The sequence below is a fragment of the Ailuropoda melanoleuca genome, chromosome 15 (assembly GCF_002007445.2).
Source record: "Ailuropoda melanoleuca isolate Jingjing chromosome 15, ASM200744v2, whole genome shotgun sequence".
Classification (NCBI taxonomy): Eukaryota; Metazoa; Chordata; class Mammalia; order Carnivora; family Ursidae; genus Ailuropoda; species Ailuropoda melanoleuca.
In genome coordinates this window covers 48,718,060-49,006,417 of record NC_048232.1, presented here as the reverse complement: position 1 = coordinate 49,006,417, position 288,358 = coordinate 48,718,060, and the positions used below count along the sequence as shown (strand labels likewise).

The window sequence follows — 288,358 nt, the reverse complement described above, 5'->3', positions numbered from 1 at the left end:
AGGGATACCACCTCTTTTATCACTTGATCGGTGGAAGAAAGTCTAGGCTTCCTACCCTTTTGTATTTGCTGACATCATCATCCCACCAGGAGAGTACGTGTTCACTTTTTATCACCCACTAAGTGGGATGAAAATCTAAGCTCCCTACTTGTCTTCTACCAATACCACAGGAGAGGAAGGGGTACCTCAATATCTTGTGTGACTGGAAGTCCTGACATGGCCTCCACTGATACCATGGGGAGGTTGTTGTGAGGGCCACTTCATTACTGCTGGGTGGTAGTAAAAATCCAGGTTCCATGATTGGCCTCTTCTGATACCACCCTGGCTGGGAAGGGAAAGGGCACCATATTATTGCCTCATGAAGGCTAGAAGCCTCCTCACTTAGCCTTCTCTGGCACAACATTTGTAGAGAGGAGGTGAGAGAGGTGCTTTACTAGCATCACAATGATAGTTTAGGCTCTCCACTTAGCCTTTGCTAAAAAAAGATAGGAGGGTTGTTGCTTCCCTTCCTCACTTCCACTGTTATTTGTCCAGAATAGGATGGTTATTGTTTAAAAAAAAAAAGTTTCGGGGCACCTGGGTGGCTCAGTTGTTAAGCATCTGCCTTTGGCTCAGGGCGTGATCCTGGTGTTCCAGGATCGAGTCCCAGGTCAGGCTCTTCCACTGGGAGCCTGCTTCTTCCTCTCCCACTCCCCCTGCTTATGTTCCGTCTCTCACTGGCTCTCTCTCTCTCTGTCGAATGAATAAATAAAATCTTAAAAAAAAAAAAAAGTTTCTTCCTTACTAGACTGCTCTTTTTCTTTGCTAAGAGAGCAGTCTTTTCTTGAGGTTTATTTTCTGTATCTGTTGGCATTTCTGAGTTTTGGGCTTCTTTCATACCTAGTCTAGGATATACAGGAGTAGAAAAGGAAAGACATGGAACTCACCCTGTGTCATTCCTTGAGTCTTGGAATCTCTAGCTACTTTGCTTTTTTTCTTTCCAACTTTAAGAGTCTTCTAATATTTGTCTTATATATAATATCTGAGGTTTTTAATCTATACTTAATGGGAGGAATGGTACAAATGAATCTACTCATCTTGTCAGGAAGATGATTTCTTAAGTTTTTTGCTCATTATATGTCCCATTTCTATCTCCATAGCTCCAAAAAAGACATTACCAGCAGGTAGTAGATTCTCTGTAATTCCTTGCCTCAAGAATTGTGGGCATGGCAGAAAGCTTAAGTAGCTAAAAATAAAGGCTACTACCAGTATTAGAATCATAGCATTGAACATACAGTAAAATTTCAAAGAGAATGCTAGCCTGGTAGCTTAGGAAGGTAGAGTATCTAACGTCGTTCTCCCAGCCTCCATCAAGATTTCTATGTCATAGAACTATCCTGGAATCATGTCCAAACCTGGAAGGATAGTGATATTGGCATCCCAGTGGTGACTAGTTTGGAAGGATAATAATGATTATTGACTTGACTATTAAGATGATTCCCCTATCTTTTGGAACAAAGACCCAAGGTTTTTTTTGTACAATAATGGGGGGAAAGGAGTCCCTAAAATGTTTAAGATTGCGTTTTTAATACCCTTATCAATGTGAGGACTAAAAATTACAATTAGGGTGATTTAATGGAAAAAAATAAATGACATTTCATTTCCATTTTAAGATTCTAGATTTAAATTCATACTACTAATTTCATTGGTTAACTTCCTATATTTTTTGACACTTTAATCACTCATATTTGTTCAAACTACAAAAAATAGTTACATGAAAAGTTTGTTTACAGTAGCCAAAAGAGACTTCAGCAGGTCCTAGAGGTCCTAGAGGATGATTCATAATTTACCCTTCTGAAAAAATGAATAGACTGAGTGATGAGTTCTCATATACCCCCCTCACCAAAAATTATACATACTTGGAAGAGATAAGATACCACAAATATAGAACCTCCATTTTTTTCACAGTTACTGTAAGACAGATACAATTGCAGAACCAAACAAGAAATCAGCAATAGCAAACAAATATTTTCAAGACAGGCCTTTTCACTTAATAGATATATTCCTAGCTATAGCTTTTATGCAATTCATTCCTTTTCCAAAATATTTCAGTTTAGCTATAGACTCTGGAAAGCTTTACCTCCTCTTAACACCTGTGAGAATCCCAGTCTTTTGTCTGAATCATTGGAAGTTTTCTCCATTTTAAAAGCAACAAAACAAAACAAAACAACAACTAACAAAAAAAACCCAACAAAAACCCCCCAAAAAACCCAGCTTAAATATGCTATATATTTTATTTATTTATTTGTTAAGATTTTATTTATTTGAGAGAGAGAAAGAGAACACTCGAGTGGGGGGGCAGGGGGGAGAGGGAGAGAGTCTCAAGCTGACTCTATGCTCAGGGTGAAGCCCAATGCAGGGCTCCATCACACAACCCTGAGATCATGACCTCAGCTGAAACCCAGAGTCAGTTGCTTAACCAACTGAGTCACCCAGGCGCCCCTAAATCTGGTATATATTTAAAATATATATATTAGTTAAAACATAGTTCTAATGTCGAATAGCTTGTACCAAATCATCTCCTATCCAAAGTATGGTATAAGAGAAAATTATTCTCTCATTCTAATTAAGACCTAGTCTTAATATACAAATGGTGAACACAATGGCTTTGAAAGAGTAGGAATTAATATCTGATGGCTAAGGAATTACATGCATTCAAAACATGTATTTCAAGCCAGTTCAAACACACATAATATATATAAATTATAATGATCTTGGTGTATGTGTAACTAAAAAAATCTATTTGCATTTTAGAATCCCAGGGACTCTGTAATCCCAGGGACTCATTCTTTCCCTTGATTGAATAATGTAATTAAACATCTTTCTAGAAAAAATATTTTAATGTCCCCTTAGATCTGTCAATACTTCCACCTAACTTTAGTTGCTGTTAAGTCTCTAGCTGTTCAGGAAAAATTTTATTGAGTAATATCCTGCCTTAACTTGTAAATAGAAGAATTTGACATGCTTATAGACATAAATTTTAAAAAGCCCAATCGCCTGCCTTCTGTCTAACCTATACTCCAGTACACTCTGCAAGCTCTTCTGATCAGAAGTCCTTGTATTATGAATTACATCCATATCACTGAAGCTCCTCTACATAAGGAGGAATAAGAAAATCTAAGAAAGTCTTCAAAATATAAACTAAAAAAGAGAATTGTAATAGTTTCATGTGATGGAGAGTTTCCACACTACCTTTGAAAAAATATGCTCATATAGTCATAATGCTTCTACTTGTGCTATGGCAAGAAACAGCATATTGTGCATAGGGTTGAGGGCAGGAGGATGCTGGGATATGTCAGTATGCTATTGCAGAATTTTTGCTATATATGGGTAACATAAAAAGAATGATGTTGAGTAATAAAAATAGTATAACAGTCAATGTTCAAAGTTCTTGAAAGTATTATGAAAAATGATGCAAATAACAAAAATAATACTGAAAAAAATCAGATTTATTGAGGTATCATTGATATAGAAATAATTTTACATATTTAATGTGTACAGTTTGATGAGTTTGGACTTATGCAAACACCTATGATGCCATCACTATAATCCAGGTAATAGACATCATGTCTAGAAACCTCCTAGAGTTTCTTATGTCCCTTTGGTGTTGTTTGTTTTTGTGGTAAGAATATTTAACATGGGACCTACCTTCTTCACAAATTTTGGAGTGCCGCATAACATATTGTTAACTATAGGCACTATGCTATATAGCAGATCTCTAGAACTTACTCATGTAACATAACTGAAACTATATACCCTTTGAATAACAATTCCCCAATCCCCCAACCACCTCACCTCCCAGCCCCTGACAACCACTATCGTATTTTCTTCTTCTATGAGTTTGACTATTTTAGATACCTCAAATGTGGAACCATGCAGGAGCATCTGTCCTTCTGTGACAGACTTATCTCACAGATGGCAGGATTTCCTTCTTTTCTTAAGGCTGAATAATATCCCATAGCATGTATATAACACATTTTCCTTTCCCACTCATCTGCTGATGGACCCTTGGATTGCTTCTATATCTTGGCTATTGTGAATAGTGCTGCAGTGAACATGGAAGTGTAGATATCCATGATCCTGATTTCAGTTTTTTTTGGATATATACCCAGAAGTGGGATTTCTGGATCTTATGGTAGTTCTAATGTAATTTTTTGAGTAATCTCCATATTGTTTTCCATAGCTGCAGCACAATTTTACATAACCACCAACAGTGTACAATGGTTCCATGTTCTCTACAACCTCACCAACACTTGCTATATTAAAATTTACTTGTGTTATTATTAATCACTTCTAGCATAACAAACATTTGCAATTGAGAACAGCAATCTGAATATAAAAGTCATATTAATTCAACAAATATATGGGGAAGAAATGAGAAGAAAATAAGATGGTGCTAAACCTCTTACTTTAGAATAGCATCAGTAGATATTTATTCTTTACATTGGTAAAGCAATTATTTAATGAATGACTTTGGGAACTCTTGTCATACTGCCTGTTAATGAGCTAGCTGGGGTAGGGGGCTCGCCCTTCTGCCCCCAAGAGAGGTTGAATCCTAACTCGCCTTCTCTACAACTTGTGCTAGTGAAGAATTAAACTTTGTTAAGCCACTGACACTTCAGGGTTTATTTTATACCATAGCTAGTCTAGCCTCATAAAACTTACTGCTAAAAGTGGAGTGAAGCCACAATAAAAATCTAATCAAACCACCCTGAGACCTAGGTAGGAAGGATCCCAGCTCTGGGCCCAGATTTTATAGGATGTCACATATTACACCCCCCCAGACACAGTGTATTATAAAATGACCACTAGATGGACATGAACACTAGAATGATGAATAATTTTATGTTTATAAAAATATACAAAAAGACTTAAATTTTCAAAAAAGTTTTTTAAATACTTAAAATTGTTATTCATCCATTATAACTTTGCCTTTTAATTTTAATAGCATTTCAATTATTTCAGAAGAAATGCAAATTTAGTTACTGATGACATAAATGAAAATGAACAAAATTATTCTGATCAAATCCAGATCTGAACAAGTTAGGTGAAATCCCTGAAACCACACAATCTTTACTAAATAAAGATTTAATTACTGAGCAAACAATGAGACTGTAGGCTTCCATTTTTATGCTTCCTCTAGCCCAAAAATGATGGTAAGCTTGCCTGAATCATTTGGGGAATTTAATAGTTAGCTGGCAAACAGTGAGGAAACTTACACAAGGGGCAGGAATCCATGTGATTCAGGGCCAAAACATCTGAAAAAATGTGATCTGTAACTCAGAATGGAGACCATGAGTCCATTGAACTTGAAGCTCTAAGCAGAGATGGAAAACAAAGAAATAGTGTTTGTTGGTTGTAGTGTGTGTTCAGCAAGATTATTTTAGGAGTAAAAGAACTGGCCAGCTTGGAAGCAGAAATAAAAGCTAAAATCAAGAAATGTAGGGCTTTTGGGATGCCTGGGTGGCTCAGTCAGTTAAGCGTCTGCTTTTGGCTCAGGCCATGATACCAGGGTCCTGGAATCAAGCCCTACAATGGGCTCCTTGCTCAGTGGGGAGCCTGTTTCTTCCTCTGCCTCTGCTGTTCTCCCTGCTTGTGCTCTCTACCTCCCTCTCCCTCTCTAATAAATAAATAAAATCTTAAAAAAAAAATGTGGGGCTTTTGAGACATGGGAAAGAAAGTGCTTCTATATAGCATATAATAAGATATGAGATGTTAAAAAGTCATTGAGAGACATGTCTTAAGACTTTCATGTGATTAGAAAAGCTCAGGACAAAGAGATGAAGTATGACACCAAGGAAATCCTCTTAATTGATTAAAAAGTCCCTCAGCAAATGAACAGATTAGGGTATATCCATTTCCCCAAAACTCACATTTCAAGAAAACTGGTATTAAGATGAACAGGAAAAGCATCACGGTGAGAAAACAAAGACAAGACTTGAAAATTTCTCTAACTGGTACTTTAAGTGTGGGTATTGGTATTTGGAACTGATTGGAGGCATACAGCTGAAAGACCTTCAGAGTTTTTGAGACAAATGTATTTCCAAAGATATTGGAAACCTGTTATGAAAAAAGCCTGTGAATGTTGGATACTTTAAATGACCATTGACCTTAAACTTCCATGGGCAGAAAGCAGTCTGAGAAGGCTATGGCTCAAAGATGGCATATTTCCCAATGCCCAATTCAAGTTAGCCTAGGGGGATGATGGTTAAGGAAGAACATTTTAGAGGGAGAAGATAGGTACCACAGAAAATAATGGACAAGGGAACTCCTACCTCCTCTAATAAAAAAAAAATTTCTGACCCCCAGTATAGTAGGTCTTCATACTATCTCCTATCTAAATATTGCAGAATCATTCTGAACCAATGATTACTGTGTGGCTCCCATTCTTCCACCTTCTGAACAGAAGTGTTTGTTATGGTTGTCTTGTCTTGTGCTGCCATTGAATATTGTTTGTGTGGAGGACAGACACAGTCCCTAGGCCAAGAGTATCCACAACCAACCTTGTTGGGTTGTTGCATACAACTCAGAGATTGAAGACTGTGTCAATAACTGAATAAGATATTGGGCTTTATCTCTTAGAGGAGGCCTTGAATTGTTCTATTTATGGGAGGGAAGGAATAAAGAATAAATAAATACGTACATACATACATACAAACCTGATGACCATAAAAACAGTCTGGGCTTGAGACATTTAATGCAAGCATGTTAGGATTATCAGACTAATTCTGGCCAAAGGGATATGAGTGGGAGTGACATATGGCACCTTCAGTCTGATTTTACAAATACCTATACAATCTTCTAGCTTTCTCAGTGGTGACTCTGATAAAACATGTATTGGCCTGATGGATCCAAGATATAAGCAGCCTATGGCATTGTACGAAGAAGAGGTGATACAGAGAATGGTCCAACCAGTATTGGACTTTGTGTGAGGGAGATACTAAACCTATATTGTCAAAAGAATTATGCTAAGTGAAATGAGTCAGATAGTGAAAGACAAATACTGTATGATCTCACTTATATTTGGAATCTAAAAAAACAACTCATAGAGAACAGATTGGTGGTTCCTGGAGACGGGGGTGGGTGAAATTGAGAAGAAGGTCAAAAGGTGCAAACTTCCAGGTTTAAGGCAAATAAGTTCTGGGGATGTACAATAAAGCATGATGATGTGATTATACCTAACCATACTGTATTGTATATTTGAAAGTTGCTAAGCAATTAGATCTTAAACATTCTCATCATAAGAAAAAGAAACTGTTAACTATGTGAGGTGATGGACGTTAACTAAACTTGTGGTAATCATTTCACCATACATACATATATCGAATCATGTACATTTTAATACAATAGTATATATCAGTAAAAAAGTGGGAAAAAAAGGCCTTCAAGGTTTCAGGATTTATTTGTTAACATCACAGTCCACCGTTTTTTGATATATATAGAAAAACATTTTTTTTAAGTTTAAGAAATAATCTCTATACCCAGTGTGGGGCTTGAACTCACGACCCCAAGATCAAGAGCCACATGCTCTTGGCCAGCCAGGTGCCCCTGATAAATATAGAAATTGACATGAGAAATGAGGTGCTTAGTTTTCCTGGATGATCAGTAGTGGAAGACAGGAGAATCTCCTTGAAGACTCAGCCAACAGCACTTGCGCTTCCATTAGTTAGCTCTTCTGCTTCTGGCCAAGATGGAGTAGCAGGACCAGGTTTACCTTCCCACTTGAAAAAAAATATGTGGAAAAGCAGGTGTCAGCACACATAACATCAGGCAAAAGAGGCCAGTGCTCCCTGAGAGTAGGGAAACTAATAAGGTAATCCTCAGCTTACTCCCTTGAGAGAATGAGAATTTTCAGGCCGTAAAGAATTACCAGGAAAGAGAGATCGGCATGAAGAGAGAATTCTGAAGATGTTCAGAGGGTCCTGCTTGAGTATTTAGCAAAGTACTGATTAGCACATGTATGTGAGGAACCTACCCAAGCTCAGGGAATGAATCACTCCAAAAGGTAAGAGAAATATTACCTAATGCTCACTCAGTCCTGGGAATAGTGCCTCTTCTCTCTAGCCAGACTGGAAAAACCTCATAATCTTGGGAACTGTGTAGAGTACTCAGAAGAATCTTGGCTTAATTGTGGGAGATATTTATCCCTAGCCTAAACCACTGTTTTTTTCCTGCCCAACAAATCTTAAAAACAAGACTCAAATGGGTCAAAATGCCAGGTAACATGAATTATGACAGGAAAAAAAAGTCCAGAATATTTATAGAAATCCAAAAATAACCGTCACCCAACAAAGTAAAATTAACAGTATCTGGCATCTGATAAGAAATTATCTGCATACAGAGATGCAAGAAAATACAACTTCAAATGAGAAGAAAAATCAATCAATCAAACCAGGACTGACACAGATGTTAAAATTAGTAGACAAAGCAAGACTGAGAAAAAAAATAAAAGAGCATCAGTGAACTGTGGGAAACTTCAAGTGGTATAATGTATATATAATTGAAGTCTCTAATATTTTAGTAGACAATGGCTCAAATTTTTCTCTTTTGATTAAAACTGGCAGATCCAAAAAGTTCAGTGAACTCCAGGAAACATGAACATTTTAATACCAGGGCACATCAGATTACTCAACACCAAGGATAAAGAGAAATTCTTAAAAGCTGCCAAAGGAAAAATGCAAATGATATACATGGAAACCAAGAAAATGATCCAGCCAATTTCTCATCACAAATAATGTATGAGAAGAAAGAAGACAGTGCAGTAACATCTTTAAAGTTCAATTTAGAATTCTACAAACGGTGCTAATATCTAGTAAAAATTAAGGAGATCGAAAGGTGTCCAAAGATACAAATTTCCCATTATAAGATAAATAAGTACTATCCATATAATGTACAACATGATTGATGAGGGGAATGAAAGCAAAAGAAATGTGGATAAAATTAAATTTCCTTACAACCTGCAGCCCATTGACAAATATTTGAGACAGGCAGAGTATGACATTCCTCAAAAAACTCACAATCACACTGTTTTATTTATTTTCATATTTTAAAAAGATTTTGTTTATTTTAGAGAGAGAGAGAGAGCACAAGCTGGGGGAGGAGCAGAGGCAGAGGCAGAAGCAGGATCCCCACCGAGCAGGAAGCCACTACCTGGGGCTCAATCCCAAGACTCTGAGATCATGACTTGAGCAGGAAAGCAGACGCTTAACCCACTGAGCCACTCAGGTGCCCCACTTGCAACTGTTTTAATGTTAATGCTTTGATAGAGGCAAAAAGTAACCTTAGCTTAACAATAGCCAGACCTCCAGGATCCTGTAAGTCCTCTTGGACATATGCAAATCCTTTTGGAAACTTTTTTTTGTCTTTAGCCCCCTCCCCAACTTAAAAGTCTATAATCAGTTGCTCCTAACAATTCCAGTGCAGCTTTTACTGCCCATGGCTCCTGGCCCTGTGCTTTACTAAAAATCCCTTTTTGCGCCGAAAACGTTTCAAGATTTCTTTCTTGATCATTCCCTCCTGGCCCACATCACATCAATGATGATTATGGCTAACACTGCTGTATGATATATAGGAAAAGAGAGTAAATCCTAGGAGTTCTCATTACAAGGAGGAATTTTTATCCTTTTTTCATTCTTTTTTTTGGGTAATTGTATCTGTATGAGAAGATGGACATTACCGAACCTATTGTGGCAATCATTTCACAATATATGTAAAACAAACCCTCATGCTGTATGCCTTAAAATTATACCATGATGTATGTCACTTATTTCTCAGTTCAACTGGGAAAAATATACAGTTAATAAAATTGCATGATAGAAAAAAGATTAAGGAGAAACAAAGACTTTTATAAAGATTGATAGGATTAAAATCAGACTAAAGTATAAGAAATGTTAATGCCATTTAGGCAGAAGGAAAATGATACCAGGTGGAAATATGGATCTGCACAAAGAAATGAAGAGCACCAGAAAATGTAAAGGGCAAAAATAACAAAAGCTTCTACACGTTTACAAATTCAAAACTATAAAACAAGGTAAATGCAAAGAAGGCTTGTTTCCATTCATGTCTTCTCCACCCTAGTCTTTTCTTCACTCTCCTGCAGCTAGCTATTTAAATTTAAATTAATATGTATATCCCTTTATTGCTTCCTTTGGAGAACATTAGCATACACAGGTGCTTATATAAAAAGTGTATGTGCTTACATATATTTGCATATAAATTTACAAATGTATTTACATATATATGTAGGATATATATATTTACATATACACACACAAATATATATGTGTATATATATATTTAAATAGCATTTTAATGACTTAAGATAGTCCTTAAAAAAGATATTCAAATAAGTATGGAGGCAATGATGTATAGCAAATCCATGTCATTGACCATCCTAACTTACTGGAGATTAAAGTATATATTACATATTAAAATATTTTAACAATTCTGCATTAAAGAGATCACTTTATTTTTGTTTAAGCCAGTGTTTCCCAGACATTGTTGAAACCTCTTCCCCCTCAAAAAGAATGCTTTCCCGTGTAGCAGAATAGTGCAGTTTTGAATTTTAGTGCCTGAATAGTGATTTTATAATACTTCCATTTCATTTTCTGTTGGCTAGAAAGGAAGAAAGCTGGAATAGATGTTTTACAATGTAGCTACAACTGCATAAGCAAAACTATGCTGTCAACATTTATGTTCATAATTTCGTAATGATAAATCTACATGCAAGAAAAAATGCAAGGGAAATTTCTAGTGATAAAATTTATAGTCCAGCATTTATTTAAAAATTATAAATTCTATGGTTTGTTTTAATAATCCAATATTTTTTATGCTCATTCTTCAGTAGAGTACTCTTTTTGCCTTAATGTCTATATGATGGAAGTCTGCAAAAGACACCATCAGTTCAATGTTTTTGGAATTAAACTTCACATATTTATTATTTTTCACGGAAATGGCAATCTGATGTTATTCAAGTGTTGATTTCATTATTTACACCCTTGTAGAACACTTCTTAAAAATGAATATTACACATGTAGTACTGTTCCAACCTTGAGTTCATAACATGTAAAAACAGGTGAGAGGACGAAGAGAATCTCCATCCCTGTGCTATTTCTTTTATATGAAATATCTTGGTTGTGCGATTTGGGAAGTGCTAGTGGGAGAGGGGTGGGGAAAGCTGTGAGAAGTTGCGAAGTACATTTATTAAGCCTTAGTGGTGAAGACCAAACAACTCCCAAACACTGCCCTTCTGGCCCGCCACCCTCCACCCCCACCCCCTANAAGTTTTCTTTTTTCGTCCACTCCTGTCATTACCCTGGAAGATAGCCCGGCTAAGGCGTGATTCCTAACTGCATGCTGAAGATCCGGATTGAATTCATACAAATGAGTCCATCAAATTTACCGCCCAGATACTTTAGGGTGAACTAGAGAAATAAGATCCCAGCCCCGTCCTTTCTCACCATGTGTTTCATGTCAGCCGCGGGGGGCCACACTTTGCCACGCATTTCGTTATGAGCCTTGACGCACTGGTCTTTAAAACTCCGGTCTGTGATAGAGGGGACTTTAGCAGGCGATTTACTGGCTACCAAACAGAGACCTAACGTCCATAAGCAACTCAGTTTTTTCCTCAGAACCATGGCGGGATGCAGAGGATGCTCTGACTGCGTGGACCAGTAACGGCTTGGCCAGCCAGTCTTCCTTGGCCCCTGGGGACCACGCTCTCTGCCGGCTCCCTCCTCCTGCACAAGCTCGAGCTCAGCACGGGATGCTCAGCAGGCTGGATGCCAGAGGGCGGGGCCAGAACCTGAGGCAGCACAAACAGCAGGATTAGCCCATCACAAAGCCCTAGGCTACAGGAGAAAAGTTTGAGTCGCCCTCTGGTGCAGAGTTTCAGCCGTCCAGCAGCCTTTCTGGGAATCCAATCCAGAACCACTGCGGAGGGCCCCTGAATTGCAATCCAGATCGCAACATGGAGGCGGCACAGCGTCATGGAAAAAGGCAACATGTATTAGATGCTGAAAATGGACGGGGCCTGTGCGAAACCCTATATATTAGTTACACAGACTCAGCTTTCATATATAGTTTTATTGTTTTAAATAAACTGAAGCATCGTACTGCCCGTATCTCCAGAAACTGGTAATAAAGCAAGAATAGGCATTTTATATACTCCATATAGTGTGATTATTACTTTGCCAAACAAATACTAATTTAATAATTTGCACTTGTTGGGGCGCCTGGGTGGCGCAGTGGTTAAGCATCTGCCTTCAACTCAGGGCGTGATCCGGGCATTCTGGGTTCGAGCCCCACATCAGGTTCCTCCACTGAGAGCCTGCTTCTTCCTCTCCCACTCCCCCTGCTTGTGTTCCTTCTCTCGCTGGCTGTCTCTCTCTGTCAAATAAATAAATAAAATCTTTAAAAAAAAATAATTTGCACTTGTTTTCTCATTTGGAGACAGACTGCCTAGATACATAAAAACAGAGAGGTGTAGGCAAGTAGTTCCTCTGGACGAAATCTCACATGCTTGATACTTGAGTTTGGAACAAACCTATGGTTTGGTTACTAGTAAACTTCTGAGAAAGGATTGCTTTAGTGGGCATTCTAAAGACTAGGGCAGAGTACATTTGATCTTATTTTATCTACATTGCAATATCAACCAACTTCATTTGGCTTAATATTTTAAATCCATTATATCAGTTGTTATTTAATAATAAACCAGCATTTTTTGTGTGACATTAAATGACATTTTCCAGTATTTCTGTGTTTCAAATAAATATCTTTATTTGATGATCTGAGGTTGTTTACAATGCCATTTAGTTCAAGTAAATTTATATTTATAGCTACTGAATATTCTAGTCAATAAATCTTTTCACTAAAAAAGACTTTGATGCAACTAGTTACCATTTTTAAATAGAAAATAGAAAATAGAAAATTAGGGGGTGCCTCGCTGGCTCAGTCGGTGAGATTATTTTAGATCTGCAAATAATCTAGGTTAACACATGGCTAATTTAGTACTGTTTGGTGTATGAAGAAATTAATTGGCTGTAATAACAGAACTTTTGTGATTGTTTTGAAAATTGGCAAAAAAGTACAATTTATATGTACAGGCCAAAGGCAAGCCACCCCAAAATGTGCTGCTTTGTTATATTATTTTAAACAAAAGTTACTTAAGGAACAGCCAATGCAAAAGAACACTCTGACCTGCTCCCTGCTTTGTCTCCAGAAAGCAAGAAATAAATCTTCCATGTGAAAGGTACCCTTCCTATATCAGGAGGTAAGAGACATCCTTATCATCAGGGAGGAAATTTAGAGCCCAGAAGGCTGTATAAACAACCCTTGCTACTTTTTACTAATATACTATCCCAGCCCAAATTCTGTTTAGAATAATTTACTAAAGTCCCAAAGTTAAGGTTTCTTTGTTTCATCAATTCCTCACAGATGTATTGTCTCTTTGTCCAAAAAGTATAAAAAACTGCCTACTTTGGTCATTTCTTTAGGTCTCAATTTCATTATTGGGACTCTGTGTGCACATACCTTGTCTTTTCCCCTTGAGTTTATCTTGTGTCAGTTTAATTCTTAAACCAGCTGGAAGACATCAAAGGGTAGAAGGAAAATGTTTTTCTCCTTTCTCTATATAATCAATAATAATCCAATATTACTGCTTTTGTAATACATGTTTTAACACAATGTCTGGATTGTATACATGTGTTTTTTGGACTATATTCCTAATGGCTTAGAGGACTATATTCAGAAATACTGAAGCAGTTTAGGTGTACTAGGCCTAAGTGCCAGGAACAGACAAGGATATGTCCTCATGTTATTTTCTTGAATATTTATTTATGGAATGGGCAAAGTTAGTTGGGCACTAGAATTATTTAAGTTCTTTAAAAACTTTCTAAAAGTTGAAGTTGAGTCTTTTGTTTCATTTTTACTTTCTTTTTCCAGTTTTGCTTTTCTTTCTGTGTGGGGAGAATGGGTGGATGAATTTTATGTAGGGAAGAAATAGAAGGAGTGATTACTCTATATGCATTGCAAACATATTTGTAGTTTTACTCCAAAACTGACTCCAACCTGCAAATTTAGATATATACATTTTAGGGAAGCTAACTTTGAAAAGACACTCTAGATTAGAAAAAAACCTTGGTCCTTTGGTTGGAGAACTGGATTAGGCTTCAGAGGGTCTTAGTTCTACTTTGAGTGTCTGACGCTTGGCTGTGTAATTCAGGAAAGTTACAGGCATATTACAGTGGAATGGAACCCAAGAAATATCTCACACCAGACCTTTCCTTTTATTGATGAGGAATGGATGACCAAAGAAATTGTATGCAGAGCCAAGAATAAAATGGAAATTTCCAGATTCCTAGGCTTATTCCTTTTCCATTGTATTGGCATTTTCATTTATAAAATCTCTATACATCTATATATCTCTGTATCTATAATTATATATCTCTCTATAATACTATAATGCAGTCTTGTCTTTTTAAATAATTGCAAGTTCCTTGAGAGGGGACATTACAGCGTAATTTTTTCCCCTCAAAATATCTCTCTGGAATCTGAATTCCTGGTAGATGTTCTATAAAATATGTTAACTAGAACTCACTTAAGTGGAGAATTGTACAACAGCTGTCTGGACCCGGGCCAGGCTTTGGCTCTCTCTCTCTGAGCAGAAGAAGCCCAGATGAGTGAGTCCTCTTCCAGATCCCCGCCAGGATTTAGAGGCGCCCCGGAACTAGTCTCCGGATGAGGCTCAGAGGCCTCTGCAAGGATTTCAGCATCGCCCTCGGGTGAGTAGACTTGCGGAGGAGCTCGCGGTGCGTGGTGGTGGTGGTGGTGGGGGAGTTGGCGGAGGTACGACCCTACACAGCGTGGGGCAGGAGGTAGCGTGGAAGGAATGAAAGATTTGGGCCGATGATCATCTCTTCCGTGGAAGTGGGAAAGTGTTTGGAAGCCCAGCGTGGGGACGCCTGTTGCTAGGCAACCTGCAGCCGCGGGCTTGGGCTTGCTGGAGTCTACCAGGAGCCGCCTTTCCAGCTGTCTCGGGAGGTTCTCGGTGGAATTGCCCCAGTTGGTACCTTTTTCATCCTTCCCACTGTAGAGCTGTTCTTTACCCAGCTTATTGGGCCAAGTCAGGTTGGCTGTCCAGTGTGTCCCACCCCATCCCTGAATCTAAGGTAGGAAGAGGGCGGAGCGTTAGTTGTACTTTGCAGGTGTATTGATGCATTATCTTAACTTTGTGGGGAGTGGATGTACAATTACTATGAAATTAAGAATGATGCCAGGTTCATTTAGATACTTGGGTCTGTTATCACCTGGGCCCCAGGATAAACTTGGTCCTCACCTGCGTGGAAGTTAAATACTAAAACTTTTTCCTCTTTCCTTGATTATGGAATGGATGTGATCGATTTAGTCTTCGCTTTCCTTTATGTTCTGATTTGGTGTAAGCAAATAATAGCCATTAATGTCACTAACCAAGAAAGAAGTGGTAATAATTGCAATTGGAAATAATCACCCTTAAAAAATGAGGGGAGTGGGAGTGAGTGCAGTTTTTATGGTAGCAATAAAGATAACGTGGTAAGATTTGAATCTGTTAGTCAACAATATTCATTACATGGTAGCTGTAGTATCTCATGAGTTGGCAGCAGTTTGGATGGAGACAGAGCCATTCAGAAGTGCTTTTCCCTGCTCCTACCACCTCTCTTGTCCCCAGCATAGCCCAACTAGATATTCCGTGCTATAGGACCAGGACGAACTTTGGTATGCATTCCCAAGATCTGCTCACATGCCATTTATTTGAAATTCTGATTCTTTTGCCACCAAGTTTAAGTTTCTGGTGTTCTAGAGTCCCTGCAGCTAACTCTCCTCTTTCTTCTGACCCGTACAAGCAAGGGTGTAGTATTAGAAAGAGGTCTGAAACTGGTGGAAGTTCACACTCAGTAATAACTGGTGAATAATTTGGCAAAATAAATGTCCCTGTTTTGGGTCTCAGATTCCTCAGTTTGAAAATCAGAAGGTTGAGCTGTTTTACATCTGCAGTCCCGTACAAATCTTAAGATTCTTTGATGTAAGGTGTCAGAAGCCTGACGGCTCTAATTCTACAGGTCCTGGAGTGTTCCACATATGGTGGTTGCCCTTTGAATACTCCTTTTATAGCCGAGTGAACCATCTGTGTGCTGATAGTTCTGAAACAACTCATATCTGAGTTGACCGAATTCACTTATTTAGCAAATATTTATTAAGTTTCTACTGTTTTCTAGGCTTTCTGCTAAGTGCTGAGATACAAGGTGAGCAAAACCCAGTCCTTGCCTTTTTAAAGCTTACAGTAGAGTGTGAAGAATAATAGCTACCATTCATGCTTTGGATGCCTTATCTATTGTTTGAAGACAGAATTTATGTGTGACATTGTGATCCTGCCATATTTAGGTTCAGAGAAAGGAAATGAAGGATGTGTTTAAAATGTTTACAGGTATTTGACTATGCATTCATTTCTTTATTGACTAAATATTTATTAAGTATCTGCTATATTAAGGGCATGAGATACCAACATTCATGGACTTGACAGTTTATTAGGAACATGGAAAGAATTCATTACAAGTGAAGAGTAATGACCTTCAAGCTTGGGGAAGTACAGGGACCAGAAGGTCCTGGAAAGAGGATTTAAATTTTGTTGTTTTTGTTGTTTGCAAATGAATGATGGTTATTTAAAGTGACATATAGTGATTTGAAAGAGTTCCTAAGGTATAAATACTTGTGTGTTTGATGTGTGGAGAAGATCACTTAGCTGATTCCTCAGCGTCCCTGTTTCAACTTGGGTTTGTTGGCTGCTAATCATCACGGCAAATACAACAGCTTCTGTGATGTGATTAAGAGCAAACAACAACCTTCTCCCCCACCCCCCAAAGCAATAACAACTTTAAAAACTTGCTTCTTTGTGAAAGATAACTCAGAAAAAAAAGTCGAATTATTTTTAAATCCAATGATTTGTGATGTTTTCAGAATATGTCTACTGTTGGTTGGTAAGTCTTACTGACATTACTCTTAGAGTAGAAATCTAGCCTTGGGGTGTGGGGTTTTAGGGGAGGGGGCTATGGAAATGAGGTAAAGGGAGCCATACAAGTAAATTAGCTAAGAACTGGAATATCTTTCAGGATTTCACTGGGCCTGCAGTAAAACTACATTTTAATAATAACAGTGATGGCTACCATGTGTTGAATGACCATATTCTACCTAATACAGAAAGATGAGAAAGGTGCTAACATTAAACTCATTTTACATATTAGAAATATTGCCTCTGAAAGATTAAGTTCTTATCCAAGCATACATTACAGGGAAGTGTCAAAAATGAGGATTTTAATGTGAGTCTATCTAACTCTATGCTGACACTATCCCATGCTATCTTTCCCTAAAAAATTAAAAAGAAAAAAGTTTACTATTAAATCCAAGTGTAGTAATAGAAAAAGAAAGTATGACTTGTTAAACAACATATCCTCAGTAATATAAGGTTGAAGTGTAAAATAAAATCTTCAAAATTTGCATGACTGAGATATTCATCTGATTTTTGTTTTGTACGTTTTTGTTCAAGTTGATTATTTTCAACATTCTCTTACATGCATTTTTACCAGTTGCCTCATAATTGCTAATTGGACCATCCACTGTATTTTATTCTTTGTATCAGAAAATACTGTTTACGGGGCGCCTGGGTGGCACAGCGGTTAAGCGTCTGCCTTCGGCTCAGGGCGTGATCCCCGCGTTGCGGGATCGAGCCCCACATCAGGCTCCTCCGCTATGAGCCTGCTTCTTCCTCTCCCACTCCCCCTGCTTGTGCTCCCTCTCTCTCTGGCTGTCTCTATCTCTATCGAATAAATAAATAAAATTAAAAAAAAAAAAAAGAAAATACTGTTTACATAACACATTTTTTTATCCACTTACTCCGGCAAAATCAAAACTCATAAAGGTTTAGGAAAAGAGTAAGGAAAATAAATTTACATCACTTTGTGGTAGAGAGTACAGGCATTTGTTTCGTATTACTACTGTAAAAAATTACCACAAATGTAGTGGTCTGAAACAACCTAAACTCATTATTTTACAGTTCTGGAGGTCAGAAGCACAAAATGAGTCCTCTAGGGCTAAAATCAACATGTCAGCAAGGCTGATTCCTTCTGGAGGCTCCAGAGGAAAATTCATTCCTTGCGTCTTCTAACTTGCAGAGACTGCTCATGACCTCTTCCTCCACTTTCAAAGCCAGCTATCTAGTATCTTCACTCCTGTCTGACCTGTGCTTTCCTTCTTACATCTTCTCTTTCTTACTCTGATCATCCTGCCCCCCTTTTATAAGGACCCTGGTGATAACATTGGGCCCTCCAGATAATCCAGGATAATTTCCACACCTCAAAATCCTTTACCTAATCACATTTGAAGTTTTTTTTGTCATGTAAGATAAACATATTCACAGGGTCCAGTGATTAGGACATGGACATCTTCGGAGGAACCCTATTCAGACTAGCATTTGCCCCATAAGTGTTGCCCCACATAATGTAATTGACCCACAGAAAGTCTATTTTGGTAAAGACACAAGAATGATTAACCACACGATTTCTTTCCATGAAGTAGTGTTATGTAGTTTGTATGGCTTGTTTAAAATTAGAGTAAGAGTTATCATTTTGTATGTTTTTTACCCTTTTCAAAGCATTCTGCAGACGTGAACTTGAATGGATTTAGAGGTTAAAGGAATTGCTGCTTCTGCTACGAATCAAACTCAGCCATTCGCTGGAAGAAAGAAGCAGCTGCGAGTATGTGTGCTCTATAATTTTCCTCTTGTAGGATGATTCCGTAAATAATTTTCTGACTCTTTTCTCCATGTTCCTATGACAACTTGTACTCACAAATATTTAGGATCCATATTTCCTAGATTGAAGAATTGAGTGGCCAAAATTAAAGATTTAACAAGGTTATAGCTGCTTTGTCCTTGTTTCCACCACAGAATTGGGTATATATAAATTTTAGTTTAGAAATACCTAAAAGTGATATATATCTACTTACTATTCTTTTTTTAAAAAAAATATTATTTATTTATTTCTTCATTCAAAAGAGAGAGAGGGCGTGAGCAGAGGGGAGGAGCAGAGAGGAGGAGCAGAGGGAGAGGGAGAAGCAGACTCCCCACTAAGCAGGGAGCCTGTCGAATCAATTAAGCCTCTGCCTTCAACTCAGGTCATGATCCCAGGGTCCTGAGATACAGCGGGGGCATAGGGCTGTCTGCTCAGCGGGGAGTCTCAGCTCCCTCGGCCTCCCCCAACTTATGTTCTCCCTATCTCTCTCAAATAATAAATAAAATCTTAAAAAAAAAGAAAATCTTTAATATGTAATAGAAGTGTGCTGCTACTTTAGGCTATGATATGTATGTCATTTATATACAGTTGACCCTTAAACAACTCCAGTTTGAGCTGCACGGGTCCACTTATGTGCAGATATTGCTCAATAAATACAGTAGAGTACTGCAAATGTATTTTCTCTTCCTTACGATTTTCTTAACATTTACTTTCTCTAGCTTACTTTATTGGAAGAATGCAGTATATAGTACATATAACATATAAAATATATGTCAATTGACTGTTTATGTTACCAGTCAACAGTAGGCTAGTAGGAGTTTAAGTTTTTGGGGAGGCAAAAGTTATGTGTGGATTTTTTTTTTTAAAGATTTTATTTTTTTATTTGACAGAGACAGCCAGTGAGAGAGGGAACACAAGCAGGGGGAGTGGGAGAGGAAGAAGCAGGCTCATAGTGCAGGAGCCTGACGTGGGGCTCAATCCCATAACGCCGGGATCACGCCCTGAGCCGAAGGCAGACGCTTAACCGCTGTGCCACCCAGGCGCCCCTATGTGTGGATTTTTGACTGTATGGGGGGAGGTAGCTGGCATCCTTATCCCCAGCATTGCTCAAGGGTCAGCTTAATATATATGTATTCCAATTAACTGATCATTTTGTGATTTTACATTTCTACATTTTTAACTTTTTATTAAGATAGTATTTAAAATAATGCCATATTAAAATTTATACTGAATTGAATTTGTTTTCTCTTTTATGGTCAGTTAGAGTGATAAAGTTCAGTCTCGAATGTAATTTCTGTTCTTGCTGTCAGTACCACAAAAATGTGGTATGACCAGTTAGACAACATTTCAAAAGTAAACCAGAAGTGTTGATGCATGAATTATTTCCTGCCCTTATTAACTTGAATTTTCTCTATGACTCATATATATTCTTATTGTATGGTGTCCAAGCTCACTCTAATTTTTATATCTTTGCACAATTTTTTGGAAGTGAGATTGAACATCTACAAATGTATACATGCATGTATCGGTCACTTCTTTGCTTAAATACTGCAGTTTTCCTATTACCTTTAGGACAAGGCCAGGTTCTTTGACTTGTATGATTATGTAACAGCTCTGGCCACCGCTGCCTCCTCATTCTCTGGATTTCAGCCCTTTCTAACTGCTAACTCTTAACTCTTGCTGGTGGGCTAGTGCAGGATGAGCTGTTCCTCCCGGCTAAAGCAGTTTTCTCCCCTCCGTCTTTACCTGGCTGACTCCTACCCATCCTTCAGAGTTCCGTTTATAAAGGTTCCTTTTTTTTGTTTGTTTTTGAAAATGCTTCCTCAGTTTTCTAGACTTGTGGGGTACAGTGCTCTATGTAGCTACTCTGGCAGAGCATGTGGTTTTTCTCACATTATTGTTTGTTTGAGTGAATGTCTTCCCCAGCGACCGAGCACCACGAGGTTAAGGATTATCTGTATTGCTTATCATACGTTAAGGATTATCTGTATTGCTTATCATACGATCTCTGTTGTCTCCAGTAAGGAGAGGCTTAATAAGTATTTATTATATGGGGTTTACTGAGAAAATTATAATCAGCTTTATTGCATCGACTCATTTCTTATCTTTTAAAGTATAAATAAAGGGTATATACATACTGATTTTTTTCTTTTTTTAATTAAAGCAAGGACAGACTTCCAGATCATGGGCAATCCAGAATCCTAGCCTACCTGTGTAAGTCACATTTCTTCACACTTGAGCTATTTAATGGGCAAATATTTATAATAAGTAAAAAAAAGAAAGCCAAATTTTATATGTGGTTATGCAAAATTAATGTGCTTGGCCTAAAAATTGCTATGCTAAAATTAAAGTAGGATAGTAAGATTGAGGGTAATACTTCCCTTGTTTTTTATTTTCTTTAATATACTTACATTTTCCTGAAAAAGTTTATTGTTTTATTTAGAATACTCTGTTAAATGAATTTATTAAAGAAATACGTGAAATTTTGAATTTTATAACTGGGATATTCAAAATGAATTTAATGGGAAGTATCTGTGGTTTTATCTTGACAAATATGATGATTTTATCAATCTTCTTTAAATGACTTTATTTGTGGACTAGACTACATTAATTTATGTTTTATATTATACATTTTTGCCTTTTAATGTTTGAAAGGATATGACTTTTATATTCTTTCAAGTATTTTAGACTACAGGGCTTATTAGAAAAAAGAAGTTAAAAACCTAGTACTTTATTAGGCTGAACCACAGGAAATTGACATTTTTTATCGATGAAAAATGGGCAAGTATCAGCAATTTCATGTGGTTCTACATAACAGATACCTGTATGCTCATCTAGACAAAGAATCGGGGTACAAAGTATGTGTGAGCACTTGATACAAGATACTCAGTATGCATTGATAGTCATTTGCTGGTAAATGTGTAACAGCTGGTTTCCTGACAGGGTATGATAAGTTTATTTTAAATTTTACTTGTTAATTATAAATAAGTTAAGTATATTTTAAGTTAGTTATAAATTTTACTGGTAAAAAGGATACATAGTAAGCAATTTACAAATACTAATAAAATGTATAAACTCTTTTTTATAAATTCCACGTAGCCAGTTGATTGTCACTGAATGCTTTCTTTGTTTCTTACTGAATTCAGGTATTTGTAGCCAACCTATGGTTGCAGTCCATGAACCAGTGTAGTTCCAATGTGAATGTTGGTTGATATTTTCATTTATTGTAAAGTGATGTGAGTGATCTATTTGTTGACTTATGTAATAGTTTTGGATATGGGACAATATTTTGTCAGTTTTTTGTTATTCACAATGTGACGGTTACAGATATGTACACTTCTAAGTTTAATCTGCACCATTAATGTTTTCTCCATGACTGTTTTAAGTCTCAGAAATTAACAAAATAATAAATCAAGTCCTAATTCATAGCATTTGCCAGTTTTTGTGTAAATGATCCCACTGTGGCTGATTTCAAGCTGTGTATAGTATCACTGAACACAGACTTGGAAAGAGATACACACTACTATATTACCAGACAAATACCATAGGTGTAAATAACTTCTAGAACATAGACAATAGTGAAGTACAGTAAAGTCATTAAGAAGTGATGACTTTGGGTGTTTATTACCTTTGTTTTTAATATAACTTTACTTATTTATAAGTTCAATAATTTTATTTTTGATTGTGCTTTGTTAACAACCAGCTCAAAAACTGCTGGGCATTTAACAAAAGCCTTTCACAGCTGGTTGGTGCAGCACACCTTTGGCTTTAGTGTACCTTTTTATTTATTTTAAGATTTTATTTATTTGTCACAGAGAGAGAGAGAGTGCAAGCAGGGGGAGTGGCAGGCAAAGGGAAAGGGAGAAGCAGGCTTCCTACTGAGCAAGAAGCCCGATGTGGGACTTGATCCCAGGACCCTGGGATCGTGACCTGAGCCAAAGGCAGACATTTAACCTACTGAGCCATCCAGACAACCCTAGTATATCTTTTTATGTAAGATATAGCATATATGATTTGCAACTATTAAAGTCTCATTTTAAAAATTTATGGGATGCATAGATTATTTCTTTCAGGGTTCCACGACTTGATTTGGGAAGCCTCGTTGACTCTGATGAGGAGGTAATTTTTATTTGGTATTTACTATAATAAATATTTGAATACAATATTGCATATAATGTATAACAAGTATTATTTAATTTTATTTTAGGATGATTTTTCATACATCCCACTTAGTACTACGCATATTCATTTTAACCCACCAAATTCATCTTCTGCTCCTAGTTGGGTCACACCATATCAAATATCACATACACAGCATCATCTAAATGAACTGGTTAGTATTTATATCTTATTACCAACTTTCAGAATTATAATGTGCATTTAAGCACAGTATTTAGTCCAGAAATTTCATTATGTTCAGTCTATGTTTTGTCCAGTTTAAGTATTTTATATATTAATATCCCAAACCATCATGTTGGTGAAATAATTCTACTTTGTTTTACATTTTTTTCACATAGGAATAGTATTTTAAAAATGTCTTAATACGATTAGTAAAGTACAGGTTTATCCTAATAGGAAATCCAGGAATTTAAAAAAATGTGGTAGAGTATTAGATCAGATCTTGTTAGTTTAACAATGTGATTTGTCTCTTGGAAATTAACTTATACTTCGGACTATTAGTATGCTATGGAGTAACTGTAAGTAACTGTACTTATTCCAAGCTATCTCCCTGAGACAGTATTTATACTTCAAACAGTATTTAGTGTTTTGTGTTATGAACACAAGTTCTGACCAGTATTCTATGAGGAGGGCTTGCTTTTCTGTCTTTGTTAGTCTTTCTTCTGTAGCTGGTTCTATTTTTTTAAACACACACACACACACACACACACACACACACACATTTTTTTTTTTAGAGAGAGTGTGTACGCAGGAGGCAGGGGTGGGGCAGAGGGAGAGGGACAGAGAGAATCCTAAGCAGGCTTCACGCCCAGCATAGAGCTCGACTCGGGCTTGATCTCAAGACACAGAGATCATGACCTAAGTGGAAATCAAGAGTCAGAGGCTAAACCAACTGAACCACCCACGCGCCCTTAGCTGGTTCTATTCATGTTCTCCTTAGTCTCATTTTGGCTAAATGGCACCAGTAGTACCTTAGTCTGTATCATGCTATAGTTTTCACCCTGAAACTTTGTTTTTTCCTTCTCTAGGTTAGACTTGGGTATTATCAACAATTTTCAAGGGTTGTGCTGGATTTATCCTCCTTTTGGAGTATCTATCCCCCTTTGAGCCAATATATATGCCATCGTGTTTGCTTAGTACTCCTTTTAGATTTCACTTATCCACTGGCTCTGTTATCTCTTACTCCCATGGGAATGTGGTACGGAACCAAGTAATACCAGAGATATATCTGAAATTCTACAAATGATAACCAGCACTTCTTAGTGTTCGTGATCTCTAATTCCTGTAACTGTTCTGCAAAAATGCTTGTCAGTGGAATTTTTCTGGGGCAGGAATACAAGGTCTATCTAAAACTCTTGAAAGAAAAATGAATTTTTGTCTTCTCAAATTATTTTAGAACCAGGACTGATCTTCAGCAGGGAAATCAGGTACAGGCTTCCTGGTATTTAAGGCCAGTGCCCATTCTGAGCAATTCCATCTGCTTTGATTGCTCAGTGATTCTATACCAGCTAAGCATTTTAAATACCACCTCTGGGGGCACCTGGGTGGCTCAGTCGGTTAAGCATCTGCCTTCTGCTCAGGTCATGATCCCAGGGTCCTGGGATTGAGCCTTGCTTAGTGCTTCCGGCTGAGCAGGGAGTCTGCTTCTCTCTCTCCCTCTGCCCCTCCCCCTACTTGTGTGCATATGCTCGCACTCTCAAATAAATAAAATCTTTTTTTTATTTTAAAGCTACATATCTTTGTATCCTGTCTTTTTTTTTAATAGATTATTTTTTAGAACAGTTTTAGGTTCATAGCAAAATTGAGTGGAAGGTACAGATATTTCCCTGCTCAATGAGTAGCCTGCTTCTCCCTCTCACTCTGCTGCTCTCCCGTTTATGCAAATAAATTTAAATTTTAAATTTAAAATTTATCAAATAAATTTTAAAAATAATAATAAATAAATATCACCTCTGTTTAGCACATAGATCATAATGATCTGTTAGGCATAAATGTTAAGGTAAATGATAAACCTGTTAATGTTAATAAGGAAAAGTTATAATTATTTTGTTTTTTCTGACAGATAACATACTTCTTATTTTTATATCTAGGAGCAAGACATAATACCTGAAAACTTGCCAGCACCAACAAGCAAATATAAGCTGAAATATCAGCAGTATAAAACTGAAATGAAAGAGGGATATCGACAGTATAGTCAGAAAAATGCAGAAAAGACAAAATCAAAGATCACACAACAGTCTCCAAGAAACAAGATAGATGACAAGGTAATGAATGAGACTTTATAAAGTTCTGATGAAATTTTTAAAAAAATTACATGCATTATGGTAATCTTTTTGTCTGGTATTTTTGCCGTTAATCATAGTAAGTATAGTAGCTAGCATTTATTTCTGTGTGCTAGGGACTGTTTTAAGTATTCTGCTTCCATTAACTAGTTTATTCTTAACAACAACTCTAAAAGTTTATTATTATCTTTTTCAAATGTGAAAACTCTCGCCATATGACCTAGTCATCTTTTCTGTGTAAGGATTTTTTCCATTTGATTTGGGATTGAAAATAAGGCAGTATTAAAAAGTTGTTTTCGATGTAGCTATCTTGAATTCTGTTTGCCTCACAGTCTAAATTTTAAAGTTGAAAAGTGATTTCAGATGTTGCAGTTATCCTGTTTTATTCCAAAACTGTCATCACTCGATGATTGTCTTCTGGCTCTTGTTGCGAGATATTTTTTTAACATCATGACTTTTTAAAGTTATGCTTTTATTTAATGTTAATTAGGTGTAAATTCATCAATAATGAATATAAGAGCAAACAAACCATATTAAATTTAATGGCTTTTCATAAGCATATAGGAAAGGTCAATCTTGAATTGTGGAAAGAATGGTTTGGAGACATAGTTTATGATACTACTGGCCACGAAGGAGAGAATAGTTGAATATAATTCTTAACTCAGTGAATTTTTTATAAGAATAATGTATTTGCAGGGAAGTTTGCTGGTTGTATTTGCTTAACATTTTTTATAGATAAAAAGAATCGATTAAGTTATAAGTAGGCATGTCATATCAGCTATTTTATCTAATCCATGTAGGAACTATCTTGAACTAACTATATCACATGGTGTTCAGTGGAAAGAGTAATAAAAGTTAAGGGATTATTTGGTCTCTTTTATATTAAGACAGATATCCCAGATCCAAACAGATGGACACAAATATAATAATCTGCTGTCTGTGGTAGTAGATAATTTCATAGCCCTCTAGCATCTGGCCATATAGTTTGTAGGATCTATCATGTGATATTTAGGTCACTGTAATAATGTTGGGAAAACAGAATGAAGATTTCTATAAGCTTATGCTTTATTTGCCGCAGCAAAATGGTTTAAAGTATTTTTTTTTTAAGAGAGTGCATGTGTGTACGCGCACTCACACACATGTGGGGGCATGGGGGGGAGAGAGTGGTGGGGTTGGGAGACTTGATCTCACAACCCCAACATCATGACCTGGCTGGAAATCTAGAGCTGGATGCTTAACTGATTGAGCCACTCAGGTGCTCCTCAATAGTTAATACTTATACAGGATGCATCATTCATTGTCAAATAAGTATTTATTGAGGGCTCACTATGTGTGGTCCTGTTCTGGCATCAGGGATATTGAAATAAAAATGGCAGACAAGGTTCCCGCCCTCATGGAGCTTATAGCAGGAGAGGCAGGCAGCAATTCATAAACAAATGTATAATAAGATTTCATGTAGCAATCAAAGGTCACGAAGACAGAGTAGAGTACGAATATGGAATGTGACCTTTTAAGAAAGGTCTAAAGTAAGAACAAACCCTGGAGGAAAAACTCTTGAAATCTACCAAGTTTTTGGCAGTTGCTATCCTACTGGGACATTTTTGTTGTTGTTGTTAAAAGAATTTAAGTACACCTTATATTCAGAGAAAAATTTAGTGTTTATCTTTAGGATCCCAGAGGGTCCTTTACCTCAAAGGATACAGCCCATCTCTTAGTACTTCTGAATCTCATTTTACAAAGGAGTGAACGTGCCCATTTTTATTAACTTTACAAAGACTCAAGTGGGCAATAATAGTTATAATAGTTGCTACCTTTTATCTGATGCTTACTATATATCAGATACTTTTATAAGTGTGGGACATTTCATCTTTGTGTGTGTGTGAAGTAGTTACTATTATTAATTTCCCTCTTAATTCCCATTACCAGTTCCTGTTACCATGGGTAAACTGAGGCACAGAGAGGTCATCTAGCTAGAAGGTGGAAGAACTGCATTCAAATAGGCAATCTGATTATCAGAGTCTGAGCTGTTATACACAAATAACCATTGTTATGTGTTACGTATTGTTGTGTATACATAGTTGTACACAAATAACTATTGATGTGTTTAGAGGTTATTTAATACACTATTTTGTTAAAAACAAATATGCTAAGTATGTGAACTAAGTATAAACTCTCAAGAATTCATTTATTGCTTTCACGTACAGTGTGTACAAGGTGAAGAAGCCATCGCGGGTGGTCTTACCACTCTGGATAGGAAAGCCCTCTTACAGCAGGGTTATGCAGACATCCCTTACAATGCACAAAGGAGTATGAGAAAATCTGATGCCGTAAGTTATCGGGATCTTTATTTACTTATTAAGCCATTAAGATAATTTGCCCTTCAAGATTTTGCAGAGTTAACATTGAATAAATAATTGCAACAATTGAATCTGGACTGCAGTGCGTGTTCACTAATGTGTAAATTGAGTCCTCATTTTTACAAATGGTTGATGTTTGGTATATTTACTGTGGAGAAATAGTCTTGAATCTTTGAGAGTTTGTAAAAATTTAGTTTATACTATTAAAAATGTTAATTGGGGGGCGCCTGGGTGGCTCAGTTGTTAAGCGCCTGCCTTCGGCTCAGGGCGTGATCCCAGCGTTATGGGATCGAGCCCCACATCAGGCTCTTCTGCTGGGAGCCTGCTTCTTCCTCTCCCACTCCCCCTGCTTGTGTTCCCTCTCTCGCTGGCTGTCTCTATCTCTGTCAAATAAATAAAATAAAAAATCTAAAAAAATGTTAATTGGCTGCTATTTCTGTCAGTGGGTTTATTTAGCATCACCCCTAACCCCAAAGTAGCCTAGTTATTTTTTGAAAATGATAAGCTAATAAGACTAGAGAAATTCCAGCAAGTTAAGGAAAAGGGCAGGAATAAAGTAATTTTTTTCAGAAAAAGGGAAGCACAACTCTAGATTCTCAATATTAACTTTAAATTGTGTCTTTTACGAAATCAGTTAGATTGTTGGATGAGTATCGCTTAGGCCAGATCTGGGACAAACAGATAATTACATTTCTGTAGTGTCTTGGGGTAATCAGACCAAGCTGCTTCAAGTTGGAGTCCACGGGTCACCCCAGACACCCCCAGGTGATTAAGATCTTAGACATATTTGTAGTGGATTGATGACATACCCGTGTGTGGTGGTTCAAGAGTTGGGAAAACTCTGGTTTAGATAGCCTAAATAAGAATAAAGCATTATGGTTTTAGATGGTTATATTATCATTATCACTGAGAGGAAAGTCAATATATATTTTATTTGGTTTACAATCATCCAGATTTAATGTTCTCAGTTGACAGCAATGTGTAATCAGTGTCTGGATCATGGACTGATTTTCTGTTACTCTCAAGTTGCTAATTTGTTGTAGTTCTTGCATTAAAACAACATAAACATTATTTTTTGTGCCTGTTATTATTTAGATATTTATGTTTAATAGAATAAGGAATATTACCAGGATTATCCTACAATTTAAAAAGCTATTTTATAAGGCAAAATAGTCTCCCAAATAAGGCTTATTTTGATATGTTCCTGAAGTTATACTTGAAATGAGTGTTACTGATGCTTAAGGCCCATTGGGTATTGTTCTTGGTGTCATCCAAAGCCATCTGGGTGTTAGTGGATTTCTTTTACTTACCATCACTTTAATTCACTAAATTCGGCATCGAGTATTTTCCTTTATTGTGGTAGCACATATTTATCTGTTTTTTTTCCAAGGACATGTTTGCGTGAGTAAACTTTGAATGCATTTGAAATTAGTACTGATTTATTTTTAAAACCTAGGGGGAAACTTTTTAATTTAATTTTTCACTACTTAATTGAACACCAGAAGCAGTGAACCTGTGGTTTTTATATCCATCTCTTCTAGTTTGCTGGTCATTTTTCAACATTATTAGATCCTTTGCATCGGTGTGACTCCTGCTTCTAATCTGCTTTATGTTTACACAGACCACAAAATCAGTGTGCCTGAGGGTGGTTCTAACCTTTCCTGCAGTAAGCCACCGTAAATGTCAACACTCAAGGTGGGCTTTCTGCATGGGCTCTCTGTTCATTTATCTCCCCTCTTTGCTCGCTTCTGGGTTTTACACCTATTTTCTGGCTGACCTTTTCTGTATATAATTTCATATTTCATCAGTGTTCACCTTCATCACCCTTAGACATAAAACACACTTTTTAATTGCTGTTTTAAATTTGTTACTAAACAAAAATCATTATAAAGTGTCATGGGCTTAGAGAACATCAGATGCAGTTATATGTTAAATGACATGAACTATATTTATATGGGGCATATGTGGATATGTATCTTAATTTCTGCCAAACCAACCCCCCCCCAAAAAAGGCCAAATTCAATTATAGACTAACATTTAAATAATTGTGCCCAAATTTCCAGGTTTCTTAGTAGTTTCTATGATGTGTCTTTAGTCATTCTTATTTGAATTTTGTATCCATTTTGTTTTTTATTTTATTTTATTTTTTTTTTTTTTAAGATTTATTTATTTATTTATTTGACAGAGATAGAGACAGCCAGTGAGGGAGGGAACACAAGCAGGGGGAGTGGGAAGAGGAAAGCAGGCTCATAGCAGAGGAGCCTGATGTGGGGCTCGATCCCATAACGCTGGGATCATGCCCTGAGCGGGAGGCAGACGCTTAACCGCTGTGCCACCCAGGCGCCCTTGTGTCCATTTTGAATAGAGCGCTCTCCTAAGGTTACAAAGCCCTATCATAAGCTACATTATTGTACTTGATTTCATTTACTGGAGTGATGAGTGGAGATGACAGTAATTTACAGTGTAAAAATAGAACAAGCTTTATTTTGTCTCCTTAATTTTTTAACCTTTTTTATTTACTTTTCTAAAGAAACATTTTAGTAAGTATAGTTACATTATAATCTAATTGGAATTGAATGATTACTAATCTTTCAATTTGATATAACCTAAAATGTAGTATGTAGTAAAAATATTTTCAAATGAGTTGGAAAAGCAAAAACCAGTGTGAAGATAATTTAATCAAACCATAATTGAGAAAGGTTGATAAAGTATTAATGGATATTATTATGCATAGAAAATATTATCCTTTTAATGATGGGAGGCTTTTGAAAGATTTTTTTTTTTTAGATTTTTGATAAAGGGTTGAAGGATTCCAATTCAATTTTAGCTTCATGTACTAGGATTAGTTTTAGAAACATTTTGTGTCAATGTTGGTATTTTTCTTGGAGCAGGTTAAAGTGCCTTTTAACAGGGTATGTGTCAAGGAGAGGGACATCATAGTCTCCTCATTTTTTATTCTGCCTCCATGAAATTCAGAGGCTGCACATGGAAATCTCTGATGATTTCTACCGAATGGAAGTGCATTATTTTTTAGGAAATAAATGGTATTTTCATATTAAGTAATTGGAATTTGTTTTTATTACTGATGGATACAGTAATCTATATTTAAGAAGAAAGTTGGAAATTTAACATATATTTTAGGGTTCCTGTGTTAACTATAGTGGTGTTCTGTTTTATGGATAATGAAATTTAAAAAATGTTCTCTTCTCAGGAAATTGTGGCTGCAGAGAGGAAGAAACAGACTGTTGCAGAGCAAATGATGATAGACCACTTATCTAGGTGAGGGTTAGTAGTAATGAGGGATAGCAATCCATTCAGAAAGTTTTCATTGCACATTTTTTATCCTTAGTTCATCAATAAGTGGCTAACTCAGAGGTTCCCGCACACTCTCTGCTCTTTGCACTCATAATGTTGTAGTGTAGTGTTGTAGTTTTTTGCAGCATTCCTGGGCCAGTAGAAATGTCCAGCAGTTCTATCTGTTAAGTATTTTTCTCTAAATAACTTCAGTATTTACTTTATGACAACTTAATGGCCATTCAAAAAATAATACACATAAATTAAAAGAAGAAATATTTTTATTTCATTCTTAAATAGCTGCAATTACTTGTATGCACCTTCTAGTGCACAGCACAATCTCTCAAACCTTACAGTTGGTGAGGATGCCGTCACCTTCACTTTCAGTTCCACATGGCCCTTGCTAGTTGTCACAGCAACTGGAGAAAATCCAGCTTTGCAGAAGATTGACCTCACTGAGAGTGTAGCAGGATATCTTGTTGAAACTGTGAACTACCTTGAGCTAATAGCTCACGTAATCTCCAGCAAATATCAAGTATCACTGCGTTTCCCTCAAAAATTACGAATATCCCAAGTAGTCCCTGTGAGTTCCCTGTGGCACCCTGGAGTGACGTGGTGCACAGTTTGGGAACTGTGGGACTGTTAAAAATTTAAAACTTAATCTTACGTTTCCTAACTCTTAGAAAACTGTGTAAAGCTTAAGTACCTGCTGTGCTAAAAATTGCGTGATAATATGTAAATATTGTAGGATTTCAGAAAGGGCTGGAATAGTCTAGGAAGTCTTCAAGGAAAAAGCAAGACTTATGGTTAGCTTTGAAAAAAATTATTTAGGTGGCAGATAGGTATTCTACATGCATGTTTTTCAGTAACTGTCTTGAAATAATTATACTTACAGTCTTCAATGTTTGTCCTTCCATTATCTCTTGAACTCACTTTGTTGATGTTTTCACCCGCACCCTGCCACCGCACACGTCCTCATAAGATACCTCGTGGCATCCGTGCTGGTCAACTAATGGTGATTTCTCAGTTCTCATTTACTTGACCCATCAACAGCATCTGCTCCATTGAAAAGTTTCTCCTCTTTGAAATACTTTTTCCCATTTGACTTCCTACACACAACACTTAGCTGGTTTTCCTCCTTCCCTCTACTCCTTGTCAGTCTCTTGCCCTGGTTCCTTTTCATCACCATTGTCCTTATACATGGGAGTACACTGGACTCCATTCTTAGATTTTTTTCTACATTGACTTCCTAACTGATCTCATCCAGTATCATGCCTTTAAAATAATTTATACGCTGATGCTTCCCTAATCGAAGATTCCAGTGTAACATTGGCCAGCCTGGGTTCCTGAAAGTTCTTTCCCTCCTTCCCCCATGACCAAATCCTCTTTAATTTTCCTCCAAGACAGCTCCATTCTTTAGGTTATTTAGACCTAAAATCTTGGTGATGCTTTTGATGCCTCTGTTTTTCTCAAATCCTATATTCAGTTTGTCAGCAATCACTCTTAGTTCTACCGTCAAAATAAATTTACTCCTTCTGCTGCTGGCATCCCTGTTCACAATATCATCTTCTTTCTCCTGGATTATTTTGGTCACTTTCTAACTGGACTCATTGTGTTTGCATTTGCCCCTCATTGTTCTATTCTTAACCCAGCAGCCAGAGTACGTCTATTAAAAAGTAAACTACATTAGACCCTCCAGTAATTTCCCATCTCAGTCAGAGTAAAATCTATTTATTGGTTATGTATTACCACAAAACCTAGTAGCTTAAAACTACAGTGATTAATTAGAGCTCACGTATCTTCAGATCAACTGTCCAGGCTAGGCTTGGCCAAGTGGCTCTTGCTTTTTACTTACTTTGGCCAGTTATATATGAAAAAAAGCAATGGTCTCAGTTCTGAGCTTAGGCCTTAAGAAGCCTTATGTATTTCCACTTGCCTTTTTGAGCTCTTGCCATATTTGTGAGAAGAACACAGCTTGGCTAACCCACTGATCTCAAGAAGAATATGACTCTGCAGATGTAGCTGGGCCACTCAGCCGAGATTATGCTAGATGAGCAGATCCCCAGCCAACCCACACTTCCGCGAGTTAGCTTCATTGAGATCAGCGGAGCCATCCAGCTATATATCATTGGCCAAAGCAAGTCACATGGCTAAGTTCAAAGGTAAAGGGTGAGAAATTAGTACAGTACACCTGTAATGAGGCCATGGCAAGGAGTGGATCAGGAGTACTAAAAAATTATGGTCAATAATGTATTTTACCCAAGCCCTACATCATCTGTCCACCATTAGACCTTGGACCACTTTTCCAACTTCTCTCCCTCTTATCTATTCTGCTCCAGCCATTCAGCTTCCTTCTTGTTCTGAAACATACCAGGTTTACTCCTGTGTCAGGTGTTCTGCATTTATTTCCCCCACTTCTTGGAATGTTTTTCCTCCGGAAATCCATATGCTTCCTTAGCTACTTTTCTTCATGTCTTTATTCAGAGATCACCAGCACAGTGTCTATTTGTTCAAAGAATAATAAGAGAGAGAGACATGGGGCTCAGAGTTCTCTCAAAAATTTCTGTTTATATTTAGATAACACGGAAGAAGAGATTGATAGGAATATTCACTTTTTTATGGCCAGAATTTTTTAATTATTAAATTTGTTCATTCAGTATCTGGAACATGTATAATTCTGACAACAGTGTAAATTTGTATTTGTAGATGAGCTTTTCCAGCTGCTTATAAGCGTGTGAATGCTAGAGTAGTGCGTTATCATATTGAGTCAGACTGTGTTTTCCTATATAGGGCTGTGATCAGTGATCCAGAACAAAACCTAACCACGGAGAGACAAGAAAGCGCTTGTATCTTTCCAGGTTCAGAGGTAGCACCTCTTCGATTTAGGAGAAGAACACTACATGAAACTAAGTAAGAAAATTTTACTTATATTAAATGATACAGTATGTTATAAATGAATTTTTAAAAAATATACTTTTGTGTCTAACTGAAAAGGTTTTTTGGCTCTTTTTTTGCTTTTTTCTATATAAAGGGAAGTGGAGTTTTTGGAGTTCGGATCCCAGTTCTGCCACTTTAAGATATAGGGGTAAACTTTGCCCTCCAGGTTTTTTATTAGTAATTCAGGAAAAACAGTTACAACCTAGGAGGTAATATATTTGAAAATACAGAGTATAGTAACTGAGACATTTATATGTGCTGAATCTCATTGGTACAATATATTCAAAATTAGTATTGCTTACAAGTTATTATTATTATTATTATTTTGCCTTTTACTTTGTAGCTTATAAAATCTTTGGACTTTCACAGTTTTCGGGTGCAGTCCACTTAAATTTCTCAACACTTCACTGGAAGTTGACGGCTAGCCTCAGCATTAAGAGACATAGAAAACCCACCAGTTCCCGCAGCAGTTCTTTCATATTTTCAGACTGCTGTCAATGCCGAAAAGTTTTTAGAACTGTTATTTTTTTGTCTCATTCTTGTTTTCTGGAAGACTCTGTTTCCATACCTTTAAATATTCAAAGGTATCATGTATCAATTTCCTATGGTTGCTCTAACAAATCACCACAAACAATACTTTCAAACAACACAAATTTATTCTCTTACAGTTCTGGAGGTCAGAGCCTAAAATCAAGGTGTTGACAGGGCCGCATTCCTTCTGGAGGCTTCAGGGGAGAATCCATTTCCTTGCCTCTTTCAGCTTCTAGAGGCTTCCTTTATTCCTTGGCTCATGACCCCTTCCTCCATGTTCAAAGCCAGCACAGCTGTGTTTTATCACTCTGACACTCTTCTTCTTCTTCTTTTTTTAAAATATTTTATTTATTTGTGAAAGAGAGAGAGAGAGAGAGAGAGAGAGAGCAAGTGCATGAGCAGGGGAGGGGCAAACTCTCTACTGAGCAGGGAGCCCATCACAGGGCTCTATCTTAGGACCCTGGGATCATGACCTGAGCCGAAGGCAGACGCTTAATCGCTGTGCCACCCAGGCGCCCCTTAACTTCTCTTTTTTAAAGTAAGCTTTTATTGAAATAAAATATATGTCCACAAAGTGTACACATTTTAAGTGTACAGCATAGGAATTTCCACAAACTGCACAATACTCATGTGCCAAGTTCCTAGATGAAGAAATAGAGCATTCCTAGTACCTCAGTGCCTCCCCTGTGCTGCGTCCCAGTTACTGTCCCTTCCTCTGCCACAGCAGCTTAACCTCTCTGTCCTGATAGCGTGGAGAGTCACTGCCTTGTCATAAACTTGCTGAAAGCACAAAATTTGGACTCTAGGTATCTGTCTTCTTTTTACTCAACATGTTTGTGAGTTTATCTGTGTTTTTATTTGTTGTTGTCTTTTATTCTCATTGCTGTACAGTATTTCATGGCATAAATATACCACAGTTCATTCACAGATGTTGGTGGACATTTGGCCATTTGAGAATGATGCTTCCATGAATTTCGGTGCACGTTTTTTGGTGAACGTATGTACTCATTTCTGCTCAGTACATACTTAGAAGTGGAGGACCATTTAGTCCACATATGATGAGCTTTAAAAAATACCGCCAAATACTTTTTCAAAGTGGTTGCTGCAATTAGCATTCCCACCAGGAGCAGTAAAATTCGTATTTTGGTCTTTATCTGCCCGACTCTTATTCCTGTATTGGTTAAGAACTTGGGTAGAGAGAAGTGTTTGGTACTACTAACTGGATACCTAAAACGCTAACACAGAACTTCCCATTTATAATATAAATGTCTTATTTACTTCTTTTATCTTTTCAAGGAGACTGTAGATTCCTTGAAGCTATTACTTCACCTATCACTGTTAAATTGAGTTCTGTTCACCTTGGAGAAGCAATATAACATAATGGTTATGAGCAAGGTTGGGCTCTGTCATGCACTAATTATATGACTCCATAAAATTTATTTGTAAGATGGGATAATAGTACTTACTTTATGGAGTTATTGCAAGCGTTGAATGAACCAATGTGCATTTAAGTGATTTTAATAATGACTGGTGTCTAGGGAATTCTCGATAAATAGTTACTGTTATTATTGCTGTTATTTTCTTGGCATTTAGAGTTTTTTCAGGCGTGTAGTGAGCATTCAATAAACACATTAATACTGATGGATTAAACTGAATTGAGAAGACCAGTCTTTCATGGCTCCACTCTGTGTTCACAAACTCCTTTGGTTCACAGGCTCTTGTTGTCTGTATGCTGCTTATTTTTCAGAGACCTTGATTTTAGAGAGGTATTGCTTTTCAGGATCCCAATGACCCATACACTTACTTACTATTTGCAGTATTGCAGTCTCATGACACCTGCAGCTTTATTGGAGTGCCATAAAATTATTTAGGAAGGAGAGTAAAGATACGTCACCAGATCTTCAGATGTTTTATGATAAAGGAGTTTACTAGTATTAGCATGTTAAAGTGCGGACATTTGGGTTTTGCTTCATAGTAGTAAACAGAATTTTCGGACTAGCAATCTATATGAGATCATTCAGTGCCATCTGAAGGCCATAAAGATTACACAGCTGATCTCAGGTCATAGCTACTCCTATTCAAGGCTGGAACCTCATCTAGCACTTTTCCCACCATTCTGTAATTTTGGTAAGGAATGTTTTCAGGTACCCATAACTGAAAACTTAACTGATAGTACTTAAAAAAGTCAGGATTTATTTTCCTGTAAAACCAGCTGCCTGGAGGTAGCGTTGGTTTTAGTTCCGTGGTTCAGCTTCCTCAAGATCTTATTGGCCTTTCTGACATGGTTGCCTGATGGCTCCAGTGGCTCCTAGCATCATATCCCTGCCACATTCACAGGCAGGAACTGTTCCCATGCCACTCTCTTATCAGGAAAAGAAAGTCTTTCCTCAAAGATTATTGGCAGAACTTTGTCTTTTAAGTCAGCTCTAATGGAAAGAGGCTAGAAAAGCAAAGTAGATGGTTGATGGGAGGCAAAGGAGAACAGGCAGGGTTAAAATGGCTGCCAGGGAGCATTGTGACAGGACCGGTTACAAATGTGCTGTTTACTTGGATAGCACTTTGTTACTATACATTCTAACACAGAAGTTATGAGTGTATTATACACGGTATTTCAGGGTTATTTCCTCCGAGTCTGCTTCAGTTAGCTAGTACTCTCAAAAAAAAGAGGTTTATAACATCATCTTCATTCTGTGCGTTTCAAAATAGCAACATAACCTTTTTTGTACTATCATTTGCATCAATATCAAGTATTAGGAAACTTTAAACTGATTTTTGACAAATGTGTTTCTTAACAGGATAAGAACCCATTCTACATTAACTGAAAATATGCTTTCTCATAAAGTACAATTTGATGGAAGGATCATGTCAAGGTAATTGTGATTTTATTAAACTTTTAATCCTATGATCATAAAACAATATTCTCTTCAAATAGAAATAACAATGAGATTAGTTAAGTTTGTCACATTTAAATGCAAAATGTAAAAAAAAAATAAAAATAAAAAAATGCAAAATGAATTTAGAATGAACATTTTTAGGTAATATTAATATGTTACAAAAATTATAGGAGCTATGATCCTAGAAATAAGACATTTTAATTAGAAGCTCTTTAAAAAGTGATTTGAAAATGGCTTTCAAAAAGAAACTTAGAAGTGAATTTTTTAAAGATATAAACTACTACTAGAAGATAGTAAAGCATTTAAATATTAACCTTGTGTAAGCTGCTTTCTTTGATTTTCTTTTAATGGCTTAAATTAATAGTAGATTATTGATAGATGCAGGACAATGAGAAGGAAGATGATTCTCCAATCTGTTATCTCTGTCTTACAAACTTCCAGTCATACATAATACTGATGTTCTTTGTATATATTAAAAGTGAAGTGTGTTTTTAAAAATAATCAAGTTTGTTCAGTGATTTTAAACTTTCTGCGACAAAGATGGTGTCTATTCTTGAGTGGCTTCTTGCAAGGCCAGCATTTTTTAAGGTCTTTCACTTTATCTTAAAAGTGTGTGTCAGAATAGTAGTCCACATTGTAATATATCTGGATCCTATTAGTGTAAGATAAAGCCTTATAAAGCCTTATTCTCCATCCAAATATTACTTAAATTGGCACTTCAGCAAGCCATGCCATGTTTCCCCGTAGCTTCCCATAAGTCTTGCTCATTGCTGCACATTGAAGAGAGTTATGCTATTCTTTGACATACGCAATTCTGGTTTGTCATGTACTTTGAAAATTACCCTGTTTGAAAATCTTTAACATCATTCTATTTTTCTAGAAATGGGCGTGATGCTTGCAGAGAGCTGGTTGGGTTCTTTTTTGCTCAGGACCAGTCCCTAACAATTTATGAATATCGGCAATTTGGGAAAAACAGGTATACCATAAAACATGTTACAACTCTCAAGATGATTACTTCTGACAGAAGCTGAATAACTTCACATTTTTGTCATTTAATTCTAGAACAAATGTGCTTCCTTTTATTAAAAAAAATATTTATAGTCATCAGTGTGGACGAAGAAAAGGAAAACAATACCAGCTTGGCGATTTTTATATTGTAAGTGAAGTGTATGTGTATGTAAATGTTTTAATGCCAGATGCTGAATTTTGTGGGGTCCTGTGGGGGTAGAAGGAACAGGGTTTTAGTTTTCAGTTTATCATCTCTGCTTCCTATAGAGCAGGGGCTAATGGTTGATCTTTCCCAAGAGGTTCTGCCTCACAGGTCCAGATCCCCGTGGTCTGAATGTAAGCATATAGCTTTTATTGCTTGTAACACTCAACCCCTCCCTTACAAATCTGCAATCTAAGTTTGGAAGAGCTTGTCTCTTGGTACTTTTGAAGGCCCTGGGTAGGTGGCTCTTCAGTAGTCCCGGGAGTCATGGTCCACATCATGCAGGCTTATCTCCTGTAGACGCATGTTCTTCTCTATACAGAGGGATGCTTGGCCTCTGGAGCTGTCATATATCTGATAGTTAGCTTCTCTGCCTTGTGATTTCCCCACCTCACACAGCTCCTGACTTACGGTGTATAACAAGGATTCTCTAGAATGGGTCAATGATACGTAATACTACAATTTGTATAGTGCTCTTAAATTTTAAATTATTATGTTCACATTATCTCATGAGTAAAATTTAGCACTATTCACATTGACCACCCATATAACAAATATCTACTGATAGGCTAAGCATTGGAGATAGAACAGTGCATAAGTTAAATCAATTCCCTACTTGCATGGAACTTACAGTGTAACGGGAAATACAGTCAAATAGGAGGGCCAGATCGGAGGGGCATGATTCAGTTTTGTTGGGTCAAAGAAGGCTTCCTGGAGAGAGTGCCATTTGATATTGAACTAGAAAAGAAGTTATCTAGGCTGAGATAGACAGGAGAGGATAGGAAAAGGCTTCCAGGTGAAGGAGACAGCTCGTGCAAAGAACAAAAGCATGAAACAGCATGGCTTATTTGGAGAACTGGAAGTTGTTCACTCTGGCTGAACTCTCATTCCAGGTAAGAGTTGGGAAGAGATGAGTCAGAGCTCATTTACTGTAGCCTTATATTAAAGAGTTATCTAAAGTGTATTGGGCAGTCGTTGAAAGATGAGAGGTGGATGGAATGAGGGAGTTGACATTATCAGATCTACGATTTAGAAAGAAAAATCTCTCTGGTTACAATATAGGGAATGGATCGAAGACTAGTAGAAAGAACCAGATTGGACTGAATTGTATTAATTAGGAAGGCAGCTATAGCAACCTAAAGTAGGCAAGTGGCTGTGGCTATGAAGCTAATTAGAAAAAAATTTTAACGTGTTTAGGAGGCAGAATCAATAGGATGTTGTGACTGGTTACGTGAAGAGTTGGGGGTAAGGAAGAACTTTACATCTTCAACTTGGATTAAATACACTAGACATATGTCACTCTAGCCTGCCTCTCAAGAGCTAGAGAAAATCAGCTCCAAATCCCATTTCACAACCTGGAGACAGAATTTTTAATGTGTATCCCAACATGAAAGTTACTTCTATCTCTGAGCTTCTGCTCCAGAACTTTAGTATAGTTTATGACTTATTCTTACTCTCCTGGTCTGTATTACTTGAACCCGATGTGGAACTCTGCTCCCTTTTATGATTTCCAAGAAAGAATGGGGTGGAGGGAAGACGGGAGAAAGAAAAAGGAAGGGAGGGAGGGAGGGAGAGAGAGTGAAACGGAGGATGAAGGAAGGAAAGTAGGAAAGAAAGAAGGGAGGGAGGGAACCCACACACAAACCATATAGATGATCCTTTGTGTGGCAGACAGTTCGAAGGGAATATAGAGGGAGGCTTATATTGCAGCAGTGTAAGCAACTTATAATTTATTATTAGACAGTCTTCTTAAAAATATGGCCCTTAAACATTTCCCATGGTATAGGTCCTCCTCTCCATTTTCTGATCCTTCCATCTCTTACTCTTCCCAGAATCTTCCATTTCTTTATGCAGAAATATTGGGCTTATTTTTCTTTTTTTGTGGAGGTGGGGGCAGGTCTTGTCTGCCTTCCAGGTGTAACTCTGGAACTTATCTTTTCACTTCTGTATGCCCCACCAAGGTCTTTTCCCAGACACTCCCTAAAAGAAATTTAGTGCCAGGTGTTATTACAATACTCCTATAAACATGCTCTCTTGCTCACAGATGCACATGCATAAAAGTGCACCCACATGTTTACTCACAAGCGTTCCTCTGTTGCTTTGGGTGCACTGCCTCAGAACTCCTAGATGGATCTTATGCACACAGAGCCATACGTACATATGCTCATATGCATTTTCCTGTCACATAGGCTCTTTAATTGCTTAATACAGTCATTTCAAGAGAATTTATATACATTTTAAAGAATAGAGTACTATAGTTACAAGTATTTTAAGTAAATGCTCCAGGAAATAGGAAAGACATCTCTCCCCTTATTTTCAAGAGAAATAATTAAGCCCCTTATTTTAAATTTGTGCTTGTCCATATTTGACCGTACTTATTTGAGCAACGTGGAAATTAAAATAATAATTTTCTAAGTTTGGATTGGGGATTTTTGCTAGGAATGTTTTCACCAAAACCTTGCTGCTCCAATTAGGTTACAGGAGTTTTACATTTATGTGATGGTTGTCGTCTAAAGACCAGATGAAAGAGGGTGATGAATCTCTTAGGCCATCAATTTGCGGTGCATCCTTCTGTGAATCAATAGTTCTATTTCTGAATTTAGGGATGTCGTAATTTCAATTAAAATTACTTGTCCTTTTTTCCTCTGACTCATAAAAAATTGGAGTTCTTATTTTTTCACATCAATTGTTAAATCTAAGATTGTTTTAATTGAGAGATTAATTGGGAAATTATTTCCTTTATTTTCCAATATGATTAACTGAAGCCTGTGTGGTTTCTATATATTCTCTAAGTGTAATTTTTTTTAATCAGTATAAAAGTATGCCATGTCAAATATAATCAGAATTGAATATTTAAAATTAGTGTTAGTTGTATTTTACTTCTTATGTGCTTTCTAGCTTTAAAGAATTCATCTGTTAATTTCTTTAGGGTGCAAACTTGACATTTTTGAGTTCTGATCATCCCAGACTTCCAGAAAGCATAAAAGAAAACACATTACTTATACTTCGGATCACTAATATTGATCAGATAGCTTTGGATTCTCTCAAGTAAGTCAAATATGCATTTGTCATTTTGAAAGTAAGTGAAAACACTTTTTTATTATCATAAAATGATACTCTATTCTAAAGCATTTTGACTTTAGTTAAGTTTTATATTTTTGAAAAACAAAGCATAGCTACATTTGTCTATGTCATGTGCTGTATTGTACTCAGATACACTTTATATGTAGGAATAGTTAAATAAAGATCAAAAGTGTTCCATTCTATGTTAATTATGTTTATTAATTTGCCTGTGCTATAACACCTTTATTTTACCAAATGCCACCAAAACAGTCAATTTTAAAAGGTAGGCTATATAATATTTCCCACATTTTCAGTGTAATGCTTTTTCTTTCTTTAGCAGTAAAAAATGTCTTGGGTCTCACGTGATTATAGTATTCATTGATTGATGATAAGCATAATGAAAAAATAATGCTATGAATCAAAAAAAGCTTTTATTTTTAAATTTTTATTCATTTTTTATTTCTTAGAGAGAGCAAGCAGGGGCTGGGGGAGAGAGGGTCAGAGAAAGAGGAAGTGAGAGAATCTTAAGCGGGCTTTACACCCACCAGCAAGGAGCCCGATGTGGGGCTTGGTCTCAGGACCCGGAGATCATGACCTGCACTGAATTCAAGAATTGGATGCTTAACTGGCTGAGCCATCCAGGTGCCTCTGAAAAAATGCTTTTTAAAATGATTTTGAGTTTTTTAAGTCACAGAATAGATATTATATAAAACATTATTATTTATATATATTTTATTATATATAATATCTATTACATGTATGAGCATGTGAGTTACAATATGTATATTTGTATATATTTTATAATATATGTATTCTGTGATTTAAAAAATTCAAATTCATTTAAAGATGCTTTGATTCATAGCATTCACAGCATTATATATAAATAATATATTTTATAATCCATCTATGTATTTATAGATGAATTATATATTTATATATGAATTATATAAGTAAAATGTAAAAATATGTAATCATATATAATCAATAAAATATATATATATATTTTTAATCACAACATATATGCTGTTCTTGCTGAGTGTTTCTTGGTGCTGTATGCGCTTCAAAATGACAATAATCGGTGTACTGTATGTACATTAGAGGCCATATCCCATAAACTGGCTAAAGGAAGTCTGTTTCTTTGTCATTTACTGTATTGCTCAAATGAATGCAGTTTTATTGGCTTTTTAAAATAATGTTTTTACATTTTGTACTTTCAAAGTTAAAACTGCTTTTAAATTCGATAGTTTTAATTATTCTAAAAGAACATTGAAATAGCTGCAAAATGAATGTAATGTTTAAAGGTAGTTCTTGGAAGGTTTAAGGATTTTAGCTCTTAGCATATTTAATTTTTCTGGGAATTACAGCAGTAAGCGAAGCTGGGACTTGAGGAATCTCTAAGCACTCTTCCAGCTTTGAGAGTTTCTTTGAGTCCAGAACAGGGAAGAACTTAAGAGTTTCTGTACTCAAGATTGGAAAACAATATATTTTTATCACTGTGAACATATCAGTTGCAGAGCTGATTCTGTGGAACATGAGGATGATATAACCAGTCAGGAAGCCAATGATAGGCTTGTCTTAAAGGCCGTTCAAGGTATGTATCATTACTATTGTCTCAAGTAATTTTAACTTTCAACAATTTTTTTGCAAGCAGTAAAGCAGTATTTTCCAGATATTTCTTAGTTTTATAAAAGGCACTTGATTTATATTTCTTATTTGCTTCTTTTTATGAATTTGTATATTTAAAAATACTTTTATAAAACAGGTGGATTTGAAAAAAAAATATTTTTAGGGTTTTTTCCACTTTAGTGATCTTGTTTAACTAGTATTGTAGGAATTATGAATTTAAGAATTTTAGAAAGTATTAGATAGTATGGGTTTTCTCCATGAAATGAATAAAATATAAGTGATTTTTGTAACATAATGCTTGTCTTATGCATGAGATGATATCCCAAAGCGATTTATGGCAGCCTCTTGTAAGAGAAAAAAATGCTAGCCTGGGAGCCAGGTTGATGTTTGGAGTCTGCCATTCAGTAGACATATTACACTGTGTAAATCCCTTGCACCTCTTTCTTCATCTCTAAAATGGGGATAACCTGTTTTATTAACTTTCCAGAGTTATTGTGGTAATAAATGAAATATATGCAGGCTTCGGATACGAAAACATGTTACAGATTTTGTTCCTAGAGTCCAGTCTTATGACCACTGTGGTATACTAGGCTCAAATAGACAGTTCCTTTGATGACTCTCATGGTCAAGAGGGAGGAAGACATTAAACAAGTAATCACAGAAACCAACCTATCATTTATAAAGTTTGATAAATCCTGATTTGTCATTTAAAAATGATATGAGAGTAAGAAGGCTAGGAACAGATTTAAAAGTGGTCTGGGGTTGGGGTTTGAACCCTTCCAGTATTCTTGATGTCATTGTCTCTGTTCTGTCATGGTCAGCCCAGTATTTACAAATCCGGTGACATTTGTTCTTTATTATATTTAATAACTGCTTTAGTAAAGTTAACTATATTTTCTTAAGTAAAGATGTCACAAACTGTGTTAAGTGTAATTACTGACCTGCAAAGAGAATTCTAGAAGCTCGAGAATGTGTAAGTATAAGATAGCACTCCAAAGCCGTGATGCTGTTCAATATGTAAGTTACAATTTGAAGATTTCAACTATTTTAGAAATTTTGAACTTGTTATTTTTGAGTGACTTGCCTGGCATCAATTTTATAATTATAGCAAAGAGGGAAGAGATTAAAGATGTGAGATCATTAGATGAAGAAGAAGCCTGGAAAGTAAAAACTAAGGTTTTATTTATAACATGTAGATTATTTTCATGCTGTTGAAGTGATCCCTTATTTTTCTATGTAACACTTTCACCACACAGTGGTGCTGTAGTTCTAGTATATTTACATGTGATTTTGTATGAATATTCTTTACTAAAAGCATTCTGTTTTTCAAAGTCTTTTGTCAGTCCTACATGCCATCTAGTTGTGTCTTCACATCCCTTATACCACTTACATCAACTTTAATTTTCCTACGAGAGAACTGATGCATTTGTGTATAGGAACAATTGGTTTCCATTTTTCTTCTTCCTAAACAGATGCGCTAAAAGAACAGCTACACAAAAGAGGTGTCCGTATTTTGACTGGACTGGGAAGATATCTTCAACAACTGGACCAAGAAGGAACTGGACTTTTAAATAAGGCAGATTTTAAGCAAACTCTGCAAGTATTTCACTTAGAAGTGTCTGAAAATGTAGGTACTGCGATGAATGACCTAGTATTCTTAAGTGGCACTATTCATTTTTCTACTGAGATTTTAGTAGGTCACATGTCTTTTTTTAAAAAGGTTTTATTTATTTATTTATTTATTTATTTATTTATTTATTTATAGCATGAGTGGGGGAAGGGGCAGAGGGAGAGGGAGAGAGAGAATCTCAAGCAGAGTCTGCGCTGACTGCTGAGCCCCCAAGATCATGACCTGAGCCCATTCAAGAGTTGGATGCTTAACCAAGTGAGCCATCGAGGTGCCCCAACGTGTCTCTTTCTTTATGCTTCATAATCAGAGCCATCAGGTGACGAGTCCTGTCAATTTTTAAAATTTCAATATTCATTCCTCCCTCATGTATTTAATAAGAACCTAATAAGTAGGCAATGTTCTAAGCTTTAAGAATGCATACTCTATACTCTCAAGGTCTTCATAATCGGAGAAAAAGAAAGATGAAGGGTTACAAAAGACTATATGTGTTAAATAGAGAATGCTTTCAGAACACATGTGATCAATTCCAGGCCAGGTTATGGGGAAGAAGAGAAAAGATCATAGATCTCCTGGTGGAGAGTGTAGCTGAGCTGAGTTCTGAAGGATGAGGAGGAGTTAAACGGGCAAGAGGGGAGAAAGAACGTGAGTCAGACAGTGAATACTTCACACAAAGGAGAAGAGCATGTGAAGGCATGAAAGGGCGGGGGGCGTGTATCCTGTTCTAAGAATTGCAAAAGGTCAAAACCGTCTCCTCCCCCAAGAAACAACCAGAGCTTTTACACGTCCTGTTCCCTGTGCTGTGAGCAGTCTTCCACTAGACCTTTGCATGACTGGATTTTCCATCATTTAGCTTTCTCTGTGGGGAGCACTACACTGATGCCTCTGTCTAGAGGAGTGCCCCCATCTGATCCCTGGTCCTCTTTATGCCATTTACCATTTTGTTTTCTTCATACCACTTTGCAAGTATTTTCTGGCTTTTCTGGCAAGTAGAGTATAAGTTCTATCCGGGCAGGGACCAAGATGATTCTGGTTTCCTGCTGTGTCTAACACCTCAAATGGAACCTGGTATACAGCAACTGAAGAAACAGCATTTTCATGGATTTTACATGGATAGATGTATGGAAGGAAGGAAAAGAGAAGAACGGAGAGAGATAAGCCCAGTGGGGTCCATTACCTTAACACCTTGCATGCTATGCTAAGAAGTTTCGGTTTTAGGGGCGCCTGGGTGGCTCAGTCGTTGAGCATCTGCCTTCAGCGCAGGGCGTGATCCTGGTGTTATGGGATCGAGCCCCACATCAGGATTCTCTGCTGGGAGCCTGCTTCTTTCTCTCCCACTCCCCCTGCTTGTGTTCCCTCTCTCTCTGGCTGTCTCTCTCTCTCTCTCTCTCTGTCAAATGAATAAATAAAACCAAAAAAAAAAAAAAGAAGTTTGGGTTTTAGTCTAAAAGTAGATTCGAAACACGTCTACCTCAAGGGTTTCAGAGCAGAGATTCTCTTGCATTGTTCTCTCTTGCTTCAAATGGTCTTGTCACAAGGCAGAGTGTATTTTGTGGGAGGAACACTGAGACTGAACTTACGAGATATAGATTCAAGTTCTAGACTTACTACTTCAACTGTGTGATCTTGCGTAGGGCTTTTAACTTTTCTGATTGACAGGCTCTGCCTAGGTGATCCACAGATAATACCTACAGTCAGAGTTGCTTTGAACCTCAGATGAGAAAATTAGATGGGAGCATAAATTCTGTGCCAGTGTGATGTCGTTTATCATTATTGTGACATACCTGTCCTTTGTGTTTTTTTACCAAGTTTAACCTTGTGGCCACTTAGGGATCCTGTAACTTTATCTCTTTTTCTCAATAATAATAATAATAATAATAATAATGATAGTAAAAATAGTAATAGAAAGTTAGAAAGCCTTGGTGTCTTTATCCACAGTCACACAGGTAATTAATAACTGAGTTAGACCTAGAGGCCAGATAGTCCAGGTCAGTCTAGTATTCTTTTGCATAAAACCGGTTCTTCTCTTCTTGGTTGATTTGCTAAATTTTTGTCACTGGAGTCAGAAATAAAAACTAGAATAATTATATAAGACTTCTAACATAGGGAGAACATATGTTATAAAAATATGAGTAAGCTTCCCTTTTTTCCATTTTAAAATAATATTCCCTCCTTTTGCCCTTGTAGTATTACTAGAGACTGCCCATGCAATAATAAAAATAAGAACTCAAGAATCACCAATCTGGGTCTAGTTGTGAAACTAGTTTGGGGAAGGCATAGTCATTCTCCTTGATTTGAAATTTGAAAAATTGATATGCACCCTCAGTAGCCTAATTTATTAGAGATACTATCAATAAATTTAAGCTCAGTTTTTTTTCAACTGAGTTGTCATTTTCCATTCTGTACCATATCTTAGAAAGACTTACATGAATTTGTTGCCACTTTTGGTTAATTATTCCATTTTTGAAAATTATTTCTTTTAAGCTTCAAGCAATATCTTTTAATTCTAGTATTCCATGAGTTGGGCATTCAAATTCATCTTTTATCTGTATTATGTATGATTTTAAAGGTCAAGCTCATTTTTAAATTTAAGAGCACATTGTACAGACACTTTAAAGTCAGTCATGTACTGGGCATTATGACAGACAAATCAGGGGTTATTGAAAATTGGGGGGAAGCAGGGCATCTTAAGATTGAGTTTTTCTTGTTAGAATTTTAATTGAAGGAAGTAGGAGGAAGTAGAAGAGAACTTTTTCGAGTCCCATTGTTTGTCAGTCACTTGCTAGATACCTTTTTTTTTTTTTAAGATTTTATTTATTTATTCAACAGAGATAGAGACAGCCAGTGAGAGAGGGAACACAAGCAGGGGGAGTGGGAGAGGAAGAAGCAGGCTCATAGTGGAAGAGCCTGATGTGGGGCTCGATCCCATAACGCCAGGATCACGCCCTGAGCCGAAGGCAGACGCTTAACCGCTGTGCCACCCAGGCGCCCCCACTTGCTAGATATCTTATTTACAATCTCATTTAAAGCTAACAACTTGACTGAAACTTTGAAAATATATTTATTTACCTGAGTTTAAGAAAACCTTTTCTGTAATTTTTTCTGTTATTAGGAAGTCTGTAGATAGAACATTCTATTAAATTGCACATTTGCGAAGAACTGAGTAGCAATGGTAAAATGAACAAACTGAAGTAAGGATTTACTCAAAATAACACCTTTCAGTGTGAATTGTGGAATAATAATAATAAGATCTGTACTTTGAAACATGATGACTAGCAGAAATCCTGTTAGTGGCCCTGATGCTATTGGAGGCACTGTAGAACCTGAAGTGAATTTTTAATTTTACGTATATAATACATCAAAAATGATTAAATGTTCAAATTCAAGTAGGTGGTGAGCATTTTTATATAGAAAGGAATCAAACTTAAAATAAGAATTTGTGACACTGGCACTCCTAAACGACCCTGGACTTTACAGAACTGTCCATCACAGAGTTCCTTTAAATAGTTTTCTTAGTGCCTTTGTTTGGGTTTATATGTAACTTTTTGGAATTGTCTTGTTGAGTTTGCTACCTTGTCTGGGACTACAAAAGTAGTAACAAAATACTATTAAGATGAGTTTTGTTGTGGTCATATATAACTTTAAGGTGGAACAGTGGTCTCCGTGAATATTTCTAGGATTTTGAGTCTGCGTGGCAAATTCTGAATGGCAGTGGCAGTGGCAAGGTTGATTATGGAGAATTCAAACGTGCCATTATTGGTGAAATGAATGAATACAGGAAATCATTTGTTCGGAAGGTAACTTTGTTATGTAATTTTTGAAAGAGTTACTTTTTTTAAGATTTAAAAAAAAATTTTGTATTTATTTATTTGAGAGTGAGTGAAAGAGAGCAAGAAAGAGAGAGCACAAGCGGGGGGGAGGGGCGGCAGAGGGAGAAGCATGCTCCCCGCCGAGCAGAGAGCCCGATATGGGACTCAGATATGGGACTCAGGGATCGTGACCCGAGCTGAAGGCAGACACTTAACCAACTGAGGCACCCAGGTGCCCCTGAAATAGTTACTTTTAATAGAGTGTTGGGTTCATTATTTTAAAACTTTATTGAATTACCATTGAACATGTTTTAAATCCCCTTACCTGTAATTTATTTTGTGATTAGTAAAATACAGGCAAACATACATATATATACAAATCTACCAGGATAAAGCAAAATAATTTATGCATATGTTTTAGGAACAGATTTTAAAAGGAAAAAAATCTGAAATCAAATTTTGGGTTCATAAATTACTAGTTCCATAAATTACTGGCTCCATAAATGACTAGTTATATGATTATCTATTATTAAATATCTCTGAGCTTTAGTTTCTTGTCTCATAGAGTTGGTATAAGGATTAAACTTGTAAAATTCTTAGCATTGTGGCTGTTCCAGTGTCAAGGCTCAATTCATGTTATCTTAGGATTATGACTAAGAGATGTTTCTCTGGTTTTTATAATATGCATATTAGCTAGCTGTTCAAATGAAGATTAAAATGACTATTAAATTGGAATTAAACACAGGAGTCCTGATTTTTTAAAAAAGATTTATTTATTTATTTTAGGGAGAGAGAGAAAGAGAAGCATGCTCAGGCATGCGTGAGTGGGGGAAGCGGCAGAGGGAGAAGGAGAGAGAATCTCAAGCAGGCTCCACCCCCAGCTTGGAGCCCAACACAGGCTCGATTTCACAACCCTGAGATCATGACCTGAGCCCAAATCAAGAGTTGGCTTAACCAACTGAGCCACCCAGGCACCTGCAGGGGGCCCTGATTTTTATAGGAAAGTACATATTACTCAGGTTCTGCTGGCCGTTTTTAGACCATACTTTTGAGCAATGTAGTTTCTTTCTCTTTTGTATATGTACCTGATAAAAAAAAATGTATATGCATCTAATATCGAAACAAAGCTTTTGTGTATAGAAAAGTATAAACAATTACATGAGGTATAAATCTCAAATAGAAAATATCAAAATCTTTATCTTTACTGGACAAAAAACACAATAAAAACTGTGTTAAATGAATTCACCACATAATAATTTCTAAATTTGCATTTATTTGTACTTTACATGTCCTGGTGACAGATTTGAATATCAGGAGTAGAAACTGGAGGGTTATCTCTTTCATAAATCTTGATAGTAGGAATAGAGGACAAAAGTATAGTTATAAAGTACTGCATTAGTTCACCAGGGCTGCCATAACAAATACTACAGACTGGGTGGTTTAAGGAACAGAAATTTATTGTCTCACCGTTCTGGAGGCTAGAAGTCCAAGATCAAGATTTTAGCAGGTTTGGTTTCTCCTGAGGTCTTTCTCCTTGGCTTGTGATTGGCTGTCTTTTCCCTCTGTGCTCACATGGTCATCCCTCAGTCTGGTTGTCTGGGTCCTAATCTCCTCTTCTTATAAGGACACTGATCATATTGCATTAGAGTCCACCCTAGCAATTCCATTTTAAATGAATTACCTCCTTAAAGGCCCTATCTCCAAAATAACAGTCACATTCTGAGGTACTGGAATGGGGGAGGGGTTAGGGCTTCAATGTATAATGGGGGGGAGGAGATTCAGCCCATAATAGGTACCATATTTCTGTGAACACATTATTGTGAATAACCAAACTTGATTCTAGTTTTTTTTTTTTTAAAGATTTTTATTTATTTATTTGACAGAGAGATAGCCAGTGAGAGAGGGAACACAGCAGGGGAGTGGGAGAGGAAGAAGCAGGCTCATAGCGGAAGAGCCTGATGTGGGACTCGATCCCGGAACTTCGGGATCACGCCCTGAGCCGAAGGCAGACGCTTAACGACTGCGCTACCCAGGCGCCCCGTGATTCTAGTTTTGACTCTTTTGCAAATGTGGGCTGTTGCTCTGGGTTGGTTGTATGTTTCTATATACCCATTCCTCTTCCCCATAAAATATTTTTTATTTTATGATACTAAAAATTGCATTGAATTAGAGGAGCAATAAGACAACTGGCATATCAAAAGGTGGTGTTAAATTTCAGGAAATAGAGAAACACAAGCCATTTAAAAAATACTACACTTTCTCATTGATTTTGGTGATGAATATTTGCATGTTCACTTTTTGAATCAAAATGGTCCCAGCAATTTGTCTTGGCCATTTATCAGTTTCTTATAAATACTAGAGCCGTAATTTACCAGAAAGGTCTTTTACCCACCTCTTCAGTGTGAGAAGAGGAAAGCCAGGGCAACGGAGGTTAACTTACCGTCTCAAGGTCAGGGTGCCAGAAAGTGTAGGTTACCTAACATCTTGCTCCAGTATCTTCCTGTATTCATGATGCTTGCTTCTTATACCAGTTTAGTACTTTTAAACTGGCTTCTTTAGAGTTCAAGGATAACCTTCTACAGAATAATTAGGTTCTTATGTCTAATGATTCCATAGAAAAAAATAACATTTCTCTCTTTATTTAGGCCTTCATGAAATTGGATTTCAACAAAACTGGCTATGTGCCTATTATAGACATAAGAAAATGTTACTGTGCAAAGAAGCATCCTCAAGTAATTTCAGGTAATTATTATGAGTCAAAATGCATTAGATTTCTAAAATGTTAGTTAATAAAAGTAATATCTTTAAATTATATTAACTTACGGTGTGGACTTGAGGCCATTAAGAGAGAAAATAAACAATTATTTTTTAAACTAGAAACATAAGAGCCATTTGACCTTCTTCATTTAAAAATTGTGAGGTCTGGGGCGCCTGGGTGGCACAGCGGTTAAGCGTCTGCCTTCGGCTCAGGGCGTGATCCCGGCGTTACGGGATCGAGCCCCACATCAGGCTCCTCCGGTATGAGCCTGCTTCTTCCTCTCCCACTCCCCCTGCTTGTGTTCCCTCTCTCGCTGGCTGTCTCTATCTCTGTCCAATAAATAAATAAAATCTTTAAAAAAAAAAAAAAAAAAAAAAAAAAAAATTGTGAGGTCTATTGTCTGTGCTAATTTTTTTTCTTTGATGTTTGTAAACTGAGATCGAACTTTTATTTCTTACTAAGGAGATTGTGAGGAATTTGAGTTAGAACAAAATGGATTTAGAGGACAGATAATTACATGTGCAAGTTCTCTGAGTTAATTTTACGATATCTTCGTATACTTGAAGATTTAAGGCAGAAAGTGAACGTCTTTCTCTGGGAATGGTGGTATACATTTAATAAGCGTACGTATGTCTATCAAAATTTGAGGATCTAGACAATATCTTAAATACATACAGGCAATTTAGGACGGTTTGACTTAACAATTTTCTGACTTTACAGTAGTGCAAAATCAATGTGCATTTAGTAGAAACTCACTTCGAATTTTGAATTTTGATCTTTGCCCTGGCTAATGATGTGCAGTACAACACTCTGCTATCGTGCTGGGCAGCGGTAGCAAGCCGCAACTCCCAGTCAGCCATGCGACCAGGAGGCTCAACAACCCATACGCTTCTATAACCGTTCTATACCCATACAGCTGTTCTGTTTTTCACTTTCAGTACAGTATTCAATAAGTTACGTGAGATATCCAACCCTATAGTATAAAATAGGCTTTGCGTTCGGTGATTTTTGCCCAACTGTAGGCTAATTGTAAGTGTTCTGAGCACAGGTAAGGTAGGCTAGGCGCAGCTATGGTATCTAGTTGATGAAGTGAATTAAATACATTTTCAGCTTAAGATAGTTTCAGTTTACGATGGGTTTATCAGACATGACTGTATCGGAAGTCAGGGAAGATCTGTAATTTTAGAGATTCATTTCCTACTATATTTCTTCTGACTTTAATTTTTACATAATTGATTTATAAATAAATTATTATAAAGAAACTGTTTGGCCACAGTAGCTCTCCTCTTTTCTCACATTTTCCTCTGCAGAGGTAACACTTAATTATCATTTAATGTATATAATTTTCAGTCCTTACTCTATGAATTTTCATAGCTGTATAGGTACTATAAATATCAAATACTTGAAGTTTTTTTTTTTTTAACATGACAAGTACACTAAATACACTGCTATGTAGTTTACTTTTTACACTCAAAAATATGTTTTGGAGCTCTTGCCATATCAATCCATATTGAGCCACATTATTTTTATCTGCTGCATATTATTCTTTTTAAAAATCAATACACTACAATTTACCTAGTTCATTTCCTACTGGCAGACTTTAAATTTCTAAGTAATGAACAATGAATAGGCTTATTTGTGACTCCTTAGGCTCATTTTCTGCTGTTTCCTGTGGGGGGGGGTAATTTCAATACCTAGAATATCTACCTTTCAAATTTTAATTAATACTTACAAATTGCATTGTAAGATGGTTATACCAGATTATACTGCCATTAGTTGGAGAATTCATTTCCCCAACTATCATGCCAACACCATAGAATTTTTCCAATCTGATAGACTAAAATAATTTTTTATTTGCATTTCCTGGGTTATTTAGAAGGTTAAACATATTATTGTATATTTTTTTGACCATTTGTAATTTATATTTTATGAAGTTTCTAATTTATGATTTTGATCGTATACTGTTAAATACTATAGAATACTATTATTCCAGAATTTTCCTTTAATATTTTTATTATTAAAAGAAGATACACTGTAATTACTTTGGTGTATCATCATTAACCCTTGTAAATGGTTTATTTATTACTTTTAATTATGAAGTGAAAAAACCAACAGTTTGTTATAAAGATTTAAGCTAATCATCACTGGCTTCCCAATTTCTAATAATCTATTTTAGTTGAGAATAGTTTAATTTGCTTATCAATGACTTCAAATGAACTGCAGTTGCCATAAGAAAATTTCTAGCATTATTGAATTGGAGTTAGCATATCTTTTCTTTTAAATCCATGTCGTTCTCTGCTTTTCTCCTTTAATTTGTCTTGCTAAATATAAGAACAAGATAGTTTACCTGTTTCAAAAAGGTGATTACAACATCCTATTTGTTTTTCTCTTTAGCTTAATTAAGTTGCTAAAGTAGCTTTGGTTTTGTTAGATGTCACTGAATTGTTGGTGCGAGTTTTGTTCTTATTGTTGGATAAGCCTTCATTAGTTTAAGAAATTCCATACCTCATCTTTGCATTCACATTAAGAAAGATAAGCTGGTAGGTACACACAGTCTTAAAAAGAGGAACACATACTATAGTTTTTTAAAATTTAAAAATTTATTATTATTTATCATTACAAATTATAATCTATTCACATGCCCATCTCTGGATATAAATTATTTACAATTTTAAAAAAAATTTATTTATTTGAGAAAGAGAGAGAGCGAGAGCAGGGGGAGGGGCAGAGAGATAGGGAGAGAAGCAGACTACCCACTGAACCTGGAGCCCAATGCGGGGCTTCATCTCATGACCCCAAGATCATTAACTGAGCCACATCTAGAGTCAGATGCTCAACTGACTAAGCCACCCAGGTGCCCCTAGATTATTTACAATTTATAATTAATTTCAAATTAAGGCTTTTGTAGCACAATTTAACTATAGAAAATACTTTTCTTTTTACTTAAATAATTTATTAGAAAAAAGTGTTTTCAGCTTTACTAGAAATGAGGTGTCCCAAATGTGTTTCCATGTAAAGATAGTAGAAATTTATCATTGTTTATTAAAATACTTCTAGGAGGAGAGAAAGAAAGGTTAGTTACAAATGATAAAAGGTATGTATTTCGGGGCACCTGGGTGGCGCAGTCGTTAAGCGTCTGCCTTCAGCTCAGGGCGTGATCCCAGCGTTATGGGATTGAGCCCCACATCAGGCTCCTCTGCTATGAGCCTGCCTTCTTCCTCTCACTCCCCCTGCTTGTGTTCCCTCTCTCGCTGGCTGTCTCTATCTCTGTCAAATAAATAAATTTAAAAAAAATCTAAATTAAAATGTTTTCATTAAAAATAGTATTAAAACTCATTTGTTCAGAAATGTGGATGGTAAACAGAGGAGGAAATCTCTTTTGCCAACAGGTATATATTTTTATATAGATTAGATCTTGGTTAATTTTAATCCTTGACTAACACTCAGTCACAAATTCACTCTATTGTTTTATATTACTATTTATGCAGAACATAATTATTCAGTCCTTGTTCATTCAGCCTTTTTTTTTATTTTTTATTTTTATTTTTTATTTATTTATTTTTTTTAAAGATTTTATTTATTTATTTGACAGAGACAGAGACAGCCAGTGAGAGAGGGAACACAAGCAGGGGGAGTGGGAGAGGAAGAAGCAGGCTCATAGCAGAGGAGCCTGATGTGGGGCTCGATCCCATAACGCCGGGATCACGCCCTGAGCCGAAGGCAGATGCTTAACCGCTGTGCCACCCAGGCGCCCCCGGCCTTTTTTTTTAAATAAAATAATCACTTGTTCTCTATTTTGCACACATTTTTACAAGACAGCAAACGTCTGAAGCATTTTGTTAGTTTGAAAGGCACTTAACAATGAATTACAAGTCCATTAGAGAACCTCTGGTTTTTGAAAAAGATCCAACTCTTATCCTAATTTTGCCCACCTCATTAGATAATCAAGGTGGTATTCCCCACTTAAGTTTGTTATTTTAAAATGCAACATGACTTCAAAATGATTTAGAGGGTCATTTAGATTTTTCTGACGCTTTTTTGCCTTTATATATGGGTCTCTATTTTCTTTGAGTATCATCTGGCCATATTTTTAGCTTCCTTTCATCTTTTAATTCCTTTTATTAAGAACTTAAGGAACATCTTTTTTCTTGTTCTATGCTGAGATCCTGGTAGTATATCTAGGTCCATGTGAGTTGGGTAGCCCCTGAGATTGCTCCTTCCTTTTAACTGACCACAGTATAACCCAAGCTACTTATTTAAATAGCTTGTTGTTCTCTTTCTGAATCCAAAAAAAAAAAAAACCAAAAAAAACCAAATGAATTAAAAGACTGAACCAGATATTTTATATTCCCTCTTTGTTTTGTTGTTTTTTTAAAGATTTTATTTATTTATCTGTCAGAGACAGAGCCCTTGCGAGTGCACAAGCAGGGGGAGCAGCCAAGGGAGAGGGAGAAGCAGGTTCCCCACTGAGTAAGACGCCCGCTGTGGGCTTGGGGACTCAATCCCAGAACTCCAGGATCATGACCTGAGCTGAAGGCAGATGCTTAACACACAGAGCCACCCAGGTGTCCCTGTTTTTTTGTTTATTTGTTTTATTTTGTTTTGTTTTAGAATTTTTACAGTATTTTAATTGAATGTAAACAGCTGTGAAAGGGGGATTCTAGAGATATAAAATTTCCAGGGTTAATACATTCTTCCTGGTTTGCTAAAATTGACCTTCTTCTCCCCAGTTAAACTCAGCAGATAATTCTTTTTAGAAGTACTTTTCAGTCACAATCCATGGGTGGAGACTACAATGTCTTAGTCATCTCAGTAATACACAGGGTTAGGAATCTTAATGGGTATAGCATGGTCAAATGAATAATTTTCTTTTTCTTTCTTTCGATTTTATTTATTTATTTATTTATTTATTTATTTAAATTCAATTTAGTTAACATACAGTGTATTATTAGCTTCAAGATAGATTTTAGTGATTCATCAGCTGCATACAATACCAAGTGCTCATTACTTCAGGTGGCCTCCTTAATGCCCATCACCCAGTTACCACATCCCCCCACCCACCTCCCCCCCAGCAGCCCTCAGTTTGTTCCCTTAGCTTGAGTCTTTTACGGTTTGGCTCCCTCTCTGTTTTCCTCTTATTTCATTTTTCCTTCCCTTCCCCTATAGTCATCTGTTTTGTTTCTTAAATTCCACATATGAATGAAATCATATGGTATTTGTCTCTGACTGACTTACTTTGCTTAGCAGTTATGTTCTCTCTTTAAGTAACAAACTGAAGAATTATAATTTTTTTACAAATGTGATTCTCAATAGCATCTTCCTATAGAATGAAATTAATCATATTTAGTATGATTTAGTGGAAATAGCCTACTTAATGTCAGAGATTAAAATAGAGTGATTTAATCCAGTGAAAATTCTTACAGCTAAGATTTTCATAGGCCTCTGAATCCTGTTTGTGGTAATATTTTCGAGCTGCAGTTACAAGTAACTGATTCATAAAATAACTAATGCGTGAATCTAGGGATGTTTTTCACACATTGCATTACTGCGTTAACAGCCTATAAATCTTTGAATTTACTTGTTTCCTTTTTTCCTCATTTGTAATGAGAATAAAGCCGAGTCCAAACATTAAGATATATAAGAATATCTACAGTAGTGACTGTTACTTTGTTTATACCTATAGCACACATCTGATCAGAAGCTTAAAAGATCCCTCAAATGTGTATTAAAGTCATCACCATTAAATTCTGATTCACGCAAGAAAATGTTTAAATAAATTAGAGGGTAGTTTGGCGTAAGATTTGAAACGGTCGAAAAGATTTCGTAAGGTGATGAAGTATTTCTTTATCGTCATCAGTCATTTTACTAGTGTTTTAAGGAGATTGTTTCACTGTCGGTACTATCTTACAGGCCATTCCACGGAGGAAGAAATCAAATTATCTTTTCTAGAAACATTAAAAGATGCCTGCAGCAAGTCTGAGGAAGTGTCCTATGGTGAATTTGAAGATTACTATGAAGGTCTAAGTATAGAGATAGTAAATGATGAAGATTTTGTTAATATCGTACGTACTCCATGGGGGATTTAGTTTTTTTAGAACAAGTGTGTCTTCAACACTAAGCATTTTAAAGGAGAGATAAATTGAATGTAAAATATGGTCAAACCCAGGAATATATTTGTGTAGGACTTCTTTTTTTTGTATTGTTTTTTGTTTTTCTCAAACAGGTTGAGTCTAGAAGGAGAAATCAGAAAGAGAGCTGGAGGGGTATGTGTCTGGTCATGGGCTTGTCTGAGTGCTTGCCTGTCTCTAAGGGTGTAAAGCTGTATCTTTTGATTCATTACTTATCTTGAATATATTTAAAAGGTCATTTTTTAAATTAGACTTCATAGGAAAGTTACATCTGTATCAAACTATATGAGGGCTTCTATATAGTAACGAAGTTACTTGTCCATTGTTTTTTGGCTGCCCATTCCCCAAAATATGATTGCCACCATTCTCAATTTGATGGACTGGAATTGGGCCCAAAGCCTGTAAGACTTCTAATAGTTCAGCTTGTTTCAAACATATTAAAATGTTAAAGGAATTAAAGGATATTGAAGAGAAATTTTCCACGTGGTGTAGATGTTTTCTGTAACATAGATATTTAGAATGATGGTGGCTTACCCCTAAAATGCTTATTTAAACACTGATTTGTCTTGTGGATTCTTCTAAATTATGTGCTGCTGTTTGTCCAGTAGAGCACAATGTAATTATTCAAGTGATCACCTCTGTTCGTTCTTTTATTCTATTTTTAACTGCAATCCTTATTACCTACACAGAATTACTGTTTAGCTAGAGACAATACAAAATAGGAGGGAGAATATTTTCTTAGATTTTTAAATAAAGATCTCAAAAAGTGCATTATCCCATGTATGGACTAAGGGATAATTTAGTAATTCTTCACAAAATGTAAAAGGATGTTTGTGTCCTAAAATCAATGTATGTTATTCTAAACATCTCTTTTTGTTATACTAAGCAACTAAAACATTTTCTTCTAAATAGATATTATTTAATGGCTAGATGTATTGTAATTATCTTTTCTAAATTCTTCTTCACTTCTCCTTGGAAATACAGAGAGAAGAGATAACTTCATAGAGTTGTTTACAAGTTTATAATTTTAAATGTTATATGTTAAGATAACAAATTAGAAAAGAATGGTGTTGAGTAAAGTAAGTTGTTAAAAAATGAAAACATATACTTTGTAGAATGTGACTTTTGGCACATAACTTTATTCATCAATACCCTTGGCAACATTATTAGAGATGTAATGTGTGTGAACACAATAACTTCAAAGTAGTACTTTTTCAAGATTTGAGGAGATACTAAAACTCACTACTAAAATACCAGAAGGAACATATGTATGAACATTTTACTGCTGTTTTTGCTAGCTAAATTCTTTATCCCTTGGATTTTTTTTTCCAATTAGGTTATTGTAATTAAAACAATATGCTGGAAGACATTTTGGTAGAAATAAGTCTGTAATACCATTTCTGTATCACATTCTTTTTCTTGGAGAAAATTACCCAATGATGGTCATCTTAAATTGTCCTCATATTGAAATGACTAATTCTGTGGGTGCTCAATATGCATGTACTATTTTTCATTGATAAATTTTTATTTATTCATAACAAGTCTATTCCTTTATTGTTAGGTCATATTTTTTTGTGAATATAATCAGAAAATGTATAGGCTATCATATCGTGAAAAGGGATTCTTCTGGGATTTAACATGTTAAAGTCACATTATACTCTTAAATAAGCCTCCACCCTCTTCATATAAATATACATATGTGTTTGCAAAAAGTTTCTCTATTTTGGAGCTTTTAAGTAGTTAATTTCTTATTATTTTACACTGTTATACTTCAGTGTAGAGTTAGAAAACACATATTCAATATGTTGTTTGTGTATTTTGTTAAATTTTAATTGGTGGCACAATAAATCATTCTGCATTTGCTTTACTGTCTGCATTCTTTGATTTTTGTATAATAAAATCTATTATTTAGTATCTAGTTTAATAGAAGAGCATTTAATTACGTAGTTACATTTTCAAACACCCACAACATAGTAAGTGACATTTGAAATTCTATACTTAACAGTCTTCAAGAGTCTAAAATATCTCTTGATTAACTTTAAAATATTAAATATGGAATTTTGTGTTGTAGTGATGTTACATGAATTTTATAGTTAAGTGTATATTTCATCATTCTCTAGGTCTTTAAAAGGTCTTTATTTGTGGCATAGAGTTGTTTCCCAGTAGCCATACTGTTTATTGAATTCTACATATTAATTTTAGTGTCTCTGTTCTTATAAATAATGTTTTACAGAATTTTTGGGAAAACTCACACTGTATTAGAAAACAAGGGATACTATTTAGGAATTTTGAGCTATATTTTAGTTAGGAAAGAATATACATTTGAATGATGGAGCAACTGGAGCATAATATAGATAAAAGTGTATGTTCCTGTTTTAAATTTTATAGTATATGAACATATGTACTTACAGAACCAGTGACTACCTCTACACAGGTAGAGTCACTTAAAATAGTCCATAATTTTGATGCAGCTATAAAACACATTTTATTAATTACTTTGGATTTCCAGTCAAAACTGTGAGTTACTTCAGGAGAGAATTGTGTTTACTAGGCTGTGCTTACTGCAGATTATTTAACATGCATATATATGTGAGATTATGGATTGTAGTGCTTGAATAAATAAAATATGTACTGTGATAAAATGTAGTCACTACTAGGTTGGCCAGCAAGGACAAATACTTACAGTGAAAGTGCTTAAAGAAGGAGAAGGAATTGAACCTACATAACAAGCTGAGCAAGAGAAGAGCAAAGAGAATTCGGGGCGTTGATAGGGAAATGTTAGAATCTGATGATGAGGAAAACCTCCTGTTACAGCCTTCCACTTTTATTTTATGGTTACGCAAACTTCCAAGGAAAACTTATTTTTTGGATATCTTCCTATATAAGTGCTTCATAGTGGAGCCACTGTTCATTTGATCATGATTTCATTTAGCCAGTCATGTAGGTGGTTGACCCCTAAACAGCATGGAGGGTAGGGATGCCGATCCCCTGTATGGTCAAAAATCCACCTATAACTTTTGACTCCTCTGAAACTTAAGTACTAATAGCCTACTGTTGACCAGAACCCTTAGCAATAACATAAATAGTCCACTAACATATATTTTGTATGTTACATTATATACTGCATTCTTAAAGTAAGCTAGAGAAAAGAAAACTGTATTTATAAAAAAAAAAAAAATCCAAGTGTAGGCGGACCTGCGCAAAGCAAACCCGTATTGTTCAAGGGTCAACTGTATTTACTGTATAGCACTAATCCATGCAATTTCCAAGGCTCTCGGACAGTCTAGATTCTTCTCACATGCTGTATATCCACTTTGTCTCAAGCCCTTTGGTTTCTTACTTTTGAGTCCATCCCTTTCACTGTTCTCAATGCCTATTCCTTTGCTCAAGCTTTTACTGCCTTTCATGTGTATCACCGCCACATCAACTCTGCCTCCTCCCCAATCCTACTTCAACCCATCCTACACATTGCTGTTAGAATGATCTAAGATGTGCTTCCATGATTTAAGTCCTTCCATGGTATCCCATACGTTTAAGAGAAGCTCAAACTCCTCACCTTAACACATAAAACCTAAAGAATCTGGTCTCCCTAAGCTCATCTCCTTCTCCATGGTTCACTCTCTTTGCCCCCCAGCCATTCCGAACTACTTCTAGTTTTTGAACTGGATTGTGAGGTTTCAAACCTCTGTGACTTCAGAACTGCTCTGCTGCTTTTTTCTAAAATGGTTTCCTCTATTAGTGCATCTAAATGAACTCACACTGATTTTCTAATGCTACCTTGAGAACCATCTCTTCTAGAAAGCTAAAGCAGAGACTCTTGAGTCTGATATGGTTGTCCTTTGCATCTCAGAGGCAGCCTGTATGAACCGTTCATCCAGCATTTATCACTTCATACTGTACTTTGCTTACATTTTTCCCACTGATTTGTAAGCTGCTTGAGGGTAAGAATAGTATCTTATTTCACTTTATAAGCCTCGTATCTAATGCAGGATGTCTGACAGGCGTTAGGTGTTAAATCAAAATTTGCTAACTGGATAAATGTGATTTTGAGCAACAGTTGTTATGGTTCTTAGATTTTAACACTGTTGCTTTAAAACACTATAGCAAAGACTACTGAATAGTACGAATGTGCACTTTAGTGCAAGCTTCAATTACAGGAGCAGTAAGTTTCCCTAATAAAGAATGCACGGACTGGAGGTGGTTCAGTTAGCATTGTATCAACAAGACCTCACTACTGCAGGGGTTACCATGTTCGCTTCAACTAGCTGGAATTCGGTCAGTATTTGTTGCCTACAGAACTAGCCTAAGCACAATGGGTTTGATCCATAAAAACAGAGTGTCATTGAATCCCTAAATGGTCTTGTGCCCACTGGTGAATTAGAACTTCTGGTTGCCCAGTTATAACAACACGGTGACCAGATGCCTCCCCTTGCATGTTGCTGCTGCTGCTTCTGGGGAGCTTCTGTGTGCTGTGATGGTTGGCGCTCCCAGTGGGACAAACTGCTGGGACTTCACTGACTTCACAGATTAGGTTGTGTCATCTCCTTATGCCTTCTTGCTAAGAAATGCTTCTTTGGTAAAGATTTTATTTATTTGAAGAGTGAGCGTGCATGCACGGGAATGTGAGTAGGGTAGGGGCAGAGAGAGAGAGAGAATCCTAAGCAGACTCCACGCTGAGCATAGAGCCCAATGCAGGGCTGGATGCCATGACCCTGAGATGGTGACCTGAGCTGAAATCAAGAGTTGGAGCTGAACCGACTGAGCCACCCAGGTGCTTCAGAAAAGCTTGTTTAATAAATGTCTGTATGTGTGGCAAAATTTGGTCTGAAATTTATTTCATTATAATTGGGTAGTATGGTTAAGAGGAGTAGCTAATTCTGACCAACCTCAAAGATTTTTGGCTGGGGGGCTGTGGGGGGAGGTATCACAGTGAACTACCATAGAAAAACCTGTTGTGCACAACTAAATTAGCTATCCCTAATACAGTTGTCAGTTTACAGCTACAATTCTCTATCAGATACCACATCGCAGACCCAAATATGGCATGGCACAGTGCCTGAGGTAATAGACTTAAAAATTTAAACACCCCTAGTTCATGATTATTATAACACAGGTATAGAGTAGGCACAGTGGAGCATGGAAGAACTTTTTGGGTCATCTCAGGGGGTAATAATAATTCCTCCCTCTAAAATCATATGATTTATTAAGATATTATTGAGTTGGCATTTTAACTGCTCTATAAAAAAGCTGAAACAGTAAAAATTTTGGAGATTTGATTGTATAGATTATAAAAATGTATTAGCGGATACACATTTTCAAATTTCTTTCTTAAGTAACCTGTGTGAGCCCATCTGTGTAGTTTTTGGGTATCTAAGCAAGGCAAAGTTATTTGGCAGCATTTCAATAAAAAAAATTACCTATCTGGTGACACATTTGATGCAAGGAGAAAACAGTCAAGGTCTCTTGTATTTAAGTATTCCTTTTATCAAGTTAGGATGGGATTTCTGAGCTATGGCTGAATAAGTTTAGATATAAATGAAAAGATTGTCACCTTTGCAACTGTATGTTGAGTTTCCTGGGATTTTCAGATGATGAGAAAGCCAATATGGAACAGGTGACTGCAATTCAAGGAAATCATTATGTATCACTTATGAAAGCTGCATGCTTTTGAGGAGATTTGTGTAGAAGAACTTAAAAAAATATATGTTGTCAAGGAGAGGTAATTTTGGGAATATATTCAGATGACCATTACATCAAGAAAAAGTGTGTACTTTAATAGTATTTTAACGTAAGTGATGTGGAACAGGCACAAGCTTTGAAGTCACTGAATACTGATTTCAAAAGTTGAACTCTGCTACAAATTAGGTATGACTTTGGGAAGCTACTTAATGTCACTGAGTCTCTACTGAAGGACTGACTGTAGGTCTAAGTATGGAGGTACTTAGAGATGTAGATACATATCTCGGTATAGTGCTTAGCACAATCTAGCAGACAAATGTAACTCCGTATACATGTATTTCCTTTGTGTTTTTTGCATGAAATAAAAAATTAATGAGGAGTTTATTTTTTTCCTGATTAGTCCCAAATGGCCATCATAAGAGCCATTGTTTTAAAGAGAGATCAGTTCTCTTCCTTCATCAGAGCCCATGCAGGAAAATCAAAATCTTACATTAACGTTCTCAGTTCTTTTTTTTTTTTTTTTAAGATTTTATTTATTTATTTGACAGAGAGAGAGACAGCCAGCGAGAGAGGGAACACAAGCAGGGGGAGTGGGAGAGGAAGAAGCAGGCTTCCAGTGGACCAGGGAGCCTGATGTGGAGCTCGATCCCAGGACCCTGGGATCACGTGCTGAACCGAAGGCAGACGCTTAACAACTGAGCCACCCAGGCGCCCCTGTATTTTACCCCTTTAAATGACCATTCTTTTATCTGCTTCTCATTATTTATGTATCACTAAACTGAGTAGTTTATAAGGCATTTGAAGATGTTACTTCGAATTTTCCTGTAATCCTTGAGTTATTGGTGTCCTAAGTACCACACTCTGTTTTTCTCTGCAGAAAGACGTAGGAGTGGAAGGATATTGGAAATTGGCATCTCTTAGAAGCTCCTATAACCACCACCTAATAGGGACAGCTTAAGGGTATAGCTGTCTTGGATCACTTTCTCTTTCGGACTTTCGAAGATGTCACTCCATTGTCTGGTAGTCTGAAGCACTCTTGACTTTGGTTTCCTGATAGTAATCTGTTTACTTTCCTTCTGCTTTTGAAGTTTAGATAATTCTTTATTTTTTCTTGAAAGTTAAGGCTTTTATTAGGACATATCGCAGTATTGACTTCAGCTTGTTCATTTGATACCACTATATTATGTTGATTATCAATTTTGCTCTGTGATTCAGGTGTTTTCTTCATATATTTTAAGGTTTGATTTCAGTGGTGTAATATCCATGTCTATATTCTCTTAAGTTATTGCTGTTCTCCATATTTTTCTTGAGTCTTGATCTTCTGTCTTATAAATGGTATATTTATATGTCATTCTTTCCTTTCCTTGTATTAAAGATCTTTTTTTCCTCAATGGAGCCAGGTTAATGTTTCCCCATTTTCCTCTGTTACCTTGCAAGCTCCCCTCTCCCATCCTCAGGGTAGGACTTATCTACTGCATTTCCTGAGACAGCTTTTCCTCAGAACTCAGTAAGAAGAAGTTATCTTACAGAAAAATGGAAAAAAGAATATGTGATGTGTGTGTGCACACACATGCCCTGGAAACAATTATTTTGTACAGTCCCTGTTTCAGTATTATTTTCCAATTAGATGATTGAATTCTATTTCCTTCATTAAGAGTTTCACTGGTGTTCCTTATGGTTGGCTAATTCTGAAACTAGAGATAAACACTAATCTTAATTGAAAGTATTTAGCCTAATTGCTTTTTACCCTTAAGCAAGCCCATAGTTCTCCTTTGTTCTTTCCTTCAACAACTACATACCGAGTACTTACTATATGTCAGGCCCTGTGCCAGGCACTGAGAGAACGCAAACGTGAATGATAGACGCATTATAATCGCATGATGATTTGTCTAATGTGGAAAACATATTATAAAAATGTAAATCAAATTATAAAATATAAGGAACTATGGAAGTCCCAGCAATTTTTGCTGGCGGCTAATCGAGGGCAAAATGCTTCTCCTAGTTGAAGCCAGAGATGGTCTTAAAGGATGAAGAGGAGGGGTGCCTGGGTGGCACAGTCTGTAAAGCTGCAGACTTTTGGTTTCAGCTTAGGTCATGATCTCAGGGTCCTTGGATCGAGCCCCATGTCGGGCTCCTTCTACAAAAACAGGCATGGAAGGGAGTTAAGAGGCTGGGGATCAGGCTTAACTCCTTTCCATAACTGTCATTAAGGTGACACATGAACGTTAGTCAGCTTTATATCTGGGGAGGAAACTGAAAACCTGTTGTCCAATCTTTTAGAAATATCAACAGTTGACTACTGAGCCCTTCCACTTAGACTTGGCAGGTTAACCATCCTTGTGCATCAGTTCTCCCTCTAAAAATTTCATTAAAATAATCAGTGAAGAATAATGGATGAAAGTTTTTTTTTTAAGTTAGTCAACAAGCTGATGGAGGAGATTTAATGGTCTTAGCAGACTAGAAGAAATAGGATTCCAAATGCCAACAGGAAAAGGAGTACCTATAAGAATTGATCAGATTTGCCTTGCAGAATGCTTAGAACAGGGGGTGAGGTATAATTGGCAACATGATTGGTTGAAATTCTATATACCAATTGATTGAATTTCCCTGGTCCCTTAAACTTTCTGAACAGTCAGGAAACTATCCCACCCACATCTGTCATAGGTAATAGCATGCTTAGTCTGGAGAAACTGAGCCAAGGAGCTTCTGGGTTCAGAGACAACAGGCACAGGATAAGGTGGGGGTATGTGTAGCAGCTGAAAGTAGTAGGATGCAAAAATCTGCATAATGAAATGCAAGAGCAGCAGGCTGCTTCTCCTGCCTGACTCCTAGCATCCTAGACAGCCAGGTTTGTACTCTCCACCCACCAACACACACCAATGCGCTTCTTCCAGTTAGCTTCTCACTTATACAAATGAAAGGACAGCCAACAATCACTAGACATTTAAGAAAAGTCAGTTTAGGAGACACAAAAACAGGAAAAAAAAAAAACTTACAGGAAAACAAAGACCGTCAGTGGAACAGAAGAAATAAAAGTATAGTTAATATAAAGGATATGAGAAAAGATAGTCTGCCTATGAAACAAAAATGGGGTCCTATAAAGAAAATCAGAGAACAATTTTTTAAAAGATTTTATTTATTTATTTTGACAGAGAGAGAGACAGCGAGAGAGGGAACACAAGCAGAGGGAGTGGGAGAGGGAGAAGCAGGCTTCCCACTGAGCAGGGAGCCCAATGCGGGGCTCCATCCCAGGACCCTGGGATCATGATCTGAGCAGAAGGCAGATGCTTAATGACTGAGCCACCCAGGAAGGCACCCCTAGAGAACACTTTTTAACTTCAGATATTAAAAATATGGTGAACAAAAAGAGGTTTGCTGCACCCCTAGAGAACACTTTTTAACTTCAGATATTAAAAATGTGAACAAAAAGAGGTTTGCTTCACCGTCTGCTGGCGGCATGGCATGGCCCGGGAGGGGCTAAGAGACCTGCAGGTCCAGAGTCTGCAGGAGGAGATGCTGCCAGCAGGAAGGTAGGCATGGGCAGAGAGGCATGAAGCTGGGGCTATGAGACTGAGGGGGAAATGTCAGTGTCAGGGGAGAGTTGGATGCCTCCTGGGGGCACTGCTAAACTGGTGGGTACCTGACTCAGGGTGGAGTCCAGCAGGCTCCTCTGTGCTCAGCCATCTTGAGGCCAGACGGTGCATCTCCTACCTAGTGAAGGACCTGGGGGCACAGGTCTTGGCAGTCTGGAATGAGTCCAGCTATCTGAGTCCAGCTATCTGTTGAAAGTCTACCGGGATTAAGAACGGAAATCCCAACCACAAGAAAAAAGGGCCAAGCTTAATGAAGGTTACCCTTGAGAATGAAAACTTTGTGTTGAAGACAGGAAAATGTCAAGATCTATGAGATTTAACCAACATTTTGGGGGATCTTGCCATAAACTTTTATCCTAACTGCCAATGTTTTTGACAGATCCTTGATTTTTATGAAGGTGAAGCCTAACATTTGCCTCACATTGGAGTCTGTTGTTTTTGCTGGCTGCCAGAATAGTTGAAGAAGGATGCATTTCCCACTCATGAAGTAATCCAGATTAGTCGATGTAAATGCACTGCTTCTGACAGAAAATGAAGGGAAAATATACTTTTGGGAAAAAATTCAGAACTATGAAATGGAACATGATGCTGTCTTAAACTTCTTTCTACTTATATAAGGCTGTTGTACTTCATATTCCAGAAAGAAAGAAATATTGAGGCTTAGTAATCTGGTAGCTCAGCTGAAAGCTTGCAGTTTTCAACTAGTCTTTTCAAAAGCAAAGCCCTCTGCATTAGCTTTGTGCCTTCTCAGTCTGGAAGCACAAACATAATTCATTAAATTATCACAAGTTCTCCTGCTTGTGATAAAGCATTTGAAGATTAATGACGCTGAGTTCTTTTGTTGGAGGGAGGTAATTTCTAAATGTCCAGCTGACTAGTTTCTCTCGAACGTTGCAAGAAGTTGGTTTGGATTGTTTCTAGGTGCAGAGCCCAGTCCTCCAAGACAGCAACTGTGGTGTTTCTGAGTTGTAAACAATACCAGCGGATAGAGCCTTGATGAAAGTGAGGACTCTGAAGAGGTGAATTCTAAAGAATGAAGTCTCAGCAGCTTTCTCTCTGTTGCAGTGATCAAAGACGCACTGTCTTCAACTTGAAAGTGGCACAGTCTCTGAGCTTTCCATCTTAGAAGTCTAATTGTACTGTGTCAGAATTTAAAGTATGTATATAGTTTATAAGCAATAAGTGGAGGACCGGGTAGTTTTTCATCTAGCTCCCATTGAGGCAGGAATACAGAGACTAGAGCACCCTTGTCTATAGTTATTCAGACCGGATCTGGTCTCTTTTCATATTTTAAGCTATCAAATGGGTTAAGCCCTCTCAAAGGATTGAGAATAACTTAACTATAGGAACTTTGTTTTTAACTTTAAATAAAAATGATCTTGAGCTATTTGTTAACATGGATAATCAGTTTTATGAGAAAGGATGTAGGAAGTTGAAGGAGAGAACATTTGTTTTCTTGATTGAAGTATGAAGTAGGAGGCTGACATCTGCTGAGAGTGAGTCCAGTCTGAGAGGAGAAGAGCTTTGAGGGGACCAGGTGCTGAATGGGTTTTGAGGGGAAGTTGGAGGGAACTGATCAGGACAAGTAAGAGTACTGACATGAGGCTGAGGTTTTAGCCAAGGTTGGAAACCATGAATTCATAGTCCTGCAAGATCAAAGAACCAAGGGCTTTTTCTCTAGTATTCTCAACTCCCAAAATGCAGAAACAGAAAGGAGTAGCTCTTACTGCTCAAGGATTTGGGTTTAGCAGGTTGCTGGTAATGATGAACTTCAGATGAAAGACCTTGTCAGTGAGAAAGGAAGGTAGACTAGAATGAAACTGATAAATTCAAGAGACAATGGGAGAACAGGGATTGGAGGGTTTGCTGTGATTCTTGTGCATATCTGGTGGGCAGGATAGCATGAGAGGTGAGAAACCAAGAACTTGTTTGCAATGTATGGAATGTAGAGCTTTGAGGTTTCGACTGACCTCTTCAAGGCATGTCACTTGGAAAAGGGCTACAGTGCAGAGGAGGAAAGGGTAAGGTGAAAGAGGTCTGGGGAATTTGAAATTAGAATGGGATTTCTTTGTTTGTTTATGTAAACACTGAAATCTCCTAGAATCCTGGTAGAAGTATGGTAGAAAAAAACTCTGAGCCAGGTCTGAAAGTCTACATTGAATAAAGTGAGCTTAACAAGCGTGATATGAGACAAACAGTCTTAAATGAAGAGCAAATTTTATAGGCAGATGGAAAAATAAAGGTCAGGAAGTAGAATTAGGGGATCAAGGGAATGCCACCTCCACAGTCTCTCAATATATACACGTAGGTTCCCCTGGACAGGAGAAAAAGAAATGGCTTCCAGCAAAGAGGCTTATGGGAATACTGAAAGCCACAATTAATCAAGGCCTATCTTCCAGTAGCATCAATTTTCAATGGTTGGTAAACAATTTCATACATCTCAGATTCATACAAACTCAGAGACAGTTGAAGTAGGATGCAAAATTTATGCACATGTTAATGATAACACAGCAAATGCAAAAGAAAATTTACACTTATGAAGTGCTGCTTTGGGCTAGTCCTCTGGCTCCTTTGGAAGACTGTCTTTCCACTGTCATCTGTGAGGAAAAACCTTGAAGAGGTCCTGAGAGAAAGCTTAGGGACACAGAATAGTTCATTATCCATCGGAAAAAGTCTTGCATGACAATGGATAAGGTGGGGGCGGGGGCTGGTTGGATTGTTCAATGGAGAAAAAGATCAGGAAGAGAATTCTGACAACAGTAATGGTCAGGTGCCCTGGCAAAGAAAAGAGGAGGAAGTGTGGGATGTTGAAGATTTTCAATGATCGAAACAGGAATGAAGATTGTTCATAGGTGATCGCCCTCAGATATTTCCTAGTCTAAATTTCACACACATCATTTTTGTGCAGGAAGTGCTGTACCCTGCCTGTCTCAGGAAGCAGTAAGGATCACGTGTGAGGAGATTTTCAGCAAGAACTCTTCTGATAAATTCAGGGCTTTTCCATGGTGCCGGAAGCAGTGACGAGTTGTTGGTCCTGTAATCGTAACCTTCCAGGTAGCTTATCGGTAATTCAAACAGCAATAAGATGACTTACTTTATAGCACCGTGATTCTTCCAGGTCAGAGACAACCAATGAAGACCCCAAAAGAGGAATTTACTTTTTCTCTGTTTGATTCCATAATGCTTGTCTCTTCGACCTCTTGACAACAGCAAATATGTGTGAACTGCTGAACAGCACTGGGCACCTCAGCCCACTTAAGTCCCCAAACATTTTGGTCTTCCACTCACAGTGTCTTAGATCCTGATTCTTTTCTTAGAACTATTTATTTTTTATCAACAATTATAGCAACACTGGTTTCCCCCCCACTTAGGGCTTTCCTCCCTCAGGGAGATCTCTAAAAATGCATCAGAAGAAAGACATAGCCCAGAATCCTTGAAGCTCGTTTCCTCTGTTGCCAAAATGATTCTGTTATTTTGAAATTATACAGCACTTTTCACCCAGAAAGGTTTGTGAAGAAATACTTCCTTCTTCAAATGTTATTGGATATTGAATTACAGTCCCTGCTTTCCCTGTCAGTGAAAGTGATCACATTATCTTCAGATAAACTAATATCATGATTTATTAATGATCATGTAGCAGTAATTTGGCCTGCTATAGGCATGAATGGTGAAATAATAGAAATTTTTTATGAAAAAATTCTGGAATTGAAAGAATTATATTTTGGACGTAGCCTGGAAAGACCTGTAGTCATTTCCAGAAGAAACTGAATGCAAGCCAGTTAGAAAAGACTGAGTTTGGAGCAATTGAAAAAGGATTTTTTTAAAAAGACAGACAGTGGCCTCAGGAAAGGAGGTTTGCTAAAGGCACTGGGTACAGGCAGATGATAATAGGAATTGCCAAATTGGGTTTTTGAGGATATCAAGATGAGGCTTAACCTGGAATTATTGAGTTTAAATCGAGCAGGAAAGGACAGAGTAACACCTGGGGCTGTTCTCCATGGTTTGCTAGTGTGGGCGGGGACGGGGAGGTGGCGGTAATAAAAAAGTAATACTAGCCCCAGGATGAATAGTTTTATTTTTACTTTTAAGAGATACTGTTCTCTCCTAGGTACAATAAAGCCTCTATATCTACTAAGCAAACTCTGAATTTATTCAACCATTTAAGCATCAAATATTTACTGAAATTTTAAGAAGTTGGATTAAATTGTCTCAGAAAATTTCACAACTATTTTGAGGGGGGATGGGGGTTTGTGGTGGATACTTAATGATGATGTGACTTCGTTTGACAAAGAACATTTGTGACATAAGAACTAGGATAACAGTACAGGTAGATGCTAAAAAACATGACTTGGTCTGAGTACATGCAAGATACCTAGTGGGGATCCATGAAGGGTTTGGAAGGAAAAGGATTTTGCAGGGAATTTGTCCTAAATTATGAAATATGGAGAAAAGCAAAAAAAAAAAAAAAGGGAGTGATATTTGAATTCATATGAATTGAATTTTGTGGTGGGTAGAATAATGGGTCCACAAAGATGTTGAAATCCTAATCCCAGAACCTGTGAATGTTACATGGCAAGGAGAAATTAGGGCTGAGGATGGAATTAAGTCACTAATTGGGTATTCCAGGAAATTATTGTGGATTATCCAGGTGGGTCCAGTATATGCACAAGGCTCATCAAGGAAGAAGGAGACAGAAAAAGAGAACCAGAGAAATGGCACCATAAAAAGACAACCAACCACTGTGGGCTTTGAAGGTGGAAGGGGACCATAAGCCTAGGAATGTGGGCAGCTTCTAGAAGATAGAAAAGGCAGAAAGAAAGAAAGAGAGAAAGAAGGAAAGAAAGAAAGAAAGAAAGAAAGAAAGAAAGAAAGAAAGAAAGAAAAAGAGGGCGGTAGGGAGGGAAGGAGGGAGGAAGGAAGGGAGGAAAGGGGAGAGGGAGGGAGGGAAAGAAAGGAAAGAAAAGAAAAGAAAGAAAGAATTTTTCCCTAGAAGAAGTAAGGAATAAAGCCCCTCTGACACCTTGATTTTAGCCCAGTGAGACCCATTTCAGACTTCTGTCCTCCAGAACTGTAAGATAATAAATTTATGTTGTTTTAAGCCAGTTAGTAATGATCTGTTACAATTGCAATAGGAAACTAATATGGATTTATGGGAATTGATATGATTGGTGAAGGAAAGAGAAGAGCAGAACAAATATATGAATTTTTTTTTTTTTTTTAGCTTAAGTGTTCAGGGAAGACAATAGTAATTGGCAATCAGAGATGATTTTTTGGGGAAGATGATGAAATTCAACTGATTTATATTTGAGTTTGAGGTAGTAGAATGATACGAACGCATCAATGTCCAGATGAAAAAATAGACTTGGATTTGGAAATTGACAATATGAAGAAGCTATGAGAATAGAGGATTGATCTAAAGAGTATTTTAGGCAAAAATAGAATGGTTTAGTTTGGGTGATTTTGAGGTTTAGGGTAGATTAAATTAAAAATAAATAAATAATGGAGCAATCAGAGAAGTGGAAGGGGAATCAATACAGGACAGGGATAAATTCAATGAGTTTGTGGTATATAATTAGAGTTCTGTAAACATCTGCTGAATGAATAAAACAGAAATATCTTAGAAACTAGACAAAAGCTAAGACGGAGGTGGTTAAAGTGGCCTTGCTAGTCAAGAGTGGTAAAACTGCTCCTATCATTATTGTACAGCTTGGGAACTGACTAGGTTATTATATATTCCAAGAACACAGATTGGAGTTTAGGTCCTGAAAAGTATCATCTAACAATCGTATACATGAATGCTTGTTTCACTACGGCCTCGCCCATACTGAATGTTATAATTTGGGGAGGATCTCAAGGGCACTGATTAAACTGAGGTGTTTTTCTTGGTACATTATCAGTCAATGTATGACAAGTATTCATTTTTATAGTTTTATGTCCTTTATCTCCCTATATGGCCCCATTCTCATGTACTTTTTGTCTATTTCATGCTTGCTTTATATCCTTCCAATCCACACCCTCCATAAATTTCTTATGGATGTCAGTGTTAAATATATAGGATTATTTCACATAATGCATACATATTTGTATATATGTATGAATTGCATAACTCTCATATAAATGTCAGATTCACATACAACTGCATGTGTTGTATTGTATTTCTTACGTTTTCCACTCAACCTATATAGAACTGGAAAGTTTATTTTGATAAATATATTGGAATTATGCTTTTCAGTACCCCCCGCTAAGTTATCAAGTCTTCTGTTGACTGGTATCTGGGATGCTTTCAGCCTTTTACTACTATTGTACTTTGGTGAGCGCTTTTATCTATGCCTTTTTGTGTACCTGAGCATGGATTTCCCTAGAATTTTTTTCTGATTATAGGGTATGTGCATACCCTTATTCAACTAACCAATAGATTTTATTTCCCAAATGAATGCCACTGATTCCATCTAACAACAATGCATCGGGGTTTTGTTTCCCTGCATCTGCACCAAAGCTTGACATTATTTGAATTTTTCCCAATATGATGATCACACAGTGTATATCATTATTTTCATTTGCACTTCTGTGATTACTGCTGTTAATGGTTTTCTCTCACTATACATGGTGTTGGCATGTATAAATTGCCTATTCGTATCATTTCCCAATTCTTTCTGGTTTCCCCTGATAACTTATAAGACTTCTTAGTATGTCCCAGATCTTAATCCTTTGTCAGTTTCAGATATTGCAAATACCTTCTTACTGCTAACTTCATCTGAGAGGCCCTTGCTTGAGAAAATCTTTACATTTGATGTAATACTACAGATGATTTTTTTTATATCATTAATGCCTTTTGTTCTTATTAAAAAATTATTCTCCATAGAGAGATAAAAGATATTAGAATACACTTTCTACTAATTCTGTGGTTTTTCTTTTCACAATATCTCTTCATTCCATGGAGCTTATTTCTGTGACATTCAGTCAGAATTTCATTGTGTTTTCCATATTGCAAACCAATTATTTCAACATTATTCACAACAGAGTCTATATTTCATCCACTGTATTCTATGCTAGTCTTTTATCTTTTTACCTCTAATCTGCTGTTTAGAAACCTTAGGTCAGGGATTCAAATTTAAGCTTACTGTTATCACTCAAGAGATGCTGAGAATTTCTCTTGTGTTCAATGATTTAAATATTTATGTATTACATATAAATATGTATTAATTTTCCTGCCCTGCTCTGTACTTTATGAGGCTTCTCAAATGAGGGTATGCATCTTTCTTTATTTACAAAAAATTTATGACAGCTGTATCTTCAGTTCTTCCCTTTCCATGTTCTTATTTATTTTTCTCTTTTTGGGATTTCTACCAGATGGAAATGGATACTTCAACCTTTAGTTTTTGCAACTTGTAACTTCCATTTTTATAGAGTTAGGGTTAGGGTTTGTACAAGTTCATAAAAGTCTATCTCGTTCATCTCAATAGCCACGTAATACACTATAATAATAATAATAATCTTCTTCTTCTTCTTCTTCGAGAAGGAGGGGGTATGGTGGGGAAGGACAGAGGGGGAGGGAGAGAGAATCTTAAGCAGGCTCCATGCCCAGTGTGGAGCCCAATGCGGAGCTTGATCTCACGACCCTGAGATCATGACCTGAGGAGAAATCAAGAGTCAGACACTTAACTGACTGAGCCACTCAGGCACTCCAATATATATAATTTATTGATAGATACTTAGGTTTCCAGTTTTCACTACCACAACAAAGAAATCATTCTACTATGCGTATTTTGCTGCTCACCTGTGAATAGTTCCTTTGAATTGTTTTTTAGAAGTAGAACTGCTGAGTCAATGGAGATGCATGATTTTATTTTGATAGACTGTCAACTTATTCTCCAGAATGGTTTCTACAATTTGTACTCCCACTAAGAGTGTACAAAAGTACTATTCTTCAGCTCTATGACAAGGCTTAATGTTATCACTATAATTCTTGTCAAACTTCTGAAAAATAATTCCTTTTAATTTGCCCTTTTCTTATAAATAGTCAGGTTGAACATCTTTTGTATATATTTATGTAGATATTTGTGATTATCCTTTGAGACTTGTCTACATATATCCTGTCCATTATTTCCATTGTTTTTTTTTTTAATTGACTTTAGGGTCTGTGTGTGTGTGTGTGTGTGTGTGTATTTTGGATATTAGTCTTGACCAGTAATACATGGTGCAAGATTTTTCCCAGAACTTTGCTGAAATTTTAATCATAAATAAAATGATTTATTTTGTTTTAGGGAGTCTTTAGTTTGTAAGAAATAGAATCTATCAATCTTTTTCTTTGGTTTTGTGTTTTACTTAGGAAATATCCCTACCGATATTAATTTACAATTTCTTCTACTACTTTTGTAATATTAATTCACCAGCAATTTTCAATTTAAAGCAACATTCACATCAAATTAGACCCAGAAGCAAAAAAGATCAATGAACTTGAACACAAGCTGTAGAAATTATAAAAAATATGTACAGACACAAAAATGATGGAAAAAATGAATAGAGTGTTAGTGACCTTTTGGATAATATCAGGCAGTGTAACATGCATGCAATTACCATCTCAAAAGGAAAGAAGAGAGAGAAGGGATGAGAGAAAAAAACATTTGAAGAAATAATAGCAAATAATTTTGAACATTTGAAAGGAACTGAAAATCTACAGACCCAAGAATCTCAACAAACTTCAAAAAGAGTAAACTTTCTGAAAACTACACTAAGGTACATTTTAATCAAATTGCTGAAAACCAGGGGTAAAGAGAAAATTTCAAAAGTATCCAGAGATAAAGACAAAGGACTTTACTGTGGTAAAGTTTAGATGAATATAATATTTGTGATCAATAGTATTTAGTTGACTTAACACTTTCAATATAGATTATAATAAAATTATAGAATGTTAATCCTAACTTTTGAAGGGCTTTACCATTACTCTTTCATAAAATCATCATTAAATTACCAAAGCAATATAAAAATAATGAAAAATCTGTATTAACAATGAAAATTAGGAAAGAATATCAATTTTGTTTCAAAGATTTGAGGAGTCTATAGGCTCTAGAAGAGGGGAGATATATTGGGGGAACCATGTTATCCTTTAACTCACTGCATATAAAACTAGCCTAATTCAGAAAGAATGGAAAAAACTATTATTGCCCCTAATTTTGAATGGCAAGAACTGGATAAAAGTGTGGGTTGCATAGCATTTGGTAATTAAGTCTTACCACCAGAAATTTCCTGGATGCCAGGGTTAATGCAGTGGAGGGAGCCCACTGTACAGATTATTCTCATATTATACATTTAGCTAAATCAAGGAGACAGCTGAGGGTAGTTCCTGGTGAAAGCTGTCAAGCCAATGAGAATAATTTTATAGAAAGCATTGGGACTACTCCATAATTACAGACAAGAAAATCTTCAGTAAGGAAGAGAAAACCCATGCCTTGATTTCATTCAAGTGCAGTGTCCTTGACCATTAACTTTCCAGAGTAAAATCATAATTCTCTTCTTGCTTTTGTGTCTTACATAGGCCTCATTCTATTTCTTACAATAAGCCTTAACCCCACTACTGTTCAAATATAAGCTTTCCTCTCTAAGGATAAGTAAACCAAAAAGTTGACCAATGTATTGAAAACGGTATACTTTTAAATGAGACTACTCTGAGGAATTAAAACAAACACCCACCTGTAAAACAGAGTTATTACAAAAAAGTAGAGAAACTTTAAATGTAAATGTGTTCAAGAAAATCAAAATAGAGAGTCATTAAAGATCCATTAAAGATCCAAGAAAGATACTTAGAGATTAAAAATATGACTGCTGGATTTTGAAAATGGAGTTAAGGAAAATTGTACAGAATACTGAATAGTACAGAATACTGATTGCATTGTACAGAATACTGAAAAGTGAGTTAGTACTTTTATCTTCCCAAATTAAACAGAAAAGAATGTAATGATAATTGGGACAATGAAATTACATGAGAACACAGATGACTAAATTTATACTGCCAATTCTTTTCTATGTGTCTGCTGCAGTGTGATGTTTTAAGATAATGTTAGTGATCATAGGTACATTGAAACTTCCCAAATTGAAATTCACAGAAAAAGAAAGACAAAAAGAGACCAGAATATTCAAGACTGTGGGGTCAAGGAAAAGAGCCATCATATACAAGGGAACTGGCAGAAAGCTATCAGTGATTTCTCTGCAGAAACTTTTTAGGCCAAGAGATGGAGGGATCCTAGAACGGAATGCAGAATGTCACAAAAGATCTGTGTATGCTGCCAGTGTATGAAATAATCTCACTGAAGAGGGTGGGGGGAAAACCTGTTGAGCTAAGTAAATGAGTGGAATTTATAGGACTAAAGGCAAAGCAACCTTTAGGTAAGCATTGTGATTTGCTCCAGTGGTAACATTGTTTCCCGCATGTCTGAGTTAACAGTTCTGAAACCACTATAGCTGCATACTGGGTTGAACAATTCAGTAAATAAATGACTGGTAATGGGAGCCAGGTCTCTCACTGATGGTTTGGGAAGTTACAGATAATCAAGGTTAAAATAATTCATATGGTAATGGATTAGACTCGGAGACCTCAGTGTGAACTCATATCTAGCTTAATATAGTACAGATGGTTACATATAGAAATGTTTATAGATATGTGCATATATATGGGTTAATATGCATACATGTATTTCCTTTTCCTGTCAGCTGAGAGAGCTTAAAAGCAGTGACACCCAAGTGGCAATGAACACACCTCGATCTTGGTTTCAATTACCATTCTCCATTAAAAGAAACCAGGCCTTCTTGGAGGAAATGACTGATTCCAGGATTAGGTCAGGGAATATTAAAAATGAGCTTGGAGTATTTTATAGTACCAAAAAGTCCTACAAAGGTAAGAAAGCAAAGTGTTCAAAGGCAAGCAAAACAAAACAAACCTCCAAACCCCAATGATCAATACTGCTTCATTAATTGTGACAAATTTGCCATAATAATGTATGATGTTATTTATAATGGAAGATGGGTATGGGTATATGGAAACTCTCTTTACTCCCTTTCAATTTTTCTATATATCCAAAACTATTCTAAACTAAATGTTTATTTAAAAAATCTGTTTCCAGAGTAATTTTTTTCTTTTCTTCTCCCACAGCAAAATGTTTTCTTTGATTTTTAATTCTATCCTGCATGTCATTTATATAGTAGCCTAAAATAGAAAAAACACCAAGATAGATTCTTACTAATGTAGTTTGTAACTGAATATGCCCAAGAGGGAAAGATCAATGGGAGAAAGAATGTCCTTGTGATATTACAGAGACCCTGCAGAAAATCACAAAATCCTTGGAAAAATTTCCTATAGGGAGAGCATAGAGAACCTTATGAACCCAAAAAGCTGGGAGTGGGGCTCTGAGTTTATCCTTTTTGGCAAGTACAAAGGTAATTCTTATTCACACTAAAGATAATGAATCACTGCTTTATCATGTGATGTGCTACTGGGCACATAATATATACTGTCTCTCTAGACACTTTAATCTCTATGCCTGGGAAATAGTCATTTAATCCAAGGTTGTTGTTCAATCTAAGTGAACCGTGACCAGCTCATGTTTCTCCATCTTTTCTTAGAGGTTTTTATAAAAGACCTTGCCTATACTCACAAACTGTCTTACAAAGAACTTATGACCAGTAAATTTCCCTGACCTGAATGTTTGGAGTAAAGAGATAAACAAAACAGACATGTTCCTCATCCTGATAGAAGTTACAGTCTGGTGAGAAAGAGAAATATTAAATAAATAATTATCCAGACAACTAATCAATTATAAAGGTGGTAAGTGCTGTGAAAGATATAACAGAACAATCTGTCCAATGTTTGTGTTTCTGTGTGGAGGGGTGTCAGGACAGGATTCCATAATGAAATGGTATTGAATCTGAGACATGAAGGATGAATTGAGTTAGCTGGATTTAAGCTGTGGAGTGTGGAGTTTAAGTGTCAGTCAAGAGAAGGAGATGCTTACAGGCAGAAGGAATAGCATGTACAATAGACCTGTGTGGGAAAATCCATTGGATGCTATCATATTAGAGACATCAATAGATGAGAATTGGGTTATTCATTCAACAAAAGTTGGATTTCTATTATGTGCCAGGTTTTTGGATGAAAGGGAGCCTTCTGTGGTTGGAGCACAGACAGCAAGGAGAGAAGGAAAAATATACTAGGATTAAGTCTCTTAAAACTTCATTTCATAAAGTTCAAAAATTATACCATTATAATCTTTTGTAGAAGTGTTCAGATAAGACCGTCTTTAGGATTTTTCACTTTTTTTCTGCCTTTTTGAATATTAGAGATCTTAGATTCTCTACAGGCTTGTAGTAGCTCATGTATTCACTAAAATTTCTCAAAGATTAGCATCCATCATATATCTTCAGCAAACTCATTGACAAGTTATTTTACCTTTCTTGGGATAATTCACCTGGTCTAAGAGAACTGGCCTCATTTTGAGATGTTAACTGTGTCTCTTTAAATACCTTCTGCTCTGGCTTTCCACTCCCTCTTTTCTGTGTGCTTACTCTATATTAATTCACCTTGCAGGAGAATACAAATGCAAAATAGTTAAGTTTCATTTTCTTCTCATAATACATAAGCACGTGGGCAAGCTGCCCCATCATCGGTTGTCTTTTTGCTCCAAAAGTGCACAAAAAGTTTTTAAGTAGTTTTTTCATATTTTTATAACTTTAAATGCATTGTGAACAAGACTTCCTGAAACCATTCTCAAGTACTCCTATTTTGTCATTGTCATGAGTTTGTCTTTTTAAATCAAGTGTATTAGAAACCTTCCTTTGTGGAAATATCAGCTTTATTGTTTCTGCCCCATATTCTTCCTTATCAGAATCTCTTCCATAATGATGTAAGCAGAATTACATTTTTGGGAGCATTTTGAAAACTCTTGAGGTCTTCCCTCTTAGGTTCTGACTGCCTGAATCCGTTTTCACTTTGTTCTTAAAGTAATAAAAAAAATACTTCCTTCTAAGACATAAAGAATGTTGGCTGAATGTGCCCAGAATTTTCTTTTGCTGTTATTTTAAAACTTTAAGGTAACATTGTTTCCTGTCTCCAGGGTTCTTGTCACTTCTACTTTACTAACCAATTTTTCCTTCTTGGTCATCATTAAGTCCAGAGTAACAATTTCCCATGATGCTCCCACAACCCTTTAAGACGTACAATCTAGTCACTAACTGTTTTGATAGTCCAGGCCCTCCTACCAGCTTAATAGCCTGAGAGCATTTTTTAAAGCTTTTATTTATTTATTTGACAGAGAGAGAGAGAGCACCTCTAGGTTAGAATTTGAAAGACTACATCCTAGAATAAGATTGAACCAGAAGTAGAAAAGCCCTTCAAGGAACCTAAGCCCAGTGTCAAGTCATTTTAATTCCTATCAAGGGATCTAAGTGATCTATGGTTATTAGATTTCCTGGCTGCATGGATCTAGCAATAATTTATTTAACAATAAGTAATTATTAAATAGATGAATTAAGAGTCCCCTAAAATATCAGATTTTTTTTTTGCAAAACGAAGCAAATAAGATAGTTGAACACTTCTTTGTAAAAATTTTAAGTTAGAGCAGCCAATCCATATTTTTATGTAAACTTAGTGAAAGATCAGAGAGCAGTAACAGAGAAACTAGCAAAAATAATTCCTCTCTAGGAGAAGTTAATGTCATCATAGGCCTCAGGTTATTTCTATAACATTTCATATATGATGTTTGAATATGATTTCAGTAAAAAATAGAGTAACTCATGGAGGCAATCACCATGACTGAAAACCAAGAGGAACAATAGAATATAGAAGTAAACCAATTAGAAATAAAGATAACGGAGTTAACACAGACTTAAAAATAACTATGCTGTGCCCATTCAAGGAATTAAAAAGAAAAAAATTGAAACTTTGATGGAGGACTTGAAACTGTGAAAGAATAAAATTTAAATTTATTAAAAAATTTTTTTATTAAAGATTTTATTTATTTATTTGAGAGAGGGAGTGAGAGCACACATAGGGGGAGGGGTAGAGGGACAAGCAGACTCCCTGTTGAATGGGAAGCCCAATACAGGGCTCAATCCCAGGACCCTGAGATCATGATCTGAGCTGAAGTCAGGTGCTTAACTGACTGAGACTCTTAAGCTCCCCAACAAAATTCAAATTTAAAGAAAATTTAATAATCAAAATTAAGCACTAAATGTATGGATTTAAACATGCATATGTAAGGAAATTATTGTGATGATAGGTCAAAAGAAACTGTCCAAAACAAAACAACACAGTAAAAAATACAGAAAATAATATAAAAGATATAGGAAGTCCATTGAGAATATCTAGCATAAATGGAATTGTTCTGATAAAAGAAAAGAAATAAGAGAACAGAGCAGAAGCAATATTTCAAGTCCTAATAGCTACCAAGTTCTAAAATTAATGAAAGACATCAACATACAAGTTCAAGAAGCCCTTCCAACAGAAAGGATGATGAATAATAAATTAAAAAAGCTTATCTAGACCCATCAGGGTATAACTGCTAAAATATATAAATACAAAGTTTTCAAAGCAGCAGAAAAATAGAACAAGCATTGTATTTGATTTTTCAAGAGCAATTAGAATTCAAGATATAACAGAATGATATTTTCAAAGTAATGAAATGATTTAAATGCCAAACTAAAATTCAATGTCCCATAAAAAAGAATCCTCCAAAATGAATGATAAAGACATTCACAAACAAATCTAAATGAAGAAAATCTGTCATCAGCCAATGCTCTGTAGGAAGTAGTAAAGATTGTTATTCAAGAAGAAGGTGAAAAATCCTAGGGCAACTTTGAAATAAGGAATGAAGTAAAAGCAATGGACAGAAGTATGTGGGCATATAGAAATATATAAATGAATGGTGACTGTATAGAATAATAATGATATTTTGTAGAGTTTAATATATATCAGGCATAACTGTAGACATTTAATATATAATACATATTTTAAGTGTGTATACATGTCATATATCTCTGTATATGTAATGCATGACAACAATGCTATTTAAATCTAGATAAATAGATTTAAAATTTTCTAAAATCCTTGCATTTTCAAGAAGAGGCTAAACATATTAATTATCTTAGATTTTCATAAGTCAAGACTACCTGTTGTGATTTTCATGGTAATAACCTTCTCAACTGACAGAAGAAAAATATGAAGTATTAAAATATGCTAAATCATAAAAAAGCAATAAAAAGGAGAAAACGAACATAGAACAAGTTTGACCAATAGAAAATAAATAAGTAAAAATATGTAGTAAAGACATTAAAAGTAAAAAGAACAAATGTTACAATCAAAAGATTATTAGAAATTAATGGATGAAAGAATCAAGAGAAACAGGTTATTTACATTGTTTCAAGACAGCTCCCTGCAAGTTGTCTATTCATAACAAAGAAAAAGCTAGAAAATACCCAGTGGCAAACACCACTTAACAAGTGATCACAGTTTGGGGTGCCAGGGTGGCTCAGTTGGTTAAGTGTCTGACTTTGGCTCAGATCATGATCTCAGGGTCCTGAGTTCAAGCCTGGAGTTAGGCTCCCTCCTCAGTGGAGTGTTTACTTGTCCCTCTCCTTCTCCCTCTGCCCCTCCCCCTGCTCATGCTCTTTCTTTCTTTCAAAAAAATAAATAAAATCTTTTAAAAAACCCAAAAAACAAGTGATCAGAGTTCATATCACAAGTAATAAGAAAAATTGACTTCTTGCTCTTTCTACATGGTGCAGTGGGAAAATCACAACACTAATTTATGGGATTACTGTCAAAATCATCCGATCATATCAGTAGATGTAAACAGAAAGCATTTGTAATACTTAGTATCAATTTATTATGTAAAAACCCACTTAGATAACTAGATACAAGGTCTTTTTTAATGTGCTAAATGGTGTTTTTGAGACACCTACAGATAATACCATACTCCTTGGCTAAATGTTGAAACCTTAATCCTGCCGAAGCAGAACAAGATAAGGAGGGCTCCTATCACAGTTTCCTTTGAATATTGTATAGAATATTTGTGAAATTGCAATAAATAAAATGGTAAACAAAATGTGTAAAAATTTGGGAAAAGCAATAAAACTACAGTTATTCACAAATTAATACCTAAATTGTAGTTGTTCCATGTAGTAACTACTAAAAAGCAATGAAAAGACTTCGGGTTTCTAGTTTGGCATGTGAAGAACTTGGAAGTCACCAATCCCATCTTAACAACAAGTTAAAAGCTGAACACAGACTGAAAAGTCAACTCTTCTTGGGTCCATAAAAGAGGGGAGGACACAGGGCAGACTGCTGCCCTCAAGATTGGAGAGACAGACAGGTGAATACAGGAGTAGTGGCTTAGTGGAGCAGAGACTCAAAGTCAGAAACCACCACAGGAACCAGTCTGGGTGTAGGAAAAACTCATTATATTATTTAATATGTAATTTAAATTATACATACATTTATGTATGCTTACATATAAGTGAAATTAACGAATGACAGCCATATACTGTATCATGTTTTGGAAAAGGCAAAACTATGGAGACAATAAAAAAGTCAGTGGTTGTCTTGTGGCATGGAGGGGGAGATGAATAGGCAGAGCACAGAGAATATTTAGGGCAATAAAATACTCTGTATGATATTATAATGGTTGACATATGCCCTTACTCTTTTGTCCAAACCCATAGAATGGACAACACCAAGAGTGAACCCAAAGGTAAAGTATGGACTTTGGGTGTCTAATGATATTCTTTCAAGGCAATGAAATCATTTTTTGGGCAACTATTGTGTACAGCTTGAAGAAGCATGCTTATTTGTTAGGATGTCATATCATCTTGCTGCTCACTAATATCAACGCTTAAACTTATGCATAATTATGTTATCTGGAACGGTACATATTATTATAAATATAAATAAATAAATACCAAACAACCTGATATGTGAATGTTCCACAGACTTTTTGATCTCATAATTTTATAGTTTTCATAATTTCTGGATCATAGGAATTCAAGTGAAAGACAAGCATTAAAAAATATAAGACCTTGGCTTTATTAGACATTAGTAATGAACATTTACTGGTATGTTGTTGGTTTGCAACCTTGTGAATTTCCTAAGTGCAATCTAAACTGGCCCCAGACATGGGGGGCAAGGAGAGATCTTGGTAAGAGGCAGACCACTCCAAACTGGTAGGTGGCAGTATTAACAAGCAAGGGAACTTAGGAGGCTTCTCTTGGGTGGTGCAAGATGAATAGATCTCTGCACCCACCTGCCAGAATCTCAAAAGTTTTTTTTTTTTAAGATTATTTACTTATTTATTTATTTGAGACACAGTATGTATGAACACAAGGTGGGGGGGAGGGTCAGAGGGAAGGGAAAAGCAGACCTGATCTAGAGGCAGATGCTTAACTGACTGAGCCACCCAGACACCTGGAGAATCTTGAAAGTTTATATAAAGGACTTAATTGGGTTCTGTCAGGTATAAGATTAGATGGTCTCAAACACATTGCTTTTTCAAGCCTGTGTCCTTGAAAATGGCTCCCACTGGTAGGCAGAAGCATGTTCCAGAGATGGGAGGGAGGGAGGGGCATCAGATTGCCTGGATCCATTCCATGACCTCCTCTGACATGGTAATAATCTCTATATCCACATTTTATGTCAGTTATTTCCTTTATTGCTCACAAAAACACTACAATCAAGTACTAATATTAATATTTAACTCACTTAACAGATGGAGAGATTAATAGAGCGGTCAATTGACCTTCCCAAGGCTGTACAAATAATGAAAGAGATGAGATTGAAACAAGTATATCTGAATTGAAACATGTTTTAATCACAAGGCTACATTTTCTTTAATACTCTAAAAATTGCTTTTATTTTTCCACCTGTCGTTTGTTTCTTTATTTTTATCCCTGGCTTCATTAATCAAGTATTTAAAATTTTTCCCCCATTTTTCCTTTTATTAATTTTCAGCTAAAAATCACTTTACTGTTAAATGTAGTGGTTACCTAGGAGATTACAATATACATCTCTGATGTATTTTAGTATAAATTAGTAACTTTTTAAAAGATCTTATCTATTTGGGAGAGAGAACACAAGCAGGGTGAGAGGCAGGAGGAGAGCAGGGGCTCGATCCCAGGTCCCTGAGATCATGACCTGAGCCAAAGACAGCCACCTAACCAACTGAGCCACCCAGGTGCCCCATAAATTAGTAACTTTTTAACCATATACCAAACAACCAAAAGACATTAAAACATGTAAATTCTATTTCTATGTTTTATAGTATTTTATTTTGTTTTTAATTTTATATGCATTTTAGACAGCACATGATATTATTATTAGTTTATAAAGTCAACATTCATTTGGATTTAATTACATATTTATCTTTCTCTTTGCTCTATAGTTTCTTCTTTCTTTCCATTTTTCCATCTGGGATCCATTTACTTGTGCCCAAATAACTTCCTTTATTATATCTTTTAGGTGGATCTGCTATTGACAAATTCTCTCAGGTGTGTATGTACCTATGTGTGAAAACATATTTGTTTCATCTTCATTTTTGAAGAATATTTTCGCTGTATATAGAATTCTAGGTTGGCAGTTATTTTCTTTCAGTACTTTGAAGTTGCTGTATTTTATTTTTATAACATTCATTGCTTCTACTTATAACTCAGATTTTGGTCTTATAATGACTCATTCAAAGAGATTTGTGTCTCTTTTTGGCTACATTTAAATATTGTCTTTGTCTCTACTCTAGCAGTTTTACTTTGATGTGCCGAGGTGTGTGTACGTGTGTGTATGGTGAGCATGTAGATAGATGTATAAATGAAATTAAAAATATACATTTAATTAGTGAGTTAAATTCACCAATAATCAAATGAGTATAAAGTAATACAGCAATCATAAAGTATTTTCCTTCTATCTTAACAGAGAGGAGAAATTATGCTTCTTACACACCACTTTCTAAGGCAGAAAATGTGAAATACCTTCTACATAGCTTTTCATAAAATATTGAAAGTAAATATTTGAAATAAAGGAATGACTGGTACATATCTTGAAAATGTGAGCAACCAGAACATAAGCCAGCTAGTCTACGTATTAGAAAAAAATCTTAATGCTTTTATATGCTAAAGAAGAGCTGCTACTTTTTTCTGGAAGTTAAATGTCCAGCCCTGTGGGGTCCTCTTATCTCTTCCAGGGTAGCATGTGTGTAGTGGACATGTGTGGTATCATTCAGCAAATTTTGTTTCCCGCTGTCCTTTATGGCCAGAGTTTGTTCATTCCATTTTCATTGCAAGTATTTTTGCTCCAATATAGTAATTTTATCTTCACAGGAAGAGATTCAAGACTTTTATTTTGTTAGCCTGAGAATGGGGCTTCTGGGTACTCTTCCTTAATGAGTTGTGCAAGTTACCAGCCTTGCCTATGCTTTTTTAGTCCAGCAATGGCACAAAGATATTTCTGTATTGCTTTTTTTCACTGCATAATAGATTCTAGTAAGAGTCCCATGAGTTAGATTCCGTGGAAACATTTTCCTTACTAAGAAAAAATGCATGTGAAATTAACTTGCTTCTAAATCCTACTGGAAGTGATGAAACTTGATGATCCCTTGCGATTTGGACTGCACATTTCTAAGACTGGGACAAGACTACAATTGAATTTCTAGCTTCCCTTATTGCCTAGAGGGAGAGTTCATCCAAGCCAACCCAGGCGTTGCTTTCTAATAATTTCTTTTGCATCTGCTATGAAAACACAACACATTTTGCTGTCTTGCAACCATTGAAGTCAGAACTTTCTCCCTTTGTCTGACAAAAATTCTTAAGCTTACAATTTCATTTGGTATTCTATTGTTCAGATGAGAAAAGAGAGTTTGAGATACATTTTGAATGAATGAAAAATGAAGAAGCATTTGTTTTACACTCGACATTTTCTCTGTCCTCCATTTATTGCTACGGTTACTCGGGGCATAGAAGTAAAACATAATGTGAAGATGGGTTAGGGATGATTGACACAGGTGATGGGAGAAGGGGTGAAGGATTCTAAGGCTGGTGATTCTGCTCTCTGGCCTTAACTTTTTAAAGCCTGGATCCTAACTTATTTCTTCTGTTTAAAATTATACATTCTTCAGACCTATAGGTGAAAAACAAGAAAAAAGATAGAAATGAATTAGACCGTGAATAACTTTGCTTTTCATAAAATCACGAAGATTCAAGAGAGAAAAAAATGTCAGGAAAAAAAAATTAGGCCGTAAGTAGTTGCAAGTTCTCAGCATATGCCAAGGAGGGTTCTCTGTTTCCTTTTGACCTCTCCACTGCACATCCTCCATTTCATTAAGAAAAGTGGCATGCCTCCCTGGATTCTGGGTGACTGATGCAGGAGATAACTATGTCAGGACAGTCATTATGCAATGATGAGTCTGAGCAGAGACTTGAATGACATAAAGAGCGATCCAGGTAAAGATCCAGAAGAATAGAAATTCAGGCAAAGGAAAGAGTAAATGAAATGGTCCCAAAGCAGAAGCTAGTTTAATACATTAGGGACTAGAAATAAAACCACTGGCTGGAGCTTAAGGTTATATTTGCAACATCATAGGAATCCTTGTAATTTCTACCATGATCTATAGGATCTATTGCTTTTGAAGCCCCGAGCTTCAGTAGAAAGTGATTTCCCTGGCCTGCCCTCCTGGGGAAACTATGTGGAAACACCATATGGAAAAATCGTGAAACTATGGAGATGGCAAATTATCAATCAGCCTCAGCGGATCTAGCCTACAGCCATTTCAGTCTTTCCATCTAAGGCCACAGAGTTCATGGAGTTGTGGATGAGCCATCTTTGTCATGTTCTGCCTAAGTACCTGAACAACAGAACCGTTAGAGATAATCATAATATGGTTCTGGTTTTAAGCCATAAAGTTTTGGAGTAGTTTGTGAGACAGCTATACTCAGAGCAGAATGTGGTTCTAGGAGTAGACTGCTGCTATAATGAAAACGCAGGGCATTTGCCATTGGCTTTGGAACCCAGTGCTGAAAGAATCTCAAGTAGACTGTTAGTAAGAAGCTGGAAATACCTTGGGGAAAATGTTTGCAAATGCTTGGAGGAAAGTGAGAAAAATATTACTGGAGGATAAATAGAGAATACTGTTATGTAGTGGCAGAAAGTTTAACAATACTATTGTCTACAGCCGTGTGAAAAATACAAAGGGAACCCAACAAATGTGTGAATCTGGCAGAGGAGCTTTTCAGGCAGAATGTACAAAGAACAACTAGCTTCTTTTTGCTGCCTGTAATAAAATATGAGAAGAGATTCTCCGAAGAAGAAATCTCTTTTAAGTTTTTGAACAGAGTTTAGAGAAATTTTATAAGCCAGAATTTGCTGGATTTGAAAATAAAACTCTCTTTTCTCAATCTCTTCTAGCAGAAGAATATCAAAGTATGAAGAAATCAAATTCAAATGGAGGTATAAAATTCTCTGTTAAAATCCCCAAAAAAGGTGTAGTTGGTGTGTTCCACAGACACTTTCAGTTAGACAAAAGGCATCTAAAAAGTAAAGGCATGCCTCATAGACATTCCCTGTTAAAACAGTGGATCTCCTCAGTCCACTAAGGGTTCAGTATCACAGCAGCCTCACAGAAGACCCAAGGTCTAGATGGACTTTGAGAAAAGATTTGGGAATGTATCTTTTGTTTAATGGAGTATATTATTTGATACACGAAGATATAAAAGGAATTATATTAGCTTGGACTGAAAGGGGCAGAGAAAGTACAAAATGAAGCTTTTGGACTTTGCCTACTTCAGATAAGAAGCAGACCGAGAAGCTTCCTTATATTTAGGAAGACGTTTCTTATTTTTAAAATATAGATGACTAATATTAGAACAGGGTATTAACTGAAAAATAGTGTCACTAAATTAATTTAAAAATTAGGAGGACATTCATCTATAACCCCCGAATACCCCTTAAAAACCTTTTAGCTTTTCAAACTTATTGTATATTATGGGTTTTGTAATTATCCAAGGAAATACCACATTTAGAATTCTTAAGAAAAGGAAGCAGAGATGAAAGCATTAGAATTACACTGTGAATGAATAAGATTGAAACCTCAGAAATCCAATAAAATAAGAATCCAAGAGCTAAAATTCTAGTTATAGGAACTCAGACTCATAAAGAACAATTTCTTCCACCTTGCCTGCAATATTCAGCAAAATTAAGTACAAATATTATTGAAAAAGACAACCTTTGCAAGCAAAACACCTGGATTCAAGTCTTATTTACTCCAATTACTAGGGTCTTGATTTCAGGCAATTTCAGTATCTTCTCTATATGTACATGCCCTTTTCTATAAAATGTGAATGCTCATAGTACATATACTGAAGCATAGTCGTGAGAATGAAATGGAAGAATACATGGAAATCATTTAGCACAGAACCTGGAAGATAGTAGGTACAAATAATGATAGCTAGGATCATCATTTTCAATATAATCACCCCTGCAATTATTTTATCATCGTCATCATCTTCTTTATTATCCTCATCGCTGATCATTGGAAACTAGACATTAAACTGGACATTGAGGGATATACTTGTGGCCAAATAAACTTGATTCTAGTTCTTGCAGTCTAGATGGGAGACAATTAAACAAGTGATTGTGATTCTGGTTTCCCAGTGTCCTGACGGCAGAAATAAAGGACGCTATGTGCATATGCATCATACTGAATGCATGGAGTACAATGTATTTTAGGGCATGAAGGAAGCTTTTGAGGAGGTAATCATGTTTAGATTGAGATTTTTTTAATTTTAATTTATTTTTTTATAATAATTTTTATTTTGTTATATTAGTCACCATACAGATTTGAAGTTGACTAGCAGTTTACATGTGAGGAAGTGTCAGAGGGTTCCAGAAAAGAGAACAGCATGTGGGAATGTCCCCAGGTGGTTTAAGGAAGAAGAAAGCATCAGGAAGAAATGACCCAGGTGAGATGGACAGGGACATTTTAAAGAATTTAGATTTCCTATGAGTGTAAGAGATAGCCACCGATAGGTAATCAATCAAAACAGCAAGGACACCTTAAATATCTTTAATTCTCTGAAAGACCATTTTGACTGTGGCTTGCAGAATAGATTTTGTGGCATCATATTGAAGGCAGAGAGCTCTGTTATGGATCTGTGGATAGATACCTTGCAGGTGAGAGATGTTGACTGCCTGGACAATTAAGAATGGAAAACAAAAGTGGCAAGACTTGAAAGATGCTCAGGAGAATGAACTTTCTGAACTTAGTAACAGAGTTGACTTTGGATAGGAAGTAGAAAAAGGATTGAGTTATAAAAGTTTTCCAAATTTTTAGCTTGAGCCTTTTGTTGCCACTCAATAGATTTCAGGAAGAGTTGGAGAAGGCTGAACTGGAGATTGAAGCGATGGATGATGAGTTTAGTTCTAGGCATTCTGTTTGCTCTGACTTTGAAACAATTTAGTTACAGTGCCCAATTATGCTTTTTAACTTGCCTCTACTACCTAATACATATGTTTGGTCATTGCCTAAAAGGGGACAAAACAATCTATTGAAATGACTACTAGTAAAAGAAGGAAGTATTATGTTTAGGATTAGGGAGGAATGTGCATTGTGAGTATTCTTTTGACTTGTATTTCATTAATAGATTGTATCGCCCATCATGGTAATGAAATGAAATCTACCAATGCTGCTCATAAAGCAATTTAACTAAATGTTCAATTTTAATTATGGCAATAAAAAGATTCAAGACATTCAGAGAATACTGGATTCTTTTTAAGATTATGTATCTAAAGATGGCATTGAAATGGATATTTTTCCCCTAACAGAAATTCAAATAATGTTTTATATCTCTTGAAAACAATGAATTGTGTGTCTTGGTGTGTGGTATAATATTTTCTTTGAGAGGTTGGTTTTGTCATGTTAATCTGTGCTATAGTTTTATGTTGTTTTTCACTTCTGTCCTCCAAATTGCATGATATTCTGTGCTATCTCATAGTTCTAGTTCTTTAAAAAATAAATAAAAATAAAATTGAAAAGTAGGTTTCCATGGTCTGGTTAAAGGAGAAGAAATTCAATGTTTTCCTCTGTCTGTATCCTCTTTAGAACTGCTCCTTTGCCCTGACTGTTATTTTTACTTGCCTCAATTCTGTTTGAAACCTGCATACGGTAGCTTTTCAGAAGCCTGCTTTTCCACCCGTCTAGATGTTTTTCTAATAATGAAGTTAAACTGGTGTGCCTATATCTGCTTTAGTTTTATTGCAAGTCTCTTTCAGCTTCCTTATTCCTTTAGCTCTTGCTTTTATTTCCTGGGGAAACCAACCTGATTATTTACAACCTTTTACAGAAAAATATTTGTGACTCTTGGTTTCCATTCTTCTCCTTTTGTATCAAACAAACATAAACAGAGTCATTTGAAAATATCTGCTTTACTTACCTATTTTGAGTGTACTTTTATCATATGCTGTTTATTTAACAGAAGGAGGAGATATAGCTCTGAGATATTTTGATAATGGGTTTTCAATTAACTAAACAATTGGTATCTTTCAAGTTTGTTTATTTTTTTGTCATGTCTGTAATCTTCTATTTCCTATTCAAATCATGGTTCTACATATATTCAAATCATGGCTCTACCATTTACTCTCTGGGACAGAGGCACTGGAATTAAACACCTGTGGGTTTGAATGTTACCAGCTGTCTCTTATTAGCTGTGTGATATTGGGTGAGTTATTATAACATTTCAGAGTCTCAGTCTCCTCATTAGTATAATGCTGGTAAAATCATAGGCTGAGAATCAATTGAGTTATAGCTAAAGCTCCCGGCATTTTATTTTGTGCCTGAGTACTTAAGAAAATTTTGACTACTGCAATTACTAATAATTCTTTTTCCTTAATCACTCTAACAATGTCTTGCCTAATATGAAGAAAATGAGTATTTCAACAGTTGCTTGTTAGACTTATTGTAATGAATAATGAAATTATATATAAGTATGCTTATCATTTATCTTTAATAAATGTTAATTCTCTTCCTGCCCCATCCCTCCTTGGAATATTCTGCAGATGCAATGTTCAGCTTATTTCTTGTTATATTTTTATAAAAAGTCACTTTAATATAGCTTCCAATGGACGTTTCATAAGGTGTAAGATGTTTCTTAAAAACACTGATTTCCAATTGCAGAAACTGGTGCAGAACAAACCAATTGAATCAGAATCTCAGGGTGGAGACTTTTGCATTTTAACATGCTGCTCAAGGGAGTCTGATGATGCACTTCGAAGCCAGAACTCTCCCAACGCTGGGAAGTTACAAAGAAAATATAAAGAGAGGAAATCTATAAATGTATATAATGTGATAGAGTAAGTCATACAAGTATGAAATAATTAGAAACAGAAGGCAGGAAAGTACTAAAAATACAGATTATGAAATTTTAATGAAATGTCTTATCTAGCACCCATGACCTATTGAGGAACAAGAACATTAGAAAGTAAAGTGCACTTTACTGATATCTGCCAATAATTTAACCCTGAGTGGTAGAGCAGTTATGTAAGTTACAATGTAAGTTACAATGACTTCAAGTAGTATGGTGGATAATGGACTGCTCCATTTATGGAGGTTATCTATCTATCTATCTATCTATCTATCTATCTAGTCTATCATTATCATCCATCTATCATCATCATCTATTGAAATGAATGGCTGGTGCAGAGGACTATGACCCAGAGCTTTTCATAACAAGAAGGCTATTTTCAACTCTTGCTTTTAATGATCATCAGTCAACACCATCCTATATTCTTGGAAAAATTTCCTCTTCCTTCAATCTAAGATGCCTTTTCTCAGCACTCTTGCACATTAATTTTCTAAGTATACAGTAAGCTCAAATTGGCTGTCTATGTTGTTATGCTGGGTATTTATGCAGAGACTCTGGCTCTCGACAAGCAATGCAAGTATATATTTCTGGCAAATCAAATGACCAAGTTGTAAAATTAGAAATCCATGAATTCTTCATGTGTACATCTATCTTATCATAATTGTCATAAGTAACTACACTGGGTAGTGAAAAAAAGTGTATTGACTAAAGTAGGTCATTAAAAGATGGTTAATACATACATTTTCAAGTTAAAATAATTTGAGAAGGATGCAGACTTATTGCAAGGATTCCAGAGTTTTGGCTTCATTACATCTCTATGGAATATCCAGTATTTGACCTAGTTTTGACCTCTGTATGAAGCAGGATGGTACAATAGATAGGACTCAGGATTGCCATCAGAGGATATGGTTATGGCCCCGCTTCTGTCAATTAACTATGTTATTTTGGTGTGAGACTTCTTCATTTGGCAATAAAAGTACCTATTAGTAGATGCCTAAAATGTTCCAGAAATTTTCTTACGTGTTTATTGGCCTTATGTCATTTAATCCTCATATTTAGTGTCTCCTCCCAATTCTAGAGAAGAACAAATTGAGGTTCAAGGAGTTGTGCAGTTTTCTTGAGGTCAGACATCTAGTGGATAACACTCAGAAGATGAACTCCAGTTTACCTGTCTCCATGGCCCGTGGAATTCACCACTGTAAAATACTGCCTCTCAAAAATGTATGGAATGAGGAAAATATGTATCATATATTTTCTTTTAGAATTTGCAGTACCTGATATGTTATTTTAAGAGGGTTGATAAGTAAAATAAATTTTTTTTTAATTTTCAAATGAAGGAAACTTAGAGGATGAATCAGATTGGTAACAAACAACTCCAAAACTTAATAACCTAGATTTAGTCTTTTTTTAGCTCATAACTTTGTGGGTCAGTGCAGTTGGGCTAGGTTCAGCTGGCCAGTTCTTCCAGACACATGTGTAAGAGCAAGACAGTTCTGTTTCTGGGTATCATCTAGGGGCAGAGATAAGAAGTTTTAGCTGTCTGGTGCACTCTGTTTCTTTTAGGTATTTATTTCTTTTAAATCCTTGCTCTATTATATCCTCTGACTTTTTTCCTATTACTGGTTATCTTTGTATCAAAGGTGTGTGTGCACCTGTGTGTGTGTGTGAGAGAGAGAGAGAGAGAGAGGGAGAGAGAGGGAGAGACTGAGAGAGACTGGCTAGCATATACGTCTCTCATCATCAAGCAGACCAGCTAAGGCTTAGTCTCATAGCACCAGGGTGGGTTCCAAAAAAGGGAGAGGGCAGAAGGATGCAAGACCTTTTGAAACCAAGGCTTTAAGCTGGTACATCACTTCCACCTCGTTCTGTTGTCCAAGGCAAGTTGCAATGCCAGTGCAGAGTGAGAAGCTGCAGAAATAGACTTGATGGGAGAAGATGCGAAGTCACATTATAAAGGGGGCATATCTACAGGGTGGGATGGGAAATTGCGGCCATTTTTTAATCTGCAAAGGAATTTTGTCCATGAATATATTGCTCTTTGAAGGTGAATAATATTGAAAAAATCCTTATACTGAACTTTAAAAGAGTTAATTTGTTCAACTGTTAAACTTTCACAAGTATGTCATTCTGACAGTCACAATGGGGCTTAATGAGATCAATGCACATTTCTGGTGGGGTGTAGCACTAGCCCTTCTGTGATGCTGACTGGAAGATATAAAGGAAGCAGCATTTCAGTTGCTTCTCTGCCAGGGGTAATGTCCATATGGTCTTTCAAATCCTTGCTCCACACAGACCAACAAAGGAAACCACAACTGTTTTTTCCACCTCAGTTTTCCATTGCCATCTTTCAAAGATTTGCTTTCTTTTCACTTTTATCTGTCTTTTACAGAAGCATCAGGGAGTTAGTTAGCTGGAGGGGTTTTCTGTTCTCTCTGGTCTTATATAATGAAGCCTGGATATTTGTCTTAGGATCTTCCCCTCTTATATTGACCAGGGGAAAAAAAGAGAGAGAGAGAGAGAGAGAGAGAGAGAGAGAGACTGTATTTCATTCAATGCTTTATCAATTCTCCACTGGTATGCATATCTCTTCCTTTTATCTTTCCATCTTCTTATTTTCAAACTTATCTGAAATATTCTCTAGTTTCACATCTAATCCTTTATGAATCACAAGAAAAGTCTGAATTCTTCTAAAAGATGATCCTCGGGTAGATTTGATTATTTCTAGATAGCTTATATAGCCTTAGACTCAAATTGATTCATTAGGCCTTTGTTTTCTCATTTCCCCTCCATGGGTCCTTTGCAGCATTTCCCCCTCTTCCTTTGGTTTCTCTGTAGATCCCTCATAATACAAATTTAATATTATCAAGCTAAAGGCTTCCATTATTGACTTCTGCCATCTGTATGAGTTATCTTTCTGGAAGTCTTGTAATTTAATGTGAATATTTCCTCCATTTAAATTAAAAAGGGTAATTTATGTAAAACATTTTGCACATAGTAAGATCTCAGTAAATGTTATCTATTATTATAAATGCTTCTGCTACTACACTATTGCTAATTTATTTTAAAACAAACCATATGCCTTTTTCTCCCTATTGAATTTACATTAAGCTATATAAGGAATCATCTAGATAATATGAGAATGCGTGTTATAATTTGAATGTAATTTTTCTTTGGAAATTTTCTGGCAGTTGAAATTTACTATCACTTATTTTAAGAAATGCCTCAGTGATTGATAATAGTGCTACACTAGAATCACTCCCTCAGCAGTTAAGCTTTGCACTTTTGTGTGTGTGTGTGTGTGTGTGTGTGTTAGTAAAAGCAAATTTCTGTTGTCACAGGCTGGGTCCATATAGCAGTTCCTGAAGTTACTACTGCACGTGTACTGACATACTATTAGTAAATTTCTTATGAATGGGTGCATATCATATTTTCTTACATTAGTTTCCTAGATATCAATAACCTTCCAGACATTTTTAGTTCTTTATTTTGTTTCATTATCTAGTGTCATAACAGATAGGTGTTCTCTTAAGGAACTATTTGTATTTAACTGCCCACCCTGCAGTCCTGTATATTTCAAAAACTTTCTTATATAGTAATTCATAACTCTTGTACTTTCTAAATTGCAGTGTCAATATCGGTATCTGTTTTTCAAAGAGTCTTCCTCCCACATTCAACCTGGGGTTTTACTTGCTCCATCGATTTCAATCCTTTCAAGTTATACCTGTGGAATGGAGTCCCTCTCCGTCTGTCTCTCTCTCTCAATATACACACAGACACAGAAACACACACTCTGTTTGGTGGCATGAACTGATATGGGTTGAATTGTGTTCCAACAGCCCTGCCCCTCCCCCCACCAAAAGAGAAAGGTGTTGGAGTCCTAGCCTCCAGTGCCTCAGGAGGTGACCTTATTTTGGAGATAGGGTCTTTACAGAGGTGATCCAGTCAAAATGAAGTCATTAAGGTGGGCCCTAATCTGCTATGACAAGTGTTCTTATATAAAAAAGGATGCTTGTAAAAAGGGATGCTTGGACAGACGCAGACATAAAAGAAAAATGATGTGAAGAGACACAGGGATAAGAGAGCCATCTGCAAGCCAAGGAGAGAGGCCTGGAATAGGTCCAATTCTCACAGCCCTCAGAAGGAACCAACCCAGACTGCACCTTAATTTCTACCTTCTACCTCCAGCACTGTGAGATTATACATTTCTGCTGTTTAAACAGACCAGCATGTGGTACTTTGTTATGACGGCCCTAGCAAACTAATACAAGGCCCAACAAAATTGGAAAGGGAGAGATTGGCTAGTTAGATAATTGCTTTGGTACTTGGATATCTGTAGCTCGCCTCTGTCGCTTCTGATAAAGAAACCTGAATTTTCACTTGCTAGAGCATTATGTTCCTGGAATAAACTTTTTAAACTTGTTTTGTTTTATATAACCATGATGTGGTGACTGGAGACCTACATTTGACTGGAAAGAGCAAGCCAGAGCCATGTGTAAGATGCGAGAAACAAGACTCACTTGTCACCTGTAAGTAGACTTCTCTCTCCCATCCGCTGTCATTAAGAAAGGGAAAAAAAAATGGAATTGGTCTTAGGGATGCTCTCTCACTTGTTGGGAGGGGTGGGGCAGTGGGAAGAGAAAGGGTATGGAGAGTCGGGTGTAAATAAGGCAGGCAGAAGCTCCAGAGAGGGTGGGGATAGAGCTTCACGGAAGAAAAATATATGAACCTGGTTGGTACAAGAGAGCTTCCCCAGACCCACCCACCCAGCCACCCACCCTTTCCTGAGCTCTGTGCTCCGGCGCTGGTGGTTGACGGCGAGTCAGGTGCCGAAGGGACAGCTCTAGCAGCGGCTGCTTTCGGGGGAGAAACAAAACCTGCAGGTCCAGGTCGGAGCCCGGTGACTTCCCCTTCAAGTGCGTGAGCTCTGCTGACCTCGGGTCAGCTCCGCCGTGGTCGCGGCCCGCCGCTGTGCCCGCTCCCGGCGGGGTCGCGGAGCGCCGGCTGGACCCGCCCCGAGCTCCATGGTTTGCCCAGCCCTGCGCGATGGTGACTCTGGGCGCGGAGGTTGGCGCGGGGCGAGCCCGCAGCTCGCAGAATGAAGGCGGGGAGCGCGGCCGGCGGCCAGCGGGGACTGGCTCCGCGACCCCAGCGCCCGGAGAAGCGGCCCAACCACCTGAACCCGGAAAACGCCAACAAGTAGTTTCTCGTTGGAGAAGGGCGGCTCGGCTGGGTGTCAGGACTCAGTCCGGCTGCCCGGAGAACCTCGTCCACTCGGAAACCAAAGCAGAACCACTTTTCTGTCGGTCTCGTTAAGGTATCAGGGGGCAGGAGGGAAAGGGGTGATTTGCCGGGAAGGGCATGCTGACCCTGCAGGCAGGCATCCCCCGCCACCGTTCCGCAATAGCAATGTGGAGGTGAAGCCCTGGAGAAAGGTGGCTGGGAGACTGGAAACGGGGACACTGTCAGCTCAGGGATCCAGGGGGTGTGCCTCCAGCGGCTTTTCCCAGGGCCTCGCCCCTCCTAGAAAGCAACCCCCCCCCCCACTCTCCATCCCCCAGGGGTTTGTTTTTCTTGGAAAGGGGGATGGGGTGGGATGCGTTGATCATTCGTATTCTCAAAAATGGAACCTAGTTAGTGGTTTCCTTTCCCAAGTAGTAATAATATTAACAACAACAACAACAGTAATAATGTGAAAAGGAAATTGGATCAGGAAATTAGTCACAGGTCTCCTTGGTGAAAGGCAACAGCAGGGAGATTTTTTTTGCTTTGACTTCGGCGTTCAGTCTTTTTGCCTGGTCCGTGAGGGAGAGTGGAAGTGAACCGAGAACAGGGCACGCAGAGGGCACTCCCTGAGTGCCAGGGCGCTGCGAGCCGTCCAGAGTACCGAGGGTACGCGTGGAATGGGGTCTCTCCGCCGCGTCTGGGGGCTCTCACCCAACACTGCCAAGTTGCTTTAGTGAAGAAACTCCTTGCCTAAGGGAACTGCCTCCAGGCCAGGGAAGGGGGAGAGATGGTTTAGGGGAGCGGGGAGAGGGGCCAGGGCAGGGGGAGGGTAAGGAACAAGAGAGGTGGAGAGAGGGTTTAGGAGGGAGATAAGGGGTTTGGAGAGAGGAGAGGAGTGGGGGTTCGGGCCTAGAAGCAGGTTTTCTGTGAGAGGGGACAGAGGGGAGGGAGGGTGAAGGGTGAAAAGATGAAGTAGGAGAGACCAGAGCAAGGGGAGAAAGGTGTGAGGCAGGAAAGAAGGTGTCCTGAAAGGTCAGGGAGGCTGAGACCACCTCCTTGGTTTTCTGGAAGCCTGGGGAAGGTGTGCTGTTTGAGGCGGGGACAGGGCTGGCGCGCAAATCCTCCTGGGAGGGTCAGTTGCCCCTCGCCTGTCTCCAACTCTACATCCTGGGACTCGGGCTCGGTGTGGGGGTGGGGGTCATGGTGCGGCTCTGACGGCCGAGATCTTTAACTTGGCGCTGTGTTCGCCTTCCCCCCAGTCATGTCTGAGCCACAGAGATGGGCAAGATCGAGAACAACGAGAGGGTGATCCTCAATGTCGGGGGCACCCGGCACGAAACCTACCGCAGCACCCTCAAGACCCTGCCTGGGACGCGCCTGGCCCTTCTCGCCGCCTCCGAGCCCCCGGGCGACTGCCTGACGGCGGCGGGCGACAAGCTGCAGCCATCGCCCCCTTCGCTCTCGCCGCCGCCACGACCGCCCCCACTGTCCCCCGGGCCGGGCGGCTGCTTTGAGGGCGGCGCGGGCAACTGCAGTCCCCGAGGCGGCGGCGGCGACCACCCCGGGGGCGGCCGCGAGTTCTTCTTCGACCGGCACCCGGGCGTCTTCGCCTATGTGCTCAACTACTACCGCACGGGCAAGCTGCACTGCCCCGCCGACGTGTGCGGGCCGCTCTTCGAGGAGGAGCTGGCCTTCTGGGGCATCGACGAGACGGACGTGGAGCCTTGCTGCTGGATGACCTACCGGCAGCACCGCGACGCCGAGGAGGCGCTCGACATCTTCGAGACCCCCGACCTCATCGGTGGCGACCCTGGCGACGACGAGGACCTGGCGGCCAAGAGGTTGGGCATCGAGGACGCCGCGGGCCTGGGGGGCCCCGACGGCAAGTCTGGCCGCTGGAGGAGGCTGCAGCCCCGCATGTGGGCCCTCTTCGAGGACCCCTACTCGTCCAGAGCCGCCAGGGTAAGGCCAGAACCGCCCCCTTCCCCGCTGCTCCAGTTCCTCCAACTCCTTCCCCAACTTTCTGTTCTTTTCCACCAAGGGCCTCTGGGACGCAGGAGGGGGTGGGAGGGAGAAGAGAACAGGGCCTTAAGGATGAGATTAGAAACCCATCTGGTGTCAGGTTAGCTCAGGGACCCTGGCCGCCCTCCTCCCGGTCCTCCCCTTCATCCTCCACTTCTCCTCCTCAACTCAAACTGAGATTTACTTCAGCAGATGGGAGCTAGAGGGCAAATGTCGACCTCTCTGTGCAAGTCTGTCTGGAACCTTGTCCTGAGACTGGTATCGTGCTTGTCTTGATTCATTTTTCCTGACTCTTTGTTCCAACTTTTCCTTTAGTATGGATGCTTCTTCAGGCCTCTGGTCATCACCATTTGACATTTTCAGTGAGGCCTGACACTCCTTCACATCTGACTCAAAGCAGTGGCTTCAATTAGGGATCTAATCTGAAGAAAGAGATGGGGAAATGGAATCTAGTAGGTGGCTGGCTGGGGACAGGGTGTGGGGGAGTCGGGGGGGGGTTCATTTTGTGAAGAGAATCTCCTGAATGCTGTTTGGGCCTGTCTCCTTCCTAAGGAGGAGAATGCTGAATTGCTTGTCCCAGGGAGTTGACCAGAGAGCCCACCTGCACATTGACTTGTGGAGTCTGGTCCTTTTCCCCTTGGGCTGTATCCATGTTTCTTACAGGTTGAATGTGAATTGGTCACTTTGGTGATGCTAGTTTAGTCTGATTATCTAAATCTGGGTAATTTAGATTGTTGCAAACTTCATTTTACTCTTAGATTGTGACTCCATCCTCAATTTTTCTTTTCAGGTTCTAGCTTGAATGACAGTTTAAATTTAGTCCTTGGCACTCCCAATTAATTCTTTAGGATCCCATGAAGGGACTGTAAAAGTTACCAATAATAGTTTCTCCAGTTTAAAGGAAATAAAAGAAATATAAATAACCAAAAATTATACAGTATGTGAATGGTTTTTAATTATACACGAGTAGTGTATTTAGTTAAATCTTTGCAACTGCATGTGTCTGGTGTGCTTCTGACACCCAGAAAAAATACCCCCTAGGCAGCCTCCCTTTGGCTCCATCCTCATTATTGTCTTCTGTATGTCAGAAGTCTCTGCATCTGAGATACTGTGCAGCTGTCAGTCTAATAGCCTGTCAGAAGATGTGTTTCTGATACCACTTTCAAAGTCTGAGGATATGTTTTGTTTTCAGTTTGAAATAGAATATGAAAGAGACAATTTCAAGCATTTGTCCTCTATTGGATCTGGCCTTTAAATGCATGCGTAAATTTCAGAAGGTCCACATTATCATATTTGAATATAGAATCAATAACTTCAACTCTGGTATCTTCCTTTTAAGACTATTCTATAAATTCAACAGCAGTTGGATTTAAAACAAAAACAAGTGCGTATTTACTTAAGTTAAATCACAGACTCATGACCATTACATCTGTGTTTTTTTCAATTCCAGCTGGGTGCCACAGTGCTCTTTCCACTTGGTGGCTAAAAAAATAATCAGAATTTGTTTTCAGGCTCATCATCTGATTTTTTTTTTTTCCGGATCGCGTGCTATAAAAGAGACAAAATGTTTTATTCTCTTTTCTCATGACAATATAATGTCTTTTATTGTAGGCTAGATTGCATAGCAAAAACTTGAAGATGGTATTCAATTTTTATTATTGCTATGGAAATGGATTTCATTCATTATTGGTCAAAGGGTAGACTATCGACTTGAAAATAGTTTTAAAAAAATCTTACTAAGATTACATTGTGACAATATTAAGGGTTTGATATGCATCCATTTCAGGTGAGGAAAGAGCACAGATGTATTAGAGATTAACACAAGGTCAAAGAGCCATTAGAAGCAGAATCAGCGGAGAATCACAGACCTGGAAAATTTCCTTGAGGTCACTTCATGAAGACCCTTTATTTTATGGATGAGGAAAATGAGGACTGCAAATGCTAAGTGATGGCCAAGGTCATACAGCAAGTTAATAGCAGATCCAAAATTATGCTGGAGGTCTCATGACATCCTCCCCAGGCCCTTTTTACCATAACCACGCATTATAACTGACTGGCTTATGAAATCTCCGCAGATCATGTTGCTCTTGAGATTTAATGCAGCATAAGATGCTTTCTAGAATTCTACCTTCGAAAGGTCATCAATGACTTTTTAAAACATATATGTATTCCAGGACTTTGACTTATAGAATTTTTACCCTGCACCACCCAACATTAGAGTGAAAATATGAAATTCAAATTGACTTCTTGAACCCTGTTTGAACTTTGCATTTTTATTGCCCAGTCTGTATGTAGTGTTTTTCTTTCATTCAGACTGGCCAACATTTGTGGGACTTGTCTTCAGGGAAAACCCTTTTCAAATTAATAGGGGTTGCCTAAAAAAGAGTAATTAGAAGTTGCCATTCTACTTAAATGTGATTTAATATTTTTATATGAACACTTTTAGGTCAGATGATGGCTTGACTTAATGTTATCTGACTAGTTTTGATAAATAGGATTACATTGGGAGGTCACAGGATGAAATTATATTTTGCATAGACATGATTCTAGAAGACGTAAGTCAATTATCAAGTGGTTTGCTTCAGCTGTGGTCTTACTGCCACAAGTCTCATTCTTTTTTTTTTTTTTTTCTTTACAAGTCTCATTCTTAATAGAAGTCAAGTATTTAACTTTTATAAACCCTCTTTACTTCTTTTTTACATTAGTTCATCTTTAATTGATCTACATGAGATGAACATTTTTAACTGTCTGAATTCCTCTTTCAGTTTGTTAAACCTGTCATCATCATCTTTATCTTTTCCCAATATTGAGGAGATTGACTCAATTATACAGTAGAGTGTTGTATTTCTAACTTTTATGATCTTAAGTGCCACACTGAAACAACCGTGATAGGAACTGGATAATTAATTTAATTTTATAACATTGTATTTTTGCTTTCTGTTTTGGTTGGCATATCCCTCTTCTAGTGCTTTAAATTTATGATGTAAATATGTATTTTAAAGGTTAAAATTGTTCAGGTCAACTTGGTAAGTAAGTTTATATTTATATTTAAATGAATTCTTATCCTTAAGAATAGTATTCCAAAATAGAAATTTATAAAAAAATCAAATATAAGTTGTCATGGAAACCTGTTCTGGAGAAAATGAGATCAGGAAAGAAAAGGAGAGATTATACTGTTGATGCCATTGAGTGATATTTACAAATAGCAAAAATCAAGGATGCATAGATGTATTTGTGAAAGTGTTATGCATTGGATCTTAACAATTTAATATCTAAGTTTAAGAGGGAAATGAAGCTTGTGTGTGCTTTCTTCTGAAAACAGTAGATCATAGGTAAGCAGACAGATGCCAGGCAGAAATTCTTTGATAGAACTTCTAGATTATTTAGAAGTTAAAAAACTAGAATAAAAGTAAAATACTAGAACCAAAATATTTTAAATAATCTGTTCCTAGTATTAAAGAGCTGAGAGCTGTCATATGTTTCTCCTTATCTCTGTTCTTTTCACTTATTTTTTGGGGGGAATGAAGGTGATTGAATTAGGCTCCACTTTGCAGGGTGGCTCTTCCTTGGTAACTCGTATATCTTTGGTTAGCTGATAAGACTTTTTTTTTTTAATTTAAAAGAGCATTTTATTTTATTATTTATTTATTTATTACTGATTTTATTTATTTGAGAGAGAGGTAGAGAATGAGTGGGAGGGCGGGAGAGAGAACCTGAGGTAGACTCCCTGCTGAGCACAGAGCCCTGCACTGGGGCTTGATCAGATCATGACCTGAGCTGAAACCAAGAGTCAAATCCTCAACCGACTGAGCCACTCAGGTACACCAAAACAGTAAAAAGAATAACTGCCATGGAACCACATGTAAGATGTTGGCTTTTCGGTCTTTGGGTCTAGATCATTTTATATATGTTCTCTGGATCTTTATCTAATATATCGTTATGTGCAGATCATCCTGAATCATACATGGGTTGTCGTAGTGAATCCCCATCATTTTTTGAATCTTGAAAATATTCACTTTATTAGCATTTTAAATTGGTTTACTTCCACAGTATTATTAAAATATACTCCTCAAAACTATTAAAATTCAAATTTCAACATACAGAATTGGATTCAGAATTGCACATACTTAATTTACTTTTTATGGACCATTTTTTCCTCTTCCTCAAGCCTCAAAACAAAATAGTAAAAAAATGATCTAAATAACTGTTTGCTAGCTTTCAGTGTAACATTTAATCTGAAAAAATTATAATAAAGTAAGGACAATTGAGTCATATTTTAAGATTAAAGAAAAAATTATTAATTTTTCTTTTGTAAGTATTGCTCCAATTCAAAGAATTATTGGCTAAATACAGCTTGCTCATATAATATTACTATCAATTATTAGAATTTTTGGAATATTTACTTAGCTAGGAAATATTGGTTATGCAGTCATTCAACTATGGAAATTACTGGGAATGCATGGAGAAGATACAGTCCTTTGCCCTCAATAAACTCACCATCCTATTTAAAATAAAACATTTCCTAAAAATACTATCTATTAAATTAAGAAATGCAAAAAAATTCCAGAGATTTTAAAGATAAATTTTCCTCAACAAACAAACAAACAAACAAACAAACAAACAAAACAACTCAAATGGAAATATTGCCTGACACATTCAGGAAAACATTCTATTTAGAAATGATGGTGTTAAGATACTGTTAGTCTTTGTTTTATTATGAAAGTGTTAGGCTGTTTTAATCTTTATTTTTCTGTTTTTAAGGTGATTTATAGGCTCTGTCTTTTCAGTATTATTGGAGAATGTGATGAAGGCTGTACTTAGACAAAACAACCAAATTATTTAGGGTGTGGTCAAGTGTCTTAGTATCTTCCATTTTAATTAAAAGTCATGGCCAATTATGTGGCAGTGCACATCCAAACTTTGGACCCCTGAAAAATTTGCTATAGTCTGGTGTTTTTGCATTTGCCCTTATAAACATCTAAGTATTTTTTGACCCTTTCCAGACCCCTAATTGTACAGATCACAGATTAATTTAATTTAATGCTTATATTCTGAGTGTTGGATAGGTTCAGAGAGTACCTAATTCAATATATTATTTAAAGAATCAAGGAAGTTCATTAGAAGATTGTATTTTCAGTTGTGTAATTGAACCCAAAGTAGGTGATTTGATCCATTGCTGGGCATTAGGTATGCCAAAGGTGAATGTAGTTGGACAGATCAGGTATGACTTTTTTCTGTGATATTTTGTTAAGTGCTCATTTGTAGACTTGAGTCGACAAAACTAATGAGAGTCAAGGAAATTCTCTGTCAAGAAGCTTATTTTCAAAGCAACTGAAAACAAGGAACGTGTAGGCTTATATACAAATTCAGGTCAACCCTCCCCATTTGAAAATGTAGATCATTATCATTTATTTTTACTACTACTACTACAAAAAAAAAGTAAATGCAGTTCTCAGGTCTCATATTTTTTGAACTTCTGAGTCATATCCTTTTATTATGGAAACCTTTAAAAATATGTCTAAAGGAAATGATAAGGGCACTAAAGGACTGATAAAAGATAGACACAGATCTCCGGAAGGAAATATATAGTGGCAACATAGTCTAAACAATAACCACCAGTATATTATACAAACTTAATTCAATTCTTTTTGAAATATGAAGGATTTTTTTTAGAAAGAGCTGTCTCTCCTCCAATTTTATATATATATATATATATATATATATATATATATATATGTATAAGCAGTGCTATCTATTCTGTTGCATGTATATAGCACTGCTTTTTATTTTTCTTATAGGTTGAAGGGTGGTGATTAATTTTAATATTATGTAGTCAATAGTTTCACAGAAAGTGACTAAAATATGGGTGTTTGGGAGGAGGAGAGAGCAGGAGTTGAGATTATATGGAAGTAGCATTGGAAAACTGACTGGGATGGGATATATGAGACCTGTGCCCTAACCTAGATTTCACAGCCAGCTGTGTGATCATGGAGAATTTACTTCATTTCCTTGAGTCTTGGTTTCCTTTGAATTTTCTGAAAAAAAGAAAATGAGGATGACACATTGGACTAGCTAGTATCCAAACTTCTTTCCAGCTCTTAGATTTTGAGGTTTGGAGGAAAAATAAGGATACTAACTGCTGAAAACCCCTGGGAGTGGGTTGGGGGTGGAACAAAATGTCTGCCCTCATTGTGATTGTACTCTAAGGACCATTACACTAATGTGGTAAACCAGTATTGATTTTTTTTTTTTTAACATTTATAACTTTCTGCCCTTTTATCCCTACAGCTGTTGGGTAGCTGCTGTTCTGGTTACCATAGAAACAGGTTAGCTCCTAGCTTCCTGTTTCCATTGAAAACAGCTTTCCCTCAACCACATATTGATCTCAGGAAATCATTTTGCTGTGGCTCTGTCATGAAACCCATAAAGATGATTGGCTCTGTCATTTCCTAAATCTAAGTTTCGGTGCAGGTGTATATCCATCCACCACAAAGATAACTGATTAGATAATCTCAGTTTTATTTCCATTTGAAAAGTGCCTTGTCAAAGACACCATCCTTTTCCCTTTCCTGTATCTTATACAGAAGGGAAAGTCTTATTCGCTTGAGGATTTACAGATATGCCTAACACATCTAAATGTTTACAAAATAATGTCAAATTATTTAGTTCTAACCTCTTTCATAACTCATTCTATCAGAATGAACATAGAGAATAGTATGCTGTCTAGCACACTTCTAATAAATTTATATTTTAATGTATTCATTAATGAAGAATATTTCAAGGTAAATGTTTATATATATATTATAGTGTTCCATATTTCTCTTTTGGGAAGATAGTTTGTCTATTTCAAGAAATATATATTTCCATAAAAGAGGATATATCCACTGTCATTAACATAGATACATTCTCAAGGAATATGTTTGTAAAATTTTTATATGATTAAGCAATGGAAGAGATTTGTAGGAATACGGCTTAAAATTTTGATTTGAGAATATTAGTGTGTTTGTGCATGTTTGTGTGTATTAGTCATACCCACCCAAAATATACGCTCTTTGAATGAGGTTGATTACTGGCATATATGACACACTTCCGGTATTCACAAGGCGTAGAATTGGGAAGAAACTGGTGATTACCTGGCACAACTGCATCAATTCACTGATGAGGCAGCTGACTTATTCGTAGCTATGGCTAGATGGTGACGGTAGCAGGGCTAGAATTTAGACCTTCTATTTTTCCATTCAATCTCAGTTGCTTTGTCTGGACTGTGTTTAACGTCAGATGCACGAGTTTTCGGTCTAAGGAAGCAGCAGGCATGTTAGCAATAGTATGGGGTGCTCTACCCTCTTCCCTGTCCTATTGTTCAGTAATAGCAGGGAAATCGTTACTGTTTTATGTGTTCACTTTATTTCCAGATCCCCCGCCAGATGCAGCCTTCTCTACCAGGTCTACATCTCACTGTTCTACTATCTTTAAAGCCTCATAACTAACCTCTTATGCATTTACCTCCTATTATTTCCCTTTATCCCTTTGTGTGTCTGTGTGTGTGTGTGTGTCTTTTATAATACATCTTTTATAATATGTTTCCTACTCTCATTTGATTTATCACCTTTGGAATTTGTCAGTGCAAACCTAGTTCAGTCTATTGGTAGTGGTTAGTGTATTTTATAGAGCATTGTCTTCTCACATGTAATTAACCAGGTTATAATGGTTTCAACGCAGGGTAACTGGTGAATCAGTGGAGTGAAAGGTATTTGGAGCTGTTAAGATCTGCGAATCGAATTGAATGTTGTTATGAGGTCAGTAAATATAGAGCAGAAGAACTTTTCCTGTGGCCTTTCTTCAGTGGATACTTAGTCATTGGTGGTGCTTACTGGACTGTGATGAAATGTAAAGCAACAGTAAAATTTTGGGAGTGTTTGAGGGAATGCATTTTATAGGAATCATAATGAAGGACTTGGGCCAAAATGCCACTGGTAGTATTGGGAAAAAGACACTCTATAATTTCTTAGTCACTTTACTGACCTTTTCTTTTGAAAGTTCATAATGAAAGGACATCTTTGTAATCTGACATTTCTTTTGTATTCCATGTATTAAGAAAATTCTATGCAGACACCTCGTAATGTCTTCTTTGCTGTTTGTTTGAAGACCCTGGTGATTTGCTATCAGATCGTAGAGCTTTGCCATTCATTAGTATCTTACAACATTGCTGTCATCTTTGAAAATTGAAGCAAAGGTCAGTTTAGCCTTTCTTGGCTGGTGTTCTGTGATTTTGTCTGATCAATGGAAGGTGTTCTCTCCTTTTAGGTGTCTCTGTGGGGAGAGTCCCAGAGATGAAAATATGCCACCTTTTGGCCACAGACATTCTTTTACTTTACACCAATACTTTGTCCAGAATTTTTAAGTCGTTCACTAAATGATAAAATACAGGCACATTTTAAAATAAAATAAAGTGAGTCTAAGTAGTTTTGTCAATATAGCCAAATAATATTATTAACTCTAAATTTAAGACAACATGTTTAAACAAAAACTATTTAGACCAATAGAAAAAAATTTTTTTTGAGTAGTTTGTCAGGTTGGGTTCAATGAAAACACAGAAACTGTAAATGGCTTTTATGTAAAAGTTGTGTCTGTGTTTGCAAATTATACAACAGCAAATCAGATATAGGGTTGCTTAATTTGGTACTTGTATGTTTATTGATAAAAAGCTATTTGCTTAAAGTGAATATTGTGTAATAGTTGTATTGGAAACAATAGCAGAGAAATCCTATAGCAAGGATAAACTTCTGTACTATTTTGATGTGTTAATGTGGATAAAATTAATAAAATTTATATTTAGGAAAACAGAACAATACAGTTATTATAGTTTGATTTATCATTTAAATTATCATGCTTCTCTCTTGAGATAAGCATTGAGAGGGCCATTATGAAAGTTATTAAAATATCTTTAATGAGACCTGTGTTTCATATAAATTGAGTAGCAAGTGGACAGAGTAGAACCTTAGCTGGCCCTTTTTTTGTGTGTGTGTGCAAACAGAATGTAAAGTAGTAAGCACCCTTTTTTTTTAAGCTATTGGAACTTTATTATCAGACCCGAGCAAACCTATCACAGTCACATAAAATGATTAGTGGATGCATGAAAGTTGAAAAACTATTATATTTGTATCATGATTGGTAAGCATTTGTGAGCTTATACTTAATTTCCAGGTTGGTAATGGTGTTGATTGTGCTTTGATATTTAGAGTACAATGCTAGAGGTATAAAATTCAAGAAAATTAATGAAATCAAGCATATTTTAATGCACTAGAAGACTTCCATGACTTTCAAAATTGATTGGTCTCAATGCAAAAACAGGGTTCTTTAACTGAGTGCCTCAATTTCTTCTGTGAGTGTGCTGTTAAATTTTTAGTCATAATGTGTCTAGTCTCAGTTCCTTAGTTTTTTTTTTTTTTAACTTAGTGGTTGTTTTCAAAATCTGTTGATTCTTCTATTTATATATCAATCATTGATTTAACTCATCTCTGATATCTCTGTCTTAGGTGGTTTCTTGGTAGCATTAGTTTTGAGTAGTTGACTTCAGGCTTCAGTGCTGGGTTGTTACCTTTTGTGTTTCCTCTACCTTGTTATATTGATTGGTGGATGAAACAGCATGTTGTTACCAGGCGTTATTACATTTCTCTTTTAGCTAAACAAACTGGAAGAGAACCAAGCACCAAAGATGAAAGCTTTAAAATGCTTTTGAATTTCTCAGCTGACAATTATTGAGCTTCAACTGTTGGCCAGGACTAATTGGTACTGAAAAATTTGACAGGTAAAATTTGATTTTACCTTTAAGACGGTTGCATTCTGTTGAAAAAGAAGACCATACATCCATAGTTATAATATATTAAACACTATAACAGAGATACTAGTATATTGTGAACACACAGACTGGGGAGAGATTCGCTTTCTTATACGGAGAGGATGACATTTTAGTTAACTTCCAAAAGATTAGTGTTCTCCAGCGATCAGGGGGAAGGTCAACAGAGTAGTTTGCAAACATGGAAGAATACCATGCCATGTGATATGAGGTAATAGAAAGACCACAGGGTAGGAGGAGAGGCTTGAGAGGTAGGGAAGGCTGAGACTGGGAGTGACAGGACCTCTGGGCTTACAAAGGAGATTTGCTTGATGAGATGTAAGATGCTCAGTACAGGGCAAGACTGAACACTATTATTTCAGCTTATTTCAAAACAGTGGTTCTGAGACTTAGATGTGCCTAGAAATAATATAAGTTGACGATTAAAGTTTTGCTTCTTGGGTCTCACTCTAGAGCTTCGAATTCAGTAGGACTTGGAAAAGATTCGGATCAGGTGAATATCTTCGGGGCTGTAAATGGCTCCTGGCGAACTTTGATGTGACTGCTGCAAAAGCAAATATAATTTAACAGTGAATTAGGAGAATCATCGTGCTTAGACCGGTATTTCCCAAAGTGCATTTTATAAATCTGTAGTTCTTCAGAACGTTAACGGGGGTTGCTCCTCAAAAGAGCTCCATGGACAGATGAATTTGGGAACCCGTTTGTTTGTTGTTTGTCTATTAAAAGATTTTATTTTTAAGTAATCTCTTCACCCAACGTGGGGCTTGAATTTACAACCCTGAGATCGATCAAGAATCTCGTGCTCTACTGACTGAGCCAGGCAGGTGCCCCTGGAAACCAGTTTAAAGCAAAGTTAACCAGACTTTTATTTTTGAATTTAATCTATTACTATATTATTACTTTATTATTATTATTATTATTTTACTACAGATCTTTTTAGGGTCAGAGCGTTGAGAGACTGCCTGAGTGCCTGACATTTGGTTTTGAGGTGGGAATGAATGATAAGGGCTAGACTCAGTTGGCTGAGTTTGAGTCTTGACTCCATCACTTGCCTGCTGTATAACTTTCACCAAGTTTCTTCTCTAAGCCTTCTTCTTTTCATCTGGACTGGGAAGTAATCATAGCATCTGACTCAAAAGATTATTATGAGAGTGAACTGAGTATATTCACGTTAAGAATCCAGCATAGTGCCCGGTTCTATAAATGTCAGTTCTATCATCATCGTCATCATCTATTATCATTCCTTAGGGCAAGCATTAGTTCTTTTTTTGAGGGGGGTATGATGTGGTTGCATAGCACAATTTAAGGAAGCTTTCTGGCATTTAGAAAGTCCATGAAAATATAAGTTATCTGTTCCTGAGATTTTTCTCTTCTTTTTTAAAGATTTTATTTATTTGGGAGAGAGAGTGAACCAGAGAGAGATTGAGAAAGTAGGTGGGGGGATGAGCAGAGGGAGAAGCAGACTCCCTGCTGAGCAGGGAGCCTGACTCGGGACTTGATCCCAGGACCCCAGGATCATGACCTGAGCCAAAGGCAGATGCTTACTCGACTGAGCCACCCAGGTGTCCAGTTCCTGAGATTTTTTCATGTGGATACTGGATAACTATCTGGGAAATTGTACGTACTTAGTTTTATCCCTCCCGAGTAGGTAGTGATTAATTAGAACAATATCTAAAACATATCTATTATATACTAGGCATTTTGCGACTGGTAAGGTGAAGTATATTTCCTGCCTTTAAGAAGTTTATAGTCTCTTGGAAGAGAACAACAAAAGGGAAGGGACAGTGCAAGTCATGAGATCTCTAGGAGAAGCATGCATGGGGTACTTTGGAGATTAACATAGTCTTACTAAGGTTGGAAAAAACTTCCTGGGGGAAATATGTCTCTCTTGGTTCCAGAGCGTGAAGAGGAGATAGCCAGACTTTTCAGATAGAGAGAAAGCCTTCAGGAAGTTCTAAAAGGGAAAGAAGCCATGGTCTGTGCAAGATACTATGACTAACTCCGTACAGCTGCAGCACTGTGTAAGGGATGGGGAGATGTGGCAGGAGAAACTGAGATCGGATGAAAGGTTTGGTAAGCTCTGTGGAGAAGGTCTGGTCTTCCTCAGGTGGTAATGGGGGAGCTCTTGAAGGATTTTTAGCAAAGCAATGGCATGCAGATTTGTAACTGGGAATATCATTCTGATACCTCTTTGCCTAAAAGGGGGATTGGGCTGGCAAAGATGAGTGCAAGTTTGTCAGGAGGGCTATAGGTTAGCATGTTATTGTAATAACCCAGGTAAGAGATAATGGTGACCTGAGTTAAGACAGTGGCCAGGTGGATGAAGGAAAAGCAACATAGTGAAGTGACATTGTTGATTGATTAGGTGCAGTGAATGAGGCAGAGAGAGAAATCAGGAATGTTTTCCTAGTTTCTGTTTGCACAATGAGATAAGAAAACCTTTATGACTTTTGTCTAATTCAAGCTTTTGTGGTTATATGATTTCAGAATTTGGTTTAACAGTAGTTATTCTTTCATGAGATTTAACAGTATAATATTTTGTATCATGTTTTGTGAGTTCCCTTTTATATTTCAGTACCAATTACCCAATTACAGACAGCCATTTCATAGATTTTATGGTTGTGAAAGTAGATGCAAGTATGTCCCTTAAAATTTCTGGTTACAGTAATTCATCATCATAAAAAGGAGGTGAGGAATAAAAAGTCCTCCACAAGAAATGTTAGCTTTGCATTGTTATTATTTTGTTTGAAGCCCAAGAAAATATAAATTTTTGCATAATTTGCATAAGCAAGCTGCTCTTGCTGGCTATATTCTGTGGGCAAATTCCGTAGCCAGTCAACAAAAGGAAGTGGGAGACCTCCAGGTTGCTCCACAGCCAGCTCCTTGTCCTACTGCCTGTTGCCTCTGACTTTGAAGTTCTTCTGGATTCTGGATTTCCTTGTGAAGAATTGGACCAACCCCAAGAAATGCTCTCTCTTGAATTTATATTGGATTCCATTCTCCTCCTCTCCTCAACCTGCATTTCCATTATTCCAACGCTGTTTGCTTTATATTGTAGTATTTCTGGTTCAAGAATAGCAAGGCTTCCTGTTTTCCATTCCTGTGATTTTTTTTCCATCATTTTAAAAAAGACTTGGCTAAGGAGATGAGGTGTACTATCTTCTACTAGAATTTGATTATATGTGTATAGGCTTCTTTTCCATACTAGTAATGAACTTATGCCATTTCTTCTTGTTGTTGTCCAGAGTTACGAACAGTGTCTGGTAGTTTTCTCAGTGAATTTTTATCACCATCTAAATAATTAATAAGTTTCCTTGTCTACAAGGATGACTTTCTGTATGATTCTTCCCTACAAAGTCAATGTTTCTTATCTTCTTTGAGCCCACTTCTTTATCTACTTTTTATCCATTATGGTGTCTGAATATTTAACCTAGTAAAGAAATTCAAAGCCTAAATGCAGTGTATGACTTTTACCATTGCTCTAAGAAGCTTATTACACTAACATTAATACAAAATCCTAGAAAATTATCGCTTGGAGAACAGTGATACTTTAATTTGTCATCTGCCCACTGAGGATACATTTGTAAGAAAGTGAACTTTGATGGTTTAACAGATGTTTGTGGTACGTAAAGTCCCCAAATAAAGTAACAGCATTTAGCTGAAATAATGTTTACATATTAGGGTGCTTTAATTTTTTACACAGAGCCTTTGCCAGTGGGACCAAATGCCTGGCCCCTATTATGTAGAGAAGCATCTGACTGATGATAATAGATGGCACTGATTGTCCCACTAATTACATGGAAATGGGGCCTTCACTGAAGGATGCTGTGTCCTAAGAAAAGATACTGAAGAATGGATGTTGTGGCAGCAAGGAAATTAGCCAAGAAGAGGAGGAAGAAAAAAAAAGATTCCTATTCATCGCAGTATTGTTATCTCATTTCATTTAATAAAATAGAAATGTCCAAAGGTGAAATTTCCCATATTGTATCTAGAATACACTTTATCAAACTAATGCAGTAATGAGGATCATTATATCTAAACCTAATTTTGTCCAGATATTTCCTCTGAGCTGTGGCAAATAGAAGGACTGAGAAAGACATTTAAAGAAACATATATACACTCTAATGATCATGCAAATAGAAGGAACAGAAAAGCCTTCATTTATATAAATATACTCTATATATCATAGAGATCAGGTAAAACTGTATTGTTTTTAGGAAAAGCCACTGTGAGTTAAGAAAGTAAAAATTATAAAATACGTTAATAATATTCAACACACAGCAATATTAGAACAAGTTTATGTGTTTAAGATGAGGGGTCATTGTAGTTTATTTATTATTATTTTTCCCTTTTTTTTCTTTCAAGTTTATTTAAATTCCACTTAGTTAACATACAATGTAGTATTGGTCTCAGGTGTAGCATTTAGTGATTCATCACTTACATACAACACCCAGGGCTCATCCCAACAAGTGCCCTCCTTAATCCCCATCACCTATTTAGCCCATCCCCATACTCACCTCCCCTCTCATAACCATGAGTTTGTTTTCTATAGGTAAGAGTGTGTTTCTTGGTTTGCCTCTCTCTACTTCCCCCATGTTCATTTGTTTTGTTTCTTAAATTTCACGTATTGGTGAAATCATATGGTATTTGTCTTTCTCTGACTGACTTGTTTCACTTAGCGTAATACCCTCTAGTTCCATCCATGTTGTTGCCAATGGCAAGATTTCAATCTTCTTAATGGTTGAGTAATGTTCCTATTCATAAAATGGGTATATGAGGATTAAATGATATGAGAACTAAATACAATAATGCATTTAATCTGTGTAGCCAAATGTGTAACATAAAGTAAGCCTTCTATAAATGGTAGTTACTATTATATGAAGCTTAAAGGACAGGCTGATGTGCAAAATCTTTAGTCTAATGATTGGTGGCATCTATCAAATGCTTATTGTATGTCTAGGTCAGGGGACAGGAGAGCCTCTTTCCATTGGATCATAGGTAGAAAATCCAGGAGGCTGTGATAGAGAACTTTAAAGATTATTTTCATTATTTTCATTTTTGTCAGTAGATTGTGGAAAGACCAGCTGGCAACTTTCTATCATAGCCTTGACCATAATGCACTAGATCTGGACTGAGTTTGAAATGAAATAAGAAAGCTTTCCTCATACCATTGCCTGCTTCTCTGAATGAGGTGAAGGAAGTGAATGATCAAGAGGCACAGAGGAGACTGAGACCACTTTTGTTTAATGAATTACCAATGCTCAGGACAGACTGGCACCTGGTAGGTGCTCAAAAAAGTGTTTCCTGACAGACTGGCTAACTAATGATTTCATAAGTGGAGAGATATACGTCCCAGCATGCAGCACTCCAAAAGCAGCCTACATGCGTCTCTGAGGGAAACAACTGTAAGCCTCTTTCTTCCTTCAGCTTCGTCGCTCCCTGGAATGGTTGTTAGATGATACAGAACAAGGAGCAGGAGTACCCCTGGCTTGCTGGCACGCTGCTGGTACTGGAGAACATGACCACACCGGCAACTCTGTCTGCTTCCTGAGCTACAACTAAGGGCAAATATTGTTGCAGAAGTAGTGTTCTCCCCTCCTATTAAGTAGTTCCCATTCTTTGAAAGATTATTGGTGGGATGATTCCTGTATAATGTGGTTTTCCTAGTCAGAAGTAAGAACTGCACCAACTATAACTTCTAAGCTCAAGAGAGTTTTCAGATTTCCCTAATCCTGGTCAACATTCACCCCCTCTCAACAACCATTTCAAAAGTTTGACCACATGTTGCTCTGAACATCAGTTCTTAACTATTCTCATCAATAGGTATTTTAATCAGTATACACTCTTACTGGCTTCTGGCATGTGGTTCGCTTTTGTTCTCAATTTCCTGGGCTATAGTTTTGTGGTATCAATTTCTATATGTTTTTATGGCTATAGTGTTGCTAGATAAAATACGACACCTAGCTAACTTTGAATTACAGATAAAGAACAAATAGGTGTTTTTAGTGTAAATATTTCTACCAAAACATGGGTCATTCTTGTAATAAGAAATGTGTTTTTTATCTGACATTTATTTTATTTATTTTTTATTTATTTTTTAAGATTTTATTTATTTATTTGACAGAGATAGAGACAGCCAGTGAGAGAGGGAATACAGCAGGGCGAGTGGGAGAGGAAGAAGCAGGCTCATAGCAGAGGAGCCTGATGTGGGGCTCGATCCCATAACGCTGGGATCACGCCCTGAGCCGAAGGCAGATGCTTAACCGCTGTGCCACCCAGGCGCCCCTTATCTGACATTTAAAGCTAGGCAGGTATCCTGTTTTGATTTGCTAAATTTAGCAAACTTACATTGTGTTTTAAAGAGAATGCAGAAAGAAATCTTTGGTTTCCTCATTTTGTAGTCTTTCTCACTGTTTTAGCATAGTCTCTACCCACATTTTCTGACTCAACATATTCATGGTGCCGTACAGTGTCTACTATGGCTCTCATTCTAATTTTTTTTTTAAAGATTTTATTTATTTATTTGACACAGAGAGACAGCCAGTGAGAGAGGGAACACAGGCAGGGGGAGTGGGAGAGGAAGAAGCAGACTCCCAGCAGAGGAGCCTGATGTGGGGCTCGATCCCAGGATGCCGGGATCATGCCCTGAGCTGAAGGCAGACGCTTAACTACTGCACCACCCAGGCGTCCTTCTCGTTCTCATCTTTGAAGCAGTTAGTGCTCAAACGGAGATAAATAACTTCTCAAGGCATCCTGTGACACCACTGCCAGAACAATAGCAAAGATAGTTGAGTCCTCGCTAGAGGCGATTTCTGTGGTCCCCGACCTGGAGGAAGGGTAAAATTTAATATCATTTTCATTCAGATGTTATTGAACCAAAATACTTTAAATGACTCTGTATTTTCTTTTTCTCTTCTTGTTGGCTTTTATATGACTTCTGTTTGACTTCTGTTTGCCTGTTGATGGTCTCTTCCTAATATGTTTTACTCACAAGAGGCATGACTATTGCAAAAAAGAGGGCTTTTCTTATTATTAAATAATTGCACACAAAGGCTATGTTCTTTGAGGAAAATTCAGGAACTGTTAATGTGCTAGATAGAGACCCATTTTGTTATTACAGGTGTGTTTTTAAATATATAGGTATATGAATTCTTAACTTGTGACAATTTTATTTCTCATAATTTTCATTTATATTCCTTTGGCTATTATATGTATGTTATTGCTTGTGGTATTTTCAGACAGACAATAGTCAGTGGGCAATTAAATTAAGCAGTCTGCTCCGTGATATACTCTGAGCAAGACTGCTTCTTGCCTCTGCCTTCAATTTGGTTCCACAGTCATTCCCTTTGGCCTCCACCATGTGTCTTTTCTGCAAATAGCTGTCTTCATAAGCACTGCCAGCGTGCCCCACTGTGAGCTCCCCATGATTCAGTAGCTGAGGAACAAGCAGGTGAAGGAAAGCAGCTGAGAAAATAAGGACAAAGAAGGAGGTTGGAACAAAAGAGTATATCCTATAACTATTATTCTGTAAGACTGATTTTCTAGTGTTTGGTAAATTGTCTCTTGAGTCACTTCCAAAGGAGGACTTCTAAAAATGTTTAAAACAATGTCAATGTCATACTAAGGGCATAATCTTTCCAAACAGAAGTGTATTCTTCAGTACACAAGTCCTTTGAGATGCTGCATCATAAAAAACAAATTCTGTTTGAGATATGAGTCACACTCTACCTTCACTCGTTGATTCAACATGCACATTGTGTATTAAACCTCTGAGAAATCCCATTTAAAATAAAAAGGGAAATGGCCTATTTTTGAATATCTCCCCCCAGAAATATCCAGTCTTATGAAATATGCTTTGTAAAGTACTGTCTGTCCATCAGGCACTTTTTAAAAGGAGGTGATTATATCATTATTTATCTCAGTTTTGATTTGTGTTTTTAAAGCCATTGCTGTAGAGTCAAATATTGGAGTAAAAGTGTTAAAATGGCAAATGAAAGGAAGATGACACCTGTGACTCATGTATTTAAGTAAAACTGCAGGCCTGGGAAAGGAAGACACCAATTTTGTGAAATGAGGATTTAGCTCTAATCTGTGCGCCTTTGAGTTTGGCTGCCATTCAAGACATTTGAAAGTTTGATCACATGATTCCATAATAGAGGAAGGAATCAAGAACTAAAAAAGAAATAGGCAAAATTTGTTTCTCAATCTGATACTCTTACTTTTATGAATTAATTATAAAAAAGTGTATTAGATATGAGGAAACTAATTTTTCCATGAAAGTATTTCATGAATAATATTTTATTGTTATAAAAACTTTAAAATAACTTTAATTCCCAGCAAAAGGAGATAAGAGCTATATGTAAATTAGGATGATACATATGATGGAATATTTTTCTACTGTGAAAAAGAATAATTATAAAAAATCTTAGTGTATTGGAAAATATATATCTTAAAATATTATCATTACAGGTTTAAATTTTACTTATTTGGTATATTATTAATAATTTAAATGAGTATTTAGTAAATAAATATTCTAAGAATTAGTAAAAAGTTATAATTTTTATAACTGAATTATATAGACTTAAAAGCCCTATGTTTTTTCATCCTAAAATATTACATATTTCTAAATATTGTCCAGGGGTCACTTATTAATTTTATAAAAAATATGAATGTAACAGCTTTAAAAAGCATCCTTCTAAGGTGCACCCGGGTGTGCCAAATAAGCTCCTAACACTGAAAACGTATCAGGTTGGTCTTTCTGTTCTAAAGAATCTGTGAAGGGGCGCATGGGTGGCTCAGTCTTAAGTGTCTGCCTTCAGCTCAGGGCGTGATCCCAGCTCCTCCGCTGGGAGCCTGCTTCTTCCTCTCCCACTCCCCCTGCTTGTGTTCCCTCTCTCGCTGGCTGTCTCTCTCTGTCAAATAAATAAAATCTTTAAAAAAAAAATAAAGGATTTGTGAAATTACCAAAAAATATCACCTTTAATATCAGCTCTAATGCACACCACAGAGAGAAATTATCAGTGAGAAAGATTAAGTACCCAAATCAATTTTCATTATTCATTTCTTAGATGTTTATTGAGCTTTGTGCCTACTAAGTGCTATTGATGCTGGGAACTATCTGTAGCCTGAAGAATCATACAGTGTAACTGGGGCCTGGGGGTGCAGCAGAGAGGTAAGCAGACAATTAGATAGTTTGATAAATTCATGAGAGAGATACACAGAATGTCTTAAGAACCCTCGGGATGAGCATCTAACCCAGACCTAGGAAACAGGATAGATTTCCTTGAGGAGGCAACACCCAAACTGAGTCTTAAATGACAGGTTCAATATAGGCAGAAGTGTAAGAAGAAAGATGTTCTAGTAAGGGGAGCAATACTGGGAATGTTTGAAGTTTGAGAGCACCCCGCAAGTTAATCATTTTGGCTTAAGTAGTGTGCAGAGGCACAGAAGGAGTGGTGAGGGAGAGTGCAATGTTTTTTTTCAAAGTGCACTGGATAGTTCTAGAACCCTAAGAAGCCTAAAGAAAATTTCTGAAAATGAAGGATTTGTACTTTTGTACTGAGATTCCATGGAAGGCATACCTCTATTTTCTTTACTGGTGTTACAATGAAATTAGAATCAATAACCAAGGTAATGTTTATAGGACACTATGCATTTAATAGACTGCAGATTTTGCAGTATTCGGTTTTTAGAAATACATAAAATTGAATAAGTGTGAGAACTAATAAATAGCATAAATGTAGTTGCACGTGTTACCATTGTGTCAGTCCAAAGACGTCTTTCATAATTTTATCCCCCAGTATCTGATTAAGTATGATATCTATTACCATTTGTATAAAGAGTTACGTATTAAGTCCTTCTTGTAACTCTCGATTCTGTTTCTTCTATGAGAAAATATAACAGATCTTAAATCATTTCAGACGTAGAATCTGTTCGTACTTTTCTGTATTTGTTCTCTGTATCTTTCCAGCTTTGCACCTCTGCTCCCTTCAGGTAGAGCCTGCGTTCACGTGTCCATTAATGTATACCTACATAGTAAAAATTTCCCATGAGCCATTGCTCATCCTTCATCCTGAATAGGGAGAACTGGGCATATAACCACCATAAGCATTTAAACTCTGTTCTATCTCTGTGGATTCACAGATCATTTCACAAGCAGGCACTTAGGTACACGAATGGCTCTTTAATCAATGGCATCACACCGTACTGGATGAATATTTTGAATAAAATCTTTCCCATGCGCTGTGAGATAATTAAAAGAGATCACTGTGCCTGGTGGCCCTTACCTTTCCTTAATTCAAGAAAGAAATACTGCGTGGCAGCTCATACTATCAGGCAATGAAAGGTAGCAAAAAGAAGTGCCTCATGGAATTTGGGGTTCACATACCAGCTCTGCCAATTAAGTTATTGACTTCCAGGAAATTACTTCCCTTTCTTTGCTGAATATGGAGATGTAGTAAGGGTTAAGTGAGAAAAATATATAAATTGCCTTCACATAGAAGGTACTCATCCAATGGTTGATATTCTTATTAATGATTAAATCCAGTGCTGTTAATCCAGGTCTCTTTAGCTTAGCCAATCAGCACCTATATGGAGACTCTCAGAGAGATGATTTAGTATAATTGGTATCTGTTCTTGAATAATACAAAAAACGTCCAGATCCTACAAGACATATATCATTTTTAGAATTATTCATTCTTTGTGTTTCTACAAAAATGGAATACTCTGTTTTAGTTAATGAGGCTATGCAAGATAATACACGAATCTTTATAAAATTTATGTCTAGAAAACCTGAACCAGTGATAGGATAAATATGGTAAGTGTTTTAATGGGGGATATCCAGGGAACATATAGAAAGTGGATCTAACCAAGACAAGGTGATCAGAGAAAACCTATAGGAATGGACATTTATACAGAATCTTGAAGGAAAGTGTGGGTTAGAAGTGGGTATGAAGAAGGATGTGTCTGAGCTATGACATGAAGGGTATCAGGTGTTCCAGTGATGAGAAAGAGAATGAAGTTGAGTACGGCTGGAACTCTGAGCATCTGAGGGGGAGATGGGCAGAGAGGGTGGTGATTTTGCAAAAGCAGGTGGGGATTTTGGAGAGCCTGGTAAGCCATCTCAATAAATTTGGACTTTATCCTAAGAGTGATGAGAATTTAGTGAAGGATTTGCAGGAAGTTGAATGACAAAATCCATTTTAAATTAAAAAAATATCATTCCTACCACTTGGAGATTGATGGATAGGAGAAGAGCAAGAATGGAACGAGAGCAACCAAAGAGGCATTACACTAACCTAGGCGATTTTTCTATTTGAGTATTTTATTGTCACCTGATTGTTATACAGTTTTTGCCTGTATAGAAGTGTACACAAACTTGAACAATTGCAGGTTCCTTGAAAGCAAAACAACTATTTATAGTTTTACTGGACGATCTAGCTTTTTTTTTTTTAAAAAAACTGGGAAAAATAGTAGCACCTTCACTTTTCTTTGATCAATAAAATATTTTAAGAACAAAATGTTGCTCAATTTACTTTCTAATTCCAGGGTAAAACAGACTTCTGTTATTAAAGTTGTGAGGCCATCCCAAGGGGAGCTGACATTCCATATTTTTACATCCCCATTATGCTGAAAAGACAGAGATATTCAGTTGGACTTGAAAAGTAACATAGTGATTAATGTTAAAATTCCTAACACATGTAGATAATATTTCAAAGACCACATCAAACCCTTACAGAAATTTCAAATGTAGTTTGCTTTTATCTCTGGGGCCTTGTCATTTCCAGGTCTTTCCAGTAACCGATTATTTCCTTCCTGAATATGGCTGATAATTTTGATGCGTTAGGCACAGTGGTTTTTAAATTTTTGGATTGGACCCTAAAAAGAAAGCTTAATATTTTTATTATGGTGAGTATAATAGACTAGAATTTGTTTTAGAAATGATCATAGTTATGGAAGCTCCTACTTGTTTAGCGTAAAGGATTTATCAAATTGAGGTTTGAGGTCCCTGTGTAGATAGTCCATTGTGGAGAATATTTGAGTTGAGGGACACCAAACTCTCCGTACCTTGTTACTTTGCTACAGTGTTTAAAAACTTCCAGTGGTAGGGTCACTTCTTTCAATTAAAGCAGTGTGATTTTTTTCAGTGACTCTGTTAACATGAAGTATGTTTCCTGAGAGGGTAACCCATGGGGCTCTTTTCAGCCACAAACACTACCATGAATTAACAATCTGATTGCTAACTGTGCCATTATTGGTCTGGAAGAAGTAAGGAGCAGAGACAATCTGTTTTGGGATAGAAGGTTGGGATGATAACATTTATTCTTTCTCTCCTGCTCTGCTATTAGATATCTTGAGTCCCTAGCACCCAGGAGAGTGCCTTGCATAAAATAGCTGACAATCTCTGGTCCTCAATTCTCCCCGAATCTCTGGAAACAGAACATTTTTTAGTAACTGATTTGCAGTAAAGCTTGTCCTGAAGTGAGGTGAGGCTATTTATAGTCTTCTTTATTTATTTCACTTAGTGTGAATGTTCTGATTGCTGTAGAAATATTAATGTGCTTGATTATGGGGTGCTGCCCCAGACCCTGCTGGAGGTTTCATATAACATGTGTTCAAGGTACCATATTGCCTTTCTAAAATCTGAAAAATATGAATTCTGAAATACATCTAACCCTCAGGGTTTTGAGTAAGAGACTGAAGATCTTGGAAAATACTACATATTCAGTACTTCCCACGAGTCAGGCAAGCATTGTGAATTTATACACATCACCTTATTAAAGCATGTGTGAGAGGCGCTATTGCACAGTGGAGAGAGCGGGAGTTTGGAAGTCAGACTGCCCTGATTGGAATTCTAACTCTTATCAGTTAACTACCTGTAATGCCTTTGGGTATGGTCCTTTTCCTCCTTTTACCTCTATTTTCTAAAATCGATATAATAACATTTCTTTCATAGACTTGTAATTGGGATTAAATGATGTAAGAGATTTAGAACTACGCTTTCACAGAATTATTATTGTTAATCATTTTTATAAAACTGTGGTATTGGCACAATGATACCCATTTTATAGATGAAGAAATTGAGATCCGATGAGGTTAAATAACTTGTTCATGTTCACGTCATGGGAAAATCACTGAGGAGGGTTTGAATCCATATCTATGAGGTCACCAAATCTGCACTTTTTGCCATTGTACTTCTATTGCTTCTCTGTAAAAGGAGTTTCAGTGAGCGGGTTGGAATGTAAAGGTTGAGAGAATGAGAGGCTGCTTGGGGACGTTCAGGTGGCAGGCATCCTGGTGGGGAGCTCTCAGCAGCTGTGAAAGGGATCATGCATAGACTTGGTGAGAGGAAGGAGAAATCAAAGGCTCAGATGAAAGTATTAAATATAATTTTGCTACTCTACAATGCTGTTTGGGATTGGTCATATCTGCATTGCTATAGATATGCAGATGTGTTCTGTATAGTCAGAAAAGTGACCTAAAAAAGGATAATTTAAATATTGAAAAAAGTGAAAAAATAATTTTGTTAGACGTCAGGAAGCAGTTTACTTTGTGATCAGCATAAAGTATTCTTAAAATAAGAATGAGGAATTATTGGTATTTTCTTCTTCTTATTATTTTTTAAGATTTCAATGAAATTCTGAATTCTTATACCTGGGATCATAACTCAATTGCTTTAACAGAAAATAACTCATTTGTTTTTTAATTGAATTCACCTTTGAGCTTTGCCTTCCGTTTCCATGGGGATCCTAGAAACTAAGTTGTCAAGTTCCTCATTTTACCTGGGCATCATTATCTTTAGTTTGATGGTTGTCCACTAAGGCTGTCTTCTAAATTATATTTTGAAGTATTGTACTCAACATGTTAGAAGAACAAAAGGTATGAGAACAGTTCTATTTACAAGTATGTGTGAGTTAATCAGGAAATTGTGAAGAATTTGATGTTTTTGGAAAGGCATGAGTTATCAAAAACCATTAACTATGGAAGACATTAAAAATTACCAAAGTTATACCAAGAAGACTTTGAACCACTCTAGGCTTGTGGCGAGTAAATTGCACGTACTGAATTCATTAGTTTCCTGTATACCAGGAATAATTTGTGATGAAACAGAACTAGTCTATACAGAGGCCTAATATATAATAAAAGAGGCTTCACATGGTTAGAAATTAATAGCACCCATTCAACAAACATTTTGAGGTCCCAGTATGTGATAAGGATTTTATTTATACAGTAATTAACAAAAGAGATGTGGTCTTCTCATGGAACTTGTAATGTTAGAAGCAGAAAAGGAGTGTAATACTAACTATATCATGTAATTATTGTTAAAAATAGTACAGATATGTGCCAAAAACATTAAGAAAACTTTGAGTATTTAACATTTTATATGTCTATATTTAAACTTACTATATTGAGCATGTATTCCTTTGATAATGAAGAAAAAAGTAAGAAAGAAAAACAGTAAAATTCTGGAGTTTTTAATTTAATGCCTTAATACCATTTTCTATTCTTGGTGGTTAGCACAAAATCTAGAAATAGATAACTTTTTGTTGATGATGATTAAGATACAATGCAACTTAGAGTTTGTATGGAATGCTAAATTATAGAGACTGTATGTTAGTGAAATAGTAGCAGAAATATCCTTTGAAAAATTAAGTTCGCATATTTTTCGATGACAGTAGTAAAAACTATCATTTATAAAATACATATAGACATATTTATTCTATACATTTGTTTTTATTAAAACACGGAGACTTACACATGCTTAAATTAGCAAAAATATATCAGTAAGTCTAGAGGAAAAACATGCTTCCTTTAAAACTTTTTTCTTATATAGTTGGAGTTGATATCCAGTCATGTGGGATTTTTTTTGAGGTTTTGGAAGCTCCTTCTTCTTACTTGATTTAAGCAACATTTTTTTGGTGTCTCTCAGATTCACTCCTTATATATTTTAACCAAAGTGAAAAAAAATTGAAAGAAATAATAAACAGTCTTTTTCAAAGTGTAAGTGATTTGCACTTTTTAAAAGTTATTTGTCCTCTTCATGTTTATAGACAAGTAAAATACTGTATCATTTCCAGCAAAAGCCCTAGGTTTTAACTGTACTCTGATTCAACCTCAGAATCAATCTAATTATGTAGTAGTATGTATGTCAAATATTGTTGGACCATGTGGATGAAATTTTTAGACTGATGAAATTTAATTCGTATTCTTTCATTGCCTTCTTTTCTTTAGTATATTTCTGTTTTTCGTAATTAATCTTTTTTTTTTTTAAGATTTATTTAACCCTTTTTAGAAAGAGAGAGAGAGACTAGTGGGACCGGCGGAGGGAGGAGGAGAGAGAATCCCAAGCAGACTCCACGCTGAGTGTGGAGCCTGACATTGGGCTCAATCCCAAGACCGCGAGGTCATGGCCCTGAGATCACAACTCTGAGATCAGGACCTGAGCCTAAACCAAGAGGTGGCTGCCCAACCGACTGGGCCACCCAGGTGCCCCTCATACTTAATCTTGAAGTGAGAGTTCTATAGGGATGATTTCTATAGGGATGAAGCATTCACGCCCAAAGATAGAATAGCAATGCACTGGGTAGCCATTGCCTGATCTACTAGCTCATTGGTCATAGAGATTTTCTATGCATTATTTGTTTTTTCTCTTATCTGAGGAAGGAGGGCTGAAATGCTTGTACCATTACTAAATGGCAGTCTTAATTTGTGTTACTTGCTTCATGCTGGCAGTTTGGATCCTTCTGTATGAAAGGCAAAAGTGTTTCCTTTGTGCAAAGTTGTATTTTAAATGCTTTCATATATATATTATTTCCTTTCACTACAGTTCTGTGACTGTTTTTGAGGGTGTATTTTTGTTATTGCTATTGTTTTGTTTGATTAAATTCCCATTTGAAGGTTACCAGGGTCTGAAAGTTTCTGTGTTTGCAAAATGGTAAGCTGCAAAGCTAACTTCTGAACTTGGGATTTTTTTTACTCCAAATCTAGAGTACTTTTCACTCTGCAGTAAGGTCTTTGAAAAGATTTTTAGCAGTCAATAAACATGCTTTCAAGAAAGAAACTTTTCACACTGCCTTCACCAAGAGTGACTCTGCCGAAAAACTTGACATGCATTCCATTAAGAGCTTCAAGAATCATTTTGCCATCTCTTTAGATATATTTTCCAGTTTAATTCTTACCTGCCATCTGATTTCTTTTTGAAAAGGCCTGGTTTCTACTGACTATGCATCTATGCTAATCTGTGGGGTTCATAGAACTGCATCATTAAGCAGATATATAGATAGTGATGAAAGTAGAAGAGTCCATTTAATATTTCATGTTTGATCCATGCCTTCAGTGTGTTTTTGCAGTTAAGTTATATCATGAAAGTGAGAGGATTACCAATGTTCTCACTGGTTACTCCACATTCAAAAAGACATAAGCATCAATGGTAGGCCTCATCACTCAATTCTTGGACAAGGTGTTTATTTGTTTGTTTATTTATTTATTTTTATTCTTTAAAAATTTTATTTGTTTATTTTTGAGAGAGAGTGGGGGAGAGAGAAGAGCAATCGCAAGGTGGAGGGGCAGAGGGAGAGAATCTTCAAGCGGACTCCCCACTGAGCATGGAGCCTGACTTGGGGCTCAGTCTCATGACCCATGAGATCATGACTGGAGCCAAAATCAAGAGTTGGACACTTAACTGACTGAGGCACCCAGGTACCCCAATTCTTGGACAAGGTATTTAATCTGTTTGGATTTTACCTTTAGTGTGTTAATATATAAGATAAAGACATTATTGTTTGCCTCTGTTTCCCACTTTCCTTCTTCATAAGAGAATCCCAACTTTGTTGGGCTAGCCACAATTCTCTGTAGATAGCTATACGTCTCAGATGACACTGACCCCAACCCAGATACAGTGGTGGGACTGACTGGTCCAAGGACAATCCTACTCATTTATCGGTAAGTCATTCAATAAAACAATGAAATTTTAGGTCACATTCCCAAGAAAAGTTATGGAGAGAGCATCCTCTTTCCAAACAATATTCAAGATGAGAACTTAGTTTTCCTTTTTTGTATGACATTGTATCTGGATGTGATGACTTAAACTTTTGTTTGATGATGAAATGAACACAAAGGATGTTAGAGCAGACCATTTGAATGAACCTGACCACTTGATGACCTAGCTGAGCTGATGAGACAACCAACCTTGAAGCCTCTCCTTTCTCTAGTTTTCATAAAATTTAAAATCAAAGTTCCCTATATTCTAAGCTAGCTTGATTCCTTGATGATTGCAGCTGAAAGCATCTTAGTTTATATAATTCCCATATTTCCTTTCAACTCAACAATTCTTTAAAAATATGTTACATGTAATAATTATATATAAATATAATAAGTAAATATATAATATATAAACATAGAAAATAATCATTGAGATTCCACAGTAAGTTTATAAGGTTGTAGGCACATTTCCTGAACCCTGTGTCTATTCATGGAATAACATTACCTCTTCCTGATATTTCTTCATTGTTCTTTTTGCCAGGAAGTGGGGGAATAGATCAGATTCTATTCAATTTCCTAGTGTAAGTTTATTAAATCTTCCCTTTAATTTTTACTTCTTTTCATAAAAACTTTTCTTGGGAATTAGCTCTTATTTTTTATGTTTTCATATTAAAACTTGATTATAAGTTTAACAGGATTTGATGATAAAATGATAAAAACATTTCACTTATAATTCTATTACCCTATGTAATAGACTGAATTGTATCATCCCCAAATTAATATATTGAAGCCCTAAGCCCAGTACCTTAGAATATGATTATACTGGAGATAGGACCAGTAAAGAGTTAATTAAGTTAAAATGGGGTCATAAGGGGGAGGTCTTCACCCACCAATATGACTGGTGTCCTTACAAGAAGATTAGGACACAGACAGCATGGAATGAGGGATGACCATGTGAAGACAGGGAGAAGATAGCCATCTATAAACCAAGATGATAGGCTTTAGGAGAAACTAAATCTGCTGACAACTTGACCTTGGGGTTTTATCCTTCAGAACTGTGAGATAATAAATTTCTGTTTAAATCATCCAGTCTTTGGCATTTTGTTATGGCAGCCCTAGCAAACTAATACACTCTAAAACAATTGCTGTCATTTCTTCCTGTTTTCCAAAGTACAAAGCTGAAGCATGGTGCATAATAATTTGGAGCATTGTCGTAACTGTCTCAACACATTCATGCTGGTATAGTCTCCTTCTTCACACTTTTTAATGGGACAAAATATTCAATTAATATATTTCTTTTTTCACTATTATAAATTATTATTGAGGCCTTAGTGGTAAGAACATATTTGAAAATATGCATTTTCTTTTCTTTATATTTTTTTCTTGGACACATTCTTAGGACTTGGATTCCTGTTTCAGAGGTCACAAATGTTATAATGGCCTTTAATAAGAACTGCTAAATTTATCTTCAAAGAAATTATAAAAGTCTACAATATCATTTGAAATGAATCATTCTGTTTCAAAGTCGAGGTGGTAGTATTCATTGTTAACTAAAGCAGGGGAAAGACACAGTTCAGTCGGATCAATAGATCACTCTTAATGTAGTAAGGAAGATGGGTTTATATAAATTAAGGCAAGAATGGTGGTACGGAGTTAGGAAGCTCCATCAGTGATTTACAGAGCTATGATGATTTCAATCAAGGCAATGCTAGTAAATAGGGAAAAGGGATTTGTATTTGAAATGTGTTTAGGATGTAATCTTAACACAATGTTGAAGTGATTATATGTAGAAAATGAGGGAGTCAAATGACTCCTCGCTTTTTGGTCTAAGTGAAGATTGTCCTTAGCTGAGTTTAGGATTATAAGAGAAAGATGATAAATGCAATTTAGGCATGTTGAATTTGAGGTGTTTGTGGGACATGCAGATGCATGCATTTATCAGGCATATAACTATATGCCTGAAGCTCAGATGAGAGAAAGGGCTAGAGTAGATTAGAGGACCTAACACAAACATGTAGAGTAATGAGAATAGTACCCAGGTATAGAAGTCTCTGACATAGCAAAATGTAAAGAGTGGACAGGAGTCCAAAATAGCTTGAGAAATAATGGCTATGGAGGTAAGATATAGTCATACAAGATATGGTCAACCATCAAACTCTGGGTATAAAATATTTATAAAGGATCCAAACAAAGGCCAACATGCCGTGTATAGTCTGGAAGTCCAATAATATAAGGTCTAAAAAGTACCTACCCAATTTATCAATATGGTGATCAATAACTTTTGGGATGAGCAGTTTCTACATGGGAGGATTCCATATTTCAGTAAACTGAAGTGTCAGTGGGATGAGAGAAAAATAGAAAAGTATAGTATAAAATACTCTTTCAAGAAAATTGACTAAGAAGGGAAAGTGAAAGTTAGTGTTTTAGTAAGAAATACTTGCAGATTCAGAGAATTGTGCATTTAGATTCAAGGGAGGCTATTGTTTGAGTTTGGATATGATTTGAATGTACTCAGCCAGCAGAGAGCAAGGCATTGAAAAAAAGGAAAATAAATAGTTTTTGAAATGAGTCATAGAAAAGGCAGAAAATGAAATGATTCATAGTAGACACTCATTTAATATTTCCTAAATGAATGAATAAATGGATATAGACAAAAGGATTAATGAATGGCATAAGAATCACATATCCTCCGAGAATAAAGATAATTAGATGGTATTAAGTTTAAATGTAGATAATATTCTAAATGGGCCAGGAGATGAGCTGGTTCATGTGCGAGGCCTTGATTTTTACAAAGAAATGGGAGGTGAGAAGTTGCACAGGACATTTGAGAGGGATTAAATCTTGTTATATATATACATATATATATGTGTATATATATATATTATAATTACTTAGAAAAAGAGAACTTATCAGAAAGAAAGATTGCTACACAATTATTATAATATTGTCTGGGCTTGGTGAGTTTTCTTGGTGTACAGACGTGTGGACAGGGGTGGGGAGGGAGAGTAGGGCCCATCTCCTTATTCTCATCTTTCTCACCAGGATGGGAACTAATGAGTATTGCCATGGAATATGATATGCTGTGTTCTTTTTCTTCAATGTATAGAGTTGTTACCAATTTTTTTATGAGGGGATTTTAGTTGGAATCTGCAAAGAATGTGAATCAGTTTGTCTTTTTTATTGTGGTAAGATATACATACTGTACAAATTTAACATTTTAATAATTTTTAAATGTACAGTTTATGGCATTAAATACATTCATATTGTTGTGCAACCATCACCACCATTCATCTCCAGAACATTTTCATCTTTCCCAATTGGAAATTTGTTCTCATTAAACATTAACCCCCATTCCCCTCTTCCTCCAGCCCCTGGACACCACCATTCTACTTTCTCTATTTTTGGCTACTCTAAAAATCTCAATATGTGTCCTTTTATGACTGGCTTATTTCATTTAACATAATACTCTGAAATCTCCTTCATGTTATGCATATGTCAAAGTTTTCTTCCCTTTTTAAAAAAGGCAGAATAATATTCCGTTGCTTGTATGCAGCACATTTTGTTTTTCCATTCATCTGTTGTTGGGCACTTGAATTGCCTCTGTATTTGGCTGTTGTGATTAATCCTGCTATGAACATGGCTATACAAATATCTGTTCAAGTCCTTGCTTTCTGTTTTTTTGGATCTGTACCTGGAAGCAGAATTTCTGGATCATATAATAATTCTGTGTTTAATTTTTTGAGGAATCACCTTACCATTTTCTGCAGTGGCTGCATCATTTTACATTCCCACCAGCAATGCACAAGATTTCCAGTTTCTCCACATTCTTGCCAAAATTTGTTAATTTTGGGTTTTTTTTTCATGATAGCCATTTAAAATGGGTGTGAAGTGGTATCTCATTGTGGTTTCAATTTGCATTTTTCTAATGACTAGTGATATTGAACATCTTTTTTATGTGCTTCCTGGCCATTGTATATCTTCTGTGGAGAAATGTCTGTTCAAGTCCTTCGCTAATTTTTTGATCAGGTTATTTGTGTTTTTGTTATTGGCGTGTAGAAGTTGTTTATATAATCTGGATCTCATGTTCATATCAGATATAAGATTTCAAAATATTTTCTTTCATTCTATATTTTGCTTTTTATATTCTGTAGATGATGTACTCTGATGCACAGAAGTTTTCAATTTTGATGAAGTCCAACTTACCTATTTTTTTTCTTTTGTTTCCTGTGCTTTTAGTGTTATATCTAAGAAATGATTACCATATCCAACATCATGAAAGCTTTCTCCTATATTTTCTTCTCAAACTTTTTATAGTATTTTTATCTGTTTTAATGTCAGTGATCACATGGATTACTTTTTAATAGTATGAATAAGAAAATGTAGTGCTTAAAATGAATCCATAATAACTAGTTGGTGAAAAACTAAACTATAAAAATCAAAGTAGCATATTTTATGAATGAACATTTCTAGTTATTAAAAATTAAGATATAATAAAACTGCTCTTATGTTCTTGAGATAATGCAGAGTTTGCTAAACATTGAGACGTGATAGGGATGAGCAAATCTGATGGAAACATGTAACAGATAGTAGATAAAGGAGTTTAAAAGGTGATTAAAATAATGTAGGAACAACCCATAAGGATTAAAAATTCCAACTCCATAAACTGTTTTGTTGATTTTGCATCACAATCATATGCTTCTCAAACCCTAGTTATCTTGAAAAATTTTCTACATTTTTCTCCTTATCCAATTGATTGCTTAATTCTAAAATTTTTGTCTTATTATATTATCTCTCACATACATATTCTCTGTGTGTGAGTGTTTTGTGTTTGTTTTTCTTGAGAGGGAGAGAGAGAGCATGAATGGGGCTCAGCATGGAGCTCAACTCAGGGCTCTCTCACATGACCCAGAAATCATGAGCTGAGCTTAAATCCGCCACTTAACCGACTGAACCACCAGGCCCACCTCTCATATACATTTTCTTCCCATTCTCACAACTGCTACCCTTTTATTGTTATAGAAATAACTTCCACAATGAACTTATCTCCCCACATTATTTACGGGTTTACTCATGGGAAGATTATGGCACTGGGAAAGTAGGAGCACATATTTTTCTTAAAAAGTTTGGTATTAGATGTTTAAAAATACATTGAAAGAGACATTTTAGGAAAAAAAAATCATAACTTTATTGGACTTACCTACACTTGTGTTATGGTTTAGTTTAGTTGTTTTTTTTTTTTAATTAGGGGTATCGCAATTCCTCTTACATTCTTGTTAAAGTAATCTTGCTAAAGCAGAACTCAGATGATATGCTAACTTCAAACCATCAAAGGCTGTTCTTGTCTTCTACAATATTTATGCAGTTATTCATTTAAAAATATTCATTGAGCATCTTCTGTGTGCAGGTTGCTGTTTTAGGCACTAGCGATGCAACAATGAACAAAACAAAAACTCTACAAAAATGTAGAGTTTACATTTTGTTGGAGGAGTAGACAGTAAATATATAATTAAATATATCATATATTATGTGGTGATATAAGAATGGAGAAAATATTTGATTAAAGATGAGGGTTGCAATATCATAGCCTCCAGGAAAGGCTTCATTGGAAAGGTAATATTTGAGCAGAAGCCTGAAAGAAGTACGGCAGCAAGCTATGCAAAGAATAGGGGAAAAGTGTTTTCAGGGAGAGTCAAGAGCAAGTACAAAGGTTCCATGCTGGGAGTGTGCCTGGTGCTTTTGAGGAATATTGAGGAGGCCATTTGGCTGGTGCAGGGTGAGAAGAGAGCTTAGTAATTGAAGTCAGAGAGTTTGCAGAGCGCAAGATCTTGTAGGACCTGTAGGCCAATTGTAAGGACTTCAACTTTTACTCTGAGTCAGATAGAAGCCACTGAAACATTTTGAACAGAAGACTGACATGACCTGGCTTCTGTTTTAAAATGATTACTGTGGTCACTATGTTGAAACACGTCCTGGGGTAGGAGCAAGGGGTGCATCAGGGTTAGGTGGCTATTGTAAGAACATCAACAAGCGATGGTGGCCGTCACTGGGGAGGACATTACAGAAGTGAGTTATCACCCAGTCTACCTTTCTAGTCCCATTCCAGTTCAGATGAGAGGAAGGGCTCGAGTGGATGATAGTGCTTAGGGCAAAAATGGAAAAAATGAGAGTAGGATCACAGATGAAACCCTAGGAAATAAAATGTAAGGGTGCCTGCCATTCCAGGTACATGGTGTTTCAGCTAAGTTAGACTTCCTGATCTTTGAGTATTCTGTATTTTTGGCCTTTGGCCCTTTGCCTTAGCATTTGCTTATCTTTCTTACATGCCAAAAGTCTATTAATTATTTAGAATCCGTCTTGGATACTACTGCCTTCATAAATAGGGTCGTCAGATTGAGCAAGTAAAAATATAGACGGCCCAATTAAATTTGAATTTCAAATAAATGATGAATAATTTTTTAGTATAAGTCTTTCCCAAATACTGCATGGAACATAGTTATACTAATTTTTTTCATTGCTTATTGAAATTCAAATTCAATTGGGCACCCTGAATTTTATATGGCAAACCTACTCATAAACTATTCTTGAACACTGAAATTAGATGCCATTTTGGTCAGGATAGATTATGTTATACCACAGTAAAACAGAACCCCAAAGTCTTAGAGGCTTTAGACAACAAAGTTTTATTTCCTGATCATGCTACATGTACTTAATAATGGGGCAGCAGAGAAGTCCTATTAATTGTAGTTCTTCAGAGACTACCATTTCAAAGTGGTACTATGCCAGAGGGGGAAAAAAGAGTTCTGCAGAGTCTCACATTAGCAATTAAATGCTCTGGGGTGGAAGTCACAAACACCACTGCCACTCACAACTCATTGGCCAGAAATAGTCCCTTGGGCCTATCAACCAAAGAGGAACCAGATGTTCAGTCCTACTGTGTTCTGGGAAAGGACGGGAGGTGGGAATGGAGCTATGCAGAGAATAGCACCCATGATGTAATTCCTAGATATCACCATAGGTGTAATCTCCCTTTTCTTGAACCCGATGGGAATTTATTTATAATTCTCTAATGATATTTATCTTATTTTAACTTAGAGCTTAGCCATCTTTCACTTATTTAATTCTTTTGGGCTAAGAAATTGTTTGAAAGGTAGATCCCAGAATTATATTGACAAAGAGTAGAACTTCAATACATGTATGTTAAGTACTGACATTTTGTGCCGAAGGTCAGTGCCTCACTCGCTTTACTATGGTCCCAACTCTTTATGAAGATATGATTTCATCTTAAGCTGAGATGTCCGTTGTTGTATCTGTCATTGGTCCTTCAGGTACACAGGCTCTTCTCTTCTTCTTTGCCTGACGGTCTCCTCTTGCTGTTTTTTCCTTGAGGTTTTATATGGCAGGCAGAAAGCAGATTCCTTTGCCCCTGAACACTATAACTTCTCTGCTCTTTGCACCTCTTTATTACTGCCGGGTGGGAAGAATTTACATGGTATTACTTTCTTTTTCTTAACCTTTTTGTTCTCTGCTATCCTTTCAACCAGACCAAATAAATAAATGTTCATACAGATAAATGTACAAAACTACAGATAATTAATACATAGGGAAATATATTGACTACTCCAATGAGATACTTCTTTTTGAATCTATTTGGAATAAATAACCAAATTTTGGTGGGTTTCTGCCAGGAATAGACTTCATTTTCCAACAAACAAGAAGACACATTCCAATAACTGCCAAGATACATTCCAATAACTGCCAAGAAGTGGGAAAAGGAAGGAATTTGACGGATTCAAACTCCAAGTGAAGGTTGAATTTAAATGACCACATTTATATCTGAAAAAGGAATGGATTAGAGCCACTGATCTGTACTATGTCAAGAAAAATCTATTTTTCACTTTCAGACTGTACAACAGTGCTGCAAAGTTTCCATCTCTCTTGTGGTGAGGACGAGGCAAGATAAGATAGGCTTTTGCTGCTATTTTATTTTCACTAGGGGGGATCCACGCATCATTGAAAGCAAGAGTGATTAAGATGATCATCCAATTATTATATTCTGTAACATTTGAAAAATTAGTTTTCATATCAGCACCCATTATAGGACACTTTAGCCATGCATTTAATAATATTTAAGAATTCTGATCAAGTTTAATTAATGATCTAGAATATTCAAATTTGCCATTGTTTCAATAACTTGATTAAATTAAAGAACCAGGTTGGAAAAATGTTACAACTATGAGGAAGAAGAGTATTTAATCCAAACTCAATAAAAAAAAATTACCGTCTTTAAAACGACTTTGTTATTGTTGTTGTTGTTGTTGTGAAGGATTAAGTATATACTAAAGATTAAAGAAATGGATTCAGGGGCACCTGGGTGGCTCAGTCGTTAAGCATCTGCCTTTGGCTCAGGGCGTGATCCTGGCGTTCTGGGATTGAGCCCCACATCGATTCCCACATCAGACTCCTCCTCTGGAAGGCTGCTTCTTCCTCTCCTACTCCCCCTGCTTGTGTTCCCTCTCTCACTGGCTGTCTCTCTCTCTCTGTCAAATAAATAAATAAAATCTTAAAAAAAAAAAAGAAATGGATTCAGAAAAGAAATAAAATTACCCTGAAATGCATTATACTTCCAAACTGTTTTTTTTTACCTTGATGTTCAGTGAAGAGAAAGTACAAATGAAGTTTGGTTGATTAAGAAAATTATATATCTATTTCTGTATCTTTTGATTTTATGAACTTCAAGAGTATTTTTATTTTGCATTCTAAATGACATTATCTTTATCACTAGAAATGGAACATCATTGAAGGTCTTTTTATAAATCTTGAATAATTTATACCAGTTCATTGATTATTATTATTATTATTTTTTAAGATTTTATTTATTTATTTGACAGAGAGAGAAACAGCTAGCAAGAGAGGCAACACAAACAGGGGGAGTGGGAGAGGAAGAAGCAGGCTCCCAGCGTAGGAGTCTTATGTGGGGCTCAATCCCAGAACGCTGGGATCATGCCCTGAGCCGAAGGCAGATGCTTAACGACTGAGCCACCCAGGCGCCCCTCATTGATTATTATTAATTCAACTAATTTTTCAGAGTAGTTTAGTTTTATATCTATTTTATGCTAGTCAATGATTCATCTTTTTATTCAAATAATATTTTTGATCAGTGCTCACTACGTGCCAGGCACTGTGCTGGGTGCTGGAATAGAAATTTACCTGGCAAACACTCAGGGCTTCAGACAAATGCAATCCCAACTAGCTTTATGCTTGAAAGAAATTAATTACTATGATTTATTTATGATTGCATTGCATTCTGGGTTTCAGAAAGGGAGGCTACATGTTAAATTAATCGTGGTAGAAAGATGACTTTGACAAAAAATGTTTGCTCTTTTTTTTGGCACCTTTCTCAATGGAATATTGATAATTAAAAACATCAACCTGACTTCTACAAAGGGAAGTCTTTCTGTTAGTCATTATTTATATTATATTTTGAAGCAAATCTTTACAAATAGTTATAGGTATAGCTGTGGCCTAAATCAAGTTAAGAGAACATTTAAATAAAGATTGTATGAACTTTGCTTCCAAAAGTCCTGAAACAGATTTTTAATATTTATTTTGGCTGATTGATTACCTTTGAACAGATTCTAGCCAATCATAGACTGATACATTATTTACAACTCCTACTGATTACAAAATTATTTAGGGATTAGTTGGCTAAGGGAGTGTATATATACACAAATATATATTTGAGCAATTCCCCTTCTTTTTCCAATGTGGTTTTAGTCAGAAACAAAATGCAGTTATCAAAATAAAAGAAAAACAAAAGATTATGTTTTTCATTTGTAAGTCTCAAAACAATTGTGTTTTGTTTTATTTTTAATTAATTATATTTTTCCTGGTAAATTTATATGAAACTTATTGGTGTATGGAAACCATGTAAGTGATAATTATTGTAGCACAGTAATTACACAAACTATCTGGGTCTGCAGCTTGGCACCCACACTTTTCATTTCCTTTATGACAGTGGGCAATCAGCTTTTCTGACTCAGTTCTCTATTTTGCAAAACAGGGCTGACGATACATGTTTGCTCTTATTCTGCTTTTAGTAAAGAACTAAACACAATACCTGCCAATAGATAAGTGCTTAATAAATAATCCATTATTGTTATAATCTATAGTATATATTTGCTCTGTTCACTTACTAGTTGACACATTAAATACTCAGAAAAGAGATTTTAAAGTCATTATAAAATTTCGTTTTCAGTGATTGATTGATTTTCCCAACATAGCCATGGTTTTCATTTTTTCTTAAATCACTCATTAAAAAAAAGCAGCACTCATTTTGGCAGTTATGGGAGGGTGAATGATGAATAGCAAGAAGAGATTAGATTTTTGGAGAGAGGAATTCCAAATTACTTGGCTATGGAGCTCATTTTGGTCTCTGGCAATCTCACATTATACATTTTTAACAAAGAGTTGTCATTCAAATATGGAAGATAAAATGCAGAGATTAAAGCAAAATTGGAAATAATGATTGAGGATTTAAGATAACTTTTTTATGCATTATAGATTTAAGGCCATCAGGGTGTCAGAAAATCTTAAGATACTGTCACATATGCAACTCTGATTAACTTCTATTATAAAATAGGAGTTATATGAAAAGTGAGAGGATTTTAAAAATGAAAATAATAAAACAATTTATCCAATAGAATGTATGATTTAATAACTCAATCTTTCTCAGTGGTATTTTTGAGAAAACAGAAGAGCCGAAAGCATAGAGCTATAAACACAATTCATCATTTACAACTCAAATTGATGAAAGAGCTCTCTGCTAAGACAACTCTAGTTATCAACCTTTATTTATTTATTTTTAATTTCATGCATCTTTACATATGTTAACCCCAAGGTTATTTTCTTTGCGCAGTTTCCTCATTATGTCATTCCACTATTGACCTATGATTCCCCCCCTTTTTTTGACCTTTGATTTTCTTCTCACGAGTCATATTTGTGAATGATTTTTAGCTTATAATTATCACTACTTCTAAAGAGAAAAATGTGACCTATAAAGAGCTTGTACTTTATACTTTTGAGAAAATTCTCAATTTTTTTAAAGGTTTTATTTTTAAGTAATCTCTACACCCAGTGTGGGGGCTTGAATTTATAATCCCGAGATCAAGAGTCACGTGCTTTACCAACTGAGCCAGCCAGGTGCCTCTAGATTATTTTTAATCCTTCAAGTTACTTTTTGCAGGATTTATTAAATGAATTTTATCTTACAAATGAAAAACATTAAATAAGTATTCCATGCTTGTTAAATGGAAACAAAAGGAGAAAATAAAAATACAGATAATAGAATAAAAATTCACTCAGAACCCCTATGCCTGATGATAACCACCATTACTATATGGATGTATATTGTTCTATATTTTTCACATGTTCACACATCTTTACCATATGTGTACAGAAATACCTACATGTTATATTTTACAAAAATTAAATCATAATAAATCTTTTTTCTCTTTTTTACTTAACAATATGCATATGCTGTCATTTCATATGCCTGAATATATGTAGATCTATGTAGTAATTTTAATGGTTACATAATATTCCATAGAAAGCTGCATCAACTGATTCCCATTTTGAACATTCAGAATATCTGTGAAAGGCAGATATGAATGTATAATGGTTTAGAGCATGGTTCCTGGCTCTAGACTTCCTTGGTTCAAATGTCACCTGTGACTAATTAATAAATGACCTTGGGAGAGTTTCTTAATCAGTCTATTGCTCAGTTTCCTCACAGGTAAAACAGAAATTATAATAGTAGTGATCTCAGGGTGGTTGTGAGAATTTAATGAATTAATGATGAAATTGTAACATTTGTGAAGTTAAGATTAATCTTGGGTTGCAAAAGCAGAGTGAAATCTCATATGCTCTCTCATTGCTGATGTAGCAAAATCCAGCTAATGGGAGAAGCCCAAAACAACATTTTGCAGGTCTTACCCTTAGACGCTGAAAACTAGAGATGCACTGAATTGTATAGAAAATGCAGAGTATTCCGGATCTACCTCATGTCCTTATTGGATTAAGTATTTAGCCCCTCAAACTATCTAACTAACAATGGAAAGGATGAATCTGCTCTGGGGAAGATTTTCAACTTCAGCAATTTTGTTGTTGTTGTTGTTGTTTTAAATACACAATGTTTGGGGGCACCTGGGTGGCACAGCGGTTAAGTGTCTGCCTTCAGCTCAGGGCGTTTTCCTGGCGTTATGGGATCGAGCCTCACATCAGGCTCTTCTGCTATGAGCCTGCTTCTTCCTCTCCCACTCCCCCTGCTTGTGTTCCCTCTCTCGCTGGCTGTCTCTATCTCTGTCGAATAAATAAATAAAATCTTTAAAAAAAAATAAATACACAATGTTTGGTATGTAAATGGAAACTTAAAATGCAAGGGAAGAGACAAAAAAATCAAGGGAAAATAGACAATAGGAGCAGGCACTCAGATAATCCAGATGGTAGTGTTGGCAGACAAGAACTTTAACTACAAATGCTGTATTAAAGATAATGAAGAAAAGATGAATTCAATAAATAAAAAACATGGAGAATTTCTTATAGACTTTCAAAGTATAAGAGAGATTTAAATGGATACTCTACTAATACTGAAGTTAAGAACTCGTTAGGTTGGATTGACAATAGACTAGAGGCATCAGAACACAGGTTTAATAAAATCAAATGAGAGATGAATAGAAACCACAAACTAAAACACATGGGGAAAAAAAGAACAGGAAAAAACTTGAGATATTTAGGGCATAATCAAATGGTGTAATCATTGGGAAACTATAGTACTACAAAGAGGACAATAAATGAAAGAAACAGTATAGTGATAGTGATAAATAGTGATATAGTAAAGTGATAGTGTCCTACAAAGAGGACAATAAATGAAAGAAACAGTATAGTGATAGTGATAAATAGTGATTTAGTAAAGTGATAGTGGCTGAGGATTTTCTAAAGCTGATAAAATTCAGGTTCAAAAAGTTTAGAGAACCCTAGATGGGAAAACGAAACACATGTAGGCACATAAATTCAAATTATGGAAAATTACAGATACAGAGAAACTCTTAAAAGCATCCAGAGAAAAGAGATATTGCTTTGAAGGAGTAACAGGAATTGCTCACATTTTAACAGATTACAGAAGATAGAAGACAATAAAATGACATCTTCAGAGAATGATGGAAGACAAAAACCCACTGATTTAGAATTCTATTTTCAGTGAAACTATTCTTCAAAAATTCAAGGAAATAAATACATTTCTAGATAAAAAAAGCTGAACATATTCATTATTAGCATACTAAAGGAAGTTCTTTACGATGAAGGAAAATATTCCAGAAAGTAAGCATTGAACTTCGAGAAGGAATGAAAACTAGAAGTGGGTAAATATAAAAGAATATTGACTGGAGCCGCAATGATAAATATGTATTATAGGGCTCTACTCTATGTAAAAGTAAAATATAGGACAATAATACCACAAAGGGCAGGAGGAGGGAAATGGTACTATTCAGTTTTTGAATTTCTTGAATTATTTGGAAAGAGGTAAAAGTAATACATTTAAGATAACTTTAAGAAGTAAATGAGGCATATTGCAATTTCAAAGGTTACCATTAATACATACAAAAATGCCTAACTAAAACATTAATAACTACATCCAGAACAATTTAAAAAATCTTGATTAATTCAAAAAGTGGGCAGAAAAGAACTAAGGGACAAAGAGGGAATAAGAAAAAGAGAAAGAATGGGGCGCCTGGGTAGCGCAGTCGGTCAGCGTCTGCCTTCAGCTCAGGGCGTGATCCCGGCGTTCCGGGATCGAGTCCCACATCAGGCTCCTCCGCTGGGAGCCTGCTTCTTCCTCTCCCACTCCCCTGCTGTGTTCCCTCTCTCCCTGGCTGTCTCTCTGTCACATAAATAAATAAAATCTTAAAAAAAAAAAAAAAAAGAGAAAGAAAATAGCGAGATGGTAGACCTAAAAGAAATTATATCAATGGACACATTATTCGTATAATATACTGCAATTAACATATTATTCAATTAGATTAAAAAAATAAAGAAACAAGACCTAACTATACGCTAGACACTGTTACTTATATAGCATCTAAGAAGCCATTACTTAACCCAAGATCACAAAGATTTACTCCTGTTTTAAGAATTTTACAGTTTAGCTCTTCCACTTAGGGCTATTTTCCGTTTGGAGTTAATTATGGTATACAGTCCAATTAAAGGACTAACTTCCTTCTTTCAAATGTGGATATCCCAGCACCACACGTTGAAAAGACAATTATTTCCCCCCATTGCATTGTCTTAGCACCCTTGTTAGAATCAATTGACCATAAATTTAAGGGTTTGTTTCTAGAAGTACAGTCCTATTCCATTGATCTGTACAATCTATTCCTATGCTACTACTATACTGTCTTGATTACTGTACTTTTGTCATTGAGAAGTGTGAATCCTCCAACTTTGTTTTTTCTCAGAATTATTTTGGCTATCCTAGGCTCCTTGAATTTCCAAATGAATTTGAGTATCAGCTTGTCAATGTCTGCAAAAAAAGCAGCTGACATTTTGATAGCGATTTTGTTGAGTCTGTAAATCGACTGGGAAGTATTGTCATCTTAACAGTGTTAAGTCTTCTAATTCATGAACATGGATTTATTTATTACATTTAGTTAGAGATCTTTTAGCTTAAAAATATTTGTAATTATTAATGTACAAATCTTGCACTTCTTTTATTAAATTTATCCTTAAATATTTTAGATGCTATTTTAAATGGAATTGTTTCTTTACTTCATTTTCTGAATTGTGCATTGCTAGTGTATAGCAATACAGTCGATTGCTGCATATTTATCTCGCATCCTGCAAACTTGCTAAACTTGTTTATGAGTTATAATTTTTTGAAGTGGATTCCTTACCATCATAATCATATCATCTGCAAATAGATACTTCTTCCTTTCTGATGCTTTTTATTTCTTTTTCTTGCATAATTTTCCTAGTTAGAACTTCCAGTGCAGAGTTGAATGAAAGTGACAAGAGTGAACATCCTTATCTCGCTCTTGGTATTAGATTTTGTTACTGATTTTAGGCTTCTGCCATTAAGTATGATGTTAGCTGTGAGTTTTTTATACATTTCCCTGTAAGAGAAGGAGAAAGTTTCCTTCTATTCTTAGATTATTTCAGTGTTTTTATTATGAAGGAGTGTTCAGTTTTGTCAAACGCATTTTCTGCTTTAGTTAAAATGATAATGTGGTTTTTGTCCTATATTTTATTGATAGAATATACTACAGTGATTAATTTTCAGATTTAATTTAGCCTTCTGTTGCTGAGCTAAATCCAGTTGGTTATGATGTATAATCCTTTTTATATTCTGTTTAACCTAGTTTACTAGTATTTTGTTGATGATTTTTTTTTCTGTATTCATAGGAATATTTTGTAGATTTTTTTAATACTGTCTTTTTCTTGTTTTGTTATCAGTGTAATAATGGTCTCATAGAATAAATTGGAAAGTGTTCCTTCCTCTTCTGTTTTTTGGGAATAGTTTGTGAAGAATTGGTATTCTTTAAATGTTTGGTGGAATTCACTAGTGAAACTGTGTAGATTGTTTTGGGGGGGATAGTTTTAAAAATTACTAGTTCAATCTCTTCACTTATTATAGGTCTATTGAGTTTTTCTATTTAGGCCATTGATAACATACAGGAACAGAATCATTAAAGGGTAGATATTCTAAATACTTCTAGTCAGACTCAGAGATAACAATACAGACCTCCTTCTATCAGTTTTCCTTAGAATTTTTCATGAATGAGTTCCATGGTTTTGTGAAATTGGTCTCAACACGTTGGAATCACTGAGAAATGAAATAGAAATGGAAACATGTAGCAGCCATGACTTGGCCTAAGCACAATGGTTATAACTGCAGTAGGTTGATAGATCCTTTGGTAGTAAATTTTGGGAAGGACAAACTTGAAAAACTGACAGATTTTGTTTAATGAGCTTTTGAGGTATTAATAAATATCCAAAAGATATTCTATTTTGAATAGTTCATGCAAATGGACTTTTATTTCAACCATTTTTGACCTATGAACAATACATAGAAAACTCCTGGCACTGTTCTATTGGCAATTTTCATAGCTCAAGAATAGATTTTGGAGGGGAAATAAAACTGCCATGTTACAGGTTAGTGTTTAAAGGACTGTAATCTGCTTACCCAGAGAACATTCATGTCTTTCTTGCGGATACCTAGTGAGCCTGTTACCAAAATCCTACCTGGCAGCAGTTTAATCCAGAGGAATGTATTCCGGTTAAGGATCGATAGTTTTGCCCAAACACAGTTAGAGAGAGCCTGCAGGGACAGTGGCTACTGGCAAAGGATCAGAAATCTGAATGGTTTCTATGAACTGGTATTTTCTTTTTTTCTTTTTTTTTTTAAAGATTTTATTTATTTATTCGACAGAGATAGAGACAGTCAGCGAGAGAGGGAACACAAGCAGGGGGAGTGGGAGAGGAAGAAGCAGGCTGCTAACGGAGGAGCCTGATGTGGGGCTCGATCCCATAACGCTGGGATCACACCCTGAGCAGAAGGCAGACGCTTAACCACTGTGCCACCCAGGCGCCCCTGAACTGGTATTTTCTAGTTAGTGCACACTATGAAATGTATTCAAATATGTGTGGGGCTAAGGGTAAAATTTGACCTGTGATCCCTCAGGTATTTATATGATAATATAACCTCCAAATATCATCCTCAAAACGGATGCTGATTTATTGTGAACAAAACAAAGTGAGTCAAATTCAGTTTTAGATGGTGTGTTGGACTGGGCTGAATGCACGTAGGCGGGACCAGCACATACATGTGTTGAGAATCACATAAAGTTCAGATCAATTTCCCCACCGAAAATATATAGGAAAAAACAAAAAACAAAAAATATCAGGCTAATAATGTTCTGATGCTGGGCCTGTATTCTCCTCAAATGACCAAAGAGAAGCTGGTCATATAACAGGGAACTTAAGTCATGTATTAAAGGTAACTCTTCAAAGAGATATTTTTGAGAATTCTTGAATCCAGGTATCATTCTGTTGTTCTTGTTTCATACTGTTCTTTAAAATTCTAATGAAGAGTAAATACCTTTTCCCAGGGTAGTTTGGGAATAACACCTGGGGTCTGTCTCACAGTAGCAAAAACAATCTTTGCAGCAGGGGTGCCTGGGTGGCTCAGTTGGTTAAGTGCCTGCCTTCTGCTCAGGTCATGATCTCAGGATCTTGGGATCGGGCCCCAAGTTGGGCTCCCAGCTCAGCGGGAACCTGCTTCTCCCTTTGCCCCTCCACCTGCTTGTGATCTCTCTCTCTCTCTCTCTCAAATAAGAAAAATCTTAAAAAACAAAAAACAAAACCCCCTCAATCTTTGCAGCAAGTCTCATGGCAGTTTTGAAATGGGGTCAATAGGAAAAGCTTACTTAACAGAAGGTCTAGCAAAACTATGAGTGTTTTTAACATAAACACTTAGCATTTCAAATTTTTAGGTTTCAGCAAACGAACTCCTCTTTTGCTTTACATAATTTAATCTATATTTTTTTAAGTAATTGAAGTTATAGTCTCCAAGTATGGTGGTGAGATTTTCTAAATTGCACTCAAGATTGTGTCACCAGCTTCTTTAAAAACAAATGGAACAAAAATGGTTGGAATGAGTAAGTAGCAATAGATATTTTCTACATGGGTTATGTATCTCATATTTTTGAAGTTTAACAATCCATAGAAATTTGTGCGTGCTTGATGCTATATTTACTGCTCATTATTCTCCAACTGTAAGTGGCTGGTATTAAAACAAATTATTAATTTGCAGAAACTTAAATGCATTTGTTCCAAATGAGAAGTGTTCTTTTTCACCATCTGGTTGACTTTAAGCTTAGGAATCCCATTTGAAAAATAGGTTTTTCTCAAGAACTCTTTGTTCATTCCTCATAATAATTTTACAATAATATCTCTCTTACCCGGATGACCTATCAATCCTTTTCCCTTTGGGGGTTTTGGTCAAGGGAGATGGAACAACAGACAATAAGGAAATAAGACATCAGATTTATTAATTAATGGGAAAGCACATGAAAATATCAACACCTACTTTTCTTCTTCCATCTCTTCCCCTCCTTATCATCCCTCTCTCCCCCTGATGGGCTTCTCCAAGAAGCTATAGTACTAGCCTTGGGCTCTGGGGCTAAGGGAGCATACCATCTTCCTCTAGCTGAACGTTAACTACATGCTCAGGCTTGCCTGCATGAAGAAAGAAAGACAAATCTGGATCTGTAGATCCACTTTTACAACTAGTCAAATAAGTCTGCTTTGTGAGGACAAATTAAAGGAGGAAAGATCCTCCCACTCTTCAGCACAGGAAATAAAGAGGAAGTAAGTTGTGCCCTTAGCCTTTTCAATCTCTAGTAAAATACGTCTCCCATGCGAATGTCCCTGAGGGGAACTGCTCAAAGGAGCCGAAAATATTCCCTTCCACTAATCTGCAAATAGGGAGAAGGGGTGAAGTTACCTCTTTGAAAAAATGAAGCCAAAACAAAAGGAGAAAGAGAGGTTTCTGATGATGAGTAGGCAACACAGATGTCATTAAGTCTGTTCTCTCTACTCCAACTCCAACATCTCACAGGCAAGCCTCTTTTTTTTTTATTATAGGGTTTTAGCAGGCTTGATTGTCTGATTTTAAGTCTGCATGCAACCTAAGGTGGGAAATCAGTCAGAACAAAGGGATGTAATGATGTTCAGCATAGCAAGACATAGCCTCTGACAGTGTGAGAGCAAGAGAAGAGAGAACAAAAGTATGTGAGTAATCAAAAATTCCAAAGGCATAGCCATTAGGTGCCATTTTGTGTGCTTAAAGGAGTTCCATAAACCTCAGCAGACCCTTTGCAGATGGTCTCAGTATGTTGTGGAAAAAAGTCATCATTTAGGTTGAAAGCAACAACTTTGATTATTTGGCAAAACTCAGTAAGCAGATCTTGGAGTCCATATAGTCAAATCTTTTATAAATGATGAAACTCAGATCAAGTATTCTGTCAAAGAAGATGAGAAGGGTATTTAATATATTTTAGAATGATGTTTATATGACATGATTTTTTTTTTAACGAAAAGCTTATTTTTGAGACAAGGTAAACTGGCTCAATAGAAAACAGCCATACCAAAAGAAAATGAGAGAGATAGATGGACAGAGAGAGAATGTTTTAGTCTGTTCAGGCTGCTATAACAAAACTATCATATACTTGGTGGCTTACAGATGACAGCAATTTATTTCTCACAGCTCTGGAGGCTGGGAAGTCCAAGATTACTGTGTTGGCAGATAGAGGTGTCTGGTGAGAGCCTGTTTTCCAGCTCGTGGATGGCCATCTTCTCACTGTGTCATCACATGGCAGAAGGAGTGAGAGAGCTCTCTGGGGTTTCTTTTATAAGGGCACTAATCCCAGTCATGAGGGCTCTACCCTCATGACCTAAGCACTTCCCAAGGGCCTTACCTCTAGATACCATCGCGTTGGGGATTAGGTTTCACTGTATGAATTTTGCAGGAACACAGACTTTCAGGTCTGCAGTTGAGAATGAGAACATGACTATAATGTCTTCGTGTGTTTTTTATAATACCAAATAGTACCTTACATAGCATTCTGCCCATGGTGGGTCCAATTACTGTTGCTGATTGAATGAATGGTATACATGGTGGGATATCATAAGCACAGAATTCAAAACTTTGAAGGAATTTACGTTACTGTAAGTTTTCAGTGCTATCGATGGTATTATCTCACTCTTTAGCATGTTTTCATACTTCTATCTCCCTATTGCTTCTTAATTGCCACTGCCTTCCCCGGCCCCATGGAGATACACCATGGAGAGGGGAATAAGGCTGTTTTTTCCTAGTAAGAAAATTTAGGGTAAAAATGTATTCCCTAGTCAGAAACAGTATTGCATGACTCCAGGAGGGTTCAAGTCACATTCAAGTCCATGTGAATGACACTCTAGAATTGGGTAGTGGCCAATCTGTGTGACTGTACGTGGCAGCTCTAAATTGTAAAACTTGCCAGACCCTAAATTTTACCAACGTGATCAGAGTAATTTTTCTTTCTTTATAATGCTGGAGGAGAAGATGGCAATAAAGATCTCTACTAAGCAGAAATGGAGACGCCTCAACTTCATGCTGTGAACTTTGCAGAACTTCATTCTTTAAAAGACCCTGATTCTGGATAAAGTGAATTTTTCATTTAAAAACTGTCAGAGTGCTCCATTTGACAGATTGTTTTCATGTCTTTGAACTCTTCATTTCTGCACTACTATTTGAAAATAGTTTCCCATATGGTTTTGGGTAAAATTAATTTGTACTTGAGTAGGTGTCATTTGTGTTTTGAAAGTGTGTTTGTAGGAATAAAGCCGTAGATGTTTACAAAAATATTTTAGATTTAATACTCTGGTTTAATTCGGAAAATATAAAGTTTTATATAATATTTATTATTGTTGCCATCACGGCTCTTTTTGAAAGCAAAAGCAAACCTGAGTTTAAATGAACACTGTCCAGTGCTGTGGTATAGTGCATAAATCAGTTGATATAATTACATAACCTGCTATACCTGTACTCAAACCCTGGCCTTGGAACTTACTTGGATCCCCAGTCATGTGAACTTAGGCAAGGTAGTAAATTCTTCAGCTTATGCCGAAATGATTAATGTAATTAATAAATGTAAAGTATCCTTTGTCAGTTTATAGCAAATTCGGATGCTGCTTTAATTTTGTTTGTGTGTAATAAATGTATTAGTTTTCTAGGATTCCCATAACAGAATACCACAGACTGGGTGGTTTAAACAACAGAAATTTATTTTTTTACAGTTCTGGAAGCTAGAAATCTAAGATCAAAATACCAGCAGTTCTGGTTTCTTCTGAGGCCTCTCTCTTTGCCTTGCAGAGACCACTTTTGTGATGAGTCCTCACACATCTTTCTTGTGTGCAGGTGCCCTGCCGATATCTCTCTGTGTGTCCAAACTTTCACTTCTTATAAGGACATCAGTTAACATTGAACTAGATCCCACTCTACAATTCCATTTACATTTAAATGATATATTACCTTTTAAAAGGGCTCTATCTGCAAATAGAGTCACTTTCTGAAGTACTGTGGGGTTAGTATGTCAGCATATGAATTTATGTGTATGAGGGGAAACAATTCATCCCATACAGTAACTAAGGATTTTTTTTATCATCTCTTCATTCATTTATATATTTTTCATTAGCTGTCACTTAGAAAGAACTTATTTTGGGTCAGACCCCTGTGGTAGGTGCAGGGGATTAAAGGTCATCAAACACTTTCCCTGCCCTCAGTTAACTCATAGTATAGTTACAGTGAGTTGCAAACTTGACTGTGTAGCAGAATAACCCAAAGGACTTTAAATATGCAGGTTCCTGTGTATGTGGGCATCTCCAGAAGTGGGCTTTGAATATGTAGTTCTAAAAAAACTCTGGGAGATGTAGGGGTTTGGTTACCTTGGATCAAATGGAAAATGGTAAATATATATATATATATATATACACATATATATATTGCTTTATAGTTGATTGAGCCCTTTTATGATCATTATGCCTTCTAGTTCTAATAATAGTCCATGAGCTTAGAAATTGAGCCTAAGAGAGTCTCAAGTGCTTTGCCTAAGATTACACATCTGGTTGGAGTAGGGTATTGGACTGGTCCTTCTCACTGCATTTTCCCCAACACAAATCTTTAATGACTTCAGGAGATAATCTTAAACCTCTTGACTTAAGTCCACTAGGGTTCTGTATACAACTACCAGTCATGCTAGTATTCCCAAAGCCACCAGTGGACTATTTCTTAAGCTTTACTGGAACTTAAGGAATTTTTTATTGGGAGAAAAACAAAAACCAAAGCAACATCCCCACTGTTTTGCAACTTAGAGTTCAGTTATACAAATGACATTTCCAGCCCATACTGCCAGGCCTTTTAAAAGGGAAGTTTTGTCATTCCTCTTGCATCTCTTGGGTCTGATGAGGACAAGACCAGATTAAATTTTGCTCAGTATTGACTCTATACCTTGATTATATTCAAAGTTTCAGGGGACTAAAATTAAACAGGTAGAAGAAGATAACCCTGCTGTTAATAAAAAGCCTCTTAGATGGCCTTTGCCTTTGAAGTGTTACTAGATCCATTTTCAGGTAAAGCTTCTCAGAAGGTTTTTGGGCAAAAAAAAAAAAAAAAAAAAAAAATCAAAGTAACTTTTTTGGCTGACGCCTTGTTATGGTTTCCTTGTTTCACAAGACTCTGTTTCTAGTGCTTGAAAAGCCAGATTGATTTTTTGAGTAAATGCCATGGGAAATGTCATAACCATGAAGAAACCTTGTTTTAGATTTCAAAGCACCAGGCCCTCTTGGCAGGGAAAAACCAAGGTTACCCAATGTAAAGTTAAGGGATATAGGTTGTTACTTTGTTTTTGCTATTAATTAAAACTGTGTGGCCCCTTTATCTTTCCCTTTGAGGCCTATCTAAAAATACCATCTTCAGTGATTTAATGAATGATTTCCAAATATATGTATGGTTTCATTCTTTTTAAAGGTGGTCAGTAAAACTGTGCAGATAACTTCTTCCCACTTTCAGTTAAGATGAAGTTAGATTCCATTAATTAAGAAAATTAGAATGACATTTTTTGGTTTACAAAGCAACGTTACTGATTTTTATTACTGTTTTATTTCACAGCTTGAGTTTTGGTGGGTGACAGCCTTATTCAGAGAACGAATTAATAAACTAAAAGATTGGTAAAGTTTATGAATCCATTACCGAACACTGAGAAATGTAAATAAGTCTACTACTGACTTGTATTGACTTCAAATATAAATAGTGTAAATAAGGTCCATAGGATTCAGTTAATGACAGAGATAGGGCCAAATACACACACAACTTAAATAAGTGACCTGTCTGAGCAAGTTATGACTTAAATGGTCTTGACATTAATAAAGACTCCCTGCCACTTAATCTAATCTTTGTAAGAGAAAAAGTTTCCAGAGGGAGTGGGTAAACCGCAGGTTTATGAAGTTTGAAGTTTCTATTTAATGTCTTTAAGTGATCATGTAATTGCATTGCTGATTTGCAGCACAGAGTTCAAGCTCTGAAATCAGAGATGCTGTCAATTAAGATCACCACTGTCAGTAGTCAACAAGCAGGATGTCTCATTCAAAGTTCAGCAGCTCAAATTCCTTTTCCCCATGGAGTGACACACCTTATTTCTCTTTTTCTATTGTTTTTGGTGATTGGTGCTAGCTGAGTACACAAGTTACTCAGGCACAAATGATAAGCTGAGTAAGATGGGTAAACTGTAGTCTTGATGCATGGGTACCTGAGCCCAAAGAAGTACTCTACATGGATCAAAGGACTCCTCGAGGGTGGATATGTTGGTTAAGATTGGATTTGGCTACAAGAAACAGAAACCAAAAGAGAAATTAAAGACTTAATTTTCAATTTATAAAGAAGTCTTGAAGTAGCAGCTGCCAGTTTAGCTGTTCATGGATGTCAAAATCTAGGTTTCTGCAATTTTTTAAAAAGATTTTATTTATTTATTTGACAGAGAGCACAAGCAGAGGGAGCAGCAGGCAGAGGGAGAGGGAAAAGCAGGCTTCTCGCTGAGCAGGGAGCCCAATGGGGCTCCATCCCAGACCCTGGGATCATGACCTGAGCTGAAGGCAGATGCTTAACTGAGCTACCCAGGCACCCTGGTTTCTGCAATTTTTTGCTTTTCCCTTATAACCAGAGCTCTAGCCATTATGTACATAGTAATGGAATGGCATGGGCTAAGGACAAAAAGTAGAAAGGGCAATCCAGCCAAAATGGAAGACTCTCACCCAGTGACTCCCACTTACTTCTCATTACCGTTATCATCCTTACCTTTAAGGTAAGTAAGAAAATGTAGCGTTTTATTGTAGCTGGGCACATTGCTACTTCTCACAATACGGAACTTCTGTTAGTGAGGAAGAGGGAGGATACAACCATCATATTCTGCCCAGGGAGGAACCAGGGCAGCACTTACCATTGTCCCTAGACCATGGTGGACTCTCAATAAAAATTCCTTGAACTAAATTGATTTCTATGGCATAGTTGATACCTTACAGAGCTTTAGTTTTGGCTAAGCCACTCACTGGTTCATAAACACATTAGCCACTTTACTGGAAAATGAAAATATAAGGGACTTATTTGCGTATGATAATGATATTGAAAAATTCTAAACGGGCCTATGGAGCCCATGATATATAAAATCGTAAGCTGTAAAAGAGTTATCTGGGCAGTGTATCTGTAGCTATAATTTCTTTTGACTTTTTATTATGTTCAAGACACAAGGTTAAATGCTATAGATAGTTTATCATTTTGTTTCACAATAAACTTTCAAGGTAGGTATCATTTAAAGATGAGGACATTGAGGTTTAAAGAAATTAAATGACTTTCTTAACATCACAGCTAGACAAAAAAAATCAGGATTCGAATCAAGACTCACTGACTTTATTTTATTTATTTATTTTTTAAAAATGATTTTATTTATCTATTTGAGAGAGAGAGACAGAGAGAGAGAAGAGAGAGAGAGGAGAGAGCACACCTGAGTGGGGTAGGAGGAGTAGATGGAGAGGGAGAAGTAGACTCCCCGCTAAGCAGGGAGCCCGAGGACGTGGGGCTTGATCTCAGGACCCTGGGATCACGACCTGAGCCTAAAGCAGACTCTTAACCAACTGACCCACCCAGGTGCCCCAAGACCCACTGACTTTAGAGCAGGGTTGGCAAAAATTTTTGCAAAGGGTCAGATAATATTTTAGTTTGTGGCGAACATAATTCAACTCAGTCATTTAGCATGTTAGCAGCCATGGACATTATGTAAAAGAATAAGTGTGGATGTGTTCTAATAAAAATTTATTTATGGGCATTGAAACTTGAACTCCCTATAATTTTTGTGTAGATGAAATATTATCTTTCTTTTTATATTTTTCAACCATTTAAAAATGTATAAATCATTCTTAGCCTGTGGATTGTACAATAAATGGGCATGGAGTCAGATTTGGCCCATAAATCATAGTTTACCAACTACCACTCTAAATCTTGTGCATTTGACTTCAGTGCATTATCTAACTACTATAGATACAGCCAACCGGCATTTCCTACATGTCTGTACTCTCTGTGACTTCTCCCCCCTCACAAACTACAAGGAAGAGATATACAACCATCTCCTTTGGTGACTTGAGATTAGACAATTAGAACATCCTTTCTAAACACTGAAGCTCAACCCCAACTCCTTTAAGGAAATAGTGCTGTGATGTAGGTACTTGTTTATGTTCTCTGCTGACAACATCTTCACCGTTTTTAGATGTAAGTGGTCCTATTTCTTTGGGATTTCCCATAGTCCTCATTGGTAAATGATACCTGCCTCAAAGCTTTATTGTGAGAGAAAATGATAAACTGTATCAAAAGCCCTTGGCCCAGTGACTTGAGCCTCCCTAACCCCATCATTATGGAACCATGCTTGACTTTTCTTCAACTGCTCAGGCAATGTCTAACACCAGTTCTCTTGTCCTCTCCTTGGCCAAGTACCCTCTCAAGTTAGGTCACTGGAAGACTTAACAAGCCTTCTCATTTTCTATCATCCTTGGCTAAATACAGCACATGAACTCATACATCATACTATATAAATTCTTGCCAACATAAAGACAATTTATCATCATTTTTCCCTATCCCAGCCACAAACTCTGACGTTGAAGGAAATCTACAGTAATTGATCGCTACTGCATCTTTGTGCAATCATGATGGTACTACCTTCATTCTCTTGAACGATTGTGAGTCTACTCTTCTTTGTCTTACTTTCCCCTGACATTTGATTAAAGCCTGGATTTGAGTCCAGCTTTTGGGGGGAAAATACTGCTATTCTTAGTTCTCTGTTTCCACTTTGTTCTACTGCCTCCAAATCAGCTGTTAAATAGGAGAGTACATGAGATAACCTGACTTCATTATAGGCACCATAGAACATAATTTCCTCAGTTTATATAATCAGGTTCTAATTCAATTTGTATACTGATAGTTGTTACTGAAGTATTTGAGCCAGAGACTTTTGCAGACATGACAACGAGGGGCAGTTTTCTTGGGACAGAGGGTTAGAAGACAGGATTGAATCTAGCATCTTTCAATTTTCCTGAACTTGTGTGGGCTTCAAACTGTTTAATGGTGGTTATGGAACTCTCTTTATACTTAGCATATACCGCACAGTGTATCAGTAAAGAAGTGTGTTGAAACTTGAAAGGTACTTCTTGATAGAGTCAATAAAGACAGGAAAGCTGACAGAAACAAATTTTAGTTTTCCAAATGCTTAAAATGTGAAAGAAATCTCACAGAACAGTTGCCATGTTGCAACTATTGTAGAAAGCCACAGGCTTTTCTATTATCTATTTATATACTATGTATTTAGTTTTATAGCACCAGTACCATATGATTTATGAAATGACATCAAATGAAAATAGCTCAGAATTATAGAAGCTTTAAGTGATTTTTCCTCTCCTGCTTATTTGGGTGACCAGCTCACACATTTCATGACTCAAGACACACCATTGCCAGTCAGAGTTCTTTTTAAAAACATGATGGCATCCATCTAGGCAGCAGCAGCACCAGATGGGCTTGGGAAATTTAGTCAGTCTGATTTATTGTAGTTTATCTTCCACATGCCATAAATGCCAGAGATGAAGAGTCCTACATACCTCACATTTGCCAGGCGTAAAGGCTGCATAAAATGAGAGCCCCTGACCCTCCATGAGAGCATCAGGCTGGGAGTCTGGAAATAGACAATGACAAGGACAGGTGTGATAATCGCTGGAAGGGAGATCCTGACTAAGGCATCCCAATCTCAGCTGCTCCTGCTGGAACAGCCAGTTTTGTCTAAAGAGTATGGCTTGAGATACCAGTCTTTCAGATGCTCCCATCTAAATCTTCCACAAGTATTTCTCCTGATACAACAAACGTAGTAGTTGTATGTTTGCTAAATAATTAAATATCAGGGACAGGAGGGACCCTGGGACCCATCTGCTTCAATGTGCTCCAGCCAGTTCTATCATGAAAACTACTCAATGGAATTAAAGTAAGTTTCCTTTATAAAGAGTCCTGATAGTAAAATTAAACTTTTCTTGTGAGATATACCACAGCATACACAGTACATATATATATATATATATATATATATATATATATATATGCCGTGTGTGTGTGTGTGTGTATATATATATATATATAATATTGCAAGCATACTTTAAGAAATATGATAAAATAAACATCATTGCTACATCACTGAGACTGAGAAATGAGCATTACTTAACTTTTGGGAACCGTCCATGTCCCCCTCTCTGATCACACATCACCATCTCTCCCTCCCAATAGCTATTATTCCAAATAATTGTTCTTTTATATACATCCCTATGGTTGAGAGTTGACCTTTTGTGGACTTTAAACATATGAAATCATACCATATTTATTTTTTTACTTTACTTCAGTATATTATTTTGAAACTCATTCGTGTTTTTAAAAAAGATTTATTTATTTACTTGAGAGAGATTGAACATGGGGGGAGAAGTGGGGGGGGAGAGAAAATCTCAAGCAGACTCCCTGCTGAGTGTGGAGCCCCAAAGAGCACTCCATCTCACAGCCCTGAGATCATTACTTGAGCCGAAATCAAGAGTTGGATGTTTAACCGACTGAGCTACCCAGGCACCTTTCATTTGTATTTATTGTTGCTATTTTTCCCACTCTCCTCTCTCCCCAGTCTTTTGGGATAAATTGAGTTTTCAAATGTTTCTTTCTTATCATATCTTTCTCCTATAACTTTTGGAAGTTATGTGCCTTATGACAAGTTTCCTAGTGGTTCCCTCAGCACACATAACGTGCATACTTTACTTGAGGCCTCTATTATTAGTCCATGTCTTTACTCTTCTCTGCAACAAATCAGATACCTTAGAATTCCTTAACTTGATCACTTGTACATCAACTTACATATTATGTATTGTGTAATAATACTTACGTATTATTGTATTATTATGCAGTATTTTAACTCTAGCTTATTCACTCCCTCATCTCACACAAATACACAATCAAGGTTTTTGTTGCTAATTTATACAATCAATATTTGCTTAGATTTGCTCACATATTTATCAGTACGTTATCTTGCCATTTTTTTTTACATCTCAAATCTTACGTCTGGAATAATTTTCCTTTGGCCTGAAGGATATAAATGAAAATTTGCTTTAGTGAGATTCTTTTGGCAATAAACTTTCTCAATTATTGCTTGTTTGAAAATAACTTGAAATCTACAATACTGGAAATAGAATTATGTTGACAGCTATTTGCTCTCAGTAACCCAGGGGAACCATTCTTTTCTGGCTTCTATTGTTGTCCAGAAACCAGCAATTATTTTAATAACCATTCTTTTGAAGATTATCTGTATTTTTTCTCCCTGGAGGATATTACGATCTTCCCATTCATTTCGGTAATTTTTATTTTACTGTGATGTGTTCAAGAGTGTATTTGTTTTTGTGCTTAGGATTCATATAGCTCCCTGGATCTGAGGACTGAGTCTTTCAACCGTTGTCTTAAAATTGTCTTCAGCATTATCTCTACAATGAGTACTTGCTCCATTTTCTCTTTATTGGCTGTTGTTTTTTTTTTAAAACCTACAATTGTACATGCATTAGACTTTCTTCCACTACCTCCATGTCTCGTATCCTCTTTTTTCATTTACTTTCTCTTTGACCATTTGCACCATTTTGAGTAACATCTCAGACATTTATTACAGCTCACTAATTTCCTCTTAAACTAATGCTTTTAGTTGGTCTGTCAGATAAGTTTTATTTCATTATTATATTTTGCCTTTCTGTATGTCCTGTTTGCTCTTTTTCCCAAATCTCCAGAATCAGTTGTCTGTTTTAAGTTTTGTTCTGTCTGTCTGTCTATCTATCTAGCATCTACCATCATCATCTATTTATCTATCTCTCTTCATTCTCTTTCCTACTCCCTCTCTCCCTTCCTCCCTCTCCTATTTGCTTACCTATATGTATTACATTCTAATGGTTCTTATTGATTGTGGTTTAGTATCTGTGCAGGTGGTGAATTTTGATTGTGAGCTATTCATTTCTCTTGGAATTTTACCTGTGGGAATTCTTTGAGGTGTGGTTTGAAGTTGAGCTCTTCCAGAGAGGGTTTACATTTGTTTCTGCCAGTTGTCTGGCATTTCACCAACCCAGAACACCTTTAAATTCTCCACCTGAGGACCTTGGGCTGAACAGGTGGTATGAATTCTAACTGCAAACCTGTGTGAAAGCTATTCTGTGGTTATAGATTTTCAAGGGAAATTGTATTTTTCTCCTCACCCACATTCAGGGTCTAGACAGTTATGTTTGTCTGATGTCTTCAAATAGAAGGGTTTATTCCTCCTATATTTAGTTTTCTGTGCAAGGTTTTCCTATTAGTGTCCCTGCATTGTGAGGACCTTGGGCTTTACCAATCTTGTCTTTTTATCCAGTTACCAAAATGGACACTCAAAGTCTTTTGGCTTCAGGGAACACTGAGTAAAATTATCTTTGGTATTTACTCACTTCCCAGAGTTCTTGGTTCCTTTTTCAAATGAGCTCAGTGATGTGTTCAAAATAATATGTATATGTATGTTGTAATTTTAATTCTTCAGCAAAAAGGCACATGCAGGGTATATAATCCACTGTACTGAAGGAAATAGATAGCCTGAGTGTTAATTTAAGAACTGCAAGTGCATAAAAGACTGAATCTACCTCTGCATTTTACTGTAGGGATTTGAAGATTATCCTTTACATAGCTCAGTTTTCATTATAACGTACATTTATTCTTGTAACCATACAAGGACAAATTTAGTGAACGAAGCGTTGTTGATATTCAGGAGGGCATTATTTATTAAAAGTGTATGTGTTAAGTGTTGATGTATTATTTACATTAAACATAACCACAAAATCCTGATTAGAATAATATGCTGATAATAATATTTTCTTCCTGAAAACTGTATTTCATATGTATATGCAAAGATACACGTGGCCAGTAACCCTTTCCAAGATTTAAAATAAATCTTAAAATGCAAAAGTTTTTGACGATTACACAGTTTCTTTTGTTTTCCTTTACGGACATATGTTTGTGGTGCCCATTAAAAGACGTTATTTCTATGGTTACATTCAGTAATAAAAATAGCTAACGTTTTTTAGCACTTTTATGTGCTAGGGTTATTCTAAGTTTTTAAAATGTATTTACTAAGTTAGTTCTCATCATGATCCTTTAAGGAGTTACTTTTTTATACCTGTTTTACAGATAAGAAAACTGAAGTCAGAGTCTAAGTAATTCACCCATGTTTACACAGCTAGTTGTAGCCAAGTCCAAATTAGCACACAGGCAATTTGGTTTCAGAATCCAATTTTCTTAAATGTGTTATTACACTGATTCTCAAAGTGACTTGGAAAATTGATGTTGTTATTTATGCAACAATTTTTTTCCTTTGAAAAATATTTATTGGATACTTACTATGTCTCAAGTATTTCCCAAGGCACTTGGGATATGCTTGCTTTGATGGAGCTCATAGTTTAATAAATGGATGGCCATGCAATCAAATAGCTACAATATAACCACAAAAAGGTATGTGTATATTAATGGTGCTTAGAGGATCAGCTCAGTCTTCCTATGAGTTAAAGCATTCCTAAAATTGGCCTTGACATTTGTGTATTAATAGGCATCTACCAAATGAATAAATTGGAGATGGTGGTGGTGATGGTTCTAGCCTAGAGACTAGACATAAAGGCATGGCATTAAGATATATTTCATGGAACGATAAGCTCACTGTTACTAGAGAGTATAACATGTATCAGTGTGGATGGTGAGGGTGTAGTAAAAAATGAAGTAAACTTTTAAGCAGAGGAAATTGACGTTATTTTATTTTTCTGAATCATCCAAATGAGTGAGGCTGAGGGGTTTTCCGAAATTTTAAAAGTCATATAGTGAATAACGTAAAACCTAAATGTAGCAATATATATTTCGCAGAAGCTATCCCTAGTAGACTCTGGATAGAGGTGCAGAATATTGCTTTAGATTTGAGGTTGTGCAATCAAATGCCTTCAGGGGTTGGGCAGGTAACAGATAGTGGTTTAGAGTAAGATACCAGGAAGTATTGGGCACTGTGGCAAATTCTAATGTTTATGCCCAACCTGAAGATGTCCAAAGTTAGTGTTTTAAGAGCACTGAGACACCCGGTTGAATAAAACAGGGATTCTTACTGAATTTGTTGCTGTAATCCTTGGTAGCAGCTCTCAATTAAGATACCCAAAATTTGAATAAGAAAGTGTTGAGCTTTTTTCTTTCCAAATTTAATAACCATATATATGTATTTTGATGTATTAGTCTCCTTTTAATATTATTAGATAATTATACTAGACTTCTTGTTTCTAGGCAGATAATTAAAATGCCTTACAATGAGCAATTTAAATTCTGGGACACGGGTCAAAACCTAAATGAAAACAAACACTAGCTATTTAATTTATAAATATGAAGCACTAATGAAGATTAAAGGTGCCTAATATGAGATTTGAACTAGAATGTGTGTGGAAATACATGTCACATCTAGTGATTGTTGTTTTTGTTTTGTTTTGTTTTGTTTTTAAAGATTTTATTTATTTATTTGACAGAGAGAGAGCACAAGTAGGGGGAGCAGCAGAGGAAGAGGGAGAAGCAGGATCTCTGCTGAGCAGGGATCCCAATATGGGTTTCTATCCCAGGACCCTGAGATTATCACCTGAGCTGAAGGCAGATGCTTAACCGACTGAGCCACCCAGGTGCCCCTAGTGATTGTTTTTTTTTCATTAGTATAGCTTCTTAGAAGACCTGCAAAGAAAACCATCTTCCACAAATGAAGGTTCCAGCTGAACTGGAAACTTTATTCTCATTTACAATAATATGCATTTTCTTGGCTTTCTCTATGTTACTGAACATGTTTTGAGGGAGAGGCAAATATGTGGTTTTCAGAAGACTAAAAGATAATGAGAAATATATTGTATATAGTCTTGATTTGTGAATGGAAATTTGTGGACCCAGGATTCACTTATTTTTTCACATTAATATTACTAATACAAGGAGTAGAGTAAGTAGAAAATCATAAAATAAAATGCATACTTCACACACACACACACACACATACACAGAGTTCATCTAACTTTTCCCCACCATTTCATTTTTATGACTATAAAGGTTTTTTTAAACTTTGCATCCTTAATTCATTAAGTTACTGGGAATTGGCCATTCATCCCTTGCATCTCACATTCTAATATTTCGGTAGACAGCGATTAATATGATATCTATTTTCAGTTCTCACCAAGTTTTTTTTTTTTTTTTTTTTAGTTCATCAGTCGTCAAAAGATGTATGTAAAGTGAGGAAATAAGCCCAGGGCTCCTATCCCTGCCTTTTCCTTCAAGTCCCAGGTTTGTGATGTTGGCCAAGACAAATTTAATGTCAGTGCTGTGTTCAGGTCACTTCACCTTTCAGGAAGGACCCTTTTCCCTTTTGTCATCCCTCCAAATTTTATCCAAATTCCAGGCCCAAGTTTAATCCATATAAACATCTTTTCTGACCACTTTACATGCAAGTTCTTTCCTAGAATTATTACATTCATTTTTGGTACTATTCTTTTAAAACTGACCACTTCTTTAATTGTATCCTTTTATTTTCATGTGCAAATGACTTTAAATAAATTAGAAACATGTATTGATTTAGTGTAAGGCCTTAATCTTCCATATGAATATGATGATAAGACAGTAAAATTTTATGAATAGCCCATTTAGATAGGCATCTGAGCAGCATTGAAATGATAGATTAATGGATTAATGATAGATTAAGGATTAAATGATAGATTAAGGTTTGTCTTCTTTCCCATGGGAAAAACCATTAAAGGATTCTCTGATTTTACAGTTACAAAAAAAACTTAGAACACATATATTGCACTATTTGCCAAAATATATGGCAAGCAGGACTCTGGAAATTATCTACTATCTTTGACACTGATGAAATCCTTTAAATCTGAATATTCAGTTTTGGTCTCAGATTTCATAAATTAAAAAAATAAGATCATCAAGGAAGTATCAGAACTGTATATTAGTTTAGTCATATGGAGTAAGATTAATGATTTAGGAAAGACTTAGGATGTGATCAATTTCTTATACAACTCTTAAAAGGATCATACTTGTCATTTTGTTTTTCTACAAGAGAAAGGAAAATAGGTTAGGTACTTAGTGAAACTGGCTTAGACCCACTATGTAAATAAGCAGTAGTCAACATAAAACTTAGAGAATCTATGTATACTGTGTTATAAATCATTGTCCAGACCTTTTAACCTGGGACTTTTGCGTATCCTAAGGAGAATATAGGGAAGTGCTAATAAAACATTAAGATGCTAGTAGATACTGTACCAATTCACTGGTTATATCTGCTCTATCACATATGAATACATGATGACCCTACCATGTTGCATTTTAAGGATATTTGGGGATAATACCCATGTGTTTCAGTAACTTGAATTTCAAAATATTTGGTGCCCTGTGGATATTATGACATACTAATTGACAGCACAGATGTTAATTTAAAAAAATAAGTAATGGTTATACTCATCAGGCAATACATTTGATGAATCTTTTTACATTAAATTTAGTATTCTGCTTTTTTCCCCTTCTGGTGACAAGTAAAACTATTATAATTATTAACACAATGTCAGTCATATAAAAATGGGCATACACCATGAATTGCAATGTTTTCTTAGGCAATCTTTACTCCTACACAGTAATTCTTTACCTTCTATGTGTCATTTTTATTATCAGATGAAGAGTATGTCTACGTGTATATTAGAAAAAATACTGCTGACACTTAAATTTGTTTTATATGTCTAATTAACACTCCCATCAAAACATATCATACATAATAGGAGTTTTCAAGTTGAATTACAGAAGATTTTGTAGAAAGGTTTTCTACTATTTTTCAGAAAGAAGAAAAATCAGGGTGAAAAATATAAGAGCTCACTGGGTACTTTTGTGAAAGGCAGTTATAAAAAGAGAAAGGCATGCAGCATAAACATGAGAACCCAGGATCCGATGGCAGTGGGGATTCTAAACCAGAAAACCAGAGATTCTACTAGAACTTCTTTGATCAGGTGAAGGTCAAGGAGAGTGGGGGATCAAGGACAGGGTCTGTTATTCTAGGAAAAAGTACGCAGAGCCTGAGTCTGAAGATAAATCTCTTAACAAGTCAGTCTCCAGGAGAGACAAATAGCTACAACTTCATCTGGATTAGTTACCAAGCACATCTACCTTCCTAGTCAAGTGGGATGGGTGAGTGACAGAGGTACTTGTAACACAAATCCTGGAAGGCAGTTGTCCTCTGAGAAAGTTATAGGAGCAGGTACTAGGAGCTTTGTCACAGAAGTGGATTTTTAAAGACAGAAACATGGTGCATCTGGATGGGTACTAGGGCATGAGTTACAAGATGTAATTGTGGGAGAACAGGTGGATAGAGTGTTACTTTGATCATAAATTTCAGAGACCTTAGAGGTCATCTAGACCAACCCCCTTATTTTACAGGTAAGAGAACAGAGGCCTATTTGGGCTTTAAACATATATCTTGGTAGAACCTCCTGGAATTAGATCTTAGAGCCCCTAACTTCCAGAAGGAGTGTTCTTTGAGCAGCATCATTATTTCTATAGGCCTGCAAGACTGAAGCTGCCGAACTGCTTAAACAGGAACTTGTACATCCTCCCTGTTAGAAACAGAGTTGGTTTCATAACTGGGTGTGGGACTAAGGTTATTAATGAGGGCTAAAGGACTATAGCATTTAAAAGAAGTGCAAGGGTGTAATTACTTCATTGCTTTGCCACTTCTCCCATTAAGAGATAGGTGTCTGTGTTCCCTTCCTTTGAATATGGCAGACTGACCTATGCCTACAGCAAGGGTCACTCTGTGACTTCCCAAGCTAGATCACAAAAGACAATGCAGTTTCTATGTAGTTGTCTCGGGATTCTCACTTTTGGAATCCAGCTAACATGCCAGGAAAAAGCCCAAGCTGACTGCTCAGCTGAACACATCTTCAATATATGACCATCTTGAAAGCGGACCGTGTCCCTCTTTATTCGAACCTCCAACGGGTGATGCACGTGGAGCAGGAGTAGCCTGCAGATCCATGAGCAAAATAAGTGACTTGTTTTAAGACACTAAGTTTTGGGGGTGGTTCGTCATGTAAAGTGAGGTGTGCTTGCATACTTGAGTAGTAGTGATAAGTTGAAATCATATATTGAAAAGAGCTTTAAAAACTATTTATCATACAGATTTCACTATTTCAATTACTTTTCTCTTCAAAAACTTAATTGTAGCTTTGTGAATGACAAGTCCATCTAAATAGCTTAACAAAAAATTCACATTTGCAGATTTGTACTTTCCAGGACCACAATCGTCGTATGATTTTTTTTTTTTTATCCTGAACTCAGACTATCTTGGGTTCAAATCCTAGATATGCCAATTATGGTGGAGTCTTGGACAAGTTATTTAAACTTCCCTACCTCAATTTCTTCACCTTCAAAATACAGCCAATAACTCTCACAGGATTATTTTATGACAGTTGTACAGGACATTTATCTAAGGATTAGGTATTCAGGTTCTAGATTCTGAGCTGGACTTGAATTCAAACATCAACAATTATAAGAGGTGTAGCCTAAAGCAAGTCACTCAATCTCTCTAGGACTGAACTTCCTCATTTGTAAAATGAGAACAGAGTACCTACTATAGCATTACATTTTTGTGAGGATAAAAGAAATAATTCATGTAAATTACATCCCACAGTATGGTACATAGTAAATGCTCGATACACGTTAGTATTATTTATTACTTATTGTTATTATTGGAATTAAATCAGATAATCCTTCAAAGCACAAAGCTATTTCCTACTCTGGTACATAGTAATACTCACTAAGGAGTACTGCCCTTTTCCCAACTCCTTCTTGAATTCATGGCTCACTCAATCCACTGTAATAAATGTATGTTAGCTACAACCTTACCCAAACATGCAAACGTTGCTTTGAAAGTGAGAGAATAGATTCAAATTCTGAATAACTTTGAAAGTTGAATAAATTTTATAAATAAAAAACCTACTTGCTAACCGTATTTTATACTAGTTATTTTAAGCTTATTCCAGGAGAATTTATCAATTTTTTAAATCCTCAAGACAATCTAATGGAGAGGTTAACTGCATTGTAATTGTCTGTAGTTAATCAAAACCTTCTAGGATGAAGGAGCCTTATTCCTTGGAGATAAGTGTTGAAATTTTGGAGAGGATTTACGAGTGTAGTGAAAGTGGTTCAAGTGTTTGAAAACAAAACATTTTGAGAAACAGTTTAGAAAACTGAAATTTAACCCAAAGAAGAGAAACGTAAGAGATGTCATAAGAACAGCCCTCAAGTATAGGGAGGGTTATGTGATTGTGTAAAGGAGGTAACTAGTTTTCATGCAGGTTGCCCAAGGACAGGAAAAAAGACAATAAGCTCAAGTTTTGCAATGAAGAACATAGGTTAGACACAAGAAGGGTCTTTCCCTCAGCGACAGTTACTAACTACTGAGTGCAGCTAATGGAAGAAATGAATGATTTTTTTTTTTCCTCTTCGCTTCTTTTTAAAGCATAGGCATATTTTTTTATTTTTTGGAATGACATTAAGTAGTGTTCTGGAAGAGATAGACAATCTCTCATTTTTTTTCATCTTTCTGAGTCTATGACCCCTCATTCCATTTAAAAAATGATAAATTATATATCTGTACTTCTAACTGTGATTTCACTGAGTCTGGGATTACTCGTTTGCCTAACTTTTTTTTTCTTTTTTTGCCCACTAAGTGTCAGATATTCTTTTCTGTCTTCCTGCCTCTTGGTCCTTCAATTTACTCTTGAGAAGACATGTATCCCAAATGTGTCTCCATTGATATGTACTTGAAAGGACATTTTAAAAAAGTGATGAAATTGAAATCAATCAGATTTTCTACATGGTAGCAAATAAGGTCAATGGTCAAGGGGGGAAGGCATTGACAAGCTTATTTTAAATTTATCACTTTTATTATTTTTATTATTACTTTTACTATTTCACTACTTTTAATATTACAGTTCTTATATTTGTCTGATTCTTTACAGTTTACAAAATAATTATAATACACATTTATTAGATTGTGATAATAATGGTCCCTGATGAATCATATCTCTGGTGTCTACATCTTTGTACAGTCTCCTCCCACAGTGACTTTAGGCTTGACCATGTGACTTGCTCGGGCCAATTGGGTATTCATAAATGTGATGCAAGCAGAGGCTTGATAGGTGCTTGTGTATTGTGACTTAACTCTCTTGGAACATGCTGGAGAAATCATGTGGAGAAGAACAGAAATGCCCAGAACAAAAGTCTTAGCAAAACACCAAACCTGTGCATGTGACCGTTATAAGCCATCCAAGTCCAAAATATCCCTCTCGTGAATGCCTATGGGGGACAGCATTAGTAGGCCCCTCACCTAAAGCCAGTCCAGGAAAATTCCTAAGCTAATATGTGGTTTTTGTTTAGATTCCTAAATTGTAGGGTGACTTGTTATACAACAGTAAGTAGCTGATAGACATTTTCCCATTCAGAACATATGGACACGTCAACCCTGTGAAGCAGTTAGGGAAGATATTGTCTTAGTGTTGCATATAAGGAATCTATGGCTCAAATATGGGTTGCTGTTAGGTTTTCTTCTGATACTTTATGAATTCCTTCAGCAGGTTTAAAAGAAAAATGAAGTCTAATAGCTATGTTGTCATGGGTTCTTTAGAAATTAAAAAAAAAAAAACCTCTAAGACAAAGTAGTCATATTTCCAAAGTCAAAATTATTTCATTTTATACTTTAAGAAATAGCATTACCATATTTCTGCTTAGACATCTCCTCCTTGGTGCTGGAAAGGAGTTATATTAGCCACTACCAGAAAATGCATTTAGAAAAAGATAGAAAGCCTGAATAAGGGTAGTATTTATGGATGTGGAATAGCAGTTAGAGCTGAACTAAATTCACACAAAAATTCTTGTCCACATATGACAATTTCACCCTCAATCGTGATCTCTTTTTAAAGAGAATTTTATGTTCTTCCTCCTGGTTGCCAAATGGTATTTCACTTGCTGCTGTTTTTAAAGCAGAGCGTCGCTTACAGTTTTATCAGCTTATTTCTAACCATAATTCACAGCTTCCTTTGAGAAAGAGGTAAAACTTTGGTTCATGTTTTATTCTTTTTCATTTCCTTTCCAAGACTTGGCCTTATTATTATATCTGGGCCAACTTGGATGCTTGAAGCGACTGCTTTTTGTATGGCAGAATGAAGTGAAATGAATTGGTTATTTTAACTCTAAAGAGAACAAAGTCATTCAAGCTGATCTTAAGGATGTAGACAGTAAATAATGTGATTTATTAGGTCCCTGAGGTCTCTAAAACGTCATGCTAGAATGCCTTCATTGCTTTGGCATTTTCTCAGGTGAGTAGCACTGGCATGCATCTCCTTGAACCTTTTCTAAATAAGATCACATTTTTTTTTGTTTTTTTTTTAAATAAAGTATCTTTGACAACCTCCTCTGCTTTCAATCCCTCTTTCTGACTTCTTGTTCAAAGTTCAAAGTCTTGGTCAACTCAGCAAAAGCAATAAAAATGTGTCTTGTTGTCAAATTAATGTTTATAAGGATCACCTTGAAAGTCTACTAAAACATAGACTTGCTCTACTGAAAATGTTCTGATTCAGTGGGTTTTCTGGGTGGTTCGGGAATCTGGTTTTTGTTTATTTTGTTTTGTTCTGGTTTTAAGCAGGCACCCAGGTAATTCTGAAACAAGTGGCCTAACAACATGGTTTCCCAATTTTGGGCATACTGATATTGTTATTCTCTTCTTCCAGTTGATACTGGTAATTCACACATCTGTATAAAAAGATTTTAAGACCTATGACAATGAGAGTGAGAATAAGGAGTGGTAAACTTTTTTGCAGTGGGCACAAGACAAGTAAATGACTAAACAATGGATTATTTCCCTTGGCAAAACCAAAATGCAACAGCAAAGAATTCAGATGGTTGCTGTGCTCTAATGTCAGGAAATATTCCAGAAATGCAATCCTCCTAAAATAAACATTGCTTTTGAAAATGGAATTAGCAGAATTCTGTTTATGTCCATCACAGAGAGTCTGTCCATGTGAGGTCACCGCATAGGTGATCGTTGATTGATGACAACCCATTTTAAGCAGCCACTGCATTTCCATAGTGAGCTTCCAGTGATGCTCACAGTCTTGAATTAGATTTTTCTCTTCAAGAAATGAACTTAACACTGTATTTTCATTTTGGTGGCTCTTAAAATAAATGTGAACTGCTAATAGGCACACTTTTGTGTATCAAGGTTAAATCAGAGGTATTGGTGCTCTGTTCCTTCCCAAGCTGAAGAGTTGAGAATATTCGATGGTGATGAATATTTGTTAATGGGAATGTGAACTGAGCAAGAGAATTTAAGTTGGCTTTATGTCTTCATTATATCTTTGTTTCCCCCACCAAAGGTCATAAAGACTTTAACGCTTTCTTCATTCAGAAATGGACATGATCTATACAGAAATGTTTTAGAATACTGGGACAAAACATTAATTATAATCCTGCTATTTTTAATGAATGTGATTGTGACATCATTTCTTTTAGCCATCTTATTTTTTTAGAAAACTGATTAGTCCTTTTTTTTTCTGATGAAGAATTTGGTTATGACAAATAAATAAAATATATAGATCATGTGCAGCTGTACATAGGATCCTGGGACTCTGCAAAGAACCCAGGAACACAGATGCAGTTGTAAAAAGTAATTATTATTTAGGTGGTAGATAAAACTAGAAGATTATATGAGACTTTCCAGGAGGTGTGCACAGAATGTAAAAAAAGTCAAGGACAGGATCCTTGAGTAATTAGTATTTATAAGATAAAAAGGAAAGCACCTACTGCTGGAGACTTAAAAGGAATGTTCTGTGGAGTAGAGTGGAACTAAGTGAAGCAGCATCTTGAGGGTCAAAGAAAACAGAAAAGAAATGCCCTAAAAGTATCCGTTAGATTTAGCAATTAGGTGGTCATTGGTGGTCTTGGCAAAGGCATTTTCAGGAGAAACTGATTACGGTGAGTTGAATTAAAAAAAAAAAAAAGGAAGACAGCTAGAGTAGGCTATTACTGTAAATTTGATTGAGAGGGGAAGAGGAGAGAAGATTGAAGTGTATTGGGAAGGTTGTAGTGGGAGCATACCAAGTAAAGCAAAAGTTGTTTTGAAGACTGGGAGGGACTTGGTTCATTGTAGGTATTTCACTGAAGGTGACAATGAAGAGAAAGGTCACATATACAAAAGAGACAAAGGATAATAGATGGAACTGAGACCCAGTTGTAATGGAGAGACCTGAGTGTTTAAATTGACAGATTAGTCTTAACTGGGAGGGCATCTTTCCTCTGAGATTAGAGAAAAGGAGATGAAGGTAAATTTAATATATATAATGGAAAGTTCTTAGTTCTTTCTCAAATGATTATAAATTTGTCAAAGGAAGAAAACAAATTAGTATATCATCATGCTCCACGTGGCTGTAGGGTGCTCTTACCCATAGTATGTAATTAATAATAGAAAATGTGGACTTACAATGAACCTGCATTATTCCAAAGAGCTAAGATAGGTCATTGGCATGAGGAAATGAGTGGGCAGAGGTAGTGTCTACTGTGATAGCCATAATTCTATGAGGTGTGGGGAGGGGAAGTCATTTGTCACAAAACCAACGTTGAGTGCTGCAATTACAAGACTATCCTATAACATCAATATTATATCCTAGCTTGTCAGTTCTCTCTTAGGCTAAAAATATTTATTTCCAAAGCAGAGTCTGAAGCTTGTGCATATGTATGTATTCATTATTATTTTTTTATCTAGCTATTTTAAAATTCTCTCTTGTTTTCTCTAAAGAACTTAAGGACATTAATATTAGGAAAGATAGACATTGAATCTACACACAGTAAATGTTTGAGTGCATGATTGAAATAACACAGATCTGCCCTATAGCAAAGAGGGACACATTAATTTAACCACCATCATTATCACATTCACACAGAGTATGAGTACATAATGGTTAGGAATTCAGTGGCATAATTTTTTTATCTTACGTTTTTGCCAGAAACAAACACTTGGAATGTTGCCTAATGAACCTAGCTATTCTCCATCTGTTTGGTCCTGAATTTATTCCCATTTGCTTTGTAACTGTGGACAGGGAATCTAAGGAGAACAGGTATCTGTAACCTTAGGTCATAAGAATCAGTAAAATCTTGGCTTAGCGACTTGGGCTATATAACATTTGAGATTGCAAATAGGAAAATATTCTGTTTAAGGCAAGAACTGTGTCTGATTGGTTCATTACTCTGGCACTGCTGTCTAGCCCAGTTTCTTGCATAGGGCACATTGTTGGGTGAATGAATTCCCATTTTATCAAAGAATGAATTACAAAAGAAGTTGAAATGTTTGCTTATGTCTGTCTAGAAACATAACCATAATCTATTTCTTTATTTGTGGGTCTCATTTCTCCCCTCCCCCATTGGACCATTTCCATACTGTTTAGCCCTTCTATCAGAGTGCCTAAAATGGTAACCAAATTTACATGCAGCACTTAGTGACTGACACCCAATTGTTGAGGTACTCTCACAGAGAAAATAATCTTATTAGTCATCTCAGCTGAGTGGAAATTAAGGGAAATGTTTCCATTCTAGCATTAGAAATATGAGGGGATACATAAGATTTTCCTGGAAGTGTCTTATCATAAACTTTAGAATTGGTTTAAGTAGCTTCTTGTAAACTTTCATTTTATGAAAATCATTGCAAATGCAGTAGATGTTCATCTGTCCTAAATGATGGGTAAGTAATGCCACTGAGCTTCTGAATTTAGCTACAAATCCTTCTTAACAAACAATGATCAATCAATATCAAATGCTGGTTTACAAATCATTATGTTACACATTTCTTAATTTCTATGATACCTGATAGCCAGATCTTGAAGTTTCGTGGTTTTTTTTTTTTTTAAAGATTTATTTATTTATTTTAGAGAGACAGTACAAGTGGGAGTCGCAGAGGGAGAGGAAGAGAGAATCTCAAGCAGACTTTGCACTGAGCATGGAGCCCAGCACAGGGCTTGATCTCATGACCCTGAGATCATGACCTGGGCTGAAACCAAGAGTAGGATGCTTAGCCAATGTGCCACCCAGGCACCCTTCAAGTAATTTTTATTTTTTTTAACATGAAAGATAATTACTAGACAAAAATCCTTTCCTCCTCTGTAATTTGCATTGGTTACTTGATTTCAAGTTATTGAGTCTTGTACATCTTTTAAAAAGGAAAATATTAATTTAATGATTTTTATCACTGAAGGCAAATCTGAATAGATATTTCTGTGGTAATGGATGAAGTCAGGAAGTCATTTATAACTTTGAACAAATGTTCATATTTCTCCAGCTAGCGGGAGTTCTTGGGAGGATAAAATCCAGTCAAGCAGAAAATTCACTGTTGGAAGTCTGTAATGCAGTGTTGCTGAAATTCTCATCATTTGTTTAAAAGATCATGATGTGTAGATGATGCCTCCATTGGCCTTAGACATATCAAAAATCTCTGAATGAATCTTGCAGCCAGAAATGAGCAGTCGATTAATCAGGAAAAAGTTTTGGCACTCTAGTCTAAATGTAAGTTGAACTCATTTTCCTTTGATAAGGAATAAAAACTTAGATTGGGGCAATTTTGATGAATTACAATCTTCATCTGAAACAGGAACTAACTTACAGTGCTGGTTGCATTTGGAGAAGAAAGTTTGAGGAATTATTCACCCCCTGGCACATACTCTTTCTTTCCTTATTTTGTTTTGTCCAAAATATCTTTGAAAAGTCTTTTCCTTTTATCAGTACAGAAAAGAAGATGTTATTTTAAATTTCTGTCTTAACTTTGCTCGAAATATGTGCTTAAGTGAGAGTCATCTTTTAATTTAGTTTGTTCAAAGATTTCAACTCTCTTTAGGCATTTTGCTCTTCCGTCAAAACCTCACAGATGACCTCAAGGTAGAAGACAATAGATCTGCACTGGTTTCAAAGCAGACATTTGGTGTATCCAAAATTGAATCATGCTACAATTTAAGTAGGATGACCAAAAATTGGGTAATTATTATGACTAAGGAATTACTAATGAATGGGGATTTAGATAAAGTTTTTAAGGGATGAAAAAATCATTGGCTTACCAAATTCCAACTTCTTTCCACTATATTAATATAGGATTACCAAATAAAATATAATGTTTATAAATATCAACAAGGAATATTTTGAGGTCTTAATGAATTTGGCTCTGTATCTTATGGAATGCCTAATAGTGTATATTCTAAATTTTAACTACTTAGCTTCCTCCCCCATTAAAAAACAACAACAACAACAAAAAACAACTCCTCCTCCTTTTGTATTTTTTAATCTTTTCCCTAGAAAAATCACTGACTTTCGTGAGTCATAAAACATAACATCATCATGGACTCTTTTCTTTGTGTCATTCCCTAGATTTAATGGTATACCCATCAGAGCAATTTATGTCTATAGTCATTTTTAAATTCAACCTTTCACCCTGTCAAAAATTTCCACCTGTTTTAGGCCCCCATCATAATTTTTGTCCTGTAATCCTTCTTTCACACTGTTATTTGGTGATTTTTTCTAGTTACCTATACCTTTTTTGTGGGTGGGGGGGAAGCACAAAAACAATTTAAAAATAATAGGGATAAATTTCTTGGAATGGAATTTATGATTTCTGACTTACAAACTCTTGATTTTCTTTTAACTATATCCAGGCCACAGGGTAATGGTCCCTGAGAGAAGGATAACAAGAAAGGTGAATTCTGCCAATGTCCCAGAGGACTCCCTAAAGATAGCTTCCAGGCTACTGGGCAGGGAAAGAGAATCTCAAAGAACTCAATAATGTCTTTCAGCAGAGGAGACAAGAGTCTAGTGTGTGGGGAGGTCAGGGGTGCTGTAATTTGCAGGCTAAAATATGAAAGAGGATGAAACTGTCCATATTGTTATAGATATATGCAAATAAGTTCTTTTCAATTTTTGATTGAGTACTATGTGCCTACGCAGGGAAGGAAATATGGAAAGTGGAATGTGAAACAATCCCAGAGGTCACATAGGACTGGGATAGTTCATGGTCCAACAGGGAACTGTAGAAATGTCTAAGACTTGGGAATTCAGTGAAATCATCAGAAGTCATGGAAAGAAGCAGAAAAATATAGTACAATTATCAGGAGAAAAATCAATGACACAGTAAAATAAATATAGTGAAAACTAAGCTATAATACTAATAAGAAAGATGAAAGGATAACCCATATATTAAATACATATTTGTAAATTGTATATCTGATAATGGACTGGGATCCATGATACATAAGGGAGCTCTTACAACTCAATAATAAAAAAGAGCTCGGGGGCGCCTGGGTGGCACAGCGGTTAAGCGTCTGCCTTCAGCTCAGGGCGTGATCCCGGCGTTCTGGGATCGAGCCCCACATCAGGCTCCTCTNTATTAAATACATATTTGTAAATTGTATATCTGATAATGGACTGGGATCCATGATACATAAGGAGCTCTTACAACTCAATAATAAAAAAGAGCTCAATTTAAAATTGGACAAAGGATCTGAGTAGACGTTTCTCCAAAGAAGATATACAAATAGCCAATAAACATATCAAAAGGTTCTCAATGTTGTTAATCTTAAGGAAATGCAAATTAAAACAACAGTGAGATAACCACTGAATATCTAGGAGGATGACTATAATAAACAAGATGGACAGTAGCATGTATTGATAAGGATGTGGAGAAATCAGAATTCTCATTCACTGTTGGTGAAAATAAAATATGTAGCCACCTTGGAAAAGAGCTTGGTACTTCCTCAACTAGTTAAACACAGAGTTACCAGAGAACCTAGCAATTCCACTCCTAGCTATAGGCCCAAGAAAATTTGAAAACATATGTCCATACAAAAACTTGTACATGAATGTTCATAGTAGCATTATTCATAATAAGCAAAAAATGGAAACAACCCAAATGGCCATCAACTGATGAATGGATAAGTAAAATGTGGTATATCCATATAATAATATATGATTTGTTCACAAAAATGAATGAACTATTGATAGGCACATGCTACAACATGGATGAACCATGAACACATCATGCTAAGTTAAAGAAACCAAACACAAAAGACCATACATTACATGATTTTATTTATAAAAAAGGTCCAGAATATGTAAATACATAGAAACAAAAAGTAGATTAGTAGTTACCACGGACTGAGGGGAGGGAGAAATAGGAAGTGACAGGTAATGGGTATGGAATTTCTTTTTGTGTGCTAAAACATCCTAAAATTAGATGGCATTCTAGAATTTTTGAGCCACTTGACTCAGCCACTGGTAGAAAGCTGTAGGGAGTTCTGCCATGTTTTGATTCCTTCTCAATATTTTTGCTCATCCCTCTCTTTTTTACTGTTTAAAATAATGAATTGCTTTGGGTGGTAGAAAACATATAGGATATTCTTTGCCTCTCCAAATCCTCTCCCCACCTTCTTTGTGCGATAGAGGTGTGTTCAATGGGTTACCTTCATTGCCCTCTGTATTCCTTTAGAGTTCAGTCAATTGGAGGGACTGGCAAGAGACCAGAAGGAGAAGAGCAGAAATCTCTGTATTTATTCCTCCATCTCCCTCCCCTCTGGACCTTAAATTGGCAATAGCTGTGTTCCTTCACCCCTAAAGGGGCAGCTCTTCCTGATACTGTCCCTTCTTTGGTCTCTTTCTGCTATTGCCAAATGTGGTTGATTCACCATCTCTCATGTATTTCCTTAAGTTTCTCCACATTTATAAATAGATACTCATTCCTTCATTATACCATCCTCAATTATCCATTTTGATTGGGCCATCTCACTGATACAGAGAGAAATTAAGATATTGTCTAGTTCAAATGAAGGATTTAATTCAGAAGGATGAATTAAAATTCAAATACATCTGGCTCTGATGTTAATTTTGCTACTGTTCATGTGAAAATGTGATTGAAGAGAACAAGATATCACTAGTATGTTTATTCCATGAGGCTTTCCCTGACTCACTCACTAAGGGTGTTTCTGGGGTCAGTACCCTCTTGGGGCTCTACTTCTCCCCTTGCCCTCCTTACTTATTTCCTACTCACATAATTAGTACTGCTGAGCCAGGGAATACAGCTGATTTGCTTGGCTTATATGCATCATCTTTCTACATACAGAATGTTTACTGACTTGGTCTTAATGATCCCTGTGCAAGTGAAATGTGGTTGATACTGGGAGCAATTTGAAACATTTTAGAGCATCTACATTTAGTTTTAGTAGCTAGGCTATTTCTGCTCATTATGATCAACTTGAACTTTGTAGAATCAGTGGGTTTCCTCAGCACTTCTTTAATTATGATGAAATATATTGTTCTTGGGGTTAAAATTTTTCTTTACATTTTAGCTGATTATGGGAATGCATATTTTAAAGAAAATCTGATGAATAATCAGTCATAATCACTGTAATATAAACACTGGAAATATCATTTTCCCCACTCATATGAGAGAGCAAGTAATTTATTATAAATGAGTTAGAGAAATGTCAATTTAAATTAGTTTTCTCCCCATGTATCTTTAAAAGAGTACACAAATTTTTTTCTTGCTAGGTTACACTAGAACTAGGTCTATTGAGTATCACTCTAAGGGTTATTGATGGGAACCAGGTGCACATCAAATCCAGTGCTTACACGTTTTCCTTTTGACTTGCTTGTGCAGTCTTGGTGTTCTACTCACTTATTTATTAGTTCTTTTAGCATCCAGAACATACATTACAAAGATTGAATTTTATAATTATCATCTGATTATTAAAACCTATAAACATTTTCCTAACTTCCATTTTTAGTATATATTGCACCTGCATATAAGGCCTAGACTCTATATTTTTAGGTACTAAATTTCAAAATTACATCAGATTTAGTAAAGTCTGAAAGTAAAATTTTGACATGTTATGTAAGAATACTCATATCAAATGCAACTGCTAAATCATAGAAATTTTATATATATTCTAGACTTGATAAGACATTTACAATTTCACAATCCTTAACCATCTATAATAAGTGTAAATTAAAATTCTTGGCTATAGGTAATTATTAAAAGAAGGATTACTAAACTTTTTGATATCAGTAATTGTAATTTACATTTGGTAAAGTCTATAGTCAATCTTTGTAGTAACTTTATTAATCTTTCTTTAATAATTTAGCATTTACAGTGTTTCAAAGCCACCTCATATGCTAATTAATCAACTAGAGGATGTGGATGTCAATGTAAGAGGGAGTCAGTGAGGAATTAATGAAAGCAATACTGAACAGCGGTGATAATGCAGTGACAGATAGGGAGCATGGATTAGCAGGGGAGCTGTCATTAAATTTGTTACATTTCTTCAGCAGTGTTGTGGGATCATTTAATTTGATTTAATGAGTCTATTTTAAAACATACCAACGTACCACTTTGTCTTCACAAAATTATTATTAATTGTATAATAAAATATACCATATAACAGTTTCATTTTGCACTGAGATCTTTCATTCCTTATATATTCGATTCCCTTAACACCTCAGCAACAGGGCAGAGAGAAAGAGCAAAGGCTAAAGGCAAGGTTTCTTTTCAAATTTATAATTTTGCTAATGATAACTATCTGTTTCATCCTAACATAAGGTGTTTTCTTACTGAAAAGCTGCTGGCATGAATTTTGCTTTGTTCCAATATTTTTATAATAAAAATTATCAAGCAGACAAAAAGTTGAAGGGATTTCACTGTAAGCATCCATATATCCACCACTTCCATTCTACCATTAACATTATAGTATACGTGCTCTATCATATATCCATCAATCCACTTATTTTTGATACATTTCAAGGTGAACTGCAGACAAACACACATCTAGCTAAATATGTCAACAAATGTATTTGATTTTAAATAGCAATAGCTAATATTTGTTGAACCCATACTATATACCAAGCACTAAGCTAAATATAATACTTTCAGTAAACAAGCTATGAGGATGGTATTGTTTTTATTAAATCTACTTTCCAAGTGAAAATACAGAGCCTTGGAATGGAGACATAACTTTCCCAAGGTTATGCTTAGCTGTAGTGGTTGATCACTTGCAAAATTGATTGGAAAACTTGTACAGGTCAATTAGTAAACTTCCTGAAATTATGTCTTTGTGGTAGGGCTGGGATTTGAACCTAGAAAGTCTGATTCCCAAGCCAGGGCTTCTGTATTAGTTTTCTATTGTTATTGTAATAAATAACCACAATTTTGGTAGCTTGACACGACATCCACTTATTATCTCACAACTTCATGAGTCAGAAGTCCATACAAAGCATGGCTCAGCTGGGTCCTTTGTTCAAGGTCTCACAAGACTGAAATCGAAGTGTCATCTGGACTGGACATTTATCTAGAGGCTCTGTGGAAGAATCTGCTTCTTTCAGGCATTGGCTAAATTCTTCTCTGTGGTTGTAGAACGATCTCCTTGGCTTTACTGGCTGTCAGTCAGGGAACCATCTTTGCTTCGAGAGGCTGCGTGGTTTCCTTCTCTGCTTGCCATGCACCCCCACTCCAGCAATGGTGAAGTGAGTTTCTCTCACATTTTTTTTTAAAGATTTTATTTATTTATTTGACAGAGAGAGAGGCAGCCAGCGAGAGAAGGAACACAAGCAGGGGGAATGGGAGAGGAAGAAGCAGGCTCCCAGCTGAAGAGCCTGACGTGGGGCTCGATCCCAGAATGCCGGGATCACGCCCTGAGCCGAAGGCAGACGCTCAACGACTGAGCCACCCAGGCACCCCTCTCTCACATTTTGAATCTAACTTTTCCTTCTGCTTCATCTCTCTACTTTGCTTTTAAGGGCTCATGTGATTAGATTAGACCCACTAAGATAATCCGGGATATGCTCCCTATTTTAAGGTCCCTAACCTTAATTACATTTGCAGAGTCCCTGTTGCCATGTAATATAACCTATACACAGGAGTCAGAAGACATTGCAGGGGAGGGGAGTTGTCATTCTGCCTACTACAACCACAATTATATGCCACTGCTTTCAGCAGTCCTCTGTTTTAAAAAAGGGCTCCTGATCATCCAACAATTTTTAAAAAACATAATTTACTAAGAGTAAAGCATAAAGAATATAATTAATACTTGAAGATAAGATCTGTAAGAAATTATTATAATGTTTATATTTACCTTTTGATTTCTGGGTAGATTTTGAAAGCCAGATGTATTAAGATATCTATAAAAATTGTGGTCATCTAAATATTCCCTTCATTCTATGAGTCATTTTGTATTTATTTGAGGCATTCAAGCTGGCTTTGTTCCCTCACATGTCTGAAAATTTATAATTATCTAGTCTTGTTTATTTTGGTGGAGAATATACAAAGTACCACAACTACTCTCAAGCCTTAGGCCTTTTCTCAACATATGTATTCCAGTTATATCCTGAAGAGGACTCTACACATCGTTGCACTGATACATCCAAACAGTGATCATTCAGAAGGCACAACAGATGGGATTGATTTTATCCGTGAATGGGAAATGTTGGTCATTCGTTCAGAATTGCGAGTGAGCCGATAATGGATTTCAGAGTGGACTAAATCTGAACTTCCCTAACTGACTTTCCTGCCTCACTTTACCATCCCCAGCATAGGCACCGTTTTTTAATGACTATGAGACCTTTCACAAGATATGAAAATCCCTATATGATTTTAACAGAAGTACCAAAGTCAAATAAAAGGTTCTTGCCCTCACGAACGTGGAAAGCATATACTTTTAACACCCACACAGATGCGGATGAATTAGTTCTCAACCACACAGCCCAATAATTTCTTGTTGGTGGTTTTATCACTTTCTATGCTGTAATATTTTCTGTAACCTCATTCAGGTCATGACATACATGTGATTCATCTTTATAGCCCCAACATTTCATAATAGTGATTCTAGCACAAAACAAACGCTCATGTTTTTGGCTACTTAATTAGTCCCATCATTTATTCATTCATTTGTTTTGAACTGGGCTATTAAGAGCTACATTATATTAGTTATGGTTAAGTCCTGGGATGAGAGAGAAATAGGAAACAGATTCTCAACAAAGCGTATGGAATATTGAAAAAGAACAACATGTAAAGAAGTTATTATCATATAATCATGACTGCTATGATCAAGTGTATTAAGAGAACGTAGAGGAGATGGACCTAATTGAGGCGAAAACTTGAAAGATATAAATATTTGTTCATACAATTAAATTAAGATGAAAATATTTTATAAGGAATTAGATTTCTACGTGCCTTGGGAAATGTATTATAGCATATTTTAGAGTGGTGTGTACCTCCTATACCTCAGAACTGATTAAGAGACTTTCCACTTTTAAAAATTAAGGCTATCGACATATCATGGATATGACACAGAATTTAAATAGTTTTATATAGACTTAATGATTTTAGGACACTATGTATAAGATTTATTTCAGTGTATGTCTTTATTTACCCTGTCAGCAAATACATAGCTAAATTACCATTCTGTCAAAAATTTTTCAACTTTCTAGAATGTCTTAAAGTACAGTAAGTTCTTAGGCACCTTACCATTCTACAAACATTTTGTTAGTATACTGATTATTGTGACCGTTGGGATTATTCTGTCTCTAGTGAATATTTCCCATCTTCTCCATTTTTCTGCATGATTTCCGTGTTATGGTACAGATTCAAGAAAACCACTTTATTTCTTCTCCTGGCCCATTTTCTGCTTTCTTTTCTGACTTCCCTCTATTTCAAGGCATATATGTGGAAGCTTCTTATGCATCAAGCACTGTGGTATCCACTGGAAAGGGAACCAAAAGGGTAAGGACACACAATCTTGCCCTGAAGGAAATTGGAATGTAAGTAAAAGAACAATTATAAATTCCAATGAAAGCAAAATGATCTCTGCTATTTAATACCTAACACTTGCTAACCTGAGCTGTAAGTGAGCTCAATACAAGCCACTTTATCCATGAAAAATATCACTGACTTATTATCAGGCTAACTGGCAATCAATGCAGTGCTCTAGGGGGTGCATTTCCTAGAATGTTGGTGTCCTGACCGCCTGGCGGGGACTGTTCTTGAGGAGTTGTTCATCTAGCGGTGGCGATGTGCTGGTTTGTGCTGCTCTGCCACTGTGTCCATTCCCCCTTGAGCCCCGTGGCCTGCCTTTATAAGACAGGAGTTTGGGGTAAAGCATACAACCATGGGAGAGAGCAAGCATAAACGGCTTATGAAGATTTCAATTTGGCACTTTGGCAGCCTTAGTATGATCCACGCTTTAAGGTTATTCTGCTTGCTTTTCTTACCTGAAAATAACTTGGCTTGTAAAAGTCAGCGAAGATTTTCGTATTGGGTGACAATTTGACCTGAGTTTCATAAATCAATATGAATTGAAATGCTAAGAGGCATGAAGGCATGCATCTGATTAACAGATGAGAGGCTAATTGCAACTTCTCTGGAGAAAACATGGGAATAAATAAAGCATGAATCAATAGTTACTGGGATCACCACTGGTGACCATCTGATTGTATGCATTCCTTATACCTCCTATATGAAATTAATGATTTTAAAGCTTAATCTTCTTTTTGAATAACATAACCAGGCACTGAAAACCCTCTTGAGGCTTGAGTATCTTTTTTTTTTCTTCTCGTAGGACTTGAAAGACAAAATGCTAGATATGATTTTCTCTTCCTCTTATGAACAAAGGAGATTGGTGTTGGGTATGATAAATGTAAAAGTCTAAAATCCTGACATGCAGATATGAACTTCTCTTTTTGGTAACGAAGAATGTGTTCTGCGAGTCTCTAAATGGGTAAAGTAGGTTCCTACACTTAAAATTACAAGGGACTTTCATTCTTTAAGTATTCAGTTGTTTTAAACAAAACCTATTTAATAGTGGAGTTTGTTGATTTGCTATTTTAACTCAGTTTGTAAGTTAGGTGTTGAATTCATGGATTTATGAAGAACTTTAAGAGATCCCCCCATATACCAATCTAATTTTCTTTACCCTGATATGTTTTAAAACACACTGGGTATGAAGCTGGCGTGTTAGAATTTCTTTACACCTTTCAATCCTCACTTTGCTTTAGTCATTGGCAGTGTTCTGCAGAAATAAAGCTATTAGATATTTATATGCATATCTTTTATGTTAAGTATATTTCTACTTTGAAATGAGTATAATAAAGATAAAAGATTTCCAATGTTCGCCTCAGAGAATGAAACATAATTTGAGATATTTTCTTCATTGGCCAATTTTTTGATGATTGTACCAAAGATTTTCTTTTAGCATTCCAATGCTCATTAAAAAAGTCTATGTTGTACATATTTTCAGGTTAAAGATATCATAATAAGAAAAGTAGGTTAATCAGGAGAAAAAGTAATAGAAAATAGATTGCAGAAGGTAGTCGGTAATAAGGATTTTCTACGATGTGTTTGAAGCCTGCAGACCCTATTAACATTACTAGTTATTTTCCTTGCTAAACCACTTTAACATTAAAAGGATATTCATCACCATGACCTTTGTTAATGGTTTTGGCTTGATATGTTTCTTTCTTAGTTTGGAGAAAAGTCATATGATTACAGTGTGCTTCTCTATAGGTAAAGACCATGAAAAATCTTTAATATTTTACTTAAAGTTGAGAGGGGAATTCCATTAGCAATTCTGTAATTGATAACTTATTTGAAAAGCTACATTCTGAATTGTGAGACAGAAATATTTCCTTGTGGTTTTTTAATGGGTTCAACCATCTTCTCATTACATGTGTCTTTCAAACATGCTCACATATACATCTTTATTTTGAATGCTAAATTCTATCTTTTTTACTTACCTCCTCTTTTTAGATAAATACTGTTTGCCACCTTTTTTTCTTTTTTCTTTTTTTAACTTTTTCATCATTTTTAGTTTTTATTATTTTCATTTTTAAGGGCAATGTGTTACTTGCCTCATTATCCTCTTTGATGCTTTCCAGTTTGGGGATGAGAATTTAGTGTTTTGATTACCTTGTAAAAGATTAGTTTCTTTCCCATCCTTTTTCTTTATGTTTTCCATTGACATGTCTAATTATTACTTCCAAACCATCACTAGAATTAAATAAAACAGACCACTGAGACTGCCAGTTTTCTCCATAGTTCCATAAAACCGTAGGCAATTTTCCTTAAATATCAAGCTCCTTTTTCTCTTCTTGTCAACAGTTGGAGAACTGACCTTTTTCTCTGAAAGCAAGTGAGGGATCCTATAATTTTCAATATTGCTTGAATTTAATTTGAGCTGCATTTTCAGCTAGTGCTGTCATGTAGCTACTAATTCTCCTTTGTTAAAATGTGGCTTTCACCAGAGCACAGATCCTTACTACCTGTCTTCTGTAATTTCCACAGTGAGTTCTCATTCATAAAATCTTTGAGGCAAGTGCCAAACCCAAAACATTAACTGAGACAAACTAGAAAGCAGAATTCTTTAGCAGTATTATTTTATGGTAGTGCATTAACTAGAGTAGGAAATGTTTAACACAGCACTGTTTAAGTAGGCATGATGGAAAACATTTTGAAAAGGTCAGTTATTATACATGAGTTTTTCTTTTAATGTGTCAGGCTCATGTAGAAGAGTTGGCTCTCTACCATGTGATTTAAGAACATTGGGAAGTCCTTCCTGCCCCAAATGCTTCTCCAAAGCCATGCTTCTAGTTCTCCTTACTGCTAGAGGAACCTTTTGGTAACAAAAATCTTATTCTGAACATCTTTGCTTATAATCCTTTGATAGCTCCCCTTAGGATTCAAGATAAAGTTCAGAATTTGAAGCTCAGGCTATGACTGTTCATTCTCAGCCTCCTCTCTGTGCCTTGCACATTGTCCAGAGCCATTCTGAATGACTTGGGGTTCTTGCCTATCTCATGCTTTTTCACACTTCTTCATGCATTTAGGCTTTCTTCATGTAGTCCTGAATGTCAGCAACATCCTCCCTTTTTTTTTTTTAAAGATTTTATTTATTTATTCGACAGAGATAGAGACAGCCAGCGAGAGAGGGAACACAAGCAGGGGGAGTGGGAGAGGAAGAAGCAGGCTCATAGCAGAGGAGGCTGATGTGGGGCTCGATCCCGCAATGCCGGGATCACGCCCTGAGCCGAAGGCAGACGCTCAACCGCTGTGCCACCCTGGCGCCCCATCCTCCCTTTCTTATCACCAACTTCTTCATTATACAAAACTCAGCTCACTTGTCACATTACACATGAAGCCTTCACAGAATGCTTTTTTCAAACTCCTTTTGTGTCCCTGGCCTCCTGTGTAAACCTCTCTTTTATTATTTATCACTTCACTGTAATCAATGGTGTTTAATTGCCTACCTCTCCTGACCAAAATTCTTAGAGGCATAAAATTGCCTTATACAAGCTGCAGTTTTAGCACCTTAGACAGTGCCTGGCACATTATAGGTGTTCAGTAAGGGTTTGTTGAGTGAATGTGTGAATGCATACATTAGTGCTTGATATTTCAAAACTGGAAATTCTTCTTTTTTATTATTGTTTTAAAGACCTAACTTACCAAGCTATTCTCCTTTAAAATGCACATATTATAAGTGAGATAGCACATTAATTCACTGGTAATTTTATCCCCTTCAGTGCAGCAAATTTCCACTTAAAACTAGTTCATGTAGCACTGGGCTAGTCTGTAAAGATGCATTTCTTTGCTATGTTGTGAAGTAGAAGGCCATGAGATTGAGACAAGAGGGAATTGGCTTTTATTCTTAGCTCCACAACCCACTAGATAACCATCTTGGGCTTAGTTCCCTTATCTCTTAGAAAATAATATCCATGAGGTTATTATAAAGAGCAAATTAAGATCTATCTAGGTATCTATCTATGCATGTATCTATCTATCTGCTTTACCTGACTAAATAATCATATTCAAGAGGAATTTATATTTGAAAACTTGGTTTTCCAATGGATGAGTCTAGGAAAGGGAGAGCCCAGAATTCTGATAAGGAATGAGAAAAAGAAATGAATTTAGTTTAAATGTCCAGGCCAGTAACACGAATATATGTGAGTTTGATAGCAGTGCATTTTGTAAAAGGGTAAAAGGAGTACAAAAAGAGTGTGTAACACATACATGGCAATGACATAAACCTACTTCACAGTTCTTCCCATGACTGACCCTAAACATTCTAAGAGTCTTGGCTAAATGCCTTACAAAAAGTGATATTAAAATAGAAGTCATAAAGCCATGACTCCTGTTCAGAATGATTACTTTCTGAAGTAGAAAGAACCAAACATGAAAGATTCTGCCATTCCATAAAGATATGCAAATAGCGCAGTTAAGAAACCCATCTGCTCCTTTGTTTCTTTACTTGGTTTGGCTTTTGTGTTGAGAAACACAGTTGTTCACATTTTATTGTAAGTGTATGGAAAAGTTTCTATTAAGATGAATAACAGTATAATCATGTGGCCCTAATTCTTGGTCCATTGGCTAAGATAGGTTTTTTCTGATTTTGGCTCAAGTCAAACATATAGAGGTTATTTTCTAAATACTCAATTTAGATGTGTACTTTTGTATGCTTTGTTAACCCATTTATTCCATTTATTACCCACACTATGTACAAATTGCTGCAGGAGAATGTAGCCTCATGAGTCTGCCAATTGACGTAATTATTCCCCACCATGGGGGAATATGCACCAATCACATGAACCCATTTGATGTTCTTTGCCACCTTGGTCATCATTTTTGGCCACATCCATTCATGCACTTTGATTAAGGTCTAATAGGAATAGTAATAAAGATATCAAGGATGGTAAATTTCAGTGAGAGGATTATAAACATTTTTGCAGAAGATTATAATCACTAATGAGAAAGCAAAATACTTTATATTTTCAAGTTTTATGAGCCTGCTAGGAGGTAGAGATTTAATCACAATAAATGCAAATTCAACATTTTTAATCCTCCTTCAATACATAGAAAACATCTTTATCTTCAAAGACACCTGTGTCATGGCCTATTTCTACAGAATCATAGGTCTGCAAGTGATCCCCAAAGCTCATTTTTTGTCTCTGTGGTTAAATATTTAAACCATCTCCGATAGTTAATCCTTAATAACCTGTTAAAACATCTTAAAAGCCCCCTAGTAATTTATATTTACATCTCATAAAATTCCTCTCATTGCAACCTAAATTCTTGGTCAGGCCTCAGAGAAGGTATACGATAGCTGGTTTTGTTCTGTATAATAAATCTTCATAAAGCTGAAGATTATGATCAAGTAAACCCATAGCCTTTTAACTTGAAAAAAATATAGTGTGAAAGGATTTCGGGGTGTATAAAACCCCTTGATAAGTTTTGTGAAATGAGAATAATCATATCTGTGGGGCTTTTTATTTTTTTATTTTATTTTATTTTTATTTATTTATTTTTTTAAGCATAAAAATTGATCAGTAGAGGAGAGATTGTGTTTTTCCTCTGGCCTTCTATACGATGTGAAAATTGATTTGGGATTGGCTTGATTTAAGTTCATATGGAACTAAACCTGGTAGACAGAAAACAAATTTCATGTATCAAGATTAGAAAGGTTTGGGCTCTTACAGAATTTTGTATTATCTTCCTTTAGCAATCTTAGGTGAAATTTTTTTCTAGACTAGGTGAAGGGGGAATGTGTATAAGGCTTTAGAAAAGGTAGTGTTTAGTAAAGAATGGCTCCACTGTGTTGCAAAAGTGGTATTCGATTTTGGTTTTTGACAAATAACCTTTGGACCTTCTCAAGTTGGCTTCCTTTGTTTTTTAACCAATGTAGTAGGGCTGGCTAATTTGGAACTTTCTCTTCATTTCTGTGTGATTCTGAGAGACGTTCACTGATGCAATGGGGTCCCTAAGAGAATCAAGCCCCTAAGTGTTCCACCATGGTAGGAAAGAGCCGAAGGGAGAAAGGAGTTGGAACGGCGCACACCTGGAGGTACAGCTATATTCAGACTGTGTTGGGCTGACATGCAGGTTAGGGAGCCTGGTGCCTTTCATCCATGGACTCTATCTGTCTAGACTCAAGACCGTAAAGCTTGTCCTCAGATATAATTGGGATCTTCCCAAATGAAAGGAAAGATGGATGCTGCCATATCCTGCTACGCCGGACAAAGAATTTGGGGAGAGAACCTCAGGCAGAACTAAGGATTACAAATTCACTGCCTCTTCAGTCCTAAAGGAGGCATGGTAGTTACTTAAGATGGTGGGTAGACACTAAGCAGTTCGTTTTGTTCTTCTCCTTAAGTGTATTTTTAAAACATTTAATTAGAAGTATTTTATTGTATCTATTTTTGTACTATTGAGAGTAGAATTGGTTTTCAGCAATAACCTACTAAGATTTACATATCATTGATTCTAAATTAATTAAAATAATCTTAGTGTTTAGCCTTAATCTGTGCAGTAAAAATAACCTTGAAAAACTGAATGTTTTGTCATGCATGTCTCTTCTGTACCCAAATTTGAAGCTGAAATCTTATGAAACTGCTTTTACCTTTGTCCTTTTTGCACCTGAAATTCATATAATGATGTTAGAGAAGCATCTATTCTTTAAAAATGAGCAAGGTCTCTCTGCCAATCTTCAGTTAATTCTCTACAAAATTTGTATTTACTCTTTGAAGGAGTATTTAATTCAATTGTAAGCATTTGATTTTCTTAGATTGGGATTTTGTTTCCTCTAAAATTTGCTAAACACTCAATTTTTAAAAATATAACACTTGATTAAATATCCTTATAAATTATCAAGGCAGATTGGCCTAAGATCTGAATTAAAATATCCTCTGATTAAAATAAATCCGAGTTCCAAAAAATAAATTTCTTTTAGTAGAACCAGGACCTCCAACACTACCTGATATTTTCCCAGCTTTCTGGTTTTAACTAGTATCTGATGTTTCATTATATAATCTAAGCGAATGTGAGATGATAATGAATAGTCTACAGATGAACACAAAAATGTTGTGCTTGCTGCTTTGCTTTGATGTCTTTTAATTGTATTAACCCTATTTGCCCTGACAGATCAAGTAAGACAATTCTTAAATTTTTTTTTTTTACTAAGAAAACATACTTATTAGATTTTTATATGCTTTGACATGATCAACTTTGATACTGAAGCCACATATTTTCTTTATGTTAAATGGAGGATTACTCATCAGTTCATTAGAATTCAGTGGATGTCTAACCATGGATGGAAGTTAAGACTTGAACCTTGCTCTTTGGATCCTGAATTCTGTGGTCTTTTTATTACATGGTCATTCTTATGGTTTGCTTCAAGGACGTGTGAGCTAGGTTTTCTAGAAAGTTGATATTTAAGCAATGGAATAAAGTTTAAAGACCCTTAGGATCTGTGCTATGGATCTGAGCTTTGATTAAAAATATGTCATCATGTGTACTCATTCAGCTTAGCTTTTTCAGTCACCTAACACAGCTTCAACAAACAATTCCTTCCATGTGAATGTAGACTATAAAAAGATAGCTACCATTTACTGAATATGTGTCAGACATTGAGTTAAGCAATAAGCCTGAATTATCCAGTACAATACTGGAAAAATTCCTAATGGGGGTATATTGTTATTAACCAGACTTTTCAGGTGAGAAAAGGAAGATAGTAAAGGCAGTCAACAGCAGCAACAGAATGAAAACCCAAGGGGTGCCTGGGTGGATGTCTGTTAAGCATCTGACTCTTCATTTAGACTCGGGTCATGACCTCATGATTGTGAGATTAAGCCCTGTGTGTCTCGCGCTGGGCATGGAACCTGCTTTAGATTCCCTCTTCTGCACACGCTCTCTCTCTAAGAAAAAGGAATTTATGAAAACCCAAGGATGTTGGACTTCAGAGCCCTCAACTTTGAACTATTTTTCTCTGCTTTTCAGATTTTTTAAAAATAAAATTTCTGTTGATAAATCATTATTCAAAAAAGGACATTCCTCAAGGAAATTTAAGGGAAAACAAACTTAACTCTTACTTCATGTTCTAAAATGGGCTCTGTCTCCTTTCACCATATAAATGGCTCTGGGACTGAGTTTCTGCGTCTATAGGGCAAGATCCTGTGCCCATCCTAAGGGCTGTTGTAAGATTTGGATGGCAGATTTTGTAGGGTGCCCCTGTTCCATGATTGTATAAAACAACTCTTGTTTCTCTTCTCCTTCACACTAACAAATGAACTTTATTGAAGTCTATCCCTGAATCTGGGAGGGCAGAAATGGCCCCGTTCTTCTAATGTTCTTGCCTTGGTGGTGGTGGAATGTGGCTTTTGATTTCCCCCAGTGGTCTTTCTGTTTCATGCATCATCTTCCTAAGTACTTTGGATGGGTCATTCAGGGTATCAGCTTGAGCAGTGTCCGCAGCAGCCTGCCTGTGAGAATGCAGGTCACTCACTGGAGACGCTGATTCAGTGTTTTAGAACTAATAACGTGGAGCTCTGTGTTCTGACCTTTTCTCTATCATGAACCTGTAGAGGCCTTGGGTGAGATCAGTTAAACACAAAGGACTTCACCTCTCTCTGCTATAAAGCGGATGTAGCCAAGGATCACAGGGAATACCAGAAGCGGAATGGAAAGTTTTGCTCTCACATTACAACTGAGCCGACAAATGAGTAGCACTTATTTTAATCTATCAGATATGGCCATGGGAAATGAATGCTTCTTCTCCATAGGAAATTCCAAAAGAAACAGGACCAAGCTCTCTAGCCACAGCTGCAGAGAGTAACTGAATCACGTTCTGAATATTAACCAAACTAATACGATGTTCTGCTTTAAATAACTAATCAAAAAGCACAATTAAACAAAGAGTGATTATAGTCCTGTGACAAAGGCAATCACTTCCTCAGGGGCCCTCCTTGACACCCTCCTGCCCCCGTATTTTTTCCTAGCACATATCACAGCTTTCATTTTCTAGTTATATGTGTGATTACTAGTTTAGCATCTGCTCCTTCCCGAGGGTATGGATCATGTCTATTTTTTCACTGCCATGTCCTTAGTAACTCTCCCTACGCCTGGCCCGGTGCTCAGGAACTAATTGCGGAGTGAAAAAGGAGACTTGTTAGCAAATTGTCCTAATGAAGCTGACTTGGTAGAGACAATTCTTGGCTTCTCTAAGACTCCCAAAAGGGAAAATTTTGGAAACAAAGCAAGTGCGATGAATAGGAAATCCATCGAAATCAGATATATATTTAAGAGCCAAATGGGGAAGTCAATAGTACTGGTCATAGAGGTCTGTAGTGTTGGGAACTAGGGGTAGATGTAATAAGAACTGGAACCATTATCAGGGCTAGGAATGGAAAAACAGAAGGTATCAAGGCCAATCTTGGCATGGTGGATCATGTGGACAGAGAGAAGTGTACACAGAGGTCTAGAGCAGATAGAAGAGAGACTCTGTCCAGAGGCTGGTGTTGGCGAATTGCTCATATTAGCTGCAGAGATGAGTAGAAGGGGATTAAAATCCAGCATCACCTACTGTTAAAAAATTAACAACTTTTTTGGATTCATACCTAGCACTAGTATTTAGAAAATGTTGCAATGATTAAAAGGAAATGAAAAGATGTATGCTGCTAAGAAATGGGAGTGTAATCTCAAAGCCTCTGAAAAACATGTAGTGGAGCTCCTCTCAAGTCATTCCCACATCTCCCCTCAACGACATGCTTTCTGAGGACCAGCGACTGTCTATCCTGCAGGATAAGTAATAGCCATGTGCTGAGCAGTGTTTTGTAAGAGACTCTCCTTGTTGCCAGAAACTTTCAACAAATTTAGCACTTCTGTGTTGGGGTAAGAACAATCCCCTTTGGTGGCTTTGGCCTCATTTGTGGCCTCAGTCCAAGCAGCTTTAGAATCTCAAAAGGGTGCCATTCCCTCGGATTTAGGAGATAGCATACAGATTTGTTCCAGCTGTGAAAAGAACTGGCTGGGCTGAAGGAATGGCATCATAAGGAAGTGCTGCCACATGCAATCCCAGCTGTACATCCTGCTCGATTTAGAATATGGGGTTGAAGGAGGCTAGCAGGGGGAGGCCACAGCTCATCGTGGAAGGCCAGGGCAGGCACTGAGTATGACAGACCTCTTTGCCAGGATGCCCAGGAATCTGTGGTCTGTGCTCGAACATAAACCAATCCTCAATATCGATGAGACACCAGGGCCGTATTGTGGAACCTCTGAAACTATTGAAATGATAACGTATTTGGGGTTAACGGGAAGTGAGTTGTTTTGAACACCTATCAAATGCAGACAACTAGACATATTAAACTGAAGCTCATAAAAGACCTAACTTTCTGTTTTATTTGTTCTGTATTTACTACATTTAAATCCCCGGCCTTCTGTTAATTACAAGTGAGATAGAGAGGATGGGCTGGGAATCCTCCTTGAAGGCTTTATGCAGAGTGTAACTGTCTGAGTCACTTTATCCCTGATTTGGTTTTACAGTGGTATCTTAAAGACTATTAGAGTATATTCTTCATTTAGTTGTGACAGTCATTCATTTCTCAAACTGTCATTTATAGAGCTAGTCTTGTTGCTTAAGACATCGTGATCAACTCTTTCCATACATTGTGTTAATCCTCAGAAAAATCTTTGAGGTAAAATTCATTATCCCCATTTTACATATAAGGAAACTGAAAATGTTCAGATACAGAGAGATGCCAATGAAGAGGGAGCGTTGGTGCACGGATCAGCTGATAGAGCTACATCCCACCCCAAAGTCTGTGCTCTTAACCCTAGCATGACACGGCTTTCCTGGGCCAGACAGCCTTCATTCAGTGCAAGCAGCGTAGAGTGATGGAACCAGCATATCCTTGAATGTCAGAAGAACTGGTTTCAAGTTCTGGCCCAGTTGGCCAGTTACTTGGCTGGGTTTTCTTGGTTAATTTGCTATCTTGCTGGAACTTGTTTATTCACCTCTATGTTGGAGATTATTATTATTATCCTACATCATAGGGTTAGTTTGAGGATCATAAGAGGCATTGTATGTGAAAGTACTTTGCAAATAATAAGGTAGTATGTAATCTTAGTTATTTTTAACCAAAGCCTTGTCATTATCTCCGCTAGAGATAGAAAATATACACCTTCTTGCTGCGGTTAGGTTTGGTAAAAGCTATTTTTTAAAGAAAGCTTAAATTTTGAAGTTTCAGGTGAAATGGCTGTTTGGCATTCTGTCCATGGGGTTTTTGTTGTATTCCTGGAAACAACAGTGAGCAACCTCAGATCCCAGAATTACAGTTATCAAGTTGTGCATTGAATCTTAATCTGTTCAACAGGGCCATTGGGTGAGAAGGAAATGCCCAAAAGGATGCGGTGGGAGGAGCAGCCAAGCAGACATAGTCTGTGTAACATTTCAATATTGTTTTATTCTTTGTCATTTCAGTGTCTCGCTGTGATTTAGGTGGACTCTCACCAGGCCTGATAACTTACAGTAAAGTGAATCCAAAGTAAGGTGCAGGTACAACATTTGGCCTACAAGCAAATTCCCTTTTCCTGAGCTCTTTCCTGTGCTTGGAAATCAGGATAGCATAAAATTCAGGGAGATCATATTCGCTTCTTCCTTAGATGTTCTTTCTCTGACAGGGGTTGAAAGGGATGTAATGCATCATACAGTCTCTTTCCTGGGTTATTGCACTGGGCCCTGAATATAACTTCTGCCCCTTTCTTACCTTATTTTCTACATATTGGCTGGAGTAAGTTTTTCTAAAGTTTAAACCAAATCCCACTGCTTTACAGCTTCAAGCCAGTTTCCAGTGTAGCGAAAATAAAATCTATCCTCGTCACTTGTAATGCCCAGCCTTTCCTTCTCACTTAAAATCCCCTGCTTACTTACAGCATTTTAGCCACTCTGGGCTTCCTTCTGCTCTTCACCAGCTTGTTTGGAGACTTGATCTTTGATTTTCTTCTGCTTGGGCTGCTCTTTCTCCCGATTCTTACAGGGCAGCTTTCTCAGCATTGAGGTTGAAATTCAAAGGTCACCTCTTCAGAGAGGACTTCCCGAAGTATGTTGCCTAAGCCTGCCACCCAAGCCACTCTAGACCCTGCCACCCCACCTTGTTGCCTTCATTTTGCTCATCAGTAGTATCTGAAGTTATTTTATTTATTTGCTTACGTGCTCATTATCTATTTCTCTTCACTGGTTTGTTAGACACTCCACAATAGTGATTATGCGTCGTCCTCAGCTGTACCCTCCGGCCCGGTACATCGATGGTAGTTATTCAGTAATGGTTCTCAGTAAATGACCCGTGATCACTTAACTGAGAGTTCTTGGTTTAGTCATTTACACACTCTGAGATTTGTCTTGTTTTGTTTTATGTGTCTAAAAGGGATAATAACATCCGTTGCGTGTAATTCCTAGGATTTTGTGTAGCTCTCTACAAATATTCACATTGACCTTTTAAGGCCTTGTGTTATGCCTGAGGTACAAAGATGAACAAGAGGTCCTGTGTTGAGGAGAATACAGTGTAGTGAGATGGGCAAGAACGTTGAGAAATAATTTCAGTCCCTGTTGATTACGATGCAGGATCACCGTGGTGCTCCGCTCCAGGGGTGCCGTTCGATTTGTAGTATACAGTGCTTAGACTTCATGGCCCTAAAGTTCATTCAGATTACCTTCATTAAAAAAATGATAAAGGTACTATAATTTCCATATATTTAGTTCATTATAATGTGGAATATATTATATCTATTTTACTATGTATGCTATTATTTTTGTATTTTATGAATTTAAACTTGAATCATTGTCCTCTCTATCCCATCCTTCCAAACCTAGGAGTTCTCATTTTTAGTTTATTCTCATATATTGCTGATTTCTTCCTTTCCTTTTTTATATTCTCTGAACATTCTTCAGCATTAGCATTGTTAAGGAGCAATGTTGAAAATTGTAGTGAAGCGGTGGGAGATGTAGAAAAATAACATTTTACTGGAAAAGTCATTTGGACTTTCCAAGACTACTCATGGTCCTAACAGTTCCCATAAAAGGAAGTCAGCATTACAGTCTTTTTTGGGACAGTTGTTGTAAGTAATTTATGTAAATTGTCTGCTGTCTTATTGGTGGCTATAGTCAAGATAATAAAAGCAATGCAGGGCCAGCCTGTTGACAGTGCAGCTTGTATCTTCCCCATTTTTCCTCCTTTGTATATTTTGAAAGGAACAGGCAAAATGAATTCAAAACAAAACCTTCTCAGTGCATCAGAAAGAACAAAAAACATTAAGCCTTTAAACCCAGAAAGTTCTTAAAGTATGATGACAAATGTGTAATTAAACCTGGAAGTTATTTTTTTCTTTTTGTCTTCTCTTTCTTTCTTTTTTTCTTTTCCTTCTTTTCTTTTAAACTGCAATGGAAAAAAAAAAAAAAAAGCCCAATTACCAGTGATAATGAGAGTCATGGAGTAACTGTGTCCAAAACAGAAGAAAAAATGTGTTGCCATGTGAATGGAATCTTAGGGAGACAATTGTAGAGGAAAGCTTTTTTATGCTGGGCTGGAAATGATAGCTGGAACAAGTGAGATGCCATCCTTTAAAGTTAGAAAGTTCAGACAAGGCTGTTTCTTTGGAGGTGGGTGGGCTGCAGGGAACAAGTTGTATCGACCATGAGTTGCAGGTGTGTGCATGGGGACTCAGCATGTGGGCTCCACTGAGAGTGGGTCTGGGTATGGGCTGAAGTTGCCAGAAAAGACAGTGTTAGGAATAGGGCATCTTGCAGGCCAGCTTTTCCTCCATTACTGTTTTGTTCCATTCATAGGTATCTGTTTGTTACCTACGGATCTAAATTCCAGGATATAATATGGAGTTTTGTCTTCATTCCCAGTGTTTCTATTTGGTTATTTTAAAATGCTGGTTTGCTTTTACAGGATTTTCCTCTATTGGAATGTGTATTTTCAGCCAGTTCCTTTAGAATATTCATTTTATTTGAATCTGAATAAAAAAAATGATGTTATATGAATTAGAAGAATTCATAGCAGTGATTTTTAGTAGCTGCTTTTATAGTCTTCTTTTTAAAATCTAGTAATATTTACTTTTACTTTATGATTATGATGATTATTATTATTTTATAATGAGCAATTCCAAAAATATCTCCAGGGGAAAATATTCTCTTGATATTCTCTTTGAGGCAGGGAGCATGAAGTCCTCCTTGAGCCCAGCTGTCCCTCCACTTCCCTTTGGATACTCCTCTTAAACATGTAAATCCAGCTTCAGAATTCACAGCTCAATAACCCCAAAACAGTGGGATTGAGCCACATTATGCTCCCTTTCTAAAGTTATAATCCCTGACCTTTGGGTTCTGCAAAATGCATCCATTTTTGTACTCTGCAAAATGAAATTAGATGGGTTTATGCTAAAAACCTATCACTTTGTGTAATCTAAAGCATAGGTTCTTTGACAGGCTAGTCACTTAATATTTGTTCAGCACTGTGCTAGGCACTGCAGGGAGTTCAAGAGAAAATAAATTATAGTGGCTGTTCTCAAGGAGCATGTAGTTTTCTTGGGGAGTTTAAATAAATGTATTCAAAGAATCGAGTCCAGGGAAGAGTTTCCAGTATGCAACATTCATTATTTTTCTGGGGAGGGCATCTAGAGCTCTCATTAGATCCATAAATAATTATGCTTAGAAAAAATTTAGAATCACAGAAATAGAGAAATCAGTAGGTGCCAATCTTTGTAATTCTGATTCCAAATGTACCAGGAGTTCGGAAAAGACACATTAGTGTGGCTTTCACTAATTTAGAAAAGCATTACAGCATGCTGGGCCCTGGAGAATCTTATATGCAGAGGAGAAGGTGAACAGAATTCCAGGCAAAAGCATTGAAAAACATCTATCTGCTAAACTCGGAAACAAGACATGAGACACATTGTATTTTTTATATAGAAACATGAATAAATAAATAAATAAATCAGTTAAAAAATGAAATGAAATATATGAAGTTATATGAAACTGGGTATGAATTTTGGATTTGCCATTTACTAGCTGTGTGGTCAGAATCTCTCAGAAGCTCAATTCTCTCACCTGTGAAATCGAATAGCAATACCTAACCTCATAGAACTCTCATAAATATTAAATGAGATAATATATAAAAGGCCACTGGCAGAGATCCCGGTTCATATTAGTAATTCTATAGGTATCAGTCCTCTTCTCTTTTAGATTGTAAGTGTGATGATATTTGGCATAAATCACAATAAGTGGTCATGAAAGGCAGCAGTGAAGTGTTGACAGGTTTTTAGAGAAGGGGTCATGGAAACGTGCAAAGAATTGATTGGATTCCAAACGGCAGAATAAAATTGGAGGGCATTTTAGGGAGAGAATGATACAAGTAAAAGTATAGATAAAGGAAATAGTATGATGTGAGTAACTCTTGGAATAGGGAAGACTCCAGGTCCTTTGCACAAGACTGGAAGAATGCTCAGTTCCTCGCATCACTTAGGTTTTGATCAAACGTTGACTCTTTGGGATGTAATCCCCTGCCTGAAATATTATCTTCTAACATTTTCCTTGTCATGATTTATTTTGCTTGTAAGCATTTGTAGCAGCAGTACATTCTAGAAAACCGGCTCAAGAGGGAAGTTTTCGTCTATTTTGCTCAATACTATGTTCCTGCTGCTAGAGCAGTGCCTGGCATTTATTAAATATTCCCTATTCATTCGTTGAATAAATGAAGGATCCCTGTAAGATACAGTATTTAGGAATAAGAATCTATGATATATGCTGACAAAAAAAGGGAAGGGGACAATTTGGCAACCATCCACAATTTTATTTTTTGATTTTGAGTTTTTTTTGTTTAGTGCTATCTTTTATTAAAATACATCTATCCATAATTGGTTTTGAGTCTCTAAGCCAAAATGTCAGAAGAACTCTCATTTTGGTTGAGTATTTTATATATTATTCCATTAGATTTTGAGTCTTTCATTCCGCTTCAAATTAAATACTTAACTGAGTGAGTTCAAATATAAATTAGATTAACTAAACTTTCTGATTTCTCTTTTGTTTTAAGCATAAGCCATGGCCTATGGAATTAAACTTTCATAAACCATGTGTGTGGGGAGGTTACTTTGAGTAAGGAAAAAATAGATTTACAAATAGATAAGCCATAATTAAGTTGGATTCTGTTGATTAATAAAAGAAAAGCTCTCTTTCCTAGAGGAGATGTTGAATGGCTGGATGCCCCATGTCTTATGATTCAAGGTAGAGGAAAGACTACATGCTATGTACCATGTGCTGGACATGTACAAGACTAATTTCAGGATCAAAACACAAATGTATTGTGAATTTACAAAAATGGGTTTCTGAGATTTAGGTGACAGTTTCTTATAAATAGTGAAGCAGCCCATGTATTCTTAGTTACTCTAAACTCCATTGGAAGAGAAGGTTGGTATGACCTTTTACAGAGTTTGGGGTCAGTGTGGGAACGTTAACAGGCCAGGATTTCTGGCATAGGATGGTGTTATTCCTTTATAAATACAAACCCTAAATTTGAGAGTATTTTGGGAGATTATGCTGAGCTAAATTCTCCATCTTTTTTTTTTTTTCTTTGGAAAATTAGAGGGGAAATAGTGGTTTCAAAGTTTGGGTGGTCAGAGGCTGCATATTCAGAGACAAATACATTTGGGTCAAAGTTGGGAATTCGACATTCAAGAAATAATGCTCTTTTATTATGAAGACATAGTACATTCACCTTACTGGTCCAAACTCTTGATACGAAAATTGTGATTAATGTCAGTACATTAATTTTAAAGCATTTAAATTTGTCAAATGGTTTACCATCATGCGTATATATATTCACCTTGAACACCCCAGATGTTCAAATGTTGGGAGATCTATGTAAGTGTAATTTTCTATCATATAAAGTGCTTCTGACTTTTGGTGACTTCTGAACTACATTTGGTTGCTTATGCTTATCCTTTAAAGTAAATTGTAAATTGAATTCACGTTTCCTAGTTAAGCTACATTGATTCTGCTTTGTTTAGATTTGGGAATTTTTTAATGGAATTTCAGTTTCAATTAGGATATCAAGGCAATGCTGATTGTCAAGGAAAGACTTGATATTTGTGTACCCTAAGCCACATTTGCTAGCAGTATCTCCCACATTTTCAAGTTGGTGGGTTTTTTTAATCAATATTTGTCCTTCGCATGGTTACAATTTATCAAAAGCAATGTACTCACGATTTCTATTAGGCTGTTGGTCACTTTATGCTCAAAACTGGATCAGTGATAAATAAACAAGGAGAAAATGGGGAAAGGAGGAACATAGTAGAATTTTTAGATGAGGTCGAATAAACATGGGATGACGAGACTTGAGATAGCAATAGAGTAATAGAGCACAGGGACAGGGCAATTGCAGAAAGCATTGAACACACGCACACACACACACACAAAAGCACAAAAACTTATTAGTATTTAAAAAATCTAGTTCTTAGAAGTCCTATTAAACTAAATGTAATATGCAGGAGTCTTCACTATCAAGGAGGAATTTTTTCACATTACATAAAGTGATAAATTAAATTTAACCAAAAAGAAATCATAACAGTTTCTATTTTAATAGAAAATCTTTCTAAAAATTACTTAAAGATACAAGATCTAGTCTGAATTGGATGGAGTATAGTTAATATTTTCATAATTTTTTAAATCTTATCTATAGAAAGTCTGTTTTTTAAAACAACAAGAGTATTTAAAGTGGTCTAATTTTCCACACAATACACATCGGATACCTTTTTGAGGAAACTTTAAAAATGAAATCACTTTGTTTGCTCTTTACGGTTGTTTTTTTTAAAAATATTTTATTAATTTATTTGAGAGAGACAGAGATAGTGAGAGAGTGGGAAGGAGGGGGAGAAGCAGGCTTCCCGCTGAGCAGGGAGCTCCATCCCAGGACCCTGGGATCATGACCCAAGCCCCCAAGGCAGACGCTTAACCAACTGAGCCACCCAGCCGCCACTTTATGGTTGTTAAATACTCTTTGGAGCATTAAATTTTAGGTTTAAGGCAGAGGGTGAAAACAAGTGGCTCATGGGCCAAGGTTAACTGTAGATTTGCTTTATTTGCCCCATGAACTTGAGTTAATTCAGTATGGTTCCTCACTGTATTTAAAAATTTTGAAGTGAGTTGCCAACTAATTTCACATCAAAGCAAACGAAATAAAACAGAAGTGACTTAATAACTTTTGAAAAGCTGGAAGATGTGGCTGCACTGGGCCCCCACTCCCACATGGCAGTGTTTGCCCGAAGCTGGTGGCAGCCCCATTAAGATCAGCCTGTATGTTCTGGTTCACAGGAATGCACAGCTTTCCCTACTGTACCCCTGCCTGTCTCGCGGCACTTATGTCACTTACCTGATCTCTTCAGGCATTTGAGTTTGTGACCTCTTTGAATAAGCTAAAGTAACATGAATTCATTATGACCATCCTTATTTCTAAAAACCCCAAACCCTTTATTATTATGAATATGCTAATATGAATATGTTAATTATAAAATATAATTAATGGACACTTTGATGATAAAGGCAGCTAGAAAAGAAGATCAAAAGATATTTTGGCAAGTAGAAGTTCCTTTTTTATCTGTTTTTCTTTTATTGTAGTATTTAATCGTTATTATATCTTTCCTAGTCTATTCATTTATTTGTTTTTTTGTCTTCCTGTTTCTTAAGGTAAGTACTTAAGTTACTTTTTTCAGTTCTTATTTTTTGATAATGATGATACTCAGATCTATACAATTTCATTTGGAGCAGATCTTTAGCTATTTCTAAAATAAATCTTTTTATTTTTAAAATACATTTTGTAAATTTAGTTTTGATTACTTTTTTTTGGTAAGGGTTAAGAAAAACAATTAGGAAATACCATTGTAGTAAGCTTGTCAGTTATCTTTTCATCATTTCCAAATTTATTTATTGATAGCGTGTAAGATTTCTTAATTTTTAAATTTTAAAAATATATTGTAAATTTTTGATTGCCAAGAACATGTTGCATTTTTATAGATATACTTGGTCATAAGACATGAATAGAAATTCAGTACTAATAGTAGAAAACATTATTAGACAGGTACAAAGGTGGGTAGAAAATACAGATCAACACAGCTAAGCTTTTTAGTTGTATTTTTCAGACCCCTCACTCCTTAAAAAATCTTTTTGCTCTGTATTCTGTCCTATTCAGAAAGATGTAAATTAGCATATCACACTATAGTTGTGTATTTATCAAGGTTGCCTGGCACTTTTATTAAATTTAACTTTTTATATTAAACTGCAAATCTTACAGAAGATCTTTGTAAATTATGTCTTTTACAATTACATGTTGTGCCTCTTGTCCTATTTAATACTTGGACTTTAAAGTCCACTCTACTGATTTTTGCTTCTGTGTGTTTTAGTAACTGACCATCATTCTATTTTTAACTCTGCTTTATGTGTGCTATTAAAGAAAAAAAAAAAGAGTGGGGTTTTGGTTTGATGGAGTTTTTTGTTTTGTTTTGTTTTGTTTTGTTGTTGTTGTTGTTGTTGTTTTAGTGGCCTCTTTTCCGTAAATAGGGGAAATTAGCCAAGTCAGTCACAGTCATGTTGTGTGCATATAGTGTAGCTGATGATACCTTTATTGCATGATTTTTATTTCTACTTTCTGGATTTTCTAGTTACTTTTCATTCTTATTCTTCTCTTATAAATTGATTTTCTTCCCTTTAAACTGATAAATTTAGAGCTTTTAGTTCATCTTTCTATTTTGCTTGTGCTTACTTTCCTATTTGCATTGTTTTCAAATTCATATTTTGTGATTATTATTTTAAAAAAGAAACAAGTATAACGTTCCTCCATCCACAAAAGAAAATAACTGCTTGGAGCGCATGTATTTCTCACCTTTTCCTAATTCTCTTTTGGGCTCTAGAGATTGAGGAGATAGCTTAATATTCTTAATTCCAGACTTATTAAGCTTTTTCCTTTAATGTATCACGTTAGATTTTAAAAATAGGAGATAGGGTTTAAGGAGTGCACTTGCTGTGTTGGGCACTGGGTGTTGCATGAAAGTGTTGAGTCACTAGACTGTACACCTGAAACTAATATTACACTCTATGTTAACTAACTGGAATTTAAATAAAAGCCTTTAAAAAATCTCCTTACTTAGTGACAATACCAAATTTTGGCAACTTTCAAGGAAAACTCATATCCTACTTGTGATAATGAAAATTGGCATTACCTTGTAGAATGGATATTTATTATTATACTATAAATTGATACACTTACCTAAGTATATTCCCTAGAGAAAGTATTGCACCAGGAAATATGGAAAAATTTTTCATAGCAATACTGTTTGTAATTGTTAACCACCAGGATTATCCAACAGGAAAATGGACAAACTTTGCAGTGGGTTCATGCAATGGATTGTTTTCCTGCATGAAACAAGATCATCTATAGAAAAGCATGCATGAATTTAAGGAGCACATTTTTGCATAAAAAAATAAGTTCTAGAAAAATCGTATGTAATTTAATACTAGTTTTTATAAATCTTAAAAAATAAGAAAAGCAGAGAGTATAGCATATAGAGATGTATATGCTTTAAAAAAAACATTAATTCAGAAAAAGCAAAAACATGATAGTGGTCACTGCTGATAAGTGAAGCAAAGTACGGTAACCTAGAGTCAGGGTGTGGGTGGGGGTGGTCGGATGGTTGTTCACGAATCTTCATTTTCTTATTGTGCTTTGTAACTTTTATGTATGTAACATACTTCAGAAGTAAAAACATTACATTAAAAGATTTCAGAAAAGGAATGTATATTTATAACATAGCATACCAATTGTCAGCGTCTTCGCGGAGATCATTCATGTAGATTTATCTTTGTGCTTTACAAGGCTTATGGTTTGCCATTCTTTCCTCTCTTCTTTCCCTATCCCAGAGTCTCCGGTCTTGCTTAATTGATTTTTGGTAACTTATCACATATTTTCCTCAGATGAGAATATGTAGGTCACCTATTCTCAGAATCTCTGAATATCCAGAGATATACTTTTATTTTCCCAGGTGATCGATGTTGCGTCTGGGTATGAGTTCTTGATCACAGTCCTTTTCTCGGTGGTCTGTGATTATTAGCATCTTCTCCCTTCTGGAATGTCAGGTAAGTTCGAAGGCTAGTCTGATTCTTTTTATTGCAAAAGTTAATTACTTTGTATGGAAACTTGAAAGAGTTTACCTCATATTAGAAAATCAGAACTTAGAGGAATACATATAAAAATAAGGTTTTGGGGTTTTTTTTTTCCATTAGTCCTTTCTGGGATGTGGTGAATTTTTCAATCTGCAGCTCAAATGTTTCTTCAGTTCAGAAAACATTTTGTCTATTGTTGGCTTGATTATTCTCTCTCCTCCATCTGTTCCTTTTCCTTCATCTGAAACTCTTATTATTTGCATATCAAATCTCCTGTATTTTTCCTTCAGACTCTTTTCCACCATGATTTGTTATATTCTTGTATTTTTTTTTCTGTTTGGAGATATTCCTGTTCATTCATCTTTGCCAATTCTTAAATGTTGTCATCTTCTCTTTTATTTCCTATACTGGTTTTCTTTTTAATTCTAAATTACTTTTTAAGACCTAAGGGATTCCCTTATATGGTCTTATTGCCTTTTATTAGCTTCATGTTATCATCAGAAAGTGAACTATTAAAAATAAAAGCCTTCATTTTGGGATCTTCTGCTTAATGTCCTCCCACAGGTTTCTGGGCTCCATTGCCTGTTGGTGGCCATCAGTTCAGGTTTTGAGGCCCCATAGGTGCTGGCCAACCAGGGAAGGATAGATGCCCAAAAGAGTTTTGTTCCTTTGGGTCTTCAGTGGATGGACATGGAATGGAAATCTGATGAAGCACCATGAAGGAGCTTCTCAGATGCTTCCAGACCTGCTGGAGGGCAATGCGAGCCTTCATACTCAACTTCAAAGATGGTTAGCAACATGGCCTTAATTATGGCTCCCCTACAGGTTCTCAGACCCCACAGAAGCATGACATCCCTAAAACAACTCAGATCTTCTCAGAAATTATCTCTGGGTGCACCAGGGTCCACATAAGAACCTCAGGCCATTGGTTTCTGGACTCTCTTAAGACACAGGAGAGGGAGCAGTTTGTCTTCAGTGGCTGCTGTCTTGAACCATAGAACACAAGGCAGGATGGTGGGAACATTAAGGTTTAAGTTCAGGATATGCTGTCTCTCCAGAATCTCCCAGGTCTTTCCATAAGACTGATTAGTTATGCATAAAAGATAGTACCGTTTAGGGGTACCTGGGTGGCTCAGCCAGTGAAGTGTCTGCCTTTGGGCTCAGGTCATGACCTCACAGTCCTGGGATGGAGCCCTGCGTCAGGCTCCCTGCTTGTGGGGAGCCTGCTTCTCCCTCTCCTCCCACTCCTGCTCTCTCTCGTTATCACTCTCTCTCTCTCTCAGATAAATAATAAATCTTTTTAAAAAGGTAATACCATTTATGAGGTTTACTATGTGTCAAGTGCTATCTGCTTTTAAATCATCACATCAGTCTCTCCAGATATATAATAATTGCCCCGCTTCAAGAGAAGAAACTGAGGTTTAGATCAATAAGTAACCTACCGATAGTTACATTAGGGAAGTGCCTAAGATTTCAACTCCAATTTGTCTGGACTCTAAATTTTGTACTATTTCTAACAGATAAATCTTTCCAAGTTACCTTAAACTTGATTGCAGAGAAATTGTGAAAGTCCCTCTTTTCTTTCTAGCACATATATGAAAATACTACTTTGGAGTGATATTTACTGTAAAGTTTAATGGCTGTATCTAATAGTTTGAATTTCAGCTGAACTGCTTTAGGGAAAAAGTGCTTGAATCTCCATGCCCAACAAAGCTATCTCAGCCTTGAAACTACCACATTGGATTCGTGAACACACCACTTCCTATTTGGTTTAGAATGGATTTAAGGAAAGAATCCATTTACAAGAAGCTATGAGGGCTTGTGGGGGCAAGTTGTAATTGCTGGGTTTGTGAAATTCAGCATCTGTTTTGGAATGAATAAGGGGAGTTAAAGGCTCATTCATGGTAAATAGTAGTCCCAGTTCTGAGCTTATTTTCAAAATAATTGTTTCTAAGGTGAATGGTTAAAAAGTATTAGAGAAATTGTTCTAGGGGCTTTGGAGGGCTAAAAGGAATGAGATGACAGGGTTTCCTGCCCCTAAACAGTCTGCAGTTCAGGGAACTTAGAAAAGACAGAATAAACACAAGTATGCAAATATACATATTTACATAGCTATAATCAGAACCAAATATTTGTCACTCTATCTTTGCTTCCTCTGATTTTTAATTAAAAGTTGCTCTCAAACTCACTGCTGTAAGATAAAATATTAAGGAACTAAGCAGATGGGGAGGTAGAAATGGACATGGATGTTTCCAAACGTATTAAAACTTATGCAGCAGGAGGGAGAAATGCATCATGACATGATGGTTAGGAAAGACGAGACAGGCAAAGGTATAATCACAGTGGCAGGTATCTCTTTCTGTGTTGTTCCAGACCCCTTTCTACTTTATTTGTATTATCTTAAGTTATCCTTAATAACTCATTAAATTTCAAACAAATTTTTCCTATTTGGTGGATGTGGAAACTAAAGATCAGAGAAGTTCAGTAGCTTGCCCAAGGACACATGGTCTATTGCATATCTGTTTTTTAAAACACTAGTAATTCTGAGTGAAAATCCAGACTGTTAATTAATTTTCTTGGATATATCCAGTTAGCTACGGAGAGGTCATTTTACAGAGAGGTGGGTGGAAAATAACCTAAAATACTGTACCAAATATCTGCTTGACATTTATTTATTAATTTATTCAGCAAACATTCTTACTATTGATTAAAATAATGCGTCAGCTCTCAGAGGTCATAAGCCTAAGGACGGTTCAAGTGACTTTCTTTTCTTCTCTACAATTGTTTTCTTTCTCATCCTTGTCCTTTTTTACTTTTTTATCTTTTGTGATGTGAATACAGGATTTAAAAGTAAATTAGGTTTATATGCAGGATTCTGCTTGCTACGTTCAGAAAATAAGAGTGTCTGGAGAGCTCTATGTTTTAATATGCATCAGGTAAAAGTAATTCTCTTTAGCTTTTGCTGAATATTTTAGAAAAGGTAAAAATCAATGACTTAGGCCTATTTTTCTCTGTTTGCTCTTCCGCTTACTTTAAAATTTACATTCTTTATGGTTGCCATCATCACATTCCTTTTACTTTTCTGATTTTTACCCTTAAAAAGTATAGCTATGTTATACATGAAAGGTATTTGAAGGAAACATTTTCAAATAAACAGGTGCATTTTGTTTTCCTTCCACTCTTCAGTTGAAACCATAAATCTAGAAGAGATTTGAGAAGATTGACTGGCCATGCCATTAATAAGAGATTAGTTTAGAGAAATCTTTCTTTTTCTGACAGAGGTTGGTAAAATAGACTAAACACTTTATATAATACATAAAAGATGGAAAACATTATTTTACTTCTGAATGTATTTGATTTTATAATAAATTTCATATTAAAAGCTTTTTATAATGAACGATTATCCCCACTCAACTCTTATCATGTTATATTATTTTTTGTTTTACCTTGTTAACATAAAAGAAAAAAATTACCTTTAAATTTGCTGACAGAAAATGGACTTGATTCTAAAAACTATTATTCATTAATATATATTGGTATTTGCTTAATATTGGTTTTCCCTAAATAGTAACACGTGATGTATCTTTGAAATTGAATATATGAATTGTTTTATTGCCAATATCAACTTTCTCCGTAGTAATGTAAGGATAGTATGTAAATTATGAGGTACTAAAGGACATAATTAATGGACTCAGCCCTGTGCCTACTACATAGTTGATACTCAATCAGTATTAGTGGTGGTGACGGTGATTTTTTTTTATTACTTCATGTTTCATTGTAAAAATATTAGCAATCTGAAAGAAACCTGTGTGTGTTTCTACCCACCTATCTGCATGGATTACCCATCTCCTCATCCTTTGCTTTCCCTCCTGTTCCTATGAATGAAATTTTCCTCTTACCTGATAACATTTTCTCCTCCTGTTCAGTACATCCGTTTATCTCATCTCCTCAATGACAATCTGTCTAGCAATTCTCCCTTCTCCCTTGCTCTCCTCTCTCATGCTTTCTCTCTTACCTCTGCAATAATTCTTATCAGCATAGAAACGTACTATAATTTGTTTCAGCTACCACCTTATGTCTCTGCTCTATTTTATAGTAAAATTTCTCAAGGGCTGTCCATATTTCCTCTTACGTTCCCTGTCTGATCAGTCTCGCTTGAACCTACCACACTCAGCCTTTCAGCCCTCAGTTTCACAGACATTACTCTTTTTAAGATCAGTGCCTTCTACCCGCTAAAACTAAGGTGACATCATCAATCCTTGACAATGTCAACATTTGTCAACAGCATTCGGTACAATTGATCATTCCGTCCTGCTTGAAGCAATTGTTCTACAGATCATCTGGTTTCCCTTCTACCTTCTGCCTGCTCCTTCTACTCTCTCTTGCTGTTTTCTCCTGTGCCCAATGTCCTAATGATTGAGTTCTCTAGGAGCTCAGTCCTTAAAATGTCACTGTTCAAATTCTAAGAAATTTGAATTCCATCTATACGTTGATGCATATAGGCCTCTTCTCCAAACTGTAGATTATTGTATTTAATTGACATCTCTTCCTAGTTGCCTTATAGCCATCATGGCAGACTTAACATGCCCTGGGATTGGTGATCTCTAAACCTGTTTCTCAAAAAGTCTTCCCCATCTCAAGATATGGAAACTTTATCCTATGATTTGCATGGGCTGAAAACACTGGAGTCAAGTTTAACCTCTGCCTCTTTTTTTACTGCCTATATCCTATTTCTTAGGAAATCCTATTTGCTGTGCCTTCAAGATTTATCTAGAATTTGATACTTCTTTCTATCTCCACCACCACTACCCAAGTCTCAGTCTATATCATCTCACTTTTATTTGCATAATACCCTTCTATCAGGCCTCCCTGCCTTGACGTCTTTCCTCTTAGTCTGTTCTTAACCAAAATACCCTTCAGCTCAAAATCCAAAAATGGCATCTCAGCATTCTCTAAGTAAAAGCCAAGTCCTTCTAAGGCTCTATGGACCTAGGTTTTCACTTAACTTTGATTTCCACTTCTGTTTTTCTATCCTTTTGTTTATACTGCTTCTGCTACACTGGTCTTCTTGATGCTACTCATAGAGGTTAAGCATTCTTTAGCCTCAGGGCCCTTGTACTTGCTGGTAGAATGCTCTTCCCCCAGATATCTATGTTTCACATACTCATTTCCTTCAGGCCTCTCTTATTAAATGTCATCGCTGCAGTAAGGAGATGTAAAATAGTAAATATCACTCCCTATAAACCTAGACTTTCTTACTTTCCTGATTTGCCTTATTTTTCTCCAAAAGACTGACGTGGTATATATTTTACTTGTTGATAAAGCCTGTTTTCTGACTTGCCCACTAGAATACAACTTCCCTAGGCAGGGACTTTGATATATTTTGATCCAAGCTTCATCTCAAGCACCTAAATCAGGGCCTGACATAAGGAAGGTACTCAAAAATATTTGTTGAATAAATTGATTATAATAATTTTCATTAATATTGAGAACATGCTTTTATTACTTAAAGGGCAATACAACCTAGTGGTAAGATTTTTGAGTTTGGAGCCATACCTTCTAGGTTTGAATCCTGGCTCTATCATTTACTTTGCCTGATCTTGGTCAAGTTATTTAACTATTCTGTATGTCAGTTTCTTTAGGTACATATACTGCACAAGGATGTTATAAAGGTAAATAGCTGATACTTGGAAAGCATTTAGATATTTGGAGAGCATTTAGAACAGGACCTGGCACATGTAAAACCAAGGTAAAAGATTATTATTAAATTCATATATAAACTGGACATATTTCAAAACTATGCTCAAAAATAAAATATATTTGCCTTCCTTACATATTGCATGGTGCACTGGGTATTATATGCAAATAATGAATCATGGAACATTGCATCAAACTGGGGATGTACTGTATGGTGACTAATATAACAAAATAAAAATTATAAAAAAATATATTGCTATGTTTGGATTACATTTTATATATTGATATATTTGATTATGTTATATATATTTTGATTGTTTGATTATACTCAATCACTAATATTGGTTCTCTCAGGCTATGTTTTGGAAGGGAAAATGCTGTACCAATCCCTACATATAAGTATTATATTGTTCAATAAACGTGGGGTTTTAGAATCAGATTTTTGGTCCCAGTTCTCCCACTAGCTATGTGGCTTTAGGTTACTAATGTTAAACTTCAGGCACCTCATTTTGAAATGGGATATTTGTGCATCATAAAGGTCTGGCATTATAAACAAATGAGATAACAGATATAGAGTGCTCTATAGAATTATTGATATTAAGTAAATCAATAACTTAATAACCCTGGCAGTGAAGAATAAGAATCAGTCCCCAGGGCATATAACTATTGCTTCAATAGCTTATAGAGAGTTACTGGTGGAATTTTATGAATGGCTATATTTTCAGGTTTCAAGCCAATGGAGAAGGACATATCATAGCCTTTCCTTAACAATTCTACTCAACCACAATAAGGAAAGGAGGAGGAAAAAAAAAAAAAAACACCTCACACATTTGGGAACCATAATAGTGGATATAGAACCCATACATCTAGTCTGACTCACATTTGGAAATTTCCAGTAACATTCATTGGCTTGTTTGTTTTCCATGGAATTAGATTTAACTCTTTTAATTGTCTTCATTTAAAGAGCCTCTGATTTGTCCTTGGAGATTATTTTTGAAGCAATTCAGTACCCTCTTAGGGAAAGCTGGAACATGTCTTCAACATTCTCAATCTTCCATCCTGGCATCCCGACTGTGTTTGTTATTTTAGCACTCACTGATGCATCTCATGTCCCAGGGCTCTTCTTCCAACTAGGAAGCCCTGCTTTCAGAAAAGTATTAGTCACAATTTTTTATATTATATGAGAGGTTCAAATCAAAACATTCCATTCCATATTGTACTGTTTGAAACAAAATATCTTGTAAAATTGAAGGCATTGCTCTCTGCTAAAAGATCTATTGTCAGTAAATGTATAGGAAGAGGATGTATTCCATAGACAGTGTTCACTTTCTAAAAACTTCTGAAACTTACCATATTAGTGAGAACCTAATTTTTTCTGCGCTGCCCCCAATTAGCTCCATTAAAATACAACTCTTTGATCTTAAAAATAAAAAAACTATTCACACACATATATATTTAATTAGAAATGTGTTTGTACATATACAGCAGCATACATAATTAGAAATTCTACTTTTCTTAGGCCATTGGCAATAAATATTATGGAGGGAGTTCTAAAAAACCCTAAGGAAACATCCAGACAACATATAGCTTTTACTGAGGGCCATTTTGGCCGCTGGCGTGTTTTCTTCCTGGGCTAGCAACTGGGGCTCTCCAAAATTAGAGGTATGTAACCAGTGCAGATGTCACCTTAGTCATCTAATTAGCATGTAATGATTATACTTGAAAAACTATTCCAAGTGATGGAATTTTCCTCTGGAAAAGAAAAAAGAGTCAAATCTGCCCCACTGCATAATTCTCCTTTTTGTCCCTACTCACTTTTGGAAAATAGCTTATTTTCCTTCTCTCTTGATTCCTATGAATACACAGAAATATGACTGTTTGGAAAAAGCTGCTACCACTACCTCTTAGAAAAGAGCTGCTTGTTTTAGGAAAATAACCTGATTTCTTCTTCCCACATAAAGAGGCTGGGTGAGAATAAAGATCCGGTCTCATTGCCTAAGAGCTTCATATATTCTCTATTGATGAAATCACCCTGTGAAAGCACAGCATGAGAGAAATGCACGTGAAGAAATTATTCTTGACATATCTTTTGGGCCATTGACTTTCTTGTGCTGGGCAGTCTATCGAGATGTACTATTATTATTTCCCATTTGATTATGTGTGTGCATATGCTGTCAGTTTGCATTGCTAGAATAAGCAGTTTGAACTTGATGATTTGGTGTTTTAAATGCCATCTCTTCCTCCTAAATGAAATCTCATTTTCTAGCAATTTCAAGGCTTGTTAAATTTGGCCACAAAGGAATATATATGCAATTTTTATTTTCCTTTCCTGCTCATACTCTCATCCTTTTCTCCTGGTGCTGAAAATAAGGAAAAACTCCACAGAATTGCTAGTACTACACCTGAAGCTATGAAAAATTTGTATTAAAATGGACAACATGGAACCTTTATTTTTGGTGCTTTTGATTCCCTAAGGAAGAAGTGTATTTATATTAGTTAGCTCTTAGGAAGAAGAGGTGATCTTAGGGACTAGCTATTTTTTCTCATTTTTTTTAGAGATGTTCTTTTTGTGGAAGCCAAGGTTTTTTATGCTCACACACTTAATCAGCTAATTTTTTTTTTTTTTACTGTTGTATTATATTAAATTCAGAGCTGCACCTCCAAGGGTGTAACAGACCAAATGGCCAACTCTGAACCAAGGTGTGGCTTCTTTGCAGATCGCATCAAAACTTCCTTTAGGTATTCACAGTATAATGCCAGCCTGTGATACTGTTCCAGAAGGAAATAGCAAGTCTCTGAACACTGTGTGACCTGGAGTTTAACCATTCTCATCAAGGTAAAGAAAAAAAAAATTAATTATAATAGACATATTTTATCAAGTAAGACAGGATAAAACTGCTGTCCTATCTGTGTTGGACTGAATTTTTGAGTAGGTATTTGGCACATGGGTTATAAGTCTTCTTAATTAGGAAGCTTATCTTACCAGTTTTATAGATGTGTAAGGTTTGCAATCCCCACACAAGGGGCCTAAAAGTATGTGGATAATTCTCATGTCCAAAATGCCAAATGAGTCCGCCACTAAAATAACAATTCAGAGTTGAAACATTGATTTAAAATTATCAATACTCTTGTAATAGGGAAGAGGAAACATTCTCCTTTTAAATGTAGTTTCTTCCCCTAAAGCAAATTATCATACATAATTCAGTGTTATAATTTACAGACATGCCGGAATGTGATTGAAGATGGCCTTTCTGCCAACCAGCTCCGCCCTGGAGGACAAGGCTGATTTCCTTGTCCAGCACAATAGAAAACTGTGTAGGGTATATGTAGGTGAAACTGGCTGAATATTCTTCCAAAGCAGAGATACAACTACAGTTGTCCAGAAAAATCAGGAATCATCAAAAATGATACTATATTGACAACATACAGGATATGTTTATTCTTTAAGCTATTAGGTAGTGGGTTCTCACTAGTAAGTTACATTGGTAAATATATATTCTATATATGATAAATATATGTAATTCTAAATATATATAGCTTTTAAAATACTTGTTCTCACTAATACACGATTAATATATGAAATCAGAAACAATTTTTACAAAAAAATATAAAAAAGTAACTTTGCGGACTAAAAATGAAGTGATGTATGTGAAGTTACTTTGAAAAGTTAAAGATTTTTATGATTTTAAGATTTTATAAATAATATAATTTGAATTCAGTGTCATGACATAGTGACTTACAAAACTACATTTTCTTCCTTTTCCTTTGTCATCCAATAGAATTAGGTATTTTAACATTTAAAGAGCCCTTAAAAAGAAATCAAGTGCCATTGAGGTTAATTGATTTTGTCAGATTTGCAGAGGTTATAAGGACTTAAGTCTTTTGACCCCAATTTAGCAATATTTCCATATAATTTTCACTTGTGACCAGACCCAAGGTTAGAAATCCCATACGCAGGAGAAGGATAGGAATTTGGTGCAATGTGTTAAATACCTAAAACTTCAGGAAAAAATTCTTTTTTTTTGGAAGATTTTACTTATTTATTTGAGAGAGAGAGCACAAGCAGAGGTGGCGGTTGAGGGGAGGGGCAAAGGGAGAGGGAGAAGCAGACTCCCGAGTGATCAGGAAGCCTTAGACAGGGCTGTCGGACCCATGAGTTCCAGGACCCATAAGATCGTGACCTGAGCTGAGGGCAGATGCTTAATGGACTGAGCCACCTTAGGCATCCCAGAAAAAAATTTGTAATGCAGATGGTCAACTATGTGAGTTAAATCCAATTAATTCAATCTTTAGCAATTGCCACTTAAGCAATGATCTTTTTGTGGATACACACTAGTATGATCTTGCAGTTTCAGAGTGATCCTGATTCATACCTTCTAGAAGAAACACTCCCCTTTAGTTCAAATCATTTGGAAAGAATGTGTTTTCATGACCAATACCAAACTGTCCATATGATCCCACCCAAAAAATATAGTATCATGTTTATATGTGAGTGTATGCCAAGAGAAACTGAAAAGCTATGCACCTTTTTTTTTTCTTGTATTTTTATTGGAGACATCTGTTTAGCCACTCCAGGCATTTTGAGCTTTATACTGAAGGGCAGGAATAGAAGCTTCTTCATAAGATTTTCATTATGTTCCACCCAATCCTGTCTTTCCAAGGACTTCTCAAAGCACCACATCAGCAGTAATTTTATAAGGAACAAACTGCATGATCTGTGCCCTCCCCCTCTCCCCCACAACCAACCAATAAAGAAATAAGCAAAGAAATTAGTGGAAGAGTCCTTCAAATCTATGACCTTCTAATCAGCCAATCTAGATTGCTTACTCTTGGAACTCTGGTCTGAGTTGGAAGGCCCCCTGTGCTATTAAGAACCGTGGGAGGAGGGGATTAGCAAATCCCATGAGAAGATGACCTTCTATTCTCAGCAGCCAGGTAGGCCACAGGAAGAGAAGTGTGGTGTAAGGGACACCCCAGAGTTAATCAAGTTAAGTCCTGAGAATTAGTGCTGTCTAAAGCCATATTGCTCTTTTAATATGCATTATATGTTCCAACATTTATCGCTTTATGGTTTCTAAGTGTCTTCCCTATCAGATTTTCTTGTTTGACAATAATTCTTTTCCTTTTTTCTTGTTTTAGTACCCTATAGGTTTTCCCAAGTTCATATCATTCATGATTCTCTAAAGCAATACTGAAAAGCTCTGATTAACTGAATTATTCCATGAATCTTATAACTATGCATATCTTTCTATAATGCCTCTTTAAAAAACTAGCCCTCTATTATTGAACCACAGACCTATTTTTTTAAAAATATATGTTTATTGAAGTACAATTTTCATTTTTAAAAAAGCATCCTTTTAAGGTCATAATTTGATGAGTTCTGATGAATATATACAGTTGGAAGCAACACCTTATTCAAGATATGGAAGATTGCTATCATTACAAATATAATACCCCTTTATATTCAGCTTTTTCCCCACTTAGCCATCTCAGCCCTTGGAAATCACTGATCTGTTCTAGATGTCATATAAATGGCATTACACAATGTGTACCTTTTTGTGTCTGGTTTCTTTCAATTAGCATGATGCTTTTGAGATTCATCAGTGTTGTTGCTCTTTATTGCTATACAGGTTTCTACTGTATGGATCTGTCACAATCTGTTTATTCATTCATCTGTTGATGGAAATTTGAGTTCTTTCCAGTTTGGGGAAATTGTGAATGAAGAATTTGTGTATAGGCCATTGACACAAGTTTTCAATTCTCTTGGGTGATTACCCTGTGGATGGAATTATTGGATCATATGGTAGATATGTTTATAATTTTGTAAGAAACTGTCAAACTGATTTCCAAAGTAATTGTACCATTTTGCGTTCTCACCAGAAAATGTAGAGAGTTCCGGTTTCAAGGCATCCTTGTCAGTGCTTTGTATTGTACTCCTCTTCCCCCTTAATTTTAGCCATTCTAGTAGTTTTATAGTAATATCTCATTGTGGTTTAATTTGCATTTTCTTAATGACTAATGATATTGAACATCTTTCCATGTGCAAATTCATTGTCTTCATCTCTTGTTAGATGTAGTATCTATTCAAATATTTTGTCCTTTTTTTAAATTGGGTTGTTGATTTTCATACTATTGAGCTATAACAGTTCTTTATGTATTATGGATACAAGTCCATTATCAGATATGTATATATATTGCTTCTGTGACTCCTGAGTTTTGTGTCCTATCTAAGGAAAAGGTGTCTACCCAGTTTCCCAAGGATTTTTTTCCCCATATTTTCTTCTAGAAGTTGTATAGCATTGCTCTTACATTTAGGTCTATCATCCAAATTGAGTTGATATTTCTATCTGAAGTTTGGGAATCTGCTTTATTTAAACATTGTTACTGCTTCTTAATTCCCCCTATCTTCTCTGCTATGTTTCTTTTAATATCTGATTTCACTTCTAATTTCACCTTGATCTCTAACAGAGCTTATAATTTATAATCTAAGAAGATTAAACAATATTGTTTTATATTGAAATTTATCAGGCTTGTTTCTAGGACAAAAATGTTTAAAAATGTGCAGCCAAGGTTTTGTGCTATAATTCTGGACTTGTTATAATCATTGTCAGGGACTACATTAAGACTTTCTAAAAGTATGGTAACACTATTCACTAGAGAAGGGAAGCGAAATAGTAGTAGCAATATGATCCATGAAGAAAAAGTAAGAGTACTTAATGACATCTAAAAATGTGGGTGTTGTTTTACATAAATATCATTTCCACATAAAATTCCATTTCATACTCACTATGTAAAATTATATACCCAACTTGTAATGTCTTTAGGAAACTTTACTTACTTACATATTTTTACTTTTTCTTATGGGCTTTGTCAGTTGGTTTGGACTGTTGGGATGTTTTGCTATATGAATGCACTGCAATTTGTAAAGTAACTAGGTTATAACGTGACAACGACAAATAAACCAACGGAGAAGTGAGCCTCTGATGTAGAACTGAGTGAGGAACAGACTTTGTTTTATCTTCAACTCATCAATTTTTTTCTCTTTTATCTCTTAGATCTGCAGAAGGCTATAGAAATCACACAATTACTTAGAGTGTGTGTAGAAAAAGAAATACTTTTATTAAATGAAATCTTTTGATGAACCTCAAGAATAAGAAAGTAAATATGCAGAGTGGCTCTAACAGGAAGGGGAGTGAACACTTTCAATTTTTATGTGCAAATGGAGGCCCAGATATTTTTCCAAGGTCACGCCATCATTTGGTGTCAGAGAAAGCTCTTCTGACTCTGCTGTCCTACTCTGGTCCACAGCTCACAGTTACTCTGTTCGTTCTGACAAATGTTACAAGTCCTAGAAACGTGGCATTTTTTTTTTCTTGTGGTATGTTTAATTTGTTTGTTCACTTGAAGTTATTCAATAGGAACTTGAGATTGAAATGTGAATAATAGTAATCTAGTACTTGAGCAAAAGTGAAGTTCTTTCTCTTGAAATAATTCATCATTCAACAGCCATCTAATGAAGCCATAATAACTCAATCAGGGTTGAATTCTTATAAATGCCTTATGTTTGTATAAGAATCTCTAAGTAATGTCTCTTTTGTAATCTTCATGTTCATAGAGTCAGAAGCAATATATATGTCTAACCATTTTTTGTTCCAAAGGAAATATCACGAGTACAGAATTCCACTAATAAAGCTATGATCCAGAATGACTGACAGACAGCTGGCCAAACAGCTGGGCCTTTCAGGGACAAAACAAAGCAAAAGTGTGTGAAAAACTGAACTTTCTTTGAACTTGAACTAAATTAAAGCCCCAAATCTCTGAATGCCTGGTACAGTTTTGGGTTTGTGTGCACAATATTTAATTTCCTTCTCTCATATGAGTCTTAGAAATAGAAAGTAAATTTATTTCAGAACAAATGGCACCTTGCATTTGTGCCAGCCTTCTAGATACTACTCATAATTTTTTTCAAATTAATACATTCCAGGTTTCCCATTATGTTTTGCATAAATTATAGTGATGCTTTGCATTTCTTAGCAGTTCTTTTTTTAAGTTTTGATCTTAAGATAAGGTTATTAACTCATAAGATGTCACTAAAGAATGTAGAAGATATTGACACCTTTTGCTCATTTGCTACATGCAATGAGAGAGAGAGTCTTTGAGCAAGGTCAAACAGTGAATCAGCAGGACAATGAGAAGAGAACCTTTCCAAGTTCTGTGAGGGCACACCCCCACTTTGGGTTGCAGCAGCTCTCCCAAACCTTTCTCAGACCACACTTGGCTTATGCTTTTCAGAATTCTTCCAGTATGATTGCTGAGAAATAATTCTTCATACCAGATCAACACAATTTAAGAATTCCACGGAGAAAAGGGATTTAAGATTGGCTTAGGATGTTTGAAAAGCTTCTCTGCAGTTCTCCATGGAAATAAAACCTGAATCAACCCACCAGAGTAATGCGAAATAAATATTTTACAAATAGCAACAGATTGCACAGTAATAAAAGTGCCCAGTAAAACTTGTAAGTACTTAAAGAGCTGCTCATGCTCCTTATTAGGAAGAACAGAAGCAAACTTCTCTTCTATTAAATGTTGGCAATGTGTTTTAACATAAAATATTCAGCAAGCTAATCGTGTTCTTAAATTGCCCTTATCTAGATAAGAACGGCATAACTTATGAAGTTCAGATTGGAGTCTCATTGCTCTTAATTCACCACCTCTTTCAGGCTTGAAAATGAGCAAGACTTCTTAATTATACATATTTATAATACCGTAAATAATAAGCTTTATTATTTCAGAACTCTAGTAGGTAGAAGGTAGTAAATTTATACCAGTGGTTCAAACTAAACCCTCTCATAACTTGACACTGTTCCTATTTCTATAAGAACAAATAAAAGGACATCATTAATTTTTAATACTTCATATGAAAAGAAACAAACACAGGGATATAGGTGCAAGTAAACTTAGGTTTTGAGAGGTTAAAAAGTTCTATTTTCAAGGTCAGGTGCTAAAGGGCAAGGCTTACATTGAAATGCTGGTCTGTCTTCAAAGTCCTTGTTAAAAACCATGTTATCTGGCTTCTGATGCTTTTTTATAAGATAGAATTACTTCATTAAGTATACTTTTGTTTTCTATTCTCATTTCTTGAGCCCTGGACAGACTGAGTTTTTTTCCTGTTCATTTGGTTTTTTAAAAATTTTTTATTATGTAATGTTTGTCACCATACAGTACATCATTAGTTTTTGATGTAGTGTTCCATGATTCATTGTTTGCATATAACACCCAGTGCTCCATGCAATAGTGCCCTCCTAACACCCATCACCGGGCTAGCCCAATCCCCCACCCCTCTCTCTGAAGCCCTCAGTTTGTTTTTGAGCAGTTCCGGTTTACAGAAAAATTAAGCAAAAAGTATAGAGTTCCCATATATGCCCTCATTCCCCTCCTTCAATTCATTGTTTATTACTCAGCTCTTTGTTCCTGTTCTTCTGTATAATCACTTGCTTTTTATTGTTACTCAGTCCTTCTTCTGAAGAACAATACCATTTCTTTCTTTGATATAGATCCTTTGAGTAACAAATTGACCATAAGATTTTTCCTATATGCAACAAAAATATTGTATTTAAGCATTTAGAACTGTAAGGGAGCTTATACAGTTTTTAGCAGAAGAATATCTTAAACAAATGTTATGAGAAAATTCAAAGAATAAGGAAAGTAAATGCAGATTTGTTTTGGTAGAACTTGGGGAATCCACTGTAATTCCTTCCTACTTTTCCCCACTTCCCCCAAACTGTTCCTAAAATATTTTTGTGAAATCAACACTATTAGAAAACATTCATCTAGTTCATTCTTCTCAGTTTTCATGTGTAAATTGAATCTCCTACAAGCACAGGGAACTTGAACTGTATCTTTATTTCTAAAGGGAAATAAGATTGAGCTGAGCTGTTTGCAAATGACTCTGTTGGAAGTGGTGTAATGGAAGTACAAATTGTGGGATTTATCCATTGTGGTATGTGTAAAAAATTAGGGACTTCAATCAAGCAGTAAATGTTCTGAGGGAAGGAGAGGGTAAAACCTGAATTCTGTAGATTTATACATGGCTTTACTGTTTTACCAAAAGCCATTCTAAATTACTTTCTCAAGTAAATTGAGTCTTTGACCACCATCTGACCTGGAATAGCTTCCTATAATTGGTGCAATCACAGATAAAGTACCCACCCACATTCTGTTCTAATGGAATAAGAATAAAGTATCATAATTTTGTAGGGAAATCAAGATTAGAAAAATTTTTAATTGTTTTAAAAATGCTTAGCCTTATTCACTCATTCTCTCAACAAATATTTATTAACTGATTGCTGTTAAGGTCTTAGAGACTTCTAAAAATAACATTTTTTTTTCTGAAAAATAAGGCAAAAATGACTATATGGAGATCCAAAAATATTGCCTCTAGTGAAGGTGGGAATGGGGAATGTGGCTCAGGTGCAAGGGCAAAATGGGTTTCCTAACACTGTATCCTAGAATTAGGCAGATTTATTGGTCTGGCACAGGGCGAAATAGACCAAGCAATGGGTTGAACTCATGTTCCCTTGGGGTTAGGAGCGGCTTTAGATAAAAGGAAGAAACATTCACCCAATTTAACAGGAGACCCAAGTTTATACAGGTATAGATATAGAAAGGTTGTTGAACATAGTTGTAGCAGCAGGAAAAATTGCCTTTTGATTGTTTCCATTTTCTTGATAGTAAAATAAGACATCTAAACCATCAAACCAAGAGCAAGAAAGAGGGAGAGAACACTGGAGGAATTAATGTGGGGACTACTCATTTGGGAGAGTGGAAGAGTATAAAAGTGATTTGACTAGGAATAGCACTGGCAACGTAAATTGCAGGGTCTGAAGAAAAATGCAAAATGTGAGAGTTCTGTTAAAAATTATTTAAAAATTCAAAATAACGACAGCTGAGCATTAAACCAGGCATGGGCCCATCTAAGCGTGGGCCCTATGCAGCTACACCCCTGCACCTCACCTGATTAAGGATGATAATGTATATTATAATGCCATAGAATAGAATTGCCTATCAGCACTAAAGGGCCGCTTAAGGATTAAGATCGTAAACTGGTTTTGTCATTTTCTTGGTAAATGATTAGCTATAAACCGTTCTCCATGCTTACACTTCTCTATCATTGTACTTCTGTTATCTGTAAAATATACTTGAATGTGCTGATGAAGTATATAATCCACTCTGTGTGAAGCATGATGACTTTAAGCCTCTTTTTTTCAATCAATGGGACAGTAGGGTGTTGTTAATTTCTGGTTTTACCAATTGCTAAACTTTAAAAAAAGCTAGGTGTTCCTAAACTCCATTGGTGTGTTTCCAAGCACAGTGGGTCATGTATTCTCTATCCCATCATAACAGCACTTTCTATAATGTCTTTGCAGTGGGGATTCACATTTGAGAAAGAGATGCGGTAAGTCTGAAGTCTTTATCACTGTCTGTCTGTTGACAGAACTTTCATTTGATTATTGTTCCCAAATCAGGACTGTCATGAGGACAGATGTAGCTAATTAATCCTTATCAATTCTGATTCAATTTAAAAATTCCTGGAAACTTCTCAGTGTCTGCTGGAATTGTCCTTACAAAGACGTTGCTGTTAGAGGGGGGAAGTTCTTGTTAGATGTAAATAAGGACTTCATAAGCCAGACGTTTCCCTGGGCTGGGAAGGGGTTGTGTTTACAACTGATTTAAATGAGAAGACAAAATACTACTGTATATAATTTTGAGGGATTGGGGGAGAATTTTGCTATTCAGGTTCAGTTTTTAAGCTAGGAGAATATGGGAATTGGTGTATTTATTTATAAGTATACGAGAGAATAATTTTTGCCATATTACTATATCACCTTTAACAAATCAGGCTATTACTTTACTCAACTTGAAAATAACTCATTCAACTATGTATTTTCTTGGTAGAGCAATGTTTTATTGTGGTCCATTTATAAAATGTTAGTTGATGGAATATTTGAAGTTAGTGTAGGAAGAACAGATAACTTTTTATTTTTGATATGTACTTTATGTACATTTAAATTTTATGTAATTGAAAATTTGAAAGACAACTTTAAAAAAGAAATCATATTTAACGTTACTTCTAACAAACAGAAAGTTTTACCCACCCAAACCGTGAACAGTAACTAAATGTGCAGCACTGATATTCTGCATCTCATCCCAAAAGAGAGGCAGAAGTGTTTTTTGTTAACTGGAAAATAACCAAAATTGTAAAGGGGGGACCTAGTAAAGCACTACACTGAGCCTACACATTGTTATAAATTCCAAATACATTAAACTAAGCTCTTTAAGTAGAGCCTTTTCGTAAAGCAGTCTCACATTACCTCAGTTTTCTTTTCTTTCTTTTTTTTTATTTTACTTTTTTAAAAGATTTATTTATTTATTCCAGAGAGAGAGAGAATACAAGTGGGGAGAGGGGCAGAGGGAAAGAAGCAGACTCCTGCTGAGCATGGAGCCCTACGTGGGGCTTGATTTCATGACCCTCAGATCATGACCCGAGACGAAATCAAGGGTCAGATGCTTCAGTTTTACTTTTTTTTTTTTTGGTAACATTACTTCAGTTGTCATAAGGATGTTAAGCTTAATTTTTCAGAAAATCCTGAATATTTTGTGAGAAACCATGGGTCTTAGTTCCCATTGCCCATTTAAATTGAAGCCAAATTAGAGCACTAAGCTCTAGGCAGTGTCAGGGTGTGCTCGCATCTCCCTACCCGAGTACAGCCCCGGCTGTAGTGAAAACATTTTTGACAGCTTCATTAACTCTTCAATTGAAGAATAACTTAGTTTGTCATGTGTTGTTATCCATACTTCTAGGTGATGTTAGCGCTTCCCTCCCTGAATAAACTGGAAAAAGGCTTCAGGGCCTGTAATATCCCACTGATGCACAAGTGACCAACCCGTGGTGAATAGTCAGTCTGATTTTCCACGAGGGTGGATGTTGCATCTGAAGAAATCAGCTTTCTGGGCCATTAGCTTCTTTTCAAAGATTGATTTTCCACAAGCACATAAGGGAAAGAGCATGTTTTAACAAAATTTTTTCCATTTGTGGACATAAACTGATCTTGTAAAATATGCAGAGTTGATGCTGTAGAGACCATTGACATTGTGAAAAAAGAGAACAGATTTTAAAAGAAGACTTTCCTAGGGGCGCCTGGGTGGCGCAGTGGTTAAGCATCTGCCTTTGGCTCAGGGTGTGATCCCGCTGTTCAGGGATCGAGCCCCACATCAGGCTCCTCCACTGGGACCCTGCTTCTTCCTCTCCCACTCCCCCTGCTTGTGTTCCTTCTCTCGCTGGCTGTCTTTCTCTGTCAAATAAATAAATAAATAAATAAAATCTTAAAAAATAAAAAAAAATAAAAATAAAAGAAGACTTTCCTGAATTTTATTTAATTTATGAATTGCTGTCACTCCGTCTGAATAGGCACACTTCTTTTTATGTTTATGGTTGACAGGGTGTTTTGGTTCTATGAATTAACGAAATGATAAAAAGGTACATTTCAGTTGCTGCCCTGGTTTCTTTCCACCGTCCACCTTCCTTTCCTTGAGAGGATTTAAATAAAAGAGGAAGGAATAGATAGCTATTCAACCAATTAAAAAAATCTGAAGGTCAAATTGCCATCACACACTGGATTCTTGACCTTTTAAAGTCAGAATATCTTGTGATAAAAATTGGTGATGAACTGATTGAACCACACAGACAAGAATGACTTTTACTAGAATACGATAAGCTTATGCTCATATTCGATTTAATTTCAAACAAAGCTCTTAACTTGTGCCTCTTACTCAACGAGTGTTGCTTTCAGAACTAAAATGTAAAACTTAGTATGTGTTTCATTTAGAGATTGTGACAAAAGTATGAAGAGGTGGGGGAAGGGAAGATTGACAATTATTCATTTATTTCCTTAAGTGTAGTGTTTTAATTTTTTTTATCATTGTTGTTTAGAGTTTTATACAATTGATTACCATAATCATCACTTACCCAAGGGAGAGTCTCATTCTTTAGGAATAGTTGTCTTTATTTAATTTGCCTTGAAGATATTTATACAAGTTGTCATCAATGAATTTTAATGCAAGCTTGAGTAAAATATATTTGAATATATTTGCAAGGCAATGAAAAATAAGCTTTTCCCCCCCAGAGAAATGTTACATTGATTAAGATATTTTTACAAATAAATTTATGTTGGCTATATAAGCATTAACTTATTTTACTATTTAAACTACTGAAACTTAGTCAGGAAAATTTGAAACCCAGATCCGTTGTTCTAAAGAGTAATTATACAGACTGACTATACCCTGTATCTAAAGTAAAGACTTCAGTTGTTTAGTATGGCTTTGGGGAGAGAGATGAAGTGCCACATTAATTTGCCATTCATCTGCCTTTGGTTTTGTCATTCAGTTGCTTTCATTCTAAATAATACAGTGCAGTGTTTTAAAAATTTGAGTTATCTAGGGAGATTGTTAAACTGCAGCTCAGCCCCCACCTCCAAAATTCAGAGTCCTCAAGGCAAACAAGCATTTTTAGGTAGATCTGATACTGTTAATTCAAAGAACACATTCTGAGATACATGATTATAACAGAATGCTAGTATTTGAGGGAAATCATATAGAAATGCAACATATATATTATTCCCTTCTATCAACTAATAGTCACAATTGAGTTGGTGAACATTTGCCATAAATGATAAAATAACTGATATAAGTTTTGGCTTACAACCAAAATGGATAGTGTTTGCATACATCTTAAAGGACATAATTTTATATTTGCTTACAGTCTTTATGGCATTCTGTTTTCTGAATGCAACATATTTTTTATGCCTGAGCACTATATAGGGACCCACTCACTTGTGGGTTATTTTTAAGAACCATAAATATTTTTACCACCAGTGAGAGAGAATTCTCCACATATTCTAACAACTTCTAAACTATGTTTAGAAAATAAAGCAAAACACAACAAAAATACAGTTTGTATCATAGAAACTGAAGACTTTCTAATTTGAGCAACTTAATACTTGACTTTCCACCTATTTTTCATGAGGATAAAAGTACTATTTTTTAAGACCTCTCATTTTATAAATTGTTTTCCCAGCATTATCTTACTCTTTCCCAAAAGAGAACTGTGTGTGAGGAAAGATGAGATTCCAAAAGATTAGCTTGCTTGGATGGCCTCACACAGATGTATGGTCGTTCAGCAAATGCTTTGCTTTTGCTAATAACAAGTGCATTTATTACATCAAAAGGCAGCTATTTTCATTTAAGACTGTTCCTAAATTGTTGCTGCATGAAGAGCTGAAAAAAACAAACTCGAAGGATTAAAAGGCTCAAATGAAAGTTGAGAATGAAAATTGAGATAAGCCTTATAGTGATAATACCCCAGTAATTTTTACTTACTGGTAGTGGAATAATATTACCCACTGAATAGGTTTGTTATTGTAATGCGTCCAGGCAATAAGTCATGCAGACTACAGATGGGAGCTTTGCATCAGGACATAGAAGAGGTATAATGAAAATCTTTGCACTAAACTCGGAAATCTTATAAAAACTATTTAAGGTCATTTATACCACTGGATTTCAACAGCCTTTGAGTACCTTTAGTGGTAATGAGAAAGTCATTGGTATCCTGAGGCTAGTCCTCAATGATGTGATTGGTCATGGCAAGTAGATGGTGCCTTGTCTGACCCATTCTCCTTCACCAGTGAAATGAAACTTAGGGGTCTTTACCAATTTCTGTGCAGACTTCTTTGAGAATGCAGCTAAAGATTTGCAAGCCAGAGAACCAAATTAATAATAATGTTGAAGAAGATGATGATGATAATGTTATTAACAGCAACAATTTATTACATGCTTTAACTTTAATCTATAAATTATCTCTGAAAGTAAATATTCTTTATGATGGAGAAACCAAAGATCACAAAAATTAAAGACTTTGAAATTATTTTTAGGTATTTGGAATAGGCTTCCAAAAAATCCCAGGAGTAGTTCCCAAGGCATTGTGAAGGCATGGGCAGCATGTGTGAGGGGTTATGAAGTCCCCTGATGCTCTGCTAAGGAGTTTGCACTTTATTCTGTAGTTGGATGTGTCATTGTATCTGTGCTTTAGAGAGGCTTCTATGGCTTTTCTTTGGAAGACAGATTGAAGTAAGAAAACGATTGATAAGAGTGGCAATGAGGGTGGTGAGGGGAACAAGACAAAAAAAGAACTACGCAGAAGAAACGGCATGATGACAATTTAGAGGTAATTCCAAAGGTAATGAGTTTGAGAGTATATAGAAACTTCTGGTAGAGATGTCACTTAGACTACCGGAATATGATTGGTGCTCCTTATAAGATAGCATCCAAAACTCAACTGGTTTATTAATAAGATATTATTTAAAAGCATCCCAATTCAGCTTATTGGGAAGTCTTAAACTGGGTCATTATGTATAGAAAAAAAAATCAAAGATAAGAATAGTTGCTACTAAAGCCTGTTTCACGGTTGTCCAATAGAACTTTCTGGGATGATGGAGCTGTTCCATATTTGCATTACCCCATATGGTAGCCATTAGCCACATGTGTTTATTAAGCACTTGAAATGTGGCTAGTGAAGCTGAAGAACTGAATTTTAAATTTTATTTGGTTTTGATTACCTTCAAGTTAGATAGTCAAATATAGTGCGTAGCTACCAAGATAGATAACACAGGTCTACCAGATCTTAATCTGAAATATAGCACATTATTAACAATTTGGAGGCAATAACTGCATTTGTAATAATCCTACGAACTTCATCACTGATAAAGAACATGGAAAATAAGTGCCCAATTAAGTATAAAATTGTTAAATGTTGCATGTCCTCTTAACTTTACATCTCCTATTGATATTAATGAAACATGGGCAAAACCATGTTCAATATTTAAAAATTCATAAATCATATTTTAAACCTAATTAGGTTGCATTTTTATTTTCCTAGTTTCACTATAACTAAGAAACTCTTCCAAATAGCCCAACTCAATCACTGATGGAATTGGAATCTATATTATTTTTTTTTTTTTAAGATTTTTATTTATTTATTTGACGGAGACAGCCAGAGAGAGAGGGGACACAAGCAGGGCGAGTGGGAGAGGAAGAAGCAGGCTCTTAGCAGAGGAATCTGATGTGGGGCTCGATCCCAGAGCACCGGGATCATGCCCTGAGCTGAAGGCAGACGCTTAACGACTGAGCCACCCAGGTGCCCCTGGAATCTATATTATTGAGAACATGCCATGTATTTTTAATCATATCATTTTAACCTCAAAGTAGTCCTTTTGGTAGGTTTTATCAATCCTATCTTGCAGACTCAGAAGTTGAAACTTGCCCAAAATCACACAAGGATTTGAACCTAGAGCTTTCCTGTCTCCTGAAAGTCTATACTCTTTCTAGCACTCTGAGCCAAGGGAGCCAGCTGGAGTCTATTATATAGTTACATTACACAGCATTCTAATAAAGGGTATTAACTTAAGAGTATTACATAGTGAATGCTCAGGATGCATGACAGTTTCTTACTTAACATAAAAGCCTGTATGCATTGATTGAGGATTATATTTCTTTAGTGTGTTACAGCAGAACTAGATAGACATTTAATTTTCAGTAGAATGTTAAAAGAGAAAATAAATCACCAGGATGTACCCAATCTCTGTTCACTTTTTTCTTAGTAATTAAAAATATATATACATGTACACATATATATGTATATTATATATCGATGGAATGCTGACATAGAGCATAGTGATTTAACTTTAATTTATGATGCTGTTTTGTTATAAACATTTGTAATCAGTCTTCCAGAATTAACCAATTAAGACTTTTGGGCTTAAAATCTAATGGTGGTATTATATTTTCTTGCTGAATCTGTCCTTTACATATTGTCTTTTCATTGTGGGGATGAGGAGCCTGTTATCTAGTAACTGAAAGCAAGAACTTCTGTTTCAGACACATTGGCGTTCGTGATTCTGTGCAGTTGTTTATCAGATGGGTGGACTTGGACAAATTATTTCCTTGCAAGGTTACATTGAGGTTTAAAGATAAAATATGTATGTGAGTATGCATCTACTGGAAATTTCACGTTTTCATTTTTGCATTCTCTCCAAATTTTGCTTAGAGTTTCTCTGAATTAAGGCGAGAAGTTAGAGAAATTTTGGAAAGTAATGTGTACAGAAACTTTTACATTTTCAAAATCTTTCTAACCCGTCTCTTAGTCTTTTAAAGTTTTCTCTCTCAGGTACAATACCATACAGTTTTTCATTAGTTTATGTAGATACTTAATTAAGTTATATGTAATTCCATAGGATTTAAATCAGTTCATATAAATTTTAACTGAATTATTAAGTTACAATAATAAAACTTGCAAAAATAGTAATAATACAACTGGCAGAGACAGCATTGGGAACTAAGAGAGGGGATGCTTGGTAAGCATACAAATCTTCTGGCAGGGATGGGGGGCATCTTCTTTCTGAAGCTCCAAGTTCCATAAGCATATGTCCATACCTCCAGTACATAGCAAAGTACTTGGTACATAGAAAGTATTTAGATCATTTTGTTGGTGTTGTTGAATGACTACATGAATGAAATAAAATTAATTGATAGTGCTTTTGAACATTAAAAAACACTGTAAAATATATCTTATAGCTATGCAATTATTATTATTATTCAGTTCCATTTTACTAGTTGAGCCAATTACAAAGTAAGCCCATTCTCTTAGAATGTAATATAGTGTCTAATGTGTCTATACTCTTTCTAGCACTCATGTGTCCTCATGCCTAATGTGAGGAATTTTAAAGGTTCATTTTTCCTTCATTTCTTGACCTATGTCTTTATTATCTATCTCAAGTTGTATTGTTTTGTTAAATGAATCTGCTTTTTAAGGGACTATATTCTACTTGCTTGAAGGTGATCTAAAAATACCTCTTAGCCTTGAATACTAGTGCTGACTCACTGAGCTTGTCTACTATATGAACAAATGTAGGTTGAAAACGAATTGGAAAAATCTCACTTACTCATATGCATTTTAGTACTTCAAGACATCACCAAGGAGGTAAAATATACCTAGCAAATTAAAGTAGAAAAATGCATATTATTTCTCATTGCAGCTAAATTCTTTTTATTTTTTTGTTACACATGTTCTTCCAATTTACCTAAACTGCACAACTGACGTATGATAGGGATGGCAGATGGCTCAACAGCCACACATTTGGCACAAAGTCTTGCCTTCCAATGGCCAGATTTCTCATCCATTGACCTTTCCAATCTTGTCTCCATCCCACCCAACACACACACCAAGAAAAAGCCTTTCCAGGTAGTTTTACAGCAAAATGGTGTCTTCTCAGATTGTGGGGTAGAGAAATTTTAGAGTCACTATAGATACTTCCTGCATCCTAAATCTTCCCTAGAATATGAATGGAACATACTAAAGGGTAAAATATATTTATCTATAAAAGCTAAATTATATTAAAATTATACCTTTTAGAACTGGTGTGGGCATGGGTCAGGCTCAGGCTCCTACCTCCAGCAGAGAAGAAATTTCACCAAGAGAGGTTTAGAAAACCTCTGGTGGGAAATCAGGTCTTCTGAATCTTAATGTAATGTTTTCCATCACAACCATTGCCTTAATGACACAGCTCTAAAATCATATTTAATTTTCTAATTTTCTTGTTCTTTATATTTCGAGACATGAGTCTTTATTTGCAAAGTTACTAGATAAGTGATCATAATCAGATAAGTGGAATCTGTCATTGGAAGTACTACTGTGAGAGACTGGTGATAAAGACGCTTTATCAGGCCAGTAAACTCCCTTGGGACACTTACATGCCATTTGAGAAATGACTACTTAAGCACACTGAGAAATATATGACCTAAGAGGATTAATGGAGTTTTTCAGTGTTAGCCCCTCTGTGGTGGTTAAGAACATAGGCTCTGAAATCAAATGACAGAGATTTGAATCTGCCACTTCCTAAATGGAGGAGCCTAAGAGTGGTACTTAATCATTTAAAAATAGTGGGACTGGGATGATGTCCTGTGTTTATAAATTCCTATGGCATTTTGTGTTTTTTAATTCTTTTTTGTTTCGTATTAAGTATATATTAATATATATGTTAGTCTGTGCATATTTTATTATGTATTATATATGATATATAATCAACTTGATTATGAGCCCATTGAGAGCAAAGTTTCCATTTTATATTATCCTCTACTTGGTAGAGGAGATGCTGCTTAGATACTTTGGGTAAATTACTTTCTTTGACATCACATTTTCCAATTTTCTTTGTGAATACACTTGAAGTGGTTTAATTCTTGGATACTTCAAGAGAAGTGTGGGGTTCTCGAATCAAAAATTAAACAGAAGATTCTAATTAAAGAGATCCATCCAATTTAGGAAGCTTACTTCTTACACATATTCCACTAGGTTCAAGAATATAGTATGGAGGGAATGGAAGTGAATATATTTATTCTTTGAGTTTAACTAAATGTCATTTTATTTTATATATCTTGATATTTCTGAGTTTTTACTAATTATATAGTACAGTGTATTTCTAGTCTATTAAAAAAAGAGAAGAAAACATTAAAAAACTATGTGTTTATTATAGTAAAATACCTTCCTAAAGGCTTAAAAATGTTAGGTTTAAATATTCTGTACTGGTATAAAAACATGATAATTAACTCAAGTTAATTTCCTGATTTATTTTTTAAATAACAATAATCTCAACGATTGTAATGCTAATATAAACTTTTATAGATTTTATGCATATTACCCAAGTCAGTAATCACATATCTCTGTTAAGGTTTATTTTTAGCCCAATTTTATAAATAAAAAAAATGAGTTCTGGAAGAAGTTTTTGGAAACATCTCAAGGTCTCATATGAGTAAATAGCAGAATTTAGAATTGGAGCTCTTATTTTCATGACTTCTAAGTCATTATCCTCTTTTGGCTTTAACATGTACCCTCATTGATTTTATCTAATTAACTAAAAAACTCCATTCTCTGCACATTCATATTTATAAATTAATGTTCTGAAATGTTGTACCAATATATACTCCAACCAGAAAAATGCACCTAAGGTGGTTGTCTGTAAGGATTTTTCTTTAAACCTGGAAAATATCAAATATGATGGCAATTAATTACCAATGCAATTAACAAACAGAAATTAGATTGTTATTGGAGAAAACTAAAAGGGTCTTGATTTTTCTTGCTATGAATTGAAACAGCTAATAGAAAACAGCAGTGACACTGTACTTGGTAAGATGATGCTGGCTTTTGTTTATGACTTTTTTTTTTTTTTAAGTAGGTCCCATGCCGAGCATGGAGCCCAATGCAGGGCTTGAATTCACAACCCTGAGATTAAGACCTGAGCTGAAACCAAGCGTTGGATGCTTAATTGACTGAGCCACCCAGGCGCCCCGTTTATATGACATTTTTGTCTTTACAAATTATCTTTTTAAAAATTATTACATATTTACATTAGAAAATGTCTAAGTTTTCTAAATTTCTAAATAAAATAAGACAAACAAAATAGAAAACCTCCAGTCCTTACTACCTATAGATAACCACTTCTAAACTTTGGCTGAATATATGCATATATATGCATATCTATATCTATATATATCTGAATCTGTAATTCTATATTTATAGATATATTTCTATTGCTCTATGTAGATATCTCTATCTCTATTTTTATCTCCAAGTCTATCTTTGTGGGATATCTGTCTGTGTCTCTCACAACCTATCTCTAGTTCTTTTTCTGGTCGGATCTGTTTCTATCTCTCTATGTAGGTATCTCTATCTCTGGATTAAAAAATGCAATGTATGCTGCCTGTATGTAAACAAAAGTAGAATGATTCTCAGTATTCTTTTATAACCTGATTTTTTCAGTTAACTTGTGAATATCTTTCTATACCATTAAGTATTTTTCCAGAATATTATTTTAATTGGTTACAAAGCAGTTCAATATATGAATGCACCAAAAAAAATTTACCCAAACTATTCTTTATTACTAGGTATTGAGGTTACTTCCATATTTTTACCATGAAAAGCATCATAGCTTAATTTTTTTAACACATTGATGCTTAATTCCCTCAGGTGATTCTCTGAAAGAATTTCTGGATCAAATAGAATTTAAATTTTCAAGATTTGGGGTTCATATTTATAAATTAATCTTTGGAATATTGTACCAACTTATACTTTAACCAGAAAAATAAATATCCCTAAGTTTTATTAACACTGGTTCAAATACGCATTTGATTGACAACAAATACCTTATTGTTTGGAATTGAATTTTTTTACTACCAGTGACACTAAACATTAAAAACACATAATGGACATTTGTATTTCTTTTCTGTGAATTCACTGCTTATGTTCTTTGACTTGTATCTCACCTTCTAAAAAATTGTGTAGTTATTTTTTCAAAAATAGAGTTCTTTGCATGTTAAGGATACTAATCCAGGTCACATAGATTGCAAATGTCATTTTCTTCCAAGACTGTTTTCATTTTACCTTTGTTAACAATCTGAACTGTCATTCTTCACAGTGGCAGCTACAAATACATTTCTATGTGCCTACACATAGGGCAGTATCCACCTGCACACAGGTAAGATCCACTTCCACACGGGGAAGTGTTTACTCTTATATACAGCAATCTCTCTCATTTTACGAAGTTCAAACTCTCATTAAATAGGAGAAATAGTCATCATATTTTGCTCAATGACCATTAAAATAAATATTCACAGCATGTTGAAGGACAAAGAGCAGAAGATAGGATGAAAATCTTAGCTCTGGTGGTTAGAAGCTGTTTGATTTAACACATTGTTAAATATGTGCGAAACTGTTTCATCATTTCTAGAATAATTAAAATTATATCCATATACCTTAAAGATTGTTGTAAGATTTAAATGAGATCATTGTGTAAAAGCAACTGGCAAAGGATCTGGCATATATTATAGTACTTGATAAATAATGCTGCCTGCCCTTCCTTCATACGTGTGTCAAGATTGCTTTCAGTTGGTGTATTTTTATAGTGGTCGTTATCTTTCAAAAATTTGCTTTTTACTACCAAAGTTGGTGCTGGTTGTGCTAACAGCATCAGGTATAGAAATCTCACTTCCACTGTCATTCTATAATTTTAGCTATATTATTATTATTATTCATTCATGGATTTTATAGATGATTCCAATAGCTTCCGATGCATCTTTAGTTCCAGGATCTAAAAATTCTTGAGTTAACTCTTTTTCCTCAAAATTGCATTACCTTGTGTTTATATAGCACTTTTCAAAGTTGTCAGCAAACAGTGCTTTAATTGATCTTCACACCATTCTTGTGAGGTATTCGTAAGAAATAATACCATTGTGCCTCTTTTACACATTCTGAAAATACTTAGCAGAAAGGCAACGTGTTCAAGCTTAAACAGAAATTAAGTGGTTCTCAAGAGATTAAATGAAAATGCACACATCTAGGATACAAGAAATGTCATTTAGTTTTATAAACATAATAATTTCGAAAACAATTGGTATGAGTAGAAATCGGTAGAAAGGTCCATACAGGATTGGCTTTGGGTTCAGCACAGACTTCCAGGTACCAATCAATTGTATGAGAGAATATTTGTTAATATGGTTTATGTTTGTTTTCTAAACATAGCAAATGTGCATCATGATTTCTAACTTCTGTGTGTTTTCATTGAAACATTTTTGCTTCTCTTTTCTGAGGTATAAATAGTTATTATATTCTACTTATATTTTCAAACTATCATATAGGCATGACTCCATTACCTGCAGTGGAAATTTTTATTGCTAGCATTTTCCAGAGTAGCTAAGAAAATTTATTACAAGAAGTGATTCAGCCTGTTGGTGGATAAAATATTTAGCAAACTATCCCCAGCAACCAAATTATTATGTTAAGGAAGAGCTGTAAATCTGTAGAACAAAGGTATTTTGAGGTTGGTCACGTCAGTCTTAGGTCTTGTTATTAAACTTTATTGTCTCTACAAAGCTAGTCTTCAGCCAAAGGTGCTTCTAAGGTCAAAATGAATGTTTAAAAAGTAGCACTTTGGAAAAGAAAAAAGAATAGGTAGTTTTAGATTGTACTTCTACATTATTCCAATAGGAACATATTGATATTAAACAAAATATAAATTGCCCAGGAATTGAATGTGAAAAAATACATTGATAATTAAAATGTATTGATATACCAGAGCTCTGATATTTAAAAAAAAAAATGCCTAGTCTGGGATTTTGTTCAGTTTGAATGTTTTTCCAAGAAGTTTAATGACTGCCGAGAAAAACTCATTAAAGATACACTTCGAATAGGATGGATACTGAGGTTATAGTTAGTGTGTGGAGTTACAGGATGCTATAAAATATAATTACAGAAAATACGCTAGCATATACTATTTCCAGAAGGAGTCTGCCATAGGATTAGGAAACCATAATTAAATCCACCAATCTCTGTCAATTAATATATGTAACTTCCGATCCATGCTCAGCCCTGTGCTATGTGCTGAGGGTTATGCCGTCATAGGGTGGTCACATACAAACTCGAGCAACTATCTGAGAAGGGCAGTCTGGTGCAGGTATGACATGGTGCTGTGAGCGCGCACCAGAGCGGGAGAGAGCACTCCATAACTGGCACACCGCTTGAGGATACAGAAAGATGTGGGTGAGAGGGACCAGGGGCCAGCTCTTCAGTGCAGAACTGGTCTTTGAAGAATAAACAGATTTTGAAAAGGGGTCTGTTATGTGTCTTTTGGTAGAACTCTAGCCTGGTACACCATTTCCATTATGGAGATGTTACCTATATTCAGTAAGGCCTTATTTTTGTTGTAAAGCTAAATCGCTAGTGTTCGATTGAACTCTGCGATGTCTTTATGCATGGCTAGCTGGTTTGTAGCAAGAGACAACGTGAGTGGTTTCTTGGTTTTTCTTTTCTTCCGTATTGCTACTCTAAGTGGGGCTTATGTATGATTGCGACTACACACCTTCACTCTCACATATTCAAGATCAAACGGTTTCTAAGCCTCACTCTTGGTGTACAAACGTGCCAGAAAAAGGGTTATTTGCACAGTGCATCTGCTTCAGCCTTTGCTAGTTATTTAATTATTTTTTATGCATTTGTGATTTCAAAAAATTATTTTCAATGAAATTCTTAATTTATTTTTGAAGAACAATTCATTGTCAGCAGGACTGATCATGAGGTTGAGCAAAGAAATAGGAAGAACAAAGACAGTATATTTTGAAGTTAAAAAAAAGAAAAGAAAAAATTTCCGTAAAATTAAATTGTGTGGAAGAAAGTCTTTACTGAAGGACTGTAAAATCATAGATCCAGATTCCTTCTCCTGCAGTCACTGCCAAATCTAGCATCTCTTTTATTCCTCCTTATTCTCACTGCTGATGAAATATGGAAAGGCTCGGAGACAAGAACAGGAAAATACATTATGCCTACCTCCCCCCTTCCAACGAACTGAATCCATAAAGGAAATGCTGTGTACCACAGACAGATGTTATATATTTTTTCTCTATCTCTAAAATGCTAAAAAAAATGTCCTTTTAAAAAAGTTTTTATTTAAATTCCAGTTAGTTAACATACAGTGTAAATTAGTTTCAGGTATACAATATAGTTATTTGACAGTTCCATCACCTCTTTCACCCATTCCCCACCCACCGCCCCTCTGGTAACCATCAGTTTGTTCTCTATAGTTACGAGTCTGTTTCTTGGTTTACCTCTCTTTTTCTTTTTTTCCCCTTCGCTCATTTGTTTTGTTTCTTAAGTTCCACATATGAGAGAAATCATATGGTATTTCTCTTTCTCTGACTTATTTTGCATAGCATAATACTATCTAGTTCCACCCACTTCATTGCAAATAGCATGATTTCATTCCAGTGTGTGTGTGTGTGTGTGTGTGTGTACCACATCTTCATTCATCAGTCTATGGACATTTGGGCTGCTCCCATAATTTGGCTGTTGTAGATAATGCTACTATAAATATTGGGGTGCATGTATCCCTATGAATTAATATTTTTGTATTCCCCATAGGGTTTCCCTGAAAACTACAGGATTTGACACATGTACAGAATTTAGAACAATGCTGATTTTGTAGTGAGGGTTCTCAATAAGTGTTGACTTTTATGATGGTGAAGACCAAACATCCTGAAGGAAATTGCTATTGCTATTCGACAGCTCTTTCTGTATTCTCTACTCTGGTATCACATTGTCTTGAAAGTCATTACAATTATATAAGCTAGGTTTATGTGAAAATATTGAACTGAATGTTCACATACATGAGTTTGAGCAAAGGGGGGAAGTTAAATTTCTTTATGCTGATATATCCCGATAACCTGAACTGTAACGCAGTGCCCTTCTACCAGGGTTGCTCGAGCTTTCTGTGCCACTGGCCTCCTGTCCCCTTGAAGGAACACACCCAGCATTTTCCAGTCTTCATTCAAACTACTTTCTCCTGGCACTTATTCAAGCTTACGGTTTCTTACTTTTGACCAATCTCCTTAATGAATATTATCTACAAGACACCTAAGATGGGCTGAATGTACTATCTTTTTTAAAAGCTATTCACACAAAAATAGACATATAAGAGTAACCACACAGCATGAAAACAAGGGACAGAAACAATACAGAAAGAGCTTGAGCCCTGAGGTAGAACGGGGGATGTCATAATAATGATAATTAAGGGTCTCCTCTTACAACTCAGACAGTAACTGAATATGCAATATTTAGTCTTTTTTTCAACACCAGTCTCCTACTGGGAGGCATGTATGCTATGTACTTCTGCTTCTAAATGTGCTACTGTCCCTCCTCCTTTCCTGTCAGAATTACCAAAGGAAATGGGAGGTTAGCTTATTTGCTAATTTTATTTGTATTTTCATATTATATACTTTGGCAGTTTTAGCCTATCATTACTTAGATATCCTAACGAAGGACATTACCCATTGAATCGGTCCTAAATTACCTAAACTCCCTTCTAAGATTCTAATGGCTATTGTGTTTAAGATTGTTGACAGATGCCTAGTTGCAAATTAAGGTATATTGTGGAATCCTTCAGAAGAGAGGAAATTTTTGTCCTTTAAAGTTATCATGGACTAAACAAAGAAAGAACAAATGAGTAATGCCAAGAAGTTGGTTCGGATCAGGAACCTTACCTTGTTTTCTCAATTATAGTTACTAGGAGCCTTGGAATATCCCATTAAGAAACAAACTTAAATTTGCTCGGACAGCATGTGATAAGATATTACCAAAATGACCATGTGTGGAAAGTAATTGTTGTATGAGTCATTCAGATCCACAAAAACAAGGGTTTATTAAGGCTTAGAAAATTATTGATTTTAATGGGGTTTACCATATAGAAAATATATGGTTGCATTCTTGTTTAAATAATGATGCCAAGAGTGATTTTTCCCCCAGCAAATAATAATGAAACTAGCTCTAGTGATAACATGGTGTATTAGTGAAATAATAAATCTATTATTAAAAGTTGATGAAACTAAAATTTTATAAACTGATTATGTTTTTCCCATTGACTATATTAAATCAGAAATATTTCCAAACACAAAAAACCCTTATTCTTAAGCTTTATTAAAACCTAATTAATAATGCTTATAGTATATTTTTATAAGTAGAGAGAAATAGATACACTTAACTGGAAAATAAGATATTAAAATAAAGCAACTCAACAACTTCCCTGCTAAAAATTCAGTAATGTGCTTTGGGGTTATTAAGATGAGTGAAGATCAAGTGTCTCACATTCTAGAGGTTAATCATAACATACGTAAAAAAATCCTATTGACAATACCCAATAATAATATTACCATTTTTATACAGAAGGATAAATTAATTGAAAACTGAGCATATAAAGAGGCTTTGGCACTATTCTAGAACTCTGTATCAAGAAAAAATTCTGGCATTGGTTATTCATTTTGATACTCAAGTCTTCTAGGTAGGTAGGAGCCAAATTGTTTAAATGTATACTAGGCCTTAGTATAGCATGTCCATCTAAAAGCTTTTAAACCAGTAAGTTGATCATTAGGAAATTTCCATTGTTTTTATAGTTAGAGTAGGTCATTTGCAAATATTAAGTAGAAAGGTTATCTTTGTTAAGCCAGGTTTAAATAGGAAGCAATTAATTTATTCAACTCCATTCTAAAGGAGGCTTGTAGAAGGGTATTGACAAAAAGATCCTGTACTTTGCCTTACTGAGGAGCTAACGTGAGTACTGGCATACAGTTTCTTTTATTTGGAGCATGACTATAAGTATAATTGCATTTATTTTCTAAAACTATAACATCAGAAGTTTCAACATTTAGGTTAGAAATTAACAATACAATCATAGCTGTCATCTACCTTCCATGCACCCCCATCAGATTTAAAACTTCCAGACTGGTTATGCGGTTTTCTTTTACAGAGGCTTCCCTTACCTCCTTTTCAGTCTTCAGATTAGAAGGTTTGCATGCTGTAGCACTTTCGTGTTTGCTCTCCTGAAAAGTTAATTTAATTTTTGAAGATGCTCAACTTTTCTCCAAAGAGATTAAAGAGACTATACAGATCCCAAAGGGGTGCTTTCTTTCGAAGGGATAATGGGATAAAGAATCATTAACATTTCTTGACTGGAGCAAAGTGTAGCCACCAACATTGGCTTAGTGTGGTGGGAGTTGGGGTAAATGAATAAAACAAGACTAAAAACACATGAAAAATCATGACATGTGGCTATTTCATGTTTTAATAGAATTCTAAAGTGTAGATCTCATTCTGTCATTCCCTTGCATGGATCTTCAGTATTGTTTTGGGATTAAAGTTCAAAGTTCATAGGTCAACATTCAGATTCCTTAAATGATTTTTTTTTGTCTAATCTTTCTGGACTCACATTTTTCTGCTCCTTCACATGAAACTTTCATCCAACAATACAGCACATCTTGCGATTTAACATTTCTATTCCTTCTTCTTTTCCTTGATCCAGAAACACCCTTCCCTCCTTTAGTGATCTAGAATTTGATTCCACTGAGATCTTCTCTGTCCTCCTGAGTTAGATACGCCCTCTCTGTGCTTCCATAGGCACACTGTTTCTCTAACACAACACTCATTACATCTTATACTAAGTATTAATTTACCCATCTCTCTTGTTTAACACTTGTTTTGTGCTTCAATCTCTTTGAGGGTAGGTGATATATAAGATACATCTTTGCAGTGTTAATGTCTCACAACTAATGTTTGGGACATGATAGGTGTATAATTAATGTTTATGAAATGAATAAAACCCGAGCAAAGCTTAGTTCTTAGGCCAGGCTTAAGATTTTAAACTTGTAAGTGGTCTCCAAGATCATATCCAAATTCAGAATTACACATAGGACCCAAGAGGCCAGAACTACAGTGACAGACCAAAACCAAAATTGTAAATAAGGCTGAAACCATAAGGGTTAATGCAGTTATTGCCTTGAGGCAACTTAATTTGATGCTAAATTTTCAGAAGGGCGAGGAAAGCAGAATTGATCAAGTAGCAAAAGCTTCATAAAGGTTTGTATATCAGACCCTCCCTGCCTCCCCTCCTCCCTGTCTTGGCCTCAAATCTGCTTATGGGATTCTTCTGCACTTTCTACCCTGGGAACAGGCCACTGATGAGTTTTGTCCAATTTCAACATCAACTTTTACCCAAAGAGCAAAAAAATATTCGTGAGCCAGCCTTGGTTAGATTCTTTTTCCCAGCTTGCTGATTTCCTCATTTCTCATATAACTAGTATTGTAATGGATTATTTTCTCTTATTTCAATAGATTCTTACAAAAATCCTAACACCAAATCACCATTTTAAACTCTGAATCTATTTTTTGTTGACAACTCTTTTTTCTGACACCATCTTTCCTCCCAGTATGCTTACAATTTCAGAGGCAGACAACTTGAAGAGCTATAGCAGAGAACGGATGATCCACTGCTACTCCATGTGAAACTGACACAGGGAGAGGTCAATTATCCAGAATATTTAGGAAAAACTTAAGCACAAAGTAACAACTCTACCTATGTTAAGTATATCTAGTTTATTTGGATTCATTGAGTCAAAAAAATCATAAATTGAGAGACATAGCAATATCTTAATAATTACTACCTAGATCTAGGTAGCCCATACATTTATATGCTCTCTGGAATTTCAAATTGTTTCTATGATTTATTCAATAAGGGCATTAGAAAATCAGCTATCTCTATACTTTCAGGGTTTTACATTCTTTTTCCTCTAAACCGATATCCTAATTACACATAGTTTAGATGAATAATTCACACTCTCCAAATTTAGGTACAACCTTGCTAATTGTTCAGAGTATTTTAAGCAAGGAAACAAAGAAAATGCTCAAAATAAGATCATCTGTATCTATGGAAAACAATGTAATATTGCAACTATAGAGAGAAAGTCTTTATTAAATGTGTTGACACGCCTCTGTTCTTTCTTGTTTACTTTTCTGAAAACCTTACCTACCTAAAGAAGTGAGAAGACACGCAAAATTACAAAGAAAATGAGTTCCAGAAGTTGGCACAGAGATATTGCTTTAAGTTTTCACAGCCTTTTAAATGAATTTCCTACTTATAATCAAAAGTTCTTGTCAGCAGAATTTAGACAGCCAAGAACTTATTTTAGAATTATGTTTATTTTTTTAAAATAACAGTATTATTGTTGTTGTTGCTGTATGGTGACACTTGTTTCAGAGAGGCTTAGAGAGTCATGCAGACTTAGATGCTTAGACTGAGTAGTCGAAGAAATGGCAGTAGCTCTTTTTTGATAGAATATCAGTTCTGCACAGATAAACAGCCTGTGCGGAAGTATGAAGCCAGGGAATGAGCTTTACAATCTCAGTTCAGTTGCTACAATTTATATGATACTCATTTTTCTATGACATAAATAGACATTTTTGTAACAAAGGATGTATTTCTATACCTTTGAATGGGCACCATTCTGCCCACTGTCTGTTCGAGAGATCCTAAATCCCGTAATAATCTGCAGATTATATTCATTTGGCGATTTTGACAGATTTGTGTCTTAAAATCATGTCAGATCAAAGCCATTTCAAGATCTTTAGTTCAAAAACTTTACTGATTGATATACCATAAAAGGCCTGCTTTAAACTGACAAGAGAAAGACAATTGCAAGTTTAAGTTATCATCCCCAGGCACTCCCAGGCAAATTCCAGATAAATTTTTGAGTTCCATGGAAGAATTCCTGAAAAGCTAACCATAAAATGACTTTTTGTATGTAGGAATTAATTGATTTTTCTATTGGTTTTCCCTTCAGAATATCCTAACATTTCTGATCTTTGTGTTTCCCAGATGTTACCTCTTATCAAGACTTTAGCTGTATAGAAGGTTTAAGCATCTGTAACGCACATATTTAAATAACAGAACTTCCTGAAGGATCTCAGATACATTTTTGAAGTATCATTTTTTGTAATTATAGAAGAATGAATTCCTTTCCTTTTACCATCATATCTTTTTATTTCCTTAAACATCAGTTTGAATTACCTATGTTGGATCTACTTATCGTTGATTAGCATCATTTAAAATCTTTTAAATTGAATCAAATTAGATATCACGTTTGTCTTCCAATAGTGTTCACAAATGTCAAGGTCACTTTAATTCTCCCTTTTGATTACATGATCCTTAGTAATAGCTGTGAGCAAAGGCTAGGCAACAAAGGCATCAACAAAAAGACAAAGAGAGCTGTATGTAACTTCACAACTAGCTCCATGACCCCTTAATTCTGTATCATCAAAGTTACATATATCAAATAAGCATTATATTAAAGAATACTGCTATTTGAACTTTCACACCAAGACATTTATATAAACAGAATCTCTGTATCTGGCCTCCTATTATCCAACACCCTAACTAACTCACATTTGTTTGGAGAGTTAATTGTTCTTCATGATGATAGCCCTGAGGAATTATTCTGAAGTGTCTGCTGAATCACAAAAGAGTTGTATTGGGAAGGGTACAGTTTTAGTAAGAAGAATTGTTCATTGTTTTCTGCTTCTTTGAAAACTTAATAATATGCATAAGGTACGTCGAATAATCTCAGTAGGAATAAGTGATGGACCAAACCATTGAAGATAACAAAGAATGGGTAGGGTTTCCTTCTGAATTGTTTCTATGGAAAAAAAGACAAATTTATGAAAAAACGTGTACCAATATTTTTAGGATACTTCTTTATTTCTAACCCTGGTATGGCTAAGAAGGGGAGATGACACTATCTATTGAGTTCCTCGTCAGTAAGTGTGAGGGGCTGTGATGTAGGTTTTGCAGGCTGTGCCCTATGCTGCGGCTCCTGTCGTCAAGTGCAAGTGGGGGATCTAAATCTCCTCTCTCAGTTCCATAAACACAAGACCTGGTGAGGCATGGGAGCATTGTTACAAATTAGTCTACTCAGAGCAAATGTTTATTTAAATTGCTTCCAAGATGTCTCTTACACTAGAAGAGACCGTGGCATTATACACTGCCTTTTACATAGATCACATCATTTGGAGGATCAAATAGTAACTATCTAAAGAGTTTTATAATCTCTGTCATTAGGGCGGGACACAAATACAGTCCGAGTAAATAACACAGATAGTAGATATTGAAGATATGGTTCAATTCTAGTCCAGTAAAATTTACTTTCTACTATACCATGATAATGTAAATAGCTACAGGAAATTAACAAGAAAGATGAAAATAAAAAAACTAAGCATAATAAATTTAAGAATTAATATGAAAATATGTCTTTTGCTAAGAAAATGGACAACTAATTTTAAAGCATGTATTTTTAATATGTAATTTTCTGCCTCTGCATGTATATGTCCTCTGGGTATATTTAGTGCCTTAGTCTGAAAAAAATTAATTTTTCAAGATATTTGTACTCTCCATTTATTTCCTAAAATGCTGTTTTAATCAACATTTACAATTTATAAAGTTATTTTCTTTTAAATTAAATTAATATATATCTGATACAGGGTGCATATAAATTAAATGTCTTATAAATGTGTTTACACATTTATATATTATCATTTTATAGGATGAATTTGACAATATATAAAGATTTTTTAAAAAGGTCTATTTGTGAGTATCTCACCTTGAGGATTGAGATGAAGTGGCATTGTAGGTAACAGACTGTGGGAATTTTCCTCTGAAAATATTTAGTTCTCCTTGAAAGAATTTGCCTTTGATTTTTTAATATTAAAAAGTTAAAGAGTGACTATCTTTTGCCTAAAAATGTTTCATAAAAATATTTTTGTACTAAGTAGAATATTCTTATTTATTAATATTTTATTGATTCAGTAACTTTTCTTAAGTTACTTCATACAATTTAGCTAATGATTATTAAAAGCTACATTTCTACGCATGAGTGAAGGAGCCAGAGAGAGGAATCTCCCACCTCTCATGAAATTTGTTGCAGGGAAGTCAGTTAGATCCTGCTTCCTGTTTTCTAGATAAATAATAAGGCTACTGACCATGACTTCACAACCTCAGAAATTGACCTCCTGAGAGCCAGCCTTTCTCTTCTGGGTCTCCCTAAATAGGAAAGATGTAGACAGTCTAGAGGAGGCATAGAGGAGATATTAACTTCCTATCAGCTTGAAGCTTTATTTATCCCCAAAGCTTGTACATTTCGATCTACAAGAAGCTTCTTTCCAGAGGCCGGAGGTTTGGGAGGGCATGCTTTCTTTTTCTTGATATACCCAGTAAAGGGACTTTTCTTCCTCCTTTTAAGTGTTTGGTAATAAAGAATGATTAATTGAGCCCAGTTATGCTTAGATGGGAAGAACTGAAATAAGACCTCTGTAAACCACTAAAACTTGTTCATAGTAGTCATTGTGCAACACCCGAACTGTATAATGAAATCTTAGGCCATTGGAGTCATTCAATGGAAATGATATACTAAGCATGAGATGAAAATTGTTTTAGTTTATAGACTGTATACAACTGAAGCTATGTTTTAATTCTTTTGACATGTTTCAGTGGTTCTTTAATTTTAGTTCTCTGTTAAGAAAGGTTCCCAGGTAAATGTGTTTCCTCCTGTATATTCAAACTCTTTCCATTAATGTCTTTCTTTTTGCCTTTGAATATACTCAAAATATCTTCTGAAGAAGAGTTAAACCAAGCAAAGACCAATAGACCTTCCTTTAACTGTTGTTCTTATTCGGGACTTTGCTTTGAATTTCTCTTTTATGGTATGGGGAGTTTTATGAAGAACAGGTAGCCCTTCTTTCCTCCATCTGTCATTCCTGAACCTGTTACAGTTTGTTTCTGGGCCCAGCCCTCCCATAAAAGAATTCTCATTCTGGTGTTCGATTACTTCCCATTATCCAAGTCCAAACACCAATTTTAAGTTCTTTTTGATTTCTCCCTGATCTTTGTAACTGTCAGTTACACTCTACTTCTCAAATCTTTTTTTCTTTCTTTGGCCTTTTGGAAATCAAACTTGTCAGTACAAATATAATCTCTTTTTTGTCAGTAATTAATTCCCATAGGAATAAGGCACACTTTATCTATTATGGCTTCATCATCTCTTGTCATTTCTAACTTCCGCTTTTTTACACGTTATTAACCTCATTAAATAATTCTCTTTTTAAAAAAGATTTTATGTATTTATTTTAGAGATCGAGTGGGGAGAGGGACAGAGGTGCAGAGGGAGAGAGAAACCCAAGCAGACTCCATGCTGAGTGCAGAGCCCAACTCGGGACTCAATCTCATGACCCTGAGATCAGACCTGAGCTAAAACCAAGAGGTGATAATCAATGGACCACAAAATCCAGGCACCCCCCTCATTAAATAATCCTTAACAAAATATTTCCATAAATGCCTGTTTTACCTTGGAAATATATCTGGAACCAGTTTTCTTTCTCCATCCTATGCCCTCATCTTCTCTTGTTTAGTTGATTGGAATACACCCTTATTTAGTCATTTCTCTCAGAAGTCCTTCTTTCTCATTAATTAAACTTCATAAAATTCAAAAATAAAGACTGATTATATCATTACCATGCTTAAAACATCCTTGGGTACCTGTGGTGAACAGAGAATGATGTAGTGGTAATTATTGCTCCTAAAGTCTCTCCCAATTTAGATCCAATTCATCACCATCATTTACTCTATAAGCAACTTGCCCTCACCTTCCATACCATGGTCTACCTTTCCAGGTGTGCAGACTTTGCCAAACTCTACCCCAGACTCAGTAGAGTCTTTTAAAACTCTGTGCCTTTTACATTTTTTTTCCCTTTCTTGGAAAGTCATTTTTCCCACCTCCTTTGCTTAAGAGGTAAATCCATGATTATTCCATTGGATCCAGTTTATTTTGGTTCAATAGAAGTGTTACTGGGCACCCTCCATATGCATAAGACTGAGAACATAAATTATTTTCTCTGCTGTAAAAGAGTTTACAGTCTGTTAGGAGTGGGGCAGGGAAGATGTTAGAGACACTGACAAATTGGTAAGATAGTATGGGAACCCAGGAAGGGGGAAGCTACTGCTCTTGAACACATTCTCCATATGATGATTTTTCAGATCTTTATATACTAAGAACAGATAAGTTAAAGGTGGAATCTCTTTTCAGTTCTGCCTTAGTAGGTTTGGGATATGATTCTTCTAACACAACTAGCCATCCAGAAGAGTCATAAAAGTCTTTCTAAAGGGATAAGTTGAGTTCAATATCTCCTTAGTGAGGACTTTCCATATTCTCTGGAAAGAATTCATGTTTTCTGTCTCTCTATTCCATAGGATTCTGTTTATATTTGTCCTGTTTGCTGCTCTAACATGGGTCTTACATATTGTCGGTATTCAGTGTTAGTGGAATTCAGGTATAAGGAATTTCTTGAATAGGATTTAATATACTATAATGTTTTGTAATTTATCTGCTTACTTGTTGTGAAAGTTTAAATAGAACAACATATAAATATCACAGTGGATGAGAGAATTTGCCACAAACTATCTAGGTGACTATAGACATGTGACCCAACTTCTTAGGCTTTTTTTTTGTCATCCATAAATTGCAGAGATTAGACAAAATAATGTTAAAGATTTTTACAGGTCTAAAATTCCCTTTTCTATTAATTTGTAATAGATAAAATTGGAATACATTTATTTGGTGTATTTAAGATAACAATATCACTTTTAAGCTACACCCTGTTAAATTTGAAAATCTTTATCTATATGCAATTAACTAGTAAAAAGAGGAATACATAGAGCAAATCCAGGTTCCAAATATATTGGATTTATTAAAATTAACATTTTAATTTCATTTATTAAATGGTGAGAGGACAAAGAATACATGGCTTAAATTCAGGTCCATGTAATATATCATTTTAATGGTAAAGTAATATTAATTTTAGTAAAAGTAATTGAAGTGAAGTGAGTTATTTGATTTGGTTATTATCCAAATCTTTCATTTTTATATGCAAATAAATTATTTCAACTGAGTACCAATTATAGCCCAAAGTCTTAAATTATCTAAGTAACTTTAATTTATTCATTGGTTGTGACATCCATATAATCCAAATTTATAAGTGATTTTGCTCTATTGGAAAAAAAAGCTTACTATTACTTCCATTGGTATGAGGAGCACATTGTAGTTCAAGCTTTGTTTTTGTAGGAAAATATTAATCTTAACTGTATTAGAATTTATATAACAACAAAATTTTGTAGCAGAACTTAATGATGCTGAGAACAAATTTTATTGTGACATTTTATACATTGGCTAACCATAAAAAGTAAGCCAAGCAACTGTTGAAGAAATCAAAAAATAATAAAGAAGGCTGAAATGAAAATATTATCATCATAAAGTTAGGTCATTTTTCTATAAATGAAGAATAAGGCCTTACTTTTAATAGATATTTGATTTTAAGTATTTCAAGATAAAGTTTTGATATATTTCACATTTTTCTTTGTTGATGCAAATGGGATTGTAGCAAATTGAAGATGAATGTAATTTTAATTAAGAAAGTAAAGCAATGCCTGATCATATCAAATGCTTTTTTGAACATTTACACAATTAAAATTTTATAGAAAGTGAATAATTGGTAATATAAATATTTACATTATAATATTTTTAAAACTATAAATATTTAACTCTAGGTAAAAATCACATGTTCATCAATTTCAAGAGTGTTAGAATTAGATCAACATAGGACTTCACCTGAGGCACCTCGATATGTTGAATTATTACATTCTCACTGCTCTTGGGGTCTTTTGAAAAAACTGAACCAATAATTGACTGTTACTGTTGAATCCCCACTAGGGGTTCATTGAATTCCTGTGGTTAAATCTTTTGTTACCATTAAAATTAGTTTTCAAAGACTAATAATCACATTTAATTTTAATTTAATTTTGTATTTGTTTTTGTCATCTAAATGTGAGCTTATAAGAAAATCAATTAATGAATAAAGATTATTGGATGCTCAAATACTAAAGCACTTCATTGGTATTGGTTCCTCTTTTCTACCTACGTAGATGTCTATGTTATTGGGGCAAATAAACTCACAGTTTAATAAATTTTATATAATTTTTATATACCATGTGTTGGTGCTATGCCACACACCATGGATACAGTGGAGTATATACACAACCTAAATAACATGCACAAAATATTTTCACCAAAGTTGTAAACGGCATATTTTAGTGGAGAGTTAAGTCCACAACATTCAAGCATGAAACTTCAAAATAAAAAAAATTTAAAAAAAAAGGAGAATATTTTCTGATTAGTCAAGTTCAAAGTTAAAAGGCAATATACCCTGTCACGAGGAATAAACTTGGAAATGACATTTTTGAGTGTAATTTCTTTTATCATTCCAAAATCCACTTTTGAAATCCTCTATCCTGTTGAAAACAATTGGCATTGCTGACAACAGCAGAGCAAAAATTCAATGGGAAGAAATTTTAAAGTATCTCCTAGTAACAGCAGTAGTAAAAAAAAAAAATCTAAATGTCATTTCTATATCATTTCTATAACACATATGATTTAGAGAAAAATTAATTTTGTCTTCCTACTACAATTACATGGAATACTTAATATACTTCTTTTTTTTTTAAAAAAAGATTTTATTTATTCATTTGACAGAGATAGAGACAGCCAGCGAGAGAGGGAACACAAGCAGGGGAGTGGTGAGGAAGAAAGCAGGCTCGCAGTGGAGGAGCCCGATGTGGGGCTCGATCCCAGAACGCCAGGATCACGCCCTGAGCCAAAGGCAGACACCCAACAACTGAGCCACCCAGGTGCCCCTTAATATACTTCTTGATCAGCAGAATTTAGCATACTAAAGCTTCTTTCCCCTGGAAGTGAAATGTTATAATTATTTCAAGAAAAATTGGGACATCTTATTAAAATATTTGTATCCATAACATGAAGCTGCATCATGAAAGATAAGAGTTATTATGGGGCAGTGATATTGTCCATCCAATATTTGGCTTTTTTTTTTTTTGGCTTTAGAATCTTTAAGAATCTAATAAGAGATTGCATTTTATAGCATCTTAGAGTAATGTAGTAATGGAATAAAGGAATAAAGGAGCTAATGAAAGGTATTTTGAAATAGAATTTAATACAGATTAAGCAACATATGTATTGATTTTGCTTCTGAGTATTTATCTGGAAATCAGTTTTAGAAACAATGAATATTTCAAACTGGATGGGAAGGTTTTTTTTTTTATTGTATTCCACTTTTAGTTTAAGAAATCATTTTAGGCACTTATAGTTAAGAAGCCATTTTTGTAACACCAAGTAAGTGAAAATTATCTAATCTTGTTGTAAAGTTTCAACATTTAACCAAATAGTCATGAATCATTTGTTGGGGGAAAATCATAATTGATTGTGATAATTAGCATATTGGCAAGCTAAGGAAGTATGGGCGTACTTGACTGGTCTTGCCTTTGCATTTAATTTTTCTCATCTGCTTCTCACCTGCCTAGTCATGTTCATCATAAACTGTGAAAGGATAATGTCCCATCTCTGGTCCATATGCATGTTCTGCTGCCAGTAGATATAATAAGAAACTCGAGGATAGGAGCCATTTTATTGAATTTACCACCTACATTGTCAATGATTATGTATTGAATGAAGTAATTCAGGTGACTTAATACATGAAATACAGCACACTGCTTCTTCAGCTCTGCCTCCACTCCCACCCTCAGCCTGCCGCTAACACACACCTATCACAGTCCTCCTCTCATTCTTGGTGTTGAAGGTCATTTGTACATAGAAAATTGCCCTTCTGGTATCAGACAGGCAGATAGGTACTCTGGGAAGGCTAATAATTTGGCACCCATTTGAACCAGGTTTCTTAATATATAACTTGAACATTTGATGACTTCTAATGTCCAACTTCTTTTTTTTTTTTAAGATTTTATTTATTTATTTGACAGAGAGAGAGACAGCCAGCGAGAGAGGGAACACAAGCAGGGGGAGTGGGAGAGGAAGAAGCAGGCTCATAGCAGAGGAGCCTGGTGTGGGGCTCGATCCCATAACGCCGGGATCACGCCCTGAGCCGAAGGCAGACGCTTAACGACTCAGCCACCCAGGCGCCCCTAATGTCCAACTTCTCCTAACACACACTCCATACAGTTTTCTCTTATTTCATTGCACGGCCCACAATTTTTCTTGCTTGTAGACCAAGACCCCTGTATTCCTCAGCTACTCTGTCCTGAATCTGACACTGTGTCCTTCCTTTCAGATCTCCTTCCCCACTCTATGTTCCCACCCTTCTAATACCTATCCTGACTCTTTCCTCTGCTTGCAGTAACCTGGGCCATGATGCTCTTCTCTTCTTTCACCTGGTGCCGTGAAACCCACAATCCGTTTTTACTGTGAATTCACTAATTCAGTTCTGTGGACTGAATTATGTCTCCCCTTCACCTCCCAAGTTCATATATTGATGTCCCTAACTGCCAGTGTGACTGCATTGGAAGAAAGGGCCTTTGCAAAGGTTATTAAAGTTAAATGAGGCCATAAGGGTGAGGCCCTACTCCAATGCGACTGGTATCCTTATGAGAAGAGGAAGAGATACTAGGAGTGATCACACAGAGAAGAAAGGCCGTGTGAGGACACACAAAGAAGGAAGCCATCTGAAAGCCAGGAAGACAGGTTGTACAAAAAAACCCCTGTGGGTACCTCCTCTTGGACTTCCAGCTTATGGGCTGTGAGAAAATAAATGCCTGTTGTTTTAAGTCACCTTGCCTGTGATACTCTGTTAGGGCAGTTTGAGCAGACCAACACATTCAGGTTATGGTTCACTTTCCTGTCAATTCTCCACCTCCTTGCCTAAGTGAAACCTAACTTTTCCTTAGATTGCTTCAATTAGCGATGCCTCCTTTTGGCATTTCTTGAAAAGAAGTACTTTTCATTTTCCTCTCTGCTGCTATGTTCATACCACTGTTCGGAAGCTTTCCTCACTGGAAGTAATTTGTCTCTATAGTTTATGCATCCCGATAATTTCTTCTCATTGAAAATACCCACAGAATTTCTCAGTCTCCTCCAATCTTTCATGTTAGCATTAGACTTTTTCACCTAAATTTTTTTTAGATGTTAGTCTCTCCGTCTGTATCCACACAAACTCGCAATTCTTGAACTTACTTATTTGCTCAATCCTTTCATTCCATTTTACCACATATCACAATGGTCATGGAGTTGTTTTAGGTAAAGGTCCTGCATTTTGGGCAAAGGAAGACAGTGGTGGTTTTAAAATACTTCCCTGTTTCTTGATATTTCCTCCCTTCAAGAGGTAGAGTTTAATTTCCTGCTTTTGAATGTGGGCTGGCCTTAGTGATTTGTTTCTAACAAACAGAATATGAAGAAGTACATAAAGTAACTTCTGAGACCAAGTCATAACAGGGATGACATTTTCTTCCTTGTTTTCTCTCGCTCTCTTGAATCCCTCACCCTGGGAAGGGCAGCTGATGTGTTATGATGTTGTGAAGACATTCCTGGAGCCCTATGAGAGGCCCACATGGTAAGAAACTGAGGCCTTCTTTCCACAGACACTAAGGGATTAAGGTCTCCTATCAATGGCCCATGCGTGAGCTACCTTGGATGCAGATGTGCCAGCCCTGGTTAAACATTAAGATGACCACAGTTGCTGGGCAGAATCTTAACTGTGATCTCATCAGAGGCTGCGAGCCAGACCTACCCAGATCCACCCTGACCACTATGAAATTGGGAGAATAAGTATTTGTTGTTTTAAGTTGCTAAGTTTTGGGGTGATGTTTACACAGCAATAGATAACTCCTGCAATATCCAGAAGCATGGGGACAAGAGAATTAATTAGAAGTCTATGGCAATTTCTCAAGAATATGATTGTTATTTGGCCTCTGGTAAGTTAGTGAATTAGACACTGAAGTGAGGAGGGAAAGGGAAGCACCAAGATGACCCCTCAGTTTTGACTTGAATAACAGTGTTGTATTTACTGAGATAAAGAAGATGAGGGGAAGAACAGATCTGAGAGGAAAGAAATAAAAAAACAATTGGTAAACTTATTTGACATCATGTCCTGTGACAATTATAAGCAATTGATCAAGAAAGCAGTCTAGAGCTCAATGAGGTTAGGGCTGGAGGTATAAATTTGGAATCATAAACAAATGTATGTAGGTTTTTTAAAAAGATTTTATTGATTTATTTGAGAGAGCAAGAGAGAGCACACATGTGCACGAGTGGGGTAGAGGGGCAGAAGGAGGAGAAACAGACTCCCCACCAGGCAGTGAGCCTGATGAGGGACACGATCCCAGGGCCCCAGGATCATGGTCCAAGCTAAAGGCAGATGCTTAACAAACTGAGCCATCTGAGTGCCCCAATGTATGTAGGTTTTAATAACTGGACCATATCAGGTCACCTAGAAATAGAAAGCGTTCTGGAGCCAAGTTCTATGCCACTCCAACATTTGGAGGTCAGATGGAAGAGAGGACCTAGCAAAGAAAGCTGAAACATACTATCCAGAGAAGTGGGAAGAAAATAAGAACATGCTATCCTGGTAGTGGCTTAGTGAGAGTGTCTCAAAGGGAGACAACCTTTAGCGACCTTCAGGGCTTACTGCTTTTTGAGAACGAGAACATAAAAAATATCCATTGGAATTGGCAACAGGTTTTCAAATGATGACCTCCCTTAGAGCTAGCTGCTCTCACTGGAGAAGTATGAATGGAAGGCAGACCAAGGTGGGTTGATGGCTGACTCTTAAGCATTTGTTTCTTTCTGATTGAATGGATTATATTTTACCTTTATTTGAGGCATTTATTTTCTTATAGAAATATAGAGTACACACTCCTTTACACAAGAACTTGTCTTGGTTTCTCTAGAATAACACAGCAAAGGGCCTTCAGCTTAATAGTTGGACAAGAAATATTTATTGAATTGAATTACAGACTCTTGAACAGCCCATAAAGAAAATGCAGAACAGAAAAAGCCAAACTCCAGGGCATTTTTCAAAAATCCTGTGAAGGGTTATAACCATTTGAAAAGGACTTTGAGGTATGGGGGTTCCTTTTCCAGTCCTTGTTCTTAAAAATTTTACCCTATCTAGAGGAATTTTCCCATTTGCCAAATCAAAATCAAGGCATATTGGGTCTGCAAAAACTGTTCAGTGGTAGTTGGTGTCTGATTTGCTTAGTTTTCCTAAAATTTGTGCCTTATTCAAACAAACAAACAAACAAACAAACAAACAAAACCCCAAAATGACAAAACAAAGAAAATGAAGTTTAAAATTCTGGCTGTTGCCAAATTGTTCAGGTTTCAAGAAGAAGAAATAAGGTGATAAAAATAGAACATGAATGAAACCCTAAAGTACAGTTCACACTTATTTCTTCCCAGTTAAAGAAGAGCTTTCAGCACATAGTTTAAGGGACATGTTTTACCTTTAAGAATGGAACCATTCAAGTTGTGGGTGTCATTCTAGAGAATGCTTTACTGACTGCGCTTTTAAGATTCTGCGTGTGGAAAAGAGACACTTTAGGTTTCCTTCTAAGTCAGCACTGTGCAAACTCAAGAGAATATTAAATGTAGTATTTTCTAGCTCTATTAAATATTCAGAAGTTTTCCTTCTGTTGTCTCTATATCAAGGACAAGTCCTGTAAACCTTGCTCTAAAAGCCCTGGAATGAGCTAAATAATCTATGAAAACAACCTTTTCTTTCTTTAGCTAGGAAATAGAGATTAAAAAAAAGTGTATCAAGAAGGAGAAAGCCCAGCTCACACGTGTCCATTCATGCAAATTGAGAATTTTTTAAAGATATTTTAGGCCAAAACATATAGTTAACTTTATCCAAACAATGAACACACAATTGCTTTCTAGCCTGAAACCCTTTTGTTTAGTTATCTTTGCCTGTTTAGTAGAATCAGACTTTGGTTATTATACCATTTATTTTATAAGGACCTTGAAAGAGTACTATATAATATAAAGATCCACAAGACAAATCAGGAATAAAGCTCAGAAATTTTATTCTCCTGGCTTTGTTGCTTTTGTACTATTGATGACCAAAGTTTAGCATTCACGTATGTGTATTTCCATGTATATATGTGTATAAAACACAATTTATAGGAATATTGTAATATTTTTTTTAATATTTGTGCTCATCAGAGTTGAAGATTCTTGTTTTAAAAAAAGATGAATTCAGATGCAATATATGCTACAAAACAGCTTTGACCTTAGTCTCTATGCCTTAGTTTGCTTTTCTGTAAAATGGGATAATAGAATCTGCTATGTAATATATTTGTGGGACTAAATGAGATGAAAATTATTTTTTCAGGACAGATATGCTTGTTGAATATTACCTCCTAGTATTATTATTATTTTTAGGTTTTTGGATTTTTATTTTTATTATTTTTAGTTGCTACTTTTTAAATGGCAAAGGCCATGTTGTTCCTGCCATATTAAAGCTATGACTAATTTTTCTATTATCACTTATTAATCCTTTGGAACTTTATCAGTGTCATGGTCATGAATTTCTTACTTTCTTGATGCCTCCTAAGGGCAACAGATACAGAGTTAGATTCTGAGGGTAGAACTAGTTTAAAACAATACAAAACAATCATATAGTTACCATAGATTGCTGATTTGTTATGGATTGAAAATGTTTGGTGCTGTATTAGTTGAGTAGCTTTTTATATTTTCTGAAACTAGCACATTTCACTTATTCTTAAAGCAGACCAAATTTTTTCTGATTTGTAATAATCTCTGAACAAAATGGATTTAAGCCCTTGAGAATGCAGTAATGTGTGTGTGTGTGTGTGTGTGTGCCTATATGTGCATGTGTGTGTGTTTACTTGTCGTTCACACTTCTTAGTACCCACTAGTTTGTTAATCCCTTGAAACTGGATTCTTTCCTATTTCTTTACTGAAACTGCTTCATCAAGGAAAACTAATGCTGACCTAATTATCTCATCCAGTAGACCTTTCTCCATTTTTATCTTCTTTGAACTCTGCAAAAACTGACATTGTTGGGGCGCCTGGGTGGCTCAGTCCTTAAGCGTCTGCCTTCGGCTCAGTGCGTGATCCCGGCGTTCTGGGATCGAGCCCCACATCAAGCTCCTCCGCTGGGAGCCTGCTTCTTCCTCTCCCACTCCTCTCGCTGGCTGTCTCTCTCTGTCAAATAAATAAATAAATAAATCTTAAAAAAAAAATTGACATTGTTAATCCCTCTTGCTTGAAGCCTTCCTTTTTTTTCTATGTCTCACATTGCCCTGCTCTTGTCGCTCAAACTGAGAGTCTGTTTCCCTATTAGTCTTCCTTTATACTTTTCTTCCTATTCCATTTGTTGTTTTCATAAGTCTTCTTAAAATTCCATTTGGAGGAAGTCATTGGGTGTAAATAAGTGAAACAAAATTGAGTTAAGCCTTACTTTTGGTGTGGCCACAGCCTTTGTTATTACTTCTTTTCAATATTATTTAGCACTAACTTAATGTCATTGACATAAAGTGCAAATAAAAATTCCTGCTTGTGTCACAAGCTTGTGCTTTACCAAAGGAGCAGAAAATAAAATATTACAGAAACGAGGTAAGCGCTATAGTAGAAATATGAGCAGGAAACTAACAAGAAAGTGTTTAATTTTGCCTCAGATTTCAGGAATTTCAAAGACCAACTGATTTCTGAGTCGAGTCTTAAATACCAAGTAGTTCTTTGCCAGCCATACAAAGGAAAAAGGTATATTTGGCAAAGGAACTTCATGAGGATTAGAGCTTCTCGTACATCAGGCAAGATGGTGATATTCACAGTAGGAAGGTATGAGAGGTCTACATAATGCAATTTCTTGAATGATGTATTAAGAACATTGTGTATCTTGTGATGGGAGCCATTAAACTATTTTAAACAGATGAGTGATACAAGCACATTTGTTGCCTTGAAAGAGTGCTTATTCCTAGTAATCCAGGAAGAGTTAATTAAAGGCAAAATAAAAGCTAGGCCACTGGCACTGGGAATGTAGAGAAGGGACAAAAATACTAGAGATATTTCAAGTCTGAGAATCTATAGGATTCAGTGATACAACAGATGAAGGTGTCGGAGAAGGAAAAAAAAAGGATTCTAAGTACTAAGCTGGTTAACTGATAAATGATGGTTCAGAATTTAAAGAAATATATAATAGATTAGCAAGATCAGATTTGAGTATATATTGAGCAAGTAGAGTTTGAAGTGCCTTTCAAACCTTCACTAATAAAATGTATGGTAGTCACTGTGATGGTTAATTCCATGTGTCAACTTGATTGGACTAACAGATGCCACAAAGCTGGTAAACATTTCTGGATGTGTCTGTGAGGGTTTCTGGAAGAGATTAGCATTTAAGTCAGTAGACCGAGTGAAGAAGGTCCCCTCACCAGTCGGGGTGAGCATCATCCAATCTGTCAAGGGCCCAAATAGAACAAAGAGGTAGAAGGAGGGTGAATTTTCTCTCTCTGCTTCAGTGGGAAAATCCATATTCTCCTGACTTTGAACACTGGAGCTCCTTGTTCTTGGGTCACCAGACTCAGACTGGGACTTAACACCATTGGCTACTCTGGTTCTGAGGTCTTCAAACTGGGACCAGTACTACCCCACCAGTTTTCCTAAGCCTTCATCTGGCAGACAGAAGATGGTGGGACCTCTCAACCTGTGAGCCAATTCAAAATCACGTGAGCCAATTCCTCATGATAAATCTCTTTCTATATACTTATATATACTCTGTTGGCTCTGTTTCTCTGGAGAAACCAGACTAATAGAGTTATTATTTTGATTGCCATTATATCATTTGTTATTTAATTGAGACTGAAGAACTTTGTGGACTTGGGGGATTTATGATAAATCACACACAAAAAAGGTATAAACTGCAGATTGACATTTGAGCTATCACTGTTTCATTGATGGGAGTTGGAATCATGGAAGTAGATGAGATTACTAAATTTCAAGAGATTCTAGTATTTAAGCAGTTGATGCAGATATTTCTGATTATTCCAGATTTCTGTAACTACTGAGAATTCCTTAGGTTAGTGTTCATTTAATTCATGACAGTTTTAAAATTATTAACATAATAAATGCATGTTTTAATTTATTTACTTTATAATCTAATAAAGCAGCTGATTGTATTGAAGATTGCCTTGGAGATCTTGTGATCTTTGTATAGAGTTACTGATGGGCCCTATTAATATTTATAGAAAGGCTAGGAGATACTTATTTTCCTGGATTAGGGCATAACCCAGTGATGTGAGCAAACATATTTTTAATGAAAATAATTTTTAACTGAAGTATAATTGGCATACAATATCCTGTTAGTTTCAGGTACACATAATAGTAATTTGATATTTGTATACATTATGAAATGATCCCCACAATAAGTCTAGTTGCCTTCTGTCACCATATAGTTATTACAATATCATCAACTATATTCCCTATGCTGTACATTTCCATGACTTACAAAAATAAATTTTTTAAAGAATAAAATTTCTAAAAGAGGAAAAGTAAAGTGAGAAAAGTGGCACTGTTTTGCATTTTTGCCAATCCTTTTCATGTCTGACGTAATAGAAAGTGGGCTGGATTCTCATGTCTCCTTGGTGCATTCAATCTGTTGTAATACCATATCATGTAGCCTCTGCAAAAAAATCTTCTGCAAACTAGTAAGACAATGAGAATGAAAAAGTAAAAAATATTTTGATATCATTTCAAACTAATTTTGATTTTATAGACCCAAGAAAAGGGTTTCTGGACCACTAGAAGTTCCAGGCCACACTCTTGATAGCTGTTGATATAGTTAAATTGCTTAGGCAAACATTAAGGTTGACCCTATTGAATTTCCAATTACATAGCCAATCAATTCCTCCTCCCTATTTTAAATATGACTTTGTTGCTTCTTGTAATGAAATTACCAGTTACCCAGGGGCTTTTGTTTTGTGGAATATAGAATTTGATTCTGGGAAGAATCTGCAGCTCTTTGTAAGAGCACCCAAGATCTTCAGGCAGAAGAGGAACTGAGACTCCAGTATCCTCTCTCCACATAGGCATACCTGCTGAAGTAGACTAGGGTGGATTGGAGGTGTCCTGACCCAGGCTTAGTAGCAAGGAAGAACAAACATCCACCAAACAAAATGATCTTGAGGAAAAAGGAATACTTACTATAGCCTTAATTTAAATATGTAAATGTGGGGAAGGAGGGGGAAAGGCCCTCTCCATTGGAGATATGGCTGGTCTTGGAAGACTCTCAGGACTTGGCTATCTGTGCATTTGTTTACATTTCAGAAAGGATTACTGAGCAAGCAGATATGGAAAAAGAGAATGATAACATTTGAGACTGAAGCTTGGAATCCCTGTGTTGTACAGGGATCTGGACGAGCAGAGGTGCCCCAGAAGGCTAGACAGGCATACATGGCAATCTGTAGGTAGGTTTTAACCACAGTGCCATTGTGTTGAAAGAAACAGACTCAACAGAGTCAAAAAATCCTTAGCAAATGTTTGTCAACTAGTCACCTCCCTTCACCTTCAACTAATGTTCTCTTTATCTCCCTCACTTGCAACTAAGTTAAACCAAGGATTCTTGGATAATTTAATTTGGGAAGTGATTGTTAGCCTCAAAAAGATAGCCTATGACTTATAGTAGATAGGGTTTTAAAATGTGACCTCCTAGGTATTCCTAGATCATGGTGGTATAGGTCATACCATCCCAAGACAAATTGAATAATTTAAAAATAAGTTTAGGACAAATTAATATGTGTTAAAAATGGAAATTTTGGAGGGAGTTTTCAATAATTGGAATTAAGGAATTACAGTTCATGTTTACATTATGAAATAACTATATATAATTGGTTATTCTTATGACTAAAAGTGTAAAATTCTTCTTCACTCTAATAAACAATTGTAAAAATTATTTTCATGCAATAAATTAATTACACTTTATTTTATTTTGTTTTTAGAGAAAGAACATGCATGCAAGCTTGAAGGGGAGAGGGGTAGGAAGAGGGAGAGAAAAATCTTAAGTAGCTCCATGCCCAGTGTAGAGCCCAACAGGGAGCCCAATGCAGAGCTCGATCTCACAACCCTGAGATCATGACCTGAGCCAAAATAGTTAGATGCTTAACCGACTGAGCCACCCAGGTGCCCCTATATTTGATGACTCTTAAATCTAGTTACCTAACTTTGAAAACCAATAATTCATTGTGGTAATACTAACGTTATGTATAGGCTTCACTTGCCCGAAAAATTACATTTGGATGGGAGTGGATGGGCCAAATGAAAATTTCAGGGAAATCAGTGTGTGGCATAGAAAAAAATGTAGAGAGAATGATGTGCATTTATGTTGGATAAGATATCAAAAAACATGGTGGAAGATATATATCAGGGGTCATATAAGTTTCAGTGGCCAAAAGTAATATTTGGGTACATTTCTTGATTTGAGAAATCTAAATCTTATATTGTTTTGTATCTATTTTATACCTATATATAATATATTCATATCTATATATAATCTATGCCATGTATATCATACATATCTATCCATACATATAAACACATTTTATAAATAGGTATTAAAGATAAAATGTGTTATAAACACACAAATGATTATATACAGTTACCTTAGCTTAATCTTCTTCACCTTCTTCACTGATTTGTGCATTTCATAATCACGTGTATGTATGGTATCCCCACTGAGGAAAGATCTAATTCAATATCATAAATGCCATAAAGTTTGTGAAACTGCTTTGAAACAGTAAAACTTGAATGAAGAGAAGTTGATTTTACCAGTCTCAAAAGAGGCTCGGAAGTAATTGTCAACTCTGCATGGAACCAGCAGACACTGGGCTCTAGTTGTCCCTACTTGGTCGGCCCTTGAGGATAGTCTTACTAATGAAAGAGACTATTTTCTTTCTCTAGAGACCACAGTTCTGTGAACACCACCACATTCTTGTTAATTATGGCACAGCTAATATATGATACTTGAATACATACATAATTAAGAGCATTTGCTAAATTGAAGGTGCTGTAGAAAAGAAGAAAAATGGCAATCTGCCAATGAATAATTTCTATGGAGTAATAAAATCAGCTTAATGGTCATCGAGAGTGAAGATCCAAGTTTAATCCTCTCTAGGTTAGCATTTTTTTTGAATTTTGTTTTAAAATAAAACATAATACATGATTAAAAATTTTGTAAAAATTTTAAACTTTAAAGATATTTATAGAATCGCTTCTAATTCTCCATTAGCAACACATTTGTGCAATGCCACGCTTACACTCCAACATAACCACTGCTAAAAGTATAGAGTTGCTGTTTATTTGCATGCATTAGTTGTACACAGAGAAAGAAATGGTATTAGACTCTGCATGTTATGCCACAGCCACCTTTTTGTTTAATACTTTTCACTGGATATCATTTCGTACATATTTACCTGCCTCATTCTTTGTAATCCTATATTATGGACATAACACTGACTGGTGGGCATTTACTGTTTGTTTTGTTTTGTTTTTTCACAAATAATGCTTCAGTGAATGTCCTTCTACATATATCCTTGTACTTTTCTATATACATTTTATCAGAGTAAATTTCTAAAAGTGAAATTTTTGGATCGGGAGGCACTCTGGGCCCTGATTCCTCATTATTGGAAGTCCTTGTTCATGTCTCTATTTAATTATTTAAGAGAGAAAAGCAGAATGGGCATAATAGGAGTGAGGCATTTCTGTTTGGAAAATCCATAATGTCCTTAAAATGCAAGCAAAAGGTAGATATACCTCATGTGGAATTGTTAAAGCTGAAATTCCTTAGCGTGTGTGTATATATAATATGTACATACATATATATATAATATATGTGGAGATATATATATATATATATATATATATATATATATGGGGTTTTTTGGGAAACTAAATGTTACAATTCATTCCATCTTTATGATTACAGACATTACAGGGCAGGGTGGGTACATAAGACAAATAAAGCAAACTCTTCTCCCGTTTAACCAGATGTAGCATTTTAGCAGTTTGATGATAATACAGGTTGTCTTCCTTGACTTGGGTTGAAAGCTGGTAACAGCCAATCTTAGCAATTTTGGATCTTCCTCCAAAGTTGCTCCAAGGATCTTCATTCCTACACTACACTATGAGTTCTGAAATGGTGTTTACTGCAACATTCTTCAAGCTTCCATATCTTAGTCTGAAATCTGACACCTCTTCTTAAGGCAGGCAAATGTCTCTTAAAGCTGTCTCCCTCTTGGCTAACCCAGTCCACCAGCAATCTTAACATTTATTATATAAAAATAAAACAGTCCTCCCAAGCATTGATTAAAACTATTGTGCTAGGATCCCTTTTCAGTGCATTAGCTCCCTGAGAGAAAAGAGAAATCCTAACCAATTGCTTCCATGAATCATTACCCCAGTACAATGTACCTAATATCCTTCGTAGGAAAACTCAAGAGGTCAGGCTACCCTGCTCAACAGCCTGACAAGTTTATCAGTATTTACATACAAATGATATTTCAAGCTGATCCCAGACCAAGTACTGCAACCATAATCCTAAGAAATCATTCAGTTTTAGCACATGGAGTTCCTGCAAGATGCCAGAGTAAGTGAGAAATCATCTCAAAGAAAGAGTGATGTTTCATCATCTTTTACAAGTGAGAGGAAATCAAGGAGGAAAGAAAACTCCTCCCTTCTAAACTTCTCATCAAATCGATGGCTATTTTCACATTGGCGAAATCCAGCGTCCTCAATTTCCTGATGTGAGGAGTCCATTTTCAAGGTGACTGTCAAGGTCAAGAAGAGCCTTCAGGCTTTTCTTTGCCATGATCCATGAATTCCAGTCCTTCAATGGAAATTTCTTTGAAGGATTGGAATTCATGGGCCATGGCAAAAATCCATGTTTTAGGTAACTTGCCTTAAAAAATGTTAATTTCTAACCATTAAATCATCTCATTGACTTATTTTCAAATAGAGGTAAGTTTAATTTTTCTTCAAGGTTTTTTCCCCTTTTAAGATATAGATTGAGGTTTTTACTTGTGAAATAATAGGATGAGGTGACTTTTATTTTTTATTATTTTTAATTTATAATTAATTAATTATTAGAGAGAGAGAGTGAGTGCACGCATATGCGCGAGAGGCAAGGGACAGAGAGGGAGGAAAAATCTTAAACAGGTTCCAAGCTCAGCACAGAGTCCTTCAAAGGCCTGATCTCACGACCCTGAGATCATGACCTGAGCCAAAATCAAGAGTCAGGTGCTTAACCAACTGAGTCACCCAGGCTCCCTCCCTCATCCCCCCCCCTTTTTTTTCTTTTTTGAGGTGACTTTTAAAGGACAGATTCTGTGTTGGAGCCAGTGGGATTTTTACATACCAAGTAAACATATTTCAAAAACGTGTTGCTTCACCAATTTCACAAGAACTGAGCACCTACTTCTTGCCATCAGTGAAGCCCTGTCTTTGGCTCTAGGGATAGGTATTAAGTTCTTTTCTTTGAGCAATTTGTGGACATGCAGAATCAGTAACAAAAGTGTGTGCAAATTGCTACATCCGTGACCTTGGGCTATGGGAGCACAAAGAAAGGCCACTTAATCAGTCTGGTCCTCATTATGCTTGGCATTTTTGAGTTAGTTGTAGATAGAGTTCAGTTTTATCAGTTTTAATGCTAAGAGGAGAGAGAAAATGATGAAACAAAAATATGGCCTGCTTTTCCCCTCTTTCAGCCTGTTATATGTACTTGGAGACCTACTTAAATCTTTGCACTGACATAGATGGACATATCTTCTGTGTAGAACTGCACGCTGAGGGCTTTCTTTCCATGGTTGCTAATTAGAAACAAAACAAAACTAAACTAAAACAGAGTATTGGGCACTTTAGCCTATCATGGACACTGGGGTTATGGAGAAAAAAGTGGCTATTTGCTGGATTCACATGCCACTATCTTAGCAGGACATATCCCTTCTGAAACTGTCTGAGATGATACATCAGTCCTGTGAATTAATTCAGCGTGATAACACCTTCTAGAAAGCTTTCTAATATTTTAATTATTTAACATGCTTTATCTTATTTTCATTTAATGCCTGTAAGAGTTTTTGGTCTTATCACAGGGGAAGAGGAGAGAGATGGCAATGTGATTTTCTTCCCCAACCCCTTGATAAGACTCCATTAACAGAATTAATGGAAGCTACTAATGGCAACATTCGGACCTATAGACCAGTTCAATTTGCTTCTGCTGCAAATTTGGCACTTTTTTACCTCAATATCCATATTTTATTGTTTCATTTCTGTCATTTCCTTTTTCTCAAATCATTTAGATTCCCACTAGAATGTGGTCTACCTTATTATTTTGCTAATTTATTTATTCTTTTATTAATTCTTTCATCCTTCTATCCAGCCAGCCAGCCAGACTAAATACTAACCACTGTGCCCAAAGTAGGAGGTACAAACATGAGTATGACATCATTCCGGTCTTTAAACAGCTCCCTGTTCAATGAAGGAGGAAAACAAATAAAACCTTCCCCCCCATTTCTTTCCTTTTCAATTTCTTTTTCTTAATTTTCAGCCTAACCTTATATTTACCAATTTCAACTTAACTTACTGAGTCAGAAAAAAAGAAGATATTTTCTGTATCCAAGTCTCCAAGAATTAAGTTCGACTGAAATGTACAAATTCCTTGATGATGGAGTCCAAGTGTTGCCTCTGGATAATTCTAGGTCTTCATGGCTTCTGGAGTCACCTTTTCATCTGATCCTCAAACTAAGTTCCTAATAAACTGAGCTCCTATTCTTCATTCCATTGGAAGATCTGTCTCCCCTAATGTCTCCAAATACTTTCACAAGGGCTACATTTCTCCCGATTTCCTTTTATTCTTATTTATTACTCTCCTATGTTTTTGAGCCTCACTGTGTATCTCACCTCTATGGTTGACCGCTCCCCTCTTTTTGTCCTCCCATGGGCCAATACCTTCATCACTCAAAGCACCATCTATGCCAGGCTCTTGTACAACCACCTTTTTGCTGAAGGCATAACAGAGGAAGCATCAACTTAAAATTTGATATACTCCATCCATATCCCAAAGTTCCTTTGCTGCTCCTGAACAGGGGTTTCTCACTTGCTTGCCCCCTCCCACTATGGGCCTTTCATCCTCCTTAGGGACCTTTCTCATTTCTTTCTCTCCAGATTTCAACTTTCTTCCAACTTCCCCACTTTTAAGCTAACAGAAGACAACTTCCAATTTCCTACCACGTTATTATGAAGAATACTTTGGTTCTCTGTTACAGCCCTCTCATTCTAAACCATACCTGTAATGTCTTTAGACTTTATAAATAAAAAAGTGGCCTATCTAGCTTGTTTTTTTAAAGCAAAATAATCAAGTACTTCTGAGATGAATGTCTCTCTCCCAGAATGACAGTTTGTTTCTTTTTTTACACTCTTTTTATTTTCCTATTATACTATTATCACACTCTGGCAGATTTACAAAGTCCTTAAAAGCTAAATATATATGGAACTATAAAAATTACAATGAAGAATAATACAAATACAAAACCATGATGTGGTTCTTTAAATAATGCTAATAAAAATATTGATACATTCAAATTCTAAGTGACTTGTAAAAACAGACTTTTGCTTTTCATAGTTTTGTGTCTTAGAATTGCATACATTTAGAGGCTGAATTGCTTTGTTTACTCACCAGTATTTGTGTAGAAGCCAGAATTATGTCACAACACACACACACACACACACAAAGAAACACACAGACACAGGCACAAACCTCTAAGAATAAGACATAGTGAAATACTCTTATTAAGTCTTAAGAAGATTCAACAAACGCTTGTAATTTAGAAACTTCTCCAATTCATTTAATAATGAGTTATCAACCTTGTATTAAGTTGAAAACACTGAAACAGTGTTTTTCAAACTTTAGTATGCATATGCAATCACCGTGAACTCTTGTTAAACGCAAATTGCTTCTCCCCAAACAAAAGAATCTGTGTCTGATGTCTGGTGTGGAGAGTGAGGAATTCACATTTGTGTAAACTCTCCAGGTATATTCTAGTAATTAGGACAAAACTCTTTTTCTAGGAATATGGGTAGGCAAAATGGATAATTTAACAAGATGATTCATGTTACTTAAATTCCAACCACTAGGTGTGGTTCTGACTCTGTTGACCTTTTTCTGACAACGTAATAACTCATTTAATGAATATAAACATCAGGTTCTGGTAGTTCTCATTGAGATACTAATTACAAATTTTTAAAGTGTACTAAATACATATAATAATGATTTCTTATATTTACATAGTGCTTTATAGTAAAAACCACTTTAATCTATATCTTTTCTTTTTACTGGATCCCAAACAATGGAGCTGATAGAATAATTTAAGATAAGTGAATGCTGTAGCTCTGCAAATAACCCAACAAGTCTAAAGGAATAGCACCACCAACCAAACTGCTCTAAAGTCACCTTACAGCCTCAATTTAAAACCCAGGTAATATTTCTGGTTTATTTAAAGCTCTTCAGAAAAAGAGGTTAGCCTTGAAAAAGTCAGGGTCTGTGCTAGGTTGGGCTTTAATCATGACAATTCGTGCAAAAGAGGCAGATTTGGAAGACCTGCTGCTCCCGTGGTGTTCCAGTAAAGGCCTCACTTGAGAAAGTGAGATTGAAAAAGTCCAGACTTTTTGTTAAAACTTCCTACTGTGCTATAGACAAGTATCCCCTTTCCATCAGGTCAACCTTCATTTATCCCTCAAATTTCAGTCTGTAGATATTTTGTCAGAGGTTTCTATGACCTTTCAGTCTTAAAATAAAGCCCCCCTTTTATTTTGATCCTTTCTATCCTTCATTGCATTTATTGCAATTGTAATCATATAATTTTTGTGCGGTTAATTATTTAATGCCTGTGTCCCTAATAGATTGCAAATTACTCAAACCAGGCATTGTGTTTTGTTAACTACTGTTACATAAAAGCCCTCGTCCTGTGGCCTGGCATAGAGAGCCATCTAATTCATACTTGTTGCATGAATGAATGAATGAATGAATGAATGAATGAATGAAAAGTAGAAAAATGTCCTATTGGAAAAGATCCTAGTGTTTTGTATTAACAAGCATCAAAGTACACTAGAAAATTGTCTTTGTTGTATGAGAGGTAGGCTGAGAAGCTAGAATAGATTTTGAAAGAGCAATGTTGGGAAGTCCCAATCAATTCCCTACATGAATGTAGATGGACAGAGTTTGAAGACTGCAAAGTTAGCTGAAAAAATGCTGACTAAGGAATACTAGAAACAAAATGAAATTGCAGTTTATTTTAACTGCCTTGTATTCTGTACTTGCCTCATAGGTAGAATGTGTGCACTAAAACTTCTGACACTTAGTCTGAAATGCTGGAGACTAGAGTGTGGGAAGTGGCTTGGTGGGGGAGTCAATATGTGTACACCAGCAGAGCTCTAATGACAAAAGGAGGTTTCAGGAGGAATAAGAAATGAAGGTGACTCTTAAATCTAGAGATAAAATTGTGATTAGATTAAGAAGTAATGTATGAATCAAGGATAATTGATTCTTCCTCCAAAAGATACCATCTTTTAAAGTATCTAGAAGGTCTTAGTGATACTGTTAAAACAAGTAGTTGATTTTAAAAGAACCGTATATTTATTTGTACAAAGAGAAAGCTGAGTGAAAACATATTAACATCTTGAATTACATCTGGGAAAGATATTTGTGAAATCATAATGTCAAAACCAAGGAAAATGGGGCGATATGCATGGGGAAATAAAGCCATGAAAATGGCGTGCTTTATGATACTATATGAATGATGTACTAACTGCTTCTCTGCATAGGAACAATTTTAGAATTTGAGGTGGTTCTTTAAGGCAGATAGTCATCATCCTAAGATTATTTTTTTCCTTTTGTAAATCGCTTATACTGAAACTCTACCAGGAAAAAAAGGAGGTAGTTTCAATCTCTTCTTGAAACTTTGATCTTTTCAATGGCATGGGTGAGGAATAGGCATTAGGGGACAGGTTCGGGATTTGGATATACCCTATTATTTCTGAATAAGGACTACCCTGCACTTGACTGATGACCTCTTGCTCCTAAATGATTAATTAATTTGGATATTCAAGGGGCAATCTCTTGGTGCTCAGTACGCATACTAATCTGAGAGCATTAGCAGAGAGCACTAGGAATCTGCTGGCTTCTTTGGAAACCTCTGGTACTGTCTGCAGCAATACCATTCACTCAAACTGGGTGTTAAGTTTTCAGATATTGACTATTAAGAAGTATGTGACCTCATGTAAATAAATTTTTCAACATATTTGTGTTCAACATGTGAGAGTTTGGTAGTTAACTAAACGATTGGGGGCGAGACTTGTCAGGTTAGTGTCTTAGGTCTATCACTTCGTGTCTTACAACTTGGAAAAGTAGCTTAAATTCTGTGTTAATATTGCAGAACTGTTAAATATGGTAGTAGTAGTGTCGTTATGAGTAGTGATATGAGTTAATTATGTAATTTGCTTTTATGAGTGTCTGGCACTAATAAGAACTATGAAAGTAAGAGCTTCTATTATCATTATTCTGTATTGGTAGGTGTGTGTATTCACATATTGACTGAAGAAATGAAATAAAAAGTTGAATTTTTAAAAACCCCACTATTTTATAGCATGCTCCTCTAACACTTGGAGTTCTTTTTCAGGTAAGAAAGAAAATTGTCTTTTAGTTTGTTCCTTAACTCTGTTTCTCTCTCTTCAGTCTTGTTGCCTACTCTTCATCTCTAGATCTGTTCTTTTGGACAAGTCTCTACCTTAAGTTGATACAATTTAACTGTAACATAGCTTAAAAAACTTTTTTTTTCACGTCCATACCTCATGACAACTTGAACATTTTATTTATGGTTAAAAACTTACAGTTAATTTTAGGTGGTTTCCAAATTCTCATGTGTGGGATGCATCTTTTATTTATAGATGTAAAACTTGACCTAATACATGAAGATTTCTAGGATCAGAAACAATATCTTGAGCTGCTGTGTACATTTATTATTTTTTTTCAGTCTGTTGCCCTTTAACATTATTTTGGATTGATTTTTATGCTTTCTTAGCAGGTATATTTTCTTATACAAAAGAGTCAAGAAATTACTTTCCAACATAAAGCAAACGTTTTTACCTAGGTAAGCAGAAAACAGAACTTGAAACACATTACGTGTGCAACTCTAATTAATGATACCTACGCATCTCTTTTTTACTTGAGTGACATCCCCAGCAAAATCTCCAAATATGCTTTTATTTTTTTTCATCTGCAGGGATCGATGCTCTTAGATTTGGATCAAAGTATACTATAGTTCAGATCACTCTCTGTTTCTTTTTTTATTTCCTTCCCCCCCCCCCTACAGTTTATTGCTTTTGCTTCTTTATTCTTCATCCTGGTTTCAATCACAACCTTTTGCCTGGAGACACACGAAGCTTTCAATATTGTTAAAAACAAGACAGAACCAGTCATCAATGGCACAAGTGTTGTTCTGCAATATGAAATCGAAACGGATCCCGCCTTGACGTATGTAGAAGGAGTGTGTGTGGTGTGGTTTACTTTTGAATTTTTAGTCCGTATCATTTTTTCCCCTAATAAACTTGAATTCGTCAAAAATCTCTTGAATATCATTGACTTTGTGGCCATCCTACCCTTCTACTTAGAGGTGGGACTCAGTGGGCTGTCATCCAAAGCTGCTAAGGATGTGCTTGGCTTCCTCAGGGTGGTGAGATTTGTGAGGATCCTGAGAATCTTCAAGCTCACCCGCCATTTTGTAGGTCTGAGGGTGCTTGGACACACTCTTCGAGCTAGCACTAATGAATTTTTGCTGCTGATAATCTTCCTGGCTCTAGGAGTTTTGATATTTGCTACTATGATCTACTATGCCGAGAGAGTAGGAGCTCAACCTAACGACCCTTCAGCTAGTGAGCACACACAGTTTAAAAACATTCCAATTGGCTTCTGGTGGGCTGTAGTGACCATGACTACCTTGGGCTATGGGGATATGTACCCCCAGACATGGTCAGGGATGCTGGTGGGAGCCCTGTGTGCTCTGGCTGGAGTGCTGACAATAGCTATGCCAGTGCCTGTCATTGTCAACAACTTTGGAATGTACTACTCCTTGGCAATGGCGAAGCAGAAACTTCCAAGGAAAAGAAAGAAGCACATCCCTCCTGCCCCTCAGGCAAGCTCACCTACTTTTTGCAAGACAGAATTAAATATGGCCTGCAATAGCACACAAGGTGACGCGTGTCTGGGCAAAGACAATCGGCTTCTGGAACATAACAGATCAGGTAAGGCACAATTTCAAATGCATGCCACTAAACACTTTATAGACCAGTATGTCCCTCAGGTAGAAGGCAACCATTTTCATTGTCTGCAATGAATGTCCTGAGTTTTCAGTTTTACCCCTTCACAGTACATGTGTTTGTGTCAGGTTTGTAGACAGCTAGACTGTAGCTCTTCTCAGTAGATTCCAAGTAGAAGTAGGAGCCGGCATAGCTGGTCTATAGAGTTTTCCTGCTTTAGTGGGAATGCCCTTTGCTGATGGTGCCAATATTTTCTTTTGCCTGTTTGTTGCTTTTGTGCCAATGTTTCTTTGTTCCCCTGCACGATGTGATGGTATGATACTGGCCATTTTCCATCTTTCATTCTCAAAATGTTGATTTCCTTATCATTTGGCTTGGTGTGTTTGTCTCAGTTTTATCTCTGCCACATGGGGCCATGCATCTCAACCTATTTCACAAGAAGCAGTTACTTAAAAAGAATGGATGCTTATATTTCAATAGCCCGAACACCAAAAAGGTGATATGGAAGATAGCCTTTTTGATAATAAAAGTCATCCCTAGCAATATTCTAGAGGATTGATTAAATTTTCATTTTTGTTAACTTAGGTAGGATATTCAGTATAATCCCTTCAGATTGAGTAAGATGCTATGTAATATAATAAATTCTCCATTATCCTGGAGGTAGATAATCTGCTTTGTCTAATCAATGGCAAAGTTGAATTTCCCTGTGGATTTCCTTTTTTATGCACTATGCATTGGGCTCTGTTCCCCTCCTGAACTAAATTTTGGGTGATTTACTGCTGAATCCCTACCCCTCTCCATTGCCATAGATAATCTAGAGGACATTGACCGTAAATTAATACTCATTTTGCCAAAATGGTAGTCAGTAATGTGCTCTCTACTGCGTCTGGTACAGATGAAATATTTTATAGATTGAACGATTTAATTACCTTTCAGCCCACTCTGAAAATTTAAGATATGTGCATTCCCTATAACTTAGATATATTTAATCTTTTTCTTCTAGAAAAATGATTTATGATAGTCCCATGTGAATACTTTCATATAATTTAGAAATAATGCCAATTACACAAAGGAAGCAAACAAAGGCAGGTAACATTTTCATAGCTTCCTTCATTAGCTTCCAGAAGTTTATACGAAGTAAATAGGAAAAAAATGTGGCTGGAACTAAACTGCTTTTTAAAGATTTTACCCATAAAGATCCTTATGCTTATTTAGTACATTGTTTTGCAAATTCTGTCAATCTATCTGAAAACTATCAGGCAAGGAATGTCTTTATGAAAGGTGGAGTTTAGTTGGTGTGGCTAGTCTCATCGGACTGTTCTCAGAGTACCTGTACAGAGTCCTTATGAAGGGCATGCGAACCAGGACATGCTCTCAGCCTGGGTAAATATTGTTATAATAAGCTAGCATCTAGGCCAATAGGATGCAAACGTCTTTGGCAAAAACATATAGAAGTAAACACTTGTTTCAGGGGCATTTGGAGAAGTTAATCTAATCCATCGTTATGCTCAAAAACATTTTTTCACTTAAAAATGGAGAACCTGGACACAAAGTGAGTTTTGGGATTATTTTTATGAAGATTTTTTGGAAAATTACTTCTACAAATATTATAAGCATGTGTCTTAAAGAAGAGCTCCAAAACCAAATATGTACCTAGGAGTTTTTCCTTAAATAGGTTCCACTTTTAAAGATCCTTATTCACAGTAACTAGATAGCATGTCAAAAATCATAAGATATTAATGTATGTGCTACGTCATTATCACACTTATTTTGAATTCATATTAGTTCTGTGAAAGTCCATTTCCTACTAGATAGAATCCAAAGTGGAAGTACAACTTCCCAAAGAACATATCTCTCCTTTTCAATACATTTCCATTTTACTCCATATAAATTTTTGTAATGAGTGATGAAGACACTTTTTCTTATCATGATGTGATTATTGTGTTTTGTATATCGAGTGACTGTACTATGGACATTCAGTGTAAACTCTTTGTACTGTCTCATTTCCTCATCCATCACTGTCTGTCAATGGGCATGGTGCTGTGACCAGTGTTATCAGGTGACGACAGTACAGGAAGTGAGCCGCCATTATCACCCCCAGAAAGGCTCCCCATCAGACGCTCTAGTACCAGAGACAAAAACAGAAGAGGGGAAACATGTTTCCTACTGACGACAGGTGATTACACGTGTGCTTCTGATGGAGGGATCAGGAAAGGTAGGCATTCATTTAATCAGATCCTAACAGGTGACTTAGAAATTAAGTGCTACAAATATATGGAGTGATATGAATGCTCTTTCATCATTTTCTAGGAAAGACTGCTCGCAGTGTTCTCTTGCATTCCTCATCACCTCTTTGGTCATTATAAACACTAAAGTGCATATCGTAAGAACCTACTTGATTGTCTTATCTGAAAGACATTTCACCCTTCTTTCTTTCTTTATATTTTTGGTTTCCATTCATCTATGGGAAGAATTGTAATGGGGTATTTAAAAATTAAGTCACTCAGCTGATTATTTTAATATAATGTATTCAACAGTCCTTAAAAGTTATCTTATTAACTACAAGTAATAAAACTCACTAATGGACTCTATGCATATATTTGATAAGTAAATGATAAAACAATAAGGCTTTTTTTCACCCCAAAGAAAAGCTTTAAACACACTGTAATTGAGTCTCTTATCCAGTATTTGGGCAGTTTGCCATGATTTATTTGAATGTCAGAAGACCAAAAAGGTCCAACATTCTTGGCTATACAGAATACTATACTCCATTTCTTGAGAGGCTACTTACGTACTTATAAATTGTGTTATAGAATTTCTTTTTGAGGCATAATAATACTTTTAAGTTTATTACTACTTTCAACCCACACTAAACTGTGCCTGGCACACATTAGACACTCAATAAATACTTGTGGAATGAATAAATTTTGTTGGACATGCATATTGATTAAGAAATATAACAGAACATTGAAGCTCCACTCCATCCTGTCCTTCCAATTTTCTAGATGATGCCACTGTCTCTCACTATTCCCTAGATACGGTTTTTGTTTTTGTTTTGCATAAACTTGATAGATCTCAGGACAGTTGGACCCTTTTCTTCCTCCTTAAGAAATAGTTTTGTGATGTCTATTACCCACCCTTGTCCAAGGGCTGATATGCTCTTTGATTATCTCCTACTATGATAATTCCAGTTGCTTCATTGCCATGATTCCCTTTCTCTGCTTTTGACCAAATTGCTATGACAATTTCTTATGCAATGGACTGAATTTTAATGAAAAGTCAGTCCAAAACTTTCATATTAGTGCAACTGCATTTTAAAAATACTGCACTTTTTTGCTATTCATTGAAGTTTCTCCCTATTGAAAACTTTAACAATTTAAGCCTTACATATTTATTTTGTGATGTTTTCTCTCTTTGAAATGTCTCATTACCCATACTGTACTTCTCTTTCATTGCTTCTGAGTGCTTTGTATTGTCCTTTCTGTCTCCATGCCTTTGAATCTCAAAAGAGAAGACAGAGTCTTCTTTTATTTCTTCGGTGTGTCGTATTTTACATACTTCTTCATTTCAATTACTTCTATTCCTCTGCATCTATTATTTGCACCAAAATGTATTTCAATGATCTGAATAGGTTTATTTGGTTGTTTGCTACTTTACATTTAAATATTAAGTGCTAGATAAATTTTTTAAATATTTTATGAAGATAGTTAATGTCCTATCATAGTACTTAAGCAAAATATATATACATACATTAAATAATGATTATAGTATGTAACTAATAATTTCTTGTATAGAACATTATATTTTAAGTACATTACATATCCTTACGCACTACATGTATATATATATGCATATGTGTATATATGTATATATGTATTTGTATGTAATATGTGGTTACTTTCACATACATTTTTGAGCATCACTTAATAAATTATCACATGCAATATTTATACTAGCGTTGCATGTTTCAGAACTTAGCTAAAATTTTTTCCTTCCACTGTTAGACAATACTTTGGATTTTAAACTGTCAAAGGAGATCGCATAAGAAAAAATACTTTGCAAATTATAAAGCGCTATGTAAATATAGACTTCTGTAAAATGGCAACGTTTCATGAGCAAAGCAATTAATAAGATATTTAGTTTGTATGGAAAAGTTATGCATGAAATGTTATTTCACAAATGCAAAATTCTCTTTATCAATGAATACATCTTTGAAAATTCATCTTTGGGCTTTTATTCTTTGTCATTTCTCACCATAATCAACTTCCTTTTTCATTCTTGCTTAGTTTCTTTACACTTTGTGTTTTTTCTCCCAGGCCTTATAACATTTTTTATTAATTTCACTTAATTTTATTAGTGTGTTTTCTTGTTATGTTTATCAGGAATCCATTCATCTCTTGTTCCTTTTTATGTAGATTATAGATTTCTCCTATTACTCTTGTTCAGACATTCATTTCCTATATGATCCCTTTTTTATCTTTCAAGTTGGTCTCTCTACTGGTTTGATTTTTAGAGTTCTGAAAATTCTCCCTTATATAGATGAAAAGAAATTACCAGATTCCCACTGAATTCTTTTTCTGTCAAGAGATAGGAGTATAGTTGGACATACGTTAAGAAAATTTATGGATTCCTTATAGGAGTGAACTCCCAATACTTAGAATCTATGCTTTTATTTATGTAGTAGTTTTTAAAAAATCATACATCTTTTGTACACAAAAACATACCCATTGATAGTGTATGCATAAGCAGTTTCAATATTGGCCCAAATAAGCACATTCTCTTAAGAACTGTATAAAATGCATACCATGTACTTAGATGCCAATTCCAACTAGATTAAATATTGTTTATTCTCATGAATTATATTTTTATCCATTCCACTCAATAAAAGTTTGCTTAAGCAAAAAACTTATCAAATTTTCTATCACAAATGAACCTACAAAATAAAAAATACATACTTAAAAGAATAACTTGTAATTTTATTATTAATTAAATACTTGTTATTATATTATTATATATATTATATATTATATATTATATTGTTATAATTAAATACTTGTTATTAAATTAGAATGCAAGTCTTTTCAAGTGAACACTGAAATTATAGTTATGAAAAACTAAAAGGACTTATAAACAGAATGGGTAATATTTATGTTGAAAACTGTATTTCAGAAAAATAATTGAACATTTAAAATGGCAACCAAGATTTACATACAAATAGTGTAATTAATAGAAAACTGTCAAGCAAATTTTTACCTTTTTGGAGGTCCTGTCAGGAGCTTGGAGGCTGTGGGAGACAAGATGTAAATTTTTATAAGGATGAATGATTTATAGGTATTAACAACCTCTCTGGTTCATGCATATTCACCGGTTTGCTTTTAATCAAACCAAATCAATGTTTATAGTGTAGTTTGCATTTTTAGATTACATGGTCAACTAGGATAAATTATTCTTCCTATAATTCCCCAAGTTGTATTTCCAATCACTTCAGAGAAGAGCAGTAGCAATGAGCTCTCCAGGCACACGGAGGTCCCCATATAAGGATAAATTATCTACAATTCTTTTTTTAATTATTTAAGACACCCTCTTATTAAGTATTCCATCATCCACTGGAATAGGATGAAATATATATCACCTCCCGTGTTTTATATCTCCGAATGCTAACAAAACATATTGGCAGATAATTCTCTCGTTAGCAGAAATTATGTCCTAGAGAACTTTACCATAGTTAATGGATGGCATAAATTTCCACCAACAAAATCTCAGAGAAGACATCTAGTGTGCTGGAAGTTGATGTGTGGGGGTGGGGGGGGAGGGATGTTCCTATCCAGTGCAACTTCACCCCCCAGTCGAGCAGTTATTGTAATCCATGTCCATACTTGTCCTGGGCACTAATTAATCAAGTAATCACTAACTCGCTTAATTTCTCCTTTTCTAGTGAAAGGAGGAGAGATAGTATTAGCTTCTTCCCCGGAAGACCATGAAAATGAGAAGTAGTAGAGAGGAACACGGGGAAGCACGAAAGGCCCATTTTCTTTCTCATATAGTCGTCATGCACACTGAGGGCCCATCAGAGCCCAAGGAATGTGCCCTAAGTCCAGGGGATAACAGAGTTCACTGAAAATGGATGTACTTGCTCCGCTTTGACTGCCCAACAGAGAATTTCATTACCTTGTTCTACAACACTTTTTTTTCAGGGGACTTGTCAGAACATTTATTTCCTGACTACTTTCTCAGTCAGTGGTTGTCCTGCTCTTAAGACAGTTCACTTCTAACTTTATGGTGTGCCACCCACCCCACTTAACCACCTCTAATCCTTTCTAATAAATGGTACTACAATATATGAGTCCTTCCCAAGGTGACCGTGATGAAGGTGAAGATGTTGCTTGAGTGGCTAAGGAAAACCACTGGGTTAAAGCTTGTGAGATGGATCTTTTATTCTGTGAGTTCATGACCGTCACACACTAGTGATTAGAATGTGAGATGATAGAAAAAGTGAATCCAGATCAAATGGTTCTCAGTTCCTGGCAGTGAAGAGCCAACTGAAAACATCAGATAACCAAGTGCAGACTGTAACTCGCTGAAATTATGACTCAACTTATATTTCATTTCATTTCTTTTTTTTTCTTTCCTTTTTTTTTCTTATCCGAGGACCTAGAAATGGGCATTCATTCTACATCACCTAGATAATGGCATCCAGTGCCATTATTTGAGAATCATCCTTTTAACACTATAAAGCTGGAAGATTAAATATGCTGAGAAAAAAAGCCGTCCACTTGAAGTTAATCCTGCTTGTTAGCTTAGTAAATAATAAAAAATGAAAAGAAAAAATAGCCCACTTGTTTTTACTCAGAAGCGTATTCTGAAATGTAAAAATAGTAGCCAAATTTATATCTTACTTAAGTTGCTTTGCCTAATTCTTAAAAGATTCCTAGTATTTTATATGCCAAAATTACATCAATGCAAAATATAATCTGGAAAGAATAAATTTTGAAGTATTACAACTATAATTTGTGATAGCTGGTTTCATCTTTTGGGAATGACAGCCTTAGTGAGCTTTATTTATTTATTTTTTTAGTTACAAATGGTCTCGATATTGAATTCTTTGTAAAAAAAAAAAAAAAAAAAGATTTTTCCTTGAACTCAAAATATCACTTTTGATTATCCTGCATGGTATTGTTTGTGTCTATTTTCTGGTTGAATTCAACTGATGTCTGTGCATTTTTTCATAAAAGGATATGAAAAATCCCGAAGCTTAAACAACATAGCGGGCTTGGCAGGCAATGCTCTGAGGCTCTCTCCAGTAACATCACCCTACAACTCTCCTTGTCCTCTGAGGCGCTCTCGATCTCCCATCCCATCTATTTTGTAAACCAAACTTCATCAGTCGGCTAAATTGTATGAATTCAAGTACTGTCTACCCCGTAATGGAGATAATTAAATGTAGAGTTACTCCAGGCTCCATTAAATACAATTTAAATCCTGCATGATACTACTATTTGAAGTCAGAAATGCCACTTGGGTAGCTAACAAATCTTATCCTGGCTTTAAAGATTACCTAGAGTAGTGCTACTTCTCCATATTAATTGCCCTGGTAACCTTTTGCAATAAGATGACAGGTAGTGTCAGCTATTGGCCAGTACATTAATACATAAACAGATCTTCAGGGAGATATCTTTAAAACAGTGTGCTTCCAAATGCCAATCACTTCATTGGACCTTCATCTCTTGTGACTCTAACCCATTTTGAAGATGTTTGGGATCCTATCTTGATTGCACACAACACGACTCTGGTCAGCTCATTTGCATGGACCATCTTGTCTCTATCACCTGAAAGCAATGTCGCAGAGTTCGGGCACCGCGGATGGCTCAGGATATGTGTACTTGCATTGAACCATCCCGCTCATAATGAAAGCCCTGGTCAACTGTTCTGCATGTTGAATTGTGGGGCAGGGAGGGCGAGTTTCTCCTTGGCATTTTCTTTGTCCTTATTCTTTGAAAGAAATATTTGTTTTAACTGGTTTAATTTCTTGATTGATTTACTTTTCTTCAAAAATGCTGTATTGGAGTTCTGAATGTCTCTGGTTGTTTGCACACAGATAACTGCAAAGAGGTTGTCATTACTGGTTACACGCAAGCTGAGGCCAGATCTCTTACTTAATGGCTTGGGGAAGGCACAAAACATGAGAGAAAGGTAACTGCCGGCCAGGCTTGCATTGTCTAGCCAGGAATTGCTGCTTGGTACTAGAGTCATATATATATATATATTTTTTTTAATCCCAGGATTTGTCATTTTCAGAGGCCAAGTGCCAAATAACACCCAAAGCTCTCGTGTCTTTTTTTTTTATCCCCTTCATTTTTATTTATTGATTTTTGTGCAAACATCAAAGATTATCGTGGTTCACAGGAGGCTTTTTTGACCAGCCTTAAATTTCTGACTCGCAGGATTGAACAGATTTTCAGGCAGTGTTTACCCACGTGCTTTGTCCTGTATGTTGCTCTGTCTGTCTGTCTTAGCTCCCTGTCTTAAATGTATATGCCATCTGTCTTCATGAAGCACAGAAATGCCTTGGTAAGATGTTCATGATTTTAGTACTGGGCCCTCTCCCCTGCCCCCTGCCTTCTCTGCTCTTTGGAACAGCCTCTCTGCTTTGTGTACAAATGAATGATGCCCTGTAGACTACCTAAGTTCATCGGTACTGTGAACCTTTTTTGATAAGCAGGATTTAAGCAGCAGTATCACCATTACATTGGTTGCTTGCTGCCCTGTCAGTTTCTACTACCTAGCAACCAGCATTCATCACTGCACTCCAGCAAAACCCCGAGGGAGTTTTATTCAGTCCAAGTGGAAGAAATTCTGTTTACAACGTCCTGTGAATGCACTAGCGATAGCGTGTCTGGTGTATTGGGCGTGTGAAGGAAGAAAATGCCATAATATAAATTGAGGGATAAACAATATTTCTAAGGCATTCAGGATCCTTGAGACTGTTGATTAACTCTTAATTCTCATGTTTATTTTTTTTTGTTAGGAAGACAAATGTCATTTTTATTATTGGCCACATAACATCTATTACTCTATATCCCCAAGTCCTAACGCATGAACTGCATGTCAGAGATCTTGTACAGCAACGTATTTACCCAGACGTGCACACTGATATTTAGAGATTCAGTGATCCTTTTAATAACACCACACTTAGAAAGTTATAATGACATATAGCATTGTGGTAAAGGAATTAATGTACTGTCTGGTGCTGCTGTTATTGACTGCAGTGTTGGACAGAATTTATCATGGATTTTTGACTGCTGAAAAAGGGACAATGGAATTTAGCCATACCAAGGACTGTACGGGAAACAAACTTCTGCTGCTGAATGTGCCCTGACGTGACCAGGTAGCACTTGGAAGAGGTCTCTGCGTCTTCGCGAGGCATTTAAAGCTTAGAAAAGAACTGTGGCTGGAACTCACTTGGTGCTCCCCATATGAGTGGTCTGCTGTGGACTGGCCGGTAGCCGGGAACCAATTGTAAATACCAACACGTGTGCATGGGTCAACAGCTTCAGCCATCTCACATCCAAGGAAGCCAAGTCCATGACCAACATCTCGGAAGCTTTGAGTAAGGCCCATACCTCTGTGAATTGCCCCTCTTGGGCCTGCAGTAGATCGTGCTGTGAATCATACAAGGCACTGATATTGGTGTAGTATAGATGTGTCTTAATTTCCCTTATTTCTCCTTTGTTGTTTGAATCCGTGAACATTGACTGCATCATTTTTTTTATAAACCACTTATGTTATCAGCTTGTCTTTGTTGTGAAATTTTCAGTGCCTGTTTATCAAGACTAACCTATTTTTTGTCACATGTATGTTTAGTTCTGGAAAATCATTATGACTTAAAAAAAAAAACCTCACCAACATTATTCATGGTTTAAGTCTTTTGTCATTGTTACCTCAATTATAAATATTACAGAAAATAAAATTCTGGCAATGAGAGTATTTTTTTATTAAATGATCAAGGAGTAATGTCAGTATATAGTAGAGTATTAATCAAATTATATCCTAAAATGTATATTTTGCATAAAAGAGATATTCTTCAATCAATTACTTTTTTGTGAATTTTGTGGCAAACGAAGCTTGTACTTGTCTTTAAAATTGTTGTAGTTGAAACTGTGTAAGAATTCTTCATCTTGCTTAATCAATATTTCTAAAATCAATTAGTTCCCCTGGGATTCTGAATATAACATATAACCTAATTATGAACCCCTGTATTGTGGACCTTTTGTGAACATTTCAAGGTGCATGCACAACCTTGGCGATAACGGATGGATATGTAACTAACTGAAATGAAGAATAAAAGGCAAATAATCTGGGGATAAACTTGAATCTTATCTGATTAAATTATTCATATTCTTTTCTTGGCTCTTCTCTTTGTTTTGGAATTTTCAACAGGCTGTACTATTTTTATGTTTCATGCGACAAAACTAGCCAGGCACACATAATACAAGGAATTTGGGATGAAAAGATTTATACACATACATAAGTCTCACTTTCATTCAAGTCTTGGGCATGTAGCCAGTGTTTTCTTCTTCTAAGTGCTTTGTGTGCCTAAATTTCTCTTTTAATTCTGAGATGGCAAATTATTAATCACGATGCTCTCCAATATTTGTATGGCAATTTATGACTGATTCTGTATTTTCCCTTATACTTTCTGACTTTATCGCAGCAGTTTTGGAAGTAAATATGTTTTGTTTTCATTTTATTGATGGTGAAGTAAAGGATCAGAGAGGCAGAACTCTTTACTTATATTTTTGCCACAGATAATCTTCTCTGCCATAATTTCTTATGGTTTTAATATTTACCAAGCTTCTTGTTGTAAATGCCTTACCTTCTAAAGATTGCTTCAGTCTCATTTTTGGGTACTGGATCTCTGTTTTGGCAGCACACCACACATAGCTAACATTCCATTATATTCTGGGGTTACGTGTAAATTTGCCCTGTAAAATCTATGAAACTATCAGGATTAGGGGAAGGGTAAAATGAAAAAGAGAAATGAGGTTGGCAAATCCAACACCTTCCTATTATGCACCAATAAAATCTTTCCTGCGCCTAAAAATGCTCAGTGTTGATTCTTAAGAGTCTATTAAGAAACTGAGTTCATAAAAGGGAATATGTCTAGATATAATTACTGATAAAATGTTTTTAATGATGGTGTCAGAATGTAAGATTTACTGTAAAAAGGAAAAATGCACAAGATAGGGGAAAGAATGCATTTTAATAGATGATAATTACCATAAATTTTGATTAAAAAATCAAGATTAAATAGTCATGAATGAATAGCGAAGATACTCATTTTATCTTTGAAATAAATCACAGAACAGACTAATGGAATAGCAGTAGTGAGCTTCTCTTGGAAAGAGACAATGAATATGTTAAAAGGCTATATTACAAAGCAGGGACTCTGGAGGATTTATAGCGTGCTTGAAGACATTTAGAGCTAAATGAATCTATTAAAATATTGAAATCCCTAGCAGTTTATGATGATTAAAATATGCAACTTAAAATTTTTCCTTACTGACAAAAATTGTCTCCCTTCCAATTTCCCCTGCCAAAATTCAATTAATTGTTTAAATTCTTGGATATTATTAAACTATAGATACATATTAATTTTCTCCAACATAGATTCAGTATCATTAATGCTGATCCAAATTTAATAATTTCCTCTTCTCCCCTAAACTGTTTCAAAAATATATTTTTATTATTATCTAAAAATCAAATACTTGTATTGAATAAGTATTAGTGATTTTTTCTTTATCATACTGTCATTCAAAGTGATGGACCACTGAATATGAATTTTTTTAAAGATTATTTATTTGAGAGAGAGAGAGACCGCGTGTGCATGAAAGGGGGGAGGGGCTGCGCAGCAGGAGAGGGAGAGAGAGAATCTTTAGCCGACTCCCCGCTGAGCACAGAGCCCTATATGGAGCTTGTTGGGGGGCTCCATCCCATGAACACCAGACCACGCCCAGAGCAGAAGTCAAGAGTTAGAGGCTTAACTGACTGAGCCACCCAGGCACCCCTGAATATGCATGTTGAACAGTGAGATCTTCAAAGACAATGGCGACCTCATCTAGAATCCCACATAAACTAATACTAATTTTATAAAAAAAAATAGATTATTTTTTAGAGCAGTTTTAGGTCCACAGCAAAATTGAGCAGAGAGTGGAGAGAGTTTCCATTTTCCCCTTGCCCCCACACATGCGCAACCTTCCCTACTGTCTGTGTCCCACACCATAGTCATATATTCGTTACAATCTATAAACCTATGAAGACATTTATCATTATCACCCAAAGTCCCTAGTTTACATAAGGGTTCACTCGTGGTGTTGTACATTCTATAGATCTGTTAAACATGTAACAAATGTATCCACAACTGTAGTATCATAAAGAGTAGTTTCACTGCCCTAAAAATCCTCTGTGCTCATCCCTTCTTTCCCCTTAACCCTTGGCAGCCACTGAGCTTTTACTGTCTCCATAGTTTTGCTTTCCCAGAATGCCATGTAGTTGGGCTCATACTATAGGTAGTCTTTTCAGATTGACTTGTTTCACTTAGTAATATGCATTTAAGGTTTCTCCTTGCCTTTCCATGGCCTGGTAGCTCATTTCCTTTTAGTGCTGAATAATATTCCATTTTTTAAATGTATCCCAGTTTATCCAGTCGCCTACTGAGAGACATCTTGGTTGCTTCCAAGTTTTGACAATCATAAATAAAGCTGCAATAAACATCTGTGTGAGGTTTTTGTGTAGATAGAAGTTTGTGATTCATTGACTAAATACCTAGAGCACAATTGCTGGGTCCTATGGTAACAGTATGTTAGCTTATACTCATGTTTTCATTTAGTCCTCTTACATTGTCAGCAAAACAACAGTTCTAATCCATCTTTTCAATGCCAATCATGTGCAACATACAGATTACTCATGAATTTGCTGTTTCATTTCCAGATGTAAATATATTGGTTGATTATTCACCAGCAGATTCTTTCTCTTTAAAAATACAGTGGGGAGGGGGTGCGCCTGGGTGGCTCAGTTGGTTAAGCATCTGCCTTCAGCTCAGGTCATGATCCCAGGGTCCTGGGATCCAGGTGGGCTGGCCGGGCTCCCTGCTCAGGGGGGAGTCTGCGTTTCCCTTTCCTTCCCTCCCTCCTCCCTCCCTGCTCCTGCTCCCTCTCTCTCTCTCTCCAGCTCACTCTCTGTCTCTCTCAAATAAGTAAACGAAATCTTTAAAAATACAACTTTTAAATAAAATACAGGAAAAATTTCTATAAGATTAAAAAAAAAGAAAAAAGTTAACTACAATTCCATAATTTTCTACTCCACAAACCAAATAGTTTCATTTTGTCGATTTGCCTTTTTTCCTTTTGCTATTCTCATTTTATAATTTTAGCATACTGTGCCAGTGTGTGTGTATATGTGTGTATTTAACCTATCACTTCAGTCATGCTTCAGTTTGGCCCTTTGCCTTTCTTGCCTCAGTTCATTCCTCCTGGTGGACGGTATTCTAACTCTGCGCATGCTCGGGGAAGCATCTCAACGCGGCACGATGAACACATTATATCTGCCATTGAAGAACTCCCTTCTAGTGTGTTGGTCCCTTTCTGGCTCTGCATCAGAACTGTTGGTGTCCTTTAAAAATACACATGGCTGTGCTCAGTCCTAAACCTTTTGAAATTATCTCTGGGGATGAGGCCTGGATATAATATATTATTTTTAAAAATTAAAGTCTTATGCATATGTATTTTCAACAAATAAAACAAAACAAAGAGCAAACATCCCACAGGTGTTTCTTCTGTCTAACATGGCCTAATGTAAGATAGATATATGAAATTACTATAATAGAAGAGCCTTTTTTCCTAAACATTTTTCACATAGGTATATTGTTTAAGCAATTAAGATGTGCAAACGATACATGATATCCCATTAGGTTAATGTTCTAAACATATTCATTCCCCTGAGCTATTCAGGATTTCTATTTCTTTTTCCTATTTTCTATTAAAAATCAAGGATCATTGACCGTTTTGTGTATATATTTTATTTAATTTTATTTTTTGACAGGGAGTGTTTTTCTCAAAAATTATTCTCAAATTGGAATTATTGGCTTAAAGAGTATGAAAAATTTTATGATCGTACTGTAAAAAGTACTTTCCCATAGTCGTATAATGTTACATTTGATGAGCAACAAATAAAACTGACATTATCAGGATAACTTTCGTAGCTACATCACAATTTGAAAAAATATTCTTTTGCTAAGAGTAATTTTATGTATATGATTAAATTATCATGAGTTAAACCATTATGAAGTTTATAAATATCATGTCTCTACTTACCTTCCAGTTTAGCTAGTCATTTACTAGCAGGCCAGCCAAGTACCTTCATTAGGAAATTTTTTTTTTTTTCATTTTGGAGCCAGATTTCAAATTTGGAATAAAATTTGATGTATTATGGTTTGTGAAATTGTGCGCATGTATTGTAAACCCATAGAACTTACAACTTCATTTTTCTATATATTTCTCATAGTGAAAAAAAAGAGATAAGGACATTCCATGTAACTCAAAATCAAGTAACTTTTTTTTTTTTTTTTTTTTTTGGGGGGGGGGGNTTTTTGGCAGGGGGGATAAATTTTCCTATAAGCCAGGAAGAGTTGTCACAGCAAGATGATTTAAATACTTTGTAATTAAGTGAAATTTTCACATTTTTGTTAGGAGTCAAAGACATGAAATGGCTAAAAATAACCACCATATGAAAAGGATTCTTAATTTAATTTGAATGTGGAAGTTCCTGAAACCTTTCTTTAACCAATGGTCTCGGGGTTACATAACTAAAAGCTTACATAAAACCAATTCTTTCTTAATGGCCCAAAGAAGCTAAATTAAGATGTGCTTAATTTGCTGATCAAAACCAAACCAAACCAAAACCTGTAACTTCATTGCACAGGATTCAGCATGAAGTCGGTAGCTAAGGAATTACTGTGTATGTGTTTTCCTCGAGAGCTTACATTTGTCCCTAAGGGTTTCTCTGGGAACAAGGGCACTAGTTTAAAAGCTCTATGTGATCTTCCCTCTTGTTGCAGTCACTGTTCCTTCTCACTTTGGGAGCTGGCAAGGAGCTTAAAAAAATTATAGGAATTCTGGAAAGATGCTGGTAGAAATTTCCAGAATCTAAGATAGTAATGATTAAAAAACACGATCATACACACAGCTGGATATACAAAGAGAAAGAAAAAGCATAAGATGAAGTAGCAAATACTGAATATGGCCCGAAGCCCAGGTCATTTGGTGTGAAATAAGCAAAAAGACAAGTCAAAGATAAAGAAGTAATTCTATAATTTTGCTTCATAAATCATATTGGAATAAGTTCGTCACAAAAAAGTGAGACGTTCTTTTCAATGGAGACCTTGAAAGGTTTGCATTGCATAACAAGGAGTTAGAAGAGACGACCAATTTTCACATTCCCTAGCAAAGAATGAAGTTAGCAACTTTCTCTTAGATGCCCAGTTTTTATTTTCTTCTTTCAGTTTTAACAACAACAAAAAATTCTTCCTTTACATTAATATTAAGGTTAAATGCTTTCAGAATCAACTAATGACTGTCAAAATATAAAATATTACTGGCTTTATTTTGTTTTTATTTGTATAATAAATATTTGTACAGGCTTTTGGTCTGATTTATTGCAGAGCAAAATATAATGACAAAATACTACTGAGAACATATTGCTTTTTAATGTGCAACTTCTTCATGATACAAATGAGATTCCTAGGGCAAATATCATTATAAGGTTTATTTTCCAAAAATTGGAGTTCTTAAGGTTTAGATCTATCTATTTATGTCTTTGGAAGTGATAATTCTAAGCAGGAAAATGATTACATTAAGTGTCAAAATATTAAGGTAGAAGAAGACAGTTTGCCTTTAATAACAGCTTTTCTTGGTCCCAGATGCCCATGTATTGACATGTGGTTTATTGGACATATAGGAAAAAGACATACAGAACTAATACTTACAAAGCATTCTCTGACATATGTGGTCCACTTGAGAGCCGGAGGCAGAGATTTCTGTTGCCTCACACCATCAAAAAATCCTTTACATAACAATGCCTCATTAAATATGAGATTGTTTCTCATTCTAAATATCAGGTTACATATCACCTAAAAAACATTGAATTACTAACTGGTAGTTATGACCAAGATGCCTTAACATCCTTCTCAGCTTGACTAAACTTTAGACTTATTTTTTCTTGACTGAGGCCCCTGACCTCACTTTTCTTAGAACATTTACTTTAGAAAACTTAATGTTGTAAGTTCTTCCTCTGTCCCTTGGAAGTATAAATTTTCTTCCAGCTCTTGCCAGTTACAACCCAAGTTTGTCTTGTCTCAAGTGCCTGGGAGCCATTCCTTTAAAATATAATGATTACGAAAGTGCCCCCATCCACCAGTGTCTGTGGGAGGATAGGATCCTAACTTCCATAAATGCCGGTTAGCAAGCACAGATGGCCCAACCACACTGACCGACCTCTCCCCAAATGTCCTCCAGTATTTTTCCTCTCACTCACCCCAGTGCTTAAAACTCTTGCTTTTGTTTTAACGGAGTTGAATTCAATCTCTCTCCCTTATTGCAATAGTCCGGAGTCCTATTGCCATAAGCTTCATCCTCCTTGCCTGTTTAACTGGCATGACGCAATTTGTTTTCAACAGTTCCTTATTAGATGTTACATGCTGTGAATCACAATAAAACAACTTTGAGGACTTACAGGAAATGGGTAGGGGTAAGGAGGAATTTCAATGACTTTGTGTAACTTACTTTAATTTTGAAATAGATCTTTAGAAGATTTTCATAATATTATAAATATTATTTAAAAATTATTAAAACTCAATTGCTTGCTTTTCTTTTGTGAAACAGTTAAGTCCCCTCTTTCTCAGATGGTTGAATTGACAGGGGGCTGTAAGTCAACCGAGAAGTTGCTGCCACTCCTCTCTTCTCGTTTTACTGTCAAGGAACATGATAAAATGTGTTAGACTTGCTCCTTTTCTGGACACTGACCCTTAGGGTCCGCAGCAGGCATTCATCACCCCATTTCTATTGCCTGGCACATTACTGGGCTCATAAAAGAATTTTAACACATGTTTTTTAAATTGAACTGTTATTTAGACTGATTTTTCTGGAATTCATTTTTTACTGTGTTCTCCTATCAATGTTGGAATAAAACACAAAATTTCAAGCTTGCCATTTGAGACATTTTATCATTTGGCTCCTTTTACCTGCCTAGGGTTAACTATTTATTCTTTTTACTTGGTTCCTTTGTTCAGTGTCTCCAGAGCCTCACAGGTATCTGGGGTATCATAGACGCGGTGCTTATCACTGTCCCTGAATCCCTTGCTGTTCTGTCTCACCCATTGGACTGGACCTTCTCAGACACTGATGCCAGTCTAGATTAAACTTCAATTTGCCACAGATTCTAGGTATTTTAAACCTCTTCTATATTTCTTTAAACCTTTTCAACAGCAAATGTCAGAGTTAATTCCCAGGACCAGGAATTCACTTTACAAATCTCCTCTGGGGCCCCATCTCCAAATTAGCACAAGTAATTAGGTCCTATTGGGCTGTGATAAACCCCATTAAGATAGATCAACCTGACCTATGGTAAAGAAAACGGGGTTTAGAGGCAAAGTAAATTTGAGTTGGAATGTTGTTCTTATCCTTTATTAGCTATATGTCTTCCAGCAAGTAATTTAAACACTAAGTTTTATAGAAAGTTGCCAACTGGTAAGAATAATAATACTACAGCATAATTTTGTCCTGAGTTCTAACCGAGAGAATGAATGTAATAGTACATGTAATAGTACTAATTACTAATGTAATTAGTACAGTACTGTGTACAAAGATTCTGCTCAGTAAATGAGAACTGCTTTATGATTGTAATTATTATTAGATTTTCATTATTATTATTATTTTTTTCAAAGAGTGTAGCAACTTGTGATTTTTGTTCTCTAGTATTGATTTTCTTTGTGGTAGAGCTTATTCAACGAAATGTTGGCAACAGTTTCTAAACCCATTTCCAATTGCCTTTAAAGATAATGAAATCTCCCTTTCATATTTACCCTAGCATCAACAGGAACAGACTTTCAAAGGATTTTCTTATTTACAGACTGTCTCCAGAGATCAAGGTATTTACATTTTATAACAATAAATAGAAATTAGCAGAATATCTTTGGTAATTTAAAGGTTCAATATGACTGGAAATTTTTAACATAATTCCTGAAGTATATAGAAATATAATATACGTTATTTCTATTCTATCCTGTAGAATAAGCTAAAGAGATTCCAAGATTACCCAAGGGTCACACGACTATCACCCAAAATCAGCTATTCTCTTTGTGGTATTGGTATCACTAGTCTATTGAGGATTCTTCAGAAAATTACCAAATCCACAAAAGTGCTTCATCTAGTCCTTTCACATTGGGAGTAGCTTCTACTCTAAACTGGTAAAAAATAGTGGCAATGATCACATGATCATTTGCTTAGCCATTTCTCACAATCTTATGAAAATGGAAAAGGTGTCTGTGTTCAGCATGAGAAGGGGGGAAGCAGTGATCAACGTTGTTAACAGTGGAGAGTAGCATAAGACGTTGGGATTGCTCTTTTTTGAGATGAAAATGAACAAAGGATAACTCTTCTTTAGGAAATAACTAGGGCATATGTTTCTTTGAATTGAGGAGAATAGAGTTGGGAAAAGAGAAAACTTTGTTTAATGCTTCTGAAACACATTATTTCGTAATTCAGAAGTTACATTTGGAAAATGTATAACATTGTTTCTAAAATCTGCATATTAATCTGTGAAAGATTCAATTATTGAAAAACTGGCTAGGTACAAAAGGTAGATATTATATTTATCTATTTGTTGATTTCTTTCTTAGAAAATAAACTGATGAACTCTATTTTTCATTCCTAGGCAAAAGGAATTTTTAATTCTTTTAGTTCTATGTGTGCTGTTACATATGAGGTTTCCATTGAATACCCAAGTGGATATTTCAAGTAGGCAGGTGGATATATAAGCCTGGAGATTAGGTAAGCTGTCTGGGCTGAAGATTTATATTTGGCAGGTGCTACTATAAAGACAGCATTTAAAACCATCATAGTAGGTGAGCAGGTGTGTGTAGGCAGAAGAGAGAAGAGATCTAAGGACAGCTTCTCAGGGCACTTCCACCTTAATAGGTAAGGAGAGATTGTTAGGACCAAGATATGAGATTGAGAATGAGAAAACATTGAGTTAGGAGGAAAACTAAGAGAATGCAGGGAACTGAAATTTTAGAAATGAATGATGGAGAAGGGGATAATCAACTGTGATACCTGGCTGTTGGATTTAGCAATGAAGCCATTGGCAGCCTTGACAAAATCAGCTTTATTGATGCTGTTGGAGATAAAAACCTGGTTAGAATAGGTTTAGAGTCATGGAAGAGAAGAACTGCACACAAGAAATTTAAAAACTCCTTTGAGGAGATTTGTTGCAAAAGGAACAAAGAAATAGGGCAACTGCAGATGGGAAAATGTGGAGTTGAATGATTTTTTTTTTCTAAGATGGAAGAAATAACAGCATATTTCTCTATAACCAGAAAAAAATAAGGCAATGCTTTTAACTACTTTGCAAGCAAATTCTGCATAATATTTCTAGTCAAAGAGAAATATTTTTAAATAATATTGATATGAACATAATACGTGGGCTCAGGATTGAAGGTGATTTCAGGTGGCTAAGAAAGCTGAAATGGGACTTTTATTTTCTTTTATTCCTAGTAACAAAATCTGCTTTCAAATTAAACTTGGTTGTGTTTTTAACTGTTTTTCATAGGAGAGATTGAAATGTGGAAGTCTGTCCTTTGGTATCTTAACCAACAATGTATTGGGTATGTCCATCCCTCAGTTGATTGATTATTGGTAGCTGAAACAAGTCCTAGAATTTAAAACTGATCTTTTGGATGACTAAATTAAATATTTACCCCCAGAGATAATAGGTTATAAGAGTATAACTGAGAAAATTAATAGGAAAAAAGTACCTCACATTAGCATCTTCTTTCCTTAGTCCATTCCTTCCTCTAGTTCATCCTTGAGAAGAGATGCTAATTAATATATGGGTATAAAGTCCCATTCTCAGTGAATATGCTTGATCTTTCCAAAGAGGAAAAAAATAATAAAGTACTTATAGAGAAAAAGCTAGAACTGCTCACTCTGGGGAAAGGCAAAATTCCCCATGACCAAGAAAGAGGCAGGATTTTGAAGTGTTACAAGGAATAACGGGTAACTGTACCCACTCTCTCACAATAGCCTGGAGAGACAGCACCAGCTGTGGAAAACGATATACCTAGAGATGTGGGATCCTCGGCTGCATGGCTGCTGTGATAGACAAAGATCCCTTTAACCAAAGTTGGTATTTCAGTTGGAGATGTTTTCAGCTATAAGAAAGAATTTTTAATATCTTAAAACAAATAGGTGTGTGTTTTTTTAGATGTAAAATTTAATTCATAGGTAGTTGGTTCTTGGTATTAGCTCAGCTGTTCAGCAATGTCGTTTGGCTCTTACTGTCTCCCCATTCTGCCAACCTTAGCATGCTGGCTTTTATCCTTTTGCTTTTCATATGGCATCTGTACTGGCAGCCTCATGTCACTGTTTCAGGAAGCAGATTGGGGAACAGCCATTGCTCAGACTCTATACCATGGCTTCCAAGCTTCCACAGAGCTTGGTAAATTGAGTCTTTAGTGTTTATAGTTTCTTTTGTTCAAAGAAGGCTAAAAGGAATGGGCTGAAGTGGAAGATGAGTCAGGGAGCCTACAGCCTCTGTTGCTCTTGGCATGTTACCTTCCCCAAGGGAAAATGCCAACTTGACATACAAGCATGTCTTCAGCTCTTAGTGAGAATGAAAGACCAGGGACCCTCCATTTTCTAGACAGCGTAAAACCCTCAGATCTTCATAGAAACTTGAAGACAAAAAAGAAGAAATGCCTTAGTAACAACTGTCGTTGAATTTTTTTGCCACAGTGGCGAAGAAAGGCGTAGAGATGGAGTTAACCTGATTGCCAAAATGTAGTCACGCAATGTTTCTTGTGCCTGATTTGTGTGGTAGAATGAAAACTACATATGCCATCCAGCTTTATGATGTGGTTCTAATAATGACTCTGATAACTTGAAGTCTCAATCACAAAGCATAATCAATTACTGATCTTTTAATTGATAGTATAGAAATAAATACCTAAAAACTTGCACATAGGTACTTCAATGCTTGTTGGTTTTATTGGCATGCTTTTAGCTCCGAATATTTTAAATTAAACAAAATTCAGATGATAAAAAACTCAGTCTTCATTTGGCTATTAATGCAGTGATTAAGAATAATTTCAAGTGTTAAAAGGCAGAAAAAGTTTTAATAATATCTTTTATTTTATAAAAAACATTATGCCCTTTCAGGCGTTTGCAGAAACATTATGCCATTTTCATTCATATGGCATTACTTCAGAATTACAGGATTTCTACTGCAACATGCATGGTCCTTAAATTCTCTTTTTAAAATTTTTTATTTTATAGATTGGAATTTATTTTTATTTTGTATCTCATAAGGATCTCCTTCAAACCTTTGCAGTATCTAGGACCTCTGAAGTTCTTTTTTTTTTCAAACTGAATAAATTTGATGTGTAATATCGTGTAAATTTAAAATATACTTAGATATATTTGTATATTATAATATGGCTGTTGTTATGACATTTATCAAGTTATATACTTACAGTACAGTATTATTGTCTACATTCAAATCCTGTACATTATATCTCTATGGCTTATTTCGTACTTGCTACAAGTTTGTATCCTTAAACACCACCAATCTTTTTTTTTTTAAATGATTTTTTATTATATTATGTTAGTCACCATACCGTACATCCCCGGATTCCGATGTAAAGTTCGATGCTCCATTATAAACACCACTAATCTTATCCCTCCCTCCCCATCCGTGGTAAGGAATGTTTTACTTTGTCTTTTTTTTTTTTTTTAAGGTTTGACGTTTTTTATATTCCACAAATAAGTGATATCGTACTTCACTCGTCTTTCNTAAACACCACTAATCTTATCCCTACCTCCCCATCCGTGATAAGGAATGTTTTACTTTGTCTTTTTTTTTTTTTTAAGGTTTGACGTTTTTTATATTCCACAAATAAGTGATATCGTACTTCACTCGTCTTTCTCTGATTTATCTCAACATAATGTTCTCAGGGTTGATCCATGCTGTTGCAAATGGCAGGATGTCCTCCTTTCTCATGCTAAATAATATCCCATCATGTATTTTTCCACATCTCTTTTATCCATTCATCTGTTGATGGGCATTTGGGCTGTTTCCATATCTTATCTGTTGTGAATAATGCTATGATAAACACGGTGAAGTTCTAAATTCTCTTTTGGTTTATGCATTAACAAATAATTATTGAATTTCCAATCTTTTTCCTGGGCACAGTGGTTCAACAAACCAAGGTCGTTGCTGTCATGGAATTTAGATTCTAGTAGGGAAAGAAAGCGAATACATAAATAAATACTGTCTATCATATAACAGATGGTGATAATGGGAATACCACATATAGGGATGTGGAGATAGGGAGTGGATGGTGTGGTGCCATGCGTATAGGGTAATGAAGGAACGCCTGGCACCAGAAGAAATTTGGGACAAGGACAGAACACAAAAGTGTTATTCATAGGCTCAAGGAGTAACAAGGAGCCAGTGGGGCTGGAGATGAGCAAGAGAAAGAATGTGGGGAAGGAGCTGGGGCATAAATCACATAGGGGCATTTTAGGCCATGGTAAGCACTTTGTTGAAAAAATAAACAAAACTCAAAGTTATGACTTTAACTGATATAATTAGTTGACCTAATTCTTTTCATGTGATAGGAGCACATAGTACAGAGTGAAAGTTTCATAATAGTCTGTTATATAAACAACGTATGTAACGTAAGTAATATGTGTACAAATGTACATGGTTTTCAATGGCTTTAAAAGTGTTGACATTTTTCATCTTTTGAAGTTGAGTCTTGAGCCTCTCCATACCTATCAGTTTAGGTTAACTACTGTAAGTTTAGGCTAACCGACTGTGTGGGTATTGTGAGCAGAGCTGCCTACACAGCGTGATTCAGCTCATGTCAAGCCCGATTCTTGCTACTCCCACACCCCAAGTTTCAAAAACATTTCTCCCACTAGCCCTGCCAGAGAGCTGGAAATTACCACATTATTCATTCCCTTGAGTTAAGGCATTGGAGGCTGCTGATAATTATTTAAATACCCTTTGAGAGGGAGGCAAATTAATCCACTATCTACTTAGAAATCCCATCAAATCCAATGAGCTGGGTAATCATCTAGTAAGACAGTGTGGGAATGGGACAGTGTGGGATGTGAGGTTTTATAAGACTGTGGATGTCAAAGTTTGTGAACATGTTTTCCATGCAAGTTGTGCCAAAAAGGGATCCCTGGGCAGCTGGAAGCTGAGTAAGGATGCTGGAAGTAAAGAGAAAATTGGTTAACTTGTATTATTAATTATACTCAGAATTATGTCATATGTCATAATTATGTCATTATGTCACATGTATAGTCTAGGGGAGAGTGTTGAGACTCTGGAAGCAGAAGACCTGAGCTTTAGGGTGGGTTATTTCACCTTTTGTGAGGCTGAGGAATCATACAAGACATTGTATATGAAAGCACTTCCCTAAGTGATAAGCAGAAGCATGTTGAAGTGTTTGGCTCACAGCAAACAATAATCAGAGACACATCAACATATAAGTTAGAATAAGGACATTTTTATGCAACTTTGACTCAGTCACATGAAAGCCGTAATGTCAAAATATTTTAAAAGTTTTTCTGTTATACACACAAAAACTATCCTTGAAAATTATTTATCTTTGAGCATCATTCTATTCCTGACATTTACCATCCTCACTTCAGGATACTCATCGACATTTTTCAATTCTAAATAATTATTAAGTGATATATAACATCCGTCTGACCTTAATCACATTTCTGAGCCTCGACGCATGCTATCTGCTATTTTTCTGAAAATTTTAAAGAAATAGCGACTATTTAAAAATAGAATTGGAGGGGCGCCTGGGTGGCACAGCGGTTAAGCGCCTGCCTNCGTCTGACCTTAATCACATTTCTGAGCCTCGACGCATGCTATCTGCTATTTTTCTGAAAATTTTAAAGAAATAGCGACTATTTAAAAATAGAATTGGAGGTATGTAAACCTCTTTTACTCCCTGTAAGGAGAACTGATGAAAATGAATTAAGAGAAAGAGAGACTCAGAGAAATTAAGTCTCGCTCTGGGTTCTGAGGAAATAGTGGAAACCATAGTCTTCCCCAAACCCAACTCCAGAGATGCCATAGAAACAAAGGGAAGAGTTATTAGGTCTTGTACTTGATACAGACCGTTTGAAATTCCTGAACCTCCCGTGGAGACAGAAGCTATTTGGGTCATGGTGTGAGGAGAAATTGACAACCAAGTAGGCCATGGATGAAAGGTCTGCTGAGAAGAAAGCTTTTACTGGGTGTTTTTTCCCTCCCCTTGGGAAAATCCTTGCCTGCCCCATTGCAACTGAGAGGCAGAAACCAGCAGAGCCCACTGGCGCTGGCCTGTGACTAAGGGACAACTGTGGGGTAGAAGACTTGGTGGAGTAGTAAAAATTTAAAAAGAAATAAAAGCACACCTGCCAGTCCCTGAATGGTCTCCTCCCTCAACTCTTGTCCACTAACACTCAAGAGCTAGATGATAATCACCGTGGAAGAAGGCTGGAAAAAGAGCAAAGACTGCAGCATAAGTGAAGAATAATTCTCAGCCAGCCCTGAATCCCACAGGGTGCCCAAACCACTATTACAGTACTAGTTGTCATGCCTCTCCCTTCATGTCTCATAGACACACAGTCTCACGAGAGACTCGGCATAGGACAAGTGTAAAAGGTGGAACCAGGGCTCAAAACATTTTGTATAGCAAAATGAATGGCACCAAAATAGTAATACTCTGGAAGATGAAGTGTGATAATTTTCGTAGGTAGTATCAAAAATAATGAGCAAATGGAAAACATAAATGAAAAATATATTTCAAGGATAAAAGTAGAATTTATAATATTTGTGGGACTCTCCCTGGGAGAAAAATACTGAGAGATGGAAATATTTATAGAAGTAATGATGCTCAGAAATATAAGTAAATGAAATATCTCAGACTAAAACGCCCCAGAGAATTCCAAAGTAA

The 288,358-nt window shown here is 36.0% G+C and overlaps 3 protein-coding genes across 6 annotated transcripts in view; 2 read left to right on the top strand and 1 right to left on the bottom strand.

Annotated features, from left to right (window-relative positions):
* The window catches only part of GLIPR1L1 (GLIPR1 like 1), a 34,622-nt gene extending 22,824 nt beyond the window's left edge, over positions 1 to 11,798 (bottom strand). Inside the window, exon 1 of the mRNA XM_019801168.2 lies at positions 11,499 to 11,798. Within this exon, the coding sequence (XP_019656727.1) occupies positions 11,499 to 11,675 (177 nt within the window). The 5' untranslated portion in view covers positions 11,676 to 11,798. The remainder of the gene's footprint in view (positions 1 to 11,498) is intronic.
* The window catches only part of CAPS2 (calcyphosine 2), a 145,920-nt gene extending 86,512 nt beyond the window's left edge, over positions 1 to 59,408 (top strand). Inside the window, exons 5-23 of one of the 4 annotated variants that reach the window (XM_034644145.1) lie at positions 14,678 to 14,819; positions 16,290 to 16,316; positions 18,719 to 18,821; positions 21,022 to 21,071; positions 22,931 to 22,976; positions 23,065 to 23,190; positions 25,127 to 25,300; positions 27,523 to 27,645; positions 30,887 to 30,954; positions 33,760 to 33,879; positions 37,233 to 37,307; positions 38,212 to 38,307; positions 38,394 to 38,487; positions 41,471 to 41,589; positions 43,113 to 43,195; positions 44,703 to 44,857; positions 48,535 to 48,654; positions 51,312 to 51,408; positions 57,335 to 59,408. In XM_034644145.1, coding sequence (XP_034500036.1) covers positions 18,741 to 18,821; positions 21,022 to 21,071; positions 22,931 to 22,976; positions 23,065 to 23,190; positions 25,127 to 25,300; positions 27,523 to 27,645; positions 30,887 to 30,954; positions 33,760 to 33,879; positions 37,233 to 37,307; positions 38,212 to 38,307; positions 38,394 to 38,487; positions 41,471 to 41,589; positions 43,113 to 43,195; positions 44,703 to 44,857; positions 48,535 to 48,654; positions 51,312 to 51,408; positions 57,335 to 57,510 — 1,803 coding nt within the window. In that variant the 5' untranslated portion in view covers positions 14,678 to 14,819; positions 16,290 to 16,316; positions 18,719 to 18,740 and the 3' untranslated portion in view covers positions 57,511 to 59,408. The other 3 variants (XM_034644146.1, XM_034644147.1, XM_034644148.1) reach the window with 3 other exon arrangements.
* A 37,231-nt stretch (positions 59,409 to 96,639) lies between these two features.
* KCNC2 (potassium voltage-gated channel subfamily C member 2) lies at positions 96,640 to 272,412 on the top strand. The gene is made up of 7 exons (XM_034644201.1): positions 96,640 to 96,727; positions 96,988 to 97,515; positions 98,684 to 99,386; positions 262,125 to 263,052; positions 265,118 to 265,282; positions 271,163 to 271,257; positions 272,334 to 272,412. Exons 3-6 carry the CDS (start codon positions 98,703 to 98,705, stop codon positions 271,222 to 271,224), a joined length of 1,839 nt encoding a protein of 612 aa, XP_034500092.1. The 5' UTR covers positions 96,640 to 96,727; positions 96,988 to 97,515; positions 98,684 to 98,702; the 3' UTR covers positions 271,225 to 271,257; positions 272,334 to 272,412.
* The last annotated feature ends 15,946 nt before the right edge of the window (positions 272,413 to 288,358 follow it).

Bases quoted from the DNA above. Each gene is read 5' to 3' on its own strand.
- KCNC2 (XM_034644201.1), top strand. From the start codon at position 98,703: ATGGGCAAGATCGAGAACAACGAGAGGGTGATCCTCAATGTCGGGGGC. The intron at 99,387-262,124 runs GTAAGGCCAGAA...CCCCCCCTACAG, and splicing joins ACTCGTCCAGAGCCGCCAGG to TTTATTGCTTTTGCTTCTTT. The intron at 265,283-271,162 runs GTAGGCATTCAT...GTTTGCACACAG, and splicing joins TGATGGAGGGATCAGGAAAG to ATAACTGCAAAGAGGTTGTC.